Source organism: Xiphophorus couchianus, chromosome 13, assembly GCF_001444195.1.
Source record: "Xiphophorus couchianus chromosome 13, X_couchianus-1.0, whole genome shotgun sequence".
In the NCBI taxonomy this organism is placed as follows: domain Eukaryota; kingdom Metazoa; phylum Chordata; class Actinopteri; order Cyprinodontiformes; family Poeciliidae; genus Xiphophorus; species Xiphophorus couchianus.
The window spans coordinates 13,278,022-13,514,670 of NC_040240.1; the positions used below are offsets into that span (position 1 = coordinate 13,278,022).

The 236,649-nt window shown below is 38.5% G+C and overlaps 13 protein-coding genes across 16 annotated transcripts; 9 read left to right on the forward strand and 4 right to left on the reverse strand.

The window, feature by feature from the left end:
• Positions 1-83,861: 83,861 nt before the first annotated feature.
• On the forward strand, positions 83,862-117,193 carry pard6gb (par-6 family cell polarity regulator gamma b). The gene is made up of 3 exons (XM_028036905.1): positions 83,862-84,220; positions 90,478-90,700; positions 115,636-117,193. The coding sequence occupies exons 1-3, from the start codon at positions 84,149-84,151 to the stop codon at positions 116,700-116,702; spliced, it is 1,362 nt and encodes a 453-aa protein (XP_027892706.1). The 5' UTR covers positions 83,862-84,148; the 3' UTR covers positions 116,703-117,193.
• A 2,876-nt stretch (positions 117,194-120,069) lies between these two features.
• Positions 120,070-125,852, forward strand: bloc1s4 (biogenesis of lysosomal organelles complex-1, subunit 4, cappuccino). Its single transcript, XM_028035581.1, has 5 exons — positions 120,070-120,477; positions 122,629-122,700; positions 122,807-122,908; positions 124,558-124,692; positions 124,832-125,852. Exons 1-5 carry the CDS (start codon positions 120,148-120,150, stop codon positions 124,928-124,930), a joined length of 738 nt encoding a protein of 245 aa, XP_027891382.1. The 5' UTR covers positions 120,070-120,147; the 3' UTR covers positions 124,931-125,852.
• Positions 125,853-126,676: 824 nt separating this feature from the next.
• On the forward strand, positions 126,677-131,137 carry LOC114155615 (nuclear transport factor 2-like). The gene is made up of 5 exons (XM_028035582.1): positions 126,677-126,824; positions 128,151-128,271; positions 128,381-128,452; positions 128,626-128,724; positions 130,848-131,137. Exons 2-5 carry the CDS (start codon positions 128,167-128,169, stop codon positions 130,962-130,964), a joined length of 393 nt encoding a protein of 130 aa, XP_027891383.1. The 5' UTR covers positions 126,677-126,824; positions 128,151-128,166; the 3' UTR covers positions 130,965-131,137.
• Positions 131,138-131,254: 117 nt separating this feature from the next.
• Positions 131,255-137,305, forward strand: rrm2b (ribonucleotide reductase M2 b). Of its 2 annotated transcripts, XM_028035580.1 has the most exons (10): positions 131,293-131,410; positions 131,518-131,576; positions 131,892-132,056; positions 132,741-132,857; positions 133,077-133,210; positions 134,601-134,695; positions 134,821-134,954; positions 135,968-136,072; positions 136,163-136,276; positions 136,500-137,305. In XM_028035580.1, exons 2-10 carry the CDS (start codon positions 131,559-131,561, stop codon positions 136,650-136,652), a joined length of 1,035 nt encoding a protein of 344 aa, XP_027891381.1. In that variant the 5' UTR covers positions 131,293-131,410; positions 131,518-131,558; the 3' UTR covers positions 136,653-137,305. The 2 variants fall into 2 exon arrangements, with proteins under 2 accessions (XP_027891380.1, XP_027891381.1); XM_028035579.1 differs by lacking the exon at positions 131,518-131,576 and having other exon boundaries at positions 131,255-131,410.
• A 573-nt stretch (positions 137,306-137,878) lies between these two features.
• mtdha (metadherin a) lies at positions 137,879-147,000 on the forward strand. Its single transcript, XM_028035578.1, has 12 exons — positions 137,879-138,373; positions 139,606-139,704; positions 139,845-139,959; positions 140,534-140,695; positions 140,868-140,939; positions 141,202-141,375; positions 142,276-142,344; positions 142,476-142,547; positions 142,672-142,802; positions 143,557-143,667; positions 143,766-143,865; positions 143,974-147,000. Exons 1-12 carry the CDS (start codon positions 138,008-138,010, stop codon positions 144,039-144,041), a joined length of 1,539 nt encoding a protein of 512 aa, XP_027891379.1. The 5' UTR covers positions 137,879-138,007; the 3' UTR covers positions 144,042-147,000.
• Positions 147,001-153,288: 6,288 nt separating this feature from the next.
• laptm4b (lysosomal protein transmembrane 4 beta) lies at positions 153,289-165,240 on the forward strand. Its single transcript, XM_028037046.1, has 7 exons — positions 153,289-153,603; positions 156,427-156,544; positions 158,048-158,121; positions 158,212-158,334; positions 158,562-158,660; positions 160,143-160,238; positions 163,494-165,240. Exons 1-7 carry the CDS (start codon positions 153,511-153,513, stop codon positions 163,575-163,577), a joined length of 687 nt encoding a protein of 228 aa, XP_027892847.1. The 5' UTR covers positions 153,289-153,510; the 3' UTR covers positions 163,578-165,240.
• Positions 165,241-169,706: 4,466 nt separating this feature from the next.
• rpl30 (ribosomal protein L30) lies at positions 169,707-173,401 on the reverse strand. Its single transcript, XM_028037194.1, has 5 exons — positions 173,286-173,401; positions 173,132-173,180; positions 172,603-172,748; positions 171,241-171,371; positions 169,707-169,807 (listed from the first exon to the last, which is right to left on the reverse strand). The coding sequence occupies exons 2-5, from the start codon at positions 173,150-173,152 to the stop codon at positions 169,755-169,757; spliced, it is 351 nt and encodes a 116-aa protein (XP_027892995.1). The 5' UTR covers positions 173,153-173,180; positions 173,286-173,401; the 3' UTR covers positions 169,707-169,754.
• Positions 173,402-174,279: 878 nt separating this feature from the next.
• LOC114156201 (skin secretory protein xP2) lies at positions 174,280-181,466 on the forward strand. Its single transcript, XM_028036485.1, has 4 exons — positions 174,280-174,486; positions 176,826-177,251; positions 181,298-181,342; positions 181,453-181,466. The coding sequence occupies exons 1-4, from the start codon at positions 174,396-174,398 to the stop codon at positions 181,464-181,466; spliced, it is 576 nt and encodes a 191-aa protein (XP_027892286.1). The 5' UTR covers positions 174,280-174,395.
• Positions 181,467-182,077: 611 nt separating this feature from the next.
• On the reverse strand, positions 182,078-187,481 carry rida (reactive intermediate imine deaminase A). 2 transcript variants are annotated; one of them, XM_028037202.1, is made up of 7 exons: positions 187,335-187,468; positions 187,071-187,181; positions 186,328-186,433; positions 186,181-186,235; positions 186,007-186,075; positions 183,653-183,708; positions 182,078-182,446 (listed from the first exon to the last, which is right to left on the reverse strand). In XM_028037202.1, exons 2-7 carry the CDS (start codon positions 187,133-187,135, stop codon positions 182,390-182,392), a joined length of 408 nt encoding a protein of 135 aa, XP_027893003.1. In that variant the 5' UTR covers positions 187,136-187,181; positions 187,335-187,468; the 3' UTR covers positions 182,078-182,389. The 2 variants fall into 2 exon arrangements, with proteins under 2 accessions (XP_027893003.1, XP_027893002.1); XM_028037201.1 differs by lacking the exon at positions 187,071-187,181 and having other exon boundaries at positions 187,335-187,481.
• A 336-nt stretch (positions 187,482-187,817) lies between these two features.
• stk3 (serine/threonine kinase 3 (STE20 homolog, yeast)) lies at positions 187,818-197,236 on the reverse strand. 2 transcript variants are annotated; one of them, XM_028035274.1, is made up of 11 exons: positions 197,070-197,236; positions 195,118-195,198; positions 194,899-195,027; positions 194,583-194,697; positions 194,207-194,371; positions 193,217-193,384; positions 192,983-193,120; positions 192,749-192,874; positions 192,451-192,655; positions 190,726-190,919; positions 187,818-190,516 (listed from the first exon to the last, which is right to left on the reverse strand). In XM_028035274.1, the coding sequence occupies exons 1-11, from the start codon at positions 197,102-197,104 to the stop codon at positions 190,358-190,360; spliced, it is 1,515 nt and encodes a 504-aa protein (XP_027891075.1). In that variant the 5' UTR covers positions 197,105-197,236; the 3' UTR covers positions 187,818-190,357. The 2 variants fall into 2 exon arrangements, with proteins under 2 accessions (XP_027891075.1, XP_027891076.1); XM_028035275.1 differs by lacking the exon at positions 197,070-197,236 and adding an exon at positions 195,811-195,983.
• Positions 196,412-198,113, forward strand: polr2k (RNA polymerase II, I and III subunit K). Its single transcript, XM_028035278.1, has 4 exons — positions 196,412-196,504; positions 196,731-196,797; positions 197,785-197,877; positions 198,001-198,113. The coding sequence occupies exons 2-4, from the start codon at positions 196,737-196,739 to the stop codon at positions 198,021-198,023; spliced, it is 177 nt and encodes a 58-aa protein (XP_027891079.1). The 5' UTR covers positions 196,412-196,504; positions 196,731-196,736; the 3' UTR covers positions 198,024-198,113.
• A 109-nt stretch (positions 198,114-198,222) lies between these two features.
• Positions 198,223-210,861, forward strand: spag1a (sperm associated antigen 1a). The gene is made up of 7 exons (XM_028035277.1): positions 198,223-199,512; positions 200,950-201,049; positions 202,230-202,382; positions 203,239-203,396; positions 205,060-205,201; positions 206,041-206,167; positions 206,248-210,861. Exons 1-7 carry the CDS (start codon positions 199,191-199,193, stop codon positions 206,380-206,382), a joined length of 1,137 nt encoding a protein of 378 aa, XP_027891078.1. The 5' UTR covers positions 198,223-199,190; the 3' UTR covers positions 206,383-210,861.
• rnf19a (ring finger protein 19A, RBR E3 ubiquitin protein ligase) lies at positions 210,582-235,972 on the reverse strand. The gene is made up of 10 exons (XM_028035273.1): positions 235,828-235,972; positions 225,475-226,333; positions 221,165-221,373; positions 220,542-220,686; positions 219,735-219,897; positions 218,416-218,530; positions 218,077-218,235; positions 215,806-216,025; positions 215,075-215,218; positions 210,582-213,945 (listed from the first exon to the last, which is right to left on the reverse strand). Exons 2-10 carry the CDS (start codon positions 226,065-226,067, stop codon positions 213,180-213,182), a joined length of 2,514 nt encoding a protein of 837 aa, XP_027891074.1. The 5' UTR covers positions 226,068-226,333; positions 235,828-235,972; the 3' UTR covers positions 210,582-213,179.
• Positions 235,973-236,649: the final 677 nt, after the last annotated feature.

The following is a 236,649-nucleotide window of genomic DNA, read 5'->3' on the forward strand; positions in this document are numbered from 1 at the left end:
TTATGGTGTTCTTATCATGATCCTTATAGTTCTCATAGTTCTTATCACTTTTAGTGACTATGTTACCACAAAATATTGTGATAAAATTTAAAGTCCATATCACTCATCCCTTAACATAAATCACTCCCAGGGAAGGTCAAGAAGGTTTGGTTGATTTGTTGATTGATTATAGTATAATTAAATTTAGCATTAATTAAGCAAATAATGAGGGAAGCACTAGCGCAAATACCAGCAAGGACAGAAACACTTGTTATTTTGAAAAAGGTCAACACACTTCCTCTTTTAAGACCCAAATATGTGGGTGTATTTAATGATGCCTCAACATTTATCAGTGCATGACACCAAATCCATTTACGCAGCGGAAGCAAAGACATAGAGAACTGAAAATGTAACACCGTACCGCTCTAAAATGTTGACCGATTAAATGTCCCCCAGGCTGTTCAGAGAGTATGAGGAAGTGGGCCGAGTTCTGTAATATGAGCAGTCGGTTTCGGGGGCATTTATTGCGCTGGTCTCACTGGATGAAACATGGCCTGGTGAGTTGGTTAATTTCCTCCTGATGAGCTTGTAGATCACGTCAGTGCTGCACCACCGGGATATGAAGAATGGCTGGAGCATCAATTAAGAGGCACTTCGGTGAGGGTTTTATCTGTTGTGGCCTTTTTTTCCTCTCTGCAGCTAATAGCTTCTGATTGATAGCAACAAACTTGAGTGTGAGAGGTGTGCATTTCAGATGGACAGATAGAGCACTACAAGGGATTGTTCACTAAAGTGCTTTACTGGAGTCTATGCATTTGTGGTTGTGATGGAGAGCTTAGAGTCTCACAAGGTTGTGAGTATATATTATTAATCCGTCGGGCTTTGCTGTATAGCACAAAAAATATGGGGAATGCTCTTGTGGGGCTGTAATCTGTTTCTCGTCTCCACCATTTGTCTCCGTCTCTATCCTCTCCTCTGTCTTTATCACTCATTTCCTCAGAGGTCTGAGTGAGAAGGGAGCAAGAAGAGGGCAGGAGATGATCAGATCAATATGGCTCTCAGGAAACGGCCTTCGACTGTCTGTCTGACTCCTGTCTTTCATATAGCCAGGGGCCTGACCATATCATTAGAGCGCTGTGGCCAATATCCCAAGCAAGCAAGAATAGCAGCCTACTAAGCTTGGCAGAGTGTACATGGCTGGCTTGTCAGAGCTAAGTTCCCATTTCATAGAAAAATATACAATAGTTGTCTGAGAAAAAAGTTGTTGGCCACATACCCATGAAGAACAACCCAAAACATAGCCAGAACTACAATGGAGTGGTTCAGATCAAAGTCTATTTTGAAAAGTAGAATCTGCAAAAACGTCAGTCTCTCTGTGTGCAAACTCAGTGGAAAGGGACCCCTAAAGACTTGCAGCTGTAAGTGCAGCGCAAGGTGGTTTTACAAAAAAACTGACTCAGGAATGCTGACTATGAATGCACGCCACTCTTCAGTTTTTTATTTGTAAAAATATTGAAATGTATGTACTGTGGAGGTTTGTGGTAGCAATGTGAGAAAAATGTCAAAAAATGTAAGAAATGAACACTTGTGAAAGGTATCCTTACTTTGACATTCAGTTTACATCAATAGATGGAGTTTTCTGATCCGCGAGGAGATCAAATAGTTATGAAGTCTTCCCATAGCGTTAAAGTTTGTCATTTCTCTCTGGACGCAGAGCAGAGTTTTTCACATTCCAAGGCAAGCATCAACTTTCTGGCAAGAACACTTCTAAGTTTTGATTGTTGAGGAGATAAAACCGGAACCACAAATTATACGTCATCTGGAACGGCTTCCCAGTGTTATGGTTCGGAAACTGTGCCGGGAATGTATCACGGAAGGATGTATTTTGTCAGATGTTTGTGGTGGAAGGTCACAACAAAGTGACCAAAATAATCACAGGGAATCTCGGTTATGGATTATTTCCCACATCGCTGCTCATCATCACCGTTTTAGCATATCTGTGAAATACTAGTGAGAGCAAGTCAGCATTCAGAAGTGTCATAAAGAATTGCAACGTTATGTTCTTTTGAAATATTGCAAACATGCATTCACCAGAAACTCCCCTACACTCTGTCCTCCCTCTTTGTAAAGCTGATACCTAAAGATTAGCTTCCATACAAAGAGGTGTGATTCTGCCGTTGACCACTGTCCAATCCAGGGTGACCTGGCAAAGAGAACCAGACACACCACGACTCCCAGATACCAGCAATTTGGAAATGGGACCTCACATGACTGGACCAACTGTCACCACACATGCTCTCCCTCTTTCCCAAATCTGCCCATTTGTGTCAAAGAAACATTTAATCCGTTTATTCTCATCATCTGAGAGGAAGAAGACGCTCCTGTTGTTGTAACTGGCTTTGCCCAGAATTCTCTACTATATTTGTTTTTGCTACAGAGCAAAGATAAGCTTTCTGTCTTTTTGATGGTAAAGCGATTCAATTCACAGCTTGCTGAGCTTCACATGGTCTCAAGACAGTTTTATTTGCTGAAGCCTTACATGCCTCTGTCTGGTTTCTATTTAGATGAAAGCAAAAATAGTTCCATCTTTACTCAAAAAAATAAAAAAATGAACTTTCCATTTCTCACAAAAGATTTCCCACAGGTGCACAAACATCACCGTCCTCTGTGTTGCAGGCTTGCGCTGACCCGACTGATGGCTTTGTGTTTTACATCGACAGCACCTGGCTGTTTTCAGCTTCAGTTGTTTCTAAATACAGCAATCGCGCTCTGGATATTCACACTACATTAACCTCCCGAGGAATGGAAGGCAGCCTGTTTGTTTTGGACATAAAGTAAAGAACATCTTGGCTTCAGTCGGATCACTTCTGATGAAACATCGCTATTCAGCCCAGACCTGCAAATACTTTCATTCCAAGTTGCATGCAGATCCCTGGGCATGCATGTATATATATATATATATATATATATATATATATATATATATATATAGAGAGAGAGAGAGAGAGAGAGAGAGAGAGAGAGAGATTTTCTGTGAGAATTTTTATGCAATAGGCCAACACAAATAGCATCATAGCATAAGTGGAAGAAAAATTATAGGATAAGGGTTTCACATATTTATTGTATTTACTATTGAAAGCCTGAAAAGTGTGTTTTGCATCAGAACCTTTTAATACAGATGCAGCTTCAAATCTTTTACAAGTTTATCTCTAACAGTGTTACCATCCAGGGACTGTGAATCTCTGCAGCTCCTCCAGAGCTACAATAGGTCTTCTGGCTGATTCTCTAGTTTCAGTGGCCAGCCATGGTTGATGGACCGAACAGCGCTCATGTTCTGGAACAGTTGCATTGAGTTTTATTTAGTCCCATCATATTAAGGTTGGCTATGGAGAAATAGAGGTCATGATTATGAACTGCTTTATAGCCCATAAAATTTATTTTTTTTTTTTCATTTTTTCAAATGAAAAATTAAGAATAAGTAGTGTTGATGTTGCACATTGTGTGGCATTTGTAAAAACGTGTCTTTTATGGGGTATTTTTGTGTTTCTTCAGGAATTTATTCTGTTATCGTACATGTAGCATTTTATCCGCTGTATTTTTGCAAGACAGCCTTTAGATAAAACAACTAAATAAATAAAAAGCTCTGTTTCTGTCTCTCTCTCTCTCTCTGGGTCTCCCTCTGGAAATGATTAGAGCTGTTGGGGCAGCCTGGAACCATTACTGATGTTCACTGATGAAGTCCCATTTGTTTGAAGTGCAAGCACTCTGTCTAAATGCTCACTATGTGTGTTTGTGTGTGTGTGTGTGTCCGTGTACGTGTACGTGTGTGCATGCTCCTTCTTCTCCTCCTTCTTCAGTCAACCTCACACCACTAAAAACTCATTGCAGGGAGGAACTGGAAATAAACGAGTGAGGAAAGCCGATCTCTTTGAAGTGTCAGCCTCGTAGTTCAAACCGTTGCCGGTCATCAAATATACGTGTCATCGACTGCAATTCACGTAAAAGTGACGCCTTCTGCCACTTTTGTTCATCCCCGTGTCCTTGAGGGAAATAACTCGTCTACTTTTTTCCGGTCCCTACTGTTAATCTAGCTAGAGGATGTCTCTGAAACAAACAGGCTACAAGTTGCCGTGTAAATTTGTGTCTTTTTGCAAGCTGCTGAGGTTTTGTTTTTCTGGGGGGGACAAATTCTCAGAATCTGGAGGGCATCTTTCCCGAGCGTTGTTGTTATTTAAAGCAACTGTTCGCTTAACAAACTGTACATGTGTTTTAGGTTTTTTGGGGTGAAAACTCACGCTGCTTTTCAAGCTGGTCTATTACATCCACAAGCCAGCTGTGCTCTTTCTGTTGAACTGAAACATTTTCCCTTCAACTGCTCAGACTCCAAATAATATATTATATTTTCTAAACTGCTGTGATTTTTTATTTTTATTTCATTCTCATGTCAAGTGTTTCCAGCTATTGGCTTGTAGAAATAATCAAGCAAGCAATTTGATGTTTTATTGTTGGTGTCAAAACTGAGTTGTTAAAAATACTTTTTCCCCCCTCCCTAAAACTGGTCCTTGAGTGAGTATGGCCAAACAGCACGTGGAAACACAAAGCTAGGTGTACAGGTACATTTGTGGAAAGAGTAAACAGTAAATGGTTAACATGGTTTCCTGGAAGAAAATTGCACATCAGAGATCAACAACAGAATTTGCTCAAGGGCACAGATCTGTTTCAGCAGAAAGTAAAATTCTGAGACCCAAGTTTGACTTAAGTGGGAAGTGACTTTTGTCGCTGTCTTAGGATAAAAGCATGTCAGGGGTTGTTTTGATTTTATAGCGTTTTAAAACGTACTTTCATGAATTAAATCTGCAGATTTTCAGCTCTATTGGCATTGACTAATGAGCTGGAAACTCTGATCTAGTACTTTTCCAAGCAGTGAACGTACCGTACCTACACGCTAACAGGTCGAGCTAGCAGCAGTATACGTTAGGAATGTTTTTATGTGAACCAAATCAATGGTTTTCATTTTTTATGATCAGTCAGGCAATTAAAAATAATGCCAAATAAAACTGGAAATGTAAGAAGATACTTAAAAGTACTTTTCTACAACATGCAGGGACAAGTTAGTGACTTATTCAGGCAGTAATAGAGGAACAGAAAGCAAAACTTTTAGCAGCTCTCAAGGAACATACTTGGTTTGCAAATGTTAGCGGCCTTTTGGGACTCTCACAGTTAACGTAGGGAGTTAAACTATGAAGGAATACACACAAAGACTGCTGTTTCCATGATGAACATAATCTGTAAATATAAAGTGACAGTTTGAAATAACTTTTGTTATTGTTTAAGATGAGTAAAATCCTGTTTTGTCACAACTCCTCTCTTTTAGCAAGAGAGAAAATAATCTTATTATAGTTCTTCAGAAATCAGAATTGGCTTAAATTGGTCTTAATAACAATCCACATGAGTCTAGACCGATTGTCTTCCTGTGTCACCTGTTACCTGAAATACTACAGTGCCTCAGTTTCTCTTACATCTTTCTTTTAAAGAGCATGACGTAAAAATGTTATTATAAAATATTTTCACCTAAATAAGTCAGTTATGTTTTAATAATGTAGAAAATGGCTGTTTTTTCATTTATTCTGATTTGATGTGAATACACACCTGATGCATATTAAGTGGGATCTTTTAGTTAAAGTTTTCTTATAATAATTTGTGGTGTTTTTTTAAATAAAAATGGTGTTTAAAGATTGTAATTAGGCAAATATATTACCATGCTATTGATTTCAATGCAATTTAATATTCAGTGAGAAAAAATCCTTCACTAAGCAATGAGAGACTTGAAAGGGCAAGCAAGCAGGTAAGACGGAACAAAATGGTAATTAAAGGAGACATAAGGGTGCCCTCCCTAATGGACCTTTACTCACTGGCTCACAGTACTGGACATTATTATTTAAATTCAAATTGCTCCATATTGGGTTCAGGGTGTGCATGTGGTTAAACCAAAGATGCATGGTTGAGACCTTATTGTGATGTTTATTTCCAACAATGAGGTTGAACCTCTCTTCAAATACAAAAACACAAAAGGACTAGTAGTGCAAAGGGGACACGAAACAACCTACTGGTCCACTTCCTTTAGCACGCAAACTTACAAACTCACACTCATATATTGACACGAACATATTTAAACAAATTATACAATCTATGCTCCACAGTGGAAATAAAATGTTGGCATGTTCAGGCTGCCTTCCATTTAATGATCAGCATGCGTTGGGCTTTCCTCTGAAAGAGGAGAACGGCACCCACACATCCAAGTTGGGCATACAAGACAGTCCTGATGGACTGAGGTAAACGTGCATTTTTCAGACTGCAGTTCAAAAGCAAAGTGTTTTTGTCATGCTGTCAAAAAGCATGGAGTGGAAGTAGCGTGAGCAAGCATTCGTATTGCTTGTACGCAACATTTTACAAGAATTTGCAAATTAACTCAGAAAATAGCTTCAGGCAATAGGTCCTCGGTGAGATCATGTTGCAAGGAACCGTGACTAATTACTTCTGACTTGATTTGCCAAGATATGCATTCCAGGTTCAAATCATTATTCAGGATGACTCTATTGGTGATGTGAACTAGTCTGTACAAAAAAATACGCCTAACCTGCATCCTCTAAACTCTAAAAAGCTGATCAAACTCAGAGTTTTTCATTTTTCACAAGGCTGAAACTAGTGGTGGAGATTACAGAGACCTCCCTTAGGGAAATCATACAAGTTCTGACAAAACTACCAAGTTTAGATGTGATACTCATGGCCGCAGCTTTGCTGTGCAACTAAGTTATTTACACAAAAATGAGTAGATTTGAAGCTTACCCAAATTAACTGTAATCGTGACTCTCAGAGAGTCACAATTCAACATTCAAAAATCTTGAAAAACGTGCGAAGACTGCCGTGTTTATTCTTTTTATCTTATCTACTGTTAAAATTCCTGCAATATGTTGCTGTTAATTTCAGTTTCTTTTTTCTAGCAATGGTCGTTCAATGTTACTTCTGGTTTTGGTTCCATCTTGACCTCACAGTTGAACCCGTCTTGTGATTAGTTTTATCTACGTAGTTTTATGATCTTCAGATGTTTTTTTTTCCACCAAGCTCTGTCAACACTCAAACTCTTGTATTTTAGTTGTATTTTTGACAATGTGCCTTTAAATTTGACTCTGTGTTTTGTTTTTCCTTCAGTGTTTTAGTTCCTATGGGCCTTGCCATTGTCTCTTATTTATGCATTTCACCAGTTCATCCCAGTTGCAACTCAAGATAGTTTAAATAAGAATATTCAGATTCATTTTGTGACTATTCAAACTGTTATGCTATTCCTAAGACATAAACGGACAAATGTAACATTTTTATTGCAATGTGCCGAGTTAGAAAAACTCGTACATTTTAAACTAGATTTTAAGTTTTATATTATGAGTCAATTTTATCTGTTGCATTTGCAAACATTTAACATGTTTTTTTATGCAATGCAGGTTCACAAACCCTGTGTCCTGTCCAATAAAAGTTGTTTCTGTGACTTGCAGCAGGTTTTAATTCGACATATGGAGTTGTTTTGTTTTTATTTGCAAAGCTGAAAAAAAGTATTCATATATTTTCGAAGGAGGACTAGTAGAAGATGTTGAGGTTGTATTTTCTGACCAAAAACAAACTTAGTGAGCTGCTTCTTTGCAGCAGACCGTAGCAGACTGGTATGTCGTCAGTGTGCAGAGGCCATGAGCCAGTTAAGCTCCTAATGATAGCTTTTCCCTTTGCCACAGACTAAAATCAAGACCTGCTGCGTAAACCAACTTGGTGCAACCACTTAACCCTCATCTGCTCCTCCCCCATACCGAGCTAAAAAAAAATGTTCCTGTATTTGTATGCAAATCTCAGAGAGTCACAGGACTATCTTGCATTCACACCATTTACATGACAGCAGCAACAAGCCTGAAAATACCTGCCAGAGATAATGATCTCAGTGCTGAAGTTGTTTCCTAACCCATCAGTTTTAAACTGTTTTTCTGCAACAAGAACCAGCTCTAATTTCTTTTATACAAATGCACACAAATTAATTAGTTATGTTGGTTATAGTTCAACAGTGAACAAAAAACTCATCAAAATTTAATGCCCTGAATAAACAAGTTCATCTGTTGATTTCGCATGAGGTAATATCTTTTCTTTTTTTCTTAAAAAAAGAAAGCTGTTGAATATTGGTATATCATATCCTGTGCTGTGAGTCATTTTTCTCACCACTTTTCAGTGCATAGATCTATGTGGCCAACCAGCATTCATGTCTATATTCACTTATTCTTGCAGGGTCAATAGGTCAAGGCGTGGGAGGAAAGTGATACATGGAATAAGTATATGTATTCAACCCCTTTTCTCTGACACACCTAAATTTAATCCGATGCAACCAGCTGATAACATATCCAGTTGTTCCATGAAGGCCTTAGAGGTTTTTTAGAGAACTTTAGTGAACAACCACGAACATAGCAAGCAGGTCAGAGGTGATTTTGATCAAAGTTTAAAAAATGGTTCGGTTGTAAAACAACAAACCTCTCAAATTCTCTGTAAAATCCATCTTCAGAAATCAGAACGAGTATGGTACAGCATCAAACCTACCAATCAGAGATGCAGCCAAAAGACGTATAGCAATTGATTTTTTCAGGTGGAAGAATCTGTCACGAGAACAAATATTAATGGTGCACTTAAAAAAATATGGTATTTATGGAAAAATGAAGACAGTTATTCTTGAAAGAAAACCACGAGAAGCTAAGTTAGCAGTTTGCCTCAAGCCATGACAGATGGAAAAAAAACATGCAACTATTTGGTCTACATGAAAAATACCATGTGTCATGCGGGTCAGGAAACGAACACTGTACGTCACTCTGAACACATCCACCCCATTAAAAAACCTGACAGAGGCAGGGAAGCTGGTCGCTGTTGATGGAGCTAAATGCAGGGCGATCATGGAATCAGACCTTTTAGAGGCTGCAAAAGGCTAAAGGCTGGAGTTGAGGGTTAACTTCCACCATGACATGATTTTGGAGTGATGCTAGTGTGGATAACATCCTGCCGCTCTCACGCCTCTCTGCAATTCCATCATCATCTCTTCTGTGGATATAAGAATCTGCTGGATGACTGCTCCTCACCTGATGATTAACCTTTGTGTTAAAGCCAAGCTCTCTGTGCACGCCTTCAGATACTTTAGTGTCTCCTGTGGAATCAAGCTAGTCCTTTTGTGGCGTCTGAAGTATTTCTCTGAGTTACTCAACCTCCATGCTCTCCGTGTCTCCCAGGTCGAAGACGCATTGGCTCCTAAGCCAAGGTTGGTCCTTTCGAGTCATCGCCTCTCTTTGAGCCTGGAATAGTTTGACACGCAGCATGTTAGTGTGTTAGACCAGTACAGTGATGAAGGGTGATTCTGCAAAGTTTTTCATTCCAATTCACATTTATAGTTTACTTTGTGTTGGTCCCTGGCATAAAATACATAGAAGTTTGTGGTGACTTTGCTTCAGAAGCTCAAAAAATAGGAATATTTTTAGCTAGGCACTAATTCACTCCTGCATGTAAAACTACATCTTAAGTTAAAAATTCACATTTACATGAATTCCACTATTAAGCAATTACTTGAGAGGGTTTATACACATCACCGACTCATATTTTGCACAGGTTTATAGTTACACCATTTTGTTTGAGGATTTTACACAAAGTCTCCTAGCCCTTAAGGATATTACATCTGCCTTGTGCCTTATTTCCAGCATGCGTGGGATCAACATATAGAAATAAGTTGACAGAAACTCCCCTTAGCATAAATAAAACACAACGGTTAAGTCCTTTGGCCTTAATTTAGCATGGAGCTGTCAGCACTTTTTAAAAAAAGGATTCCAGAAAAGCTTACAGACCAAGTTTTGTGCTCCAAGAGACGCATTTAGATCAGATTTAGAAATAAACTCAGAGCGTCATGTACTGCTGCAGGTGGCTCTTCAGGGCTCCAGGTGCACCCAACCATTTTCCTCCCTTCAAAAGATAAAAAGCCAAAGTTCAGGCACTCAAGATGTCCAGAGATTATATTACCCTTCTGTGTCTCTGTTCATCAGTCATGCAAAGACATCCACATGCACCCACCCACCAAACGCTGCATGAAAGTATGCAGGAAGTCTGTGATCCATGAAATGCAGACTAGGAGTTTGAGGCTTGAGCGATAGCTGTGGAGAGGAAGGGAGCGACGTGATTGATGGCTGCGCTCAGGAAGTTGGGCAGTTAGTGTTACAGGTAGCCTAAGGATGTGGGATGAGATCCTGCGCACCAGGACGGTCATTAGACGCAGGGAGTAAAAAGAAAATGGCTTGCACGATGACAAAAAAAGGGAGAAATTACTTAGCAATCAGTCAGTTTTAGTAAATTAAAGGCAGATACTGGTGAAAGAAGACGTGACAAATGCCGGGTGGAGTGACAGAAAAAGAAGAAGTGCTCTGCAGGGAATGTGCCAGCTATGACCGGAGCAGCTGCAGCACATTCAGAGGTGTAAAATACGTTCGCTGGGCATTCATTTTGATGCTTGTTGGCAAATCTTGAGCTGACGTGTTCAAGATGAGGAAAAAAAAAAGTGAGTCTTTCACACCTCAGAATCAATGCCTCAAGTGTTTGTTTTTTAGATTTTCTCTCTGAACTGAAGTTATTGAAACTGCAGAAATTCAGGTCTGCAGATGACCTGAACAAAAACAACAAGAGCCAATCAGAAGTGTGCTAAAGATTAAGAGAATCAAATAACGTAATTCAGAAGAGGGAAGGTGGATGGGCTCCGTGTAAATTTGAGCAAAGCATAAACATTTCGTTTTCCAAGACCACAATTTCCTGTTTTCCCAGGCGATTAAAGTGAAGTGTAAGCCTGAGGGAGTCACGGCCGGGTCATGTTTCCTCCTTCACGTTAGAGGAGCGCGGAGAAAGCTGGAGAAGGCCAAACTGCTCAAAGCTCAGATGAGATTAATTAAAAATATCTGCATAGTTTGTTGAGTTTATCAAGGAAATTCATTTTTAACCCTCCAGGCCATATTTACTTCTGCCAAGACTCAGAGCTGACTGTGAACATCTATGGAGAATCCCATTCATTGCAAATAAATATGTAGGAAGTCTAACAATAACAGTATATAAATACTTTAGAGCTGCTTTACCTTGTAACTTTAACTGAGCTTTACAGCAACTCTATTAGGTCCAAAGTTTTTTTCTCAGTCACTGATTGGAGGTGAACTGAGTTTGATCGGAGTTCAACATTGCAGTGAGGTTTTCGGGTTTTTTTTACATTTGTGACTGGGACATTTATCTGATTTAAAATCCGGTGAGAACTCGATTATTATTTTTAATATTCCCATACATAAAACATTAGGGTTAAAAGCATACTTAATGTATTTCCCACAAATGTAATCTTTACTTTTTAAAGCTTACATTATTCACAAACCATCCCCACAAAAACAGTTATATTCAGTTTCACACAAGGAAATTTACCACCGAACATTAAGAGCTGACTGTATTGAATGCTTGTAGGCAGCATCCGCCATCCAACAAAGATGGCACCTGACACAGCAGGATTAGTTGACCATGTAGCCAACCCACAGGATGACTCACTGATCCCTGACTAATTGTGTGGTAAAACTAAAGCAGCGTGCCTCTCATCTTTTCAGCAGCTACAATAAGCTGTCAAGCGGTGGGATGAGTCGTCGGAAGAGGAAACTTTAGTCACGGCGTCTGTCGGGGATGAGTCTCAATGTGTTTTTTTTTTTTTGTTTTTTTTCTGATTCAGTTTGCAGAAATAACTCAGCATCTTTTTCTCTTTTTTTCACTTTTTAATATCGCCATTGTACGCCTTCACAAAAGGACATTTGGAAGTCCTTAGAGGATCCTTTATCTGATCTGTGTCTTTATTGGAGTTTCTCTGCTGCCTCTATTTCTCGCTTCGCCCTTCTTTATCTCTCTCATATCGTATGTCTCCCCTCGCGATCTCTCTATCTCTCGAGTTTCTTATCGCCAAGGCTGCTTCTTTGATTTCTTTTCTCGCCGTATTTCACCCACTGACCAATTCCCTCACTGTATATGTCTAAACTAAACAAAATATTTGTTTGTTTTTGTTGTTGTGGGGGTTCTCTTTGGCTTTGAAAAGCTAAAAGAGGAATTCAATACGAAAGATTGAGAGAACGAGGAGCTATAGGGGGAATCAAACCTGTGAGGTTTCTTTGAAAGAGTATGTCATGCAGCAACCTTCACCTCTCTCTTCGCCTCTTCTTTCTGTCGGCCTCCATGCTCCTACACCCTCCTCTCTGTGCGTGATCGTACGTGTGTGTTGGCGTGTGTTTGTGTGTGTGCCTCCGTCTGTAGGGGGAAACCCCCAAAAGCTGGCCCCCTGACAACTGACCCCCTTCTCCCAAACTCCCTATAGCAGAGAGCATGGAGAAAAGCAGACAGTGCTGCACAGACTGAAAGACAGAAAGGGAGTTGCTGAGAACAGAGAGCAGAAAGAGAGAAGGGAAGAAGGGCAAGGCCAGCTGTAAGCAGCACAATACCAACGAGAGCTTGGCAGAGACTCAAAGCTCAAAACAGACAGCTTCAGCCCCTCCATCCCCTCCCAGCACGCACACACCCCTACACAACCCCACATTCCCCACCCCTCACTTACAAATTAAAAACGTTTGGTCCTGTAGAGCATGGCGGAGAGACGGGGGGAGACACAGAGGGTAACAAGGCAGAGGATGGGATATGGAAAGGGGACACGGGAAGGATTAGGAATTAATGTGTTTCTGCACTGACTTAATCCCAATGATTACACCAAAATAAATCCAACTCAGCTCTGTTTTGTTAGTTCTTCATTGGACGCCGGTGACAGAAGCCCCGGGGTAAAGGTAGTCCTTCGTAAACATGGAAAAAAATGAAAATAATGTAACTGTTTTCAACCATTTTTTGTTTTACAAATGAAAACCTAAGAAGCGTGGAGGGTATTCACCCTCTTTTACTTTGATGCCTCTAAATAAAATCCATCTGAACACAGCATCCCCATAGTAAAACACAATGGTGGGGAAAGCTCGGCTAAACCTGTAAAAGTCTGGAGGCCGGGGTGGAGGCTCACGACTTTAAAAATACAGCCAGAGCCACAATCCAAAAGATTAGATCAAAGTGGATTCATGTCTTCAAACGGCCTAGTCAAAGTCCACACTTAAATTCAGTAGGGAGTCTGTGATGAGATTTTCCATTCCAATCTGACTGAGCTGACTGAGAAGACATTTCATTCTCTAGACATACAGTAAATAAATGTCGCTGTAAATAAAAAAAATACTAGCTCACTAATTCCCTTTTCAGATCTGTATTTGTAAATTCACAAAAATCATAAAACCATGTGTTGCTTTATCTCACATCACAGTTTTGTGGTACTTTGTGTTGATCTATCACACAAATTTCCAATAAAACACTGAATTTGATGGTTTCAGGTTGAAAAAAAAAGTGAAACATTTTTAAAGCGCACTGTAAGCCATTATAAAACGTGTGCATAATAAAACCCAGAGGATCAGTGAATCAGCAGATACCTGGTAACTTTAAACACCCACATCCAAACAGTCATAAACACCTACTAGAGATGTGGTAAGCTGCACACGCAGAAGGAAGCTACATGAAATCCCACCATATTTGGGGAAGAAGCCATTGGTTGTGTTTCTGGGATTCCACAATAAAAGCTGAGTGCTGTCATGTGTGGGAAATCTTTAGCTTCAGTTTCATACTTTCACTGTCCCATAACAGCAGAGGAGTGGAGCATAGATGGGATGAGAGATGGGAACTTTAACCCCCAGAGAGAAATAAAAACAGCTGAACTCTATCAGAAGATTTTCTATTCCCATTATATAGATAAATGTTAAAAAAAAAAAAAAAAAAGTACTTTTTTAACATATTAGTTTTTAATATAATCTGCCTCTTTTGGTTTAAGTTGTTTGTAGCATCAATCTAAAGCAATGTAATTGTCACGAAATGCAATTAGGTCATACAATGAAATGAAAATGATACATGGTTTTCTTTTTTTTTGTTGTTGTTTTTTTAGCCTCAGTCCTTCTGGGTCGACACCCGGATTGTCAAACTCATTTTCATTTTGGGCCAAATCAAGATCATCAACGCTCTTAAAGGGCCGGTTGTGCCAGGATGTATTGATAAAAACTGTTCACAAACTGTTAAAATATCAATGAATTCTTAAAATTAAGTATTACTAAACATCTTTCTAGACCCTCCAGGATTTCGTGATACTTTTTGTGACTTTTTGCAATAAAAATCAAAGTGTTTGTGGTACTAATTTGGAAATATTAGTAATATTTGCGCTTATTTATTACGGTAAATGCAGCTTTTTATTATTTGCCATGTACTGTAGATCATGGACTATAATCTGACATCAATTAAGGCTGAGGCAGCTGTGTAAGAAAGTTTTTTTGTTTTTTTTTTTCCATTTTTTTCTCCGAAGAGTTTTTGTGGCGCTAGTGGCTTGTATTTTTTCTACAGTAGGCAGACAGGAAGGAGGGTGAGGAGAGGGGGGAAGACATGTGGCAAAGGTCGTCGGGATCGGGAGTCGAACCCGCGACGTCCGCGTCAAGGACCAAGGCCCCCAAACGTGGGGCGCGCCAACCCCCTGCGCCACCACAGCACACCCCGTGTAAGAAAGTTTTTGACCAAATATGTATCAGTGCAAAGAAGTGTAGGGATGCGTTGATTTTGCGTAAATTTCCACAATAATTCTCAAAACCTGAAGGGACTGATTGATATAATTTGACAGTAAACAGATAAAAACTGCACTGATTTGATTGTTAAAATAATATTTAAGCACACTTAGTGCTTAGTCTAGAATCTAGACTCTTGGTTGTTTCTCTGATTAATCTCTTTGATGGGCTTGCTTTCATTAGCCAGCCCATCAAATAATCATCTTCCATCTATTTATTAATCATTGAGGGGTTGAAAATAAATGCATGTTATGTTCCTTAGATTGTTATTTCTAAGTAAAGGTGAAATCCTTGAAGCATTTTACTTCCGCTTCACAATTATGCCGTATTTTAAACTGGTCTGTCCCGTAAAATCCCAATAAAACACACTGAGGTTTATGGTTGTCCCAAGACAAAACGTGTAACACCACATGCACTTCTAAAACATCTGAGACGGAGGCTGGCTTTTTACCTTTGTGTGTAAAACTAGATACCCCACCAAACCGAGACAGACCCACATTCCTCATTTACAGATGATAAAAACTGAGCGCCCCTGCCCCATTTGCCGACATCTCACACACACGCTTTGGCCCTTAACCCTTCCCTTACCAGTCTGCAAAGCCCCGTTGATTCACGTCGACTCAGAAAAACCCAGCAAAATCCACACACACTCTTTTAGGTAAACATCAAATTGTTCTTTCCTTGCCAAGCACTTTCACTTTTTTTTTTCCCCCTTCCTCATTCGCTGAAATCCTTCCAGAACACAGGTGAGAAGCTGTGATCGATGGCAGACAGAGTTGATCTCAGACTCATGAGGGGTTTTCAGCGCAATGAGGAGTGGGCACTCACAATGCCAGTCGGATACTAAGGATTTAATAACTCAAGAATGTCATGTTTCTCTTGTCTTTCAACAAAGGGGAGCTACATCTGATTATTTTTTGGTGTTTTATCCAAAGGATGAAACAACACAGTCCTAACTAACTACATTCTGTCACATCCTCCTCATTTACATAAGAGTAGCACATCTAACATTGCCTTTGCAAGTTGCCGCTGCAGCTCTCTGTGTTGCTGCCTTAAGACCACCAAGGATTAAAAGACAAGAGCAAAAGGAAGTGATTCTACATCACATCCTGATGGATCATCTCTAATCATTGTCACGTGTGTTTCAGTGCCATGTGGCTCTTTTGTGTTCACACTCTGTTAAAAGTTTAAATTCAAGCACCGACAACAAACAGAGACCTTCCAGGATAAATCAGCGTCTGCTGTGACATTCATGAAGCGAGGCGCTCTGCTTATGCGCCGAGTTCTTTCTGTCCAATTAACACTGCTGAAATATTTAATTTAAAATTAATTTCAGCTCAGTTATGCTTCAATGTTGCAATAGACAAAAGGGGAAATTTTAAAATCCTATTTGTCACTTCAGTTCTAATCTTTGCTGTTTGTGGCACTTTTTCTATGTCATCAGGTCACGACCTCCAGTGCACACTGCTGCAGAGAGGGATGAATGGATGGAAACATATTTGCAAACGTGTTTTGTGGAGTTGCTCTGTCCTTTAGCTACCAAGCAGCGCCAAGATAAAAAGTTATTTCTGTAATCTTTCGACAACTCGGGCTGCCTTTTAAAACCGATAATTTTTTTTTTTCCAAAACGATCAATAAACTCTCTGTAAAGCTGTTATTGCTGCAACTGCTGTTCCAAAATTAAAGACGTACAAGTTTTCCCGCTTGGCCGAATGGGTTTAAAACTTAATCCCAACCTTGACTGAGAGTCTTCATCCGTATTTTCCCGTCGCCCTCATCTCCCTCTGCTCTATGTAATGCAATAAGTGGAAAAAATGCCATAAAATTCCTCATCCATCTTTTCGTGCCACAAAGAGTGGAATCTCGGGTCGCCCGAGGACACATCCATTCATTAGGTCCCTCCTACCCAGAGGAGAAATTGGACCGTACGCTCCCAAGTGCATCTCCATGTCACCTTGAACAAATCCAGATGATTAAGTGACAAGCACTCCCACGTGAGGTTGCTTTATTTCCCAGGAAACCCCCAAACGTTTCCCTTACCGTCAAATTTTCAGGATGCAAATATAGAAATGTTGCAGTATGAGAAAAAAAAAACATGCCTCTCTCTGTCTCTCCATCGTTCTTTGCCATGAAAGCAGTACTAATTGCCTTTCATAATTAGGCCAGAGACCATAATTGTGGCGCTGATAAAGCCGAGTGCTCTAAGTCACATCGTTTTAGTTTTCCTCATGTGTCTCATGTGATAAAGTGGGTCATCAAAAAAAAAAGACCCATATTAACATCATGTACGTTTTACCCAGCAAATTTTCACATTGTTTTTGTTAAATTTCTGTGTATAAAAAGCACCCACACCACACACACACACACCCCCACACACACACAGCACACATTAAGTACGCAGAAGCTGGCATGTAAATTTGTGCAGAGCAAGACAAGGAAGAGTTTTAATTAGCCTGGTTAAGTAGGAGCTCACGAAGCCGTAGGGGCTCACCGGGGGGATTACGACAGATTTATTTAGCCGAGGCTGCAGGAGACGCTGCGATATGATATATTCCAAAAACAACAATAGCTGTGTAATCACACCCCTACCCCAGAACTCCGGCTAATCTATTTCCATGTCTCAAAACGAGCTCTTATTTTTATTCCCTCTCATCAAGAAGTCAAGAGTTTTTTTGGTTTTTTTGCTATTCTCTTCTGTTTTTTTTAAGTCGCTCCAACTCCCTCCTCCCACCTCCTCCTCTCTCCTGCGTTCAACCCTTGTGGGCAATTTAGCGAGGCACTCAGACATGCTAACACAATCAACAATCAGGTCGTTTGCTCTCTCTAATAGGCACTCTGGTTTTCAGTAAAAGCAGCCGTATTGTTTATTTGATTGTGTTCACCGGGGGAGAGTCCGCTGGGGGAAGTATTTGTTACACGTGGAAGGCGGAGGTGGAATAGTAGCAGCAGAGCATTGTTGCCTTTGTTTCGGCGAGACTTGTACAGGATGTCGGAACACCGAGGTACAATGAAAAACCATAAAGAAGCTGCAATTCAGTTCAAAGAACAACATTCAGGACTTTAGGGTCACTTTGGGAGGCTTGTGCTGCACTTGTGAAGGACACTTTTGCTTCCAGGCTTCTTGTTAAGCTGTAGTCAAAGTTGTGACAAAGTTTGTTCACCATTTAAGAATGAATATTAGGAAACGTTATATCTTAGTTTAGCTTTTTTGTCACACTTGAATGTTGCTTCAGATCACCAAATAAAGTTTCACATTAGATAAAAGTTTTCTCTTTGAAATCTTAGTTTTAGTTTACTAGCCTTTGTTGTTGCCTGGCCTGTGGAATCAAGTAGTGTTTGACAAAACAAAATATGCTAAAAGATCTCAAAAAGCAACTTGACAATGGGAGAAATTCATGAACAGATGAGAAACCAACTCATTGACATCTGTCAATCTGGAAAGGATCAAAATGCTATTTCTAAGGCTTTGGGACTCCAGTGAACCATGCAAATAGAGAGAGCAAGGAACAGTGGTGAGCCATCCCAGGAATGGCAAATCTACCAAAAAGAGACTCCAAAGGAGCAATGAAGAGCAGCTAAAGCTCTGCAGGCCTCAATGTCTAAGTTGAGGTCACTGTTTATGATTCAACAAAAAGGTAAATGGGCAGAAATGGCATCCATGTTAGATTTTTGAAGGCAAAAACAACTCACATTCACCAAAACAAAAAAAACATCTTGCTGCTCCTCACGAAGTCAGTGATGATATTCTATGTACTTCTATGTTTTTGGAATGTGTGCATCTCGTTACATTTGCAGTAAAACCTATGAAGCATTTCTATGAAAGATCATCATACAGCACGTCAAACATGGTGGTGGTAACAGTCTGGGATTGCTTTGCTTCTTGCTGTACTTGAAAAAACAATAATACTTCGGATTGGCTTTTTTGGAGTGGGGAAAAAGTCAATTTTGGAGCGGCCTAGTACAAGTCTGAACCTAATGCTTAGTCTAGGTCAGGGGTGGGCAATCCTGGTCCTCGAGGGCCGGTGTCCTGCAACTCTTGCAAGTCTCCCTGGTCCAACACACTTGAATCCAGCAGCTGAATCACCTCCCAAGTGCAGTCAGGTTCTCCAGAGTCCTGCTAATGACCTCATTATTTGACTCAGGTGTGTTGAAGTGGAGATGCATCTAAAAGTTGCAGGAGTCCGGCCCTCGAGGCCTGGAGTTGCCCACCCCTGGTCTAGGTCATGTGATATGGCTTTCATTATCAAATTTCTTCCTGCATTTAGTCGGGTTTTCGTTCTCTGAAACTGAATTCTAAGTTTAAGTTTGATATGCAAATGATGGCAAATACTTTTTCACAGCACTATTGATTAGGTTAAATAAAAAGTTATTTCCATTAATCCTGCTGTCACTCATTAACAACAAAAAATACATTGTCTTTCTATCCCAATGCACAACCACCACAATCCTAATTAAAACCCCCAAAATGGCTGATATAGTGGTTGCTTTCTCCACATTTTGGGCTAAATGGAAGATTCCCTCACAAGTTCAGCCCCATGAGGAAATTTGTCAGGTAAGTTGTTTTCTTTTCAAGTGTTTTAACATGTTGTCACCTGTCCAAATACCTATCAGAACCATATGGGATCATGCACACACATGCGCGCGCACCCCACCAACCCTCTGAAATCCACCGTAACACACACACAGATTCATGCAAGGAAGCAAAGTACACTGTAATTATAGTCAACACAAAACACCTGTTCCTATTCCACATGAGTGAAGTGCCTAGATAACCCAAATGGGACGACTTGTTTATCTTCAAAGGCTTGCAAGCAACATATGTGGCTTCTCTGACTTTCTTCATAATGTCTGTATCATTTTCAGTTTGATAGAAAGGAAAAAAATTAAAACACAGGTGCCGCATCGTCTACTTTTATTGTGACTGACGGTACAGATGTGTTGAGCACCTTATAAAAAAAAAATCATCTTTTATTGCTGCACAATAAGTTCATGCTGAAAAAGGGAGAGAAATCTGCCATTAATTGAAGCGAATCTTTTTCATTAGTAGAAAAAAAAATCCAGCATGAGAAAAGCAAATGTACAATTTTTTAATTTATATTTTACATTTTAACAGTTAAACAGGGAGTCAAGGAAATTTTTAATAGGAGTTCTGTTGGTAGTTCATATTTTTTAGATGCTCTTCAACATGGGAAAAGACAAGAAAACAGTCCATACAAACAAGGTGGATCTTCATAAATCAGTAAAGGGATTACATGCCCAAAATTAAAAGAGCAAACAAACTGAACAGTGACAGTAACAAGGTGGGATATAAATTCAACTTCATCAGTCCCTTAGTGTTGCTTTTACAAATCAAAATGCAATAACAATGAGACTTTAGGGTAAACTTTTACTAAAGGTTGATTTGAGGAAACTTGCTAATTATCCTGTGTTTCACAGAAAGATAAAAGCTTGTATTTTTATTTTCTTTTGGCATCAAGGTTTGCATTTGAAGTCAGATGGTATTTTTAGAAATTTGTGGGGCTACACCATTTTTCTCTATTATTTTAAACAAAGCAAGACATTAACTACTTATCAATCAATCAATCAAATTTTATTTGTATAGCACATTTCAGCAGCAAGACATTTCAAAGTGCTTTACATCACAGAATCACAATGCAATATAGAATCAATCATTAAGTCAAGTTACATCAATAAATTTGTAATTGATTACATTTCAAATACAATTCTAAACAGGTGGGTTTTCAGTTGAGATTTAAAAGAAGCCAGTGTTTCAGCTGTTTTACAGTTTTCTGGAAGTTTGTTCCAAATTTGTGGTGCATAGATGCTGAAAGCTGCTTCTCCTCGTTTGGTTCTGGTTCTGGGAATGCAGAGCAGACCAGAACCAGAAGACCTGAGAGGCCTGGAAGGTTGATACAATAAAAGCAGATCTTTAATGTATTGTGGTGCTAAGCCGTTCAGTGATTTATAAACTAACAACAGTATTTTAAAGTCTATTCTTTGAGCTACAGGGAGCCAGTGTAGGGACTTTAAAACTGGTGTTATGTGCTCTATCTTCCTGGTTTTAGTGAGAACGCGAGCAGCAGCATTCTGGATCAGCTGCAGCTGTTTGATTGATTTGTTGGACAGACCTGTGAAGACGCTGTTGCAATAATCAATACGACTGAAGATGAATGCATGGATGAGTTTCTCTAAATCTGGCTGAGACATTAGTCCTTTAATCCTGGAAATGTTCTTCAGGTGATAGAAGGCCGACTTTGTAACTGTCTTTATGTGGCTCTGGAGGTTCAGGTCAGAGTCCATCACTACTCCCAGGTTTCGGGCCTGATCGCTGGTTTTCAGTTGTAATAACTGAAGCTGTGCATTGACTCTAGATCGTTCCTCTTTAGGTCCAAAAATAATAACTTCAGTTTTATTTCTGTTCAGCTGGAGAAAGTTTTGGCACATCAACTTCAAATATCAATAGTTTGTGCTTGGGAAAAATTATATCCTTTTCTTTTATACCCAAGTTTGGCACCCTCACATGTGCAATCGTCTCAAGTGTAATATGTGTTTTTGGGAAATCCTAAAATGTTTTGGGAACAAAAACACTTTTCTGTTTTTGTTGGACTGAAGAATGCTTCTATTTTGAGCATCATCTTGATGTATATTGCATTGTCTTTAAATAATCAATAGTCTACATATCTTTGAAAAATAAACACACATTAAAGGGGGGTCAACTGTTAGGTTTTTGATTTTGGAGGGCTTTAATATCCATGCTACTTTTGGAAATGAAAGGGTTTTAAGAGGTGGAGTGAGCTGCTTTCACAGGAATGTCTATGTTTCTTAGCTGTGAAATACAGTGGATGTGTAACACAATGTGTGAATGCAGTGTGAATGTTTACAGAAATAAAGATAGATATAAAGACTGGACAGTTCGGTCCAACTCCTCTTCAAAGAGGAATTAAAATGTGTTCAACTCCTTTAGGATAAAGTCAACGCCCTGAATCAGGCCAACGTATCCACACAAAGATACGTATGATCAAGGATGGTGAATGAAAAACTCAGCTGAACGTAGCTAAAGGGCCAACAAAGAAAGGCGTAGTTGAACAATAAAAACTACGGAAGTTGCTTAATGTGGTTGTTTATATACATGTGTGGTACCTGCCTCCATATAACCACGTATCATCATGAGTCAGCGTACTGCTGCTGCCGCTGGAAACCCACTCACACACATCCACACATCACCTTCCCACGTTGAAAGCTGCGTTAAGAGACGTTGCGATTGTGGGCCTGCTCTGCAGCTTTCATCAGAGCACTGACATCAGAGAAAGAGTGAGACACGGGAAGGGACGACAATGCCCAATCTGTCCAAATCCCTGCATCTCCCATTCAGTCGGCGTTGGCAATAATCAACAGGGGATATCAGCCAAAACATGTGCGCATCCCGTGGTGCTGCAATACCTCACAAGTAGTCAAGGATTTTTAAACTGGTTGATGATTGGACACTGGCAGACTTGAGATCCTATCCACCACAACCAGGATTTGTAAAAAGGACAGGCCTTTAGAGAGGAGTCCAACTCCACACCAGGAAAAAAGTTTGGCTTTTTCCCAAAACTAAGGACACAGCTCTTCCTTCGTCTTACAAGGAGCAGATACCCCTTAAAAGCATCTCTGGTGTCCAGTATTCCCTCAGCATCACCTATAGTCTGCCGTGATTGTAGGTCAAACATGTGGGCTGGTCAAGCATACTCCCACGGCCCTCTCAGCAAGCCACCAGGGTTACAGATCTGGTCCGCTGTTCCACAGTCAGGACTTGTTTTTATAATATACAGGAACGCTCTCTTTGAGTTCTTACTGTAGGGGGACTGGCGTAAGAAGCCAAGCATATTTGACGAGACAGACTAAATATACTCAGAGGGAAACTTACAAATTAGCCTCCTCGGAGGATTCTGACAAGCCTTCCCTGAAATGAAAGGCCACGACAATTAGCATGAACCTCCCGTCCCGGCTCAGCCGTCTGCCTCGCCAAGCTGAACTTGCAGGGGAAGCTGGGTTGCTTTTTATTTTTTCTTACTGTTGTAACAGTCTACCTTTTCTTTTTAATTAACACCTCAGTTACTTACAATGTTTGGATTTTCTCAGTGGGAATCAGTCTTTTCCTTTCTAGTCTTTTTTTCCCCCCCCCCCTTTTTCTCTCCCAGAAGATTGTCACACCTGTTCGGTTAGCAGGTTGCTCCAATCTGCAAGAGAAACTGAATTCATTTGAATCTGACATTGAAATGATCTGATCACAAACACACTAAATAGAAATAATTAGATTTTTTTTCTCCTCTAATTCCAATGTTTTCCATGTATGTGTTTTTTTTTTACTTTTATTTCTATTCATGAGGGTTCTTTTCTGTCTAAATCAGGCAACAAAACAAGTCAACACTATTGTCAGGTGCATTAAATATTCAGTTATTCTGTTTTTTGTTTTTTTTTTCTCCTTCCCCACAGAATGCTTGAGTGTCTACATTTGAATATCGACCAGGACTGTCACACGGCTTTCAGGTGTGCGCAGAAGCAGAAATATACAACCCAATAACGCCTGGCAGATGATGCATTTTTATTTTCTTCTTTTGTCTTTCTGACTCCAAAAGGAATTCCCGTTTTTGCACTGCTAACTTCCATTTCGTATCACTTCACGACGTCTAAGGAATTGTGTTGCTTTTATTAATCTATAACACCTGACAGTAATTCCACCCCAAATTAAATTTGCCGCTGTTGGTTTTCATCATGTCCGTACCGGGGAGGATTTTAATGCGTTTCAGACTTTCCTGAATCCATTATGAATTTATGCCACCTTCATGCATAAATGAAGGTGGCATAAGGAATATGAGTCCTTCATCTGGAAGGACTCATATTCCTTCAAAATGTAGAAAGATGAGACCAAAGCTGCTGTTTGGTATTCCATATCCAATTAGCTTTTTGTAATCTATAGCTTTTATCAGATCTTCCTAAAGTTTTCTTCGCTCTCTCAGCTCAGTCGTGTACAACATCTCTCACATGCGCCTCCCTCCACCAATTAGGCATATGAAATCATCCCCGCCATATCAATTGGTGACTGTTACACCCATTAATTTGCCATAATTATTTCATTTCAGATTGATGTGACTGTGCCGTAGCAGATGGAGTGTGCGCTGAAGCTCAGTTCCCTCTGCACATGAAGAGGAGTAATTTTAATTGGAGCCTTTTCAGCGCTAATTGTTCTCTCTGTTGTAAATCAGTGTCTGTTAGTCTCCCCAGGTCTTTGTTGGCAAATTGTCTTAGCGGTATCCTCTTTTCGTCTTGGATTGAGTTTCTCCGCCTTAGCTGTGTGATTGACTACGATGATTGTGGCGTGCAATCAGGGAATCTGGGGAATTATTCCCAAGGCTACTTTGTTATTTTATTTTGCTTCAGACGTCAGTCAGATACAGCGGCTGAGGGGTAAAGCAACTTATCTCGACAGAGACCTTGAACATTTCAAAGCAGCAGCAAAGATTCAAATATTTTAAAAGCGGAAAAGCAAAGGAGATGTTATTATAACTCTTATCAGGAAAAGAGACCTACAGAAAAAATAGCAGAAACACAATGCAGCTATTAGTCGTTATAGGCAGCAACTATCCTAAAAGTCACTAGAAGTTCCCAGAGCATCAATGTTGGTGGGACAAAAAGTGTTTTAAAATATTCAATGTTTAGAGCTACAAATGAACTTTATGAAATAAATGTAACAATATTGGTATTTGCCTTAACCTGCACTGCATAGATCAGTTTTGCATAAAATCAAATTTAACCAGAGGCACGCACAGCGGAGGTAAATCTTTGACTGTGTGAATTAAATACAGTAGTACAGGAAAGTCAAAGATGGGTCTGAAAAGCTGCTAAATATAAAGACAAAGTCAATGAGTTGGCAACAGTCTGGAAACATAAAATAGTAGGCCTACATTTATCACATGATTTCTAAAGTTGCAACATTTGTTTATTTCTTCAGTTGTCTCCTGGTTTTTTTTCCAACCAACGCAATGGGCAAAATTCAGAAAGTTGCATTAAACATGCAATGAGGCTGCAGTAGGGGTGGCCAACTTCAGCTGAGGCTTGCAGTCCTGCAAGTTCTCTTACCTGAATCGAATGGCTGAATCCCCTCATGAGAATGATAATTCAGCTCCCCTGACACCTGATAATGAGCCAGTCATTTTATTCAGGTGTGAAAACTGAGGTCTGACTTTGGACAGAAGGGGTTTTTAAGCTGCGACTACAAAAGCAGCCGAGAAGGAACTTGTTTCCGTTTGTTTCTCATCGACTGGTGGGGTTAGAAAATAGTTTTGCACTTTTTGAGAGTGTAAAAACAGAGTCCGTCAAGTACCAGTAGCGTTATTTGTAGCATAGTTTGAGAACAATGCACACAGGGAATTAAACAAACTAAAGACATGAAGAAAAAACTGTTAATTATTGGTTTCTGTAGCAAGTTTTACCTTTGTAACATAAAAAAGCATATTTTTGGGGGCTGGCGGGAAATGTCCTGAATTAAAAGGAACAATACTCAGCAAAGTTCATGCTCCTGTGGAACCACAACAACTTTAAGCCTTTAACTCCCTGTCCAAACCATTAGCCAGTAAAAGCAGCACCTGCCTTTGAATGTCCATCAGTAGCCTATTAACTTATGTCTGGGAGAGCAGACTCTTTAAACTGACCAGAATGTCGGCGGCTGAAAGCCTCCTTTCTACCAGTCCTGTTGACGTATGGAGATAAATGGACTGCAGTCTGCATTGTCTTGCTGACACGCCCACATTCGGTTTCATTGGTCTCTGTGACAGGTCACTGGTGAAGCGATGCAAATACGACGGCACATTCATAGAAGAGGGGCACCCGGGAATCTGTTTAATAACTCACCCTCTGCTACTCTGTTACTCTTAATATTATCGTCACTCTTTGTGAAACAGTTCTTAACGGAAGTTAAGACTTTGCAGATCTTGAAGGTGGCGCTTAGAAGTGGCTGAAATTCTTGCTCGCCTGCATGAATGATTCCTGACCTGTGACCCTCCCTAAAGGGGAGCGGGAGAGGTTTTTCTGGGTTTGGGATTAGGTTTGGGGGTTGGATGACTGCTGGGCAGAAGGCAGGAAGTGTAAGTCGATACGCATTCAGATCTGAAGCAGCGACGTTTCATGCGTGATCACAGTAAGGGTTCCACGCTTCACACACACACACACACACACTCGGATCATTTAAACCGGAGTAATCCCTTCGGCGTGAATTCTGATCCTGGAAATCACTTGTAAAAGCCTCTGCAGAACAGCTGTTCATCGTTCACAGAAGGTCTGAACAAATCCAAAAATGCATAAACAAGTCCAGGTGTGGAGATTTCTCAGCTTTAATGCGTTAGAGAGACGTGTTTTTTTGCGGGGGGAAAGAGGGGACTCCCAGCTCGCCGTTTGGTGCATCTGTTACAATGATATCACAAAACGAGTGAAATCTAATAGATTTTCCCTCCCAGTGGAATACTGAGCAAGACTCAACAGATTAGGACTTGTTGATTGATGGTAGTTTAAACTGTAGCGCTATTACACACCCAGCATCACCGGATAAGTGTTCCTCAATAACACCGGAGAAGACGAGAGGGGAAAAAGAAAAAAAAAAGACGACGACAGATGTAGTTATAGCAGTGAGCTTGTCCACTTATCTTTTTGCTGGCTTAATATTTCACTGCAGATGGCATTATTAGCGAGACCATAACTTCGTATGCTAGCCTGTTTGCTTGATTTGAACATTTATTTCCACACAAACTGGTCCCAAAGTCCCAGATCTCATTTTTATAAAAGAGACGTCATCTAAATTTATACATGGATTTATTTAGGATAATTCATCAAGGAAAATCTCCTGGAATTGCTTGCATTGGTTTGCAAAAAAAAAAGAAAATAATAAAACATCCTCAAATTTTTAAGATTGGATTAATTGGAAAACAGGAGGTTGGGGTCAAAGGCTTAGGTTTTAACCCCCTCACAAAAAAAAGCACCAGCAGATTCCTGCCTTGCCCCCTACGGTGAGCCAACTTCCGCTCAAGGACTCTTTCTCAGACTTCTCTCTGCGTTCTCCATCATTCACCAGAATGCACTTAATACCAGACTATAGAATGAATGAATAAATAAGACAGATAGATTAGATGGGACGGACAGACAGATCTCCATCTAGAGATTTACTTTACTTTTTAAAAGGCAGAGCTAGCTGCTTCCTGTGTGTTACAGGAAACCAGAAGTCAGTGATCATGCCATACATGGAAACAAGTTGACCTCTTTTGACTCTACATCAAAGGGTGCATTGTTTTTTTTTTGTAAAATACTCCACAGCTCTTCTGGCTCTCCGTCAACTGGCATTGGTTTTGAACAATAACAAATATAACAAATGATGACAAAGAAGGAGACATTCATCTCAAAGAATTAAATTACATTAAATAAGTATTTGCAAAAGTCCAATAGGATCTATTTTACGTTTAGTAAGAAACAAACATGAAAAAAATTGTGATGGCAGAAAACTTGGAAGGCCAAACTCAACCATTAATGCAAAAAACAATGTCTAACCAAGACAAAATAGTCTCTTGAATACGAGTTCAAGTGAAAATTCATACAATCGATCATCTGGTGAAAGGTCGTAGGGGAAGTCAGGAGAAAAGCTGCACCATCATGGAGAACAAACAAACCGGCACCTCATGGAGGCATTTAAATGTTGCTCTGCAGCCACCAGAGTTGCCCTGCAAATCACATCAAAATGTTTTTGATAAATGTCTGTCCTTTCCATCTGTTTATTTTAATGGAGCTAATCCACAATTCCTACAAAGATGATTTTTGAAACAAAAGTGTCCATTGGTTACAAACAGCCCAGTTGAAATATCAAAGGACAGAGTTATGTTGAAATATCAAGAAAACAGTCTGCATGTTCTTCTAGTACAAATGTAAAGGTCAATTTCTGTTTATTTGTATTGTTACTTATATTTTCAATGTACATTTTAATTGTCGTAACATATAATGGCGTTTGTCTTTTCAAGCGAAAAAGCTCAGCCAATGAAATATCCAAGCACTTAGCACAAAGTTTCCAGATTTCAGCATAGTATGTGGAAGACCTCTAGATCTGGAGCTCCTTTCTCTAGCTTTGCAGCGAAAGCTTTGATAAATTTCTCCTTAAATGGGTTGGAACACAAGCACCATCTTGAGAAGGTGCCTTGTGTGTTTTGGCTTCATCAAGGAGTAGCTAACGCCAAGATGTATAGATGAGAGGCCCTTGTACAGGTGCCATGCCAATGCCCTAAATGGTTAAGTGCCCCAAGTGCCATTCTGCCTGGCACTTGGACAGCTGGCGCAGCGAGGTGGTCCCCATGAATCACATTAGTGTCTGCGAGAAACGGGACCTTCCATTCAAATTAGTGCTTTCAGTGCGACGGCTCAGACAGGAAAAAAAATCTTGCTAAATGATCCTGATAAATCAATGACCTGCCGAAAATGGGCGCTTTTAAAACATAAAAGGAAATTAAATAGGCAGTGGACAGTGCTGATGATTTTCGATAAGATTGAACTCCTAAACATGAAATTAAATCCAAGGATTGCGGTGGACTATATGGTTTAAAGTTGTTGGATAAATGTTGGAAGGAATTTATCTCAGTTGTCTTCCTCCCTTTCTGCCATCACATATTGCAAAGGCTGAAACACAAAACTAATAACTGTTTATTCAGTTTGAGTTACCATTAAATTTGATATTTCCCCACATCTTTCACATCGGATTTCAGGATGTGAAAATGAATTTACAGAGAGTGAATGCATTCCAGTGCCTAAAGGAGACATTTGGCCCTTTAAGCCCACCAGACTGCTTATAAAGTCACGTTGTCAACTTAATGCCATTTAATGTCTAACATGTTAAACCCCCTGTTGAAAGATGAAAGACGAATAAATCCAGAGTTTCAATGTAGAGTTGGCAAAAAGGCTTCTATTGTCATACATTTGTTTTACCTCCATTAAATGTGACACTTTGACAGGAACAAGCAGCAACAACAAATCAGCAACATGAAAGTAGGACTCTCATAACTGTTCAATTAAACTTATTTTCTACCAGTTTGAAATATACATGTAAAGTTTATTTTATTTTTGAAAATTTTTTAATTCTTCAAAGTGACATCGGCCTCAGATCTAGAATAGATCTATGTTATGTCACACAATATAGCGATTGAGTTAAATTAAATTGGACAGTGCATAATAATGAACGGACAACGTTGACATGAATATATCGGGTTTCGCAAAATGCTCATTTCCATACGTAGTTCCATGACACAGACAGATATAAACAGTTAAATTGTATGAATAAAAGTAAGAAATATAGTAAAAATAAACAACATGTTGTCAGGGAAACTTATATCAAAGAGGCTTATATCAAAATGCTCCTTTTTTAATGTTTACAAAATTTTGTTTGTCACAAGAATAAACTATATTGTATATTTTTATACTGATGAATAGAAGGACCCCAATACCGAGAAGAGACAAGTAGCTAAAAAAAAAATAAAACAATTCACTAAACAAAATAAGGACAACATAAAATCTTAATGTTAAACTCAAGAAGGAAATGCACAAAAACCAGGAGACATTCTGACGGTAAGAGCAGGATCTGAGTAAGTACGAGATCTTTGAGCTGGAGAAGTGATTGATGAACAAGGAGCAGGTGGCTGATTAAACAGGTTGCAGCTGTAAGAAAAGTTGAGCTGAGGACATGGGAGAATATACAGGGAACAGCAGAAAACAAGGAAAAATGCACGAACCAGAGACAAAACCCAAAATATTAAAACCAAAAAAGGTGACAAGAGGATACAGAAGCAGCACGAAAAAACGTAAAACGGGAAGCGATACAGAGAGTACCACAATTAATTATTACCACAGAGAGCTGAAAATCTGGGGGGAAAAATGGTGACAAGCCCAACAAATAAATCTTAAAGATTGTGACGTGTTGTATGTGTTGAGGCAAGAGCTCAACACTTGGGAACCCCATAACAAGAAGCTTTGGGTAGCATATCCTTTTTTTCGTTTTTTTAATAAAAAGCTCTTTAATTAATAATCCACAGCGTCCTCTTCTTTGAGGGTATATGACATTAAAATTAGGCCTAATTCTTAAAGAACACTCTTTAAAATGGGAAAGTCAAGAGAACATTTATGCAGCAGACATGCACTGGAAAATGTTTACATGGAAACAGAGAATCACACTAACACTCCCATGTCCAAAGTTATTTTAAAACACAGACCTGTCTGACCTGCTATAAACAAGACTGGACAAAGGCCCTAATTTAATCTGACCTCTGTCCACAATGGGAGGGATGGTAAGTAAGCCGAAACGATTGAGAGCTACAGAACAATTTCATTGTGAAATAAATGACTGTGCAGAAGAACAGATACCAAAAACAGGGTTTTACACAAAACTATCACCCTACTTTGATGTGTAAAGTAAAACAAAACAAAAAAAATCCCATTAAATTGATACATCTACCTTATTGCTAGAGCACCACAAAGAGCAAATATCAATGCTTACATTGATTCATCTTGTCATTGTAAAACTGGCTTTATTTAAGATGACGTTCTGGGCTTCATCCAGCAGAGCCGTTTGAAGTTAACCGGAGGAGAAGTCGTTCTGTCTGAATGAGGGGCTCACAGATGGCCGGTCGTGCATCATTAGGTCCGCGAAGACAAGGCTCTCAGATAAACCCTGCAGTCCACTCTAGCCCACAGTTGGACCTTGTGTGTGTGGGGGTGTGTGTGTGTGTTTCGGTGTGTTTAATCCACAGGTGCACGGGTCTGTTCCTGACGGAAAAGAGAGCATTACCCCGAGGCCACGAAGGCAGGGAGGGGAGCACAAAAAGGGGCAGGGCCTAGCTGTTTCAAATGCAAATGTCTGCTCTGTTCCTCACAAAAACTTTCTCCAGTGGCACAGCTTGTAAAATGCAGCACCCTACGGCTTCATTCAAAAGATACACCCACTAACCAGGGGCCACAGAACCACATGGGTTCCTGAAGCCACTCAACCATGTCATAAAGAAAAGTCACTCTTCCTCAGTTGTGCTTCCAGCGATTAGGTTTTTCTCCTCTAAACTTGTTTTGAATGTTTTATTTGTTTTTGGCTGGTCAGGGTGATTTATGTTACAGGAATGCATTTGTTGTTTCATTTGGGCAGTAGAGGGTACTTGACACAACATATATTTGAGGAGAAAGATTTGTTTTTATTATTTATTGCCACAAGGACCAAAAACATGAGTAAAAAGAAGATTGAGAATTGTAAAGAATCGTATTCTTGTAGATGACACAGGTTTCACTGAGTGATATAAACCTGTTCGAATTAATGCAATAAAATAAAATAAACACAAATGCAGGCTTCATTAATCTGTTCCAAGTTGTTACTACTCAAGGCAGAAAAGTATCTTTGTTCTATGAACTTTTAATCTCTTCCTCAGAAGATTTTTTTCTGCACCCTTCAGGATCTGTGAGTTGTGTTTAAGAATCTGCTGACAGGCTGATGGTAAGCACTTTTTTTTTTGCGTTTTTAACTCGTCACCCCAGCCTGTGACACACAAACTGCAGGCAGATGTGATCTTAGCCATCGCTGCAGAGATATTCATTCATACAACCCATCTCTGCAGAAACGCTTTCAAAGAAAGAAATAAAACAAGACAAAACCTTTCAATTCAGCCTAAAATCGATATGGATGGAAGTTCAGGTAAAGAAGCATCACACTGTGGAATTATTTATTCAGCAAAACCTACAAAATGTCAGAAAGCGTTAATGAACCTCATAGTTCAGCACCGATTAAACCCCCGTCACCACTCCTCCACCTCTGTACTGAATTTGAATGAACAAATTGTTTTGTTTTTTTGTACAATCTTTGGATAAACTTCTTCATGGTTCTAAAGGCGATTGTTCCAGCAATCTGCTACACTTTTCAGAATTTAACATTTAATATATTTAAGTTCTGCAAAACCTCTGAACTTTGCAGGGATGAAACTGGAGTTTGATTATTACTCCATGCTTTATGTGTCATAAATATGCTGTCTCACGCAGTTTATTCATCAGAGTATTCAGAAGTAATAGATTTAAACTTAAAACATCACATGGTTTTCTCTATGCTTTCGTATCATAAGTGATACGTCAGGGTTTTGCGGTAATGTGGTCATGAGGTAGAAAACAAAAAGGCATAAATGCATTGACTAAATGCAATAATAATTACATAAATAAAATAAAACAATTGATAGGTAGTGATCAAAATGATAGGAACTTGGCATAAAAAAATTCCAAAAAAAATTTTTTTTTGTTTTAGATGGAACTCAAAATGCAAAATACAAATAAAGCTTTGGAGAAGAAACACCATCAAAATGAATGCGTATGTATTCAGGTGCATCTCAGTAAATCAGGAAAGACATTCTAATGGGGCTCTTTTGTTACATTAAAAGTAATTTTTGAAAATAACTTTAAAGCAGGTGATAAACAATTTTACTTAACCCCACATTTCTGTATTCAAGATGTTTTTTTCTTAGTCTTACGTAATATTCTAACATCAATTTTATGCTTTGAATTGTGCTACAGAAATAAATGAACTTTTCAACTGTATTCTACTTTATTTATTGAGCTGCACATCAAAAACTGTGACTTGATATAAAGCAGCAAAGTATGAATTGGAGAGAATAGCAGCTTTCTAGGAAACAATGTCATTCTAGTTTGTTGCTGCTTATGTGCGTATTGTATAAATGTATATTTGAACATTTAAAAAACGGATTGTGAAGGGTGCTTTTCCTTTAGGAGTGGGAAACTTAATGGCTGAGTGAATTGTTTGTAGGAGGAGCAGAAGTGCTGGAGGTCTAAATCTGCAAGTAGCACACTGAGGAGGTGGCATTTTAGCCTGCGACAAATGAAGAGAGGAGCAAATCTGCCGCCTCGCTGCAGAGCAAAGGGTCTCATTATGTGAAGAGCGGTTTTAATATAGCTCGCAGCTCGGTCGCTGAGGTGCTTTAATCTTAGTGCTCTTCAGGGCTGTTCTTGAAGGGCCTACGTGTCTGCGTTACACATTCATTTTCAGCCATTTAGTGTTTCTACAAGATGCAGACAAACACCTCGCTTTCTTGCTCAAACCCGAGCTGCATGTGGAGTCGGAGGGAAGGCTGTAGGAAACAGTGGCGAGGTGTTGCTTTAATGAAAATGACCTGTATTTAATCAAGAGCGGCCGAGATCTCGATCACGCCAATTAAACACCTGCAGCGGCAGTCAAACATATTGGATGTTTGTCTGACAACCGGTGTCAGCTGTTTTTGACCTTTACGGTGCGTCGCGCTTTAATGAGGAACTAATTAATGCGGCTATTAGGAGCAGAGAGCTGGCAGTTATTAGCTACTCAAATACAGATGCAGACACAGCCAGGTAAACTCCACAGTCGTTTCATAATAAGACAGAAATACCTCAAAAAGATGTTGAACCTAAATAATTTTGGGGTAGATTTTATGTGAAAGACCAAGAAAACGTAGTGTAATTTATCATGAATCGGGACAAAAGCACTACAAGTTATTTAGGAATGAAAATCTGAAAAGTGTGGCCTGATTTGTGTTGAGGCTCTGCTAGCTAAAGCTTTGGAGAACAATCGTTTGCTTCAATTACAGATGCAAGTCTTTTGAAGTAACTTTCAATCAACTTTATGCATGTAGGTAAATATTTTTCTAACAAATGAATATCATCTGACCTAAACCATCATACCTCCGGATGTAGGCTAAGGTTTGAGGTTGAAACGTGGCAAAGTCTTAATTTCAGGGAGGGGACGAACTATTTTTTCCAAAGGAAAAAAAAATCTATTATGCTTTCAAAGGTTTACGAGAAAGTCTTCCTTCACAAGAAGCAAAACAACACCGATCGTTTCATAATCATCAAATTGTGTGTTTTGTATTAGAAATGTTTTTTTGTTTTTTGAAATTTTGAAGTTCTGCATAACTTAAAGAAATTGGATTGCAGTTTCTCTATGTTGCTTTGAGACTCGCTGACCTCGGCCTGGACAAGCAGAGGTTTCCTTCCACCCAAACATTGAGTCAAACATTGACTTTTTTTTTTCTTACGCATGACCAGAAAAGTCCACGCAGAGGAGTACCCCCCCTCCCAGTCATGCCAATCGAAAACAGAATAAGTTTTGTTCTCCCTCCAATCATTAGCAGATAAAGCCTCTCTTTCTTGCCCTTTAATCAAACAGGCGATGGCTTGACATGGCTGGTTAGCTCCTCGATAGAGTGCTCATTGTGCTGGCGCTGAAAAGAGCTATAGAGGGCCTGTCTGCGAGCAAATCATGGGATCGCTGGATATGCATTCCTCCTTCACTCCCCCATCCATGCCTTCCTCTCTCCATGTCCTGTCCCATTTAAAAACCATAATGCCGGGGAGTTTTATTGCGGATTTCCAGCCACAAACTTCAGAGACGTGCAACCGAAGAGAGAAGATGCTCAAAATAGCCAAACATGTAAGGATTACAAAAAAAAAACAAAAAAACTTGTATTTACTTCAGGTGATTCTATTTTCCTTCATTTTATAATAATGCTGCTCTTGCCTTTCTCCATAGAAAAGGTTGAGAACAATAGATTGGAAGGTGAAGGAGAGTCCGTCATGCTTGCTGTCTAGTTTCTGATGAACCCTGAGGGGCAACAGCTCCTGAGCTCTGAGGTTTGTAAGGGCGTTGTGGGGGGTTGCTCTCTCTCTTTTTAAAGGTTTCTCTGAGGGAATATATGCTCAGCTCAATTGTACCTCAGCTGCAGATGAAGAGGAACAATATTGTGACCTGATGGGAGGGGGAATTTAAGGATTTTAGAAGAAATACGACCAAAAAAAAAAACAACATGAATGAAGAAAGTTTTCAGAGGTGAGAGAGTAAAAGTGACGGAATAATACCCACGAAGGAAAAAGATAGTAAAAGAGACAAAGTGAGGCAGCTACACTTCTTTCCATGTTGCATGCGAGGGAAGAAGAGACGGTTGAGAAACAAGACATTGCGGTTTCCCTGATCTAAATATAAATATGTGGTTGAACCCACTAACTGCTGTGTGAGGTTTTTTTAAGCGCCTGACACTCAAAGTAACTCAAATAGCAAATTTTAGAATCCAGCTATGCAGTGTTTCTGTTTATTAATGCATGAAACTTGATCTGGTATCATGACATTTATAATATCCCATTGCAATGTCCTCACATTTATCATGCATATAGTTTAAAAATAAAAATTAAAGCATTTCACAAGACCTCCGTCGCTCCTTTGCATATTTCTACGTGCCTTGCTACAAACAGGTCAGAGGTCACAGATATTCAGAACTTGTACAAGCAACTTGAAAATTAGACTTATTTTTGCCATTTCTGTGCAAATTGCAATTTTTGTGCCTTAATTTCAAAATGCAAAAAATAAATAAAATATACAAAAAAAAAAAGAAGAAAAAAAGTAAAACATCAAACATAATTTAGACAGGTGATAGTGTGATGGGGAATACAACAACTCAGCCGCCAATCCTCAAATTCACCAAAGCATACTAACAGGAAAGTTTTTAGATTACTGTGCAGGCCAGGAAAATTAAATTCCAACTGTAGGACAAAAAGTGCAATTTGTATGTCTTTACCTCGTAGTGATGTTGTTTCCACAATAAATACAATTTATAGGGGTGTAATGATTGGGACGTGGTAATGCACGATTTATCGATCAGATTACATTTTGGGGAAACCAAAACGTCATGTGTTTTGTTTTAACAAGTAGGGTAAAAGTTTTGTATTCAGTTTAGACAGATTCATTGATGGTTTTGCTTGTGTGTGTTTGTGTTTTCACACACAGAGTAAATCTGAAACTACATTTTGAAGCAGAGATTCTTTATCACCCCTGGATCAAACAGTACAAGGCTACATAGCACTGAGAGAATCTGTGAAGTAATTTCTGCAGTACTGACCAGCGTAGTATGCAAGTGGCTTTATTTTTAAAAACCCAGGAGAGTTCACTGGTGTACTTGGGAAGTATTAATATACAGAACTAAAGGCAGCAGGAAGACAAGCACGTGAGCCTAGCAGGAGGATGGACAAAAACCACAAAACCACATCAATCTGGTTTGTGATGACCAAAAGGACCTGCGTTAAAGAACGATTCAACTCAGATTTTCAATTAGCAAGGAATCAAATCATTCCAAATTCCCAGAAAAGGGTGGATTTCAAGTCAAAGAATAAGCCTTTGTGAATTATTATTTAACCCTTCCAGACTGAACGTAGCGGTGATGATCCATCCAAATTCCGCCACACTTTGCGTTATCTGAAAAATTGGAACAGTTTCTAAAAGGGGAGACGTTGCGCTTTCCAGCCAATATCAGGTTATTATGATAACTTTACCCTCGCCGTAGCCGGGAGTGAATAAATCTGCGGCGCAATCTTTTAATAGACAGTAGTTTGCGAAAATAACTTGCTAGATATTGAAAGTTCCGGTTGTTATGGATAAATGGGCAAATGTATTTACTCACCGGACATTTAAAGAACTGCGTACAATTAAAATAAGCAAAAATATCCAGGCGGACATTTGAAACATAGGCCATAAAGGGCTAAGCACATAGTAAAAGACTGCTTTTATATTTGTTTTGTTTGTGACCCCTGTTTGGGCCTGTTGATACTGAAGAAATAATTAATGAACTCTGACTAAACCAAAAAGTGTGGTAGAACTACATTTTCTTACAGGAGCCAATGAGCAAATAAAAGAAATTTCTTAAAATCACTGGTTGTCAAAGTGGGTGAAAAATATTGCCCTAGCAATATTTGATAATCAGTTGACGTCACCATGTCAAACACAAAGAAGTTAGGTACAGAATTATCAGAGTAGAGGAAAGGGTCAAAAATGACCTGCACCCTGAGGGCTCTTAACAATAGTTTAAACGGATGCACCAACATGATAGCTCTTTGTCAGACAGACTTTCCATTGATAAAAAAAAAAAAAATCAGCATTTCTATTTATCTTAGTATACTTCCCTAATTATTTGCACATAATTCCTTTAAAAATCAATCCAAACTCTCCATTACAGATTCCTCATTTGGCTCTAAAAGAACCAAAGCGATGCATCTAATGAGACCAACCATCGTATTCTGCAGAATAAATGTTCATGTCAACCTCAGTGTTGCGTTTTAAATGAATATACACTTATTTTATTCTGATCGCAGCACCACGCTGGTATTAAAGGGCTTTTGTTGTGTAATTAGCACAAACATTCAATCCATAAATAGAACAGTGGGAGAACACATAATTTAAAGGAATTATGTGCAAACGTTGTTTACCAATTCATCAACTACAACAAAAAATCTCCAACAGAGCCGCTTTGCAGCATAAGCTAGTTTGTCTTCTCTTGGTATTTTGTCTTGATTTTCCAGTAGCACTAAAGGTCGACGTGACTGAACTTTTCGGAGAGGATAAACATCACCAATCTCATTCGAACTCTGCTACTTCAAAGTTGCAAGATTGCTATCTGCCTTCAGGCAGTGAAGCACATCCGGCTGTAACTGCCCCGGCTCACATGCCACACAGGCACTTTCTTTTTATATATATACACAATATGTGCAGGTTTTATCTAATTTTCTATCGTCCCATCTGTTGTACAATCTCCTGCTGTTTCTCCATTTGTCTCGTACAACCTTTTTCTACCTCTGAGTCACATAGGGGAAACTAGCGGCGCCTGCCAGGGGAGCAGATCAGGGCTTAGCTGTAAGTTCACTGCAGCTGTTGATGAGTTGCGCGCAAAGAAGAAAGCAGCAATCCGTTTAAAAAACAAGGTTCCACATGTACCATCCAACGAGAAACCACAAGACTTGACGAGGAAGTCATTAGCCAGCATTCCTGGCATGGCCTTTGAGAAAATGTGCAGCCCGGGAAGGGAAAGTGTTAAAGTGGCGATCCGGGCTCATTTAGTGGCAACCAACCTGTTTTTGATAGAAAACATCTGGCGGTGCTTCTACGAGTCATCTGTGAAACTTTTGCTGAGGAAGTTCGAATTTGAAGAAAATTTCAGGAAAATTACAGGTAATAGCATCAGTGTTTGAAAGAAAAAAATCTAACTGATTTGTCTCTTCTTCCTGAAATTGTACAAATTTAATCAGCAGGCAACAAAATACGACTCTGCAAAATCATTCCGTCTTGAACAGTTTCTGCAGTTTATTTCTGCTTGTTCAGTGGTGTATTTCTTCTCTGATAGATGCACAGTAAAAATGAAGATACTTCTAGTAAATAAAGTTTAAAGTTGACCTTTTATGTGAAACTAGGTTGATAACATCACAGAAGGTACAGGAATCAAGAATATCAGCTAACATAAAGTTATGAAGTTAATTTGCAACTTCATAGCTTGTATCACCTGAGATGTTTACATTATTTGCCAGTAGAGAGATATTGCAACTCATAGTAAGTAATTTTTTTGTAATTATAACAAAAGAGAAATACAACCAGGTTACACTAATGAGTTTCAGTAATACAGTTTGATTGTTGCAGTCCTGGTTCTCTTCACAAACTGCTTCCCTGTGTTTTATTTTTGCATTAATTTATAGTAATCCATTCAGAGTTTTTGTGCAAGGATCGCATTTAAAGACATTAAGAAATTATTTACGTCAGACTAAATAAAAAATCTGGCCATTTAACAATGCTTTATCAATTAGAAACAATGACTAATGTGCATCTGACTCATTTTCCAGAAAATGTCTTACGAGTAGCTTTAAAAAAAAAGTGGCATCATGTAAAGTGACATTTATGAACGTGTGACGACAGTTTGTCCACGGAAACCAGCTGCTGTTGTCAAGTCATGCAGAATATTTAATTGTTATGTACACTGCAGCAAAGATAATGCAAAGACAAGGTAATTGAAATGTTATCCCCATCTTATCGGCAATGATTACTTAAACACTACATTTCTAATGCATGTTGAATTAGGCAATTACATGCATCTAACGAGAGCAGAGTGAGAAAGAAAGAATGGGGAGGGAGAGGGTGGAGGAGAATTAGCAGAAAATGAAACAGGAATATTAAGCATTTCAGCCGGCGAGCGTCGGGTCAGAGAGCGCTCGGTGCTTATGGGGATATTAGCTACTTGGATATGAGGGATGTACCAAGGGAAAACCAAAGGGAGCTTTAACTTTGAAAGCAAGTCAGGGATTCTGGACATGGAGACTAACATGCTTCGTAAATCCAACTGAAAAACATTTTTAAAAATATGATCACTTTGGCAGAAATAAAACAGAGGCAGCAGGAACCACATCCTGCATGAGGCTTCTGCCTTTCAGTAACAACGGTTTCAGTCAGCAAAAAATTAAACGTCTCAATGCAACAAGAACAAGTGGCCATCTAATATCTTATGACCACACTTGGTCTTCAGCAAGGTAAAAAGAAAAAAAAGAGAGAAGGAAACTACAAAATATTAGAAAAAATATGAAAACAAGAGACAGAAATTGAATGCTACATATAACAAAGCAATAACGTTTTCAAGATTGAAATAACGAGACATATTTATTTTTAACAAAACAAAAAAAAAAAAGCTGATTTAAAGCATGAGTTTGTGCCTGGATTTTCTCTCTCTGTCTGCCACATCACAATGATTTCCCACTTACTTGACAATTAGACTCTGGCAGCTGGATGCTGATTTTTTTTCTTTTTTTTCTTTTTTGGGGAAGGCGGTGAACGCTTGTCGCTGCAGTCATGTCACGTCCCTCGTGAGCTCATTAAGCGTGTGTGGAGCGCCTGGCTGATTGGCTCAACATACCAGAGATGGACAGACAGGCCTGTGCAGGGCTGGAGGGGAGGAGGGAAAGTGCGAGACAGAGACGGGCTGGAAAAGAACGGAGAAAGGAAATTAGCTAAAGTGACAGTAAAGATATCCTTAAGTCACTGTGTGTGTGTGTGCCTCTGTGTAAGTCTTCATCCTCATCCAGTCAGGCATGTGTATTTGTGTAAATATATCTACTCACATAAACACACATGTCACATGATTAACTGATTGAGCTCTAACTTCATTACCACGGGCAAGTCTTCTGCACACTAATCAATTTCCAGCATCCAGAAATGGCTTAGTACACTGTGCTGGCTGTCAGGGGCAGAATTAACTCCGGTCCTTTGGGGAGAACCAAACACGTGGCCTGCAGTGGAAAAGGCAAAAAAAAAAAAAATGGAGGGAGTTAAAGAGTCTGATTAGAACGGCTGATACTTCGGCCCACATTTGCATGCAGGCTGTGTCTCAGACGTCCATCAGCGCGACCGCGAGTGCGTGTGCTGTTTAGCATTTCATTACCTAGCTGCTCTCCGTTAATAGCAGATCAAGCTGCTGCCTGTTAAGGCTGGCATTTTTACAGCCTTGTTTGGCTCCGACACTATCCAGCACAGGCAGGACCACAAACATCCAGCCATTTCCTCTGTCTGTCAACCTCCCATATCCCGTTTGTAGTTGGTGCTTTCAGCCATTTGCTTTACAGACTTTACGTGGTCTGGGAAGTTTGACGGATTCTCAAACAAAGAGGAATAATGATTTGGCTGTTTGTGATATTTCCTGTGATTATAATCTACGTAATGAAGCGATTATTTCTCACATATTTCACACATAAATACTTCTTATCTTGTGACAGCAGTTGTAAAATGCACATGGTAGTAATTACAGAGGTGCTGGTGCTTCTCGATGCCAATATTATGGCTCAATTTTTGCCAATAGGAAATGTTCAGATTTTTGGGGAAATTGTTTCTGACAATTAAAAGGTGGATGGAGAAATCAAATGCACAAGAAAGCCCAATGATTATGAGGGGGAAAAAAGCAAAAAACAAATTATAATAACAAGCAATGGTATATTGCTAGAAAATTTGTTACCAAGATTTGGACAAAACAAAAACAAAGAACCATTTGTCTGAGGGTCAGAGTGAGGCTGGAAAAATGTTATTTGAATTTAAAAATGGCATGATTGTTGGTTGCAGACAGGCTGGACTGAGCACACACAGACACACATGCCCACACACCCCCCTACAAACATCTCTTTGGTTTACAGAGAATGGTATGAAAAAGAGAAAACATTCAGTGTGCAGAAGTTGTGTGAACAAAAATACCTTGAAGTCAGAGAAAAATGGGCAGACTGGTTGGAGATGAAATACATCTGAAGCTTCAATACAACCAAGGTGTGCAGAATTACATCTCTGAACCTAGAATATGCAGAATATTGAATCAGATGGGCGACAGCAGCAGATGACCACACTGAATGCACGTTAGGTGAAAACAATTTAAAGAAAAGGTTCAATTCCAAAAGATTCAGTAAACTTGGACAATGATGGATCATAACAATATTGTTTGTTTGATAAACAACATTACGATGGCCAGCCAGGAATGGTACGTACCAAACCAAAGCCGATCAGTCTATCCTTGTATCAACGGCTCAAGTTGGAGGCGGAAGTTTAATGGTATGGGGGCCGTTTTCTTGGCCCAATTAGATTTTTTCTATGACCAACAAAGCATAATTTAAACACCAAAGACTACCTGCTTATTGTCACTGAGTATGTCTTTATAACCACAGTGATCCCGTCCACTTCCAGCCGGGTAGTGCACCATGTTACGATGCTTCAAACATCTCACACTGTGAGTGGACAGTGAGATTACGTTACCCTGATGGCTTCCAGAGTCACCAGATCTCAATCCAGCAGAACAGCTCTTAGGATGTAGTGGAACAGGAGATTTTCATCATGAATGCACAGCCAACAAATCTGCAACAACTGCCAGATGCCGTCATGTCAGAAGAAAACAAAATTTTCTGACACTTTGCTGAATCAATGCCAATAAATGTTCAAGCAGATCTGACAGCCCATTCTAGAAAGTTGTAACCTAAGAAAATGTCTGGTTAGGGTATATTTGTTTAAAGGAAGAGACAAAAAGAAAATTGATGGCTGAAGATTAGTCTAGGATGCACACAAAGTTAAAGAAGAGACTTGAGAAAGTGTGGAAGTCAACACTGAAGACATCTCCAAATAAAACAAGAAAGTCTGGATTCTTGGGGGGGGGGGGGGCGGGGGGGGGCTAAATTATCAAAACTGGACCAAAGTTTAGGTGACAGAAGGTCTAGGTGCAAATTTATTCCCCATCTGCTTTCAGTGCAAATTAGTTTCAAGATTCAAGACTTTTCATATTCAAGACTGATCAATTCTAAAACATGTGGCAATGTGTTCCAGCTTTTCTGTAGAGACTAAAAAAAAAAACTCTGGTCATAGCCATTTAGAGTCAAAGTTTTGGCTCAAAAGCTACAAAAGATCAAGCAAAACAGAAAGACAAGAGTGGAGTTGTGCTGTTTCTCAAGTGTTGTTTTTACATGTGAAGAAGGTGAGAGCAGCAGGAAGTCTTCTTTTTTAGCCTCCTTTGGCAAAGTATGGCCAGCGGTCCACAACAACAACAACAACACCTCCTCCGTGCCTTCACGCCCCCGCTTCCCCCTGATGAGCTGCTCCGCTACGGGACAAAAGCTGCTGCAAGTCAAGCATGAAAAGAGAGGAGAGGGAGGCACAAAGAAATTAAGGCTGCGCTAGAAAGAAAATAACAGGGAGGAGGGGAAAACTGCCAGCTGTTGTGTTCAGCTCTGCGCACATGGAGTCTCCCGGAGTAAAGAGTGCTTCAGGTGATATCAGTGGTAATGCATCATTCATGAACCACTTACAGTGTTTTTATTTCGCCATGTCTTTACATTAAATTTAATTTGGGGCACAGCTTTCTTAAGGTTTCTATGACAAGTCGAGTGAGTCGAGGAATAGGCCCAGAGCTCGACGGGAGTTATTAATCTCTCTTTGACTGAAACTTTGCCTTCAGACTGAAGTAGATTGTTCCTCGAAAGCGGCCCGGGAAATAGGTTAAAAGTCAGCTGCATTAAGTTAGCAACTATTCTGTTTTCCTGACAGAATGTTTTATGAAGCCGTCACAAAGTTCTTGGCATCATAAAAATGTTATTTACCACATCGCTCCAAAAAAAAAAAGGAAAAAAAAGGAGGTGTGTGAGCCAAAAACTCATCTACTCTGTTGTTCAGGTTTGCCCTCTTTCTCACACTCGGGACTTTTTTTGATTTATATTGTTTGCCTTCCCTGCATGAAAATTACTCGTGGTGCATGAAAAACCCATCAGTCAACTTCAGCTCTCAGGAATGTCTTTCCAAAAGTCTCTTCAACAAGTTTGGTAAAAAAAAAGTTTCAAACCCTTTTAAATCGAACAGTTACACCGTGACTGTTTACTATGTGTTTGGGGGGTTTTTTTACACTTAGAGCATTTCTGATTACATCACGAGAGGGAGTGGAAAAGCAGCGAGCCCAAATCACCCCCCTGGAGTGATACGTATTGGCTGGGGAGAGGTGTTTTCTTCTGCTGTAATCAAACGGAGTGATGCTCACGCTGGCTGTGACTTCCATCACCAGAGGCTAATGGCTAATCAAACAGGAAGGCTGCCAGCTCTTCATTTGTCTCCCGCTCTCTAATTTTCTCCTCTATATTCATCCAGATAATCGAACAGACTCAATTCTCAACCATCGCTCACATTCTACTTGTGGGATATGTTTTATCATACTGTTATAATGCTGTTGATTTTATGCAATGCCTGGCAAAAGTATGCTTGTGCCTTGATCCCCCCCATACTATCTGGGAATTCCTCAGGACAGAAAAGCACAAAGTTTAGATCAAAGGGCAAAAAAAAAAAATCTGAATATTGTGTCATACATCTGAGATAAATTAGTGCTCAGGTGGGATAATCTGCTGAAATGAGGACTGTTAGAGATTTGCTCCACATATCTGGTTCTTATGAAAGAGTAGCAAGAAGAAAGCAATTGTTGAAAGAAACCAATGAAGACCTATTTGCCACACACCCTTACAGAAGGTACTCTGCTCTAAAGAAACCAAGGATGTGCTGCAGAAAAGGGAAGCTGAATTAACGGGAAAACACATGAAGCTATACGTACTTGGCAGTGCCAGAAGAAAACCAGTTTCTCTGTTTCAACACACTGATTCCAGTATTCAGCTCATTAGGAATCTGGAGAACTTGGCTGCCAACTGTGGAGATGAGTAAGCCATTTTACTGAGGACTGTGGAATCAGGGATGCATCTAAAAGTTGCAGGATACAGGCCCTCGAGGAATGGAGTTGAAAATCCCCGATTTAAAGGTTGTGAAAAACACAGAGCCTCAAAAACTGGAGCTTGAGATCTTTCTGTAGGACAATGAACCTTGTAGGATTTGAAAATTGATGTTGACAGACACTCTAGTTCCAATCTGACCGAGCATGAGCCGTTTTTCAACGAAGGACAAAATGTCATTCTGTAAATGTGGAAAGTAGAAACATCCCAAAAAAACCTACATCTGGAAATGGAGAAAAACGTCTTAACTCCGGGGGGCTTATTTCTAAACAAAACAAAAATGTCTGGAAGTCTTTTCACTACACTATGGTGCGCCACGTGAAATTCATATAAAATGTGTTCAATCTTTTGGTTGTAGTATGTTTGAATACTTTTCTGAACCACCACAGCAGTTATCATGGCATATCTAAGAAGTTGCTGTCCGGGACGATCACGCTCTGTGGCTCGGGAGGCGCAACGTTTGCACGCTCCTTTTGTCTCTCGTCTTTGTGATGAGCCTTGGTTCAAGGGTCAAAGTTCAAAGGCTCTGTGACCCTCACAGCTTTTGAAACGTCGCATCCCATCAGTTCTGTGGAGCGTTTGGAGGAGGATTTGTATGATTAATCAAAAGCCCCCCCACCCACCGCCCTCTCCTCCCAGTGACTCAAACTCTGAGGCCATTCATGAAGCCCAGAGTCAGGTCAGCCTTGCAAATTAACTTTATGCAGCAACAACTTTAGCTTCATTTGGGTACTTCATTTAATTAGTTTTTATTTATTATTTTAAGTTGAGCAAAGGCAGTGAGATGGGCAATTAAAGCAGAACGGCTTCACCTCATGATCAGCACACGTGCGCAAAATTAGTGTTTTGTGTCGTTCGTGTGTGAACATGATGAATCAAAGTGCTAAAGTTTGTGTCACAGCATTTTGAACAACTAGTTGAAGAATTTGACGGATGACCAGTCGGGTTGACAAAGTGAGAAAAACAGGACAAATTAAAAGTCATGTTACACTTGAAACAGATCTAAGCTAAAATGTTCCTGCTAATTTGAAAACAACTTCTTAAGACTGGTTGTGAAAAAAATTGGGGAGGTTTGTGCTCCACCCGACCACCTGGATTTGAGGTAAATTGGTTCTTTTACTGTCAGATTGTTTGTGTTTAATGTCTTCCACCTAATGAAGTCTTCCGTGGCAATATATTTTAACGGTCTAGCCTCGCTTCAGGCTACGGAGCTGAGGTGAAACTGGAGACATGCAAAGACTAGGGTTACATTCGCAGAGAGGAAACAGCCATCAGCTCCACTTTAAAAAACACACATGCTAACTATCATTTTACACGATGAGAACCCTTTTAACTTTCTTTAATTGGAAAAGTAAACGAGTCCTTTTCTTTATCTTCTTTTCTCGGATTCACACATCCACTAAAGAAAAAAAAACAAACAAAAAAAACAGGCGGCGCATGAAGGAAACAATCAATGCAGCGGACAAAGTTTCAGTCAAATTTGCAGTCTGAAGTGCTGACTGCCCGTCGGTCGTCCCCTGACCACCATCTGCATCCTGTTAGAGACACAGGAGGGCTTGGAAGCATAATGCATGAAGAAAAAAAACCAACAAAAAAACATTTCCCTCACAGTCACTCTGCGTTATTTGATTAAATTCTGCGCTCCATAAACCTGATATTAACAGAGATAGAGAAAAAATGGTAATAGATCCAGCCTGGCATTATGTGTAAGGAATATGTTGTTGAGCTGGAATACACAATAGATATTAATTTATGCCACAAGGTCCAGATACATTGTTTTTGCTTTTTTTTAAAAAAAATTTATTACATTAATTTCAAATAAATGTGATTTATTTCTGGCCAAAATAAATCACACAGAAAATCTTTATTTAATAAAGACAAACATTTCATTCACGTGGGATTCCACTGACAGTGGGTTTTTTTGTTCTTCTCCGTCTTTAAAGTCTTTTCTTTTTTGCATGGAAACTCTACGCCAGCAGCCAGATGACTGCAGAGGGGATTATAGGTCACAGGTTTTGAGGCCTGCTCTGCGTGACCTCAATCAACGCTGAAGGGAACGTTCACAAATAGCTAAAACTATCCAGATGATGACCTCTGACCTTGACTCTGCACCCACCAAAAACCCGCCGAATGAGGTGGACTCTGCCTCTGGCTTCGGGAGACCAAACACCAGAATAAAACAAAAAAAGGCAAAAACACCCATTTTGAATAAATGTGTCTTTTCATCTTTTTTCCATTTCCTTTTCTCTTACCCACTTTTGGAGCAGAGTTTTGCAGGCCTTTTAGTTTTACTAGAAAACTGTTAAAACACTTCCCCTCTCCTACTTTTGTGTTGAAACGCTGTCCAAACAAGGTCTGCCCGACAAAGTACTAGTAGAGAATAATACTGTATTGTAATTTTGTTGCTGTTTGTGTTGTAAAACAGATCCAACTTGAAGCAATAGAAATATATTTCACATTTTTTCATTACATCCAAAAATGTTGTTTTTTATATGGATTTCAGATGAAAACTCAAGTAGTGCGTGATTACGAAGTGGAAAGGAATAATATAGTTAATTTTAAGAAAAAGTAAATTAAATTTTTAGAGTTTTAGAGGGAATCCAAGCCTATTTTACTCTGATTCCCTTCATTAAAATCCAATGTAATTAATTACTTTCAGAAGTCACAATACTGGATGTTTATTTAATCTAACATGGATAACAGCAGAGACATCTCCATAGCGAAGCATGGTGATGGCAGCATGATACTTATGCTAAATACCGGGCAAATGTAAAATAAAACTTGAAGCTGGGACGGTGCTTTCACTTTCTAGTAAGTCAATGACTTAGTCATGAAAAATTTCTATAAATTACAAAATGTGTTTGGGTTTAATTACTATGACTATTTTTGCAAGGCTTTATGTTTCAACTGTAAATGATTTCATATTATGCGGCAAAAACACAACGCTCTGACCCGAATAAAACTGGAATCCGACCAAAACAATGGAAATCAGGCTGACGGATTTCCCAGATAAGAGCTGTCTTTATTACAGCTGCCGAATGATACATTAAGAAATATGAGGTTTCTAGAATTTTAATACAACGCGGCTAATCCGACACTGCTTGGCAGCCTGAAATCTCCTCGAGCAGACATGCAGAAGGCCCTAAATATGTAATACCATTAAATCAAATTAGAAAAGCATTGTCTGACCGTAACAGAGACAGAAATGCACTCTCATACAAGATGACAATAAGTGCACCGAGAGGAAAGCAGATAAATTTGCACCACATTTGTCCAGCAGATTCTTCCCAAAGGTATTTCTGTTTCTCCTGTCAACTGCTCTCGTACCATGAAGCAATGAAGAGTATTTCACACAGTATTTGTCGAACCAAACTCATTTTTGCCATTTGGTTTTGGCAGCCTTGTGCATGACACCTCAACCTCAACGCGAACTCAGACAGTGGCACACAAGGCAGCGGATTCTCAACGGCTGAGAGACGATTTCTTTCCTGTGAATCTGTTGTTTTACTAAAAAGAGTTTAATTATATTAGCTTAATATCAAGTTTTACTTTCAATTCAATTTACTTTTACAGTTCCAATTGAGAATAAATGTTATCTCAAGAGACTTTACAAGACGAACAGAGCCAATAAATAGCAACTTATAGAGAATCCAATTTGGCCCAGAGTCAATTGGAATGGTCAGCAATAGCTTATCAATAGTTTTTCTTTTTCTGGAAAAAGACATAGCAAAACACAGAAGCACTGGGCAGGGAGTATTTTCCATGTCATGAAAACAAAAAGTGTACAAGTGGTTAATAGTAGCAATGTGCTAGTAACAAGACACTAACAAACAGATTACACGCGAGTAATGGCAGCAACCGCTCAGTCACTGACACCGTCAAGGAAGAAGGTTAAACCAAGCGTAAAGGACTGGTAAGGGGTGCTTTCAACATAAAAGTGAGTTTGCATGAGTGATGCTGGGAATTCAATCAACCAATGATGGAATAGTTGTGGATACAACTTCTTTTCTGGCTGTATGCAGAAAACAGGCAAAGCTAAAACTCAAAGCAGTGGACCAGCAGTACTTTCTACAGGGAAAAAGCGCATAAAGTTCATGATAGCACTAGCCCTGTCTACAAAAAGATTAACACAGCTTAACACGGGACATTGAGCCAGGAGTTCTTTCTTTACGAAAGTACAAAAACACAATATGCAGCGTCAATGGCAGCAACAGGTACCTTAGAACAGTGGTTCTCAAACTTTTTTCAGTGATGTACCCCCTTAAAAATATATTTTTAGTCAAGTACCCCCTGACACGGGCAAAACATTTTTGGAATTAAAAAGAGGTACAGTGCTGTAAAATCACTGTCTGATTTATTAAAGCCAAACAACTTATATCAGTGAACCTGACAAATACATCCATATTGCAAACATTGCATGGTTAAACAAAAAAGAAAAACAGAAGACGCTGACCACCAGGAAGGTATAAAACCAGTCAAACCGTTTTATTTTAAAGGATATTGAAACTAAATACTGAATATAAAATTCAGTGCATGAACACACATTTATATTTTATCGAACTTTTCACAAAATAATTTTTCCCAAGACTTATTATGAGGAGCCTACTGATTTTTTAAAGATATTTTGAAAAGCTTCACGTACCCCCTGCAGTACCTCCACGTACCCCCAGGGGTACACGTACCCCCATTTGAGAACCACTGCCTTAGAAGACTCAATCTTTGAAAAATAAACAGAAGCACAGAGGGTAATATGCATCAACATCCTCCTGGTCACTATGAAAGATGACAGAGAATGTCTTCCTTACTCGGATCGGTTCTGTAAACATTGGAGAATCATTCAGGACACCTTGAGGTTAAACCCCAAACCCACTGCACAATTAGCGCTCCATCAGAGTAGGTGATACTTTCTTCTCCCTCCATGAACAAGTGGACACTTCCTCAGCACCCATGCAGCTTTTCCAGTCAACTTCAGATCTGTGAGTAAACAGGGTTGCATTCACAAGTAGTCTCTCACAGCTGCATGTCTTGTGTATCGTTTATGTGTGTGGTTATTTGTGTGCGTGTGTGTCGGCGTGTGTAGCAGATGGGTGTTAACTGTGCTGCCAAGTTGAACATCTTTCATAGAAGGCTGTCAGATGAAAATAAAACTTCAAAGCCATTTCTAAAAATCTTCAGCTGTGACAAGCGTCTTCTTACTTTCAGCACAAGAGTCAGATGTAATGCTGAGATAGATGTGAACTATAAAAAGTTAGCGATACATTTTGATGATGATATTGTTCTTCATGGCATTCTGAAGGATTTATTTTAGAGGTCACAGCATAAGATAGCAACAGCAAGAGCTTAATGAATAGATCGTATGAGTAGATTATCTTGGAAAATAAAGTGTAACACCACTGAAGGATTAAAGTCTTAAATTAAATAATTTTTTTAATGCAGAAACAAAGTTTCACATCAAATAATTTTCTCTAGTTCTCCAATAGTGAGCTTTGAGGATTGTCTTTTCCTTTCCCTTACACACTACTCTCATCACAGCCCAAGTTGTAAACATTATTACTGCTGTGAACGTAGACGTTGGTGAGGTAAGATTGTATTCAAATGTAACTGTTTTCTAACTTTCTGAAGACAATATGTACTTGCCTTACTTGGATGGCAAATGCTTCCGTCTCATTTTGAAATGTGACAAAGAGAAATAAGCCTCTGTTTAAAAAGATTATGCCATGGGATTACTAATTAAAACGCCTTCAAAATACTTTCAAAAATACATTTTAAAAATAAACTACACATGTGAAATTCATAGACATTCCCAAAACTGTGACGCCTGTGGAACAATTATTCCTTGAATTGTTTTTTTTCCCCGTACTCACCAAATGAACTTGAATTTAGAGGTTTTGTGTCTTTTCCCCATTTACATGCATTTTTAATCATATAATTCCTATTGTAATAAAAAAAAGCTTTTTAAATAGATCTGTACCAATCTTAACCTATATGTTAAATTATTTCAAATTCTGTTTACTCAAGACTTGGTAGCTTTGAGTAAAGAGTGAACAGAGCCTCAACATTTATATAAATCACCTGAATCCAACCTTTTAAATTAGGGTGTTTATGAATTGGATTAAATGGAGATAATTATTTTGCAATCGTTCCATACTATCGCTCAGATTATTGTTAAGATTAAAATGTGTTTTAGTCATCTGAAACCTTCAAATGTGACAAATACAGGAAGTAAATATATTTTCTAAAATAAAAAAAATTAAAAAGGCGGATCAAGATTTATTTCTGAAATGAACTTAAATTTCAAGTTTCACCACAGCAAAACACCTGAATAAAAGTCCTAAAATTGTGTCATAGCTTCTGGTTTTTACGTGCCAGCCCAGGATTACTGGTGGGACCCATCTGGCCACTTCTTACAAAACTTTCGGTAGGCGCCCTGAAAACAAATGGGTTGAAATCCTGTTTTTGGTTACTGCTACGACTTTTTTTTCTGGAGCTGCTCATGGTCCTTCACTCCACATCTGTTGGCCTTTTATGATTACAGTGTAGTTACACAGCTGGCAGTCAGCTGCAGTGTTACCACAGTGCATGTACCATGTTGTATTGGTACAGTATGCGAGAGAAACCCTCTAAAGCCTGAGGAAATGCTGCTCATTGAATGAGAAGACAAATCCCACTGAAGTTGACATAATTACATTGAGGAAATAATCAAACCTAAACAGGAAAAAAAATATTTAAGTTGAACAGAATGTGCGTTTATTGAAAATTGAGTTAATAAAGCCATATTTAATCACCTCAAACAGAGAGAATGTTAGTGTCACAGTTTGGTCATGTGAACATGTGTTTCTGCATGTAAGGCATGCGCGCTCTCTCCTCACAATTCTTGCTCTGCATTTCGAAGCGTGGCCCCAAAAGCTGTTCCGCTTCTTTTCTCACTGGGGGCATTTTGCTAATATTTTCATTACATGAAGGGGGGTGGAAGCGGAGCAGAAAGGGGGGCACTTTCCGGGGTTGTGGTCAGCACTTGTTTTCAAAGCATAGCGTTAAACCACAGGAATGCTAAGGCAGATACTTGGTACACTGACAGCTGCCACCAGTGGCCTGATACTTTGAAGAAAGCTCGTGTCTGAATGCTGGGGCTTTCTCGTTTACTCTGTGTACATGTGTGAATACAGTTCATGAAATCTTGAGTCCAAAGGCAAAAATTCTTTGCTGTGATCTTTTTGGACTCACTTCTAGTTTACACACAATCCTCAGCAAGAGTTCACTTCTGATATTTTTATGCTTTTTCTCCAAAAAGTCAGACTACCGGTACTTTAATTCTGCAATAAAATCCATTAAATCAACATTATTAATTACATTATTATATTAATGTAACCGTGACAACCCAGATGGTATATTACTTTAGCAGAAGGCGGCTTGATAGTTGCTTTTCTCTTTTAAAGAAATGAAATCGCATTACACATTTTGGCTTAAAATATTTGTGTATTTTGAGAGTATTTTCCCTTGTGAAATTTAAATTAACTTTTTTTTTTTAAGTTTTTTTTTTTTTTATCTTTTGGATTAGAAATCTACTGGAACTAATTATTTCTGCTTAAGTTGCTCTGAAGGACTTCCTGGTTTCTCTCTTTATTTAACTTTTTCTTTCTAAAAACATACAAATTTGAGCAAACTATATGATTTACCATGTGCAAAAAAATAAATAAGTAAATAAATAAAAGCCCTTAAAATAACTCTATCACTCACTATCCACTCCTGCACTCATCCTTCTGCACAAAAGGAAATCTGATTCGCCCCTGAATGCAATGTTAATGCATCATTAATACCAACATAAACCTACGTAATTACATGCAAACATGGTTTTATGGGCTCCCACCTGTGTAAATAGACTGCCAGTTTATTTAAATAGACAGCCAGCCTTTCAGCTGGCTGGTTCCTCGGCAGTGCCTTCAGGGGGCGAGGAGACTAAAGATTACATGTGTCATTATATTAAACAGCAGCAGCAGCCCTTGTTCTTTACACAGTAATGTAAGGTGACATACATTTTACATGAGATCCACTGACCGGCTACTGCTCCACTTCATTTAAAGCCAATGCAGAATTAATTAGCTAAATGTCTTTGAGGTTAATTATTTTCCCGCCTCTCTTAAGAAAGCACTTTTTTTCCCCATTTAAATACTTTGTCCTGACACACTTTCTCATATGACAGCTTGCCTTCGCTTAAGTTTTAATCCTATTATTTAATCTCTTTGTTTGCACTCTTAAATTAACATTGTGTAACATGTTAAAGTGGAGCCAGGTGAATGTTTGTGCACCGCAGCAGGAGTACAGATTAAAGCACATCATCATCATCTGTCAGGCATACATGAACACACACACACACACACACACACACGCTCTTATTAGAGGGTGGTCTGTAAAGCCTGAGGTTAGGTTGATTAATTAACACTGATATAGATTAATTAGCTAAAGCAACACTTTGATCTGAGGAATGACCTCCATATGTGGAGTCGGCGCCACAACACTTCACGTTCAGATTCATGGGAACTGTGTGCAAAATGACACAATATGCAAAGTTCCCGACGCGCATTTCTTCCCATCCTCCATCATTCTCCATTCCCAGCACTTTTCTTTTCCTTTACCACCTCTAGCAAACCATCTTCCAAGTCCGATTCTGTTCATTATGATGAAATTTGGTCAGAGGATTTAAAAAAAAAATCAATTTAACTAGGAATGTATTATTTAATTTATGTAGTAAATACATAAAAATAATCTAATACGTAAAAAAAATCAGAAACTGAATAGATGCCGTCTCAAAACAATAACACACGCCATGTTTTGCCTTGCAATATTTAACTTTGCCTCCACTCTCAATGCTAACACAAGAGTTTACAGGTTAAGAAGAAGACAAGCACTGATAATCAATGAATTTAATTACTTAAGTGTGAGCTTTTCTATAAAATCTGAAATTCTAAAGATTTTTTAGTTTGCAATGGTCATGACAAGAAGGAAAGGCATCAACAATTATCTTCAAGAAGCCATTCTTTGAGGTCAAGGAAACAACACATATTGTTGAAAATATCATTATACCTACAAGCTATATAAGCACTTCACTGACAGTTTTCTGGATACCAACAAAGTCCACTTTGTTTTTATAACCGTAAAATGTCAGCGTGAATCATTATTTCCAACCAGAGCCATTACAGACTCATAAAACAGCAGCACCTCTGTGCCTTTAATGTTAATTTAAGGAGTTTATTTGGTTACACAGAGATGACTTCATTTTGATCAAATCTCTGAGGCAGATGATGAATGGAGTTTAACAAGTGTTTGTTTATTAAGCTAATTAAGGTCATTAATTCACATTGATGTGTGACTGTAGTTCAAGATACGGTCTGAGTTATCAACAGGCCCCGAGTACAAGGTCTGCATTTAGACTTTTGATGAAGATCTAAAAACACTGAACGAGTTCATTTACACCAAATACTGTATGTTGTAATTCTAGATGTCGGTGGAGAATTTTAACATTGCTTGGATGTCTTCTTTTTTTAAAAAATAAATATTCACACGCCTTGTTTGAAAGGATGTCAGAAGGAAACTTCCTCCTTCCAAAAACAATATTAGCAGACTAGCCGTAAGGCACATTTGGCAAAAACCCAACACATTGCGTCTGCAAAAACATTTCATTCCTAGTGCCAAGCATGTTGGTGGTAGACTTGTTTTGCACCCACATTATTTGGACATGTTGCAGTCACTGAGGTAAACATGAACCTCTATACCTATCAATGCATTTATTTGTTTGCTTATGCCCTCTGATAAATCCTTGCAGGGTCACATATGGGAATTTTTCCTGTCATACCTGTAAACAAGTGAATGAATCAGAAGATCCTCATTGCACAGTAGACACAAAGAAGTATCAAAAAGTTTCAGTTTCAGTCCCCAATAAGTTAATATGTTTATGGTTTGTCAGGAAAAGTAAGAAAAAAGACAGAGTGAATTAGAAAAATATACTCTCTGCAGTCAGAAAGGCTCTGTCACATACAGGAGGTTTGTGCAGCGCTAATAACTCCACACCATGCTGTCATTTCGGACAAATCAAAGTTGTCCAAAATGTATTTATGCAGCAGGACATTGATCGGATAAACAGCAGCAGACTCAATGGCCCAGACCTACGGTTTATGTAGGTCTGGGCCTAAAACAACTGGAACTGCAGCTTTAGATATTCACATAATGGACATATTCAATGAAAGTTATTGCTGCTAAATGCATTTCTTTAATATGTTGGGTCATACGCATCGTCTTTAAATTGTAAACAACACATGCAATATAAACGATACATCAGAATTTGTAAAACCTTTGACATACAAGGAGGTTTTTAGCCACAACCACAGCATGCACACTTTTGGAGTTGTTTACTCTTCAACAAAACAAAAGAAAAAGTGACCCAGAGATCATCTTTCTGCCTCAACTTCTCTCTACCTCCTTCTCTGCTGAAGACAAGGATCTCCACGGGCTGCTATCATTAAAAATCAATGTGGCTGCTTATTTAGAGTTTGTATGAATTGTTGAGGGACTTGGGACTAAGGATGAGGGAATGGGGGGGCTCTGACAATTCCCCAGTGCTGAGCCCTCCAAGTCACATGTGGTTTGTCAAGCTTTGTCAGAGGACAAAAAGCGAGAGCGAGGCTGTAAGGGAGGAAGAGATTGAAGGTGTGTGTGCCCCCCTCCTAACTACTGAGACGGCGTGTGTGTGTGTCTACAGCATAAGGGGGAAAGCTCTGAGGATGAGTGGGGAGGAATAGCTGCTGGGGTCTCCATGGCAATGATGCTAGTTAGCTAGGTAGCACTCGGGGGCCCTGGAGAAAAGTGACAATACAAGGGACTTAGCAGCAGCCGTGGCTCAGCAGCCGCACTGCATTAATGAGATTTTTCACACCTATTATACACACTCACTCAGTCTCCTACACACAAACACACACGCACATGTCCAGTTAGTGTCACGGCAGCAGCAGCCGATTGATGTGAGCTCATTGTGCTCTCAGGCAGCCTTCTTTTCTACAAGTCTATGTTTGACAACAAAATCAGAAGCAGCTTCGGACTGTTTATGAGTAGATGCAAAAAAAAAAAAAAGTGTGTACAAATGCATATAAATAATGTTTTCCTCTTTTCATCTTTTTCAAAGTGTGATAGCCGACACAAAGACTCGCATAAACAACAAGACGGAAGGAAACAAACAACGGCTAAATTATAGAGCGAGACTCAAGGCTGTTATTACAAACCATTACGCTCCTTTATGTTATTGTACTGCTTCCTCTGCACCCAGAGCCTGGGAATGGATTCTCTTTCCATAGGAAGAATGAAATGTGTGCAGTGACAGCTGTTCTCCAGTTCTGTGTTTCATACTGGACTTTTGTGGCAAAGTTGCATGCAAATATAGATCATTTAAATTAGTATCATGAAAAATCCTCTAGTACTGGAAAAGTTACAAAGTCGTTCCACTGAACCAAAGTCAGAACCATGACCCTCACGTGAAGAAACGTGGTAAATCAGTGACTCGTCCTGGAGGTCACAACGGGGCCCAGATCAACATCTAAGGCGCTGCAGGCCCAACTTGCCTTAAGTAAGGTCCGTGTTCATGACTTTCCATTATTGACGAAACCATAAATTCTGCTCCGCCAGAAAATGTCTGACCATAATTTCTTTGCCTTAAGCTTTAGGACTCTTGCTTTATGCAGCACAACAATGACATGAAGCACACAAGCAACTTTACCTTTGCAAAAAAAAAAAGAATGTAAAAATGAAGTTGTCTAATCAAGTTCTGGACTTAAATTTGACTTAGGTGCACAATCTAACAACGTTATTGAGCCAAAACTATTCTTCAAGTTAATGTGAAAATGTTTGCTTTGTTTATGTCAAAGTACCAGCTGGAAATGAAAACCTAATTTGTATCTCCTACGTACATTGTTGGTGGAACATCTCAAGATTAAACTGAAAGACTGTTTTCCGTCTTAGCAGGATTTCCCAGTCTTTAAATTTAAGGTAAACACTGATGGTCAAAGTGTAAACTTTGATTATTTAATTACTGAATATAACTGGAGCACAAACTTTATTTGATACTCAGCCATGACGATAGAATAACAAGTAGAACATCAGAGCAGAGTCGTCACATATGTGGATGACAATGCGACTACAGAGCATGTGTTCTTCCTCGTATTACAGCAGCTGTCAGTCAAACATTTCCTTAATGTGATCCTTAATGTGCATATTTGAATAAAACCACAACATTCAGTTCTGATGTTCTGATGTTTAGCAGAGCCATATTTCTATTGACATTTAGCTTGTTACCTCCTCTGGTAAGTTTTCAGATTGACATTATGATCAGCTGTAACCTGGAGTATGATTTTACATGCACAGCTCTGCAAAAGTTTATTCCATCAGTTTAAGATTCCTGGGATTAACTTGTCCTCTGTTTTTGCTTTTGGAGCTTCTTTATATTCCTTTTTTTACTTTTCTGAAAACGCTACGATGCAAACTTGTTTATTGAATAATAGCAAATTAATTCAATATCTACCGAAATTCCGGCTATCGCTCTGCTTTTTTGTTTATTTAAATAATCAAGGTGGTTACAGTCATGCTGTCTAAGCTGAGTTTCTCATGCCTCACTCCAGCAGTTTCAGAACAGGAAGGTAACGCTGAGCTCTGCATTTTCACTACGGCCTCTTTCTGTGTGTGGTTTTTGTGTGTCAGTCGAGGGAACATGTTTACAGCCCGTGTAAGTGGTTGTGTGCCTGCGCATGCATGTCTCACCTCCTCCTCACCCTGCTCCGCTGAGAGATGAACAGATGGACACAGTCGGAGGGAGGTGGGTGGGGGGAGTCTAGCACTGAGTAACAAAGGAGAGGACGGACTTTTACTATCTTGTCTCCTTTCTGCAGTGACACGAGGCACCACGCTGTGCCGCAGACATGTCAGACTAACAGGTGATTCAGAGGTGGCTTTCAGGGAGCCTTTGGGTGATAGTGGGACGATGTGGAGAGCAACTTGAGCAACAAAGGTGACACTGTTGGAGAAAAGACTGCACAGGCTGCAGAAATGTGACTTAGATAGCCGCTATGAGGAATTAAAGATCCACGAAATGAAAATTGATGCATTCATCTTGTAATCAACTTTGCTTTGACGTAGCCTTCAAATTAAATTTCTCTGACTGAGCTATAATTGCTTTCTTCCTTTTAAATTAACTTTTAAAAAAAAAAAACACACACAACCCCCAATCACTAACATTTATAAATATTCTCCAGAGAAAAACCTGACACATTAACTTATTGGACCTTTCCTCAAGTTGTGGAACAAATGTGCTGTAACTTTTCTTTTCTTAACCACTCTGTTCTTCATGTTCATGGTGACTTTTACACTGAAAAATGAATCGTTGACTTTTTTGTTTTCAACAGTTTCCACAAATTTGTATTTTGTTAGCTGAAAGCAAAAAAAAGCATGGTAATCTGTTATCTTTGGCAGAATAAACCAATTTAACCCAACAAGCACCTTCTTTATGCGTTAACTGGAAATAAAATAACTTAATGTGGACAACCGCCCTGGTTCATATCTTGGAGTGTAAATTGTCCAGGTACACGTGTTAGATGTCAAAGGTTGGTTCGTAGGAGGAATTTAACCTCCAACTCTAATATGGTTTATATCCATTAGCTGGACAGGATGTGGTTGATTCTTATCTTTTTAGAGCAAAAAAAAGTGGCATTATCTGAAAATTTGGTTTAGTTAATAATTCTGTCTTCTTCCTACCTGCATTTTCAAAAACACAATAAGATAAAAACTTCAGAAGTCTTTTTTAGCTAACTGTTGTATAAAATGACTTTAACATTGTAGCAAAAAGTCCATCCTACCAGTTCCCATTTGCTGTAGTACAATTTGCACTCCTTATGTAAAGATCCTCCAGTCAGCAGCAGTTCAGCTGCTTCTGCTCTTTGCCTTGCAGGAAATGTCCGACAAACCTCCAAAGCGTGCCGTCCTGACCAGACGCCTGGACCGCTCCTTCTGACTCCGTTCGATGCAGAGCAGCAGCGGTTCCAACACAAAGTTTGACTTATGTGTTTAAAGTGTGAACAGTTAAAAGACCAAAGGCAGAAAATTAGTTACACTTACAACACTCATAACAGATTTATGTTCAACAAATTTCAACTATTATTCATGACGGTAAGATCCTATACTTTTACTCCCTGTAAAGAGAAGGTAAAGTAGATGAAGCTTTAGATTTGTGTGTGCTGTCCTGGCCGTTAGCACAGCAATCATCTGCAGACTGAACAAATTCGATAAGTACATGGAGCATGAGCCATGAGGGAATTTATCATTTTTTTATGTCATTAAAAGCATATGTCTGTGTGTCTGTTCTCTTTTTTTTTTTTTTCCCCTCACCTCCACATTTTTTCATTTTTACATCCAAAAGCATACTGAAGAGAAATGGGTATAGAAAATTTTCAGGATCATCATGCAGTTATTTACAAATAAGCAGAATTGTCAGTACTTTGATATGCTTCCATCCATTTCCTTGTTTACACATTAGGTCTTTATCCGCTATTGTCCATCGCCCTAGAAGTACATCTGATGTTTTTTCTCGTCTTTCTGTAACTGTGTCAGCTGTGGCAGTTCCTTCAATTTAAGAAGAAATTAGATTTACTTCCCTCTGCCAGCTCCGGTCTTTTATCAACACATACAGGGCAGCGAGATCACATCTGACAAGAGCAGCAGAGGTGATCTACAAGCAGATTTATCTCTTTAAAATCTTAATATCTGACAGCACCAACAAATAAACGTGAAGGAAAACAAAAAGTGATCCATGGGATACTGAGATAACAGTACTCTGGGCAGTAGCTTGGTACTATTTTACATCATTTTTATGCTGTGTGCAGAACAAAATTTTGCATTGGAAGGAGACAGGCTGCTTTCAGTTTAAACATTTGCAAATTTCAGCAAATGCTAGTGTAAGAAATCTAAACATGTGAAAGGACTACTAAACCTCTATAGGAGAGATGTCAGTGTTGCCAACACAGCAGATTTGCTTCTTTCTTTATTAATTTCATGAATGTGATGTAGTGTTTATGACCAGGTACTGAGTCCAAAAAGTCACACATTTCACTGCTTTTGAGTGAACTCTGATCTGAACCAGATTAGGAGTGATTTTGTTTCATTTTAGGCTGAAACCCATCACTGAACAGTGTGCTGTCTGCAGGCAGTTTACAAATAATCTACAAATTAATAAATCTACATACTCTTCACATAACCTACACAGACAGCTCTTTTACTTATACTAGTGATGCTAACCACGTTGATAACTGATATTAGATGCTAAAGGATATTTAAAATAGTAACGTCATCATCAACATCTCTTTCAAAGATAAAAAAGTGACTTTGTCTGTCCTCCTAATATAATTAACAAGCAACTGCTGCCGGCAGCAAAGCTAGAACAACATAGTTTAAATGTTTTTCTTATACATTGCAGTTGCCAATTGGTTAAAGTTGGAGATAAGCAGACAGCCCTAAAATTGCAACAGAAAATCTGTTCATTCAGAACCCTCGATACTTTATTTGCATCACTTCCTGTCTCATACTTGAAAACAGATGCGTCTTGAGTAAATCTAAGATGGCAATGATATGCTTATTTATGATACAGAAAATATTATGAAACTGAAACCCCAAAGTAGTCATTCTCACTCTGTAGACATTATAAGCAACATATATGTTTTTAAAAGGAAAACAAACATATTTGTGCTCAACTTTCACACTACATTTCAGTAAACCTCTTGTTTTGTTTTGTTTGCACACCCGACTCATGATCTGTGTCTTGATTAAAGACAAATAATTTGATATTCAGAGATAATCAAAACTTGAGAAAATGTGTGTGCTTCTTACATTATACCCTAGGACTCTTATCTAAATCTCTTGAAGCCCTATTAAGAAACATTTCTATGAATTATTTGTTTTTCATGGAGCCCGAAGCAGCCGTGATGCTTTTTCCAAGTGTACACTCGCATGTTCTTTGTATTCAAACTTTCTCTCTTCCCTCTCAAACACATGAAAATAGAAGAAATTCTGATACCTGGCTCAAAAACAAGCTGGAGAAACAAGGGATCAAAAAACAAACTTATTATTGGTGGACCAGTCACTTCATCACGCGAACCACAGGTATAAGAAGTAGCAATTTATATACATCTGCCACTATATGATTTCTAGCACGTTTATGATGCTTTTGGCTTTCTTGTTGAATTGCTTTGCAAATGGGAGAGCTGAGTCGTTTAGCTCAGCCTCTTCAGGTAGCCATCGTCTCTGGCGGTATTTGCCTGCAGCCCATCATGGGAGCCAAGATAGAGGCTTAAGCGCTTTCTTTTTCTTGATGAGCCAAATAAAACTTTACGCTCGACAGTCTGTCCAAAAATGGATTTCTTTGCTTCCTGCAGCTACGAGACACTTATAATCTATCTGACGCTGTTCGAGTACGGGACTGCGTGGCAGGTTGGCTCCCGCCAGGGAGTTACTTTAACACCTCTGTCTGCGTGTGAGAACATTTGTCTGTATAAAGAAATGTTACTATTACTATTTAGAAGAATGTTTCTATTCTAAAAACAATTTTCATAGCATTATGAACTGTCTTGGAGCAGCTACAGCGTACAATGTGAAAAAGGGGAATATGTAGATGTTCTTGTACTTTATTAGACAATAAGATTTCACACATTGGCTTAATTAGTACTTAATAGTGTTAACACCCCTTGAATTTTTCACATTTTATGTATTTTGCTTTGATTTTGTGTGTTAGATCAGCATTGAGTAGCATTGAGCATCATTTTCAAGATGAAGGAGAATTAATGTCTGATTTTCAAATTGTGTCAAGCATTTCTATTAAGTCTCTCTTAATTTAAATTCCCTAAATGAATAATTTAATGCTAGTATAAATCCAGATGTTCTGCAACTTTTAACAATAGAGAACAAACGCCATCATTAGGTCCAGGGTAAAGTTTAAAGCAGAGTTAGCTTATAAAACACAATCTAATGCTTTGAAGAACTCACAGAACACTGTTCAATCTATCTATATATTGTCTTAACTCAGTTATCCGTGAAAGCTGATTGGGGGGGTTGGTGCCTATCTCCAGTGGTCATTAGATAACCGGGCAGGGTGGGGACAGGGAACCAATCTCAGGTCAACACTGAGACATGCCGGACAAACATCCATGTATACACACACTTGTACCAAAGAGCAATTAGAGAGACCGGTTATCTGAAAATGCAATTCCAACAAGACTTTTCACCTAAACCCACAGGCTGGAAACAGCATGGACAGGAAGTTCGTATTAGATACAGAACATTCTTAAGGGATTGTTAAAGTCTTGAAATGGCGTTGGAGGTTCACCTCCCAGTAGAGCAACAATCCTGAACATACAACCAGAGGCACAATGGAAGGGTTTAATGTGCCAGAATGACCCAATCAAAGTCTAAACCTTAATTTAATTGATCATTTGTGGCAAGACTTGAAATTGCTCTTCAGACATGTTATCCACCCTGACAGAGCTTGAACTGTTTTGCAAAGAACAATGGGCAAAAACCTCATATCATAGATGTGCAACTCAGTAATTACTCAGAGTGGCTGAATGCAAATCTACATTGCACTGTTCTTATTTTTGTCTCCAAATAATTCTTCAGTACCATATTTGTTTTTCCTTACACTTATAGCAAAGACTACTTTGGTTCACCTGTCACATAAAAATCTCAATTAGATAATTCACGAGACCTAAAGCCTAAACGCTTAATTAGATAGGAGTGGTTAGAGTCCAACCATGCCACTCTGACACTCTAACTGGTATCTATGTATAGCATGTACTGGTATGCATTCCAGTTCATACATTTCCAGTACCAGTGCATAGCATACAGAATGCATCTCCCATTTATAAGAACAACAAAGCAGAACCAATGAGTATATTTTAATGCACCAGAAAATATAGGGTCATTACAGTGCATGGTAGTCAAATAAACAGGCTATTTTCTTCAATGTTTACATTCACTTATTCAGCCTTGTTGTCTCCTCTGTACAGTATCTGTGCATAACAATGTGAGCATCAGGAGAATGGTAACCAAAGATGGAGTTGTTAATAGATATGGCCTCCAGGCAATCATCGATTGATCACACTTTGCTCGCTGCTTCTTTTGTTTAGCACACACACACACGCTTTATTCTACAAACGCTTAGTAGGGAATATAACATGCATGGTGGCTGGTTGAAATGTTGAATAAAGCACTGAAACAGACCCATATTTCTGATAAATTATTTGCTGATTTTCATGCAACTTCACGTCATTGTTTAGTAATGCATATTTCTAGGAGATGGTTGTGTTTTCTGTTTTTTGTTTATAAGATCCAGACACCTGAGAGAAGAAAGGACACAAACCGGAGCCCGTGTTTTTAGAAACACAGAATCATGTATCTTCATAGCTGCTTATTTTCTGTCATTTCAAAAGAGTATTTCTACTTTGCTAAACACAGAGGACTCATTATTGTACTACCGCTGCTGTTGCTGGGGCTTGTTTTGCATGCCGCTTACATGGCTGCGCGATCACTTTATGTCTGAAAGCGTGTGTGTTTGTGCAACTGCAGAGAAACACACACACACACACTCGCGTTGAAGGTGTGGTTGAGACGCAGCAGCGGTTTGACATATATTCTCTTGTGTGATCACACACAGACACAGGATGTAAGGTGCAGTCTGCATAAGAAGAACTCGTCTACACGCATTTTACAAGTTGTCTAGAAAACACGACTGAAACAGATGAGGTGACAGAAGCTCTCCCATGGCATTAAGATAAGCGCATATCAAAATCGCTCGCTTGCAATGAGGTATATTCTCTGTTAACAAAAAGAATCTCTATGTATGTAGGCCTAATGCACACATCAGAGCACAAAGTGGATGTTCAAGCGCTCCAGAGACGCCACATTCAGTTATTAACTCCCCTGATAAAAACGAGCAAAAAGCTGAAAAATAAATTCATGTTTGTTACACTGGCACAATTTCACACAAAACAATTTCCTGAAGTTTTCTAACCAAGAGTATTGAGAGTTGTTTAAATATCCTTTACCTTCCTCCTGATTGTGCACGGTGTTAAGGTTAGTCTGGTTGACCATAAGTTATAGGGTTTCTTCCCCTTTTGTTTTAAATATTTTTAACAATTAATCTCACTGAAGACATGAGCAAGTTTAAGTAAGAAGCGATTTTCTTGTAGCTTTTTCCATGTCTGTGAAGATTGACACACATCAACTTTTCTTCAATGATGTTTTCTTTTTCCTTTACTCTTTCCTATCTAATGTAACGGCTGAGAGAAATTTGTTTCTCATATAGTTAATATTTAGACCCCAGATAAGCTTTATAAATTGAAAAATTACAATTACAAACTTATTAAAGGCTCAGTTAAATAAAATGTATGCATTGAAAAATTTATGTATATGTATATATAATATTTTATTATTAAAAAAATTATTTATGTTTTTTATTATTTCATTGTATTTGTAACAACTGAATACATTTACTTAAATTAATGCTTGGATTTAAAAAATATTTTAGCATGAGATTATGATCTTGCAATAAAAAGATAGATTTTTGGCTCCTTGCACAGCTTTGTCAGGGCTGCCAAATATGTAGGATGCTATGTACATGTAGTTGCTATAAAAAGTGAAGGTTTTACATAGTTTACTGAAGAATTATGAAAAAATGCTAAAACATTTTTTTTTTAAATTCAGACAGTTTTATTTGGCTTGTTCACTTATGCAGTTCTCTGAGAAAAATCAGACTCTTTTTGTTAATCTGATTTACTAAAATTGTCAGTGTTCTTAAAGATCAATTTTTCCAGAGATAAGAGTATGAAAACAAAACAGATAAAAATGGCAGATAAAAACATATTTTTGAACAGAGAACATGTGCAGCAAAATTGTGTTTAATAACTTACACTAAAATCCCAGTTGGGCAAAATTGTAATTCAAAGATAGACTTTTTATTTATTTATTTATTTATTTGTGGCTGTCACTGTGTGACTGTTCATCGGCATGTTAGATGTCTGTAGATGTTTGTAAAACAAACTCGGGGGTTTGATGTCTCTGGTTTTTGACACACTGTCAGCTGGGATGTCTGAGCAAAAACAACGAACGTAAACAGAGAAAGTGACAGTCGCTGACAATATTTATAGAATGTAAAAGGGTACATATCTGGGTGACATTTTAGGGGTTTTTTTTATTATTATTAATTCAATTAATAAGTTGAACCAAAAATGATTAGTTAAAGAGTAAAAATACAAACAAACAACAACAAAAAAAACAGAAAAAATAGCCCAAAAACATGGCTATATGATCTTAAACAGGTGGGGGGCCATTTGTGTTCCTCGGAATAATTTTGTGTGACCACAAAGTGTTTGGCACAACACAAAACATTTTTCTTTTATTAGTCAACTTCTTTTATTATTGTCATTATTTTAATCCTAGCAATTTGATTTAATTTAAATTCCAGTAATATTCTTGTAATTAGGGCCACACACATCTAGTATCTTTTTGCACAAAACCGGCCTTGGGTACACCTATTTATTAAAATAAAATAAAAAAGGAAAATAGTAGCTCAAGGAGGAGCTCGATTTTTTTACAGATAATCTGTCTCACATTATACTGTCACGACATGGTGACAACTTTAACGAATACGTAAAAAACATAAATTTGTAAAAGCTACAAACTGCACTATTTAAAGGAGTGAGCCATACCTAAACAACTTGGCATGTAACAGTGCATTGTGAGAAGTGGAACGGGCCAGCTGTGTTTTTAAATTTTACAAAATGAAAATAAAATAGCAATCTACCACAAATTGACATTACAGATGGCTCACTTACAGCAGGGGAATTTCCTATGAAGTAGGATAGGCTGCAAAAGGATTTTAAACAACAAGATCAGCTAAAGCCAATACTGTGTGGACAAAAAAAGGAAATTATTTTTTTTGTCACTCTTAAGGAACTATTAAAGGACACTCGCCCTGAATAGTTCAAGGAGCTGTAAAAAATATTGTCTTATACATTACTATCAACAGAAGTAATATTTACTTTCCAACTTTTAAAACTGGAGTGGATAACTTTTGATACCGACATGCTTTACATGCAAAACATTTTAATGGGCTGAAATTTTTTAGCTTCCCTGCTGAGCAGTAGCAGTTTGCACAGTTACTCGTGTTCATCAGCACCTAATCTATAAAAGATGTGACATTTCAAAAAGCTTAAACCCTCACCAGGAGCTCCACTTTAACACATTTAGCCTAGCCACATTAACCATCTGCCATATAGATTTACTGAGGATAACCCATAAAATTTGTTTTTATCACTTTTCAAACTGTTATCATTCAGCAGTTGAAATGGCAGAGTTTTAATGGGACGTATTAAACACCTAATTGAAGTGTAATGTGCTAAGATTTTATTTCCTTTGTAAGTGATAGTGACACGTGACGACATAAACCCACAGACCATTAAACAGGGGTCAGTGAATTAATTTCAATGCCAAGAAATGTGTGTGCGACTGTATGAGCATGTGTGCAGTCGCTCTGAGGCCAACGCTGTGGAGGACGCATGTTTCTTTTCTCACATGCAGTCGATGAACATACAGGGCTTTGCAAATGTATTCATGACCCTTGAACTTCTTCATTTTGCTACATTACAACAGGATTTTATGAGGCAGTCCATAGAAAGTAGGGGGTGTAATCATTAATAAATAAAAAACTGAAAATTATGGTGTGTGTTTGAGTAAAAATTTTGTTAATATTACAGTGGAAAAAGGACCTTTACACCATGATGCTGTGACAATGTCTGACAGAGGGCAAGGTGTGTTTAGTGGGGTGTACAGCATTAGTCTCTTACAATATCATGTGTTTTCCATGTATTTTAAAAGTTCAATATTGGCATCATTTGACAAAAGATCCCTTTTGCCACATGTTTGGAGTGTCCCCTAGATGTAATGTGGAAAACTGCAAAGGAGTATCTTAAGACTTTCTTTCAAGACTGTCTTTCTTTTTGCCTCTTTTCTATGAAAGCCAGATTTATGAAATGGGGCGGACAATCATCTGCATTTCTACATATCTAGTTATCAGAGCAAAGGGAGCTAAAAACAAGTGTGTGGCAGGTTTTATTACATTTGTTTAAAAAAAAAAAACACAATCTTGTTGTAGATTGTGTGGGTCTATTACATAAAATAAAATACCAAAAGAGTACAGCTTGTGTTTGCAACATGCAAAAACAGAAACCAGGGTCTTCCTTCTACTTTTGCAAGGCACCCTATGTGCAAAATAAGATGCATATTTTTCTGTAAAAGTTCTGTCTGTGTGCTTCGTTGTGTGCGCTTGTGAGCCTGTTCTTGTTTGAAGACTGAACCAGCTCTGTGACAGCATCTGCCTTCCCCTCATCAACCCTCTAATCACCGTGATTAGTGAGTCATTTTGTCATTGCAGGTTTCATATCCCACACGGCCTTTCCTGGAGAGATCTTCAACCAAACACACACACAGACACACAGAAACATCACTTACACCGTGTGTCCCTTCTTATTCTAACCTGATCCGCCTAACGCAGCCGATCGCCTAAACTTAACTACAACCTACATGAAGCCACCACAAATCCCTTAAACTGGTTTTAAGCCACCAAAAAAAATAAACAAATAAAAATAAGAAATTGGTCCCTGCGTTTTTTTTTTTGTTGTTTTTTTTAGAAAGGCTCCATGTCTTTGAGTCCTGTCATTGTTCTCATCTTTAAGTGAAAAGTAAACACACAAAGTGAAAGAAACACACAATAGCCTGGCTGTTGATCACAAACCCCTCCACCTTCACCCCTGCAGGCTGCCATCCATCACGATGCCACTAAGGAGGGGGGAAAAGGCACAGAGGACAGAGGGGAAAAGACTGGAAAGCGAAGAAAGAACCGAAAAGTGAGACAAAAAATGGAGGGGGGAGCAACCTCGTCTGTCTTTCTACCTTGAGCTGGGCCTCTCCTAATCCTACACACACACACACACACACACACACACAAGCACGCCTACAGACAGACACACTCTTACAAACGGAACAAGATATGTGAAACCAGAAAGCCTAAAAGGTAACCACTTCCTCCAAAGGGCAGCTCTGGTGCATGTGTATGCGGCGAGGTGCAACAGAAGCGACACAAAGTCGTGTCAATGTGTGAAGCTGCAGGACTCCTAAATACTCATGCAAACATGCAGATATTCACACACTGGCATTCTTTAAAACACTGCAAGTAAAAAAAAAACAGAACTGAACTAAACTAAAGATAGATTTGGCATCTCATAGTCAACAAAAAGAAGAAATATTTAATTCTCAGTTTAATTTGTCTCTCTGTGGTAATCCATAAATTAACTTGAGCATTGAGTAAAAGATGTTAAATCGCTGGAAATATTTACTAATAAATGCGCATAACCTTTACACTAAATTTTAAGTCACATATTTAAGCTTTTAACCCTGTTTTTATTTTTGTCAAGATATAAACTTTCAAGGAAATGTAATGCCTGCATACACTGAATAATAACAACAAATGTCAGTCAAAACTGTGCTTACAGAGAATTCAACTTTTTCCCAAAAACTTTAAACTGCATTTTATTAGGCTGTAACATGAAAAATACAAGGTAGTGCAAAATAAAAAAAACTTGAAACAATCCATGGGTTTTAAAATTGTTTTACACATAAAAAAGTCACAAAAGTGTAAAATAAAATCCCTTTGCTATGATATCCCTAAATAAAATCAGTGCCTTAATTTGCAAATACACTCCACTAGAGTCTAATTTAATTTCCGCATAAACCCACATCGGGCCTTCATAAGTGGTTGGTAAAAAAGAAGGTCATTGTTAAATATAAGCCAGACATTTTCAGAGGACAGATGCAAACGTGTGGAAGAAGTTCCTCTATTCAGATTAGGTTAAGACATTTTGGCCTCCATGCAAAAAGCTGTGTGGTGAAAAGTAAAACGAAGCACCACTGAGCCCTGTAGTTTCATGCCTCAAACTGGCCCAATCCTGATAATGACCCATTATTATTATTAAAATCATGTAATTATAACCTTACATGTTAAGTCTATAAAAGTGCACTGTTCTGTAAAAACTTGTAATTCAGAGAATTTCCTAAAATATTTCTAATTCAGTGCAAGTAAAAATTGCTTCACAATGTAGATTTCTTTCAACATGAGCGCACATGTCCAACAACCATTTTTACAACACATTCTTTTCAACAATATCTGAGTATATATTTTGCATTAATAAGTGGTCAGAGATATCCAAATAAAAATATTCAATACTAAAGGCAATGTCACACTTTCTTATCACACTATCATCTCTTTTTCCTCTGCAAGGAAACGGTTCCATAACAACTTTGATTTCACAGATTTGAGAACATTAGTTAAAGGGCAAATCTCCAACAAGAATTTCCTTTTCTGTCGTATTAAATATCAAGCAAATTAGTGTTCGCAGATATGAAATCCTTATGATTAAAGAATAAAAAATTATACTGTTCAGTTTCTCTGCAAGTTTGTCATCAACAGTGTAACACTAATTTCCTAATGACACTATTATCTTTTTTCCTCTGCGTAAGAGCAGTGTTAAAGAAACATGGCCAACTCTAAAACATTAATATGCGTTTTAGAGATTGGACTGATCTCTGCGTCTTTGAAATTAACACACACACACACACAAAAAGAAAGAAACAAGAGTTGCCAGTAAAGGCGGACGTGGTGTAAGGACAGCAGATAACGTCGGCTTCACCACATCTACATTGCACAGATATCGATTACAGATAATCAGACAAAACTGATTTTCTTATAGAAGCTTATGTAATCAACCCACCAATGATATGACAACACACTGGCCCAAAAACAAAAAAAAAAAAAAAAAAAAAAAAAAAAAAAGGGGGGGAAACTGGTCCTTGTGATCCAAACGTCAGACTTGGCCCATCGGAAAATGGCCCAGTCCTTCCGATTATCCACAAATTCTTTTGCTTTCACTTTTCAACCATGCACACTTTTATCTCGTAAAATCCAAAGAGTTTAAATTGCTATTTGTGTTGGGAATGCATCAAAGAAGTTCTGTCTGTATAATAGAATTGCATGCAGTTTAGAAAGGCAAAAAAATAATAATAATTGAGCTGAAAGTGGATTTAAAGCTTTCAGTTCAATGCTTTCATACATTGTTTTAAACTTTTGCTAAAAAATTGACATTAATGGCACACTTATTTAATTGTTGGTGCAACCCTGAGTGCTCTAAATTTGGGTCAAACTTCTACTGAGACAAACATCAAATGTCAAACGTTACAGATCTTTGTGCACAGATGAGTCAGTGCCGGCTCTGATGTTCAGAAAGCGCCTCTGGGCAAATACCCTTTTGTAGCAAAAATAGAAGCAAGTCACAAAAGACTTCAGAGAGCTTTGCCTGCATGATTATGAGGATGTATGCATTCTGTACATGCTATACAAGCAGCAAAGCTGACAAATATTTGGCTTTGCAAATATTTTCTTTGCCTTGTTTCACACTGTTCCACAGCTCATGTTTTGCGTGCCACAAGACGAGTCGAAGCTCTTTGTTGGCTTTCTTTGATCGCTCTTCCTATATCTGTGTTTTGATGACACCTTGTCCAACCTGCTCCCAATGATCCAGCCGAGCGGACACAACCGACTCCTTCTCTCTGTGCCTGGAGACCGTCGAAATAATAATCCCACTCCGGGTCAGAGTACATTAACGGCCTCTTTTATGAGATAGAGTATCCCCAGAGCTTTTCAAGGGGCAAACCTGCAGAACAATGGAGACTGATTCTAGACGGATCTGAGGCAATAAACCCAGTCTGCTGGGACATTTTCAGCCCACACGGCTGAGCTCCTCTCCCTTCTCAGCAGCCGATACGTTTGAAAATTTTGCTGCTCTGAGACCCTGCTGTGGATCTGCCGCCACACAATGCCCACATATGAAAAAACATAAGGTTTCAGGGGTAATGTAATAGCTATATACTCTTAAAAAGGGAGGGAGGAGCTGCTTTTACAAATCAGACTGAAACAGGTGTGGGAGCAAGATACAGAGACGAAAGAAAGTCCAGGCCAGACAGTTTGGCGAAAGCTATAAGGCTGCAAGGATCTAATCCTACCCAGACCCGCTTCGTCTGTCTTCAAGCAGCGGCACCTCATAACGCTCAAGTGTGTCTTACACTGTGTGTGCATGTCAGAGGAGGCCTGCATCGTGTTCCAGCTTAGAAAGATGAGAAAAAAAAGTTTGAGAGACTTTCTGCAGAGTCTGCAAACTCTCCCCTTTACTACCACGGTGCAGCGAGCGCGCCTGTGCACAAGTGTTAGAGTGTGTGCAAGCACTGGTGTGCGGTTTGTCTAAACCTCCTGCCATGTGGGCTGGGTTTTTTTTTTTGTGTGTTTTTTTTTTGTTTTGTTTTTTTAACCAGGTGACCCAGCGGACAGCATTACAGGGTGACTGAGAAGCATGACGAGAGCTCATCGATTTCCACGTCTCTGGCGTAGACAGGGAGTGCAACTTTTCCACATGTTGTAGGACATGAATAAGCTCGCAAAATGTCAGTCTATTTATAAACAGTACTACAGTTTCTTCTTGACTTTGCGTATTTTGAATCCAGCTCATTTCTCAGTAACGTCGTGGCTTAAAACGATGCACCCTGCTGCACGCAAACAGCAGGTCTCCCTAAACTGTCTTTCTCTTAACCTTCACTCCAACAGTCTCCTCTCTTACAGCCTGCGACAAAACAGTAAACACGTCAACTGACATTTTTATCAACAGAAGACGTTGAAAAATAACTGCAACAGCATGTCAGCTTCTGTTTCAAAAAGAAAAAGTCAGCGACACCGTGAACAGGTAGCTATCAAATCTTCAGCAGATGTACAATTATTGTCTGATAGCTGTCAAAACAGCTGTGTCGCACGGTGCCTCCGAGGTGAGTTGCAGCTAAAGACACGGTAAGATTTCAAAACGGATGAATGGAGAATAAAATCTAAAAATATTTAGCAAAAGCAGCGTTTATGACAACAGAAGAGCTTCAAAAGTAGGTAAAAAAAAAAAAGAGGATGTACAAAAACAGAATTCAAACGGCAACATTTTTGGAGAATATGCTTTGTGTTTTCCCGAGTTAAACTGAGTGAGGGGGTAGACTTTGTTTATTTTGTTTTTTGTTGCTCATAGAAAGTGTCCCTGTCACGATGCTTCAGGGTTCAGCTGCTTGTGAGAGATTTTTGCAAAGTCAATGCTCTCTTTAATATATTGTATGCAATTAGGACTGAGTTGGAGTGAAGGTAATCTGAATCTGACTGGAAAGCTGGAAACAACTGGACACATTTTGGCCTGAATTTGGACTGAGCTTCTGAAAAAGACGAACAAGAATTGGACTTGCTTATTTTGAAAAGGTCTTGAGAAGAAGTCAATTTTGTTGGCACCGTTTCAATAAATGGAACTGAGTGAAACTGAAAATAAAATAATAAAAGGAAGCACAAAAAAAAAACGCTTTTTTATGTTGGTTGATTCTTTATGAAAAGTAATCAGTGTTTATAGTTCTATTTTCTACAAAATGCGAAGTGATTCTGTTTTCTGCTGATTCTGTCATCAGAATCAGTTTAGAGACATGCGTTCATGTCTCTTTCATGTTGAAAACCTAAATCCTATTAATCTACAGCATAAATATTATTGGATTATCAGGAGCTCTTGTGTGTTTTGCACATACAACAGACTTACCCCCAAATGGTTTCTACTTATAAATACCCAGAACACAAGTGCAGCTGTAAACCTAACAAATTGATTTGTATCATTGCCTCCTCTTATTCTTGTTTTTTTTTTTCCCCCTTATGTCTTCAAAGCGTGCTCTGAACTAAGGGCCAAACAACGAGTCCAGAAAGCAGCCCGTCGGCAAACAAACTGAGAGAGAGGACGACTGAGTTTGGGGAGCAGTGGGAATGAGCGTAAAAAAAAACGAAAGAAAGAAAAGGGGGCATGTTTACCTCTGTTCTCTTGGGGCACTGCTTCGGGGTTGAGAGGGGGCTTCACCAGAGGAGGAGGGGTAAATCTGTCTGAGAGGGAGGGGGGAGTTTTGGCGAACACTTCGGGAGAGGTGAAATAAAAGACAAACATGTGGGGGAAGTGAAGGTTGTCCAGTCCTCATCAACGAGTGTTGGGTTGGTTCTGAGGAAAATCTGGACATTTCACTCCAGTTTTAAGAAAATGTAATCTGACTTCCTTGATTTCTGTTTTTCTGTGCAGCACTTTGGTCAGCAATTTATTTCTTTTTAAAGTGATTAATATATAAAGCAGCGTGGGAAGCGTTTATGTATACGTTTCTTGACAGTCTTGTCTGTAAGGAAAGAAGTAAGAACGAAACGATTTAAACGAAAATATTGGGAAAAAACTCTGTTTAACAAACCTTTTTCTCTTTTTTGAACATAAAGTAACAAAGTTTTACCTCTCCATGGCCTGTTGCTCACGCACTGCCAGTCAGCTGGCTGAAAAGGACCTAGTACACTTTTCCCCACTCGCAACAGGAATCACTTCTTGTGTTTGATGACAAAACTAAACATGAGCTCACTAATTCATGACTACTCATTCTCATATTCATTCATTACTTTTACAGGGGTGTCCGTTTGAAACATCAGGTCTGACCTTTAAGGGAGACATGTGTAAACCCATCAAACAACATATACAACAGCAACAACAATATCTAAAAATGTTATTAATTACAGGTAATAATCAATGTGTTATATTATTTTGGCCTGGTTTTCTGTTTTAAACAGATGTAGTTACTGTATGTGTCTTTATACATCAACGGTGAAGGTTTTAGGGTTAAATAAGCAGAAAAAGTGTTTTGTTTTGATTTTTTAATAAAGGTTATCATACGACACATAACTATTCCCCTCATAATGTTTTCACATGACCCTCTTTCTGTTAAATTAATACTTCTCACTTTACTTTTTCAATAAAAAGACTCATGCACTTAATGGAGCAAAAGAAATATCCAAGAAAACCCCTAAAACAAATCTCTCTAAACTATGCTCATTTTTACCCCTTGAATTAACCCACACACACACACACCCCTACACACACACACATCGAGAGAGACCAAAGGGCAATACCAACAAAGAGAGGGGGCAGCAGAGGAGCCAGAGAGGCAAAGAAAAGGAGAAGAAGGAAAATGCACGCTTGACTAATTCTTGTATTCATACGGAGCTCTTTTCACCTCCCTATCCTCTAACTGTGTGTGTGTGTGAGAGAGAGAGAGAGAATGAGAGAGAAAGAAAAAAAAACAGAAAGAGGGAGAGAAAAAGAGAGAGAGAGAAAGAAATCTGGCACACTCTAACCTTGACATTTTACCATCATGGGGGAGATGAATGAAAATGACCACAGAGCACTTAGACGGGGCAAAACTGGGGGAGGGTAAGAACAACAGATGCTGTCTATCTATCTGTCTGTCTGTCTGTCTATCTATCTATCTAAACTATAGGAGCCTGGCTTTGAGCTCTTTGCTAGATTGATGCTGTTTTCTTTCAAACATGAAGCCGTGTGGGATGCGCTCACTCTCTGCTGACTGCGTGCATAAACACTCTCGGCTGTTCTTGGAGTGAGGGAGGAAAGCATGGCCGAGTCACCGTGTCTCCACCTGCCTCATTTCCCTTCTGCTGCTCGCCGACGCCGACTTATTAGTGGAAACTTCTCATAAACTCGTCGTAGACTCCTGCAAACAAACACTTCTTTTTATCTTTCAAAACATTGACACTAAATGTAGCTCGTCAGCTGATCCAAGCTCGTAAACAAACACAGGGCCCCAACTCGAACCCCCAGGCTGTGGAGCAGAGGAGCTTCCTCTGCTGACATCTGGAGTCCGTTTCACTCATATTAGTATTGAATATTAGAAACTGTTTGTCACCCTGTTGAATGACCACGGCCTATTTACACGTCGTTTGGTGGTTAGCATCAAATCAAACAATTCCTCCAAGGTTCCGCCTTGAGCTTTACGAAGCTGACAGCAAATTTTCTATAATCTGAAATAACAGACTAAGTCAATATTTTCTAAAGTCAAATCCACATTTAACGTTAATTGTAAACAGTTCTGTGAGAAACTAATTGTCACCTCGCAAGTTTCTCCTGGTTTTGCTTTCTTTTTTTTTGTTGTCACATTTAGAAGTTTCTGATCATCAAAAACAATTTAACAATATGAGCGAGCACAAAAAACTGTTCTTAAATGATGATTAGTTTGATTCATCATTAATTAAGGAACCACTTAAGTAGAACGTGTCTGGTGAAATGAGGTAGTCCAAAAGACCTCAAAAAGCGCCACATATTTAGCAGCAGAAACAAAAGTCGCTGAGTGAAGGACGAGGATTTATTTAATCAACAACTCAAGCCCCAAAAACAGCTTAGAACATCATTGACTCATCAACCATACATCTTTGGCCCAGAAATGGAAAAAGTGGAGCCTCGTGAACCACCATTAAACTACAACCACTGAATGATTAAACGCTTTGACGCACATTTACATCGCTATTAAGTCAAACTCTGTGCCATGATGTGAAGTCGATCAGCTGACATCAGCACAAAGACCGTTTTTCCCCCCACAAATGTAACCTTTTTGCAAATATATATTTGTGAGAATAAGTATTTTTCTCAACATGTAAACACAAATATCGGTAATGAACGAGAATCCAGCATACATTACAAACACTGCGTCTTCTCAATGCGGACTATCGCGTTCAGTTTAACTCCGAAACAAATGCGCACATGTTGTAAGTAAGGTAACGTCAGAAATAGCTATCGTTAGCTGATGCTAACGCTACCGTTCAGCGTTAGCTGATGCTAACGCTACCGTTCAGCGTTAGCTGATGCTACATGACAAGTCAGGTTCGTGTTGAACAACAATACAAAACACACAAAACATCATTATGTACTTACATCGCCATTATCTGCAGATTTGTGACGAACAGAACCTTCCTTCAGCCTAAGTATTTTTGGTAAATCTTCCTGTACAATGTTGGTTGTTTTCAAAGGAACTCCTTCCTTAGCTGATTTGCTCAAACTACAACTTTCTTTGGCGATATTTCAGAGACACTGCAGGCAAGAATGAAAATGAAGCTGTTTTACGTAACTGGGGGAAAATTCATGGACATATCTTCTGTATTGCAGCTGACAACGAAACATGTGATTAAGCGGGTCCACTTGGGTTGCCAGGTGAGGGGCTGGGCTTGGCTTCGGGTTGCTAGGTAACAAATTGTGACACAACAATTTAGAGATTTTTGAAAAAGGTTGTTTTGTAGACACCAGCAAAAAAAATTGTTTGTTTGTTTGTTTTTTTTGTTTGCTACTGGACTGTTTCTAGAAGCAAGAGGTACCCAAATGGAATTATATGAACATGCAAAGGGTGAATTATGCGTGATAGTGGATCTATAAAGTACTTGAGACAAACAACAAAACCACTACTGAAAAAAGAGAACAGGAAAGTGGAGTGATCAGACAAAAGGGGAACTTTTTGGAAGGCGTTACGTCACTTTCAATTCAGCATAAATCCAACGCAGCATTTCAGGAAAAGGACATCCTACTTACTGTCAAACACCAGACAAAGGCCATATCACATTTATACCCCTAGCAAATAAAAGGCCATTAAAAGTTCAAAGTCTCATTAAATTATAAAGAAAACAAATGTAAAAAATGCTTCCATTCCATGTATTTTACAGGAATTGTTAAGGAGCATCAATTTGTAAGATGTAGGATTTTTTTTTCAGTACTCAATAAATAAACTCTAATTAAAACATGCATTTTTGTGTGTATGTGTGTGAAATTGTTCATTAATTTCACTTCAGGCTTTTTCAATTAATTTATCAGAGGAACCAATAAATATGGAGGGTGTTGTTTATTACATCCTCGTCTTTATTATTATTATTATTATTATTATTAATAATAATAATAATAATAATTCCAGGTAAGGTTTTTATGACAGAGCCTTTCTCATGAATGTAGATCCTGGTTAAAAGTACAAGGTCAGCCATGCCCTCTTTTTTTGTTACCAGTGTATAATATAATTGCTATAAGGATGTTTCCAAAGAAATGGGAGTTATAAATGCAACAGAAATATTATGTAATACCTCTTCTACTTAAAATATGTTAACCTGTTGCTCATATCCTTTTCTGCAAACATAAAACAGTCATATTTTATTTTTTCTTATTGAGAAATAATTATTTTCATTTATGATAATTATCCTCATTAAGCCGGAGACCATTTCTTCTTCTTCACCAGCCTTGCACACGTAATGCACTCAACAATCAAATTCACCTCATATGTAGGGGAACTCAATGCAGTGGAAATATTATGATTAAACTGATCCGCAGTCGGAGAGCGTGACTAAAACAGGCTCTCAGAGGTTACTGGTAGAACAGGAGAGGTGGTGGTTTACTGCTGAGTGTTCCATTATTCCCACCATTGCTTGCATTTCCATGGCAACTGCACTAACACAGGAGCACACACTTGCAACTGCATTGAAGAGTCTGCAAAGAGAATGAAAAGGAAGTGAACGTAATCGAGTTTGCTTGTGAGATCTATGCTTTTTTTGCTTTTTTTTTTTTACCTCAACTCCGTGATTTTCAGTCAGTCGGGTTGTTGCAGCGCTGAGGCCGAGCGAGACCTGCTGCTGTTATCTAACGGCTTATCTTCGAATACAGCTAACTCCAGCAGAAGTGGACAGGACATTCAGTCAAGGTGGAAAATAACTGGAACAAATTATGTGATATGGCAACAAAAAAAAGAGGAAAAACATATACACACATGCAAGTTTGTATTTCTACCCATTTTAGGACTTTCTTCATTCATTTTAACTCCATTTATGCCTAACTGAGACATTTTCCTTAACCCTAACAAAAACTAGTCTAAACCTAACATTAACCAAAACGTAATCACAACATGCCTCTAAACCTAACCTCTAACCCTGAACAAGGCGATCCACCATATCAGGACAACCTTTTTTGTTTTTTCTGATTTAAAACTAACAATTATATAATTTTCTATGCTACATTGCAAAAGTTTTCCAGGTGAAATCACAAATAAATATACTGTATATACAGTATATATATTTTTCCCTCCTCTTTAGGGGGTCTTTTGTGGGTTCTAGTGTCCCTTACATGACAGTGGGCTGACAGGAAATGGGGAAGGAGAGGGGGGAAGACATGCGGCAAATGTAATCGGGTCCGGGAGTCGAACCCGCGACGGGTCGCACTAACCACTACGCCACCACGGCACGCCCCAGGACAACCTTTTACTGGTCCCCACAAGAAGTGTTGGTAAACATATTTACAAGTTTAGTAAATATGCCAGAAATTGTTCTAAATAGAATAACTAAACAAATACACACACATATGATGTCTTTATAGCTTAACAATGGTTTTTGCTTCGACTTCTATTAATTTTTCATTCATCTCGATAGACTAACTTTGACTTTTACCGTAAACTTAACTTTTACTAGTACATGTCTAAGCCCAAATCTAACCCAAATTCAATTCACACCTTAGTCTTGACCTAAACAATAACCCCAAAACACCACTTCTTCTTATGATACCCGGGCTTTTGGTCCCATAAGGAGCAATTGGTCCCCGCAGCATAGTATGTGTTAGGAAAATTGTCTTTATAGTGTATCAAATGTAAGGCCACACACACACAAACACCTCTGTCACAACAGCAGCCTCTGTGCCTTTTCTTTCTCATCGACCCCAAGCTATTGATGTACAGAATCCTAGAAGGGTGAGTCGATAAACAAGAGGAAAATGCTTTTTGAGGAGAGAGTGACTGAAAGGTACGGCGTATCCACATGCAGTCCGCTTTTCGGTGCATTTCATGCAACCGTGCAAACGCCCTGGCACCTTTTTTAATTTATCCGCCTTGACTTTGTCCGCGCACTGTCTCCTTCCGGGCACTCAGATCTCCCGTCCTCCTACTAGACGTGCAGACCTCACTCGTTAATGTTTAATGCTCACTCAGGAAGCAGACACGCTGAACCAACCACACACACACACAGACACCAATGCACTTACTCCTCCAACATCCCCCAAGCGACGCCATCCTCATTACCAGCCTGAGGTTTGACCTTTCACCCCTCAACCAGATGGCTGATGTTTTCATTCTGCAGGGAGGAGAAGTGAATCAGGACAGACTCCGCTTTGCACCGCATCACAGGAAAGGAAGGCAGACAAGTGATGGGGGTGTTCGTGATCAACAGGGGAACCACTCGGAGTGTCACTGAACCAAGCAGGAACTTCAATATATGAAGTGAAATTTTTCACTCTAGAACTCCTTAATAGAACTGGTTCTAAGCCTCCTAATGGCTTCAGAAATTGTGACAAAGTCCAGATCAGGGAGCAGGTCTTTTACCACTTTACACATCAAAAGACTCCATGAATCACAGAGTCCGCAAAAGAGGCAACGCTCACCCAGGACCGAGAGAAGGCAAGGACGTGCGAGAGTTGGCATTGTCTGAATAGATAGATGTGTGTGAGTGAGAAAAATGAGGACAATGAGAGAAAGCAGGCCCGTGTACGTGCCTGAGAGCATGCATGAATTTGGCTTTTGCTATGACGATAGCACCCCCAAGTGGTGGCAGCATCATGCTGGGGATCTCTGGTATGGAAATCTGTTCAGGATTATTTAACTCTGCATCACATGAAACCTCTCCAAGGCCATTGACACACAACTCGTTGGCATCCCAAACATGAGAGCATGATAAAATAAAAAAAGGGAAGTGGTCAGAGATGACCAAAGTAGGAATTACACATTAGCAGATTTATTTATTCAGTAAAGTTATTACCTAAAATCAGGGCTAGTACTCAGCTTAAGCTTATACATTTATCAAAGAAGTAAGATATAATTAAAAAGGAAATGTTGGGACTTTAAATTCACACACTGCGTAGATTCATTTGACAACATAAAACAGAAGAGAATAAACTTTAATTTAATGAGGAAAGCATTGAGTTCAGAAACATAAATGATTGATTTGAAGTTTATAAGGTGTTACTGATTTTTTTTTCAATGCGGGATTCTGTGGAATAGCAATCAGCAGTCATCATCTTACCATCGGGTCATGGTTCTCTAATCCATTACTGTTTACTAAATGCTTCTTATATAAAGTGCATTTGGATAAAACTTTTTTTTCTACAAAGAAGCATATGATTCTTCAATCTGTAAACAATAAGATTCCCTCCAAAACACTCACTAAACATTTGACCTGTTAAATATAGTCTGGCAAAGAAAATATGTTATCCTATATTGCAAACATCTATAAATATTTTTTTACATAAACTACAATATAATTTCTTATCTTGGGTTTGGTTGAAATTCACCATGGAGTTTGAGCCACTGAAAATACTTAATAGTTTGACGTAAGCCAGGTAACGTATTCATGAATCACAAAAAATGCCCAGTACCCCTTTAAGAGCAGGCCAGGTTTTACCTTGTATGTAGTCAGCAGCATATTAAAGAATTGTAAACATGCACTCTAGCTAATCTAGTCTATCTTTGACCATCCAGAAAGAACAGAATTAGTCCAACAGGCTGCAAAATGTAAAGGTGTAATTTTCATCCTGTTTATGGGTTATGGAATGAATCATTTTGATTCCTTTTAAATGCAGAGTAGGCGGTTAAGTTTCTAACTAAAGTAAGGGGTTGTGAGACATTAACTGAAAAGTGCTCTCAGGTTTCAAAGGCATAACCCTGAGCTTTTTCCAACAGAGAGCTGCTGCTAAAGTGAAGCCTTGTCTTCCTGTTGGAGATCTTAAGGTTTTTTGTGCTTTGATCATGTCTAGTCTCTACTGTTGTAATGCTTCATGCATTAGCCTAGATCAGGCGTCCTAGCAACACATAATACTAGTCAGGTTGCACATCTTTAAACGAGTTCTTGTTCCACAATTTAAAAATGTAATGCCTTACATTTAAAGTTTTAAACCTGACCCCATTTTTTTCCTCTGATTATTATTCATTCACCTTCAGGAACATTCCAGTCAGTCAGCAATTTTTCTAGATATTCTGAGTTCATTTGTATAGAAATAATTTGAAGCAACAGCCACCATAAGGAACTTTACGAGACAAAAATGTTCAGTTCATACTCTAAAGAATCAAATTCAGCGTATGTTCATTTCAATCCCACATAGTGCTCCTGATGTAATGAAACAATTGCTTTCCACTTATCTGCAGTGGCCAGACTGCTGATTAACTGAATTGTCCTTAAATGAACTTCTCTTTTCTTTGGCCTTCAGTATGAGACCTCCAATGGATTTTATAAGTGTTGCTTCATCCCTCTATTTCAGTTTTAGTCCATTCCTTTTTCAGCTCATGCCGACAGTCGAAGCAAAATCTGGGTAGGTGTGATGAAAATTAAAATATTCCTAAGGACAGCGTGTGTTTGGTGTTACTTCATTTATGAATATGCAGCTCTTAAAGTGGCCTTGAAGATGGTGCCAGACCCCCTACTCCTGCTTACATTTCTTGCTCGCAAAGTGTCTCCCCAGGAGAAAATAGACTGCAGGGAAAACAGATTACCTTTTACATTTCCCAGCTTGCACTCTGTCTGCATTTAATTTAGACCACCAGTCAGACGGCTTGTCTGCAGAGTCTGCTGGTGTGTCATGGCTCAGTGCGAACCAGGAGAAAAAGCTTCAGGTCTGATGATGTCATAACACAACTGTAGCATTCAGTATGATCCGAATGCTGAGACATTTTCTGTGGGCGTGTGTGTGTGAGTGTGTGTGTGTGTGTGTGTGTGTGTGTGTGTGTGTCCTCCTTTTTTTTAACATACTTTAATCAGAAAGTAAGTGAAGCAAAACAGAAACCTTTTTACCGGTCTGACTGGCTTAAGGCTGGTACTCCTGCCACCTAAAAAAACCATCTCCAGATGTTTTTCTACCCCCAAAAAACACACACACACACACTCACACAGGACAGATTATTTCGAGTATCTCTTCATCTCACTGTAATCATCTCCTCTCACATTACCACCACTGGACCACCTAAACTCAGGCTGATTCAGATGTCAGCTCTGAGGATCAAGCTAACAGCCTCCTGTGTCTGACGAGACACGAAGCACCTTTGGTGGAAAAAAAAGGAATCCATTTTTCCATCTTTTTGTGCTCCATCTTCATTCTCTTGCTGAAACTTTTATTTAGCCCTCTTTCGCTTTCCATGAGAAATTACACAACTTTGGCTCATTCCCTTTTTCATCACTGCCTCCTAATAAAAAATATCTTCATTACAAAGAAAAAACTTAAATGCAGCCTCACTAACTGATCAAGATATGTTGAAAGATTATAAGGCTGATAGCATAACTGAAAGCAAAGTATAAAGAACCTATGAGGAGTTTAAAACTTTTGCACAGTACGAGAGATGTTAAGGATTTGAAAAGTAAGCTGATACATTTAAAACACATTTTATCTCGGTCTATTTGAATTTTGGGTTAAATGCAGGTCTTTTTTTCTTTAACTTTGAGGTTTTGCTGCGCTCTGCTGGATATACATAGCATTACAGAAATTCTCAGTCTTGACACATTTTCTTTTACATCAGTGAACTGAACTGTTTTAGTTTTTAGTTCACAGCCTCCTTCATATCTACAGTCACCCCCTGGTAAAGCTTTATAGATAATCCTAAAGTAAATTTTTCTTTTATTGAATCTTAATAGTCTCACAGTGAAAACTATTAAATTATTTCTCGAACAACATGTTCTCTTGTCTCTCCCATTTTAGAACAGTGGCTATGCCAGGTTTTAATAACACAGCTTTAAGCTAATTAAAGTACAAATAAGTTGTATAAAAAGTGGAGCTGCTCTTGTTTATTTGTTTATTTGTTGCTGTAAAGCAGTGGTCCCCAAACTACGGCCCGCGGGCCACATTTGGTCAGGCCCCCTGAACAATACCAGAGTATTTTCATATATGTGCATTTTTATTTGATAAGTTGGACTTTTGCAATAAAATGTTCCTTAGTAATGAACTTTATTTATTATTAACTATTAGTTAGTAACTATTTTATACATGCATATAATTGACCCTATCCCTTTTTTTTTATGTGGAGAACCCAGTGTTATTTGGTTATTATTTATTTCATAAATAGTGTTATTTCCTGACTTTTGTTCTCTAAAGAATCCAGAAAAGGTTATTTGATTGTGCTTTCTGAAAAACAATACATTTTTATGTTTAGCACTCTTACAATCGTCACACTTTTTCTGTTACAAACTGACCCCGGCCCCCCATCAGAGAAGGGACAAGTTATGTGGCCCTCACAGGAGAAAGTTTGGGGACCCCTGCTGTAAAGGAAGCTGACACAGAGACGCAGTACCACATTCTGATCAGCAGCAGGCAACATCTTCCTGCAAATGAACAGAACATCTTAAGTCAACAACCGCAAGTTTTCCTAAAATGTATCTTCTTGTGAACTGTTAAGTTAAATCAGCTCAAATGCTGATAAAAAAAAAAAAGAAAAAAGATCTGAAATAAATCTCCCTGCTGAAATTTACCTAGAAGAAATTTTCTCTACAGACTGTTAACTGTTTCACGACCTACTCTAACCCTTAACACATTTCTACAAATAATATTTTTGGAAAATTTGATGGATATTAATTAGGTTGCTTTGGTCTGGAAAAACATAATTAATTAAGAACAAGTCACAGATTTGTCTTCGGGATAAATAAACACCTGATTGACTTTAATTGAGCTGGGCCTGTTTTAGCTGTAACACAAATCGTAAATTAAACCAACATGAAATATTTGCTTTCATTTGTTTTTGATCACGTGCACCATCTGCAGGCCCGGAGGAATGCGTCCTCTGGCGCTCTGGAGGTCTGGACCAAATGGTGACACATTCACGTCTATCGGAAATAGTAGAACTCTATTTTTAAAAAATCTCTTGTAGCTAAAAATAACAGAATTTGCTAAAAAAAAATACTTTGCGATAATGACACTTATGTTTAGTGTTTTGCAGTAATTTGACGTTCCGCTTGAATATTATGAAAAGTAATTTTCCCGTCCTTTATCAGGAAAAATTTAGCAATTTTTTTCCTGACGAGTTCTTCAATAGTTTAGTTGTTTTAATCGGTGGAGTTGTTTTCATAAATTAAGGGGTTTATGTATTTCGTTCTGAATTTTGTTCCTTCCAGAGGTGAATAATAACCTATGAATACTGCAACTGTGTCATTTTGAGTATACATGTCCGTATAATCCTTTACATTTATGTGTCTACTATTTTAACTTTATTTTTGTACCTTCTTGACATTTTTTGGTTAGTAAATCATAGATTTGCTTGGCTTTGCAGCTGCTGTGAATTTTTTTTAAAACTTTTGTTTATATTTTTAATGTCTCTCCACAGATGTTTGAGGTCTTTATAAAAAAGCCTTTTCTTTTATAAAGACCTCAAACGTTTTATTTGCTTTCTGTCTAATTTATAATTTATTTTCTGTAACCTCTGTTTGTTTGCTTTTTGGTTATCTACTTTTTTTTATCTTTCACCTACTTATGGAAATAATTGCTGGGTTTTTGTTTGTGTGCCTTGTTTTATTGTTGGTTCTTGTTTTTGTCATTTATTCTTTTGTGTTTATTCTTCAAATCGCTGTCTCAAGTATGACTTGAATGTTTATATATGGTGTTCATTGTTGCGTTAAAAATCATAAATACATTTTTAAAAAGCATTTTTTGTCTTTCTTCCTCTTTCTTGATTCTTTCCTTTTTCATTTCTTTCTCTCTTTATTTGCAAACATGTATTCATTTACGGTGTCTTTATTTCTATGTTTACATTTCTTCTTCGTGTTTCTTCACTCTTTCAGAAACCAGTCTCTTCATTTCCATCTCTTGTTCGTTTTCTTACTGAGCATTTTGAAGTGAGGAACGTCAGATTAACGAGCGCTACTCGAACGCATCCCTGAATCCCTTTTTTTTTTTTTAAGGAGGGCTGATGTCATTTCAAAACTTACCCCACTCTCCACAAGTCAACGCGGTTAGTTTCTCGCTGGCTTTTGTAACGTGAAGTCATCTCTCGCTTCTGACGGAGCACTTTGGAAACCTACAAGAAGAGCAGAAACCGCAAACAAACTTCAACTTTTCTGCAGGAAGCGAAGCGAGCGGACATCTAAAGAAAAAGCTGAGGATCGGAGCCCCTCTTTTCTGCGGAAAAAGGGAGGCTTAACTTTTTTCCCCATCTTTTTTCTCCCTCTTTCGTTCACCAAAATGAATCGGAGCTTTAACAAGTCGCAACCTTTGCGACACGCTGATTGTGACGCCGTGGAAGTGAAGAGCAAGGTGGGTGGTTTTGTGTAAATAAATTATAGACTCAACGAGAGTTCGGTGTAAGAAGAAAAAAAAAAAAAGGAAAAAAAAAATCGCACACATGGTCGAGCAGGAGCTGGAGGGAGAATCTGCCTGCAACTAACACATTTCCTTCTCTTTGCAACGCTTTGATCCGAACCGGACCGGGTTCTGGGTGTTTCTGTGTGAACTGCAGCGATTGTTTTTATTTCCGACAATTCAGATTGTGTGCTGACTGATCGTTATTGGCTGTCACTACGCTTTGTGGGGTTTAAAACGCAATACAGTTTGTTTGTTTGTTTGTTGTTCAGCGACAATCTTAGGAGAACATGTGAAGAAAAAAAAAATCTATCAAATGTAACATTGTGGCTGCAGTAGTTACGATTTATTCTACATATGTTGGGGTTGTTTTGTTGGAGGCCTAGAATCTGGTGGCTAATTTGAATCAATTGCCATATCCATAAACCAATTAATTATAGAATCATGTTAAATTTACTTATGTAAAGATTTTTGTTTCATCAAAGGGGAACCAGGTTTCCTGTGGAAATTCCTACCATTGTTACAGGGATTTAGGAAAGAATTGATACATTTAGTTTGCACTGATAAATATCGAATTATGCTCATTTAAAATTTTAAAGACTGGATTAAAACCCAAAACTGAGTTTCTCAGATATTTTAAATGATATAGAGGACTAATTGTTTCTGGGGGCAGGGGGTTGCACACAATGATGTATCCAATCATAGTAATTGAAAGTTTAGTGGAAGGAAAAAGTCCAGCCAGTAGTTTGTGTGAAATTCACAAGGCTGTATGCTTCAGGGGTCACCACACACACACACACTCAAACGTACAGGTGATCAACTCTCATCAGAATCTGTCAAGAGTTGCTTTCCCCATCGTGTTTACCAAAGCCAGTGGATTACCTTCAAACTCTCTTCTTTTTATCAATCAGTGAATAACTAATCATCTTCCCAGAGCATTCAAGCTCAATTATAGAAAGTTGAGTAGAAAACAAAAGTTGATCCGAAAAGGCGTTCAGCCAACCGTGATCACCACAGCCCGAGAAGATTGATAAGGAGCCCCTCCCCCCGTCTGTCCACCTGACAGGTCTGTGAGACGGTTGACAGATGCTCCGGTTGACAGCAGGTGGGCAAACATCTAGTCCAGGGGTCAACCATGAACACACACGGTGACCTCGGAGAGTCGCTTTCTTCTGCATCGTTTGACTGTGATGCCACCAGGGGGGGGGTTGTTTGTGGGTGTAGCTGCCACAGAGCAGCACTGGAACCGAGCAACTTCATCAGCATCATCATCACACCGAGAGCTGACTCACCGTCCTGTTGCGTCACGCGTTCTCTCCACCCTCTCCCCCTCCGTTTGATCAGATGCAGCTCCTCACGCACAGAATTACGTGACTCTCTGTCACTTTGTTTCCCTTCCAGCCTGCTTCCCGTGTGCTGAAGAGTCCAAGCTGCTCAGTTCAGCCCTTCACCTCAACTATGATTGAGACAACAGATAAATGGCGAAAGCTATATTTAGTTCATACTGACATACGCAAGATGGGAATTGGTGACATTCCGATATATTTTTGAAAGGGCTAAAAATGTCTTGATTCATCCATACTGCATTTAAATATTATTTAAAAATGACTCAGTTTTGAGGCAATCAAGTTGAATTATAGGGAGAACATTTCAGGGCATTATTGTTTAGTTTTCACGTTTTCTTAAGGTTTGACAATCGGCCCTTTTTCCACGGAGGAACCCATCTGCAGTGCATCTGTCACCAAAACCAGATCTCCTTCCAATTTTAGAACATGGCCAAGATGTCTGTGGCACTATTAAAAAGAAAATAACTCATCATCTCCAGGTTGGTTTCATTCTGAATCAAGTTTAGGAGAGTTTAACAGTGTCCAACTTATTTCCTGGCGTGCAAATTTAATGCCATTATAATAAAATATGGTCTAATTTTGGTCTAAACCAGTGGTATTCCAACTGCGGGCATTTGCAACTGGTTCCTTTCAGGAGAAATTTCAACATCAACGAAAAATACATCAGAAGCCGAGTTTTAATTTGTTGAAAAAGAGAATCACTGTGGAAGCACAATATTGTAAAAGATTCCTAAACCCCTGTCTTAAATTTATTCTATTAAGGCTGGAGGGGTTTGTTTTGTTTTAGTTTTTCTTGTTAACAAACAGCATCTTATTTGAACCATATGCATATCTCTAAGAACAATTTCCAAAGATCACTCCAAGTTTGCTTTGCCACTGGACTGAAACTTTGCTGGTATAACTTTGTCTCCTAACAAGAAATGAGTTTAGTTAGAAATCAACTCCAACCAGAACTGCTGTCCTCTGTACTTCTCTGGCCTGTTAGAAATGCAAAACGGAACTGTTCTAAACACAGTTTAACCTGAAGAAAAGATGACATTCCTGTTACTCGTCATTAATTGCAGGCAATATTGACCACAAAAAAAAATCAAACCCTTAAAGCCAGCTGATGCTTAAAATGTTTGTCCAAAAGAAAACACAAACCGTGTGAACATTAGATAAGCTTCCTCCACATTTCCAGTAGTGGCGCTTGTGTGTTTCTTGCTCTTTTGTGTGCTTCTGATTGGTTTTGTGTGTGTGTGTGTGTGTGTGTGCTTGGCGCTTGGCAGTACATGTTTGGTTTTCTCAAGGGAAACTGTTCCAGCGATAAGCTTATCAGGGATAACATTGGAGGTGTCTGGCTATCTGTCAAGGAGCCTCAGCAAGGAGCTGGTTTCAGTCACCTAAAGCTCTTATCGCTGTGTGTGTGTTGGGGGGGGAGGGGGATAAACTGTAGGTAGGTGAGAGTGGTGGTGAAGTTTTCTTCCACACTACCTAAAAACTTTGTTTTGCATACCTTAAATAATAAAGAACTTATTTATTTATTATCTGCTAACTTCATAGTCGGTAATTTATTTACAGAGAATCAGTAAGTCAACCTTGACTTGCAGAGCGTTGCATGATGAAGACAAAGAAGTGAGTGTTGACCAAAGTAAAAAGTGACTTATCTTCCTTTTTCTCCTGTGTGTCAGTTAGGAGGCTTCCAGGCATGTTTGAGCTTGTTCGGCGTCACTTCGTCCTGATAGGCCAGAAGGACAGGTGATGTCATGTTTGAGGTGATGTATTCTTAGTACTGGGTTTGAGTTCTTAAGCCTGTGAATAATCATGCCATGTTCAGGCTTGCTGCAGGCCTTGGGGTGGTTCTGCATGGAGCACAATGAACATGACATACCGTACCAAGAAGACTTTCCTAACCAGATCTCTGGACAATTTGGTAGCTCAAGTTTAACATGTTTAAGTATTGCAGACTTAATTACAGACGAGGTTTCCCTTTCCAACAAAGTTAACAACTCCGACTGAACACCGACAGAACCTGCTGATCGGCTTCTTGTGTCATCCTCTGGAGTAGCTAGGTTTATATTAGCTTAAACCTAAATGGGGCGTCTCATTTTCATAAAGCTGATTCACAAGTTGTGCCTCAAGTAAACCTGGCAGGAAGTTTCTCTGGCATCCCCACTAGGCTTTCTCTGAAATGAATATGCCATCTTCTAATTACAGTGGTGGGTGTAGCATATCTTCTGCCCGTCTGCAACCATGTCAGCACTTTTCCTCTCCTTCCTGTTCGCCCCTGATCCTCTCTCTCTCTCTCTCTCTGCTTTCTGCCTTTGACATCAGCTCAGTTGTGATGTAAGCTGATGATTAGAGTAACAAACGGCTACAAATTACCCATGTGAATCACACAGCAGAACTGCTGCTGTTGTCTTGCTGTGGATTATTGAGGTGCGCTTTTATGTTTTGGTTGTATACCTGTGTGTCTGAGTCACAATTAAATTTTTTTGTTGTTGTTTTTTTCGCCTACTATAAATTTCAGCCTTGAGGTTATGATGTTTTACTGACCTATCCAAGAAAGCCATTGCAAAAATCTGTTCTTACTGGTACACATGCATCAAATGGTGAACCAACATCCGTGAGTGCAACCAGGTCAAAGTAAGAACACTCTTCAGTGTGGAAGTTGGCAAGAAGACACTCAAAGTTGGGGTCGGTGAGGTAAGCAGAGGTAGAGACAGGTGCAGAGCTATTTAAAAGGATAGTCTACTCTAGACTATTTGTGTGCCTAACTTTTTTTTTTTTCTTTGAAGCACCCAAATATTTGACTACATTGCTCTTCTACAGATTTACCTTCTTTTCTCTTTCTTTTTTTATTAGTAGACAATCTAGTAAATAAATGTATTATTTTAAGCAGAATTACTCAAAACAGGTCTAAAGAGCTTCTTTAAGCTGAAACTTAGACCTCAAGATAAATGAAATTAAAAGAAAATCTGAATTAGACGATGTTTTAAGAGCTACATAGATCTGCCAGACGCATGAATCATTTAGGGTGGAACTTTATTCCGTGTTTATTTTACTAAATTTTGTGTTTAATATGATTCATTCATGTGGTTTATCTAGCTATAAAAATGTTTTACGGAAATAGCCGACTGCTGTTTTCAGTGATTAACTCAGGAAAGTTTCTTTTGTATTTGTTAAGTTTTCCAGCAGATTAAACATTTTGGCGTCATGAAACAATCAGAGCCATTAGGACTTTAGTAGGACAAATTAAAACAAAGAGAGCCAATCAGAGGGAGGGTCCCCGCCCTTTGCTGTCTCTGTAAACATGTCTGTTGTGAAACTTCAGGAGACTTTCAGTTTCACAGGGGGTTTTATTTGTTTTACCCTCAGCGACTGGTTGCACCAGTGTGACCTGAGATTTTTTCCAGGTGTGCTATTGAGAAATGCAGTCGCATCTGATACCAAATTAATTGCACTTTATATCCCCAATAGAATATCTAGTTTGGTTCTTATTTTGAGATATATTTAGTGAAGTGCATTCAGGCTGCGTGATGGTGAGAGAGAGCAGAACTATAGAAGATCTAGAGTACACTAAAGTTGCTCTGTTTTTAAGGGATGACATTTAGCGTTCCTGAGGAAGTATTTGCTCAAACATTTGACATTTGAGCTGCAGTAGATGGTAGAAAAAATGTTGTTTAATGGGTCCTTTTTCCGTAAAATGAATACGATCCAAAGTTTTTGCACTCATTTATTTTCTCTCCTGGTTTATCTAACGTCACACAGAGTGTTTGGTTGGCTGCTAACACATTCAATGAGGCGGAAACTGTGAGCTTCACAGTCTGTTTACAAACCATTAAAGAAACAGAATACATATTGCTGGTAGTTAATTAATCTTAAGGCCTAGTTCAGTGACGTGAAATGCCCCTTACAGAATCCTTATGTTTGCTTTTTTTGTCACACTTAAATGTTAGACCATCCAATACATTTAAATATCAGACCTGAGTAGTACTGAAGGCCATGCTGAAAGGATTATTTCATTTATTAAACAAAACAAGCTGTACAAACAACTGAGCCTTACGTGGAAAAGTAATTGCCTCTTAAGCGTAATAAATGGTTCTACCATCCCTGGGGGCAACTACTGTCATCAAGTTAAGGCGATAACTGTCACCAAGTCATTTGCAGCGCTGTAGAGGAAACCTGGCCAGCTTTGCTTTGCAAAATTATTTTTATTCAGCCATATTGGATGATTTGATGCTCAAATAGATTTATGTCTAGACATTGACTAGGCCACTTCAAAACCGATTTTCCTTTTAATTTTACTTTCTTTAGAGTTTAGATATCATGAAGTTCTTCAGATTATATGTTTTTCCAGATTCCACAAGTCAGACAGTAATGAGGCCTATTTGTGCTTTACGAAACGGAACCCAAAAATTATGGTTATCATAAATAATTTTTAAAATTTGTATCAAAATTTATCAGGATGAATAAACTGAATAAATATGGTACTATGCATGTATCTTCTGGTTTAGAGTCTGTGCTAATTAAAGCAGTAGCTTAGCATAAAAGCAGAGTATGTGCAAAATGAAATTCATTTCTCTTGCTAAGATATAATTATTTCTCTAAGTTTGCATTTGGTATGTTGAAAAGCAACGTTAATCCGTTTCTTCCCTGAAGGTCAATGTTTTTTGCTGCTGTGTAATGCAAATGTTTGAAAATATGCACTGGCTGTGTTAAAACTGGTTTTTCAAAGTGTCATTTTTATTTATACATTGTTCAGAAGCTTGCTTTGCCGTGCCTTATCCACCAACTGCTTATACCTTTTTATTTATCCAAGTGGCATCCTAGTTTTCTACTTTAGGATTAACATCTATTTTTTTTCCCTTCTTCCTCTTTCTTTAGTACGGAGCAGAGTTCCGACGGTTCTCCGTAAACCGGATCAAGCCTGGTAAATTCGAGGAGTTCTACAAGCTCATCCTGCACATTCACCGCCTCGCGAATATAGAGGTGATGATTGGATACGCCGACACTCATGGGGACTTCCTGCCGATTAACAACAACGAGAACTTTTCCAAGGCAGTCGACTCGGCTCATCCCCTACTCAGGGTATTCATACAAAGGCGAGGTAAGTGTGCAGAAACAATTCGTCTTAAATTTTGTTGGGTAGAATCAAATATTTCTGTTTTAAATGTCCTGAAACTAGTTAGAATGTAAAGTAAACGTCGATTTTTATTAACTGCTTCGTCCATTGCAATCACTCTGGCAACTTGAGGGGGAAAAAATATATACATTTCCTCATTCAATTAAGTTTGCCCTGAGGCCCGTTCTGTTTACTTCATGCAAGACTTTCTGTTTGTGTTCTTTGTGTCCCCTGCGCTCTTATACACCGGATCAGTCTTGGTCTGTGTCTGTCTGCCCTGCTAAGCCCTGTGCTTTATCCAGAGGAAGGCCTTGCAGGCAGATGAACACAGACACAAACGCAGGGAGAGAGATCGGTGCCTCGGCAGCCCCATAGAAATCAGGTCATTGAGCAGAGCTGGCATACCAGACATTACTGAGAGACAAAAGATCTGCATGAAAAGGGAGGTTCCTGAAGGAGCTCCCTATGTTCGTGCCTGCATGCGAGCGCATATTTGTTCAATACCAAAACCCACAGCGTGCTGAATGGGAACCAACTCCTCTCTCCATCCCTGTTCTGTCATTGATCCCCAAGTTTGGAGAGGGTTTTGACCGCTTGCCAGAGAGCTAGATAGCATGCAAATGCATCCATCAGCATTCACATCTATTCATACTCTTGATCCTTCTAGGAATGTTCCTTGCGGTGTTGGGTAGTGTGTGGACACTCTGGAGTATTGTTTTAATTGCAGTCCGGTGGCTAAAATTCAAACGCTGTGCAGCAGTTTTGTGAACAGTAATGATGTGGATTTCCATCTCAGAATAGGTTTCAAAGAGGCCCAAATTAGCCTGTGTTCCTGAAAACTAAGATAGCTAAAGCTGACTAAACTCACTTTTGTTGGTGTTAAATGCTATAAAGGATGTTTAATTCGATGATAGTTTTTATTGTGAATAATTCGTGGAAATGCTTGACGAAACCGGCATTTTGGATCTGCCAAGTCAGAAACTCAAATGTACAATCTGTCTCATGTGATCAGTGAATGCAACATACCCAAGAGTTGGCAGATCACACTGATCACCACTCTCTTCAAAATGGAAGTTGTTAATGAATCAAAAAGGCGTGAAAGGCTTAAGTTGGTGCTGGTCATTTGGCTGCATTAACCATTTCTTATTTTGTAGTCGTGGTTGTTTCAGTTCCGGTTACATTTGGGTATGAAAACAACAATTTTCATCCCCTTGTGGGTGTTTCTTCTAGCTGTCGAAGTGGCAGATTGACTCAGAGTAGACTTGAACAAATGGCTGGAAGACTCTTATTATATATTTTTGAGCTTTCAACCTCTGTCTGTTGTGTTGCATTATAGAAATTGCTTGCAGATTGTTGGGAAGCCTTAGACATATGAAAAGGAGCTACATTCTGTAGGGAACACACACAGAAACGAATTGGTTATTAATGCTTTAGCACCAACTGGTCAAATTGCTATTATAAGTTAACATACAGGATAATTTGAAGAGGTGCATCTGAGGTGCAGTCAGAGGTTGGAATTATGTGGTTTTGGTTTGATCAGGTCAGATGAGCGGTAGGCGGGTCACACGTGCCTCCCTCTATTTTCCTGTGTTCATTAAATGTGTCAAGAGTAACAATTACCACTGTTTAGGTCCACAAACACTTCAAGCAAAAGCCTGCGTTAAGATGGTTTCATCTTGAGTTATATAAAATCAAATAAAAATTGGGAAAATATTTAATCAAGATAGTCTTGCACTTTTCTGTTGGACCATCTCTGCAGCTCAAACCTTTGGTTATGTATATCAGACCTCAGAATAAGTAGTTGGAAACGGTCGAAATCAGAATCAACAGGTCAGATATCAAATGCAGGAATATACCATTCAAATCTTAATTGTTTATCCCCAATCTTTTTACAGCAACTCCTCATTCACTCACACTCTGCTGCCTCTCATTGTGAATAACTGCTCATGTCAAAAAGGCTAAAAACAATATTTTAAATGTTGCAAATCCCAGTTCTTATAGAGAAATTGGAATTTGCAAAAATCGGTCAGAGTTTTATTGGAAATTGGCTACAAATCTCAGCTTGGTGCATCTTGGTTAATATAAATCATTATGGTTGTACATTTATAGATGTATTTCTAACATGTATTTAATTTAATTTTGTGTATATACACACACAAACTTAGCGTTTTAATTTTTGCTCTTTTACTCTTGATGTAATCTTATATTGAAAGGTAAGGTACTTGTTTTTAATATAGCACATATTCTGCAACTAGGCAGAATATGGAAAGTCCTTTGCGTGAATTAGAAGAAAATACAAACTAAACTAAAAGAAAAACAAAAGGGTAAAAGTATAAAACTGCGTGTTGGTTCACCATGTTTAATAAGAATAAGTAGTCCATAATCTATAAACTAGTATGGGTTTCTCTGGACTCTTGCTCTGATAAAACTAAATGTTGGTTCCAGTCATTCTGAGTTGAGTTCTAGATTTGTACAGCATAAAGCTACATAAGTCTTTACTGGAAAGCAGTAACAGTCCTTTAAGAAAAGGTGACCTGGGAGTAGAGCAGAAAATGGCAAGGAGTTTTGGTTGAAAATGACGCTCTGGCCATGGTGATGAGGTTCATAAGAATGTGCCGCTGAGGCAGTCTGACCATCCTGCGTATCTGCAGCCTTTTGTTAGCAGCCAAACAAAGAGGTGAATGTGTGGCTGTGCGAGTACCTCATTCCTCAGAGCAGATACCCTGCACCCATTGTGATGCTGGCATGAGAAAGTGAGCATGATAATGACTGTATCAGACAGTACCACCCTGTGAGTGCAGGTCATCAGTGGTGTCACCGTGTGTCTTCTGTGACCGGGGTCAGCAGACCACCCCATGTGAAAACACACATCAACACTGAGACTTGGACAGTAAAATAAATATTTATTGGGAATCACTAGACATTGATGTGCGTTTAAAAAGAAAACACCCCTTAAAGAGTCCAACCTGTGTTTTATTTATTATGCTGGGAAACTAGATTATCATCTCGGATTAGACTATAAATTGAGCTTCAAAGATTTTACTGGATTTACATATAAAACATGAAAAGAAAACTAATAGCTCATTACTAAAAGCCATGGGATGTGAATTGACCTGTAACTCAGTGAGAGATGGCCTCCTCCACCCTCAGATCAGATAACTTTGTGAGTCCATGTGCATCCTTTTCCACTCCTCCTGCATTAACAATGGCTATGACAGCATGTGCTGCTCTCTTTCATCTACCTGACACTCCCTCGCAGGCCTAGATTTCCTTTGTTTGGGAAGTATCTGCAGCACGTGCCACAGTTTTGTTGGGATGTAGTGATAATCCTGCTCCTGATGCATGTTACTCTCCCTGTGGGGTCTGATTCTTAACTGATGACCTTTACTCAAACAAACCAGGTTAGAAATGTGTGGTGTATTCCTGGGAGCCTTGTAGGCTCTGGATAATCGCCACTTATCTCCTGAAAGAGTGAAGAGATGGAAGGAAGATTGATTGGGTGTTTTTCTGGTGAGGTTTCTCTGATGGTTGTAGAAGCCTAAGAGGTTTGTTTTTTTTTGTTTTGTTTTTTTTGGTGGTTACTACCACTAAGAACTTACAGGAACCTAAAATCCAACGATTATCATGGATAGATCATCTATCAAATAAAACCAAGAACTCTCTTCTTTTGTTTTGACTAATGGAGGCATGAGCTGGTTTAAAAAAAAAAAAAAAAAGATAAGGAAAGAGAGTTTTCCAAAAAGCAACACACTTCTGCCCCACCTCTGCATGTCATCTCTCAGAAAACATAACGTTTTTTTTAAAGGAACATTTTATAAATTGAATACTGAATACGAATAAACTCCTAATAGCTTAAAGTTCAATTATCTTATCATAGTATATGTTAGGTCATTTTATTCTGTTGTGTATTTTGTGTTTATAATCTTATTACTAGGAGGAGAGACTCTACAATAGGTAGGGGTCGGCGATGTAGCCAAAAAATAAATAAAATTAAATTGCGATATATTTTCGAATTGCCTCCAACGATATCACAGACGATATTCCACATTTTCTGCTTTTTCTTTTTTCTCTCTTGATAGGCAAATTGTAAGACGCTCCATCACTCATAGATGCTAAAGGATGCTTCAGAAAATACTGAAGCTAAAGGTTACTTTAAAGTCAAAATAACTCAAACGTTCAAGAGTTCTTTGCTATATTATAAGCTTTTTGATTTGTTCAACTCTTTAGTCTTTTAAGGTGAGGGAGTTCTGATTGCAACTTTCCGGACTTAATTCTATGATCATTTGGAAAAACCCTCGTTCAAATACTTGCACCAGTCACGAAACGGTAAGGCTGCAGTCTGCGTTTTGTGAGGGGAAAGTTCAGCTGTTTTGCTGACAGTATAAGCAGACTGCATATAGACTAAACTTTTTAACAACGAGCAGAGACCCCTGTTTGCGGAAAAGGCTACGAGTTAAAATAAACAGTTATTCAGCTGATCCGAGGTCGTCTCTATTTGGCTTCAGATGTAGCGTGCCAATATTTACGACTCCAACAACCCACGGATACCGACATCAGTCAAGCTAAAGAGAGATGTGGAAATATAGCACAAGTTTAAAAAAAAAAAAACCCTGAGATCTGCAGACAGATGTCGTTTTGCATGTTGAACCACATGGTCTCCCAAAGATCAAAGGAACTGTTACTTCTCTGACCTGACGCTGGCCTCCTTTGCTGTTTCCCTTTGCATTAGAAATGTGTTAACAGAAACCCAGACTGCTGCGATGTCATTTCCACTAGTACTGGATTCAGTTTAAAGGAAGTAACGCAGGAAAACTACGACAGCCTGATGAAATGGCTTGAAAGAAAACTTCACAGATTGTCTTTAGTGGAGTTGGATGTTAGTCATCGCTTTAAGGAGTTACCTCTGTGCGTTGTGCAATGTTGACAACCAGTCCTGACTTCATTTTTTACCAACTGACTTGGGTACTTTGGAAATGCTAATGTGTAACCAACCAATTGTCGCTTTGCCAAACGTGTTCCCTTTCCTCATACCAGCACATCCATTTTGTTCCTATAAAGCTATTGTCTTGTTGCTTAGTCTCAGTAATCTTTTGTTGTGGTCATGCTTCATCTACACAGGTGCTTCTGGTGACCTCCAGCTGTGTAGGGAAGCTCCCGCTATAATAAGATGCCAATAAAAACAAAACAGGGGAGGGAATTCTTCTTAGGAACCATATTTATTTACCTTGTCATTACTTGTTTTTAATTTCTTTTCCTGGACAAAGCCTTGAAAGTGAAATTCTCTCCAAGAAGCCCATCTGGGTGATCATCTTGGTATGCATTCTGGGATTTTCTCTTTGTACTTAGCTGCTCAGACTGGTCGTCATCCTTCTCGTAAGAAACCTCAGGCCTGACTCAACAATTAAGGACAAGTGGGGGAGTCTGCCTGACGGTGAAATGCAGACAGAAAGTGGGGAGAAGAGGAAGCGAGGATACACTGAACTTATTATTACTGCTCTTTTTTTTTTTTTTTTTTCTTCCTCTCGGGAACAAAAAGGGGAAAAATAATAGAGTGAAATTTGGGGATATATTTTTAAAGTTTAAACAGGTTATTAAGTATTGGTCACTAGTAAAAATTTGCCCCGTCCGATTCCAAATAATAGTCGTCATGCAACATTAATCCTTTTAGATTACATAATTGTCTGTGTGGTTGGGCCTTTCAATAAAAACCTGTGTGGCCTTTTCTCTGGGTGTCTTTCTGCATTAAGCGTCATAGTTCAAGTGTGATGGAAATGCCTGATCCCTGCCAGGAGCCGGACACAGCAGCAGCGGCAGCCATGTCTGGTGTGGAGAGGCCTCTCTTTGTGTCTCTGACTGCAGCAGCACAGAAAAGCAGATTGAGCGACGTCGTAAATCTCAGCAGCCGACACAAAAAGCCATGAAGGCACAAACCCCGGTCAAGTGCCAAGCATGCAGCTTGTCTGAGACGTCTTCACTGGGTTTCTGAAACTTTTGTTTGACAGTTTCAGACACTCATGTCGGTATGTAGCTGACATACAGAGTAGCAATGCTCGTCTTTGTTCTGTGGTCTCTGTTGCAGGGTGTGTGGAGGGGGGCAGAATTGGCAGTTTAATTAAACTCTTGTTGTGTTGTCAGAAGTATATTGGAGTTTATGTTTCCTAAGTCCCTGCTTTCATTTTGGTTTACGACCCCTCTTTGAACCGCTCCTTCACCCACCCCTCCTGCTCTCCCACAGTGAACTTTCCAGACATCATGGGAAAGGAGTGTCTGTCAGGAACCCCTCTTACAGTTTTCATGACTATTTTATAGAACATTATTCACTTTTTGTCTTGGAATGGTCAAGTAAAGTCTTGTTTTTAAGGATAAAAGAACTGGTCAGAGTTCAAGGGTCAAATTCTGTGGTTCTGTACAGCTTCTACCTGATTTTGATATATCTTTAAGATCTGTTATGAGATTTATATACAAGTTTAGTGCTGCAGACTTATTTTAAAGTCTAAATTTGAAAACTTAGACAAAATGATTATGATACGTTATATTTGGGATTACCCAGGTTAGGATATCTACAATTACTAGCTAAATTACTTTGTGTGTTTTCTCTAAAAGTCTGCCAACATTTTCAAAATCGGCATCCTCCATGACTGAGATTAAAACCTCAAAAGCTTAAGACACTGTTCAGCCTTTCCATTTCCTGCTGAAAGCATCGCTCTCTCTTGCAGCCTTGGTGAACTGCAGACATGTCTCTTTATGTAAAAATAATTTTACCTTCTTACATATCAGTGCTTCCTCTTATTTTAGTCTTCAAAAACCTCACTGAACCAGAAAATGGTTCATTTTGAGTCTTCTTTTTTGCTCTGTAGTGGTGTCTGCACCGAAGAGTGTTGGTGTTTGTCCAACCTGGTAGCATAAGAGTATGGTGTGTTTTCTATTGTGACAAAAAAAAAACAACCTGATTTAATATGGATATTTTCTGAAACCCTTAAGCTTTTCATTCATGTTAAATAGGATCTCTATAAACTCCTGTGTCTGACTTACAGATGTGATTGTGTCTTTGTATTTTTTTTTTTGTTGTTGTGTTGAGTGGCAGAGATCTCAGTGGTCAAGTTAAAATTGACCCGGTCTTTCCGGAGCAAACAACATCCTAAACCACCACCACCACTGCAGCCACTCCTTGAGCCTTTTAAAGAGGAAAAAAACAAGATTGAAATGTTTGTTTTCCTCTCTTGCTTTTATGGCTTAAAAGAAAATTAAGAATATGTGACATGTTTATCTGATTTATGAACTAACTGACTGAAGCGCACATTTATTTTGACATCTCTCTAACAGCTGTAGAAGTCGTCTATAGGAAGGATTTCTTTTTTCCAGAAAGCTTAATTTGTATTCTTGTTTATGGGTTGGCTTCCTTGCCAGATTATTTTATTATTATTTTTTGCCTTTTAAAGCAGATCTATTACCATAAAAAGAAATCCAAAAACATATTAAGAAGCTGATCTGTCTTTAGTTTTTTGTTACAGCGAAAATCTAGAACCCTGACTGCTGTGTGTAAAACAAATAAAATAATTAAATTTAAAAAAATGCTATTATTCCTTAAGTTCCCAGATGTTACCATTTTAATACTCTCAAAGTGAGGTATGCATTGCTAATACTGTTTTAAATGAAGCACATCCTCATGTTTTTGGATCACGATTAATGAGCTGTTTTTGAGGTTTCAGCAAAAGATTAGTTTCCTCTGTTTGCTGAAAGTAGTTTCAGCAAACAACTTTTTTCATGAATAAATTGTTACTCATAAATGACAAATGGCAATTTCCAAGACGGAGACACTGAGATGGACTAGATATGGGAAAACCGAGAAAAATTCCCCGGCTACATTTTTGGCAGAGGCATGAGAAGAGCGAGGAAAAGGAGCGAACATTTAGGGTTAGGGAGAGTGGGGAGTTAGCATGCCGGGTGGGCGTTTAGCGGGTTTTCGAGGGCGGAGTCGTTGGTTTGTGCAGAGACGGCTCGCTGTGAGATTGCTCACTGCAGTTCCTCCTTAATTACAGCTCTGCTGGATGACAAGACAAGGCCAGGCATGCTCTGGATGTGTGCACAACAGTAGAGAACTCGCACTAATCCCCGTTTTAAAAAGTTACGAACACACAAGTGTACGCTTGAGCAAAAGATTAGGTTCCTCTGATGAAATCCCAGCTCACCTAATTTTAATCAAAACGTGCAAATTGGCTTTAAATGTGTGCAAGTGGGAGATTGCTGCAGTTATCAGATGATCCAGTGTAGTTTCCTGTTCATTTTTCGACAGCGTCTCATGAGGGTTGTCTTGCTTCAGATGAAGTAAACTTCCAAACATTTCTCATTTATTTTACACACTTCAAATGGACAACTTTTCTTTGAGGTTACACAAAAATCTATTTAATCCCCCGAGGAATTCGTCTACATCCACTTAGTCTGGCTTAGGAGAGACATCACGCAGCTTTTGTGCATCAGAGTTCAGCGAGCACAACATGAACCTTGAGCCTTTTGTAAAGAGTTATTTTCAGAGTCCATAATTACAAAGGAGGGGCCGACTCCGCTCCTCGACGCTCACCGCAGGCGAGCTCGGCTTCAGAGCCACCCGACTCATGACGAGAGGTGCACAGCTGGTAGCAAAGGAAATATCTAGACGTTAAACAAGACAATTTCTTCATATTATTATTTAGGTATTTGAAAAATTGTGAATTATAATAAGAGGACACTTTCCTCTTTGTATCCTTACAGCAGGAATGTGTAAGGATGACCCAGGATGCACAAGCTGGGTCACAAGTATGACCCAGCTTGTGCAAACCAGTATATCTGCATCAAGGTTACGTGTATGCCTATCGGGGTTTTTTTTATCTCTCTTTTATATTTACTTAATGATATTTGGTTTGTCAAGCCTTGTTTAACCAGTCAGAAGTGCTTTTTAAAAGAAAAAAAAAAAGATACAGTTAATTTATTTAACGTTGTTGTTTTCTACTTGAAATAGTTTGAGTCTGTCTTGTGAAGAGGGAGTTGACTGTTTCTTCAGGGTTGTTTACCTTTCCGGCATCCCTGGTGAAATGGGAACTAATTTGCTGCCGAGGAAAAAAAATGGTGGAGAAAGTAGACTTTTAAAAAAAAAATTGCCAGGGTGTAGCTGGACTTAAAGCAGCACTTGGGCACACAATCTAAATATAAGCGCAAGAGGTAAATTTCTTAAACACATTTTCAGAAAAGAAAAATGCATATGGAGGGGAAAAAGAAGGTTTTACTTGCTTTCCTGTTGAATTTATGACCATTTAGTTTAAGCCATTTTGCTGTTTAAAGATAAACTTGCTTCCTGGTCTACGTTGTTGGACGTGCATCGACATGCTTCTTAAATGTCCTAAACTTTTATCTTGTTTTTGTTTTTTAAGATTACCGGCTTCAGACTGCAATCTTATCTGCAGAAACAGTACTGTGGATGATTCTCGAGTCTTTCCTTATTGCTTTAGAGTTTCCTGACGCGTCCGACTTTCTTCTGATTTCAAGTTGATCTGCGGGCGCTTTGTTTAGTAATCACAACTTTTGAAGGAAATCTGATCAAGAATTTTACTGGGATACAGAAGATGTATCCTGGGGCACTCATCTCCGTAAAATAGATCCGTCAACACCTATGAAGCTGCTGCTTCTAAACATAAAGCTCAGGGGACCTGCTGAGTCACAGAATATCCAGAGGGGGTGTTCAGGTGATTGTCAGAAAGCAAATTAAATTTCAAAATTTTTAATGCATAAAGCAATTAAAGTAGTATCATCTGTTAACCTAATTAGGTGAGACCAGGTTCCAGGTATTGAGGTAGACCAAAGTTTTTATCTGTTACTGAAAGATAAGGGCTAAAACGTTCCTTCATACCGTTGCTGCAAGTGGCTGTAATTTCTTCCACCTCGATAAAGATTAATAATTTGATTTGCCAAATTTCATGTACTCAATTTACTGCTTGCTGAAGAATGTATCTTAAGAAGCTGGTCTAAGATAGTAGTTGATCATCTCTAAATTAATTGAAATTTAATTGTACGCCTACCCGGCGTACAATTTTCTTTAACACTTCATAATTTAAATTTAATGCATCATTCAGATGTTTATTGCTGCTAAGTTATCTGCTTCTGAAGTGAGTCGGATGCCTGACAAAAGCAGACAGCCACACCGTGAGAAGAAGCTGCCCCCCTGTCACACACACACACACACCCTTTTCCAAACAGCCAGGCCACGAGTTGGCGGTTGAATCAGGCCAACTCAGCAGTTCAGGATGGGAGAGGAAGGAAAAGAATGGAGGAGGGGAGGAACGAGCCCTGACTCTTGTCCTGATATGAATTGCGGCCTGAAACAATGGACACTGACAGCTCATGTGGAAACACTCCCACAGACACTTTTTGTTGACATGGTGTGTGTGTTTGCGAAAGAGTGAGAGACAGAAGACAAAGTTCTCTCCAAAGACCAGCAGAAGTCATCCACAAATGGAGGCAGTAGAGCAAAGAAGGAGCAGGAAGAAACAAGGATATGTGTCATTGTGCACAGGAAGCGTTGGGTTATGATGTTGGTATCTAACAGAGGGGGTCGGTGTTTCAGGTGCTAGGCGAAAAGAGCGAGTGATCTGTCCAAACTTGCAAAAGATTTTGCCCAAGTAAACACTAGACAGCTGTGGTGCGCTCATGCCAGAGTGTCTGGAAAGGCTTTTCGTTGTTTGTCGATTGAGACTGCAGCTCCACAGGTCTTTACATAGATTCCTAAAAGAAGCATTTAATGGTACTAAACTGCAAAGTCTATTACTTTTTTTGAATAACTTGACATTTCTTCATCATTTAACCAGTTCTCTATTTTGACTCCAGAAACAACAAATTCACTTCTATGCAGATGCCATATTCTTTTGTATGTATTCTTTCTAGCATAGCAATAAAATTAAATGCAAAAAAGAGCAAGTTGTAGTGAGGGAAAAAAAACTTTATAAACTCTTATTTTCCTTGTGCATGTATGCCATACAAAGCAAAAAGTAAATATCTAGAAAGCTGTTGGAATATGTCAGGTTTGCTACAATCCAGTCTTTTTGTCTGTTTAGATTCAATTAAATTGAAATTTGGAAACCTTGTCCAAGTCAGGTGTGGTTTCCATTTGTGATACAACTGAAAAGTATTTTTTTCAAAGCATGAGCATCAGCATGGATAGTTCCTTGAGATGGACTAAATGTAAAATTTCACAGCTGAGCTTTTTGAGGAACATGTAAATGTGTGTAGCCTTGGATTTGATTGATGAAATCAGGATGAAAATTATCCCAATTTGGTTCTGAGGTTATATTTTCTTTGGCTGTTTTTGGGTCGAATTGTAATGCGACTGGTTGTTTTTTTTCTGCTCCTAATGTGAATGAGAAATCCAACAAGGGATTGCTTTTCTTGGGAATATGATGTTTAGACCGTCTCGGCAAGATGTCTTCAGTGTCCGTTTTCTCACTCTTTCTCAAAAACCCTAAGTTCAACACAAACAGAATTTGATCCGCACATAAGTCTGTTTGATGTTTTGGCTGAAAACATTTTTTTTTTTTTCTATCTCTTCTAAGCCTCATTGGTGTTTATTACATGTCTGGCTCGCTTCCTTACTTGTCTCCATATGTTGCATCCTCCAGCATGTCGTGGCCTGGATTATGTAGAAGGGTGTGTGAGGCAGACAGACAACATAATCCAGCTAGTCTGCTTGTTGTCTGTTACCTGCAGCTGATAAGATTAGAAAGTGATTTGAGTTGAGCGATGTCAAAGGGTTAGAAAGCAGAAGGTTGTAAAGAGCTTTAGAGGTCTGCAGGAGTTCAATGCAAGAGAACTAAGATCAGACAAAGCGATATTTTGAAAGCCTTAACAAATTGTGTTTCAATTGACCCATGCTTGGATTTTGTGGCGCAAAGCTGACTAAATTTAGAAACTCTTCATTCAATGTCTGAAGAAGAGCTCATATACACATGATAATCATGTGCATGTGAGGGGAGAGTAAAAATGGTAGTAGCAAACATAATCACCTAATTAAAAGATTTAATTGTGACCCATGAGTATGACATTTGACAGTAACGACTAACAAATATCAACCCGTAATGTAAAATCAGTAGTTTTGTTGCAAGAGAGGGTTGCAAAAAATGGATGAAAATAAGAAATGAATAAAAAAACAAAACTGTAGAAAATAGTTTTTTTTTTAATGTCAGAACGATAGTCATCAACTCCCAACAACATCCCTCCTCTTGATTTTTTTGCTTTTCTCATTTAGTCGCTATTGTAAAGTTGCTATATTTGCCTGAGATGAGCATCAGATTTTAGATAAAGGCACTTCACTTACTGGCAATTACTGGAGCAGTTGGTAAGGATGTTTATAAAAGGCTTCAATTATTTACCCCATTCTACTCTCACTATCTATAGTTTATAGACTTTGGTCAACCTTGATTGTTGTTAGAGTTACAGCTGATTTTTTAACATCTTGTGTATATTTAACTGTAGTTCTGGACAAGCTTCGGTGACTAGCTGTTAGTCTGCTTGTAGCCACTTCCTGACTTTTGTTGCAGAAAGGGGATAATCAAGAAAATGTGAGTTTAACAGAATTGATGTTATGTCAGATATGTGATGCAATGTTTCCCTAAAACTTTGCAGCCCACTTGTCAATATGAGTTCAGATAATTTATAGAGCAAACGAATGTCATCATAACCCCAGTCTACTATCTAAATACATTTTCAATCTGCTAAATGATATTCAAATACCCAGCAAGACAACATTTGGAAAATAAATAAAATGTAATACATTGTTCCGCAGCCATAACCAATTAAGTTAAATCAATGTTTAAGTACTTGTTTTTGCTCAACTTTGAAGTTCAGGATATTTATTTTTTTTTTGTCAGACATGCCAATCTTCAATTTGAAATCAGTTATTTCCTTTTGTTGAACAATATGTTTATATTAATGGAGGATGAGCCTCTGTATAATCAGGCTAAAACTTTGCTCACCAAAACAAACTCATCAGGTTGGTTTGAAGTTTGAACCTACTTGAATCCAAACTGGAAATACTTTGGTGCTCATTAGAGTCATAATGTTTGGTTCCATGCTTAAAATTTGCTCCAGTAAAGTTAATAATATTCATAGCTCAATTGTTCACATAAGAAAATATGTCAGAAAATTCAAACTTGGATAGAAATATCTATTAAAGTACAGTAGGACTGTTGTTTTTGTGTATGGCATGTAGTGCTGTCCATAATGCTGCTCTAAATGTTATAATTATCTCTCTGCTTGACTTGGATTTCATTAGGTCACCTTTTTAAATCCCATGTTTTTTCATTAATCCAGGTTCAAACGGTAAAAGCAGAGTCAAATGCACGGCCTCCACATTTTAGGATGTTCCCATGTTTGTGTGCCAGATTCCAACTCAAAACTATGTTGCTTCGAGTCTCGGTGGTTGAACAAAATTTATAGTGGAGAATATTGCAGCTCGTCCAGCCCTCCACTGCAACCACTGCATTCTTTTCTCTGTTTATTAAAGTTATTTCCATCTATTTAAATATCATAAATAAGTTCAACTTTTTGGAATTCTTTTTTTTTTTTACGTTATTCTAAAAGAAGCTTTTGTGAATGAATGCTTTGTCCGTTTTCTTCCACATTGCCGATGTCAAAGCAAATGAATTATACACAAACAGGACTGTGAGGACAATGTTGTTCTTGTTTATCCATCCTGAAGAACGTCCAGTAGAGAGCAAATCCTCTAAACCGCGATTCATTAAACATCTGAGGAGGTGAATCAGTGGTTGAATGTAGGAGTTGATTTGAGGGATTGTTTCTACTCTAGATATCTAAACCTTCACATCTTATTAATGTCAACAAAAAGCTTCCCTGGTATCTGTTTAAAGTTCAGGGAGTGTTAGTAATCACGGTGTTATCCAAACTGTTTGTATCTCTAGCATATAGTCCCTTTTTAGTCACTAGCATAGAAGCAAAGCAACTTATTCCATATGCTTTCTTTTAAATCCATCTACTCAGATCCTTTTTTTTAACCTGTAAAATAGAATTACAAAAGTATTCGCAACACTTTGAACTTCTCCACATTCTGATGTCACAACCACAAACTTCATTATGTTTGGGATTTCACTTGATGGACCAACACACAAAGCTTTAAGTGAGAAGTGCAAACATTAAGGCTCAGAATAAAATTCAGTGCAATTGATTGACCTTAGAAATGACCAAATTGGTAAACAACATTACTGTAATTTAAGTGTCACTTCAGGCAACATGTTTCCAGAATCTGGACTTAGTTCGCATCTAGTGGCAGCAACCATTTTTCGGTCACTTGAGGATTTAGCAGTGCTGCCAGCCTTGGCACCTGTTGACCAGATGGATGTGAATGTGGAGAGCTTAAATTAACAGCATGTGTTTTGGGGATTTTGTTTTTGTTTTATTTTATTATTTGTTTGTTTTGTTTTTGGAGGGTGCTGGAAAGGTGCAGATTATCACGAGCGGGCCGGCTGCAACAAAACGTTTGCTAAGAAACCTCCGCGTCAGTTTATGAGAGATGACTCGATGGAGAGTGGATTGCTGCCTTTCTTAGGAATGCAAGACCTGCACGTACCTCACCGCTTTGATCTTTTCTTCCCACCCCCCATCTCTGCTGGATATCAGCCTCTACTTTCTCCAGCACACAAATAAAATTAATCTCCTTGTGAGCACACGCACACATTTTCCTTTAAATGCACTCCTCTTCCCTGTAGATGAATCCTAAACCTGCGACACGCTCCACTCCCCCACAGCACCGCACGGGCTGTTCTGGCGTGTTCGCGCAGCCTCGGCAGCTCTTTGTAACTTGTCCCAGATGTGCGGCTGCAGCAACTGCTCTTTAAATGAGCGACTGCAGTCAGAGAGTGAAATGGGGGGGGGGGTTGCATGCAAATCACTAATGAGCTTAAACTGTAAATGCACGCAAAGGTTTTACAGCCTTGTTGTGTCTTATCAGGAGATCAAATGACTGCTGTAGTTATTTGGTTTTTTTTCGCTGTTTAGGAAACAGTTTGTGCAAATCACACCTGACCCTGTTTTCTTTTTCTTTTTTTTTTATCTCGCCAAAGCGTGCATGCTAAACAAATTTAGCATAAGCAGGCAATGCTATTGTAGATTTTCCTACTAACTGTGGAGTGAGTAGGGCACCTACTCGGATACAGATGTACATTGAATTGGAAAATGGTGATGAACTGATCATTTTGTGGCTGATTTCATTGACTTTTTCTCTTTTTCTTTTTCTTTTTTTTTTTAAGATTTGAATTGCAGTAGCATTGCTAAGTAAGAAAAGAGGAGAAACGATCTTGAGGCAGAACACTTCTATTGTTTTTTTTTTTGCCAGAGATCTCAGTTCGACCAAAGCACACGGCTCTACATAATGTCCCATTAGAGGTTAGAAATGTCCATATATCTACATTTGTGTGATGTGTCAAAAAAGTAACTGTTCCTTCCTTAGCAGGCCCCCATAAAACTATCTAATTGTTGTCCTTGTTGCCACTTTCTTGCAGCAATTCTTAAATTGTGAGCCTTAGAGAACTTTTAGTTTTCATTACAGCCTCCCTCACTGTACATGGAGTAAGATGAACATGACTGGCAAATTTGTAACTGGGTCACCTTGTATTTCCACCAATTAAGCTGCAGGACAAACACATTGAATGTTTACCTCGAATAAAATATTTCCGAATTGAGATTTTGATTTTGATTTCCCCCAGAGTGAGATTTCTCTCCTATTTACGGATTAATTTGTTTGAAGGCTTTTTGCGGATCTGTGTTTACTCTTTTCTGTTGGGCAGAACATAAAAGCTGTGCAAAAATGAATGAAACTTGTGGCTTCTAAGTTTAAACTCCAACTTGTGCACCACTGTGTATTATATTCTGGTATGTTTATCGAGCTCTTCCAAATTTCCACCCAGGCCCTGCCTTAACCTCCCCTGCAAGAATGTGAAATATGTTTGCATGTTTAAAAAAAAGTTCTTCATTCTGTCTGGACTACTTTTTTTTCTATGTTAGGGTGAGCTAAGAGTCTTGGTTGACGTCTTAAAAGTGAGTGGTAAGAAATGTTTAAAGAAAAAGTCTCTAGTCCTACTAATACTATGCATTTCAGTGTGGTTTAGTAAAACCACACTGAATCTCACACTCATGAGGATCATTCATGAAAATTAGCCATTTCTGATCAATGTTATCTGTAGAATGCTGTAAAGAGTGTTCTGTGTTTTTTGGGGGGGGGGTTTAAACCTTTTTTGTAAGCAACAAAGACGGGGGGGGGGGGAAATGTTCTGCTTCCAGGGCACTTGATGAACTGCATTGTGTTGAGTTTATCTCCTTTTGTCCAGCAAGGATGCGCCGTGTCATGTGAGGTTTCATCCTTTTGTGCTTTATAGGTTTGAGAGTAGGGGGGAACTTCCAGCTGCGTGTGTGCATTTCTCACTGTGGGGCCCACGATAAAGCCCACTGTCACAGCATCCAGTGACCTAATGCTAAAGGCAGCAGCGTCCTGCACTGTTCTTTCTGTGCTTCGTCTCAGATCATGGCCTCTGCTGTCACTGAGCACTCTGTCACGCCTGGACGAAGACGGTGTTGGGGGAGAGCTGGTGGAAGGTTGTTGGGGTGCAGGAATGTCACATGCATAGATGGACTGTAGCTGACTGTGCTTTTGGACACAGCTGCAGGCTACAGGGTATATATATGCTTGTTCTTTTTACTGCTGAGGAAATTACTTTGGTGCTGTCCAATAGAATTATTATTCAAACAATAAAATAAGTTTTATAAACGCCGTGATGTTGAATCATGCTGGTGTCGACACTTTCTATAAAGCTGTTTCTCAGTCCAGACTCGGTATAAGAGTTCGTCCTATGCAGTTATTGGCAGGACAGTATATTTCTGCAAACAAAACCCTTCATACTTGAAGAAACCTGACGATCATGAGCAACAGAAACGAGATATGAATGTCGCAACCTGATATTATTCCTCCCAGGCAGCACATGTTTTGCTAAAGGTAGCAAGTTTGGGTGTTTTTTGCAAGATGAGGAGTTGAATAAATGTTTTTCTTAATAATACTTTTAGCTCTTCTCGTGCGTTAAAGCTGGAGTGCTACGTGAAGTAGCCTGAAAGGAATGACTGTTTTTCAGAGATTCTCTTTGGGGCTTTCTAATCTCTAGGTCATATCGCAAAGTAAAAATATCACAAATGCCAAGAACTGAATCTTTGTGCAGAGTGTTGACATGGGTCGGTTTCAAGGTAAACGTTCTGAAAGTCGGTTTCAAAACACCTGGATTTGAACAACTCTGTTTCTGCAGGTTAAAATCTTTCTAATAAATTTGGGCCAATATGATTGACATTTAATATTATTTGTGCTATGGCCATTAACCAATATTTACAGATATTCAGATATCCCCTCACCTTTTCAAGACTGAGAAATAAAGACCACACAGCTGACATTGCTTCTCTGTTTCATTTAAACCCCCCACAATCCAACACTGCATCATTGTCACTATCCCATGCCCAAACAAATAAAACTTCATATTTAAAGGGGGGGAAAGCTCTGTTTTAATGCTTTGTGTTGGATTGTTGATTAGTTTATTGCAAAAATTCATTACCCTAAAGCACAATTTCTGTTGTGAGCGATTAGCAATAATAATAGCGCTGGGATGAGAGGTGAGATCACACTGTGTGAGAGCAGACACTGTTGTGCAGCTCTGAAGTTGGACCGGATTTCAATAATATTTCAAAACATAAAACATGATTACAAAGTTAACATTTTAGGCCACATATCACCCACCTGCATCTCCAGAGAGATACAGGTGCTGTTGTTTTTAGCAAGACCTGTTAGCACTTGCTTTTTCTGACCAAACTATTCAGTGAAGCTTAAAATCACCATTGGTCAATTTCTTTCTTTCTTTCTTTTCCACAATATATTTTAATGTTCCGTTTTAGCTATGAGTCTATTGTTATCAGTGCTAAAGATGCTTTCTTTATTTCCCTTTAATTGCCTTTCTGTTTATTATTCTGATAAATGTGTTGCTGTACTTCAACATACAGTACAGACCAAAAGTTTGGACACAACTTTCTAATTCAATGGGTTTTCTTTATTTTCATGACTATTTATAAGGCAAGAAATCCCACTTATTAACCTGACAGGGCAGGTTGACCTATGAAGTGAAAACCATTTCAGGTGACTACCTCTTGAAGCTCATCAAGAAAATGCTGAGTGTGTGCAAAGCAATAATCACAGCAAAAGGTTGCTACTTTGAAGAAACTAGAATATAAGGGGTATTTTCAGTTGTTTTACACTTTTTGTTTAGTGCATATTTCCACATGTGTTATTCATAGTTTTGATGCCTTCAGTGTGAATCTACAATGTCAATAGTCATGAAAATAAAGGAAACTCATTGAATTAAAAGGTGTGTCCAAACTTTTGGTCTGTACTGTACTTGCATACTGCATTAATGCTGCTTACTGCACTGCATAAATTAAACATTGACAAATTACTCTTGTTCCTGCGGGCAGTTTGGTTCCTCCTGTCTTTGTTAGCACAGGTACAACAAGTATAGTGTGTGCAAGTTTTCACAAAGCCCTGTCTGAAATATCACACCCAAATTTGGCCTCAAACACTTATTTAAACGTCCGCAGTCTGGATTTCTGAATGATGATTATGGCGTTTCTGCAGGTTTTTGCTGCGTGCCATAAAAAAAAGAAAAAAAAAGAAGTTCTCGTGTTTGTGTCTGATATGTTTTTAGCATTAATGCTTCATCTGTTTCCCTTCATTACGCCAGCAACGTATAAAAACATACCAACTTTCTAAAAAAGGACCTGAAGTACTGACTCAGCTGTAGTTGGTTTCTTATGCTGTGTTTTCAGCTGCGGTGAAGATTTGCCAGGAACAAGCGTGTTGAGGCATCCTAATGGTGGATCATAAAACTCTTAGATTCTCAGTTTTTATTGGGGATTCTGGAAAAGTTGCAGAACATTAAAACAGTTTTCACCGCTTTTCTTAACTAGAGGTGGTCCTCAGTGGAACAAAGCCCGACTTTTCTCTCTTCCCTTTACCTTTTTACTTTAGAGGGCTAAAAGCAGCATGGGGCTTTTAATAGGACCTGAAAACCCGACCGAATTCAGTTTACTAGTCGATTCCCATAGAGCAGATTCTGGCCACTACAGGAGTTGGATCATTAAAAACCTGTGAAACACTTTAAGGATAATTCAGTGATGGATCATGTTACCCTTGTAGAGGTCAGAGGACCTCACGCCTGTCTTGGAGGAGTACTGCAGATCTTCAAGCTGTTCAGTGATATCTCCAGCTACATTCCTTTAGTGTCACAGTGGGTAGACATACTGGCAGCCACGAGAGGCAGAAGTCAACCAGGAGCCGTCTTTTCACCTCTGACCCTTCCTCCGACTGTGCTGCGGGTTGGTTAAGATCCCGTCTTCTGGTGTCAGAAGGTCTAAGCTCTAATTTTTCTTAGTAAAATTCTCATTTATGGTTTTCTGTAGGACATTGGGATCTAGAAGGATTTCGCAAAGCATGACAACAGTAATCTCAATCTGTTATGCACGAGTCTGGAGCAGAGCTTTTATAATACTCTGCACCATTTAAGTAGGTTTTTTTTTTTTGTTTGCTTGTTTTTTTGTGCAGTTTCTTGATCATGAACTTAGAACAGATTCATGTTAAACATAAACACAACCAGCTGTTTGTGTTTCTAAACTGGGATTTCCTCTAAATCTGTGGCTTCAACCTTCAAACTTCCCTACTTGTATCCTAAAAAAATAAGCTGCACGTTCTCCTCCTGCTTCCACCCCTTTGCACCAGATCGTACACGCTTATATGGACACAAATGAAGACCATTAAAACTTATAAAGCTCCTTTTTATGAATATTTCCAGTTATAAAGACAAGACACCCGGAGTCTGGAATAGCATGCTTTATATTTGATTTACGTCAACTGTAACATTTATTTTATCTGTTAGTATTTAAGTTTTTAAGTTACTGACTGAATGAATGAATGCACACTCACTCAAAAAGGCTTAAAGTAGTTCTGATTAAAATGCCAAAGAACTTGCATACCTATTTTGCTGATTTTTTTTTTCTTACAAATGTAGTAACTATGGCAATATGTACAAACTGTTCTTTAAGAAAAACTGTCTTCAGGTTAGATGGTTTATGTCAACTGTAAGAATTTCCAAGCAGTACTGTAAAAAAGTTACTTTTATGTAGCTAAATGTAAATGACAGTAAAGAATTACTGAACAGGAGCAAATTTAAAGATCTTTTCCATCAAAGAAACTGAAGATCTGAGGTTCAGTTGGACGTTGGGTGAATTTCGGTGACCTGTCGGTCTTTGATCAAACACTTCACATGAGCTCAGCTCGATGCTCTCGTGTAGGAGGGAGTTCGTTTTCAGAAGGTATTACAGTAACTGCAGTGTTATCAACTGGAACACTCTCTCGTGTGTCGCCCACATTAAGCAGAACTTGGACCTTGATGTCGGGGACTTGATGGTTAAAATCTTTCTGGCTCCTTCAACTGTTTTTATGAGATTATTTAGATCTAAAGTCAAAAGAGGTGTTTCTTTTATTTTAAATTAGACAGAAGGAACCATTCATACACTATTAGTATAGTAATGGAGGTACGTTTTATGTTCACGGTATTGGTTCTAACTCAGACTTGTGTACTAATTAGCTTATTGTTCTGGACATAAAAGGAACCATTTTCAACATCAGGTTAGTTGATGACTATTTTCGTGGAATCAAATATAAATATATCTACATGTCTTTACATAGTTCTAGATGACTTAGCAGTTGGTTTCATCATCAACGCCTTTATAGTTACAAATAAAGTACATCTTCTGTAATCATCACTGAATTCAACATTTGACGATGCATTGGTTTGTCCAGGCATCTTTTTTTCCTCGTGTCATTTTTTTATTGCATTGTTTTTCTGTTCTTCTCTCCTTCTGTATCTGTTTTTTTTTTTTTTTTTCAGGTTCTATATTCAGAGCATTTTATTTGCTCTAAATGTATGGCGAATATTTGCATTTGAACTTTAAACGTTGGTCAAAAATCAGTGAGAACTCTGGAAATATGAGCCTAAAGAAGTATAGAATCATTACATGAAACATGTGAAGGAATCATGACTTAATAGTAGCTCAGTGGCAGATGGAGGACACTGTAAGTAGGGTTGTTTTCTCTGGCCAGAATAAATTGCAGCGGTTTTCAAATGATTTGTTACGTGCAGAGGAGGAAAATAGCTGGTATTTTGTAAGGAGAATAGAGTTAAAAGAACCCGTTCTGCTAAACTGAGAGGTTGCCTGTGGTCGTGGGTGGTGCTGTTGCAGCTTAATGTTAATGGAGCGCTTGTGAAAGTTTTAGCAGCAAAAATGTTACCATAATGCAAAACAGTTGATCTGAACTTGGATGTAGGCTCTTCTTCGGTGCAGCTCAACTGTGAGAGAGATTGATGGAGCCAGTCTGAGAAAATTGTGAAAAAAGTCAGAGATTTACTGCGTTAAAAATCTGAAGCAGAGTGTCTTAATTTTATTTATTTTTTGTTGCTAAACGTTGTAGGTAGAGCTGGGCAGAGCTGCTGTTACATTACTGCTAATAATATGTCCTGATGAAATGTGGTTCCTAAAATATAGTTTACGTAGTGTTTCTGGGGTAAATCCCAAAACACCTGCTCAGATTAACTAGACATTTCCACCAGTAGTTGTTGCCCTGCACTGAGCCACTCCCCTCCCTTCTGAATTTGTAGGTTTTCATAGAACAAATTACTCCAGCATATGCCTCCTTTTTTTTTATTATTATTATTATTTTTCATTTCTTTGCCAAACAGCTGCAAGACATAACCCTCTAAAAGCAGTGTTTTGGTTGCAGATGTTGGCTCTCTCACTGATTGGTCGTCTATCCCGCAGTGTAACCCGGGTGATGTGGCGCGCTGTTTGCTGCGGCTCGAATTTGAGAGCGAGGTGAGGGGTGTGGACGCAGGGTGTTGCACTTAAAAACCTGTAATGAGACTCTTGCTGCAACCCCTCCCCAATATGGTTCCCATCAGCGGAAAACTTGCACTTGTGGCAGAAATTCCTGCCCTGTAGCGAGTGCCTTGTCTGGATTCAATCAGATCAACTTCTGCCAGAACATGTGCCGAAAACTGAAAATACCACTTGATGATTTTGTTTTTGTTTTTTTTGGGGGGGGGGCAAACTTATGATGACGTGGGTGCGATTTCCTTCAGACTTGCTTTCTTAAGATTGTGAAAAATCTTATTTTGTTGATCTGGGAGACGTTTTCTCCCTTTCACACCTTTTGAACCGTTTCACATTTTTGCCACTTCACAACCCCAAACTTCAGTGTATTTAGTTGAGATTTGATGTGATTTGTAATTCTAGATCATAAATACACATTGATCTAAACTAATCCATTGTAGCTCTGGCTGTGTGTTCAGGATGATCTGCTGGACGGTTGAACTTTCTCATGTGTTTTTGCGACCTTTAACACATTCCAGTCCAGGATTTCCCTGTATTTATTGAGCTCCAGCCATCTTCCTATCAGTTCTGGACAGTTTCTTGTGCTTCATCCAAAAAATGCATCCACACAGAATGATTCTGCCGCCACCTTGTCTCAAAATAGGGTTGGTGTGCTCAGAATGACCTGTAAACATGCTTACTCTGATCCCTAAATGCCATGTGACAAATGTAAACTAGATTTCAGTTTAGACGCATGATCAAAGTTTGGGACATCGTCTTCCACTTTCACCTTGCCTCAATTCTTTTTTCTTTTTTTTCTGCTTTGCCCCTGATCTGTCTGCTCCATTTCTTGGTTTCTATGGTAATGTTCTAAAAGAAGGCCTTCACATTTTTACAATTTGTGCTCAAAGTGTATACATTTATGCACAATTTTCTGTTTGGCCATCACCTTAAATTCCCCTGTAATTCTATAAACTTTGTGTTTGCAACATGAGGAAACGTTTCGGCGGATTGAACAGCGTTCCCTTACAGAGAGCAGCTTCTTGACTCCCAGAAGTTGCTTCTTGCGTCTTAACTTGCACCACAAGCACGTAACAAATCTCCCCAGACCCTCCGCACGCTTTTCCTTTTGTCCCTCCCCTTCCCCTCGTGCCCCCATCACTAAACTTGTTCTTGCTTAGTCGTCAAGTTACAGAAGGAAGAGAAGCTGCAGGAGAAGACACTTTACAATGTGAGAGGGGAGCCTGAGGAGCTGGCCTCTGTTTCTGTTTAAAGGCTCTAAATTAATTTCAGGGTGCAAAGATTAGGGGAGACAAGTCCAGAAGAGGTTTCAACATGTGTTACTGAAAAAACGAAATGAGTAAAGCTCGAAAGGGCAAATGTGACTCATAAAAGTGCAGGAGCTGCTGCTCCCACTGGGAGACCTTCACTTCCTGTCACATGCCGGTTTACGCCGTCCAGATTTCCTGCCGGTCGCAGAGAAAGATGGGAAGATCAGACAGATATCAAATTGTTTTTTCACCGCAGCGTGTTTATCTTTCCCTCTTGCTTGGGGTGTCTTAATGTACTCAGAACTATAGAAATACACTAGCTTGTGGTTAACCTTCAAAGTAAACTAATCTTTTTATTATTATTATTTACATATGTACATGAATATGCTCATCAGTAGTTGCGTTATCTTGAGGATATGATTCACCCTTTGAATCAGTGATCTAGTCCTCTATGAAGGCCTTCATTGTTCCACCGATTGCTCCAAAACCTCAGACTTAAAGCATCAGGCCTTAACTCAGATTACCACAACAATCTGTTTCATCATCCTATGTTCCCTCATTATCCCTGACTGACGGCTGATCTGCTCGCCTGACGGATGGTGCACGTATGCGCCGATGTGTTTGAGCACAGATATGCAGGGTGCATGCAGCTGCTCGCTGCTTGCGGAGGGGTGGATCATCGCTGTCAGCAGAGGAATGCTCTGCAGCACTCAGCAGTCCTGAAACTAATATGCACACGCAACATGTTTACTGCTTCTCGCTGACAGCAGCGTGTGGATCACATTTGAATCTTTGTGTCTTTCCTCGCTGGCTGATCAGCAGTTCGGCTTGATCTGCAAGTGAGCTGATGATTTTCAGCTGATCTTGATGAAAATCATCTGAATCTGCTCGCCAGGTGATTTCACGTGAAAAATTGTTTGCAAGTGGTTTTTGGTATCTTTAGGGCGTTTTCACACCAGACAGTCTGGTAGATTTGGTTTGATTGGGGACTAAAATTGGAACATTTGTTACATTTGCATCTGGTGTAGTTCACTTTCACACTGCACTGTCAAATGAGCCAAAGCATTTGAAAAACCTGTTTACCCCCTTGCCTGTGGTGGCGCCGCAGCACCACCTCATGAAGGAAATTACATAAAAGCATCCGATGAAGACATGAGCACAACTTTCTTCTTCCCAAAATGTAAACAAACATGGAGTCGAGTCAGAATTTAGCGGGTATAAGATTTCGCTTTTGTCTATTTGGTAAAGTCCTTGAGCCGTTCCTCCTGCTAGTGTTACTCTAGCATTTGTTTAGACTGTATTTACCTAGAATGCCCTGCGTTATTGTATACTTCCTGCTTCTGGAGTGCTCTTCACTGCGTTTTTCATCCTCATATGCATTGCAAAGAAAGTTCACTTTAATCAAACCAAGACCTAGATTTGGAAGCAGACCAGAGTTTGCTTTTTTGGTCTGCATCAAAGTTTGATGCATTCACATCTCCCCAATTGAAACTGTCTAGACAATCGAGTTTGAATAAACACTAGTTTTAATCAAACTAGTGTTTGATTAAAGTGAGCTAAACAGGGCTGGTGTGAATGCTCCTTTAACGTACAGTCACCTAACGTGAAGATTTATTTTTATTTGTTTCTAATTTTTCTGGTCTTTTTTTTTCCGTTTGTTTGCAGAGGAGGTCGACTACACCACCTTTGGCACCAACACCTTGACTCGTAAAAAGAAGGCGGTGGTGACGCTTCGCAACAGCGATATCAACCGTAAGCGTCCCCGCGTCCCAATCGGCATGCCGCAGGACTTCCGTCCCGTCTCCTCCATCATCGACGTGGACATCCTGCCCGAGTCCCACCGCCGCGTCCGACTCTACCGCCACGGCTCGGACAAACCCCTGGGCTTCTATATCCGCGACGGGACCAGTGTTCGAGTGACTTCCCATGGTCTGGAGAAAGTTTTCGGCATCTTCATATCCCGGATGGTCCCTGGAGGCTTGGCAGAGAGCACCGGGCTGCTGGCGGTTAACGATGAGGTGCTGGAGGTGAACGGCATCGAAGTGACGGGGAAGTCTTTGGATCAGGTCACGGACATGATGATCGCGAACAGCCACAACCTGATTGTGACCGTCAAGCCGGTGAACCAGCGCAACAACGTCGTCCGCAGCAGCAGAATCTCCGGCAGCTCAGGCCAGTCGTCCGACAGCAGCGGCTCCATCGGCAACCCGAGTTTGTCGGTGGCTCCGGTGCGGGAGTCGACCTCTGTGGCTCATCACAACTACCATGACGAAATGGAAAGCGACGAAGATACAGATATTGTCATCGAGAACAGCCTTAAGCGACCGTCTCTCCGGTCCAACGCCTCGCTGGCTTCCAACGCGTCCCGAACGCACCAGCAGACTCCGGCGGCTCCTCCCAGCCCTCCGACAAGGCCGCTGTCGGTGGTCTCCACCTCTTCCTTCCGGTCCCAGACCAGTCTCAATGGAGGGTCCCACCACCAACAACCACAACCCAGCATCAGCCTCAGCCACCAGTTGCACAAAGACCTGAACCTTAAACACAACCAGCACCAGCAGTCCAAACACAGCGAGCTGCACATGCAGCCGCCCCATCACAGCAGCAACCCAGCGCTCCGACACAGCAATGGCAGCCTGCACAAAATTCTCAGCTCTCTGAAAACGGACCCACGCCACAGTCTCGCTCTGCCCAAGGGAGGGGTGGAGGAGGATGGTACCGTCATTACCCTATAATAATTACAGATAAGGAAGCATAAACATCCCAGCTGCTCAGAGACGATACGGGAACAGCCCAATACACACGAGCACAGACTGTGTAGCCTCTGATGTTTTTTTGTATTTTTATAAGGCAATAGAAAGTTTACAATAATGATACTGTGTATATATCTTGTATTTTTACGTTTCTTATGTTCAAAAATGTGTATGTTCTTTATAAGCGTCAGAAGAAATGGCTTTTTATAGTCCACTGTAGGTTAGAGCTCTGAATGTACCTGCAGCCTGGTGTCTTTTCTTGGTGTCCATTTTTAAGACCCTCTTTCATTCTCATTAGAGGGACCAATGTGGGTTCACTTATGGATGTTTTTTTTACAGAGTAAATCTATACTACTTATATTCCCATAATGCTGTGTAGAGTTTGTTTTTACTAGGTCTTTTATCCATCCATGATTGTGATCAAATCTTTGTATCTGTTTAAATAAATTATTCTCTCATTCATGAAAAGCAGATGTGATGAGTCAGCTGTTTCAATTTAAGTCCCATTCTCTGCATGATAAACAAAGTTCTGAAAATGAGATGCGCCAAGCAGAGGTTTTCCTTGCAATATTGAGGGGCGGATGAGTTTCTGGGTACGCTTAAAGGACATAAATATTTAACTGGGAACGAGAGAGAACCTGTGATTTCTTCTCTGCAAATTGGTTAAAAGCCAAATTGTTGGGGTTGTATCTCGGTCTATTCGTCAATTGATCAATATGTCCGTACATGTCCATTTTTTTTTCATCCATCTGTTCATCCACCCAGAAGTTCATCTCTACATACATCTGTCATTCATCACTCACTGTCTGCATCCAGCCTTCAATAATCCCTTCATCTGTTTGTCTGTCCATCCATCTGAACCTTTCATCTGTTCATCCATATATTCATGCTTTGATCCCTCTGCCAATTCCACCATGTGTCCTGTTCATCTCTCAATGCATCATTTATTTTTTTTCAATCTATCCATCTTTAATTCATTTCTGCCTCTGTTGTTCTTTTCCATCGTTCATGCATCTATCCACATTATACATCATGATTCATTTGTTTGTCCATCCATCCATCAATCTTTTGTTTTATTTTGAGCATGGAAGAGAAAATAAACGTAATTTATAAACAAAAAGATAACTGAAATAACTCGACATACAGGCTATTTACAGCAGCCTGCAGTTCAACAATGCTCAAAATGGAGTAGGAATAGGAAAATCTTTTAATCTTATCCCATTTCATCTGTCAGTATGTTTATCCATACATTTGTCTCTAGTCTTTTCCTGTTTTTTATGAGTTTCATATTCAAAGTTTAGCAGAAATAGCACAAATAGCAGAAATTTCTGCTATTTGTATTTTAATGACCTGTTCAGTTTCTCCCTCAAAACAGACGGGGAAATCTGAAAATTAAGATTTGGGGAAAGACTTTTCATGTGAAATGGTGACTGTTGTTCAGCCACTCAAAACATATTTCAGTAGAAAACTTCTCATGTCTTACATTGAGATTATTCTTCTAAAGATGCATTTCCACCTGATCACAGCTGTTAGGTAATTTGGAGAAAACTCTTTAAGTATTGCAGAAACTGAACCGCTTACTTCAGTTTATCGTTTGGATTTGATTTGGAAAACCAAAATAATTTAGTGAAATTAGAGATTTGTTTTTAAGCTTACATCTGACAGTCACATGAGTCATGACGGAAGTGGATGTCTTGAGTTTCTTTCAACGGCAGTAATTGTTTTCTAGGAATTCATGACCAACAGACGATGGCATGAGAGTTATGAACTTGTTTTCTTTCAAGCATTAAATTACATCTAGTATCGTAGCAGGAAAATTGTGCTTGATTTCTTCCTCTGTAGTACTTTCCACTTTATTTGGGTAGACTGTGATGTTGAGGTTAACGCTGGCTAAATGAGTATATTTAGAAGCTGCAAAGTACATTCTCTAAAGGTTGGATTCCTTTAGTTGTGGATCAGCTATCTTTATCATTAAGTTTTTGACTCCAGGCAACCTTCATCAGGAATGCAGCATCTTTCAGTGGTAGAGGCCCTGCAGCAGCGGCAAACATTGTGTCACCTCTTTGCTAGTGAATGTTTGCCTGCCATGTTCATGCAGGATGCTGCACTAATCAACCAGCTAACTGATCCTTTACATCAGGCTAATCTGTACCGCCACTCTGCAGATTTTAGGGTAAGTGGGGGAACTGAACTGCTAACGAACAGGGTCATTCTGTAAACAGTGGAAGAGCACACACTGTACACTCTTAGACTGCAAACTGTATTCGCCATTTTTTTTGCAAAAGACAAGAAAAAAAGTTTCAAATGTCATTAACCTTAAAAGTCCCAAGTATGGTTCTTCCATACTTGCATGTGCCCGAATGTATATGTTTTGTATATAACAAGTTTTTAAGCATGCTTTTGACAATTTATATTTATGGAGAAAAGAACTACACTGATCCTACAGGCCATGTTATTGTCCTGGCTGCCATCTGCTGGCGGTAAATGCACTGACATGTTAAGAACTAAATGGTAAATTGAAACATCCCCGCAAATCAATATTATCTTCGCTGTAGATGAAATGCTGCTGGCCCGCTGAAACGAATCCCAGTTCATTTTTGTTCAAATCGTTTCAAACTTTAATGTTGAGTCATGGTGTTAAATAAAGAACATCACAAAATTACGTTAGCCCTACTTAATTCATTTGTGTCGAACCCGTCGACAAGCTTGAATTTAGTTAACTAGAAAATAATAGAAAAATAGTTGAATTAAAAAACATACCCGTTGATAGAAAGCAAATTTTAGTTGTTAAAGTAACATAATTTGTTTATGTTTAGTGAATGAAACATAAGTTCACTGAACGAGTGTTTGCTTTGTCAGACTAACACAAAAAAGTGAAGTTAGTTCAGCTAACTTCACTTGTCAATCTGAGGTGATTCGAAATACTTGGGTTAATTTATTAATTTTATTTTAGTTGAACATAAAGTCATAATGTCGGATTACTATATCTGTTTTGCTTTCAATTAACATAATATAATTATGTGAAACCTGTTGACATAAAAAAATATATGTTAAGTCAATGATTCATTTATTTTATTCTGAATTAAATCCAAAGAAAGTATATATTATATTATATTTATTATATTATATTATAATATATTTATTATATTATATTATATTATATTATATTATAATATATTTATTATAATATATTTATTATATTATATATTATTATATTATAATATATATATTATAATATATTATATTATATTATATTATATTATATTATATTATATTATATTATGGAACGAGGGAGATAATATTTGAAGCGCACTTTCGTAAGTTGTCCCTCACGAGCTTCCCTTCACAGTGCGTCACACGTGACCCAGTCAGTTGACAGGGCAAAACACTGCAGTTGGTCAGGGGGGAAAAAGAGCAGACAGGGGACATGGACCATCATCGGGTGGACAGAGTGGGCCTGCTGTCTCCTCTGGAGGAGTCCAGCGCAGAGATCAGCAGGGACAGCGGCGTCGTGTCTCAGAGCGCCAGCAGTCTGTCCATGGTGAGCGACCTGTCCAGCAGCGGCACCGTGTCCCAGAGCCCCAGCTTCGGAGCAGCAGCCGCGGCTAATGTTGTGTCCCGGAGCCCGAGCCTGAACCAGGCGGCAGGGGAGCACGGGACAGCCGAGCAGCAGCACGACTCGGAGCAGGACGACGAGGTCCTGAGACAAACCGCGCTCCAGTACTCGTCCTACATCCGAGCCACGGCTGGAGAAGAGGTTTGTTTAGTCGTAAAGGCACAACATGGAGTCCTCAGCTAAGTTAGCGCGGTTGTTTATGGCACCTCTGCTTACCGTAGAGCCATGTTGTGGCTCGATGGGAATTAGTTTATAAGCTTGACGTGCTTGTGGGATCATAAGCAGTGCACGAGTGTTTTGGGGAGCTCTCTGTCACTCCTGATGGACGTTAATTGAACAGGCATGACTGCAGGATGTTTATATTCAGTCATGACTAACTGATGGACAAAGGCTCCTGTGTCCTCAGCTTGAATTTGCATAAGCATGAATTTGAGGCCGTCACATGGTTTCTAGATAATCTTTGAAGCTGACGTTGGCCGATTTACATTCCCAAAGCATTTTCACTTTGTGTCACGTTAGAACCACAAACTTCATCAAGTGTCATCGGGATGTTGTTTGATAGACAAACAGATAGTCGTAAAGCAAGAAAGACTATTGTATGGGATTTTCAAACATTTTTACTAATAAGAATCTGAAAAGTGTGGCATACTTTTATATTCAACCACCCTGAGTCGACAGAGTGAAATTTTTGTCCATTATTTTTTCAAAAATAGCTCAAATTAACTCAGATTGGAGAGCTTTGATTAATATCCATTTCCAAATCTTTCCACAGATTCCTAATTGTATTTTGCTCTGGATAATGAATACGCTTTGGTCTAAGCACACAAATCTGGCAGTATGTTTAGGGCCATCGTCCTGCTAGAAGGTGAACTTTTACCCCAGACCTTTGCAGCCTGTAACAGGTTTTATCTGTTATTGATGGATGGATTGTCCTCCATCAACTCACATAGCAATCTCACAGCAGGATTTTGGCACCACTAGGTGTTACTGAGTGAACGTTGCATTGAGGGTGCTGTGCAGTTTTAAAGGTGTATTCAGTTTCTACCTCTGAATTGAAATTTACTAGTTCCACCTAGAAACATGAATCCTCCCGAAGTTTGAATTTCAGAGGTGTCAAGTAATTCCCAAGTTAATATTAAGATGTTGAACATTTTATTTGTCGACCTGACATTTTCTGTATCCAACCAAAAACACTGAGAGTGCTGTTGGCTCTTTATGCTTGAGTTTCTTCCTTCCATGTTTAATTAAAGAGAACTACCTTGACTGACAGTGCTGTTTACATAAGTAAATTCCCCTTTTTTTTTATTGCGATTAGCAACTAGAACCTGTTCAAACATCAAAGTGAGCTCAAACGCAGCATCACTTTCCAACAAGCATTCAATGTAAGCCGGAAGGTTCCGTTATGCTGTCGTCTAAAACAGTGTCTCCATCATGGCTTCCCATGACTGTTCCCACACTGTTTTCTGTGTCCTTCTGTCTTCATGATGCTGTTTGTTCACTAATCTTTGGATATTTCCTGAGGCCTTCACAGAAAAACTGCATTTATACTCAAATTAAATTACACACTGATAAACTCTTCTAAAGGCAAATAGTTGACTTGAATTTTATTTGGGGTATCAGAGTGGAAGGGGTGAATAAAAATACACTCCCTACCTTTGTAGATCTTAATTAGTAAAAAAAAAAAAAGTAATAATAATAATTTAAAAAAATACATCCACGCATCATTTCCCGTACACTTCACAACTGATCCTACTTACATAAGAACCCATTAAAATTCATTGAAGTTTGTGGTTGTAGCAGAAGAGAATGAGAAAAGTAATGGCCATCTGTCTTGCCGTAGTTTAGTCAGTAGCCACAAAGGCATTTCTGTTATGAGCATAGGGTTGCGGTGATTTCTTGTTACATAATCAATACATACTCATTGAGATAATGAAATAAAAAAATGTAATGTAATGAAGTGTGATTCAGGTCACCCTGGGCAGTTATTTCAACAAAATATCAGATCAGAATCAGAAAACAGAGAAAGGTGGTTACTGCTCTAGCCAGTCACACACACATTTTCATTTAATAATATAAATTTTGATCCCAGGTACAGAGGAAGAAAAAAAAAGATTGGTGGTGGGCCTAGGAGATATTTGAGTTGCCAATCAACTCCCCAGATACCTAAATATCAACATAAGTTACAAAAAAAATAACCTCCATGTCAGTCAATCTTTAGGTTTTAATAATCAATATTTTTCTTTCTTTTCTCTTGCTCAAACTTTACGTGACAGCTCCTTTTCTATATTCCAGATCCAGTGCTTGGAGAAAAGCTTGGAGGAAATGCTGACGAGAGTGGATGAGTTTGTGGGGATGCTTGATATGGTGAGCCTGGGCCGTCTCTGAAACAACCGAAGTAACGTTTTGAAAATGAAAATAGCAGCCATTTGCATTTCTTTCTCTCTTCCTTTTGTATATCATGTCCCACTAGATTCGTAATGATACATCCCAAGTTGTAAATGAAAATCTTCCAAAAATACAACAGAAGTCTGATGAAATGAGACAAATATACAGAAGAATTGATAAATTGGAGGTAAGTAAATCTTCCAAGGATGTTGTCAATAAGCATTCTGTTGTGCTGCCAGGCCACTGTGGTTGAGTGTTTTCTTAAATATTTGTACCTGCTAACTCTCGTTCTTTCTGAAACTCTTCAGAAGTGCTCTGTGACTCTTGGACAATGTTTGAAATTATTTTACATTTTTTTGTTTTATGGTACAATGATATTTTTTTTCCACTTCTGTGTTATTGCCCTAACAATGCTCACTGAAACCTTTCGTAGTTTAGACATTTCTTCAGCAGTCATCAGCACGTTGTGTCACTTCCAACTTTATTAATTGCTTGAATCCATAAAATGCGCTGTAATACATTATTATTAAAGTGGGCAACAAGGACAGTAATTTTCAAAATTGCTGGCCCCTCTTCTCTTCACCCTGTACTCCTCTGACTTCTACTACAACTCGGAGCTGTGTCACATACAGAAGTATGCTGATGACACAGCCATAGTCGGATGTATCAGGGACGACAGAGAGGAGGAGTATCGCTGTCTGGTGAGGGACTTTGCTCTCTGGTGCCACACAAACCACCTGGAACTCAACATCGCTAAGACGAAGGAGCTGGTTATAGACTTTGGGAGGTCCAGACCAAAGCCGAGACCAGTCGCATTAGAGGGAACTGAGGTTGAGGTCGTGGACTCCTACAAATACCTCGGGCTGTGGCTGGACAGTAAACTGGATTGGTCAAAACACACTAGCCACCTGTATGGGAAAGTGCAGAGCAGGATGTACTTCCTGAGGAGACTGCGGTCCTTTAACATCTGCAGCAAACTGCTCTGGATGTTCTACCAGTCTGTGATTGCCAGTGTCCTCTTCTACACCGTGGTGTGCTGGGGAGGCAGCATATCCAAGAAGGACACGTCCAGACTGGACAAACTGACCAAGCGTGCCGGCTCTGTGGTCGGCATGAAGCTGGACTCTCTGGTGACGGTGGCAGAGGCGAGGACACTGAACAAACTGCTGGACATCATGAACGATAGCAGCCACCCTCTACACGCCGTCATCAGCAGCCAGAGGAGCCGGTTCAGTGACAGACTGCTGCTTCCCAAGTGCCGGACCAATAGATTTAAGAACTCTTTTGTTCCCCATGCCTTCAGACTGTACAATTCCTCATTGGGGGGGGGTGACACAGGACAGAGGGTAGAAGGAGTAGTGACCCCTTGTATTTTTCTCCATACTTATCAGGTCAAACCACATAGTGCAATACGATATCACTGGTCAATCTATCTGCCAAATTCTTATATTTTTTTTGTGTTGTATTTATATTTATTTATATTCTTATATTCTTTATTCCTATTCCCTGTTTCTTGCATAATTTAAGGTTTTGGTTACTCACATTTAGTGTGTACCTTAGTATTTAATTTGTAATTTTGTATTCTTTTGCATTTTTACTTACTGTGTGTTATCTTTGTTTTTTGCCTGGGAGCTGCTGGTAACTTCAATTTCCTGAGGGAGTCTTCCCAAGGGATCAATAAAGTACAAGTCTAAGTCTAAATCCCAATTCAAAGCACAGTCAGATCGCTTGTGATGTTTTGAGATCCAAATGTGTTTGGTAAAGGGAATGTGGCATAAACATTGTGCATTTTGGGGCTTCAAGAATCTTAAATTTGTTACTCTTGTGTGTGTGCAGGCCTTTGTGAAGATGGTTGGAACCAACGTCAGTGCAATGGAGGAGCAGGTCACGCAGGCGGAGACAGAACTAGGAACACTACCGAGTGCTTTCAAGAAGATCCTCCGCACAATGACTGTCCCAGGATTCTTAAATGTAAGATTTCATGACAAAATAATAGTTCATATTTTTATCTGGTATGATGGATTCTTTTGATAACAGATTATTTTGGTTTCGTTCTGTGCTCCAAGATGAATCAGTCAGTGGTAGCTGAGTCGAATGTGTTTGCTTGCAGAAACAGGCCAGCCCACGAAGACCAGCCCCAAATCAGCGCCAAGAAGTCCCCAGCGTGTTTCGGACAGATGACTATTTCTCATCGCAGCCTGAACAGTGACAGAACTGCAAAATCGAAGCCTGGCTCTAACCTCAGAGGCCTGTTTAGTGAAACTGTACTGACAACTGCCATCCCTCTGAGGAGGATCCATCAGCGCAAGTGACCTCAAGAAGCAATAGTAGCTTTTTCCTGAACAGTTCACTGGAAGACAAATGACAATTTACCACAGTTTTATTGTCAGTTTTTTCTTTTTTTTGAGGTGACGACAAGCTCTGAACTGTAGCAACATGTTTTTTAAAAGTGCCTACATGGAGTTTTACGCCTTTCAAGTTTGTGGAGAGAAAACTGTATGATGGTTAAACTTTGACAAGTCGGGAAGGAAAAAAAAAAAACCTTGCTTGTTTACAAGGCACAGTAAAGACGGTACAGTAGATGTAACAGATGAAAAATGACCCCAGCCTCTTTTTCTACAAAAATATATTCCCGTTACTGGTGTTTGTACAGCTCTGCACGTTGAACTAATCTGTAATTCTGTATGACTAATTCCTTGTACCCCAGCAATATTGCTATTATCCAGTTAAGCATTTAATGTCTTCCATTTCAAAATATTCACTTCTTATCTAGCCTTATCTTTCTGGCTGTGGATGACAGTTGCTTCACTGACATGGGGCTAAATCTTTACTAGCACCGTTTTTTATGGAACAAAGCACAGGCGCAAGAACCAGTAGTTTTAGTTTCTCATGCCACACTCTTAGCTAAACGCTTTGCGCCACAAATTGTGAATTATCACAACAGGAAACTTTGATTTGTCTCAGCATGATGTAATGTGGCTCTAACCCCCAAAGCAAGGTGGTAGGTGTCACAGCCATTATTTAGATTTTTTCTTTTCTTTTTTGCCAAAGTAGTAGGTACAGATCTCTTTTTTACATGCTAACTTTGGTTGAAGTTTTTAAATTAACCAATAAAATGTATTTAAGTCAAATGATCTCATGTCCTTATATTATTATATTAATTTCCTTATATTAATTTGTACAAATGTTTATTTGCTCTACAAATCTGGCTGTGCACTGAAAGCCAGTAGGATTTGAGCTTTAGAACAAGGTGGCCACATGTTTGAAAAGCTCTATTAGATTAGTTCTGATTTACTCTTTTTGTACACTTTTGTTTGTGTTGCTTATTTGATTGTCCAAATAAGTAATGATTGGGGCATTTTGAAAGTTATATCCCTTTTGATATTGGATGTGAGCAGCTGGAAGGATTTTTTGCTCTTTTTGTTTTCTGTCGGTTCTGATGTGTTGTTTTTTTTGTTTGTTTGTTTGTTGTTAATAAACTACAACCCCCAAATTCTGCCAAAGGAGGCTTCGTGGATGCAGAGCAGAAGAGGAGGAAGTTAAACCATCTCTCCCATCAATCATAAGGTGCAAGAGTTACATTCATGTCCCTACTTTCTAATCATCATCTAATTTTAATAACTCGTGAATGTATATTTTTCTTCAGCAATATGTCATATGTATACTGGAAGTACCATCTTAATTTTAAAATGGGAAATTAGTCAAAAAAAATAAATAAAGATAATATTAAAACTCAGCAATATCCATGACCATATCCAAACTTAAATTTGGGTCTAGTGATAGTAAGATTGTAAATCACTAAAATCTTTTAATATTTCTGGATTGCCGATATTTACAACTAGAAAATAAGTAGTCATGACTGGTTTTAACTACTTTGGAATATGAGAAGGAAATTTCCGCTCCGCCCTCGAGTCATCAATTGCAGCCGTCGTATGCGCTGTTGACATAAAAGGAGCGGACCCACACGAACCATGAGAAAGTTCCTTCCAGAGCCCTGATTGGTCAACGTGCAATGACGTCACGAGTTAGTTACGACTCCCAGGAAGCGGGAACACGCAACGTCGACTTCAGTCAACTTTATCACGTTGGTTTTGTCGAGCAAAGTAAGTCCAACCAAAAAAAAACACGATACCGTGTGCTTTGTGCCAGGTGTTTATTAAAACGCAGCAGTATCCACACTTTTTGCCGGGAAGAGCTAAATGAATGATCACTAGGAAAACTTGAGGATAAACCTTTCGAAGAAAAAAAAAAAAACTGGCCGTTGCTCGTGCTCTGCTAGCAAATGTTGTTTAACTTCGCCTAACATGACTAAACTTATTAAGCGTCAAATGCTTTAATCTTTCAGTAATAAAATATTTTGACTGTTCCATATTAATTATTAGTTGTAATTACGCTTTTGCAGGAAGGGCTACGAGTGAGCTGTGGTTTATTGAGCGTCATATGTTAACGGATTTACTGACATTTTTTAAAATCCACCGCAATAACACGCGAAGCATCTTATAAATGGAAATTTTACACGTGATCTTTTGGTTATGGTAAGTCTAAAATGATCTTTTTAAACAGAGCACTAAATAATTGTAATAGGTTGGAATAGAAATGTATTTTATTTCTATTCCCACAGTGGGAAAATTAAGGTGTACCAGCATCAAGTGAAAGGCAAATCTGAAAACTAAGCAAAAAAAAAAGGAAAGATTTACAACATAAAATAATGCTCTGTAGTTATTAAAATGGCACTCAGTTTAAAAGAAATATGCAACTGAGTAGGTTAAATTAACATGACATGCAGATCTGCTTGCATTGATCTAAATACCATTTTAAGGGAGGCAATATTCTACAAAAATCTCAAAGTCAAAGAAAATAATATAGTTGTGTTTTTAATGGACCGTAGAATTTCAAGTTCAAAATTCTAGTTATTCTAGTTCCATAAATTTACATTTGATCACATTTTGTGATGTAACTAGCATAAGCCTGTGTTTATTTTATGTGGTAATTAACGCAAAGCAATTTAAATAAAAAATGTATTGTGATTTGTGGTCCAGTGTGTTTTAATTTATTAAATACTGAAGTGTATCATAAAACTTCAGTTATAAGTATAATAAGATATTTCCAGTTTATTCTATTATCTATTAAGTGCACAATAATTAAGATGTTGTGGCTATTGACAGGGATCATGAAATTAAACGTCAGTGTTAAGATTTATGTACTACAGTTCTTAAATGACAATTTTTGTTCAAACTAGATTTCTTCCTGTCAGTTTTGCATATATTTCATATAAAATGATTAGATTATTTGTTATTACATAAATAATTAATAGTTTTGAGCCCAGTTCTGGTGTAGACCATAGGTATTCTCCATGCATGCGTTTATTAACAGAAGTTAATCGCCTGTTGTAATAACACCTATGTTTTGTACTTGCTCAATCTTCACAGATCCAAAGTCACACACATGGCAGGCAATAAAGAAATATGGCAAAAGATTGGAGAGAGCTTTGTTCAGGAATATTACAACCAGTTTGACAATACCAACAGGATGGCACTTGCTAATCTCTATGTAAGTTCTGCATTGTGGCATCATTCTTATCGGTTATATCTACATATTATCCCATTTTGCTTTAATCCCACTCAGCGTAAATAACAATCCTCCGTTTTCTCCCCCTCAGTCACCCAGCGCCTGCCTCACATGGGAGGGCTCACCGTTTCAGGGAAGAGAAGCAATAGCTAGCAAGCTCGTGGTAAGCACATTGTGATAACAGTGTTGATATGAATCAGAAAAATGGCTGCATCCAGTCTCAATTATTGAATGCACCTACTAAGAACCAGCAACTCTCCCTATTTATTAACAAACGATTCCTGTTTTTGAGTCTCTATTGCTAATTTATTTAATAATTTTATGTTTTATTCTCAGAACTTGCCTTTCAAGCAGATCAAGCACGTCATTACAGAGCAAGACTCCCAACCAACTATCGACAGTTGTATCCTCATCATGGTCTTTGGACAGTTAAAGGTAAACCAGTCAATAATAGCTTATCGTTTTCAGGTGGTGCCACCATCACTTAAAGTTTTGCCTATAAACATACTCTGACATGTTAAGTACACGTGCATAACACGTGTACATAACGTGCGGCTAACTGACTCTTTTGGATTCAAGTAATATTTAAAATTTAAAGTATCTTTAAATCTCAAGTGTCTTTGTGCCATTTTGCTCCCATTTTACTTTTGAAAAAATTATATTTGTAAACTGGGTAGGATTTTCACTGGCAGTAGCTTTATGCCTTGGTTATAAGTGGTGCTATCTAAATGTAGGAGACATTGTTGGAGCATTCTTTTATTTATTTATTTATATATATATATATATATATATATATATATATATATATATATATATATATATATATATATATATACACTGCTCAAAAAAATAAAGGGAACACTTAAACAACACAATATAACTCCAAGTAAATCAAACTTCTGTGAAATCAAACTGTCCACTTAGGAAGCAACACCGATTGACAATCAGTTTCACCTGCTGTTGTGCAAATGGAATAGACAACAGGTGGAAATTATTGGCTATTAGCAAGACACACTCAATAAAGGAGTGGTTCTGCAGTTGGGACCACAGACCACTTCTCAGTACCTATGCTGTCTGGCTGATGTTTTGGTCAGTTTTGAATGTTGGTGGTGCTTTCACACTCGTGGTAGCATGAGACGGACTCCACAACCCACACAAGTGGCTCAGGTAGTGCAGCTCATCCAGGATGGCACATCAATGCGAGCTGTGGCAAGAAGGTTTGCTGTGTCTGTCAGCGTAGTGTCCAGAGGCTGGAGGCGCTACCAGGAGACAGGCCAGTACACCAGGAGACGTGGAGGAGGCCGTAGGAGGGCAACAACCCAGCAGCAGGACCACTACCTACGCCTTTGTGCAAGAAGGAACAGCAGGAGCACTGCCAGAGCCCTGCAAAATGACCTCCAGCAGGCCACAAATGTGCATGTGTCTGCACAAACGGTTAGAAACCGACTCCATGAGGATGGTATGAGGGCCCGACGTCCACAGATGGGGGTTGTGCTCACAGCCCAACACCGTGCAGGACGCTTGGCATTTGCCAGAGAACACCAGGATTGGCAAATTCACCACTGGCGCCTTGTGCTCTTCACAGATGAAAGCAGGTTCACAGTGAGCACATGTGACAGACGTGACAGAGTCTGGAGACGCCGTGGAGAGCGGTCTGCTGCCTGCAACATCCTTCAGCATGACCGGTTTGGCAGTGGGTCAGTAATGGTGTGGGGTGGCATTTCTTTGGAGGGCCACACAGCCCTCCATGTGCTCACCAGAGGTAGCCTGACTGCCATTAGGTACCGAGATGAGATCCTCAGACCCCTTGTGAGACCATATGCTGGTGCGGTTGGCCCTGGGTTCCTCCTAATGCAGGACAATGCTAGACCTCATGTGGCTGGAGTGTGTCAGCAGTTTCTGCGAGATGAAGGCATTGAAGCTATGGACTGGCCAGCCCGTTCCCCAGACCTGCATCCGATTGAGCACATCTGGGACATCATGTCTCGCTCCATCCACCAACGTCACGTTGCACCACAGACTGTCCAGGAGTTGGCGGATGCTTTAGTCCAGGTCTGGGAGGAGATCCCTCAGGAGACCATCCGCCACCTCATCAGGAGCATGCCCAGGCGTTGTAGGGAGGTCATACAGGCACGTGGAGGCCACACACAATACTGAGCCTCATTTTGACTTGTTTTAAGGACATTACATTAAAGTTGGATCAGCGTGTAGTATTATTTCACTTTAATTTTGTGTGTGACTCCACATCCAGGCCTCCATTGGTTAATAAATTTGATTTCCATTGATGATTTTTGTGTGATTTTGTTGTCCGCACATTCAACTTTGTACAGAACAAAGTATTCAATGAGAATATTTCTTTCATTCAGATCTAGGATGTGTTATTTGAGTGTTCCCTTTATTTTTTTGAGCAGTGTATATATATATATATATCTTTTCCAGTGATGTGGTCGTTACTAGAAATGTAACCTAACTTTAAAACTTTTGCAACTGTGCTTGCTGGAGATTACTTGCGGCAGTATTTAAATGAAAATATATTTAGTTTTTTTTTCTTTCAACAGGCGGATGATGATCCACCAATGGCCTTTCATCAGGTGTTCATGCTGAAATCCCAAAATGGCGGATGGGTTTGCACAAATGATGTGTTTCGTCTGGGGGTGCACAACATACCAGTGTAGTGATCTGGATTTTTTTATACAACCTGTTCTGAACTGACTTTGTTGTTGTTCTGCTATATGACAGGACTGTATGGTTGAATGCTGACAGTTCAATCAATTAAACATAAATGCTGTACTTGCTATGTTGTTGCTATGCAAAATAACATTCCTTTCAAATTAAAGAATTTAGTATTCTAAACTAAAATGTTTTTTTTATTATTATTATTTCATTATATTATAAATATAAATGTATTGTCTGCTATAAAGTTTTATAATATGTTCCAGTATGTGGATGTGGTTTCGTTACGTCACATGTCAAGTATCTTGCCGCTAGAGGCGCTGCGGTGCTCCGTGTGGCACATTAAAGGGTTATGGCTCCGAGCTCCAGATAGCAACAAAACGCAGTTTATTCGTCGAAAATGACGCCCAAGGTGAAGAAGTCCTCACAGGAAACTGGACACATAAATGTAAGTCGACAACCTGATCGTTGCTAAGTTATGTGAGCAGTTTGTAAAATAAGAAGACGTTTGTGTAATCATTGGTTTTGGTTTAACGCTGACATTACCTCTAACTGGAGGCCTCCTAAGGTAGAGTTATCGTTGAAACTCGTCGAAGATGTTGGATTTTTGTCAGGTAGGAGTGTAAAAACAAGGATTTTTGTCAGCTCTTGGTCGCCGTCGGTTGACAGTTTTTGGGTTGTCAAAATTAAAAATAATAATAATAATTATTGAATCTAAATTATAGCTACCATCCAGTGAAAATAAATGTGATTAAGTTAGTATTTTATAAACATTAATAGACTGACTTCAATGTCGGGTCCTTTGTTTTGAGTCAGTGCGCAGGCGCATAAGAGGTAGCTTTTGTAATTAAAAGGAAAACATAAAGTTAGTGTACAAGGAGCTCAAATCGAAGCAGACAAACAATGAAGTCATAATTTGTACTTTGCAGAACGGTTTCGAGGAAAAATATGAGGGTCATCAAAGTGGTACGGAAGCCGAGGACGAACCTCTTCTCCGGGAGAACCCCAGACGGTTTGTCATCTTTCCCATCCAATATCCGGATATCTGGAAGATGTACAAGCAAGCTCAGGCGTCTTTCTGGACGGTGGAGGAGGTAATTACTAATTAAATATCTTAACTAATTTAAATTTATTTAAATTAGTGTATATATGTGAATATATAATAACTTAATGACTAAAAGAATATACTTTTTGGTACCTAACAGCAGCTTTGAAATATTTGTCCTTAAATAAACACTGACTAAAGTATTTATACCACTTGACCTTTTTTACTTTGTGATATGTCACAACCACAAATTTATTGGGTCGACTAAACAAAGTAGTGTATAATCATAAAGTAAAACTATTCTTTGCTAATTACTCAAAGTTCCTCAGGTCAGGTTAGGTGCTGAGCATCTGTGATTATCAATTGGATTCTTAATTGGATTTTGACCTGGACTTTGTCTGGGTCATTCTGACACATCAATATGCTTTGATCACATCATTCCATTGTAATTCTGGCTATAATGGAATGATGAGGTCAACTTTGTTTTGCTAGAAGGTTGACCTCTGCTCCATGTTGAGGATTCCAGGATTTTCTTCCTGGAATCCTCTGTAGTTAGCTCCATTCATCTTCCTATAAACTTGTACCAGATTATCTGTACCTGCTGAGAAAAATTATCTCTTAGGCATGGTGCTACAAATAGCATGCTGAGGTCACCTGTGAGTTCTCCTACTTTGGGAAGAAACCTGAAATCTTTACCAAATCTGACTCTGAACTAGATTTTGATGTTTTTCAGGTTGATCTCTCCAAAGACTTGGTGCACTGGGACCGCTTGAAGCCTGAAGAAAAACATTTTATCTCGCATGTTTTAGCTTTTTTTGCCGCCAGTGATGGGATTGTCAACGAGAACCTGGTGAGAAGGGGTGTTCCTTAGCTGTAATAAATGCTATTTATTTTATAGATGTAACCTACCATGTATTTAACCTACTCGATTTACTGTGTAAGCAAGCCAATGGTGGCAGTTTTCAAAGCCATTTTGTATTTTATAGTAAGTGATTGTTTTGTGTGTGAATGTGAGCGGCACATTGATTGTTTTCCCGGTGGTTTAACGGTATTTTTGGGGTCTCAACAGGTGCAGAGGTTCAGCCAGGAAGTGCAGCTCCCTGAAGCACGCTCCTTCTACAGTTTCCAGATCCTCATAGAGACAGTTCACTCAGAGATGTACAGCATGCTCATCAACACTTACATCAGGGATCTGAAAGAGAGGTCAGCAACCTATCTGTGATTCTGTCTCACGTTCTGTATCCTGGAAATTTTGGACGTGTGTTTTTCTATTTTTGACTTTAGATTGTTTTAAATTACTCCTAACACATATTTCTTGAACATGCACCTGTTAATCAGATTTGTAATCTTCACTCTCAGCTGCATCCCCAGACGCAGCAGCTTTAATGTACCCACAGGTCCTAAGCTCAACTTCTTTTTATTAAAAAGAGAAAACGATAAGAAACGACAACAAATCTTCCTCCTGTTGCAATGATTTCATTCTGCATATATATATATTTAGCAATTTGTTCCTTGCATCCTATATATTTTCTAGCATGACAAAGACAAAATAAGCGTATTCTCTCACACACATTGTTTAAAGAAGCAATTTCATATTAACATTTCATTACTGACTTGCATTTAAATATCAGTAAATATACCAGTTCGTAGAGTGAATCTCAAAAGTATACACACTGACAACCATTTTTAGTGATGAAAAGAGTGAGTTCATGATGGATAATTAAAAAACTTTTTCCAGCTTCATTGTCAGACTTAAATAGTATAATTCAAATATAAAACACAAACAAAGCAAGCTTATTTTTTTAGGCCACAATAAAAAAGTAATATTTGACACTAAAAACAACAATTGTGTATTGTCAGAATAACACCACACATGATGGCAACATCATTCTTTGTGGTCTGTTGTCAGTTTTCACCCAAAATCCTCACCTGTCTGCTTGGAAGCCGAGTGGTTTTATTTTTTTTAGCATCACAGTGAATCCAAGTAGATTCAAATTCAGATTTATTTGTGTCCCAAATGGGTAATTGATGTTTCAGCAAGTATAAAAACTGAAAGACAAAGTATCAAAGTTTCAAAATAAAAACAATAAAACATACCAAAAAAGACATCAAATATAAATCATGATGGGAAGAATACAGCAGTGTGTATCATTGTCAACCAGCAGTTGCTGCAAACACTAACAAGTACAAGTACATGCCCAAATCTGCAAAAGAATGACTTTATGAACATATTATTGAGGCTTTGGAATGGCCTAGCCAAAGTACAGAACTGGATCTGTCAGAGAATCTGTTGGGTTTCTTGAAGAGGGACATGGACAAGAGACATCCTTTCAGTCTAAGAGATTTGGACAAGTCAGAGTTGGCAAAATGTGACACGCTGATCTACTCCTGCCAAAGAAACTAAATGCTTTAAAGTTTCAGTGCACTCTTTCAATTTGCTGTTTTGCAGCTAGATTGTACTGTATTTCATTGTTGCAAGTTTATTTTTAACAGATTTGATTGTTTTTTCAGTTGACCTGTACAGAAAATAGCATAAGCATGAGGGTAGAAAAAGTCACCGTCACTGTTTAATTTGATGCTTTGTGTGTTTTAGGGACCATTTGTTTAACGCTATTCAGACCATGCCGTGCGTGCAAAGAAAAGCGGATTGGGCCCTCCAATGGATAAATGACAACAAATCCACCTTTGGTAAACCATGACACTTCCAATAAAAGATTACTGTTGACTAAACTCTATATGGAACACAAAACTCAGACTAGAGGAACTTCTTGTTTATGGTAATTCAATAGGAGTTTTCTTTTCTGTGTTCACAGGGGAGCGTCTTGTGGCTTTTGCAGCAGTGGAGGGGATTTTCTTCTCAGGCTCATTCGCTGCTATCTACTGGCTGAAGAAGAGAGGCCTCATGCCAGGTCTTACCTACTCCAACGAACTCATTAGCAGGGATGAGGTGAGGTGGTCACAAAATTTATGTTGGGCAAACTTTTAAAATATTTATTTGTGGGCGTGCTGTGGTGGCGTAGGGGTTAGTGCGACTCATGTTTGGAGGCCTTGAGTCCTCGACGCGGCCGTCGTGGATTCGATTCCCGGACCCGGCGATACTTGCTGCATGTCTTCCCCCCTCTCCTTCCCCTTTCCTGTCTGCCTACTTTCATATAAGGGACACTAGAGCCCACAAAAAGACCCCCTAAAGAGGAGGGGGAAAAAAAAAATATATATATATATATATATACAGTATATTTATTTGTGATTTCACCTGGAAAATTGTTGCAATGTAGCATAGGAAATTATATAATTGTTAGTTTTAAATCAGATGCAGATTTCTGGTAGGGACTGTATCTACTCAATGTTCTAAAAAAATAAAATAAGACACATTTTTCACATTATTTACTTAATTGTTGCTTGAAATGTGGAAAAATCTCTTTTCTTCCCTGGTAATCCCTTGCTACGCAGAAACCTCATTTTCCAGAATAAGAAAATGGGTGGAGAGTTCGATTTGCATTTGAAAATAAATTCCTCTATACAATAAGATTTTGTCTGTGGAGGCTTTTTAAACTGCATTGTAAATGTTTAGGCATTTGTAGCATGCCACATAACTTTTGTTTCAGAAAATTAAATAATTGGGCGGTAAGAGAAAATGGTCTTAGACCTGGAGGCAAACAAAGATGTTCAAGAAATTCAGGCGTTCCATAAGCCTTCCACAAACAGAGGGAAAACCTAATGTTTAAATTGGTGTGTGTGGTTGTAACTTGCGTAGTCAGCTACGGCAACGCAGCCATCGCTAGGTGTCCAAATAATTGGATGAAAGTCCTGGGACCTACATATGTGAAAGATTTAATCAGTATGTCTTTTCACTAACTTTTTGTTTTGTTTAATAGATTTCTGTTTTTATGTCTTGATTTTGCGTTGTACAGCACTTTGAGCCTAGCTTGTGTTTAAAGACGTTTTTTTTTGTTTTCCCAGGGTCTGCATTGTAACTTTGCCTGCCTGCTGTTCAGCTACCTGCTGAAAAAACCTTCAGAGGACAGAGTCAAAGATATTATTAGCAATGCTGTGAGCATTGAGCAGGTGGATAATATAATGTTATGTTGCAAGATTTTGGTGTCTTTATCCTGCCCTCTTGCAATATTTTCATAAATGTTTTGTGTTTTGATATAGGAGTTTTTGACAGAGGCCTTACCAGTCGATCTGATTGGAATAAACTGCTGCCTCATGAAGCAGTATATCGAGTTTGTAGCCGACCGGCTGCTCGTTGATCTTGGATCGCCCAAGGTAATTCTTCCAAGTAATCATAAAACATGTTTAAGTCAGTCTAAACAATGTCAGTTTGATCTGTAAGAAGTGTAATAAAAGTCATAGTCCTTTTCCTGAAGTGAAAATATAAGAAAATACTTGTGTGAACCATTAAATAATATGGGTATTTTATTTGTTAATGAAAAATGTGTAATCAGTGAGAAAATGAGTTTCTTTTCCTCTTTTTTTTTTTTTGTAAAAGGTTTACAATGTGGAAAATCCTTTTGACTTCATGGAGTCCATTTCTCTTGAGGGAAAAACAAACTTCTTTGAGAAAAGAGTAGCAGAGTACCAGAGATTCGGAGTGATGTCAAGCATGACGGACTGTGAATTCACTCTGGACGCAGACTTCTGAAACCAAGGGAACACTGTCATTACTGTCCTGGTTTTCACAAAGCAATCACTCCCTGAATTACATTTTAAGTTTTCTTTATCCAAACGAAACAAAAACTTCTTAATAGGTGTTAAATTGGGAAAAATACAACCTCAGATAAACAACATATGACATAATAATATGACATAATGCTTGTATAATAAAAGTGAAGCCTTTTCTTGTTGTTTATCTGGGATTTTATGTATAATTTTTTTTAACACTTACTAAGACGAAGCTGGTTTACATTTTATGGTAAGATGTATAGCCTTAGAAATTAAAAAAAGGCATACTTTATTTTTTTGTGACTATTTGTTATATTTGATCTATTTGTATTTTCTTTGGCAAAATGGACATTAGGTAAAACATGCCAAAGTTTTGTTATGTTTCCTTTAGATTCAATCAGTTTTCATTATGTTGGGAAGTTACTGTTTGCTATTACTTATTCACACAATTAACAACTTGTAAAGGCAGTATGGAAAACAAACCAAATCCTGAAAGCATTTTTGTTGGTTTACATTTGGTTTACTCACTTTAACAGTGTACTTTGCATTTCTATGGTCATAAATTATGCGCGAGTCTCCAAAGATGATTATATTCCACCTTATTTTACATTAAACGGTGATTTTTAAACAAGACTATGCCTCCTGTGGTGTGGTGTTCTGGATCGTGGCTTGGTTGGTTTTGTTTTAGGCTTTTATATTCAGTGAAATATAGTTTGCAAATAAAAATCAAGTTGTGTTGGAAAAAATAAGCTTATGTGCTTATTGCTAGAGCCTACACCAACATTTAGTGAAAGATTGGTAATAAATATTTCTGTTGTACATGAGTCAAGTAATTGGATTTCTAGACGGCATGTCAAGCTTATGTCCAGAATTTTTTTGTAAAATCAGTACAAATTATTTATACAAGTTCTGCTTTTTTAAATTAATTGACTATGGTAATTTAGTTAATTATAACTAGAGTTATAAAGAGTTTAATTGCCCCCGACCAGTTTAGTTATTGATCATCTTGTGATGTCATCAACACAAATACAAATAAAGCAGAATGTTAGCTGTTTTTTTTTTTTCTTCTTCTGGATTTTGCTTTTTATTTTACATTTGTGAAATCTATGGGTTTAAATCAGTACTTTACTACTTAACTGAGTTTGTATTATTAGTGGGTGTTTGTTAATGGAGTGGAAAATACCCCAGTGGACAGTATCTAAGTGCTGTGAATGGAGTTTTGATTTCTTGCAGCGAGATTAGATTAGCCACTCCTCCCACACACGGATGTGGAGTAAAATGAAAGCCAGCAGCTAGTGCGGTTTGTTCGCATTTTTTTTTTTGTTTTTGTCAAACATGGCTGGGGACTTGCGGAGTTTCGCGCTGGAAAAAGCCGAGCTGCTCTCTAGCCGTTTACGGGAGCTGGTGTCTTCGGGACAAGGCTTGGTTCGGGCCCAGTTCGGAGTGGATCTGGGTCTGAAGCCCGAGCTGTACCCGAGCTGGCTCATCCTGTCAACGGCGGCGGTCGGTCTGCTGCTGCCGCTGCTGCTCGGGGCGTCCTGGGCCGCTTTCTGCGGCGGCGGCGGCGGGCGACGGGTCGGCAAAAAGCGGGCTTCCCAGGTCAACCAAGGTGGCGAGGAGACGGGAAAGGCCAGCGCTAATAATAAAAGTGTCAAACCAGAGGAGCCGAAAAAGAGAAACAGAAAGAAAACCGGCGACAAGGTCAGGAAGTAGGAATGAGATGTCTCATCTCAATGGCTGAATGAAACAAGCGATTTTCCTCATTGTGTTTTACTAAAGATGCTCTCTCTAGTGGAGAAAAATAAATAAATAAAAGTAAATATAGCTATATTTGTTTACAACAGCTACCATTTTACGCTAGTTTACCTCAGCTGCCTTCCATATAATAAACTAAGCATGAGCGTGACGCTCACTTTGTGTCCATAGATGAATTACAAACTAAAGAAAGCAATAATTTTACCTACAATGACTTAGTTAATATGTAATGTATACAATTTCTGTTGGAAAAAAATGAGAGATATGCTAACTAGCTACGTGTTGCTAACTGACACGTCACTGATTAGGTTATAGCGCCCAGTAGTGATGGCCTCCATTAATAAAACCTCCTTCGGGTGATACTTCCTATAGCACCATATTCCTTTCCTTAATAAAAAAGACTCTTGGAAAAAGTCCTCAATGATTCAATAAAGAGTTGAGGAATCCTTCATTGTTTTTTTTTAAGTCCATGCAAATAAGTAAAATCGTCCTGAAATACGACATTTGCACAGGTAAATGAAAACTTGTCATCAGTTGCAGTGAATCCTTATTTGTCCATCATGCCAATGTTAGGATATTGATCACCATCTGTAACAGGTGGGCATGAAAGACAGTCAAAGTCAATCCAAATCCACAAAATATGTTGTTGGCATGCAGGATTTTAATGCAAATTACTTTATATATCACAGTTGACCAAAAACTGTATCCAGCAGATGTTGATGATGACCCTGACTGGCCTTCAGTCATTCAGTCCCATAAGTAAGAGTGAGGCACTGGGTACTTCATCCGTTGGATAGTGCCAGCCTTGTTTCTCCATGTGCATCACAATACTATGGCTGGTTTAATACTGTTCCTTCTTTGTATAACTTTTAATAGCTGATGATCATTGTAGACTGGGAACAACTCTGCAGATCTGCAATTTTGGATATAATCTGTCTCAACCATTACATTTGGTGCATGTTAAACTCTCTTAAATCTGTACTTTTAGCTGTTTCTGCTGCTGCTTTAGCACAGTGTTAGCTTGTTGTCAGTGCACTGAGGAAGTGATCATCAGTGTTATTTACTTTGTCAGCTTTAACAGTGTTATCTTGCATGACGTAGCTTGATTAGCAAATGTACGGTATTTACAAAGCAAACTGACAATAGCTTGTGTTTTGTTTCATGTCTTTGTGTTACAGAAGACTCAGTCCAATGGTCAGCCGCCGGTCGTTGCTCAAGAGGAAGTTAAAGAGATTGTGGCAGCTTCAAAAACAGCTGCACAGATTAAAGCTGTTAAGGTAAGACCAAAATTAAGGGGAATCGAAACTGAACAAGTAAGCTACAAGTTTTATTTGATGGTTTGTCTTGTAATGGTCTAATTATTGCTTCTGAAGACAATAATCAAATGCTTTTTGTTGTTGGATTTTCAAAATCTCAGCAGGTGCATGAGGTGCCGCCCCCGGTGCAGGTGAAAAAAACCAAGAAGAAACCTAAGACAGATGTGAAACCAGTTCAGGTGTTGCCCACGAGTGACGTGAAAGAACCCGATGATGGTGCGTCTCCACTGGAGGGGTTGTCACTTTCAAGCCATTTATACTGTTAGCCTAGGCTAGCCCCTTGTAATATGCAGGGATATTCCACCTACACTTGAACTGCAAAGCATATTATTGAGATTTTAAATGATAGGCTAACATTGTAAGCTGTTCATAGGTTTTTACACACAAAAAAAATCTTAAAAGTACCTCGGAGGTTTGTTTGGGAACATTAGTGAAAAAACCCCCATAAAAAATACAAGTTAGGAATGTTAGGTTATGAAACAAAATTCCAACTTTTAAATATGCAATGTAGCAACTAAACTGACAGACTAGGCAAGAATAACATTATAGCACTACTCAGAGGTTCCCCTACTAACAGGACAAATACTCTAAACATGCAATCAGAAAAAATGGAAAGATTTAAATCAAAGTCTGACCCTAAATTCATTTGTGAATTAAAGTTCACAGAGGCTCTCCAATACTCCTACAATGCACTTGTGCAAATTAGTAAAAGTCTTAAAAAAAAGTTTATTCTTATAGAAGGTTGTAGTTGCTTAATCATTCCTTGTTGCTTCGTCTTTATTCCTCCAAGGTGCATGGGAGACTAAAGTCAGCAATCGAGAGAAGCGGCAACAGCGAAGGAAGGACAAAGGTTCAGAGGATTCTGGGAGCCCGGGAGGCGACAAAGCTTCCAAGGCCCACGTCGAAACACCTGCAGCCTCAGCAACGTACAAAAAGAAGAGAGGAAACAACGGTAATCATCCTCTGAAGACTAAATTCATTGTTCTCATTGGTTTCAATAAGAGAATTTGATGCCACACCCAAGTTTAAAGTGGTTGTTTATACTCGCTAACACAAGCTTTATATATTGAGTATGATGTCGCAAAGTTGATATTGACACATTATTTGCTCTATATGTGATGCAGAGAACCAGCATTGGAGACCGAACACAAAGGGAGACGGAGCCAGTGGGAAAGGCAACGCTGAAACATTGAACTGTAAGTATGTTCTGTACTCTTTTTAATAAGTTTTGACCTGTTACATCTTAATGTCATGGGAGGTAAACTTAAGAGGAAACAAATAAACATTAAACTTGAAATTCTTTTGTTTCATTTTGAGTTTTGCAACAATTAAAACAGCATGAAGCACCAGTTTAACAGCATATTTATCTAACATAACGATGCTTTGAATGCCACCCAGGATGTCTAGCAGCAGTATTGCAAGTCATGCATTTCCCTTTTTTGCTACTTCTTTTTGTAGCTTCCTCTGCATGGAGAGCAGAGCCTACAGTCAATGGTGAAGGCTGGTCTGATGTTCCATCGAAGGCCACTGGTCAAGCTGGTTCTGTGGAAAGAAAGAAGTGGAGCTGCATACCTCCATCTGCACAGTACAGGTCCCAGTCTGACCCCCGACCCTGGGCTCAGGAGTCTCAAGGTACCACTGCTATTCCTGTGTACTTTCACATATGGAATCAAGAGTTTATGAGACGGATTAGCAAAATAGTGCGTAATTCAGTTCAATTCAAAAGTACTTTATTAATACAAATGCAGAATAAACAGGAATAGGAAAAGTCACACATGATTCCAATATTTTTTTACAAACTGAAAAGTGTGGCATGTGTTTTTTCTTAAAGCCGCTTAGACACTGCCCGTTCTTATGTCTCAGCATCAGTCAGATTAAATGATTGAGTTAATCTTTGAACAAGCGTGTTCAAGTTTTGGTGCGATTGTCAGTAAGATTTAGGTCTGGACTTTGACTGCACTGTGTAGCTGGCAACCTGTAGCTCAGGTTGCCATGTTTAGAGTCGTCATCCTGCTGAAAGTTGAACCTCTCGCTCAGTCCGAAGTCTTGAAGCCGTTTACAGTTTTTTTTCTTGCCTGTCGAAGAAAAGCATATCCACAGCATGATGCTGCCGCCACCGTTTTACACCGTGGATGGTGTGTTCAACATGATGTGATAGTTTGTCCACCGCAGCATATAGGCAAAAAATATTCAGTTTGTGTCTTAGCTTACCAAAGCACGAACTGCAAACGGGATTTCTTATAACGCTGAAGGCATTTCATTGCACTGGATTTTATTTAGGGGTGTCATAGTAAGGGGTGCTGACTAACCATTCAGATTGTGGCTTTGTGACTTATTAAATCTCTTCTAACTCTAATAGGATGGTGATAATTGACAAAGCATAGCATCCGTATCAACTTTGGAGGAGGTTGTTTTTTTTAAGAATCAGTTAAAAATACAAGTGATAACTTAGCAGACTGTTGTTCTGTTATTGACAAATATAAATCATAGTAGCATTCCAACCATATCTCTGTCTCCATGTGTTGTCAACAGCCGCCTGGAGCAGCATGGACTTGAAGATGAAGACGATGCCCTTTTCTGTGCTGCAGCTGAACTCTGCAGGTTGGTGCTAACTGATCACATCTACTTCCTGCTTGTTCTGTCCAGGAAATAAAAAACAAAGTTTCATAATGAGCCAGAATAGATTTTATAGCCTTACAAAATGAATAATAATAAACCTCTTTCTCTCTTAGATCCATTATCAAATTCAGCTAAGATGCAGTGGGCCAACCAAACCATTGTTGACGATCAGTGGTCAGGAGCCAGTGAGTAGCCACTATTTCTTCCTACAGGGCACAGCCATATAAGTGACTGCAGCTTGTTTATAAAGGATCTGTTTGTTCTTCTTTCTGATGTCTAACCTGCAGCTCTCTGCTACATGTTTTCCAGAGGGGATGGCAGCAGATTCCTCCTCTGATTGGAATGCCCCAGCAGAGCACTGGGGAAACTACGAAGAGCCTCCTATATCTGTGGTGGCAGCAGTAGCAGCAGCAGCAACCCTGCAGAAGGATCAGACCAAGGTTTTATACTTTAATACACTCCAGTTGCTGTTGTTCATACTATATATGAACACTCACAAGTTGTAGCTCTGCGCATATCTCAGTTTTGGGTTCATTTTTAGGTACTAGTTTGGTTAACCAGCAGAAAGGAACTGGTACTGAATGCGTTGTTTGTTTCCTGTTCTTTTAAATAGACACTCTTGCATGGCCGAACATAGAATAATAAAGAAATCATCCATGCAAATGAGGGGCTCTGAGGTTCCAGGCTGCAGTTGAGATGTTTGTAAATTTACTTCAAAATTAAAAATATTTTTAAACTTTTTCATTTTGTGTTAAACAGCGCCCTCTACTGGCCATGTGTGAAACAGACCGTTTGATGGAGACTAAAAATAAGATGAATCACTTTTGTTTATGAAAATATTTCAGAATTAAATAAGAGTGTTTTCTTGGTCTGCAAAGGAGAAGTAAATAACTTGATGAAAATTGGGGTAAAAGCTAAATGCATTCTTTTTGGGGCATTTGGTAATTGTTTTTGCCTATTATATTTAACAGCTGCGTCTTAGAATATCATTAAAAAGTTAATTTATTTCAGTAACTCAGTTCAACGGATTATAGACATGGATTTCACATTGTGGCTTATATAATTATTGCACTTTTTTCCTTCATCAAAGCTTACCCCTAGTATTTATCCATGATTCCATGTCAAAACCCTTATTTTGATCATTTTTTTAATGTAGAATTCAAGACTTAAAAAAAAAAAATAAATTTATGGCAGGTATCAGAAGATGAGAAGGACACTGACGATCCCTCAGGTGGAGCAGCCAAGTCTAAGAAGAAGATGAAAAAGAAGAAGAAAGCAGAAGAGGAGCCTGCAGCTGATGTTCAAGTAGGAAATGCAACACAAATACTTTTTTTTCAAATTAAAATATTTAAATCAGATTAATTTGTAAAAGTACTTGTTTTCTTGGAATTGTTTGATTATAGACTCCAAGTGCAGCTTCTGTACTCAGCGCAGCAACCAAAGTCCCACAGCTTCCTGCGCTGCCGCTAAATTCACAGAATACCAGCATATCATCCTCTCAGAGTGAGTTCAGGCTCCATTAATCACAATGTAGTAACAATTTTCTCTTTTCTCCATACATGCTAAAAATATTTACTCTAAACTGACCTCTGCTGTTTTGCCTTCTGACAGAGAAGTCTGAGCAAACCGTCGAACCTCAGAAGCCCTCCCAGAAGAAAAAGGTCAGAAGGGAAACTTGAAGGAACAACACAAGTCTATTCAAATGTTATGCAAATGATTAAGAGTGTCTCATGCAATAATTACCAGGTACAGTTTCTGTCTTAGATGTGTAACCTTTTAATAGCGACAAGAGGACAGCGAGCAGCAGATCTAACATGCTGTATAGCAGTGAAATGTGGTCCTATGGACTGTTAATTGTAACTAATTTTGCACTATTTGCTAAACTGCAACCAGAGGCAGAGTTTCAGGTGGGATTTCAGTAATGCTATATGGTTAATAGTTTTGCAAATATATTTCCATCCTTTTTTTTTGTCCAGCAGGAGTGTGTGTAATTGTTAACCCAAAACTACAAACGCGGGTTTTAATTCTTTTTTTTTTGTCTTGCAAAGTCTGAGTTAGGCTGGCCGCCCTAAATGATGCACTTTGTTTTTGTTGCTCCTCCACTCCCTCTTTGTGATTTACTGAAATGCTTTATGCTGAAGGTAGAAGGCTCTGTTTAGATTTTGGTTGAATCTAACAAAGCAGAGCCCAGATGTTCGCTAACGGACTCAAGAGTTTCGTTACATGTTCATAGATTATCTGTTTCGCACAAATTTTTCTTGTTAGTTAAAAAAATATTCTTAAGTTCTTAAACAGAAAGTAATAGGATATATTCAACACCATTTTATTGTAATATTACAGTTCCATTCAGAAGTTTACATACATTCATTATGGACATAAATGACCTATTCATGTACCTTTAATAATTGATTTGAACTGTTCTTGTCTACAAAGTCCAGCCTGTACACAAGGTTTAGTGTACAGGTTTGAATTTAGGAGGATTTTTCCAAAATGATACAAGCAAACTCAAATATTTATGTTCTCCCCTTTTTAATATGTTTATATGTTTAATATGTTTTAGTATCAGTCAACCCGCTTAATAATTCTGACTGGATATATCACCACTCTTCCTAAGAGGAATGGCAGGTTTCTTTTTATGTTGTTGGTTTCCTGATAACAGATCAGCATAGTCCATCAATTTGTAATGAGGTTGAAATTGGGGCCAATTTCAGAAGTTTGTTGCAGACAGCTTAATCCATTTATTTTTATTTTTATGAGCAGTCTAACATCCAGCCAGAAATATGCCAGAAGCTGTGGTTCCTCTGCAACTTGCTAGGGGATTTTAAACAAATATTGGTGGGGTGACATGTATAAAATATATATGTGAGCAAGTATGTATAATTTTGACCCTATGGTAAATTCAACCATAAGCTTCTAAGTCTTGTTTTTAAATTGAATCAAAGCTGCCTGTTGTATAGATACATGGTGCTGTTTCTATTGCGTCTATAAAATCCCAACGTTATCCTAACATTTACGCCCATAATGACCGAATGTAGGCGTCAAACTGGAAATGGAGACACATTTTTAGGTCATCTTTGAACTAGAGAATACCTGTGGGAAAACTTCTTGATTCTATGTTCTACACCATCTTGGTTTGCTTTTTTTTGCTTTGCTAGAAAGGGCAGAACATTTCGATGAACTCTTTAATATTTCATGCTTCCATGTTTGATATAGACTGCTTCACTCTTACTCTAAATCAAGCGTGACATTTTTCCTCGCACCGTTTAATTGCAGCTAAATGTTGTAAGTTAAAGCATTCCAACCTGACTACTTTAGACAGTAAGGGTAATTAGTGAAAGAAAAAAAGCACTTACAATATATGATCTTCTATAAATGTAGATTTCATCCATTCCTTTATGACATTCCTCGACATTCTTCATGTTCAAACCATCCATCTTGCGGATTTTCAGATGAATATGGTCTTGATATATCAGTACTTCTGAAATTTCTGAACTTCAGAAAGTTCAGAGTTATTTCCACCTAGCAGTACTTGTTCAATAACTATCTTTGGCTTTAGCTGCATTTACAAAATATTGAAATTTCAATTGAAATTTGCTGCATGTCGACAAATTAAATTTCCTTGAGATTGCAGTGACTTGTAGAAGCCACCAGGAGGCACTGTAACTGAGGCTTGAGGTTGATGGAGTCAAGGCGATGAAACGGTAACGTCAGTAAATGCTGTCTTTCTATTTTTTATGAAAGTTGTCATTATGATTAAGTCTGTCCTTTTCTAAGTAGCTTGTATGCTTTTTTTTTAAATGCGTTCTTCTGCTCTCTAAATGACTTTTTACAAGGATTTCTTCCATTTGTTTCCTAGAAAAAGCCACGCCATATGTATAGATTGTAAGGGCTTTTTTCTAGTTTGTGATTGCACTGTGCAGAAACCTGAATAGTTTCTTTTTTTATTGCGAATTAATTGTTTTTAAACGGTTTTTCCAAATGTGAAACTTTTTTTTTCCAAAGAATGAAGGAGAATTTTTTTTTTTATTAAAAAAAAAAAACGAATGAAAAAGAGCTTTGCAAAAATATGACATGGAGCAGTTTGAACTCTTCATTCAAGTTGTTTGAGCGTATACATTTAAAAGAAATTAATTTCTACTGCCTTAATCTGCCGTATAGAAAGTTTCTTGGAATCCTTTAGCTTCCATCCTTTTGCAAGTTTTTATCTTTTTTCTTTGCATGACTTTGGTAATGGTATTTGTGGGAAACAAAAGAGACAAAAGAGCAGTTTTTTTTTACTTTAACTATTTTGTTCTAGAATACATCTTGTTATAAATACCATAACAGCTTTATGTTAGAATAAAACTTGCAAACTTCCTACTTTTTATGGGCATCCATTTTTTCTCTCTCTTGACTCTTGAATTACTCTTGAAATATTAAAATGTTAATTGACTGGTGTTGATTAATGTTTGTAGGTTTGAAATGATGCTACACTGTGGATTCAGGTGCCCATTTTGTTCCCTTTTTACCAATGAGTAAAATTATTTCTTGTATTTATACAGTTGTGTCTAGAAAATCTCGGATGATTTTGTTAAGGACATCATAATGATCTTTCTATGTATGTTCTGGAAAGAATTAAATGGGAAATGCTTCATATCATTTTGTGGATTTTATTGTGCCTGATTTTGACATGTGATACAGGACCCTCCTCATTTCTTGGCACCCCTGGTATGGCAAGGCAGGTTCAGTTGTTCAGAAGACTATTTGAAAGTGGTTTATATTAAAACCTAAGCATACAAAAAGAACATCAATAGCAAGAAATATATTAGTGTCACGCTTATTTGGTGGCTAAGGGAATGTGGTTATGTGTATAAACGTATGTATCATCAGCATACATGTCAAGGTAGGAAGACATTATATAAATATTAGATAAGATTGACACGAGAATGGATTCTTGTGGCCTACAAGAGAATCTCACCTACGTTTCCATTCTATCAGTATGTTATGATCAACTGTGTGAAGCTCAATGTGAGTCTTTGATGTGCAAATGAGTCGGAATAAATTAATTTTCCATTGCTGTACCACAATCTCACTCCCCAATAAATTTGACAAATCCAACAGGAGGGAAGCCTGTGTTTAGAATTGTTTTCTGAATTTTTATTTCAAATTATGCCACTTTCATAAACATATTTATTTTAAGGCTTTTCACAACATAAATCTATTATAAAATAAGCTAAAACTGACGACATGTTTTGGTGCAAATCTATGTCAGCAGCCATGCTCTTTCCCTCCCGAGACCGAACTGCTGCCTCAGTCAATGTGTTGAGGCAGTCGCGTGGCATGTTACTCACACAACCTGACCCCCTTTACTGCATCTCTCTCTCTCTCTCTGTCTCTCTCACCGACTCTCTCTCACTCTTTTATCTCTTAGTTCATTTAGGATTTAGCAGCTTTTAATCTCTTACAATCTCCAACATCTCTATGTGCATTCAGCTGCACCACAGTGGATCATCACAGCATACTCTAACAGTGAGAGGTCACGCTGTAATGGCTGACTGCTCAAAAACGGACTCCTCCTGTTGCTTTTGTAAAAATGGAGTTCCACTCTTATGATGCCTGAAACTCAGACGTCTCGCCGATTGAAAGCAACAGATGTTATGAACTGAATTTAAAATATCTAGATATGAACTAGATTTAAAGTACCTAGTAATATCTGTGTTTTTTGCAATTTCTGATAACTGAGCGAAATAATTTCAAGAGTTTGGACTGCAACGTCGGAGCCCCCTCTCTGCTATGTAGCGGTTCAAAACATGAAAACAGAAAATTGGACCTGAACTTAGACATGTTTGAATTGTGCTTGAGCATTTAATGAGGAAGCTATGTCATTTCAGAAGAGGAAAATCCCCAATCTGAGTATGACGCAGTTCACCTAACAGAGCTTAGCCCTGTGTTTACTGGTGGCCCAGCTGTCCGGCTTGGTTTAAGCCATCTGCACAGACTGACTTGAAATGAAGTCCAATCCCTCACTTCAGATGTTCCGAAAATTAAAATATCTTTGAGAGACTGTTTGGAAGTGATTTAGGGGCAAAGTAAATGAAGAAAAGTGATAACTCTTTTCTAGCTTTTTCTTCTGTAGACTGGGAGTTTTATGAAAAAGAATGTGCTCCCATGCAAATTACATATGCTTTTTTTCTTACACTTATGTGTTTTGGATCATTAAACACATTTTAAAATCAGATAAATATATCCAAAGTAAATTGAAGATGCAATTTTCAAGTTATATTTTATTAAGTAAGGGAAAATTTTAATCCAAACCAACACGGTTCAATGGAAAAAGGTTGCCATGTTGGTTAAATCATTAATTAGAGGTTACAAAACCATTATTTAGTTTACTTTTATGGAGTGAAAATAGTGTCAAAAAGATTTGTGTGTGCGTAAAATGATTTGTGCGTGCGTAACAGGATTTGTGCGTGCGTAACAGGATTTGTGCGTGTGTAAAACGATTTGTGCGTGCGTAAAAAGATTTGTGCGTGTGTAAAAAGATTTGTGCGTGTGTAAAAAGATTTGTGCGTGTGTAAAAAGATTTGTGCGTGTGTAAAAAGATTTGTGCGTGCGTAAAAAGATTTGTGCGTGCGTAACAGGATTTGTGCGTGTGTAAAAAGATTTGTGCGTGCGTAACAGGATTTGTGCGTGCGTGAAAAGATTTGTGCGTGCGTAACAGGATTTGTGCGTGCGTAAAAAGATTTGTGCGTGCGTAACAGGATTTGTGCGTGCGTAAAAAGATTTGTGCGTGCGTAACAGGATTTGTAAACCTTAAAAATAAAATACATATTGAAAAAGTACACACAAATCACCTGGTACGCACACACAAAACTGCAGTTACACACAAATCCGGTTACGAGTGCACAACTATTTTTGAGACTCATTTCACGCCTCGGTGGAAGCTCCAAGATTTGTGTGTAGATGGTGCGTTTACATGCTAGTAAAAGCTGGGACATCTGAGTTTTCTTCGGAACTGTTTCTTTTTTCCACAGTTCAATACATATTTCTCTCTTTACTTGTCTCGTGGCTTAGACATATTTTTGTGAGAGAAAAATACATATGTCATTACACCCACGTCTACTTTTTAATACTATAAGATTGTTTATATATGAATCCGCATTTGGGACCTATTCAACTGTAATTACTTGGGTAAAAAATTCAACCACTAGGTGGCGGAAGTTTATTCCGCTCTGACTGGGAAAAGCCTTCATTCAAACTGAGAGAAGAAACAAGAGAATGGCGGGTCAGCCGAGTGATCATGTTCGTGGTTTACCGTCCGAAGTTAGTGGATGTTAAAATTTGCACGTTTTCCTGACCGTTGTAATGCGTATTTTTTAGATTATTTCAGATTACGTTTTACGTTTTAAGTAGTTCGACCCAAAGTTCTCGCCCTTCTATAGCAATAGCTCATGTCTACGTTAGCTAAGCTACTATTAGCCCTCGATTAGCATCGGTACAGTTTAAAACAGAATCTTCCTGGCCCATTACAGCCATGTCTACGTTTATCACCATGCTCAGCTATTTTTATGATGCCGACAATAATGTAGGCTTAGGTGACGTCTTTTATTATAATTTATTATAATTATATTTTATTAATTATCTGGCAGATAATTAATAAAATATTCCATATTTAATTTGTATATGTCCTTTTTCAACTATGCAATTTATAAAGTGAAAAATTGAACACTGACTGAAATGTGGAAAACACATACATTATTAGCACTTTTTGGGGACAATAGAAATATAATTTCACTAGATGGCTACAATTACAATTTAGTTAATGTGAAGCACAACTTAACATATTATCTGTCCAAAAATGTAAGTCATCACATGGAAGTAATGAGAAATGTGGTTTGCTCATAATGAAGTAACAGAAATATTAATATTTTAAAGATTCAGCCGAGTTACTACACTTATATTCAGCTGCTTACAAAGGCTTCAGTGTTGGATGAGGTTATATTTTCAAAATTTGAAATATTGATGATCTGCATGAATCTAATATAAAAAACGGTGCAGATGTATATGTATGGCATAGAATACATTTGTACATTTGTTAAGAGATGTTCTACGTATTTATTTCTGGTACGAAAGCAATGACCATCATATTCCAGGAAGAAATGTAGAGAAGAGTAAATCTTAAGTGATTACAGTAAGATATAAAATATACAGGTGATAGACGAAACATAAGTCTGTAGCAGAACTAAAAAAAAATTTAAATCAAAAACTACAATTAGTGAGGAGAACTGGGATGAATCCTTCAAATAATAAAAGACGTCACCTAAGCCTACATTATTGTCGGCATCATAAAAATAGCTGAGCATGGTGATAAACGTAGACATGGCTGTAATGGGCCAGGAAGATTCTGTTTTAAACTGTACCGATGCTAATCGAGGGCTAATAGTAGCTTAGCTAACGTAGACATGAGCTATTGCTATAGAAGGGCGAGAACTTTGGGTCGAACTACTTAAAACGTAAAACGTAATCTGAAATAATCTAACAAATACGCATTACAACGGTCAGGAAAACGTGCAAATTTTAACATCCACTAACTTCGGACGGTAAACCACGAACACGATCACTCGGCTGACCCGCCATTCTCTTGTTTCTTCTCTCAGTTTGAATGAAGGCTTTTCCCAGTCAGAGCGGAATAAACTTCCGCCACCTAGTGGTTGAATTTTTTACCCAAGTAATTACAGTTGAATAGGTCCCAAATGCGGATTCATATATAAACAATCTTATAGTATTAAAAAGTAGTCGTGGGTGTAATGACATATGTATTTTTCTCTCACAAAAATATGTCTAAGCCACGAGACAAGTAAAGAGAGAAATATGTATTGAACTGTGGAAAAAAGAAACAGTTCCGAAGAAAACTCAGATGTCCCAGCTTTTACTAGCATGTAAACGCACCATCTACACACAAATCTTGGAGCTTCCACCGAGGCGTGAAATGAGTCTCAAAAATAGTTGTGCACTCGTAACCGGATTTGTGTGTAACTGCAGTTTTGTGTGTGCGTACCAGGTGATTTGTGTGTACTTTTTCAATATGTATTTTATTTTTAAGGTTTACAAATCCTGTTACGCACGCACAAATCTTTTTACGCACGCACAAATCCTGTTACGCACGCACAAATCTTTTCACGCACGCACAAATCCTGTTACGCACGCACAAATCTTTTTACACACGCACAAATCTTTTTACACACGCACAAATCTTTTTACGCACGCACAAATCGTTTTACACACGCACAAATCCTGTTACGCACGCACAAATCTTTTTACGCACGCACAAATCCTGTTACGCACGCACAAATCATTTTACGCACACACAAATCTTTTTGACACTATTTTCACTCCATATACTTTCACTACATAGGCTTGAAGACTGCCTTACTTGTAGAATCAAGTAGTGCCTGTCTGACAACAAGACTAGAAAATCTCAACAACCAACACTTACTATGATTTAAAGGTATTCAAAAACAGATCAGAAACAAAGGAAAGGGAAAAGAAGAAATTTGCAATACTTCATTCCAGTGAATCATCATGAGAGCTATTATACACAAATCGAGAAAAAAATGAAACAGTGGTGAACCTTCCAAGGAGTTTCTGGTCTAGTTTATCAACGACTCAGATATTCATGATAGAATGGTGGAAACCAAAATGACTCAAAACCCATCTCTCATTTCCCAAAAACATATGAAGGAATGGATACCCAAAGGGAAATGTTCTCTGGATTGATGAGACAAAAACGGAACCTTTTAGAAGGCGTGTACCATTGCTGGAGTAATACTAAGACATTTGAGAAAGAAAACCAAAAAACATCACACAATGATGGACAACTAGCAGCAATTGGTGGGACCTTGAATTTTGTACTGCATCAGATAATCCTGAATGTGTTCACGTCAGTTTGCACACTTAAACTAAAGAATACCTGCGACCTGGGATTATGCACCAGGACAATGATCTATTGCACATGAGCGTGTTCATCTTCATATACCTCAAACCAAACAAGATTACGTTTTGGAGTGACCTAGTTTGGACTGATTTTAGAAATCATAATTTCATTACTGCTTTTTATATTTACTCATGTTATCTTTGACTGTAAAAATTGTTTCGCGATGTGAAACAATTAAGTGAGCAAAAATATGTATAAATAAAAAAATTCTGAGGGGAAAATTATCTTTCCGTAGCATTGCGTGCTCATGTTACTGTTGAAAATATTAATTTAACATATGTTATTATGTATGTTTGTAGTTTATTTCACCAAGGACACAGAAGCTGGTCAAAGTTAATGGAAAGAGAAATTAGATAAATACAGGGAGTAAAGGGTGGAAGAAAAATTAATATGCCAAAAAAAAAACTTGAGAATGGGGTGGAGGTTCACCTTCCAGCTGATGGAAACCCCTAAACATGACATCAGAACTGCAACAAAGAGGTTCAGATCAAATAATTCATTTTTTTAAAAATAACCCGAAGTCCAGATACACAATAAATTCAGTTGAGAATGTGTAGCAAGACTTGAAAATAGATGTTCACAGTTGCTGTCAAAGCGAACTGACCGAACTAGGGCTATTTTTGCGAAAGTGTTGGTTTTCGCAATAACCGCCCCTCTAGAAAAAGCATTTTAAAAAATGTGTTTGTAAAATGACAAATATGAAACGCTCAATAAGCACGAACACTTTTACACGATTCTGTTTATGTTAAAAGGAGAATTGGCAAAAAAAAAAAAAAAAAGAAAGTTTAAAATTAATATATTGGATTGTTATTTTTATTTCAAAACATTCCCCGTAGTCTTCATCATCATCATCATCATCATCATCATCATCATCATTCTTCTCTCATTTTGACCCTAAAAAAAAAAAAAATAAATAAATAAAAAATCCTCCCTGGTCACGTGACGGAAGGATAAAGCAGATTAACGGTTCCCTCTCCCTCTGCCTCTCCGCGCGCACGACTCCACACTGTGTGGAAAAAACAGTTCTAACGTCCACTGGATGCTGCGCCAACCGCTTCACCTGCTTCTGACACAGTAGCCTAGAGTATCTTTAATATTTTTGTCGGGGGAGCAGCATTCATGAATTAATCGCTAACCCCCCCCCCCAAAAAAACCCCACATAGCGTTAGTGAAAGATGATTTCGCCGTGGGACCGGTGGTACTCGACGAGCTGCTGCCTCTGCTGCCATGTACGGACGGGCACCATTATTCTGGGAATATGGTACATGGTAAGGTCCAATCTTTTCCCTACGACTCTGTGGGCAACCGAATGTGTAGCAGGGCGGGTCAGTGAAATGTTTTCTCAAGTTGGGTAGTAGCTACTAAGCGAACTTGCTGGTGAGTTGTTTTTTTTTTTTTCCACTTTGAAATTCTTCGGATTCCCTCGGTTTAATGAGGCGAAGCGACCGTTCGACGAAGTTGGCGTCCGCCTCGCAGGTGTTTCCCTCCGTTAAACCATCTGTGATCCTCATTAGCTCGAAATCTAAAATCATATTTTACTTGTAATGTTACACACTCATTACAGATCCTATAAAACACTGCATATATGTGTATATATATATATATATATAGTATATGTGTGTGTGTGTGTGTACATAACATACATACAAACATAACATATATATGTTATATTTATATGTAAAACATAAATATATAATATAACATATACAGTATATACATACATATATACATAACATACGTACAAACATAACATAACATATATATATATATAGTTAAATCTTTATTCCGTTTCTGCGGAGCCCTCTAGGGACATGGGAAAAATATTTCCTTTTGCAATAAGCTCGCTGCAATATTTGCTGGTCTATTTTGTATACAGTCATAAATCTCAGTTTAAAATTTCCAAATATTTACACATTCAAAGAGCCTCAGTGAAAACGTGTTAATTGTTAACTCTTTGGTGCAAAGAAACTGACTGAAAATCGATTCACTGCATGTTTTTGTCTGTTTGTGTAAGGTTGAGATGGAACTGCACATGAAAACGGCGCTCTAAACCATTCAGACTATCAACACAAAAATGACACAATTAAAACTGTCTGATGACTCAGAAATAGTCCAAATAGTTCGGATGTGTTTTTTGTTTCTTTCCTTCTTACGGAAAGTTTCCATTTATATCATAAGTTTGTGGTGCTTTTCTATCCTAAAGAAAAATATATAACACTTAGGATATTTCACAACGAGATATTAAGATACATGGAACAACCTTACGAAAACTTTATATAATAGCAGAAAGTACGATGGGCACTATAAGAAGGCTTACAGTATTCAATTATGTCACATGAGCTGATCAGTACATTATTGCGAGGTAACGCAAAAGAAAAAAAAATACCAATGTCCCTACAGGGGTTCTGTAAGTTTGTGATAACTTAAAGTAGGTAATTCCACATATTTGTAAAGCTTCTAAACCAAATTAAAAGGGCTCCATCTTGAAAACTATAATACATAGAGACAGGGTTGGATATAGAAGGATGTGGGTCCTTGGGCTGGAGCCACTTTTGGTGCGCTATTCATTAGAAAAATTATTTTACTAGGATTTAATATGTCTCCTCGCCAGTACCTTCATGTTGTTTAAAAAAAATTTATTATAAATTTCTACATTTCAAATACTACTATTGTTTATATTCTAAACATTCCTATATATAAATAAATAATTTACCTGATTTGGGCCTATGAGTTTTATGTATTATAAGTACAATGTTTGCAAAACATGAACTTGTTTAAGAAAAGAAAAGAAAAATCTTTGCCCCCCAAAAAATTGGGCCCCTGTACACACCCTTTCTAAAGTTGAGAAAGTTCACACCCATACAAAATTAAACTATTCCAGTAATAGATTCTATAAAATACGGGGTGTGTAAACTTCATTAGGTTCATGAAAAATAAAAAAGTATGATTTAAATACCTTTTTTTTGTTCCTTCACCATATTAGATACAATCCAACTCCTAATCTATAACATAGACAGGTCAAACCTGGATTCTACACTGATGACAGATTCTGTGAAATACGGATTGTGGTTTGTTAAACCTTTATTCTATTTCTGAAAATTGGCTTTTTGTGAAAAAGTCTTTTTTTCTTTCTTTCTTTCTTCTTCAATACCTTTGGGTTTCAGTTTGAAAGCTAGCAGGGTAAGAGACAAAATAAACCTATGAAACTAAACCTGTCCAGGACAATTTCTTGGTATTTTAAGTAACTCTGGTTAGTTTTCTCAGAAAGCTTCACCTGGTTTGGTTCTTTTTACGAATTAGGTAACCAGTCTTTAATTTGTCCTACATTTGTAACAGGTTAAATTTAGTTAGTTGCCTCTGTTTTTACTCATAAGTTAACCTGTAGTTTTAAACATAGCTCAGTAAGCTTTGCAAATCCTTGACCTTTGGAAAGCCTTGTTCTGTTATTTAGTTTGACCCCACTACTATTAACAATACTTTAAAATAGAGCCATGGGGATAGAAATAAGGAATTACATTCTAAGAGTGATTTTTAAAGCATATCAGTTTTGTTAGAAGTTTATTATTGGCCACTTTGGCATCATATTGCGCAATACAGTTTAGATAAATAAATGCAATTACTATGTTCTTCCCATGGTTTCTCTCTGGGTAGCTCACCTGATTCTCATACTGAAAAAGACGCATGTAAAGTTATTTTCCACTTTGAAGGTGTGAGCATGTCCATGCTTGGTTGTCTGTGTGCGATATTTTTTTGGACAAACTGCAGATGACCAATCCGTGACAGCCCAATGCTAACATAAAGACTATTACACTAATCCAAACGGGATGAAAAAAGGTATGGTTTATCTTTTCAGAGTTACTAAAAGAAAGGAATGGCATTTAAAAAATAAGACCTAAGATCTGGACTCAATAAAAACAACTAAGGATCACCAAAAAATTTAATCTGAAACTAGAATTAGATTTTATACATCGCCTTCCATCATTTTTGGCACCACTGTTATAAATGTGTTAAGCATGTGTTTACTGTACGAGGTGCTGCCTGAAGACTCACCCGTGGTTTACCATTGTTATTTCTTTTCTTTCCTCCCTCAGATAATCAACGCGGTGGTCCTACTCATCTTGTTGTCAGCTCTCTATGACCCAGTTCAGTACCGCTATCACCTTACCAGCTCAGAGTTGGGAACTGACATCGATGTCATGGACGATGCAAGTAAGTGCCACGACTTTGTTTTGTGTTTGATTTGAGCGATAGTCTGTGATTAGGAGATATTTGCTTTGTGTGTTAATATGGTTAATATGGAAGCCCAGATCGTGTTCTGAAGTTGTTTGTTTTTTGACTCAAAAGTGGACATGGATGGATCCCCTGACTCATTGCGTGCCATCTACATCTGGGTTCTTGTGTGTCTAGCTGTTCTGCCCAGCTGGCAGATTTCCTTTTCCACAGTGCTGCCCTCAGCACAGACATAGCTGTGTTAGCTGTGCAGCATAGAGAACAAATCAGAGTGCATGATGTGTATTTTCAGTTCTCTCCCTGCAGCTACTGTCATCGTCACAGTCGCCTCTGGAAGACTTCAGACACTGTCCCCGGCAGCTGATTAAAAATGACTGCTCTAATTCTCAGATTAAAACGGCCATCTTGACTAACTCCCATCCCAACACGTTTGCTCTGCAATGGGCAAGGACTGAGAGCCAATGGGATTGTGTGGACAAAAGCGTCTGACATCTTTTGTTTGCTCTTGTTTTCTTTTACCATATTCCGCCATCTTTACTGATCATATACATAGGAATGTTTGTCATACAGAATCTGGGAACTTGTTGGTACATTGTTAATCAGTAGCAAATAAATGCATAACAAGAACAATCAACCTTATAACATAGGTTTAACGCCTATGTTATAAGCAGACATCAAAACAGCATTTCAGATATTTTTTTCTAGGGTTCCTGTTTTGATTGGTCATTAGTTCTTTACTATTTGTTTTTTATAAAAGAGGAGACGTCACTCTGCCTGCGATATATGTAACTGAGTTTTATTAATATAAATAAAGAAAATGGCATAAGAGTTGACATTTTGAACTTGCTTTAATGCATAAGCTGCAAGTACCGTTTAAAGCTTTCAGAAAATTTTAAACAATACATTAGTCCTTCCTATTGAGGAAGGAATAATGTCTCAATGAAGCACAAACTCATTAAATTTAGCTAAGAATTTCCATTCGGCTTATCACTGATCAGGACCAATCAAACAAAAAGTCATCTGATTTCTGTCACCATGCGTTTTCCTGTTTCATCACTGGTGCATAAGTTTACGCAAGTTTGCCATTAGATTAAATCTTTTGCTTATTTTGAGTGTTTTTAATGAAAAAAAAAAAATCCTAACCATTTAAAAGCAATAGCCTATTTAGTATAATACATCAAGCTATGAAAATATATTAAAATGGATGTTTCTTAAACACCAAAACTGGTCTTTTGACCAATATGTGTTGCAGAATGAAATATGTTTACTGTGTTAATTACACAAATTATTTAAGCCATCCACGGATAACTGTAAGAAAAACAATCATCATTTATTGCACCCGTCAGTAGAAATTGTGCTGATCACCAACATGCAACATCTTGAGTCACAGTCTTTAAGAAGGCATGAATTTATTATTTTTCATCTGTAAACTGTTCTTCTAATGTTATTTTGTCTTTTGTTTTTCGCTTTTACTTCCTGCAGATATTTGCATTGCAACTGCAATATCCCTTCTCATGATTCTTATATGCGGCATGGCAACATATGGTGCTTACAAGGTAGAACACGCAACGCCAACGTGAAACAGACCCCAATCTGGATTTACGGAAAATGAGTTTCTCTATTTAATCCTAATCTCTCCCTTGTAGCAACACGCTGCTTGGATCATTCCATTCTTCTGCTACCAGATCTTCGACTTTGCCCTTAACACACTGGTGGCCATTAGTGTGGTGGTTTATCCCAACACGGTGCAGGACTACCTTCAACAGCTGGTGAGCAGCGGCTCAGTAAATCTTAAGCACCCGCTCTAGAGGTTCTTATGTTGTGTTTTAAACTGCAGTCAGACAGCAGTTTTTATAACTGTAGAATCACTTAGTGAAATTAAGACATAAAATTACATATTAGCCATGCAGATTAAGTGATCATTGTGACCTCCTTGATTTAAAGATGCCTTTTTTTGTTCTTGATTTCTTTTTCTTCCTCTGTACGTCTTGTTCAGCCGGGGACATTCCCTTACAAGGAGGACATCATGTCCACAAACAATGTGTGCCTAGTCTTTGCAGTCCTGCTCTTCATTGGCTGCATCCTCTCCTTCAAGGTAGGTGCTCCTCGAAACTAAAACGTCTAAAAATGTTTGAGAATATCAGTGAACAAACCGAAGACCAAGGAACATAACTGACAGCTCAGGAATAGATTTTGGAGCTTTTCTCCCACTTCACGATTCTGCATTACTTTGTGTTGGTCTATTGCATGAACAATAAAACATTGAAGCTTGTAGTTGTAATGGGAACAAATCTAAAGAGCATGGATCCTTTTGGAAAAGGCCCGCTGTCAGAGAGCAGAGGGTCACGGATGTCAGGAATCCAACTCTTGTCAAACCGATTCTCCCTTCATGCACGGATGACTCTCCAGGCGCAGCTACACTCCGAGGCTCTTGGACGTGATGGGGCATAAAGTTGCAGTCATCTGTACAATCAAATCAAGTTGTTTCTCCTTTAAGCCGAGATTAGAACTGTTGTCAGCAGATATCCGAAGCCAGAGCCGGGGTTTTATGACAGGAAGCAGCCACTGGAAAACAGCCCGCAGTCAAAACAGTTAGAAATGTCGTGCCTTTGACAGTGAACTTGGTTCAGCTTATTGAGTCCATGCTGAAAAACGATGTGTTCATGACATGGGCCACCGTATACAAGGACAGCATAATTGCTGCAATTCTTTGTACAGAGCATGGAGACCCGCAGAAAGCACCAGATGCTAACGCTCAAGGACTCCTTAGTGAGCACCTGCTGACATTCCTCCTCAAGCCAACATCCTTCACTTGACTGCACTTGGCAGAGATGACACTGGCAGATGGGGAAAAGGAAGAGCTGGATAAAAAAAGATGATAGAAGATGAAAGAAAAGACAATTTAGGAAAGAGGAAGATTTAAAAGTCTTGAGTGACTGGGTTGAAAAGGAAATGCAGAAACGTGAAAAAAAGAGCTTTTTGGAGTGATTCTCGTGAGATACAATAAGAAATGCATCAAATGCAAACCACAGGAAAGAAAAATAACTCCGTATACAGTTGACTAAAGAATAAATTGTGGACAGCAAAGCAATGCAGGGAATAATAATGAGCTGACGAACGAGGCCACGTTTCAAACTTGAGCAAATTGGTGCTGACTGCTTGAGTTGACCTTACACAGAGAAGAAGGAGGTCGGCTCAGCAGATGGTAAAGCGATTGGCTTGCACTCTGCTTGGCTTCCTGGTTCATTGCTCCCAGTGCTGGCAGGGGCACTGACTCAGCAGGCTAATCACACAGACACACAATGAATCTGCTCTTCTTTTGCCAAGTCAGAGACCTCCCTTTCATTCAGGTATAGCCTCAGTGAAGCAAGACATGCCTGTTAAGTTGCTTCTGGTAGAACGGCAAAGGCTCAGTAAAGACGAGGAAACGATCCAGAATGTTCTAATAACACTGTTACATGTCTCTATCTAACCCTCCTTCATGAATAAATCACAACAAAACATCATCAGCATAACTGAAGGCTTTTTGCGTGTTAATACTTTTATTTGGTTTATCGTTTTACTTCCTGTGTTACAGGCCTACCTGATTGGCTGTGTGTGGAACTGCTACAGATACGTGAGCGGCAGAGGCACCACAGAAGTCCTGGTTTATGTCACAACAAACGACACGACGGTGAGTCGTCATCTCCCCTGTCCTCTCTCAACATGTTGAGGTTTTATTTACACCGTAAGAGAGGTCATGCTTCTACCTGAAAGGCTCTTTGTAAGCCGCCATCGCTTAAGCTGCGATTCACAAAATTCCGATGCAGTTATTGTCTGATTGTGGTTACGATGAAAATCCACATGTAGACTGAATTTAGTTTTAGAATTTAAACACGAAAACCTGCCCAGGTAAAGATGTGGAAAGAGTTCAGAAATAATTTGCCGTGGCATAAATCTCACCAAGATGTTGTTTTTTTATATGTATATATTCAATTTGAGTATTTTATTTATTCAGTAAGGGAAAAGCAAGACATTTTTTATCAAAAACACTTGTGACATAATAATTAGATTTCAACAAGAGCAGCCTTGCTGTAAGTTTCACCATATTAAAATGCGATGGCAGAGAACAGCAGAAATTCTTTCTTAAATAAACTGGCTCAGACTAGACACAAATGCTGCGTGACAATCCAATTATAATCCTAAATTTTTTATTAAAAGAAGGTAAATTTGTTACTGTTTTTGTTGCAAAATCAGCTTAGAAATATTAAGTAGTGGAGTATGAACTGAAATTAGTTTTAGTTTTATTTCAGGCTGGAATTTATAATTAAGATCTACTGGTGAAAAAGGCGAAAGCTTGAAATATTTTCTTCCTTTTCTCTTTGTTACTTAAACAAACTTTTACCTGTTGAGTTACAGTTTTCCGGGAAGCTGGCAGCAGCTTCCTTTGGGTCTGAGTCTTTCTTAATCAGCTTCCTCCATCTGTTTGACAGGAACTTAAAATGGAGATTTGTTAAAACTTCTTGTGTTGAGTAATTATGTAGACATAATTGTTGTAAATAGAAGCGCAGCTGTGTAGACTGTGTACTGCATGGTGAATCTGGCCTGATTCGGTGTTTAGTTGTTGTTCGGTTGGACTCGGCGATCTGATAGCTGCAGGGTTTCTGCTGGCTTCTCTCAGGTGTTGCTGTTCAGGCAGTCCGTTCCGGTTAACGCCGTTTGTTTCTAAGAGGCTTTAGCACGGTCATGGTTTCCATGTGTCTGTCGTGTTTATAATCCTCCATCCCGATAGATAAGACATTAATCTGCCTCACACACCCCGGTCGACTCCATGCGCAGCACTTTATCTGTCTGTCACTTTGTCCTTGTGCTCCAGTGGCCAGCCTTCATGCCGATGACGCTTTTCCCCTTAAACACACGACTCCGTTTACAGCTGCTAATCCAGCAGGCTCTGATGTCACACTGTGCATCACACGGGCCTTCGGCAACCATTAGACATGTTCCAGTTACTGTTTTCACTCCTAGATAGTGAAAGGAGAAAACATTTGGATTATAGTTTGGAGCTTCTAAACTGCTTTGGCCCAGAGAGACTTCCACTTACGTACAAAATAGTTTAGAAGTAAATGGAAATACACAAAACACAAGCAAACAAGGAAAACATCTCACGAAACCACACATGCAAATGATCACAGTCAACAGTGAAGATAACAACAGAGTTGCCTAGGACACAATAAAACTAATAGACTAAATACAGACCAGTTGTTATTTTGAAGTTATAGATTTTCCGTAATTATTATTACATAGGCAAAGGATAGTAAACAAAAATAAGTACTATCAAAGGAGAGTAATGATATCACCGTTTAGGAACTGTGTGATTATATTTTATTTTCTGAATTTCATTTGATTTATGTTGACTGTGGTTCTGATTCCAGCTGAGGCTACAAACTCTTAAATCGTTTTTAGCATACTGGTGATGCTTTCCTACTTTGCTTGTAATTTTTATTTTGTAAAGGCTTTTTTTTTGCACAGGAAGGGAACATGAATGCATACATTTTTAAATGTATTTATTAAAAAAAAAAAAAAAAAAAAGTCATAAGTGAATTAAAAGCGTAATCAAAGTTCTGGAGTAACCAGGCCAGATGAAGGCCACAGCATCTGCTGCTTGCATTCTAATCACAGGAGTATGAAAGAGCAATTTGTTCCTGAATGCAGCAGAGATCTGTGGCAAACAGCAAGGTTAAACCAATTTTAGATTGGACTAAAAAAACATTAAAACATGCTTTTATCTCTGCATTAACTCTGCCCGCTGATAAATAAAGCACTCTGTTTTTTTTTTTTTTACCAATAAAAAGCCAAGAGTGTTCAAATAGCTTTTTTGCAGCCTTCAGACATTAAGCACCCAGCTGCTTCCTCCTATCTGTTGTGCTTTTCTATAAATGCCATTAAAATGCACTAGGGTCATCCCCGTCTCTCTTTTTCTCCTCTTCCCCCTCCTCTCTCCACATATCTCTTTCTGCACTCCCTTCTTCTGGAAGCGTTACATAACTGTCTGCTTGTCTGCTTCATTTCAAATCCTAGCTGTGATGAGTTTGCAGGGCCACTCCGACTGTTTCTCCCAGCGTAATCTCTCGCTCTCTGAATTAGCAACAGTGCTGGTTTTATAACTGGGTTCATAGAGAAAGACCTCCTACAGAGAGCGGCTCGCAAGCCGGCCTGTGTGTGATGTTTCCTTAGAGCTGATTCTGCTATTTGTAAAAAGACCAGCTCTGAGGGCGATGGGAAGAAACCAGAAACTTTAATTTATCACTTACTGCTTTGTCTCGTTCACGCCTAACTTTCCTTTTGGTCTTTTCTTTAAGTTTTGTTATTTTATTATTTAGAAAGAAATCTGCCAGCATGAAAATACACCTTTCTTATTGTCTAGGTTAAAATTTTCTTTGATACATCAGAATCTTCTTAAAATTGAAAGTGTGGGGTGCAGCACAAAACAATGATCTCCTAATTAAACTCATTGTTGTCTATTTTAATTTTTTTTAAATTTTAATTTAGTAGTGAATAGAACCACATACATCCAGCAACTTTGGCTGCACCACTTCATTCAGTTTGGCTAAAAGCAACAATATGTTTTGAAGAAAGATTTGATTGTGGCCTGTTCTTCTGAGAATAGATTTTCTTTTTAGATTCTAGATTAAGTAACTAGAAAACAATTACCTCAAAACATTTGTGAAATCACTGTCTGCATTTCATGTGTATGACGAACTTGCTAAAATGTAAGACCAAATATCTTTAAAGATGAACTTTACAAAGTTCCAGCTCATAGAGATGAATTTAACATCTAGTCCAAGAAAAGAGTTTATTTGTTATTTTCAGTGAACCTCTGGCTAGATTAAAAACGAGAGTTTCTATTAAATTCTGAGTCACTGAGCTTCAGTTCTTTGTTCCAACGCAGGTCCTGCTGCCGCCGTACGAGGAAGCAGTGACCATCCCGCCGAAGGACCCCCCTCCTCAGTACACTCAGTACATGGAGGCGTGAGAGATGACCTTGCTGCTGAATTAGACACCCAAACAAACACCTTCCATATCTACTTTTCAACAGTAGGATCCCAACTCAGGCTGCAGTAACAAGTCAAGGCCATGTTTTTTTCCTAGATGCCAGTTTCAGCCTGGATTCCTGTCAAGTTTAGATTAGATGAAACTGACCTTGATGTAACTTTGCTACTTCCTCCTGCCCCAACCCCCAGTTTGTTGTGACGCATCGTCTCCTCCAAGGACAGCGCGACCGTTCCCACCAGCGCTCCCTGCAGGCAGCTGCTCTTCCCTGGAAGCATCTGAACTCTTGGCACTGCCAGAACGCTCTGACCCAACTTTATTTAAACTCCCCCTTTTTTTTCTCTCTATCTTTTTCTTCTCCCGCTTAAACTTAAAGCTGCACCCGTTTGGCCACCAACTGTTAAGCCCCGATACTGTGAATCAAACCCTGGTGTCTTTGAATAGAGACCTACAATGGATGAGAGACAAAGAAGGGTGTGAAAGAAAAACAATAAATGTTATCAGTAAAATAGCACTTTAAAAACAAAAAAACAAGTAGTTTGCAAATTTTCTTCAATGAATGTAATGTCAGGGTATTTTTGTATGACTTTTTGTATTATGTTGGAAACCGACGGGGGGGAAATATGAGAAGTGTCGTCTGTTCTAACCGGAATATTAACTTGTGTCACTCATCCTGTGGGAAGGTATGCAGAAAAAACAACAACACCTGGACCAAAAAAAAAAAAAACGACAACAAAAAAATGTCTTCTGTGCGTTTACCCATCAACTACCAGTGGAACCCTCATCCAAGCCACTGGTTTCTGTCCCAGTATTCCAGTTTGCCTTCCGGTCTTTTCCTTGATCTAACATGGTGTAACGCCTGGATGCGAGAGCAGTTTACAGTCCGTCCCCTTGCAGATCCGCAACCGAACAGGGAGCAAGACAGGAACTACAGTGAGCACATGAGGTGAAACGTTGTCTTTCCATTGCAGCGTTGGGGATTATTCTGAATTAAAAGTCCTTATTTTATCTTGTAAAATATCATATTTTTAAAAATGTCACATTTTGGAGATTCATTAGTTATAACCCAGTCATTAAAATGAGCAGAAATAAACATTTGAAATCACCCAGAAGTTTGACTTTTTGAATCCAATTCCTGCGTTAACTTTTCGGTGATGTTCTGATGCGTTGACATGCACCTGTATCACACAGGCTACGCAACTGTTCAGTCTCATTCTACTCCGTTTCATACTTGAATCCTGGTCTTATTAATCTCCTCCCGCCATCTTTAATCATGTTTCTAATCTGCCCCACGCCTCTGCTAATCCTACAGTAGTCAGACTGTAAACGCACTTTAAAGTCAGCTTCAGGCCGCTGGAAACTGATGTATGTGTTTTTGGCTCATCTTGACCTGACTGTGCTGTAGCTAAGCGTCTCCTGATTTGATCCGGTTTTCCAAACTGTACCAACTGACGGTTAGATGTGTCATAAATCCATGTTTGCATCGTGTGAAAGTAGCAGAACCGACAGACTTTCAGATGTATGTGAACCACTTTTGTCTCTGAGGCTAACGGATGGATGGATTTATCCTGTCAGGACTTCTGCCTCCCCTTTTGTTGGATCTGCATGAGCTCATGTTTTCAATTATAAACAATAAAACTTTAAATCAACTCATGTTGATTATTATTTATTGACTTGACAGCTGTTTATTCTGTGAATTAATGGATAATAAGAAGCGAGCCATAAATGACCCCTTGTTATGTTATATTAGTGTATTAGAGTGGGAATGTAGCACTGGTTTTTGACATACCAGTTTGTAAAATTTTCAGTATGTTTGTCCAGGTTGGAATTGAATTATCTGCTTTCCTTTTTTTTTTTTTTTTAAATAAAACAAATTGTCCCAAATAGTTGCTAATTTTTTTGCTAGCCCTGTTGTTTGGCCTGTTTTTGCTGTTTCTAAGGTAAGCTAACGTAACATTAAACAAATTTCACAAGTTTCAAAGCTTTTCTTAATCAAGAAATACATAAAGTCTATGTAAAGCATCGGCCTACAAAGAGTTGAGATTTAGTTTTCATAATGGATACATAACGGATGAAGATTTTCAAATGAGTGGCCAACTTTAATCGGCACCAGAATATAGAGTTTGTTGACAATTGACGGAGTGGAGCAAGACATTAAAAAGTCATTCCAAATGGGCTGTAATGGACTAAAATGAAATAGCCCTGCATGAATAAATCAATAAATGTTGCAACTCAATAAAACTTGCCATCTAATCACTTAAATTGGTATTGATAAAAAAATATATATATTCACGTAAATCCTGGTGGGGGCATAACATTTATAGAGGTGACTAATGCCCCCCTGGCACCAGATGGGTGGTGAAGTAGTCTAATATGTTGACCCATTCTTTCTTTACCAGAGCTTGGACATTGTTACATAGAATTTCTTTTAATTTCACTTTATTTTTTATTTTATTCCCTCAAGAAATATGAGTATTTACTGCAATAGATAAAGGAAATCATGACTGAAAAGGAGCAGAAGGAGAATATTAGCTATTCAGCACAGAAAACTGTTAGACATATTTCAAATACACAACAAAACATCAGCTTATTCAATGACTTTCAAATTTCTATTAAACGCAGAAATATTGTTCCATAAACTGACACCTTTCCATCATCGATACTGATTCTTTACTTTTCAGTCAAGGCAAACACTTGTCTCATGAATGAGGGATTTTTATTTTATTTTATTTTTTTTTACAAAAGCTAACAGCAATCATTCAATATAGGGGCAGGATTATTGGGCTTATCTCTAAGACATTGTATTGCTCTCACTTAAAACTGTTCTCACTCATTTAAACAGAACCAGAAGATATTTCAGAAACCTACATTTGAGAGTTGGAAAGGCGTATCTGTAAGCAACCTAGACTGTTTTTTTTTTTTTTTTGCAGTGCCAGAGCCGTGTTTTGTGCAAAGGAGGTATAAGGAGGGATTGATTCTGGAAACGATGCTTGCACTCTCCTCTAAATTGAGCCAGCTTGTTATTAGAGCTGAATGAAAGTGCTCGAGTTACAGCATCTTTTAATGGTGAGGATATCCTGGGAAACATTGCTCAGCAGGAAATAAAATGCACCCTAAGCCTAATTTGAGCACAAAGGGCTGACTAAGATCTGTTCTGTGGCAAAGAAAAGTCTCCGAGTCATGAACGTTTGAGAGTTTTTCCTCACATTGCCACTGGGAACGGCAACAAGTTGACATCGCTCTAACATTGCTTGGAAATATCTATCCTTTTCTCTTTATGGGTTTTTATTAAGTAATTTATTTTTCAGTCAGCATTTAGAAAACCTTTTGGCCAAAATATCTGGATTTAAGGTGCTGCAGGAAACTAGACAGATGCACTCACCTACTTTAGGACGAGGCAGTAAACAAAAAGAAAAAAACTGGGTCACATTCTGGCTCTTCTTGCTGAGACGGTTGTCAGGAAACAAGATTACAGGATGAAATCAGCTTCAGACATTTCAATTTTAATGCGGGACACTGATTTAAACATATTTCTTTAGCTACATCCTTCCACAAAAATGAAAGCTCTGGGTTTGGTGAAACATTTACATTCAACATGTCTAATGTAGGAATTTTGTTTACCCATCAAAACTGTTTCATTTTTTTTATTTATTTATGCAAAAACATATTTTCTCTCGTCAATTTGATGGGGAGCAGCAAAACAAGTGTCCTCTATTTATGGGAGAGACTGCTCACACTCATTAGTACCAATGCTTTCACAGAGCCTCGGTAGATGTTGTCCTGATTTTCCATGGGGAATCTGCGGCACGTGAACCAGATCAGCAGAAATGAATTGAATGTAACTGGAAATCCAGGAAGCAGCTTAGGGACGCAATGGGTGGAAAAACTGGGCCAAATGGCTCGATGCGTGATGGACCTACAGGCTGGCAGCCTGATGGCTCAAACTGCTGACGGATTGGATTGTCTGTGTTCATGAATTCTCATTTTTATCCTTTTTTTTCCCATTAATAACTTCGATTCTGTTCCTTTAAACCTCGAGATCCTTTAAACCACAAAGATGTCATTGCTACAGCGACAGTCTTAAGATGCATCTGGCTTTTAAAAGCTTCAACTTTGACTCAAACCTTTGAGTGGTTTTGCTTCACGATCCTCTTGAGGCTGCTCATATTTGTTTTCTACCATATTTTTTCCTTCCACTCAACCTTCCATAGATCACTCTGAACAATTTCTTTAGCAATTACCTTTGGTGACTTACATTCCTTCTGAACAGTGTCTGAAAACTGTTGAGTCAGCAGTTTCCTCTATGACTGTGAAACCCACAGTCATAGAGGACTGCAGGAATAGCATTAACATTTCTGACATTTTATTGTATCGGCCTTAATTATCCATAACCTGTGAAATGAACAGAAACAACTAAAATATATCAATGTGTAATAAAACATCAATTTTTGAACTGAATTATTGTAGCTAACTTTTAAATGTTACTCTTAATAACATTAAATAACATTTAGTAACCATTTCTAAAAATTTTTAGTTTAACATATTTGCATGTACCGTACATGCTTGTTATTTATTTCAGTCATATTGAACTACTTGCATCACTCTTAGGTATATATATATATTACACATATATTTTATGGTTATATTTATATTAATAATACTTATAATATAATATTTTTGTTGCTGAAAGCTAACTAGATTTTATGCCATCATTAGCCTTAAAATAATCTCTAAAAGGAACTTCAAACTCCGATCTGATTCCTTTGGATGAATTTTATATGTGGGTCAAAAACAAAAAAAGAAATGGCAGAAGGCTGCTGCTTTTGCTCTTTGTAGTTATTAACTTACACATTAAATATTTACATATACTGTTCTGTAATTTGATTTCATACAACATTCACACAGTTTTCCCCTAGTTTTGTCAGTGACATTTATAATGTAGAAGGTTAATTCACAGACAGCAAATGGTTACTCGTGAAACAATAAAGTTGCAGAAAACGCTAAATTCAAAGCCACCATTAGTAATTCAGAAGCTTTGAGGGACAGGTCAGCAGACCCATCTATACTTTACATGACAGCTCATCACCGTGTGGCCTTTCATGTTTCCGACTGTCCTTGCATGCCAGCCAACAACACGTTCTATAGTTTATGTAAGTGTCTGGAGGAAGGGAGGGCGCGGCGCTTTCAGAGATTAATAGTTGCATAATGTTGACATCGGAGCAGTTCCATCCTGATGGTTTGCACTGAACGCGCTAATCCAGTTGTGACGCTTTGTTACACAAGTACCTAAAAATAATATTGGTTTAAAGTTTCATCTGAAGGATTTTACTTAAACATGTCTACTGTTCCTATAGACCAGAGTGAACCCCCTACAGCAGCGGTGTCAAACTCATTTTTGTTTTGGGCCAAATCAAGATCATGAATGCTCTTAAAGGGCCGGTTGTTCCAGAATGTATTGATAAAACCTGTTCACAAACTGTTAAAATATCAATGAATTTTTAAAATTAAATAACATTGAACATCTTTTAAGTCCCTCCAGGATATTTTTTTATTTTTGCAATAAAAATCCAAGCGTTTGTGGCACTAATTTGGAAATATTTGCGCTCATGACGGTAAATGTGACTTTTTTATTACTTACTGTATAAATCATGGACTATTATCTGACATAAATTAAGCCTGAGGAAGCTGTTAAGTACAAGTAAAAGTTTTTGTACATTTTTGAGAAAAATCTGCAATAAACTCCCAATTATGTATTAATGCAAAAAAAGTGCAAGAATGTATTGATTTTGCATAAATTTCCACAATAATTCTTAAGAAACTGGAGGGACTGATTAACATAATTTGGCAGTATATAGATAAAAACTGCATTGATTTAATTGATAACATAATATTTAAGCACATTTAGTGTTTAGTCTAGAATCTTGAGGGCCACATAAAAAGCTATGATGGTCCGGATTTGGCCCACGGGCCTCGGGTTTGACCCATGTGCCTTACAGCTACTGAAAATGTTCCTGTCATTATGGGAATAAATAACAGAGTACAGGGTTCTCTAGGAGAGAAGGTGGCAAAATAAAAATACTATTTTAATGAAAAAGAAACCGCATAGCAACTGTGTTATTTCTATTTGTTTTATTTATTTATAACAATATTGCTGAGCAATTTACTGGGCCTGCTGCTGCTGATCCGGCATGCTCCTGATGATGTCAGAATCGCCTAAGGACAAAAAGACGAGCCAAGTCAGTAAAATAAATATACCACTGTCACATTTCATTCAGTTCGTATAACTATATAATAAACATATATATTTGTTTCATCAGCAGAAATACACTAGACAGGAGGAGGATAAATGTTGCTAGCAAAGCACTCTGAACTGTCCAGAAGGATGAGGCAGTTCATTAAAATGCTCCAAGCAGCTTTGATGTAGCGAACCACTAGTCCTGAACTGGACCACTCTGACTCAGGTCCATCAGGCGCAAAAATTCGCACCAAATAGTTCTAAAAAAAAAGTTCATCTACAGCACTCGTTTACATTCAAATACTTAAACTTTTACATCTACAGTCACAGATCTAGGGAGTTTCTTTTTAGAGACAAATATGGCAAAAACAAATTGCACTTTAAGAACTAAATGATTTGCTGTTTGCATGCAAAATTCTGTTCAATTTAATCTCGAACCACATAAAAAACTATTTTAGCAGATTTATTAATAGTTGTTGTATTGTAGTAATAGAAAAAAAAAACATTAGTTTTGTTTGGTTCTGCTAATTCCATGTAACTGGATCATTACTTGAAGGTGATCTGTTCAAGATTACAGCAGAACAGAGTTCAGTCAGTGAGGTTGTTCACTGTATGACAACAAGCGAGACTCTTCTTTAGGAATTACTGCAGCAAATTTTCCTGCTGGTCACACTGAGCCGTTCTGAAGACCTGAGTCGTTCAAAGAACAGTGAACTTTGAAAAAGTGCAGAAAATCAAGCTGGTTGATCAGCTAAACTGACCTGAAATGCTTTAAAATGGAACATAAAACCTTAAAGTCATAAATTAAAATGGAAAACGACCATTCCAGAGGTTGGAAGAAAATACAAAATGGAGAAACATCAAGTATCTATGAGCTGAAGGCTAATTGAAATTCCAACTCACTGGCCTAAAGTTACCAGTGAGTACTTCAACAATAAGACACTTAAATCAAGATTTTAGGATGAACTTCTATTGTGGAAAATAAGAAGTGTTGAAAAGGTTGGAATTTGATCCAGAATACACCGACTGGTCTAAGGAGAATTGGAGCAACATTTTGAACAGTGATTAAAGAAAATTTGTTCTTTTTAGACTACAAATAGGAAACGAGCTGCATCTTAAGCCCAGACCAGCAAGATCAATATTACAGAGTAAACAACAAGCAAATATTTGGTATTTAAGCATGTTTCTGTTGACACCATGGAATAAAATTGCTTATTCTTCTTAATGCAAGTATAGAAATAAGTGATACACTAATGTTGAACTCTACTGACTTAAAAATCTACTAGATTTCATTTCCAGGTGACGATACCAGCTGTCAACTTCTCAGTGAAAACCCGACAGAACACCTGAGGTGATTTCTGAATTAGCTGCTTCTGTTCAACAGGGCGGATGAGAGGCTGCAGCTCCTTACCGGGGTCAATGATGGCCAGTGTGCACACCCTGTAGTACTTTCCACAGGCGGTGCCAAGCTCAATGTTGTTTCCACTGTAGTGGTGGACACCGGTCTTGGCCAGCATGGCGTAGTACTCGATCTCTGACTTCCTGAAACCGAAAGAGATGACGGAAATGTGAGGCAAATTAAATGCAAATGCTGTCAAATTAGCAGGATAAATTCCCAGGCAACAAAACTGAGCAAACGTTTTGCTATTATTAGCGCCATTTCAGATTAAAAAAAAACAACGTCAGGCTTATTAAAGATTGGTAATCAGTGATTGGACAGAAAACTGCGATCGGTGCACCACTACTTTAATTACAAAGAGAAAATCGCCATCCTATTATCGGGTAACTATTTAATAATTTTAATAAAACTCCAATATTCCTGTAAGAAAGAAGAATTGCATACCACTTTAAGATATATGGTAACTCAAATGTTCCTACACTCTTGAGCAGATAGAGAGTGCCTAACCAAAGATTGAGTTTATGAAGAACCTCAACTTGAAAACACCAATGTTTCACTGCCTTTACATCTCTTGCATTATGCCAATTTTATCCCAGGAGCTCCTTGGTTTAAGTGCATAACTCTACTTGTTATGCACTCCAACCATACATAAAAGTATTAGTCAACACAAAATCTGAAAACTTTCCTCAGATCATCCATCACTGGAGGTCATACAAAGAATTATATGCCCCCCCCATTTATTAAATGCCATCAACACAAAAATAAGCAAACCAACCAAGACATATTTAGAGGCATAAATGGAGATAATACTGCAATTTCTTTATTATAGTTGAATTCCAAACCAAAATCTGCATGCTGTAATATAGCATGCAGTGGCGCAGTTGGTAGCACTGTTGCCTTGCAGTTGACCTCTGTTCTTGCAAGAAGGCCAATTGCCTTCTTGCTGCAAGTAGGTCCTGGGTACGATTCCGTCTTTCTGCAAGGAGTTTGCATGTTCTCCCTGTGCATGCGTGGGTTCTCTCCGGGTTCCTCCCACAGTTCAAAAACATGACTATCAGGTAAATTGGTCTCTCTAAATTCTAAATTGTGTGTGTGTGTGAATGGTTGTTTGTCCCGTCTGTCTCTGTGTTTCCCTGCGACAGACTGGCGACCTGTCCAGGGTGAACCCCGCCTCTCGCCCGGAACGTTAGCTGGAGATAGGCACCAGCACCTCCCAACCCCATTGGATACCACAGTGTAAGAAAATTGATGGATGGATGCAGATTCAATGACTAGGCTTTGAATGGAGTAGATGTGCTGTACAATATTCTTACTTCTTATTTATTAAAATCTCATCTATTGCAACACAATCTCAAATCTGTTGACAGTATGTACCTAAGAGCAGGGCAGTTGTTGGCCAGAATAACCAGCTTAGCTTTCCCCTGACGGATCATCTTCTGGGACTGTTTGTAGCCCAACACGTACTTTCCACTCTTCATCACCAGCTGGAGACGGGAGTTTATGGACTCCATAGACTTTTTCTAAACGAAAAAAAAAGACAGAAGTCAAAAGGGATAGCATAAACAAACGCAAAAATCTCTGATAGGGTAAAGTAGATTAGCCTAAAACGTTTCCACGTTTCAGCAGCTTTCGCGTGTTAGACTTAGCTAGCTAGCATTAGTACCGTTACCGGTTCATTGTGTTTTAAAAATACAAACGTAAGTCGCATACATATCGCTCAGCGTAAATTAAAAACTTAATAGATGTAAAATGAAACTGTAACGATTCCACCAAATTCTACAAATGAGGAAAAACAAAACGTTCAGCTCGCTAGCTACGACGCTAGCTAGCAGGCCGCGACGGAAACATGTTTCCACGTGAAGCAGCCGTCCAGCCTGCCGCAGCGCGAGACAACGCCACTCACCGTCTTCTTTGCGGCCACCATGTTTGCGGTTTAGTCCGAACCGGCCAACCTGCGTGACAAACAAGAAGCAGGAGAAGACTGCAGTTATGGTTTTATCTGCGGGAAACGTCTAGAAAATGGACATTTTAGTGTGAAAACTCGGAGCTCGACTTACAGCGAAATCACTCCAATATGGCCTCGGAGTAAAAGGAAGTTGCGTAGTTCGTTGCGTCGGTTTCTTCTGTTCGGCTTCCGCCAGCAGCTACTGTTCAGAGAGCTTTTCCGTTCATATTTGTGATTTTTATTCTTTAAATTTTAGTTAGATTACATTAAAGCTAGTTGGGTTGTTACTGACTAAATCAGTAACTTAAACCTTAAAAAAGTTTTATTATTTAGGATGTTTTTCTATTTCACTCTGACAAACTACAAATAAAAAAAAAATTAAGTTAATATGTTGATGATTTGTTATTGATCTGAAATATATCATTATTCTCATATATATTATTGAGCTTGTTAAGAAGAATAGGCTACTTGTTGTTACCTAGAGGTCGGCAAAACTGATTATATTTACTTGAGTAACATTTTGAGGACTTAGTTCATTTACTTGAGTAATGAACCAACTGTAGACAGGAAAAAGCGTAAATTACTACAAAAACTCATATTTTATTTTTTTTTATAAAAATTAGAATTTTTTTTTAAATTTCTGATTTTTTTCTAGCAGTTTTTAAATTTTTGGAGTTAAAAAATGTCCTTCTTTTGTTCCTGGAAAATTGGCGGAGATGAACTTCTTTTTTTCTATCTGCAATGGGCCTAATACACTTGAGTAGATTGATTTTGCATTGATAGAAAGAGATTTCTTTAACATATGAACTAATGTTTATGCTAATCTGAACATATATATATATATTTATTTTTACTGTTTTTGTTGTTTTTATTTACCATATTTGTCTGAATAAATATTATTGATTGATATTTACTCAGCATGTTTTACATGTCACTGTTTACATCATTATTGTTCATTTTGTATTAAGAAACAACACGGTTATTTTTATTTCAATGGTCACATAAACGACCGTTTACATATATATTAAATAAAAAAAAGTAAGTTTACTGTGACCCCCTTCCAGTTACATTCCTCTGGAACCAGAACACCGGGGCCGCTTTGGGCGCTCCTACCAACCGGTAGGAGACGACAACACGCGTGCGCGACGTCATCGCTGCAGCCACAGCCTGTCTGCACCCACTGAGCGTGAACTTCTCCAGTCCCCAGTGCGCCCAGGGCAGGATGGGATGCTCCACCAGCTCTCAAACTTCAGCGGTAGACACGACTCGACCCAACGCCAAAACTGAGGCGAGCAATGGAGCCAGCACGACAGGTGACTGAGAAAAGATCAAACTTTATTCCTGTAGACGAATGATCAAAGCTACAATTAAGTGCAGGTGCAAATGCACAAAACAGAAGTTGCGTGTAGGGAGGGGGCATTCGTTTTTAGCGAACTAATGTATAAAATTAATAATTTACTTTAATCAAAGCAGTATGAAAGTAATAACTTTTTAAAAAATCTGTTATTTGCTTGCATAAGAGCTAACATTTATGCATGCCTTCAAACCAGTGGTTTTCCTCAAATCAAATGCATAAATCACTAATCCACTTCAATTAAAGTAATGCTATAAATAGCCCTGAGTGTGTCTGTGGAAATGGTGTCAAGTTAGAAGTTCTCTGCTTTCTCTGTATAGAGTTGCCATTTATCCATTTAACGCTGCAGTGAATACATTTAGATAAGGGATGCAAATTGGTGCCAGTGTTATTTCTCTGTGTGCAGCCGGCGCCTTGTGCTTTCACTTGGGGCGAGCCACATCTCCGCAGGGACAGGATGAGAAAGTTTATTGCCATTAGTTAACAGTGGCTTCTGGCTATGATCCTCCCAGAGCAGATTTGGTGACAGTCTACGGTTTCAGAAGGAAATGGAGAAGCGGAGTCGGGCAGGACTTTGTTGTAGAGGGCCCTTTCTTTGGTGCCAGTTAGTTGGTACACTATTGCAGAATGAGGGGAAAGTATGCTATCAACAAAACTATGTGTGTGTCTGAATGAACAGACTTTAAAGTGGGAAGTTTGTTGAAGCAGCTGAGACGATAAAAAGGTAAAAGATTCACTAAGTGGGACCTCCTCTGAGGTGAAAGCACGCAGACGTAACGCTTTAAAGAACACCTGAGGAGCTGGGAAAGTGTGTCTGACTTCCCTGTGGAGCTGGCAGACAAAAGGAGATATGCTCACCAAAGTTTCTCTTTTATTACTGGCCTTTGTTTTGAGTTTATCAGCGAAATAACAGTGAACAGTATCCCTGTTTTCTTGTTATCAGCCTCTTGGAGGTCAGATGGAAATGTATCAGGATGTCTCCGTATTTTTGTATGCATCTTATTTTCCTTCTCCGGATGCCTGAGGGAGAAAAAAGTAAACACTTTTTGTCCAAGGCTTGCACCTCTTGAAGACACATTCCTCTAATGCCAAGTCTTTCAGTCAGTTAATACAAGTTTTGTCTCAATTAAAAACATTTTTGCTGTTTTTGGCTGTCGATTAGTTTCGTTCTCTTGTAAACTCTTATAATATTGAAAGCAGAGACTTGAGACTTCTGTGATCCATGCAAATTGTCCCAATGCAAACCATTCCACCCAAAAACTTTACAAGGAAGTGGTGCAGCATATCAGCAAGATACACAGCAGCCTGCCAATGTCGCAGTCTGCTGTGCTGTTAATGTTCCTGAAGAAGAGTCCTCATAAAGATTAACTTAGGTTTATGTCAAACGGAGGTCCCTGTTTAGACACAGTTTTGCTTTTAATCTAATAAGCATAGCATATATTTGGAAGATGAAAAGGTTTTTATTTGTTTTCTTGTTGCCTTTTTTCACATTCCGGTGAAAGATGTCATCATAATCCTTTAAAAGTGAATGTTTTTTCTCATACAGCAACAACAAAATGATGCATTTTCATGTGGGGAAAGTTTCTGATTAGCGGAAATACATTGCTGCTGCACGGTTTGGGTTGGTAACCCAAACCGTGCATATTTCTACTCTTCCTGTTGGCTTTTTTATTAAACCTTACTTGCAGCTGCTACCTGGGTCACGTAAGCATAAAGAACAACAGAGGAAGTAACATTACTGCTGATTTTAATGCAGTAACATACAGCCTAGCATCTGAGTATTTCTGTTTGTGCAGGTATGTGGTCACTAAGGAACCACAGCGATTCAAAGTTCTGCTATTAACTCACCTGTGTTGCTGTGATTCAGGTCATCAGTCTGTTGAAACAGGAAATCTACTTGGGGAAATCAGAAAATGATTAAACTCCGAAAACAAAACAATGAGCCCTTACACTTGCTGTGTCATAGTTTATTATTATTATTATTATTATTATTATTATTATTATTAATGTTCAAGGTTGATATTTTGAACATTTACTTTGCGTCTTCATAATATGTTTTCACGGCTTTCTGTTGACACTGCAGGTGTATTTACTTTGTTCAATATTCCACACTTCTATACACTGTAGCTGTTATTAAAAAAAACCTGGTTTAAAGCTGTAAAATATCTTGACAAAGTGACAGTTTAAGTTTAAGGTATTCTTGTTATTCATTGTGATCAATACTTGTTAGCTTAGTTTCTAGGAACTATTGCAATATCCTTTGATTATTTGCTGAATTGTTGTACATGTTCCCAACAGGGGCGGCCGGTGAGAATGGAAAAGTAGCTGAGGACAGCGAGACCATTCCAGACCAAACACCGGCTGAAGGCAGCGATGCTAAACCTGAGAGCGAAGCCGCTGCAGCTGCTACATCTGCAGAGAGCTCTGCTCCAAGCCCCCCAGCAGCGGAGGAGTCGCCTCCTGCAGTAGACAGCAAACCTGCAGAGGCAGCAGCAGGAGATGTTCCAGCAGCAGGAGATGCAGCAGCAGCAGGAGATGCAGCAGCAGCAGGAGATGCAGCAGCAGCAGGAGATGCAGCAGCAGCAGGAGATGCAGCAGCAGCAGGAGATGCAGCAGCAGCAGGAGATGCAGCAGCAGCAGGAGATGCGCCAGCAGAGGCTCCACCTGCAGACGGCTCTGCCGAAGCAGCACCAGGCTCCTCAGAAGCTGCACCTCCGGAGCAAGGTGGGTTACAGTTAAAAACAACAAGCAGTGACGTGCAGAGCGAGCGACTTTCTGAGTGTTACTGCGTTGAGCTGGGAAAGATCAGTCATCTTTAGATTCAGTTTAAATGCTTCTGAACATCCACATCCTAACATTGCCCCGCAAGATAAAGGATTCACTTATGCTCTTTTATCAATGTAAATTACTCCTGATATGCAAATCTCCTTAGAGTGACTGACGGCAGCATTGAGACAACCTTCAGGCTGACTTCTCAAAGTTTTGGAACAGGTCGGGTTGTGGGTAAATCCTACATTCATGTGCTTTTATTTTATTTTTGTCAATTTGAGAACTCAGAACATCAAAATCCAACACTTACATCGCTTGACATCAGACCGCTCAGTGGTTTTGCTTCCCGGTGGGAGGAAGACAAGATGTGCAGATTTTTTTCCCTGGCGGCCATTGGTAACCAGAGTGGTTTTAATGCCCTTGTGCAGGTACATGATGTCCCCTCTGTCTTTCCCCAGACCATCCTCATTCCTTGGCTGTAACCAGGTAGTATCCAACAACACTAGTTGGCTGCAGGAATGTGTTTGCAGGCCACACCTCTAGTTATTTTCTCCTAAATAATCTGCCTCTGTGTCAGTTTACTCGATATTCTTACTGTGATTGGTGAACTATTTGATAGCTCAACTCATAGTAATGCCTAACCAGTTGGGTTATAAAATAATATCCCAATATTTTTTAAACATCTCATAGGGTATTGTTCAAACCATCATTTGAAAATGAAAGGAATACAGCACAGCTGCAAATTCACCAAGACGCGGCCGTCCGCCCGAACTGACTGGAAGCTGGTTAATCAGAGAAGCAGCCAAAGAGTCTATTTGGTGTTTATATCTGCAAGAGCTGGAGAAATCTGCTGACTGAACAACTACGTGTTGCTCCACATATCTGACACACATGAAGGAGTGACCCGAAGAAAAGCAGAGTCCCTTTAAAGTTTGCCACGACAAAACAAACATTGGCTGGAGGTGTTTTGGTCACAATTGAACTTTAATGTGGCTGCATGTTGCTCTTTCAATTTGGAGAGACTCAGACGGAGAAAAAAACTGCGATTAAGAGGTTTATTGACATGCACAAATTTAAAAGTTCTTTGGCGCTCGGGCCCCGGCTGAGGACATCAAGCTGTGAATTGCGATAAGCTCGGATGAGCATTCCCGATGTAGGTTAGGGATGTCATCCCCCAGGGCCCCGAGACTGGTGGTGGAGGTCGGTGGATGATGAGTGCCTGGAGAGCCGGGAGGTGGAGGTGGAGAAGGGCTGGAGGAGGGTTGAGCGCGGCTGGAAAGCAGAAGATGCCATGGATGGAGGTCCTTATCAACTGGGCCTTGGTCGGTGATTGGCCGTGACGTGGCTTGGTCCAGCGTTGCTAGGTCTGCGGCGATGAGCGGGACACGCCGATTGGATGATGCGAGTGGGGCTAGAGAGTCTTCCAGTTTGAATTTTCGCCTAGGCTACATTTGTCATCTGGAGGCTTAAATACTAAATAAAAAATGAAAAACATTTTTATCTAGGAACAAGTATTCAACCAGATATCTTTATTCCAGGTAATTTTTTAAAATCTTAAACAGTAGGTCCAAGGTACTGATGGGCTGTGGAGATTTAATCAATTATCTATAAAATCAACAGATTTGGCTAAAGAAATCAGGCCATTCAACCAAAGCTAAGTGTGTTTCTAGAGAACGTGTCATGTTTGTAGGGTGATGATTCCACCTTTGTTCCTCAGTGCACATCTGCACATTGATCTGCGTGACTCGAGGCAGTTTTCACTGCTATCAGTTCTCTCAGTGATGCAAATGACCCTTACCGCGGGCATTTATTCGGCAGGTCAACGCTTCATTTTCCTCTACGCTCAATGCAAAGCATCCGACTCTAACAACACAGACCAGAGAGGCAGAAGCTTTAGAAGTGCAACGCAAAAGGATGATTGTGCATTTGGTTTTCTCTTAAATTCACATTTCAGGAAGAGTCTCAAATGTGTTTAGTCCACATATTTCTAAGTGGTGACGGAGAAATGAATGGAAATGAAAGCAGGACTCATTGGGAGGGTTATTGTCAAGAAAAAAGGAATGAAAGGCATCTGTAGATCAGATTTGCATACTTTACAAAAAACTATGCAAGTAAAGAAAAATCATTCAAAGACCCTTAGAAAACTTTGAGAATTAACTCAAGAGTAAAGAAAATCTGACTCTTCAGAAAAAGCCTAAATCATTCAAAACCTTTGCTCATTGGAGACAAACAAAGTACTTGTTCTGGTTCTCACTTGATTTTGACGCCTCCCTCTAGTGTCCAACTCGACTCCTCAGATCAGGCTTTGACCACAGCCCAGCTTAGTTGTTCTGCCTGCAGCTGATGTGTTTTCAGCACTTTGTTGTCAGTGCCATCCCACTAATTTGCAATCTGAATCCACGGAGAAACCAGAGCACGTTACAGGGCTTTCACCGATGTCGGGCTGCAGGCTGGACCTCCTTTTCACAGCCAACGCAGAGAGATGAGAGCGTGTCACACAAGCAGAGAAGCTCAACCATTTCTGAGGATTTTAGGGCTCATCTTGTTGTAAATCTTAAACCAAACGCATTTAAAGAGAAAAAATTGAGAAGAAGCATGCTAATTTCACACCAACAGTGTCACAAATATTTGAATTTATATTGGAGCTGACCTCATTGTACTCAAAGTTTTTTCAAAAAAGAAAGAAAAATCTCTTCAAAATAAAATCTGGTTAATATACAGCTCTGGGAAAAATAAGAAACCACTTAAAATAATCAGTTGTTCTGATTTTACTTTTTATATTTGTATGTTTAAGTAAAATGAATATCGTTCTTTTATTCTATGAACTACTGACAGCATGTCTCCGATATTCCAAGCAAAAATGTAGTGTTTATTTGCAGAAAATGAGAAATAACAAAAAAGATGTAGTGCTTTCAGGCCTTAAATAATGCAGAGAAAACAAGTTCATGTTCATTTAGAAACAACAATACTAATGTTTGAACTCAGGAAGAGTTCAGAAATCAATATTTGGTGGAATAACCAGGAGGTTTTTAATGGGGTGTAGTGGTCTCTTAATTTTTTTCCAGAGCTGTATATTCAGCCTCCGGAATCATTACTTTATAGAAACATACCGTAATTTTGCGTAAATGTCAGCTGTTGGTGTTTTGTGGTACCAGCTTTGCACATGTCAAGGGTTCAGGATATTGTTTTATAATCTATCCTGCTGGAAACTTCTTCACAACTTCATCCTGTTTGGTCTCTATGCTCCTTGTTCTCCATTAAACCTCTTAGACCTTCACAAAACAACTGGATTCATACAGTTAGAAGACTTCTGATGTCATTTTATTACATTGGCTATTATTTAGGAAATTCAAATAAAAGAGGGGTAGATTTGTTAAAAATGATTGGAAAACTATGTATTATGTATCTTCCACTTCACACTCATGCACTGCTTTGTGTTGGTCTGTTAGATAAAATCCTCCAAGAATGGATTAAAGTTTCCACTTGTAACATGACAAAATGCTAACAAAGGTGCCATTTACAAATCTGGATCATGATAAACAGGAGTGTAAAAATTGAAGCCCTGGGCCATTTGTGGCTAAAATGACAAATGTGAAGTTCAGCAAAACATTTTTGTCTTTTATTAAGCATGTTTTTTTTGGTGGGTTCATATCCCAAAGATCGATTCAATTCTGTAAAATACAACAAATGTTTTCAGACGAAGAGTGACACTTACATTGTTCTAATTCTCAAGAATAATCGTCCCAAAAAAGTAGGAAACTGCAAAATCTTTTTCATATGTTGCATCTACAGTTATTTATAAATCAAAAACAAAGCTGCTTTGTTTCATTTAAATGCTTCGTGTTTAGTTCATGATTTTACAATTTGGGCCTACATTGCAAAAGTCTAAAATAACATTCCTGATTCGAAACCATGTTTTTCCATCTTTAATCCATGTGCCGGTAGACAAATCTAAACGGCGGAATGGCTGATGATTGCTCACACAAACTCTTTCTCTCTAGAGGCCACAGCGACTGATTCAGAGCCCAAACCAGAGGAGGCACCTGGTGAGCAAATGCTGCGTTATTACGATTTACTGTTTTTACATCACGGTGCACAAAACAAAACTGTATGAGCACCGTTGTTCTCAGATACCGTCTCTTGTTTGCGTTTCCAGTGCCCAGCGAGTGAAGCGTGACGTACCTGACCACACGGATGAGTTTGCTGGAAGAGGCGCTCCCCGTCCGTATGCATGAGTGGGAGTGGGAGTCTGAGTGCTTGTGTGGAAGAAACACATGCCTTGTTGCCAAGATGCTGACCCTGATGATGACCTCTTTCATTCAGGGTTCCTCTGTCACCATTGTGCCTTTTCCCCCTCCTCCCCTTCTTAATGATACACAACTACAGTTTTTACTGTACATAGATATGTTCATTGGAGAGAAGTTTAGATAAATCACTATACTCAATATTTATTATCTGTATAGAAATGTTTGACTTGGATTAGAATCTATGCAAATTTTTTTCTACAAACTATATTCTGACAAAAACCATAGTTTATTTTTACCAATTTAAATATGGAGGTGGCCTTCTTTAATTTGAAGTACTATTGTTAGTACATCAAATTACTAAGGTCCTGGAGAAATAAACGCTGCCTTTGCTGAATTAAATAAGAATATTCCTACGTCTCATGATGATGAAAGCCGGAAATTTGTTATAAGCTGTGAACTGTCACATAAATTAAAAAGGCAGTATATAAAAAAAATGACACTCAAGACGTTTGTTTCTTTGAATCAACACATTACGACATTTAAGTACCACTTTATTTGCTGCTTCTGTTAATAACTTTATGTGTAAAAATTACAACAAAACAAAGAGACAAACATTGACATTGCTTTAAGATTATCTCACTGGTGTACATCAAACTGGAAAAATCTTGATTGGTGCCTTCAGCATCCTTTACAGCGACCTGTTTTAAAGATTTCTCATCTTGTTCAGCCGTTGAGGGTCCCAGCTACTGTTTGGTTTAGAAACACAACGCTGCCTCTTCGGGAAAACCTGAAATAATTGGGCACCTTGTTGCTTGGCTACAACTTGTTTGGGACGCGGCCGGCTAGTCAGGAGTCGGAGAGAGGGCCGAGGACGGCGATCGCCTCGATTTCCACCAGCGCACCCTGCAGAGGAGACAAGACAAGATTCAAAGCATGCAAGCATTTCTATAAGAACCATTTAAACTGAATTAAACTAAATTTGATCAAATTTGCAGCTCAACTAACATGTAATTTTCGTTGCTCTAGACCAGGAACCGCTCATATAATTAATATGAAAAATCCTTTTGGAGCTAAGCTTTACTGAAAAGATGTATTCTTGTTGTTTAAATAAAATATCACACTTCTCAAATAACTAAAAATATATACTTGACTGCATAATTTTGTAGTTGAGAATTGTTTCGTTAAGTCGGTATGTTGCATTAGTATTGTTGGTATTGTATGTATTGTAAGTATTGTATGACAGGAACCTACAATTAAGGAACTGATTTGCATTATTTACCAAACAGGGTGACATTATTTAACCTTTTTAAAAATCCTTTAAAATCCTAATGCCATTTGTCCACACAAAAAAAAATGTAATCTTCCTAAAAACTGCTCAAAAATATTTTCAGATATTTTTCCCCACTTGAAACAAGTCGATCTTGTAAAGCAAAAATATTCACATCAATATAAAAGTTCTGAGGGACTTTAACCCTTTGAAGTATATTTACATAGACACTGCTTTTAATTTTTAAAAAAAGTCTAAAAAAATACTACATAAATACTATAATTTGCATAAAGTACTGTACGTAGTTTTTGATTATTGTTGTTAGTCAATAAATGGGTCAATATTTGCTACAAACATTTTCTTACCTCATTCATTGGATTGAAACAACGTGACTTTTTGTTGTTAGTTCTTTTTATATTTTGCCAATTTAAGGAACTGGCAGGGTAAGTGTAAAAAAAATAAAGAAGTAAAAAAACAAATAGCACAAAATTCTCTTAAGAGCAAATACAACTTGTTCATGGAACAGATTGTTTCTCTATTCAGAGGTCTCAGTTTGATATGTTTTCATTCAACACTGGCAGAGGAAACAAATATTTTCTGTGATAATCTAAAATAACTACGAGCCTTGCAAATCTGAATCTTTACAGCTTCAATTAAAGTCCCTGAAACTGCAGGAAAATTGCTGCAGTGCTTTTAATAAACATCATTTCGGTAACAAACCAACTAAAGATGTTTTATAGACAGATAATGCAGAGATTAATTAGCGAGCCCATTCGTATCCTTAAATGCGGTCATATTTAAAAATGAAGCAGATGAATCTGCAGGTTTGGATCGGTACTCACTCTGGGTAGAGCAGCAACCTGGTAGGCAGCTCTGGCAGGAAAATTAGTGCTGAAAACTGGGAGAACGGAAGAAAACAAAGTTTATAGCTGCTTATTAAGGATGTTTTGTGTTTTGCTCAAATAATTTTTTAAACATCTTTTTAATAATGAATAAACTCAGCCTCAAATAATCCTTACTTCAGCCATTAGTTGTATTTGTTTCACTGTGAAGTCAGAGATCATCAGTTTGGCTCATGTGTAACACCAGATTAAGGCAGATAAACATATTTTTATACGTTACATATGGAAGAGGGGCTGAAATGTAAAAGGGCTCTTCAAGCTGGAGGAAAACGCTATGAATTAACCTAATATATATACTTTATTAACTTTTGTTTGCTTCTATGTCAAATTTTTCAAAAAGGAGATAAACTTATTGAAAATTTAATCAATATTTGAGTACAAGTGGAAGTTTAAGAGCAGGGATAATAATCTGATGAACTGCAGAATCTGGCTTTGTTGTATTTAAATGTTTTTTAAAAAAATCTAAACTAAAGCTTCTCTACCTTTTTTAAAGGTCTTCTAAAGCTTTTCTGTGGATTTTGACTGCCTTTCATCTTATTATTTGATTCCAGTTTAGTGCTGGCTCCTGGCTAACATAAAGTAGAGGGCAAAAATAGAAAGTGTCACATTTTACATTAAAAGCGTTAATAAAATAATTAAAATCTGACTCGTTGAAAGCAAAATATTAAGAAGTGAGGGATTGTTCAAGAGTTTTTCCCATTACTATAGTTATGTTTGGTCACTTTGACCAAATTAAAGGGGTCATTTGGATTTCCTTTGGTTTGCTCCGGACACTTCCTTTCTGCTTCCTCCCTGCAGAGTCAGGGAAAGTTTCCTGGTTTGCAGGTTTGAATTGGACCTGCAGGGAGGCAGGAGCTTGGCGCGTCAAGTCATTGTCCCGAGGAGCAGTGCTTGCTGGGAAAGGTTGGGTTACATCAGCGTGCCTGTGTAGCGGTGTCCACTTACAACTCTGGACTCAGCCGGTTCCATTACACCGGACTGTTGTAATCCAGGAGGAAAAGCCCGAACACTTCCACTGCATTGATACAGCAGAGGGAGAACTAGACGTCAGATTCGGAGTCAAGGGTCAGGGGTCACAGTCGATGCTTTGGTAGACCAACGTTGATGCCTTGCTTCAGGGAGGTCCAGGGTTCAATTCCCATCCTGTTATCTCTGTGCATGTTTCTGCCTCTTCTTTTACTTCCTCTCAAAGTTCTGCAAACTTTGTCACATTGTCCTTAGCTATGACTGTACAGATGGGATAATAATGTATTAATAATGTATTAATAATATATTAAGAATAAGAATGTATTTTTTGGAGTATTGCAAGATAGATTAGTATTTAAAATACTTACTTGAAAAAATGCTGTTAGAAGTTAAATCAAAGTTTGTATTTTTATTATTACTTTCAAAATTATTTGAAAGTAATGGTTAATACCTAAAAAAATCAATAAAATGCTGACTGTTCAGGTTTTACTGGACAGAGACATCAGTTCTCATTATTTTGGTTAATAGCTGTGGTATACGTCAGGTACAACACGCGTCTCTAGCTGCAACGTTAAATAAAAACGGAAATTTTTGATCTGGTTTCCCAATAATTATGTCTTCAGCTTTAAAATAAACGAAGCAACATAGGATTTTGTGAGACTGATGTGTGGTGGAGTCACTCCAAACTCTTGATATGTAATCATGAGTCTGTGAAATCTGATTTAATAACTATTCATGAACCATTTCAACTGTCTTTATATGTGTATTTTAACTTGTTTGCATTTAACTGGTCTGTTTATATATATATATATATATATATATATACAGTACAGTCAAGATTTCTTTGCATTGACTTATTGGACATAATACATAACGCTTTTGAAACTAGCAATTTGGTTTAGGTAACATTTAGTATATTTTACAGTTCATCCATAAAGCAATTCATGTTTGTATTTTTTATTGTGATCTTAGAATGTTATAAATCCAGCTTTTATTTGTAATACATGTTTTATGTTACAGAACTGAACAAGATGAGCAATCACTAGAAATTCCCATCTAGGTTGACGTTTGCATAACACACACACACACACACACACCCCCACACACACTTAAAAAATCTTTTTAGAACTCAAAATTAAGACATTAAGGGAAAAAAACATCTGGGGTTGATAAAGTGTAATTAAACACATTCAAATGCTTTATTTAATTGCAACAAAAGCCATTATTAATTTAAATGGAGTTGGGAGCTACTCAGAAGAAAAAGTTCTTGATGCTTTTGCTTAAAATTAATCTAAATTCCCCATCTATCATATTAAATACAGACTTACAAGTCTTGTAGACATCGTTGACGGAGTTGAAGTCGTTTATGTCCGTCAGCAGCACTGTGGTCTTCACAACTAAAGTGAAACAATTTGGGAATTTGAGTTCAACGTTAAAATCAAGCGATTAAATTAAAAAGGAGGCAACCGACAACAGATTGTGCAGAATGTGTAAAATCTGACCGTTACTGTAGTCACAGCCTGCAGCTTTAAGGATTTCCCCCATGTTGCTCAGAGCCTGAGTAGAAAGGGAAAGGAGACTGAAGACTGTCTAAGAGTAAATAGTTCAATCTGAGGCCGGGTGAAGATGTCTTTCTGTTTGTGGGTCACCTTTTTGGTCTGAGCCTGAACTCCTCCATCCACCAGCTGACCGGAGGCCACGTCCATCCCAATTTGACCCGAGATGTACATGGTTCTGTCCGCCACCACCGCCTGGCTGAGTGGGACACACAAACACAGACAAACTATGTGAAGATGTGAACATTTTAGCAGACAAAATGTGACGTCTGGGATTTTTTAAGTACATAATAATTGATTCTTTAATGTGAAAGTAAAATAATTCACAACAAACTGACATGAATAACTTAATGTGTATTATATCTACCAGTAATGTCATTTAAAATACCGCTAATCCATTTTTACATTATACTAAAAGATTAAGTTGAATAAGGTTGCTACTACCTTCACTCACCACAAGGGGGCGCTTCCACCTCCCCAATTTAAGTTAAACAGCTAATGTACTAAAGAATTTCACCAATCAAGTCTAGTTTGAACATTTCAATAATACAGTTCAGATTGATGTTATATTTAGCGTCACTATTACAAAAATACTTCCAGATTTGATCCTGATTAATGTGCGGACAAAAAAAAGCAAAAAAAAAAAAAAAAAAAAGCACCTGATTTAATCTGAAACAACTGATTGGCTAAAGCGAGAACACCCGCAGTTTATTCAAACGCACCTACAAGGCATTTGTTCAGTTTGCAACTTAAAAAATAAAAAATCCGCATTAAATAAAAGCAAAACAAAGTTGCATTTTATTCCTATTTTCCAGATAAAGTGGGTATAATCTTACCTATAAATGCCCTGCCTCACCGGGGCTTTCGGTGTGTAAATGATTTTCCGAGGAGTTGCTGCCATTTCAAGTCCTGTCTGCTTCGCAGCGATTCTTCTCTACAAAGTTACACTTTTTGCACGGTGAGCAGCAGGTGAGTTCACTGGACAGGAAGTCCCGCCCCCGAGCAAACATGTGTCGTTCCCCCCAACACACTCAAACTTTCCAGATCTTGCAGCAAAGACATGAAAGCGGTGCAGATTTCTTGTTTTGAACTTCTCTTACCTGTACGGACCGATAGCAGCTGGAGCTGACGTGGTGTGAACGAGCTTTCTGCTGAGCGCAGACATGTTTTCCTCTCTCCTTTTTTTTCAGTGCAACTCAAGTGCTGTGGGTTGAATGAAATGGCTGCGCAACAGCTTTTGGGAAACACTGTTTTTAAAAAAAACACCGTAAAACTCAGACTGACCGCGCCGCGAGGAAGTTTACAGCGGTGTAAAAGCATGAGTGAAATGGCGTTGCGCCTATAGAAAAACAATTACGGTAAAGATTACAGCTTTTATGTAGGCCGCAAACCTCAGGATCAAAGTTCATTTACGAAAGTCATAGATAAGAAACCAAGGTCTGATAACTATGTGTAACTTTTATTAATTATTACATGTTTTCAAAGTACTACATACAAAAAAAATAAATTAAAAAGGTTTAATGCTTACATTCCACTCTGCATCAAATCAAAAATAAAGCAGAAAAAAATAACACAAATTAACACAAACTTTAATTTATTTAATTTCGCACAAGTGACAGGGACAGCTGAGTCAGTTTCCTATTTTAATTTTACTTTTTAAAAAAAAATGAAATCAAACATAATAAATCCTCTTCCATATTAACTGTGCGCTTACTAGAAAAGCATCCCTCTAAAATGCAAACATGCATAGTCGAAAAGACAGCAAAACATAAGTTTGGGCAGAAATTTCAACAGTCAAGATCACGTTTAATAAATAATTAATTAAAAAAAAACCCGATTCCAACACAGGAGAATCATATTCCTATGCAATTTATTGCGGCGCAGACTCCAGGCCCTAAAATTAAAAGGCGACAATTTACAAATTACTTCATTCTTATCAATTAGAAGGAAAACAAATCTGAAGAGAAGCAGATATGGTTTACATGAGACAGTGCTGATCCTGTTTCTACTGTCTGCTTATTCCAGATAAGTCAGCGAGACACAGTAACAGATCTGTTTATTCAAAATAAACAGGCGATCCACATTCATATGTAACAGAAACCTGCAAAAAAAAAAAAAACATGTACAAGATATTAAGACAGGGTTATTTCATTCAGGGTCATTGTTAACATGAAAAATAGAGAAAAAGGCAAATATTTCTTTTAAAAAAAGACAGCATCTTATTTAAGGGGTCAAAGGTGTTAACAGTTTTCAAATCACCAGATATGCTTGTATTTTTGATATCGTTTTGAGAGTTTAGCCTGAAAATGCCAATAAAATGCAGCTTAAATTTAATCAGATGCAGATAACTGCAGCAGATTATCAAGTTGAATCCAGCAGAAAATAAAAAAAATTACATCACCCTTTTTGTGTCATAGGAACTTGATGAGAAGAAGAAAACATCACATCAGCTGATATTAATATCAGAGGATTGGTTAAAATGCAATATTTGTTCCAGGTGTAATGAATTCATACTTTGCATCCTGAAAGGATATTAGCCTGATCGAGTCTCAGTGCAGTAGTTGCTCCCAGCTGACAAAACCAGCTTATTAAAATGTAATAGACTTGAGGGAACTGGACTGAAAACTGAATCGGGAAGAGAATGTAATTAATTGTAAATGATATTTGCATAATTTCCTGATTTGTTGATGCATTTAGAAACTGAAAATATTAGTTTTGATGCTGTTAATGAATTTATAATATATATTGGTTTATTGAAAATCGGTCGATTCTGATCTCTAACATTATCTTACCATCAATTTAGCTTTTAAAGTGTTGTTACAACTTGTCACTGTGAGATGTTTTACAAATAAACAGTGAATGCATCGCTGCCCTCTAGCTTAATAAAAGGAAAATAACCTCTGCCCAGTTTATTGAGGATTATCTTTGATTTTTAAGCACAGCTACTTTATTACAAAACAAAGCCACATATCTGTGTGCCAACAGGTTTTGTGTTTAAAAAAAAAGAGCATTTTACCCTAAAACACTGTATTTCTTCATCGACAGAAAACAAAACGTAGCCCTGCACGACTGCTGCAGGGAAAATCTGAAAATTGAAGCAACAAAGAGGAATTGAAATGTAATTGTTGTAGTTAGATGCGATAGATCTGACGGCTTTGCTTTAGTTGATGCGTCTTAACCCTAATTTCTGAGACGAATCTGAAATCTAATCATCATTTAACAACTTCAGAAGATTTTTCAACAAATAGTTTTATTTTACTGCTTAGTCATCCTTCATCTGGATCAATTAGCAGAATAAAGTCTCCGACTTTGAATGCATAACATCACTGTGAGCTAAGAGGATGATGTGTTTGTGTTTGACCGAAGAGGCACTAAGATACATGAAGTCTGTTAAAGCAGACGGTGCAAAAAAAAAAAAAAGAAAAAACCCAAACATGAAAACTAAACCAAACCCAAAAGTTGATCATAAAGACTGATAAGTTTGAAGTTCTGTGGTACGTAACCCGACCTTTACAGCTTTAATAATTTCCCTCCAAACCAAAGCACGGTACAAACGTCCCGTTACTTGGTGTTTTACTACATTGCTTGTTATTTTAAGGCATTCTCAAAGTCAGCATAATTCTGATTGTCTTTGGTCATAGTCGAACCTCCACAGCATCTGATGGAGGTTATTTCCAAACTAGGCTCTGTGTTATATTTACATTAGAAGTAAAGAGTCTGAAGAAGAAGAAAAAAAAGGAGGAAAATAAAAAAAAAAGCACTTCATTAAATCTGCTGCGTCTACAGCTGCTCCTGCTGCAGGACTGACTTCCTTATGTGCTGATGCTGACAGTTCACTGAGAAAAGAGGAAATTCCTTTTTAAGATGGCCTCGGGGTCACTTCTCTATTTTTTTTTTGCCCACAGTCCTGATCAGCGTTTACCAGAAAACGGCTTCACAGCAATTGCAGAGAAACAGACGTCATCCAGGAAAGAAAGCATCTAACTTCATTCAGAGGCCAGTTAGCAGTTAGTTGGGACATTAGAGAGGGTTTAGGTAAGAACAACATGGTGGTCTTTGTTCTCCTGCTGGGACAGAAGTTTGCTGCTGGCTTTTGGAAGGGGAGGAAGGATTGGAAGAGCCCTCAAAAGTTCTGTTGTCTTCGCTTCTTAGCATCCATTGCATCCAGGATGGGTTGCCGCTTGGCGGTGTAGCGCTGCCGCAGCTCCTCGATCTCCCGTTCCATCATGGGATCCAAGGCAGTGAGGCGCAACTGCAGCTCCTCAAAGTCCAGGTTCTTCAACTGAAGATGCACACAAAAAGAAATTGTTGGAAGGAAATCAAATATTTAGAAGGTGATCAGATACAGGCTTCACAAAACATCAACTGAAAGGATGGATGGAAAAATGGGGAGATTGATTAAAGAATAGTCAAACATTGAGGGAAGGAGAGGCCAACAATGGACAAACCGGCTGAAAGAAATTGTTTGAAAACCACGGCCAGGACACTCACAAAGTCAAAGTCTCCATCCTGCGGGACCTTCCAATTATCAGGAAAGACATTTTTGGACTGGATGTGGTAGCCAGGCTGTTCTGGCGGCTGATTGCGGTTGTAGTTTTCCTGCTGCTGAGCCGCCTTGTTGGAGTCCTGCTTATCAAAGTAGTCCATGAAGGAAGGACGTATGGGCTGCTGGGGGGTGGCATTCCCTGTGAATGAAGAGGCTCTAGTCAACATCTCAGGAAAAAAAGAAATAGGCATAAAAATCTCAGACAAGCTCAAATGTATAAGTTCAAAATGTGGTTGTTTTTTGGCTTCATCTTAAGTTTGCTTCCATTGTCATCAGACCAGACATTACAGGCTGTCCAAGTAGTTCATTTTTTTAAACTTATAAAAAATTGATGACAGCTAAAGTCAGAATGAGCATCTAGGATCATAGTTTGAACAGTAGATCTATTCAAAATATGAGTTATGATTATACAAAGCAAAAATCAAGGCAATCAGTAATTACAAAAAAGTTATATTTTTTAAAATTCCTTGCAAGTTGCGAAAACAGTTCGACATCACCAGAACATGTAAGGACTTGTAAATGAAATATCATATGAGACTCACTGGAAATTTTGACAAAGCCATGTGACTAACAATTAGTAAAGTCATGGCATAATTTAAATGGTTAAACTGGGACCATGAGATGACTGGAGCTGTGCACAAACACACAGATATTTGCAAAAACTGTAATAACCCTAAGCTTCCACTGGGGCCAAAAGCAGATGGAAAAAATCCAAATGTAAGCTAAACCCCAGAGCTACAAACTTTGTCCATCCAACTGGCAATAAATTTTTCTTCCATGATAGACGCAAAAAGGTAGCTAAGACTTATTAGCAGCTAGTTAGCAGTAGCCTCAACTGACTTAAGTCACAGAACGCAATGAGGATGTCTGAGTAAAACTGAAACTTTTGCCCGACAGAAAAGTCTCATGAGAAGAAAAAAAAAAAAATACATAGATGTGACTCAAAGCAGTCACATCTATGTATTTTGTCCTGCCAGGATAAAATATAAGGCCTTAGAATAACATATTAAAGGCCAGTTTATGTTTTCAATGAATTTAAGACAAAATTTTGGACACAAATTTAAGACTTTATAAGGATGCGCAAACAGTCTGCAGTATGAATCCAGTTGCTCTGTGAAGGCCTAAGAGACCATTAATTACAGAATATTAGTGAAAAAACAACAAAGAAACACAGCAGATGGATGGGAAATTTAAAGAAATTTTAGGTTATTAAACAATATCATCAAAGCAGATTCAAATGCTAGAATGACAGTCAAAGTCCAAACATGAATCCAAAGAAGAATGTGAAAACTGATGATCACAGGCACTCTCCAGTCAACCTGACTGAACTCAAGTCATTTACAAAGCAAAATGGGTCAAGATTTCAGTCCTCTGATGTGCAGAGCTCATAGAAACAAATCATGCAGCTGTAATTGTAGCACAGATTGGATTTACAAAGTCTTGACTCAGGATGTGGCTCAATTCAACTGCAAACCACATTTCTTTAGTCTGTGGTAAGAAAACGTTCAAGAGGTTCTTTACTTACTCCTTAGTTTTGCAAAGCATCATACATGATTCTTTTAATACGCACAATCACAAAAACTAACAACCAACAGAACCCACAATGAACATCGTATCAATCTGGTTTCTAAAAAAAGTTCTGGAGAATAAAATGTTTTAAATTGTCTTACTTCTCATTGACCCTTGGTCGTCTTCCTCCTCCTCTTCGTCGTCACTATTGATGACCATGGTCCCCAGGTCGGACTCCAGCATGGTGCTGCCATGTTCGATCATGGTTTGGGCCCCGTCGCTCATAGTGCTGGTGGCCCGCATGGTCCCAGCACCCTCAGAGCCCGACTTCACCATGGTGTGGGAGTCCACCTCCGTCTCCTCCTCCTATGAGGAGAGAAAGAAAATTACATAATAATGAGCCGTCTGCTGGATTATTATTTCCCTGGAAACGTAATATCATCTCAGGTAGAGTCCTACAGAGTTATCATCCTCTTCCTCCAGCTCTCTCTGCTGTTCCTGCTGCCTCTTGGCTTTCATCTCCATGGCCTCTGTTATCAGATCTCTGAGGATCGTCACAGGTTTGGCCTGGCTGATGAACGGATGCTGCAAAACAATAAAAGTCTTATTTTGAAGTCTATAAATATGTTCAGATCAGTTTGTATGCGAGATATTCATATAGATGAGTGTGGTATTTTGTTATTCTGCTCCAACCTGTAGAAGCTGTGTTGCTGTTGCTCTCTGCTCTGGGTTTTTGACCAAACACTTTTTGACAAAGTCTGTGAATTCTTCTGACCAATGCTCCGACTTCCTGAACGTAGGAGGAGGGTTGGTGGGGATCATGAAGATAGCCTGAAGGGAAGACGCAGGGTCACAGAGGAGAACAAAGAATTACAACTGATTGCAAGCACCAGCTCATAAAAAAGAAAAAAAAAACTGTGGACTTACTCTCATCGGGTGGATGTCAGCATAAGGAGGTTTCCCCTCTGCCATTTCTATAGAAGTGATGCCCAGAGACCAGATGTCTGCTACGCAGTTGTAGCCGATCTCCTGGATCACTTCTGGAGCCATCCAGAATGGAGTACCAATCACAGTGTTTCTTTTCGCCATGGTGTCCTTTAGAAGGAAAATATATCAAGAGTATTACTTCAATTCACATGATTAAAAAGCAGCAAAAGACCTAAAGATCAAAATGAATGATTTAACACATTCTAAATAAAACTAGTGGTGGTCACCTTTAAACTGAGTTTAAAATATTGCAAGTCATTAATAACACATTTACAGTGTTTTTACTTTCATTTTTACTTCATTTCCATGAACAAAAACCAGAAAGACTAAAAGACTCAAGTTAATGTTATGAAACATTTTAAAGAAAAATACAATGCAAGTTACCTTTAAAGTGTGAATTTAAAACAATGCACCTACAGACAGCATTTACAGTTAAGTGTTCATAACTCAAAAGGTGTCAAATTTTAAAAGAACCAAAATAAGGAGGGCCATAACCGAGAAAGGATTTGAATTTTTATTTTACGAATAATGTGAAAAGTTTGATGCTCTGTATTCAGACGCCCTTAGACGTCACTTTGTAGCTCCACCATTTGCTTTTAGTTTAACCCTCCCTCCAGCAGTCCTCAGAGATTGGGTCATTTTGACCCCACAGGTTTTTTACTCTGTATGCGGGCACAGAAGGTCATACTGACCTCACGTGCATTTTTACGAGTTTTTTTTATTTTTATTTGATGTTGTTTTGGGAATTGACGGTCTGACAGGATAAGTCCCCATCACCCCCCCTACAATTTTCTAGGATACTTTAGTGTCTGATCGTGATATCTACTGTGTTCCTCCTGAGTGTTGCACCAAGACCGCAGGAGGAAGGTTAAAGTGCCTTGTAACTGCTTTCCTGCAATTAATAAATCTCTTTCAGTTGGTTTATTTTACCGTTAACTGCCCCGCAACTCCAAAGTCAGCCAGTTTGGCGTGACCCTCAGTGTTGAGAAGGATGTTTCCTGCCTTAATGTCACGATGGATCTTTCTCATAAAATGAAGGTACTCCAGACCCTTTAGCGTTGACTTGAGGATAGTGGCAATCTCATCTTCTGTCAGCTGGTGTAAGAGAAAACCAAGACAATAATAGGATGAGATAAACAAAGAACCATTAAAGTGACGTATCTATGACATCTAATTATACATGAGATTAAATGTGATGGTGGTGTGTCTGTTAATAAAGTATTTGTTAAAAATTCCTTTAAAACACAACAGGTCAACTACATAAACTGTAACGTGGGTCAACTGTACAAACAAAGTTATAACACACAGTTTTGTTTCGCAGTCTGATGATGTCTGAAACAGATCCAGCTCCACAGTACTCCATGACAATCCAGAGGTCCGTGTTCTTGAAGTAACTTCCATAATATTTTACAACATAAGGGCTGCAAGGCGGAAAAGAAATGCGGTCATAAACAAAAACTTCAATTTGAACAGTAAGAGCATTAGTTACAGAAATAGCAACCCCAATTAAAAACCTAAAGAGATGATTAGACCCTCAGCAGCTAAGACTTTGTGTACAATATTGATGATTTGTTTCAGCTACAGTTTTGGTAATTTTTAGTAAAGCAATGTGACAGCCCTACCTGTCACATTGCTGCATGATTGAGATCTCCTTGATGATTTCCTGCAGATCGGACTCCACAGGAACCTGCTTGATGGCCACCACCTGCCCCGACTCTTTATGGATGGCCTTAAATACGCTGCCATAGGAGCTAAACACACACAAGTTACAGAAAACATTTCATAAGGAAAACTACCAACAGCCAGTAGTTAAAAACAGTGGAAAGGAGAACACTTCTTACCCTTCGCCAAGTTTCTCCAGAACATCAAACACTTCCTCTGGCTGTTTGGTCAAACTGTCCTCACTCAGCTTTTTCAGCTTACTGCAAAATGAAACAAGTCATCTATTGACCTCAGTGATGCTGATAACATCTACTCCAATAATGACAAATCCAAAATGTTGATGCAATATGATAATGATGACACTTAAAAATGTGCATCGTTATTTATGGATTTTACCTCTTCAATGGGAAAAACAATTACTGACAAGATAAAGATAGTATTGGTTAACAGTCAGGGTAATAATAAAAATGTCCCAAAAGTCTAAACAAGAAGATGTAACCTTATTAACGCAACACATAAAACACTTCCAACAGACTTTGGTTTCCTCAACATCAAGCACGTATCGTAATATTTCAAATATTTTATTGCGATTCAATAATTTATTTGCTTTTCTCGGATAAAAAAGAAAATCAAAATCTTTTAAACGACCATAACCTCAATGGTTACTCAAACAAACATTAAACGGAAAGCATATTAACAATTTTAATGTGGCGTCCGTGATTCATTTCTGATCTTATTGTCGATATTTTGAGTCGAAACTTTAAAATCAAAGTGAAGCTAACTAAGTTAGCTTAGCATAAGCTAGCTGAGCTACCGCGTACATTAAAAAATATTAACAGCTTTAAATGACGGCTTCGGATAAGCCCACAAACCTTTTTGGCGCTGACGGCTCCATGACTCTAACCCTTAAAAACTAAAGAACAACAAAAATATGAACTTATGATGCCGGCTAAGTCAGGAGCAGAAAAGATACGGACATTGTCCGCAAACTAGCCTGTTTGTCATAAACTAGTGGAGGGCCAGCTGAGGGGGAGCTCCTCAAACGATGGATACTTTTGCGGTTTCAACGGCACCACACCGCCGCCTTTCGGAAAGGAATGCAATGACAGAATTAGCCAAGGATACTTGGAAAACGCTGATAGCCAAGTTATCACAATTAAAACCCTAAGTGTGTTACCTATGACAATGATTTATCTAGAAAAAAATAATATAAGAACGTTATACGTCAACCGCAAACCTTGAAGAAACGTTTCTTCAAGAAACATTTCCCTTTACCTCTTTTTAAGAAACATTAATTTTTAAATCTATTTTTTGTCATTTGTTTGAAAATTATTTTCTTTTTGCATTGAAAAGATTTAACACATTACATTTAGATACACATTTTACACCGGTAAGATTTATACATTTATTAATCATTTTTAAATACGTCTTAGTACAGCTGGGGGCGCTAATGTGCGTCTAAAATGGCTTGCCGTAAAAGACAAAGAAGAAAACCGGAAAGTACTACGACGTCATTTGTGCGCATGGAGAGTCAAAAGTCGGGGTAAACAGCTAGCATACAGAAAGGTAAACAGGGACTTTTTATTATCATTAGGCCTTTCTTTTGTCTATTATAGACGTACTTTGTTATAATTGCGTCAGTAGCAGCATGTAAATAATTGTGTAGTTTGCTTAATAATCTGATTGATGTACACTGACCCTATAAGTAGCACCATGCTGTTTCTGTTAGCATGCTGTGCTAAAATCAGTTCGTATGTGGTGATATTAGGAGTTTTCCTCCCTATTTTTGCAGGATAAAATGGACGCACAGAAAGATCTACAGCCGCCCAAACAACAACCGATGATCTACATCTGTGGAGGTAATCAGCTATCGTTACCGATTATATGGAAAAACATGTTTAGAGGTGGCTAGCTAAGCTATTACAAACTATAAACGCTGTTTATTTATATTCTGTTGTACAGAAAATAATTGTGAGGCACACATACATCTAAAAAGTTAAAAATATCGTATAAAAAAGTTGAATGTTTTTTTTTAATCACTCGTTTCTCAAAGTGAATTCACGCTTTCGTCACATTTAGAGTAAAAATATTTCAGGCATTTATGTCTTATAGTCTGAGGAGTAATACTTACAGAGGATCAATGGTCAGTGCAGACTGTTGCTCCATATTTACTCAAATTACTCCGTTCAGGCCACTCAAGTTCCTCCGCTCCAAACTCATTCCTTCAGGTTTCTTTATGGTGCTTGATTATGTTCTGGTGTGTCTAATTGGAGCAGAAATGGGCCCACCCCCAATTTGTTTCCACAAAATCAGAAATATTTTTGGGATTCTTGATTATTAGAAGTTCATTTCACTTAAACAAAGGGGTAACGTTAAATGTACAGAATCATACATCTCTAGTAAAAAGCATGATCTTTTTTTTAAGGGATTTATTAAGGAATTTATAAATTAGCGGTACATCCATATTATCCTAAGCTTCAGTGTTTGTGATTTTGATTTTTTTGAAGTTGTATCACCACCAGAACTTGAAATGTCTAATTGCCTACTTGTACTGTTTGAGTAACTGTTGCAGACACATGATTCACTTTTGTTTAATTACAGCAATGTGTTAAATAAATGTATCTAAAATAGTATTAAATCTCACTGTCTGAATCTGAAATGTTATCTCTTCAAGGTTTAACGATTTTTTTTAGTTATTTACATTAGCTTCAATTAGTTTTAAAATAATTAATTGGGTCTTATGTGTCTATAATGATAATTGATGTTTTTATTATGGTGTCATGCCTCTGATCATGCTGGAGGAACCGATCTGACTCTTTTTTTCTTTCTTTCTTTATTTTTTGCAGAATGTCACACTGAGAATGAAATTAAAGCTCGTGATCCCATCAGATGCAGAGAGTGTGGCTACAGGATCATGTACAAGAAGAGAACAAAGAGATGTATCCTTTTCCTGAGTGTTTGTGTGGGAGACAGCCATAAGATGTCTCTAGCTTTATATTAAAATCAGATGTGTAAATTCACTGCTACTCTTTCTGCGCATTTCCTCAATTCTCTAAACCCAGTGGTTGTATTTGATGCACGGTGAAGAAGAGAAGACAGATTTGACTTTAGTTGTTGTTTTTTTTTACTGTTTTTGTTGTGTATCACCATGTAAATAAACAGTCTCTCAAGCCTGGCATCCGCTATCCCTCTCTTTTTAAAAAAAAATCTTTTAAATTAATTTTACAAAGGAGTAACGTGTGAAAATGTTCTCTTTTTTAAAAAATGTTTTTCAAAAATTGATCAAATGACTTTCTCACAGTTGTTCACTGTGCAAAATATAAAAAAACACAACTCCTGTTCTTGCTGTGCTTCTTGAGTTGTTGCAGGAAGTACAGTCTTTGCTGGGCTTTCTGCGCTACAGTTTGTACCTGCAACAGGTTTTGAAAAAGGGTTGTCCGGATTGTGCCTGCTGATAATCCAGGGGTATTATACCAAGATTGTCAATTTATTTATTGTCTGCCCCTGCTTATAATAGGGGTGGACTTTCAGAAGAGCAACACAATGAAAAACACAATCAGATTGTTTTTAGTAACGCAGTAAATAAACAGAAAAAAACTTTTACAACTAGCTAAAGCACATTGTTTAAACTATAGTCATAAAAATATCTGGCAGTGACTGACGGTTGACAGGTTATAATTTGATGGTAAATTAAAGGAAACTTTCGGGGTGCTTTAAATGCTAAATGATGTGGGTTTCATTTGACCATCTCTAATTAAAATCTTGGATATTTAATTGATCGGGCTTTACTATTTTGTTTTATGCTAAGCAAACTTTCTTGAAAACACAATTTAACATGTATGAGGGCTCAATTATAGTGGGGAAAAAACAAAAACTGGATTTTCTGTGCTGTTGTGGCGTCATCTAATCAACTTTGTGTCGTATTTCTAATTCATTTTGACAAAAAGCTTTGCCTGCTAAATGAGTGTTGACAGAGGGAGCGGTGGCGCGGACAGTGGTCCCTCTTTCATGCTAGCACCGCCCATGCCATCAGCAACGAGTCTTCCCCACCAGTTTGCCTGCTGCAGCATCTCTGCACTGCTGTGGCTCACCCCACCCCCACCCGCTCTGACGTCACTGCTGACACCTCCGATCGGAGGTGTGTCCAGCAGAAATCCCCCCGCCAGTCCACGGATGTAGCTGCGGCTCTGAGCGAGACCGAGAAGCAGGGAGGGAGGAAGAGTTTGGACGCACTGCGGAGGGGAGTGCAGCCATGGGGAACGCGCAGGAGAAACCCTCCGGCAGCGGCGGAGGAGCGACGCCGAGGCGGGACAACCCGCGGACTCACGGAGCTCCCGGAAAGGAGGTCGCCAACGGCGCTCCGAGAGAAAACAGCCCGGCAGGTGGGGAAGAGGAGCCGCAGCAGCAGCCGGACAGCGCCGGGGTGGATAGGAGTTACCTGGATGCTCCGGCCGGAGCTTTGCCTCCTCACCTGGCCCGGCTGAAGAATGAGGGGAACCACCTCTTTAAAAACGGCCAGTTTGGAGACGCGCTGGAGAAGTACACCCAGGCTATAGATGGATGCTCTGAGGCAGGTGAGAAACGGTTCAAATCAACCCAGAAGAAAAAAAACAACTCTTTAGCACTTTGATAAATTGTCATAATTACGTTTTAATACCCCCAAGCGTTTAAACTGACCTCATCTTAGCAACTCAAATATTTTGGGGATTTCTGCTTAAAAATAAATATATTTAGCGATAATAGCTTAAGTGGGCTTTTAATACTAGTCTATTTCTCTGTACTGTTTATTGTAACTATAAGCAGCAGCTGGATGGCTCACTAAATTGATGTTCTTTTTACCTCCCAATGGCAATAAGATTAGAGTTGGCTCTGAACGTAATTTGGCTTCATAGTTTACTGCATAAAACAGTAGCTTTGTATTATGACACTGCTTATTATAACTGTGCCCCCCCTGGCATTCAAATACAGAGTAAATATGACTCTGAGCTCACCTGTCAGACATCATGTGTCCCAGGTGACTTATGTATGCAGATGTCATGTTACAACTAAAAACAGTTTGCATTTTTCAAATTCATTTCAATAAACATCTTCAGACAATTGTGGACTTCATTTACTCCAATACCTCTTAATACAATCCAGTTTATGAATGCCATCCCCATTGTGAAACACGGTGGTGGCATCATGATGCTGTGTGCGATGCCTTTTTTCAGCAGGGAAGCTTGTCAGGGTTGATTGGAAGATGGATGGAGAAGCTAGCGTGGAAGAAACCCTGTTGGAGAGCATATCAAATCATGTTCTTATTTTAAAACGGTCTAGCCAAAGTCCAAACCTACATCCAACTGGGAATGAGGGGCATAACATGGACATTGCTGCCTCCTTCCAATCTTGCAGAGTTTGAGTTACTCTGAAAGGAAAATTAGTTGCAACATTGGTAGTAGCAAACCTCTAATGACGCTGTAACGGTAAAGTATGGTTCCACAAAGTTTTGTTCTTAAGGCGATTTAGCAAGAATGCATGGCACACTTTTTGAATTATTCTTAAAAATGTAGAAACAATTTAAGAGCACAAACCTTATCTTCGTGACTTTGCTTCTACATCATTTCAAGAGGGTTTTAAAAAAGTAAAGTTGACATAATTTTCCAAGCTAACTGGCACTTGGAGGAAAACACTAGCAGTAATGGCTTATTGTTTCCTAAAAGACAAAATCTCTATCTCGTTTGTTTTGCATGCAAAGGTAGTATTAAAAAGTCTTGTTCTGCTTCCTGCCAACAAACTGAGAGAAAATTAAGAAATCACTCAACACCAGGAGCTGTGAGCACATCCAATAATTTGTTCACATTTATAAACTGATCTAACTGATTAAAGTGGGCCAGTGTTATCAGTTTGTGGAGGAATATTTAGAAGAAGTGTTTTTATTCCCTTGCGTAGAACTTGCTTTTAAGAATAAAGACATGAAGGATGTTTAGGAATCTGGTTTGTCAGATGAATTATTTTTACTCTTCTCCTTGCAGGCATTGACAGTCCAGGAGATCTGAGTATCCTCTACTCCAACAGAGCTGCCTGCAACCTGAAGGACGGAAACAGCGGCGACTGCATTCAAGACTGCAACAAGTGTGTGACCAAATCTTCATTGTTATTATATCTCTGTTATGATTAGAGGATAGTTTAATTAAGTACAATTTTGCTAATAAGACAAAGTAAGGAAGTAACAATGAATTTTTACAATGTTGTGAAACAAATTTCTTCTGTTTTTCTTTTTTTTTTTTTTACTTTTCCATGCACTTCAGTGTTTCATATCGTTAAAGACATTTTCAAAATCAAACAAAGACAACATCGGAAAATGTTTACAGCACATTTCTAGGCATAAAATCACAAAGTATTGTGCAACATGCACAATGACAACATGAAAAAAGTTTCTTAATATAAGAAGTTGCAACAATGTTACCCATAAACCTGGTGAGAAGCTTAAAGAAACATATCATGGATTATAATAGGCACAGATGTGATGAGAAATGCCAGGTAAAAGAGTTCAAAATATACAAAAGATGGTGCAAGTAATACGAAAACAATAGGGGCCCAAATACAGAACTTTGAGGTACACAATAGGAGGAAGGGGATAGTATATGGAGGTGAATTTAAGCAGCTACAAAAATGAAATCGTTTGCCTTAGCAACAGAATGTGATTCACAGTCTAAATCTTTTAAATGACAACACTTAGAGATTATGAAGTCATTACTTTCAAACCGCACTGTGAAATTTCAACATTATCTAGCCTAAAAAAAAAAAAATCCCTATTTTATAATGTAAGATGGTTCTTTTTGGATTATTTGGTTTACATGTTTGTTTGTGGATCGATGGCTGTTTTTGTGTTCAATTCTTATGTGTTTGTAGTTCATCCTTTTCTCTTCGTTCAGTTTTGGCGCATACATCTTTTACTGAATGTCACTGTAAAAATCTGGATTTAATTAACGGAATTATAACCTGAAAATTGTTTGAATTTATACTCCAACTCACTCATATTGTTTCTGCTGCATTCTGGAGGCAAAGTGTAAAATTTTGGATTAGATTCCACATCATTTATTTTAGGATGAATTTATTTGTTTACTCCTGAATGAAACTAGCTTCAGGTTGCACCTTTGACACTGACACACACACACACACACACACACACACACACACACACACACACACACACACACACACACACACACACACACACACACACACACACACACACACACAGTGAAGGACTTGGCTTGATCCGGTCTGTGCATTTCTCTGATCCTCTTAGGGCCTTAGAGCTGCAGCCCTTCTCCTTGAAGCCGTTGCTGCGCAGAGCCATGGCCCATGAGTCACTGGAGCGCTACAGGAAGGCCTACGTGGATTACAAGATGGTGCTGCAGATCGACACCGGAGTGCAGGCGGCTCATGACAGCGTCCACAGGTTGGATCAGCACAGACACAGAAACATTTCTGAGTCGGTCAAGTTTTAGAGTCTTGACCGACTCGGAAATGAATGAATGTATTTTTCAATGTTGTGTCTTTCATGAGTTTTATTCAGTGGACTAAAGAGAATCTAATCATGTAATGTGTGGGCATTGCATTGGAGTGGAGTCTGTTTACATCTCTGATCTGACAGTGAGGTGACATACCACAACTTCAGTGGCAGGTTATGATGACAATACTATCTACTGTTACTAACTTTAACTTTGCAGATGTGAGACAATTATTTGCTTTCAATTTCCTGCAGCTAGCTTTGCATTCTGGGTAGTAGGGCTGTATTTCTACTATATTTCAAAGTTGTTAACTTCTTTATGCAAAACTGATGCTCCTCCTTTAATATGACGTCCAAGCTTACCTTAAAAACTGTTTATTGTTTTATTGGGATACTGAGTGAAAAACTGTAATTTTTTTCACTTTGGAAAACAAAGTCCTCAGAGTTAGATCCACCATTGACACTATTTTGAAATTAATGTCATAAAGTTCTGTTGATTTTGTTGCACTGTTTGAGGACAGTTCATTCCACATTGACTGATTTATAGTAAATCTTTACAAGCTGTTAACCGCTTTGAACCTCTTCATGAAGTCCAACGTAGCAGTTCTACGCGTCTCAGATGAGAAATAGCCACCATTTAGTTTTATTTAGACAATTTTTGCACAGAGATCAAACGTCGTCGTCTCCTCCTTCCACTAAGCTACACCTTTTATCACTGCTGAGCGAACAAACCCTGCAGTGGTTCCAGTGTTTGCCTGCTAAGGGAAAACACTTATGTCGCGTTGCCCTGCTTGTTATCTGCCAGGATCACAAAGGTGCTGATCGAGCAGGACGGGCCTGGATGGAGAGAAAATCTTCCTGAGATTCCTGTCGTCCCGCTGGCTGTCCAGCAGCAGCACAGAGAGAAACCAGTCAGCGTCGAGGCGGCGCAGGCGCGAGCCGCCAGGGCCGCGCAGGAGGAAGGTTGGCTACATCACTTTATCCCTAACTTACAGCTGATATTGTGTAAATATGATCAGCACTTCACTGAACTCTGTTAAATTCACCCTGAGAAAGATAGGATAAGAAAGTAGTGGTGAAGTAGATTGAAAATTACATTAGAATGTGATATTAGAAAGCAGAATTCACAAAGAACGAGTGTGTAAATGCAGAGTAGGATTGCAGGTGCTCCAGCTGACAGTGTGTGTGTTTAGAGTCGTATCAATAATGCAGAGAGAAGCCGATCCGTGCAGACTGTAGTGCTGCTGTAATGGAACAATCCAGGTCGGGTTTCCTCCGGGTTCAGACTCTTCAAACAGCCCAGACGGCTCCACTCAGAGGCTGCATGAAAACGCATTTCAATACATCATGTGTGTCTGTAGCAGAACTTATACAAACATGGAAATAACTTGCTTTTTTGTGCTGATTAAGAAAATAAAACTAAATCATAACTGGAGAAAGGAAGTCCCTGAGCGACATAGACAGATGATTTCATGATCAGTTAATGAGTTTCCTTCGCAGAACAGCTGCTGCTCTTCCTGGGGAATCACTTTACTTTTCAGGCTTCAACAAAGTCTTGAATTGTCCTTCAGTACTAGATATTTTGCTCCTACGGAGCCAGACTTTCTTGTAAAGTTTTTAAAATGTCTAGACTGGTGTTTCTCAAAATTTTCTGTGAACATTTTAAAGATTTTGATGCATCTCTCAGGCTCTATATCTGGCCTTTGCTGGATTTCTTTTCTTTTGTACTCAACACACAACTTTCAGATATTATTTATCTACTGTAAATATGTTTTTTAGACCACACACTTTTGTCCTGTAGTTGTTTACTTTTCTCATTATAAGCAAAAACGTCGCAACATGCTGTCATTTCCTGGTACAAGGTTATGAGGCAAATTAGTAAGCCTATAGAACATCTTAAAAATATTGGTACAATATCTATTTTGAATGCATAAATATAGAAAACTATAAAAACCAGTAAAGTACAACTTACTATATTGGAGAAACATTTTATTAGTGACTTACAAAACCTACTTCTGTAGCACTGATGATATATGTATTAAAGGCTCCGATGAGGTATTTTATTTTTTATTTTTTTTACAAACGACACATTTTCACCTTTCAAATGTTCAAAACGGACAGTAAAAACATTCTGTGGAAATGTTTGCAAAAAAATGAATGAAATTTGTTTTTCATTTTTTCAAGAGTTGGAGTTGCCTTGATGGTTGAATATAATCTTTCACCAAGGGTGACGAGTCGTGTTGTTGTTCGCAGAAACTAACGTGGAATTATGTTTGATAAACTTTGCAAATATGTTTTATCCCCTCCGAGGCTGTGGATGTTTTAGTGGCTGCGTTGAGGCATTTTCATTAGTTAGTCATTAGTTGCAGAGGCTTTCTCAGCACAGCAGACCGCTAGCTCAGGAGGAATCGACTCATCTGCTCCGCTTCATTTATCGGTAAGCCCTGAAAAAATCTCGACAGGCTTCTTAAGTGAAATCCATTAAACGCAGTTGTCCCCCGAAGCGTCTTTTAGTTGAAAAACCGACTCTTCATGAAACGTAGCTCTGTATTACAGGAGCATTGATTTTTATTTGCTTTGTTTATGTTGGGAGGTTTTGATGAATTTTCAGTTTTTCTCTCTGCAGCCAGAAGAAAAGAGGCTCGCTTTACTTTACTCAAACACGAAGGCAACAGTCTGGTGAAGAAGGGCCTCTTCCAGGAGGCTCTGGAGAAGTACACTGAGTGTCTCTCGGTGAAACCTGATGAATGTGCTGTTTACACAAACAGGTTAGTCCAAAACAACAGAAACAGTCATGTTTCGCATCATAAAGTGTGTGTTTTAGTGACGCAGGTACGGCTTGATTTGCTGAGGACACAAATTTGGTCACAGACCCAACATGAGCATGAACAGCATTATCATTTTAGACTTTTATTGATTTATTTGAACAGTTATTTTTTCCAGGGTGTTTTGGCATAAAACGTAAATTCATTTACTGTATATTTTCTATAATATGTATCGGGGCAAAATGAACATTTTCATCCACAGAGCTGCCGTTTTTGCAGATTATATATTTTTTTATTCAGGCCCCATTCCAGAAGCCTGATTTATTTTTGTGCTTTAACCATTTTGCTGTTAAATACAGATGAGGTTTAAGTTGAAACGTTTGTAACTGATTTTGGACCAAGCAACACAGCATCAAACTTCTGGCATGACCTCATCGGTTTAATACAAAAAGAACCATTCAGAAACAGGAAAAGTCCAAAGTTAAGTTAATATTCATGCCCAGGATGAGTGTATGTAAACATCTGATAGGACTCTATCAATATAGCTTTGATTTAATATATAGAAATGCTACAACAAAGGCTTTTATAGGACATTAAATGTTCTCCAATGAACAGATGGAGCTAATTTCTTTAAGATTCTCCTCTTCAGGAACTTTATTGTAAGACAAACAGTAGAGGGCACCATATTAGTACAAGACAAGATCAGATACACATCAAGTGTGACAGTACTCGCACCATAAACCTACAACCCTTTAGAAGAGTTTAGCAATAGTTACATCTAATCTTAAAAAAACAAACAAAACAAAAACCTATGATTATTTAATATTCTCCTCTCTTACTAGAGCCATTTGTTTCCTGAAGCTGAATCGGTACGAAGAGGCCAAACAGGACTGCGACTCGGCGCTGCAGCTGGATCCAGCCAATAAGAAAGCCTTCTACAGACGGGCCCTGGCCTTTAAGGGACTACAGGTGACCAGCACGCTACTACTGCTGTTTTACTTTAGTTGTACTTGTGTTTTCCTGACGCTGTCTGTGTGAAAACCTGCCAGGATTACCTGTCGGCCAGCCGCGACCTGCAGGAGGTCCTCCAGCTGGACCCCAAAGTCTACGAGGCCGAGCAGGAGCTGGAGGAGGTGACGAGTCTGCTGAGGCAAAGCTTGATAAACAGAGCTGATCACACATGAGGTGGAAGAGCAGAATGAATCTTAACGGCACTAACACAGCACCACATATTCAGAGAAGGCTGTGTGTAATGGATAGAAATATTGCACATTATACAACAAGCAAAACAAACAACAACAACAACAAAAAAAATCTTAAGATTTGATGAATTCCTGCAGGCGTGGCGATGCTTCACTGTTCACAGGAGGAGACAGAGGCATGTTAAAGGTTGGGTTCTTCACCTAGATTTCTCTGTTTTCTGTATTTTCATGAGCAAGTAGAGGATGAACTGGTTCTCAACTCAACATTTCATTAAAATAAGCGGTAGATTTATGTTCTCATTGCTAAAGTAATAAAAGAAAGATTCACTGTTCAGTACAGATAAACTTTTACCACAGACAAGTTCTTACTATCATTAAGATCATGTTTATTTCCCAAAATTACTTCTATTTGCTGAATGCCAGAATAACCAAAGATACGTTTTTTTTAACTTGAGTTTACATAAATTTCCTTGTATTTGCTAAAATGACCTGGTACTGTAGTTGGGTATCCCTTTACAAGCTTCTCTCAATGGTTTTGGGACATTTTGGCCCAGTCCTCCTGACAGAACCGGTGTAACCGGAGTCAGGTTTGTAGGCCATCTTGTCCCTTTCTTACTCAGATTTTCAGCTCTATTCACAAGGTTTGTATGAGTCTGATGCCAGAGCTTTGTTGTGGTTCCTTCACAATGTTGACTTTGTTGTCCTTGAGCCACATTGTAACCAATTTCACTGCATGATTCGGGTCACTGCCTTTTGCAAAGCTACCTAAAATTTTAACTTTCAAGTGGATGTTTTGAGATGTCGCTTTAATGTTTCAACATAATTTGTGACGTGCAAAGCAGCCTCATAAATAAATCAATACTGCTACCCCAAACTTAACATTTGGGATGGTTTTCTCATGCTCTTTTCCAAAATATAATCTGGTTTCTGTGTCTTGGTTTTGGAGAAATGGCTTATTGTTTCATTTCAAATCAGTAAAGTTGTAATTTCACTGCGGATGCCAACAACTTACAAGATATTTTGGTTTTGTTCTGGGGTCAATTTATTCATCTCTGCGACACAGAACTCGTCTTCTTCCTGAGCTGTATGATCACTCAATGTTTCTATTGTATTTACACTTGCAATCACTTATAATGTATGACATCTAGAACAAACAGACTCAGAAGATGCCTTTTTGAAAAGTCCTACTCTGTCATAGAAACTTATATTTATGTTGCTAAAATGGGAACTTAAACCTCCTAGCTCTAATGTGATTTGTATTTCATTATAAAGAATTTATTTCCTAGCTCTGGCAATTAAATGCTTCCATTGTGAACTTCTGAGTTTGAAGAAAGTATTACAAAACAATCTAAAAGTTTCTCATCTTCTGGCATTTAGTGAGTAAAAATAATTTTAATATGCCAAATTCCCTAAAATGTTAAACGTTTGGTCTGATTTAATCACACAGACAAATTCAAGTCAATTACGTACATTCCAGTTCAATCCTAACTATTAAATACTGCAGTTTATTAGCTCAGTTTATTATTCAAACCAGTAAAGTTTTCTATTAAGCGAAAGTTGAAATACAGCAAATGATGCAAAATTGGAGAGTAGGAGGAAAATGTTGCAGTGAGTAAAAATGGTCAGTTTGTCTTCCAGCAGCCTAAAGCTTAACGCAGCAAAACTACAGACGGCTCAGGATAACTGCAAGCTTTATCAAACGCTTTAAACCTCGTTTTAAAAGTAGACGCGGCGTCTTCCTCCTACTTCTTAAAACTCCAGGAAACCTGCAACCCCCCCACCCCCCCTCCCCGAAGAGATCTCTGATCTACACAATGTAGCTTGATCATTAGGAGCTTTATATGTGACAAATCCCAGCTAGGAAGTCAGCTTTCGTTTTGTTCTGGTAGAGAGAGCAGCCATATTTCATTCATCAGCGGTGCAAAAAAAAAAAAAAAAAAAAAAGGAGAATGACAAACGTTTACTCTGGACTGGAGCACCGTGAACAGCCATCTGCACTCTGCGTTCGGTTCGCCACAGCTGCTCCAGTCTGCACACACAGGCTTACGTAACAGGAGGCTCCATTTGAAAAGGCTAAATGTCAAGGTATATGTGAGCTGCCGGCGCTATTATTCCTCCCCATTGTGATGTAATATATTGTAAATAGAGGTACTTTTGACGCGGTTCAGCGTTCTGAAATAAGGAAAGACAGAGCGGATAATAATGTGTGCCTTATTGAGATTTCTACCAAGCTTAGGATGAAATATGCCAAGATTAAAACTTTTAGGCGGGTTTGTTTTTAAAGATGTTTGCTTCAAAGCTGAGCTGGGAATGAAAAAACATTGGAGGGAAACTAATATATGTGTTTATGTTGGAGCTGCAGATTATTTGTGGCACAGCGAAAAGACTGAATATATAAACCACTTTATTTAATTCAGTAAAGATTTTACAGCAGTAACAAAACAATTCTTATTTTTCTTTTTTGTAATATTTGTTTTACAGGTTAACTTCTTTATTGTGTTGAAGGTTTCTTTTACTAAATAGATGACTTGTGGATTATGCTTTGGCTTGAGGGTCAGTAGACAGGACAATTGTTTCTTTTAATGTGTAGCTTTCCTTTACGCCTCGCTCATGATCAAAATCATTTTAATAAAAAAATGAGACAGGAATTTTTGAAAACATAATAAAACAGTTTAAATGGAGTTTTAGTTTATTTTTTTTTTCCATTGGCATGTTGAAAATTATTTATACCTTCCTCAATAATCAGGGAGGAAAAATCAACCAACTTATCTTTCATGTTTGCACTGGTATGTAACTTTATCTGTGATTATAAACTTTGACGCAGGAAGGCCTCATTGTCATCACCCTAATCTTTACCTCCATCGTTCACATTGACATCCAGACTCTGAGCCACACCGAAGCGCTAATATTATTTCCAGTCAGGAAACAAGGTTGTTAAAAATCTAGCAGTACTTTAAACCAAAATCTGCCAGGAGTACGAAGGCTGTAATTTTGGGATTACCTCTAGGATCAGGGCAGTGAAACTGCACTGGTTTACACATTTACTTCATTACTCAAAAATAGTCATCAAATCTCACGAGGTTTGGCGACTGTAGAGACGCCATGACATGATGTTATTAGAAAACCCTGTGGTTCTAAGAAGATGAAGTGTCTTCACAACCATATTTACTCATAGTGGGATGACGACAGACATATACAAAAGGCAAACATATAAGTATATAAATATATAAATTAACTTTAATACCATTCTGGTAACCTTTTTACCCATTTAGTCACTTTTATATACTTTTTAAATCATTTAATAAGACCAGTGACATGAAATTTTCCTAAATTTAATGATCCAAGTTACAAATGGCCACCTTTACTCTTTAAAAGTTATTTGAACACTGCACACATGCAGACTGCAGCCCAAACTAGTTTCCATTGTCAACTATTCAAACAATGCTTTTGGATACACTTTAACAAATCTCACTGCTTTTAAAGGAAATATCATTTTTGTTTATGAAAATACAAATTTCAACACCAATTGAGCCAAAATATGGAATTTTCTTGCATTTCAGTGTAGAAGTAAATTATCGCAACAGAAGATAGTTTGAATAATCTACAAAAATCTTTTGACTTTTTCTATAGAAAATGTGGCTTTTTGTTGAAAATGCTATAAAAACTGTTCTGATTAGTATTGAAGCATCTAAAAAATTCAAACTGAAAATATTCTTATTTCTTACTTTAAACAGGAGGGTTTTCAAATCGTGTCACTACAAGAATACATGTAGCTCCATACAACACGATGTGCCACATCTTTTATTTCATTAGGTTGTTTTTTTTTTCTTTGATTTAAAAATAATCCATTCCAATTTAAATGAATAAACTCAGCTCTTTCTGGAATGTTTTTTTTTTTTGTTATTTATTGTCATGGAATGTAAAAGCATGTACTGTATGTAAATAACTGAATACAAATGTAAATAAACAACAGTGTGAATGCTGTTTCTGGTATAATTTTGCTTTTACAACTTTTAAGGAACACATGCCTTCCTCAAAGAGTAAAAAGAAATTATTTCCACAAAGGGAAACTATATTGAGCATAAATAAGAAATGAAAAATGGTTAAATATGGATCACTGGAAAACCTGAAAAACAAAAACTAAGCTTCCAAAATGCAAAAATGTTTCCTCAATAAAATGCTTGATCGAGATTTTTTTTTTATTGAAGGATATGCATAAACATGCACATTCAGATGCAAGGAATCAAAATATGGAAGTTTCCAAATAGCCTCTTTTCAACAAAATTAGACAACAAATAATGACACCAGAACTCAAACAGGAAGAGGAATTAAAAAGGAAAATAAACTCAGAGGTCCATCTAAAATAAAGAAATTCCTAATCCAACTTTTTAAAGCAGCTCATAAAACAGCTAGAAGAGGCCATGCTGCAAAACTCAAGATGTAGTTTTAGTGTCACTTTGGGAAAAAAAAAAGCATTTTAGTGCAAATATGGTGATTATTCTTTTACATAAACTTTGATGGCTTTAGGGGAACATTTTAAAATCTCAAACCAATCAAATAATTTGGTGTAATCAAAGTTAATACGGACAAAACATTTGGTCTTTGGTCGGCCAAAACAGCTTGTGTGAGGTTTATTCTTAAGCTTATATCCATTTTTATAATATGCAAAAAAAATCATCCAACAATATTTGTATAATTCTCACATGAAGACAGGATGAAATAAAATAAAAACACTATGCACACAGGAAATCTTCCCAAGGCACTGTAGGGTGCTGACAAATATAAAATTACTTGCATCAGTCATTTCTGAAAAAGAAAATTAAAAACATAAGAAAAAAGAAATAGCTTGCTGGTAAAGTACAAAGTTCAGATTCAGAAAGTTTCATTTGGATTTAACAAACAAAAAGATTAACAATTTATCACCAATACTGTACAGTCACTGCAGAATATTGAATATTAGGATAAATGTGCTTGGATACAGACGCAAGTTCTCAATGTGTTCGAATAAAGTTCCGGTGTTTCCACAGGGGAAACTTCAGCTCAAATGGTATAGTTGTCTAAAAAGCTTTTTTCATTATTGCAAACACAGTTTGATTGAATCTAAATCGTTTTATTACAAGCCCTGTAATTTGTACGAAATGCTACACATTTAAAAATAGGGCTCTGTTCTGTGTAGAATATATGATTTAAGTAAATGCATTAAATTAAATTGTTTATGCTTCAACTGTACGTTGAACATGTAGTGAAATTTAATAAATCAGCAGAGACACAGCTGTCCTGTTCCCCAGTGCAGACAGAAAATCACGAAGGGAAAAAGCATGAAGGTGGCTGGCTTCAATCCAGAATATCTAAACATAAAAATCTGTGTTCATGACAAAAATCATTCGATTATACCAACAAATTCGGATCAAAAACCAATTTTTCCCAAAGCTTAACATAAACATAAGCAAATATGTAAAACAGAAACGTGAGTCGCATCTTAAACAAAAGTAAATATATAACTTTTCTAATGTCTGATGATTCTGGAAAATATAGGAAGCTTCTGTGTCATCTGGTCCCACCGTTAAACTCGAGAGTCTCTAACAATCTTGAGGGAATCCAAGAGTAAACTGGAGACACCGGACCATTCTTTGATTACCAAAAACAAGCAAATGAAAAAAAAATTCATTCCTGGAAACTAGATATTAAAACATTTAGGTTTCATGATAGCAGCTTAGATTACTTACTCCAACCAGCATCAGGAAAACTAGGGATGTCCCGATCAAGGCTTTTTCAAATGATTAAAATCAATTCCTGATATCTGTAGTTGGTCAGGGATTATGTCCATTTCCAAGGTCATTTTATTTTTATTCCTACATTCCATGCACTAGATTTTGATTATTTAACACCAACAGTGTAAATGTTTTTTTTACCCTTTTCTCATATTTTCCGCTGTGTGCTTCAAGAGGCCGATTTGTGGACAAAAAGTGGCTCAGAAAGCAGCTGAAACACTAAACTAAACTCACTAAATGTTACAGCATTAAAAGCAAATGGCTACATTTTTTATGAACCTTTTCAGTAAGTTTGTTTGCAAACGACTGAACTGGAAACTTATTTAAATGTTATTAGCGGAACAATCTCCAATTAGAAATATTATAGCAAAGTAAATAAACCAAAACATCATCAGTCTGACCAAGGAGATGATAAATGCAGCTTTGTGCTAAAATAACAACACAAAGTTGTTTCGAACTTTTAAAAACAGGATACAGCAAAATCCTGGATGTTAAAAAGGGGGACAATCACCACCTTGATATAAACCATAGTGTGTTTTCTTACTGCACCTGAAAGCTCTGGTATTCTCAAGAATGCAAATGGCATCAAGTTTGACGACTTCTCATCAACAAATGCCTGTTAGTAAAGGACTGATTAGGATTTAGGGCAACAGAATCCTGATCGGGACATCCCTTCACACTGGTTTTAGGAAATCATTCTGATATGAAGGAACTGTCTTTTCTGTGCCGATCACAGATCTGCAGAATCTCCCGAAGCTCAGAGCCTGCTTCAAACATGTTCATGTACATTCAAACCTACTTGCAAACAAGCACACTGCTCTTAAAACTGGCTGAAACTTAACAAAACCTGAGGTCCAGGCCATCTTCTACACATCCAGCCTCCTTCCATTTCACCTTCTGTTACTACACAGCTTCACTTTGCATCCATAACTCTGATTTCTCCAAAATTTGATGATAAAGCTGACAGAGTTTGCAGCGGTCGCACAGTATGAGGAGGGAGAAGTGTCTTCAGATGTCTGTCTGTATGCAGCGCTTCCTGGTGGGGCTCACTGGCTGTGCGGCAGAGTTTCTGCTGGTTTCTTTAACGAACTCCTCCGGTTCTGCGTTTTCTCCAGCGCTCTCCTCGCTGATGTACAGGAACGTCCCGCTGCTCCGGTCTTTCGGTGAGGCGGGTGGGGATGAGGCCAGCAGGAGGTGGGCGAAGGCGGCCTGGCCGCTCTGAGGGGGAAGCTGCTCCAGGCGGTCGTGCTCCACCTCAGGTAGAGGTGTGATGGTGGGCTGATGGGGAGGAGGGTCCATCTGGCCGGGTTTAGCGGTTTCGGGGTCCGAGCAGCTGAGCTCGGACGAGAAGTGGCTGCAGTGCGAGTCGGCCACCGAGGGGAGGCTGTCGCTCAGAGACGGCGAATCGAGCTCGGAGGAGTTGGCGCTCCGCTGCTCCAGGAGCTGAGATTCGATGTCGCCCTGCGTCTCGTTCACTCTTCTGTCTCCTCTGCTGCTGCTGCTCGCTCTCCTCCAGAGATTACTTTTACACTTTTTGCCCGCGGTAGCTGCGGTGGGGTCCTTGTACCAAGAGGACGAGGGGCCACACTGGTTGCCAGGCTGCCCGCAGCTGCACGCGGAGGGACACGAGCACAAGCATCCATCGGTACCGGCTGCTTTGATGGCGGCTGAACCGCTGCTGCAGCTGGCTTCATCCATGCTGCTGCTGGCGCTGCCGTGCCTCACCTTGTCCTGCCTGGACTCGGAGTCCGCAGGAGCCTCCAGGCTGCCGTCTCTGCGAAATACACACCACGTTTAACGGATCTACACTTTTCACAAAAAGTAAAATGGAATCACTACACATGCTTAACTGCATATTGTTGCTCAATTTGATGATTTCACCTATGGCTGCAGCTAACAATTTTTGTTTTCTGAGGATTTTCTCTTGCTATGCTGTTTTTTTGTCTTTTTAGTGTTTTATTTTGTTTTTAATGGTTCATTTGGGGAAGTGAATTGCAAATTAACTAATGCTATACATGTTATAATGTTCTGATTTTGTTTATACTTAACACTTGTCCCCAACAATAATAATAATAATCTAGTAATTGAATAATAATAAAAAAAACACTTAGTTTATTTTATATATGAGAAATACATGAGAGAAGGAAAACAAATAATTAAATTCCTTCTTAAATGAGGAAATAAACCATTTACTACCTAAAATAAAATTGCTTGATCATTAGCTGCAGATGAACGATATATCTGCAGCTAAAAAATAAACTTCTAACAGGTGGGTTGATCTGTTACTTATTTTCTGGGTCGCAAAAGGTGCTAAAAAAGGAGATTTATTTAAAATTTTGCCATTTGAGTAGTTCTGGACGGAACATATTTACAGACAAAGAAGGTTTTTTTTTCTTTATCAAAATGTATACATTTGTACAGTTTTGGTTTAGTGTCTCCTGTTCTTTCAACAAATGGCCTGTTTTAGAGTCTGGATACTGAAGTTAATCGATTACTAAATTAGTTGACAACTATTTTAATTACAATAATACAATTTAATTGTTAAAGGCCTGATTTCACTTCATTTTCTTATGTTATCATGTTGTCAAAATCCTGACTGATGTTTTATGGTAGGAAAAAAATATCTTTGGTTATTTCTTCTAATTCATTAAAACTGCGTGTGATACAACCTGGGGTGTCATTTTGGTAGATTTCCATCTCGGTTACATTTTTCCTTTGATTTTATTTGAGTTGGATGATTATAAAATAACCCAAAAAATTTTAAGAATGCTTTTAACAAGTCATTAATACGGTTCGAAATACAGAACAAGCTCCAAACTAGTTCCAGCTCACACACTCACCAGCCACTAATACCGTGTGTGAGCAGCTGCTCCCTGTGGGACGAGTGTGATCTGAATGCTAACCTTTCCAGCGGCATGTAGGCGTTGAGGATGGAGCCCGCCATGGCCTTGGTGCTGGCGTTGTCGCTCATTGTTCCCAGACTGACGGTGGCCGACTCGCCGCTCAAACTGCAGCGCTCCTTCTGGACGTCGGCCTGCACCTCCATCCTGGAGGAAACAGTTGAAAAACACATAATTAATTCAAACAAATTATTACACTGCAAAAACACAAAATCTCAGCAAGTATTTTTGGTGTCTTAGTACACTTGAAGTGAGACAAAAGTAAATTACATGTAACTATTCAGGAAGAAATATGACCTTGTTTTAAGTCAATCTGTTATATTGATGAAATTGCTCTAGTTTCACTGGCAGATAATTTCACTTATAACTAATACATTTTCAGCAATATTAAAGAATTGATGAAATTCCTTAATATTCAGAAGGAAAATTCTTGCCATCTTCCTGCTGAAAACAGGAAGAAATAGCTATTTTTGTAAGTTAGTACAGTTGAAATAAAACAAAACTAAGGCATTTGTCCTAGATGCTAGATTTTGTGTTTTTCCATTTTTTAGAACACGACTATGGAAAAGAACCACAATTAGTGTCTGAAAAAAGCCCTGAAACTCATTTTAGCTGAAACTGGAAAAACAAGATGCATTATTTCCATGTCATACGCTACAGCTATTAAGCCATCGCTAACAGTATTCAGAAAGGCATTTTAACAACATAGGGAGCGCCCAGCTCCAGTGTTTTACCGATGGTAGCAGCTGCCGGACAGACTGCCGGTGATGCTGGTCCCGGCGAGCGCCGTGGTGCTGGCGTTGTCGCTCATGTTGTCCCGCTGAGCGGAGCTCACGCCGCAGCGCTCCATGTGGCTCCCGCTGACGCTGAGGCTCAGGCCGGTCAGGCCGCCGACACTCGCTCCGTCGCCAAGGCTCGGGTTGTTGAGCCGAGTTTCCGCCACAGACGTCGTGTCTTGGAGGGAAATTTGTTTAGTTATAGAGCAGTTTGAGGAAAACAAAAAAAAAGTCACACGTACAGAGTTAGCTGCAGTAAACCCAAATATTCTGTGACTTTGTGGGTAAAACAGAACGTGCCAAAATATTACTGACAAGAATACATAAAATCTTGACAAAAATCAGACGTATACAAACATTTAACTCATGTTTAACACTTTACGTTCTAAAAATATCCAGATTATGTGGTGCCATTGTGATCTTTAATACAACTCTGTGTAGGCCTGTCGCGATAAACGATAAATCAATTAATCGTACGATAAATTAAAACTACCAACGTCATTTTAATTATCGGCATTATCGTCTCTTCCGACCTTTTTCTCTTTCAGCTAATGACACCGAATGAAAAAAGGGCTCAACTCCGGTGCTCTCCACTGACCCCCCCTTCCTCATTTCCTTAGTGTAAAGCCCAGCGCACAAGACCAGATCTAAGAGCTGTCGGCTGATTGTCGGCCCATTTTCAAAACCTGACAGACCACACATGAGCCGACAGAAATCCTAGGTATAACGGTTCGATCGGGTTCGTTCCTGCCTTGTGGTGTCCAACAATGGGCACAAAATAATGGCTACAAGTTCAGTGAACTAATTTTAAAACCAGGCATTAATCAATGCTTTACTACAATCTACCTGCAATGCATGTGGCTAGTGTCAGCGTAAAGTCCTGACTGAATGAAAATCATTAGAACATATTTACTTCACGTTAACGAAGAACAGCTGAAAAGTTACCGGGTTTATCAACTGCGGTAGCAATTTCGCTCCAACTCCTCCCCTTGTCATTTCTATATTCTTTGCATGTTGAATAAACATTAATGTTGTTTCCACATATCATCTCCAATGTCTGCTGGACTTCCGGTTGTGCTGTGTCAGCTGTTTGGGATTCCCCTCTGTAATTTCCCCTCAGAAAACACGGAGGAGAATCCTCGCTTTCTGATTGGCTACCTGTCACATTCAACAAGCTCCCAGTCGAAAACCCCTGATTTAGATCGGAGCAGCAACAACGATCTACCGTAACACACCATACAATCTTAGAAAGACCAACGTTTTAAGATTGTTGTACGGGGAAAAATAGGAGCAAAAAATCGTGTAGTGTGAACTATTGCATCAGGTAGTCGATGTGCCCATTTTCTCTATTTAAATCTAATTATTACTGAAGGGCAACATAATATACAGACTTCATAATCTGCACTCTTTTGGTTGAATGCAGTATTTATTTACACTTTGGCTTTATGTTTAGTTTTTTTTCCAGTACAGTTTTTGTTAATGGAGACTGAGAATCCATTTTGTTTTTGGTTGTTTTGTTTATTTTGTTTATCAGTTCCAGTGTTTAGTGTTCTTTTGAAAATAAAGTGTATCTAACTTTGGCAAGAAATCGCATGCGTTATTACATCATTTTCAGTGTAAAACGGTCTTCAAACAATATTATCGTTTATCGCAATAATTTTTGAGACAATTAATAGTTCAGCAAAATTTGCTATCGTGACAGGCCTAACTCTGTGTCTCCTCTCTCACGCCCAACAGCTCCAAGAAACCTAAGCCAGCTCAGCCTCACACACCCAAATATTTGTCCTGGGCCTAACCAGGACAAATATTTGCAACACAACATGAGCACTGTTAAAAAAAACTGCTGATTTAAGTATGCTCACAGATACCAAACAAACACAAATACTGTGCTTCAAGCTAAATGAATTCCAACAGCTTTCAAATATCTCTTTTTTTTAATCAAATGTATGAAAATATCTGGTTTCAACTCTAAATAACGTTTTCCAAATTGAGGCTTTTAATCGAACGTTAGATTGCACTTTATTGCAACACTGTGCAGTTTCACCGACTTTATTCAAGCACCTGAATACATTTAATTGGAATTCAAGCATTTTCAAGGAACTTTATGAACACAGTGTAAAAGATTTTCCCTGTAATTTTTGGCTTGTGGCGTTATTAGTGGTTGAGAACTTTAGATTTGCTGTTAGTTTTTCAGATTTCCATCTTTCTTAGTATTTAGGAGATTCTTACCTGTGGCTACTGCCCCAGTGCCGATGTTGTCATTTTCGTCATCGAACTCGATTCGAACCCCTTTCCCGTTACCAGCGGAAACGCCACAACCTCCGCTCCGACACAGAGAGATCGGGACGACGCCGTAGACGTACGCGAGCATGATGGGAACGCCGATACCTGAGACACACAGGAAACAGATGCAACAAACATTTCCTTTCTATATGAGATGAAGCAGAAATTCAGAAAAAAAACTAAATATCATTTCACCCAGTTGAACTTTACTGGAAGCTCTTGATATATTATGAATGTGAAGACAACTTGCGTAAGAGTGAAAAGAGAAGAAAAGTGATCTCTTACCAACAGTGACTGCAGCAACCACAGGAGACACGATGACCGACAGCGTCACGCCTCCAGCGATCACCAAGTTCCTCTTGTGTTTCGAGATGTCCTTTCCTTCGTAGCGATTATGTATCTGATGAAGCAAATTGTTGAGCAAGATAAATGTTTCGTTTCATACAGCTACAATTTTTTTGTAAAGTAATTTCATTCAAATAAAGGAGCGTATGCAACATAAATTAACTACACTCAGTAACATTTAAATAATTTACTTCTGTTAATTTAGGTGATTCTGATTTGTTGCTATTAAAAACCCCAAATTTATTTCCACAGAAAATTAGGGTATAAGAGTATATGGTATCGGATTTCATAATGTAGCCTAGCATAATACAGAAATAGGATTATAAGAACAATTTTTAAAAGAAATTGAATAAAATGTTGTAAAGAAGTTTGCTCCTCAATCAATCACTTTTTCCAACCGCACTTTTACCCTCAACTCAACTACACAGATTGCTTCTCCAGCAAGGATTTTAATTAAATTAAATTACTAAAATACATACACTTTTTGATGATAAGTATTCTTATACTTATGAACATAAATAAACATTCCCAGCACAGTCTCTGTATAGTGTAAAACAGACTGGGAGAAGTGACACGATAGTAATTTTTAATATAGGAACCAGGAGATAACTTTAGTGGCTAAACACACAGCCACCTGTCTACTTTGACCTCTTTATCTGGATTTTGACTACAGAACCTGCAATATGGATCATTTGTCTAGTCATAATGTTCCCCTTTAGAAGGAAAATCTATTACTTAAAACAATACTTTATTTACGATTTGTGCGATTATTAGCATGTTTTGTCACTTTCTAGTAAAAACAAATGTATATAATCAGTGCCAAATTAAACTTTTTCTCTTCATGGAAATGAAATCAGTCAGAATTACTGATCTGCGAATCATAACAAGAAAGTACAAACATCTCCTTTAAAGAGATCTTTTTGAAGATTATTTAACAACGTTCTACTTTAAATACAACTTTGGTGGGCTACATTAATTAGCCCAACATAAATATGCTAAGTTTTCATATCTATTTCTGCCAAAAATCTTTATTTGTAATCTGTGATTCTGCAGTCTCAAGTTACATATGAAAAGGTAAGCAAACAGGGTAGCTAGGATACACTTAGCTATCTCTAACCGTCACTTTTACTCTTCTCTTTCTCCCTCCTGATTCTGATAAACTCATTGATCAAGCACACTGTTTTTAGGTCAGACTTAAAGCAGTGATTACTACATTAGAGATCTTTGAATAAATAAACCAGTGTTAGGGAAGTTCTCACCCTTCTGCCCACATAGACTGGGATCCCAATGATCATGGCTGGGATGGCGATGCCGGCAATGAGAGCGATTCCCACAGGCGCTCCCACCAATGTCCCGAGCTGCCAGAGGATTTTCTTCTTCCTGCTCCACGGCTTCTTCCCCCAGAACGTGCAACCCGATGGACTGAGAAGACAGGAGAGAGAAAACAGTATGTTAGATCTCAAAGAGAAAAACTGTACACATTAATACTGTAGATTGAAAAAAAAAAATAAAGATCTATCCTTATAAATCCTCGTCCAGGATGAGGATATAAATCTGACTCTAAAAATGGCTGTTTTGGAAAATTCCTCCAAGGAGAAACCAAAAACTCTGCACAGTTGACATAGATGCATATAAACCTGAGGACATTTGAAAGGAACAAGGACAACAAGTTCTGTAGGAGCCTGTTAATGATTAAAAGCTTTAAACCATGTGCTTTGAAACAGGAAAACAACTTAAAAACGCAGGACAGTTTGCACCGTGGACCAGGGCCGACAAACACCGACTTGAAGGCCAAAAAAGCTGAGTTTGTCCTTCATATATCCCCACTAAATGCAGGAAAAACAGTGATGTTTTCACTAAAGTGAAAGAACAAAGAGTGAAACGCTAAATGTGAAACCAACAGATCATTTGCTCGTCAACATAAATACAGAAATGATTGATGAGGTGACAGGAAAGGTGTTTGTGGTGATGACAACAACACATAATAAAAAGAGAAACTAAGCTAATAACGCAGAACCTTGATAACAAAACGGGGAATATTAAAGCTGTGGTGTCACTCAGCTCACCTCAAGTAGTGAAGGTCAGAAATCTCCTTCATGCAGAGCCAGCAGAACTCGCAGCCGCAGACGGCGCAGGTCATGTGGTTACAGCTCCCATCGTTCATTTTGATGATGTAAGCAGAGCAGCGAGGGCACGGCTTGATGTCATCACCTGCAACAGATTATTAAAGGAGAAATAAACCAGAATGTGATGGAGATCATAGACCGTTGCTGTTACTGCAAATTAGTGTTTTATGTATATGTAAACAAAATAAAGGTGTAAACATCTAGACAAATAATATGTGAAACTGAAGGTATGTATGGGTTTATGTGTGATATTTAAGAATATGCGATTCTTTCAACAACGAAAATAAGGAAACCAAGGCAAAAACAAGGGAGACTGTTGGGCATAATGACAATAACTATGTCAAACAAAAACCAGGACTGGCTAAACAGAGACAGAAGCTCATTTTCTTTACATGGAGGGTCCATGAAGCATCTTTACCAAAAGTGATCAAATCCACTTTAAAACCACCTTCGGACTCAAAAACATTATTTCATAAGCGAATGGGTCGGTGAAGAAGTAATAAACCCAGCTACGGAGAAACTTAGAAACCAAATAAGACGTAGTGACCAATCGTCCTTCATACCAGCTGCTCCGCTCTCCTGGCTGTAGCTGAGGGACGACGACCTGAAGTTCCTGAGCCGCAGGCTCTGGGCCCGCTGCTGCCGCGCCGTGTCGCATGTCTGGTTGGGATGCCACAGCTGTTTGCAGTGGTAGCAGAACTCTGTGCCGCAGCCGTCACGGCCACAGGTGATCTTTGGACAGCTGGCACAGCCAAAAGCAATGACGGCATACCTAGAGGAGAAGAAAATACAAGCAGAATGCTGGTTTAGAGATCTGAACCTGGACTGTATTAATGAGTATCTACTGCAAGAAATTTGTGGTCATTTCATTTCTGTTTTTAAGATTTAAAACAAAGAAAAACATAACATTTTAAAAGGCGCTTAGTTTCCAACATAGTGATGAGAAAATAAAAAATAAACTTTACTGATAATTTTGTTGTGGAAATTCAATGCAGGATTTATTCTATGCAACAACAACAACATAAAAAAACTTCTGCCTTTTTAAAAAAGATTTAAATTAGTTGGTTCTGCACTATTTTAGCCAAATATAAAGAGGTATTGTGGAAGGTCAAAAGAGTAGCAGGTTGCAGACCAATGAGCTACAACTATAGGATTTATCCACACATTCTTATTATTCAAAAATTACAAGCAAACAAAACCAAAACTAGATTGCAGTTGGTGCTGCTTTAAATAAACTATTTTTCCATATATGACTGCAAAAACTAGCAGCTGTTTTCCTGAGCTTCCTCATTCTAAAAAGTGAGTAAAAAACACACCACAGACAATATAGATGCCATAAAAATTTAACTATATAAAATATATATAAGGTCATTACCACAATGACCTTAAATAAGGTCATTGTGGTAATTTACCACTGTATATAGGGTTAGTGTCATGGCAAATGGAGGTGAAACATAAAAACAAAAGATGACATTTCATTTGCAAATTGCCCAAAGACAAAATTAACATTCAACCAATAAAACAAAGTTTTTTTCCCCTAACTTTTATGATAAACTTTTTGAAATACAATTCAGCTGAATAAGGAACAAGCTATTCTCCTCCTGACTCATCTGTTCAAGTTACACATTTAAACTGAACATTTTCATAATTATGGTTAAATGTGATCTTAAAGATTTCCCCATAATTTTCCAGTTTTAGCTTCCTTTTTCTTCAGAGGAAATTAACAGAATGACTTGGGAGGAAACAAAACTGAAAATGCAAAAAAAAAAAAAAAAAAAAAGGTTAGAAAATTAGAATAACAATACTTATGACGTACGCTGATTTTTAAAAAATGTACAAACCCTGATGCTGTACATATTTAACAGCTAAAAAACAAAAAGCCAGTCTCGACAGTTTTCAAACTAACACTTCACTGTGCAAACTGATGACATATTGTGTAAAAGATGAACAACCAGGTGGGAGATTTCCAAATGGACGTTTTGATGTCTTCACTTCCATGTGTTTCCCCACGCACTTTTCAGCAAGTAAACCCGACTCCTGTTAAGTTTTAATTTCTACTCTGTTCATCCAGCCTCATACTGGGATAGGAAGCTCCAGAGCACCACACTAGAAACATATCAACACCTACAAAGTGATACGTTGAGGGAGGTAATGTGCAGTAAAAGTGATTTTCAAAGTTCAAATGTTTGTAGTTGAGTCGTTGCAGGAAAGAAATACGTCGCACAAGTCAGAGGCAGCTGGACAGAGTACAGTAATTGAAAGAAAAAACTTTATATACCGACCATAAAACTCTTCCTTTTAGACATTTCCACATTTGCAGTTATGATTCTCTGTATATTTCAGGCACATTTTTCCACAGAGGTCAGGCTAGAAATATGAAACTTAGAAAAATTGCAGGCTGGAAGTAAGAAGCTGGATGGATGATGAATTGATAAAGAAATGGATATATAGATGAGTGCAACGGCAGATCAAAGAACGGAGGGACTGATGGATGAATAGATGAAAAAAGGTACTGACAGGGGGCGATAGATGGAATCGGACGGATCTTTTAAATAAAAAAAACTGAAGGCCTTTTGCTTTTTTTTAGCCAAATTCTCATCATGCAGTAAATAAAACAGGAAACAAAGCCAGGAAAATATAAATATTTCCCACATCTATGAAGGGATAGAATCACATTCGATCCCTTTCTTGACTTGTAAAGTTGCACAGGAACCCTGCCACCAACATCTGCTAACATCTGGCCGTTTAGAAAAACTTGACAAGTTTTCGGTGTTCAACCTTGTGCCAAACAACAGCTCTAATAAGTAGTGAAATAAAAGTTACTAAAACACAAAGAACAGAAACAAAAATCCACAATAATCTGTGCAATGCACTCTGACTTTACCTTTGATGCTTAGAATATTTTACATTGCTGCTAAATGTGTTACAGGTGCCATTTGTAAGACTGTAGCAATAAACAATCAAATAGTAAATTAATATTAGTAAAAAAAACATTTTTTTAATTACATTTATTTATGGTTTCAGTTTTGTGTGGCTTTCATTTCTTTTTTTTTTTTTTTATTAGGTTTTTATTTTTCTGTTTTTTTGTGTTTTTGCTTCCAGTAACGGTGTTCAGTGTTGTGTTCAAAATTATACGTTTGTAAGTCTTTGAGAGAGCAAACTTGCATTGTTATCCCATTATCATCATCGTAGTTGAAAATGGTCTCTAAACAAATATACTCTCGTTTATCGCAACAATTTCTGGAGCAATTTATCGTCCGGCAAAATAATTCCTCTCTAATTGCGAGCTAAAATAAGTTTAAAGCTTAAAAACAAACCTGATTATCAACTGAAAGCCTTACTTTGTGCCAAACAGAAAATTCACACTGATGCAACACTGTAACAAAACAAAAGTGGAAGCACATCAGGTTCTAAGACTAGTCAAAACTTTAACTTTGCTACAGAGTTGCTTTATGCATCACATAAAGAATTTATCACTCAACAAACTAGTTCAGCTAACAAACAACGCCTTTAACACCTTTAAACCACAATTATGCAACAGTAACAGAGACGGAGCTAATAGTTTGGCAGTGGGTCCAATCAGTTATTTGGGATTGAGAGCATTATTTAAGTTGTTGAGGCAACAAATGCAGAATAGAAAGTAAATTCAGATTAAGGGGAAATTACAACAAAGACGTGAACTTTCTGGTCTAATTCAAACACAGGAGTGGTACAAGTGCATCGTGTATCGAGTGGCTGCCATGGCCTAACAGCACGGCGTTTTGTGATGAAGCCAAGAGAGCAAGACAACAGGGTCAGAGGCACGGTGTGAGCAAATTCTTGAATCCCTCATGGCTCCAAACGGATGTGAACCCTGCCCTCCACCAGCAGCTCAAGCAGAAAATACTGAACCTCTTCTTTAATTTGGTAAATTCTGAAATACCTAGTGTAAATGCCAGTTTTAGTTTTTATGATTTTATATTTAAGTACGTCTTTACTTTTTTTTCTTTCTGTGTTCAAAGTGATTTATATGTCACAGTGTGACTCAATGTTGTGCACATTAATGATAATTAGCAACAAAACTATTAATTTAATTTACATTTCTGACATCTTTCTTACCTTTCATATTCTCCCACAGTCTATAACAATGGGACAGACTCACGTCAGGAAAATGATAGTAAGCACTTCCTGTTCAAATCTCTCTTGGATGACTCATTTCACTCATTTAAACCAAGTGTCCAAGATACTGGGGTTAATTTTACAGAGCAAAATCAGTCCTGAAGTCTTAATTTTTAGCTTTCTTTTTGTTTACATATTAGAAAAGCATGATTTTGTGCTTATTAAATGTTAGTTCTTAAATGTATTCACATACAACTGTTACATATTTCCTCACTCAAGAGCCACAAACTAGCATGCGTTCCTCTAATACTCATAACTTAAACTTCCTTCATGCAGCTGATTTATGACAAACCTTGCAGGATTGTTTATCGATTTTTTTCTCTATTCCGATCAATTTGCAACAAAGCATCCTCACAGCACGATGCTGTCAAAAACAAGCTTCATGGTGGTTTCAGGGTGATATGTTGTTAATTATTCATCACACACTTTTGCACACAGAGACAGCTTTCTTTTTTGTAATGATATTGAAAAGCATGAATCATTTCCCTCTCACTTCATAATTCTGTACTAATGCTTATTAATCACATAAAATTCCAATGAAATCAAATGAAGTCTGTGGCTATAAAGTGACAAATTGCAAAAAAGTCTGAATACTTTTGCAAGGCACTGAATATACTATTAAGAATTAAATGGAAAATGTGTGGTAAAGGGGCAGTTTGATGCTGATTGATGTTTTTCTGAACAGACCATGTGATCTCACCGCCCTCCATCTTACCCGCAGTCGGGAGCGGGACACCAGCGACAGTCCGGTTCGGCCACCAGCCATCTCCTCAGCATGAACTCCTCGTATTTCTCCATGACGGCTCGGTCTCCCAGGATTATCTGGATGTCGTGGGGGTTGAAGCGCTCCGAGCACTCGGGGCAGGTGATGTTGACGCGGGACTCGGAGATCTCTATACGCAGGTACTGGCGCAGGCAGTCTGCGCAGGAGCGGTGGTGGCAGGTCATGATGTCCGGGAAGCGGTCCCGGGTGTGGCGAAGCAGGCACAGCGGGCATTCCAGCAGGTCTGACAAAGACCCCGTCCCTGCCGACGTGGACGCCACATCCGAAGGAGGCTGGATGGAGACTTTGTCGACGCCAGCCTCGGACTGCGCGCTTTCGACGCTGATGACGCCGTCTGCTCCGGACGACAGAGTCCTGGATTTCCGCTTGGAGTCCCGTTCGGGTCTGAGTCTGCGTCCAAAGAACGAGTGGAGGGACAGACGCCGCTTTTTAGGATTCTTTCTAACCGAGGGGAGGCTTACGGAGGACGCAGCAGAGTGCAGGTCTCGCTCTGAGCCTGTGCTGCCATGCTGCAGGCTGCTCATTGCGCCAGACGTGACGCAAGGCGCTACCGGTGCTTCAGTTAGAAATCACCACATGAGGTGAGGAGAGGGTGAAAGGAAGGATAAACCAAAAAACGCAAAGAGATCCAAGAGACAGGACGCTCAACGAGGAGAGCAGCACAACTTCAGCTACGACATGATGGCAGGAAGAGTAAGACAAATCAGTAAGGCGCTCCACTCCTTCGGATCATAGCAGCTGCAGACAGGTGTTGAGGTCAAGATGATGAGGCTTTGGTTTGCGCACGGGCCTGGAGGAAAGAAAAACACAAATACAGGATGAAGAAAAACCTAACATAAAAACAGTTGAAACAAATATTAGGACTTTTACTACGAGTTTTAGGCTACGTTTACACAGTAGACTGATCTGATTGATGCTGCAGTCAGATTTTTTATTTTTTTGCTCATACTACTAATTAAACCCGACCACAATAAGACTTCTGTGTAAACAGTTTACGACCCAAAGCGGCCTGCAGAAGAAGAATGTTGGCACAGCAGCACATTATTTACAAAAGTAATGATGAATGGAGCCATTTAGGGATTGACTTTAAAGTTTATTCGGCAATGGGAGCCAACAGTTTCATAACAACACGAAGGAAGCTATTAAAAAGAAAGCACAGCTAATAGCAATGGCATTTTGTAGAGAACTGACTGCAATTCCTGCAGAGAAGATGTGTAGTCAAAGCAAGGAGTGTTTTGATTGTGATGTAACGATCTTCAGTGACACAGACTACTTTCATAAGTTCATAATTATGTTTTTCAAACGTTGTTTTCGTCCTGATTTACCGCATCTGGCTTTTTTCTGGTGCAGAATTATGACACATCAATAACAATAAAAGCCTAATAAAAGATAAACATTCAGACTGCAGACACAATTGGATACGTAACTGACTCAGTATCAAATATGGAAGTGGCAAAATCTGATTGTTTTTTTAAATTGGGCCATTCACACTGTTGTGAAAAAGTCAGATATAGGTCTCATGTGGACAAAAAACGTGGATTTGGGTTGCATTTGCCTGCGGTGTGAACATAGCCTTATTTCTGAAGTTAGCCCTTCTTACTTCATTTTAAACAACAGTGAAAGAGAGAGAGAAATAGCTTTACAAATTAAAAAATTATATTGATTTCAGTTGTGCTTCAGCTCCACGATGTAAACCTGAGGCATCATTTTGGACAAAAATCCCCGGCGAGCTAAGAGGTGACTAAATAACCGCTGCAAATCCAATCTGAGGCAGCAGTTTTACAAGCCTAAAAACCTCATTCTGACTGGCTGTGGGTTTTCAGCACTCACTATGGTTTGTAAGTAGATTTGAGATGTCTGCCTCCTACTTTAAAGCTGCAGGTCAATTGTAAAAAATAAATAAAAAACAGAAACAAGCTTTCAGCTGCACAGCCTCAAGACGCATTCGGTTTGGTGCCATGACTCTTTTCATTCGGTGCTGAATCAACTTTCTGAAGCTTGTGAGGGGCATCTGGGTCATTTATCATAATGCACTGGACTGCCTCTGTAAAAACACTTGGAAGCCAGTACAGTGAAAGTCTACAGTTTTAAGGGAAAAAGCATGAATGCATCCAATTCTGACCACATTTTGGAGATGTAGTACTGGAGTCACAGACTGCTTTTAGCTGCAAGTAATTTTAAAGAAAAAGTGAAAACCAGGCAAAAATAAAATTACATTTGAGTCTCTTCTCATTGACAGAATTATAAAAAAGATAACAGTCATTAAGAAAAATGGTCAACAATATTGGGATGTGATATTATCTAGACCAGTGTTTCCCAATCCTGGTGCTCAAGGCACATTCAGTCCAGCTGATTTAAAATGATGACTGATTAACAGGCGTTTGTTGAACTGCAATCAGTTGAATCAGGCACATTGAGGCAGGGAAACCTCTAAAACATGTAGGACAGTGTGCCTTGAGGACCAGGGTTGGGAAACACTGATCTAGACAATAGTTTTTATTGTCTGAACAGTGACAATCTAATTGGACAATGAAAAACACAATATTTATCTTATTAGTGAACATATTATGCTTAAGTCCTAACTAAAATTGTCAATGCAGGTAAATATAGTACTTAAATGGAAATCAGGACTTCCTAAATTTGGTAAAAGTTGGCTAAAGTTTATGAAAAACTAGGAATCAAAAAGTAGTTAAAAATATCCACAATTTAACAATAAGATCTAAAAATTTGCATCACTTTTTGCAAAGGCTGGTTTTTCCCTAACACTCCCCTGGGAATCAAGATTCCACCTAATATTGCAAATTATCACCATTAAGTGTAAAATAAGTTAAAAATTGCCTGCTACTTTAAATAAAATATGAAGTACTTTGGCTAAAGAAACTTAAAACCTCCTCAAAAATACTGAAACAGAAAATATTTTCCTTTCCACCACAGTGCCCAACAGCAACACGTTCACTAAAACCCAACATTTTCAAGTGAACTTTAAAACACTCAAGGAAGTGATGCTATTGCACTATAATTCAACTTTATAACAAACCATTCTGGTTTGTGAGATGAACCGAAAAACCTTTGTGTAAGCAGGAGGGAGCTTTAACAAGGGAGGAAAGCAATTTCAACCAACCTTAATGTGAAATTACAATGTAGTGGTGTAATTAAACTGGAAAATCCTGCCTATGCAATGTAGAAAGACTGAGTGGGACTTTCCATGTGGCTGAGGTCAGAGAGTGTCTGAGTTTCCAGTTCTGTGGCTCAGGGGGAATCACACACTAACACACTTCATACATCGGGATGGTGTCCCACTTCTTCAGACGAGGCCCCCTGGGTAAGAAGTTTGCCGTAGCAGAATAAACACTTTCAATCTTCTGCCAGCTCTTAAAAAAATAAAAAAATAAATCACACTCTTGCTAGGCAGAGTTATGACTAATGTTGTTTCCAAGCAAAATGTTTCTGCTGGAGAATCAAGTCAGTCTAAGGTCACACTATAATTTGAGTCAAAATGGAAGGGGAAAATAGTAATAAAGTAAGTCACGTGGAAAGGCAGTGGTAATGGTTTTAACAAGTGTAGCACTTAGCACCACACTGCAATAACACACTGGCACCGGCCAAGCAATAAACAAAATATTCCCCCCATTTTTATTTTTTTGTGCCTTTGCTCTGCAACAGACAATTAGATGCTCAGCCAACCTGCAGTGAAACATTTAACACGACTGCACATTTGAACATCAAACAGCGCCTTAAAGACGCCGGTTATCTGGGATTATTTATAAACCCTAAAAAGAATGTGACCATTGCCAGTTAAACAACCATAACCGAATGTTAACATTCACATTCCTCCACAGTGTTTCTTCCACTTCCCGCTGCCAAAGTAAATACAAGTAGGTGACAATAAACCTGTCCTCATTGAGGTATCAAACTATATGTATGTGTTGAACTGAACAACTTCAGAGTTTGGAACCAATCTAAAAAAGTGTCTGGAAGTCTAATTGGACAATTATGCATCTTGCCAAGTGACCACCGAAAGAAAAACTGTTTCTGTGCTGCTGAGTTGCACCAGAAGACCGACTGCTAAAAAGAAAAACATCACTTTTTATTTTCTTGATCGGCCCTGACCACTGGAAACCCAAAAATCTAATCAGTAGATACACAACACCAAGAGCCATCAGGTCATAGGGACAACAACACTGTTCGGTGTGGATGCTGTTATGAAGGGAAGAAGATGCAACGTTAGTTTCTTCCAGTACCAATGAGAGTTGGCTTAGAATGAAGTCAGAGGAAGCAGAAACATAAAAAGCTATTTAAAACAAAACCCTATTTTTCATCAGCCCTTTGTAGGTCATTCAAGCTGAAGAGAGAAAGCCTTTTAGTAGAAAACAGGAAGGCAGAATCTTTTCGAGCTTTCGGCATTTTTCTGTCATGAACATCCATGATTTGGAAACGTTAGCAACCTTAGAAATTTATGAGTTAAGGTAAGGATCTACATACTCTGGGGAAGAGAGACATTGTCAACTTCTTAATTAATTTCTTAGAGCGGTGTGATGTCATCTCTTATCCCAATATAAAATGATAACCACTAACAGAAGGTAATTTAGAAGAAAATATTCTGAACATTGCTTTTAGATCGTCTTGTAATATTATTCCTACAGAGAAATTGGAACTGGCAAAAAGTGGAAAAAATGGGGTCAGTGTTTCATGTATTAAACCTAAACTGGACACAAAGTTCTCATCTGTGAATTTTACTGTGCTGGCGGATCTGCAAGCATGTTTACTGACACCACAGCATTCTCCTCACAATCAAAGAGTTTTGATTGCATCTTTGAAAGTCCCTTTGTCATAAGCAGACGGTAGTTAAGAGGACATCTGAGGCACTTAAAGGATGTCAGAAAACAAGAATCAGCTGCGATAATGATAAGAAGCAGCATGCCGATACGTGCCGTCACAATAACTAACACTTAGTATGCGATTATTAAAGTGAAACTGAACTCCTTCAACTTTAACTGAGTGAGAGATGGCAAAGGTATTTCCAACATGTTTCTACATGTTAGACAAATGTCACAATAGTTGTGTCACTTTAACAGACAAACTATCATTGATCTGTCATTTCCTGTAGGACTGCTTCAGAGTTGCTCAATTTACTTCGTGTTTTTAAAGACATTTTCCAGTTGGAGTGTCCTTCAAAATACCATATTTAAGACTACATGTTCTGTTAGATTAATCTGTGATTTTCTTTATTTAATAAAGCATTTAAAAGTTCAGGTCCAGTTTTAATGAGAAAACATTGGAGGTTTCTCCAGTTGCCAACTAGTTACAATTGAATCTCACCAAGATCAACTATGACTGGAAATGTCCGTCTAAAAATGTTCTTTGGCCGCCTTCATCACGTACGCTAATTTCCGGTCACATTCCGTGTGGAGGACAGATTTCCTGATTATCACAATGCTTCCAGTTCTTTTGGCTTCGGACCAAGGAACAGCCCAGAAACTTAACTAGAACTCATTTTTTTAAATATAACTTTTGTTTACTAAGCACACTGAGAAAATGGCAGTGCTGTCCAATGCAGCACATAGTCGCTTAAGAATGCATAAAAATAAGAACAGCATAATCAAGGCTCTCCAGGACTCATCAGTCATATGTTTACCCAGGTACCTTGTTGTATCTCTAGCTTGAGTATTTTCAGGAATAGTGTGGCATTAAACAAAGAGAGGGAACAGCCAATACAGAAGCAAATGCCTCAGATGCTCCTCTGAGTATTGTTTACTAAACAGGAAGATAGCAGAAGGCAGAGTGAGGTACTTTTCCACTTTGCCTGGGATATGATAATGAGCCCCAAAGTTTGTGCAAAAATAGGCATCAAAGTCTATTAAAAATACCTTTTATTTGAAGGTAAGAGCATAAAGATAAACAGTTCAACTAATGAACAAACTGGAGTTCACAAAGGATCTCCATCCATTTCAATACTTTTACTTCTCTCTAATAAGTACTTCTTTATTTTACGGATTAAGGACCTTGTGTGACAATTAATTTGATTAACTTTAAGACTTTCTAAAACTGCAACAAAAAATCTTTAAAGAAAGCATTCACACTGATGTCATGTTTTAAAGAAAACTGCAAATAAGACTGTTTATAAGACATGCAATTAAGTCACACACAAAGCAAAAGCAGGAGAGAAGGAGCCACACATTTACTTCACACGCAAAATGAGGAAGCCTGACACTCCCAGCTGCTAAAAAGCTTGTCAGCTATACTAGCTCCTCTAACAAATTATCTGATCAAGTTTACCACTTCTACTCACTTTAAACAAGTAAAACCAAGCTACAGAAGGTTTTTAAAACCAGCTATTTTATAGCTATCTACCTTAAACTTGTTTTGGCTTTGTTTTTACATGCTCTTCATCCAGCTCTGTGCTTTCTGCTCTTGTTGTGGTCCTTCATCTCTCACCCATGCTCTCCTCCGAATTGGCTCGTTTACAAACCAGCAAACTGAATTTCAGGCAGTCAGGACAGTCTTCTCTGAACTGAAAGTTGAAAACCTAAATAGATAATTACAAACCGACTTTGGATTTTGCCAAGTCTAAGAAAAGTGATTTGGGACAACTTCCCCGATGCCTGGTATTGTGCAAAACTCCTGAGAAACTGACGCACCTTGGACACTAAAACAACACTTTTGCACTGTGTTGTTTGTACTCATTAAAGTAAAGATATTTTTTCTGCACTTGACTTCCTCCTTGCTTTCTGAAGGCTTCATAACACACAAGAGACTCAGATGTTTCAACAAAAGTGCTAAGAGTCAATGGTTTGTTAACAAAAGCAGCAGGAAACAAAGCCTTCAATGAATGCAGCTACTTAAGCGCACTTGAGATCAGACAATGTTTCAGGGAACTGGGTGTTGGACATCATTTATATACAGAATGCACGCAAGTGGGGGAAAAGTTGAAGGAGGTAAAAGTCCATTTCCAGACTAATGAATATCATCCTATTGGAGGATTTCTAAACGCAGATAGGTGAAAAAGACCAAAAAATGTCATGTCTTTTGAGATTTTAAAAAATTCCTCAAATGTGCAATGACACAATGTTCAAGTTTAGATTAAAGTATCGAAATGGGTCAAACATCGTCACCAGCAGATACTTCAGCACTTAAAATTGTTACAGCCACATTTTTAAAGAAATATGCAGAATATTTTAATGGTAGGCTAAGGATGACAATTGTTTTAGTTTTATAGATACAATGTTGGTCTACTCTGTTATTGCATTAGCAGGTGGTGTCTATTGGAGGTCAAAAGTAAGATTTAGAAAACTGAGTGTAAGCCACCAGAAGAAATTAAGAAATATCTTAATGTTAGCTGAAATAGGGCTGTGCAATTTGATACATTTCTGTTTTAATTCTGTTTTTGGCATCATCCCATCACAAAAATAATGTAACACAACAAAAAATAAAGTTTCAACGTGTCAAATTGCCATTGTTTAAGTGCAACAACAGCAATGTGGTTCCAATATTGAAGTGTAATATGGTATTCAATAATCAATTTCTCCTGAAAGACTCCTTAAAAATCATAAGATTTTTAAGAAGTTCACATGTGATAGTGATCTAAAAAACAAACAGGAAAAGACACTGCTTGGGCCATAAAGATCTAAGTGTATGAAGAAAGAATGCTTTAGTAAGAGCTGGTTTTAAAAATGCTGTCAGGTAGCATTTTATAATGCGTGTTTAAACATGTTTAACACTCGCTAAAACAGGCAGTCATCTAGTTGAGAAGTCAGCACTCACCACAACCTGCAAAGTCGTTTGCAGAATTCACATTAAAGTTAAAGCGGATTAGAAAGCATTTTGCAAATCAATTCCTTCTCCAGCATCTAATATTAAAGTGCCAATGTCAGATACATCAAGACCTATTCACAGTGAGCTAAGGCTGACTGTGAAAAAACAATGTAAAAAAAATATTTAACAAATTCTCATTCTCTAGAGTAAGAAGTTACTCTAACAACAAATATACTCATAGATGTAAAATATCAAGTGTTTTCAATGTATTTGAACCTACATATTAGTTTTCTTTTCTTTTGTGTTATAAATATTTTTGAGGTAACCTTTAGAGTTCAGGAACATGCACACTGTCCTAGCGTGAATGTTGTTCATAACATTCTCTTCTTGCATGCTCTGAATAACAGAAATACACAGAAGCTGACAAAGGTCAGTTTTGGAGACAACAAATCTGGAGAGACTGGTCCCTGTCGGCAAGCAAAAATAAAGTCTGCCTGCTTGTAAGAGAGTGAGTTTGGTTTCTTTCACAGCCCAGGAATCTTGTATTCATCTGCAACAGAACTGTTGTCTCCCTTTCAATTACAGAGAAGATTAAAAGAATTCACTCTGCCGTATAAATCTGGCTTAAAATCATTTTTTTACTTACACTGTGCTAAAGAAATATTACAAACAAACAGGAAAAAAAACATACCACATATTTAATTTGATAGGAAACTACTTTTATACAGCTTAGTAGGCACTGCATGGAATTTAATATGTTTTCAGAAAATAAAACCTAACTCAAACAATAACAAAATCAATTCACAAATTTGATACAGTAAAGTTCCTGCAAGGTTGATCCAATGACATTTGATCTTTAGCTATAAGCAGGGATTGTAGCAGTTTAAAACACAATACAGTTTTATAAAGACAATGTCTTGTTGATGCTTTTTGAACTTATTTCAGCACTAAATTAAGTTCTTGAAATTAGTTGCACTTATTTATTTTTTCCTGTTTCAAATCAAAAATATGCCTTTCATTCCTTTGACCACAATCTTATTTTTATAAACAAACATCGCAGGTTTTCTCCAAAACAAGAGAAAATAGCAACACTCAAAATGTCCCATTTGGGTGGGGAATTCAATCAGTGGTAAAAATGCTAGAAAAGCTCTGAAAGATAAGCTGTCTCCCCCTTTGACTAGTTCTGATGTGTTAACATCAACTGAAATGATGAACGATTTTGATGATCTTTTTCATACCTAAAGATTACCTGCATCAAAACAATAATACCCCATGAGTTTGGTTTTTAAATGCATCAACCGTTCAAAGTGGTGCAGATAAAGAATTTATAAAACCAGTTGGTTTAAATTACCAACTGATTTTATACAAGAAACCTGCAGCACGTTTTATTATTTCTACTAAATGTTATATCCATCCATCCATCCATTTTCCGTTCACCCTTTGTCCCTAATGGGGTCGGGAGGGTTGCTGGCGCCTATCTCCAGCTACGTTCCGGGCGAGAGGCGGGGTACACTCTGGACAGGTCGCCAGTCTGTCGCAGGGCCTAAATGTTATAGTATAGTTTTTTTGTTTTTTTTTATCAACACAAAAAAAAAGATATCAGTATCCATAAAAATCTGTATTGACCAACAAATATCTGTTTGGTGTAGCTTCAGACTATTAGAGTAAAAGGGGCACAAACACTGTAAGGATGGTAAAATAACTATCCTGCCTCTGTTGATTTTAACCAGTGTATATTGTATTAACAAACTACTGGAAATTATTCAACTGATCATGCAAACAGATCAGAGTCAGCTTAACTATTTTGCAATGAATCGATCATGTAATTTTGACATACTGCAAAATACAGAGTTCATGGTTCACATTGACTCTGAATGAGGCGCCACAAAACTGATGTAATGATGCATATATTAAAAATAAAGCGGCACTGCAGAATGCCTTTTTCAGCGAGTTCATGGGTCATAATATGTAATATTTCAGAAACAGTGACTTTGCATTTTTATTACTATTTTATTACAAATCAATTACAGCTGGAATGCCGTGCAGTCGTGTCCCTGAAAATCAAACACTGAGAACTGGAAATATAAATGACTATATAGCTAGAGTATGAGTTCAGCAGTATTGAAATAAAAATAAAAAGACATAATGTCTTATTGTTGTCAATGAAACGGAACTATTGCCTACTTCCCAGCCTGCTAACATCAGATTTGTAGCAAGAAGCTAACATTGACTAACTTTGACCGTCCGAAGAGTTGCTGCTGCTAAACAGCTCTAAGGCAATGTAACACCATAAAAGACGGTAAATTATCGAATTAATTTACTCATGTTACTCATGAACTATAATAATAGTATAATTATTAGGAGGTTATAATTATTACTTTCTGAGACAGAGTTGAATTTGAAGAAAAAACGGACATGCTAACTAAGCTAGCTTCTAAACAGCTATCGGAGAGGAGGAAGTTCTTACGTGGGTGATACTAACTAAATTTGAGCTAACTTAGACGTTAAAGCCCATTTTGATTTCACACTTACTGTTTTATCCCGTCCTGTTTCAAGCTACTTCCCCACAGAGGAGCGTCCGGCGGTCGCCATTACACAGTAAGCCGTGGTACGAAATGTGTAACACAAAACTTCAGCCAAGGTACATTCCCCGAGTCCGTTGTCATCAAGCAACGTAACAAGCTGACATAATTCGGCCACTTCCGGTTGGAAACACAGTCTTTTCAAAATAAAGTCAAAACTAGCCTCGCTTGGGAAAGTTTAGTTCACGTCACAACATTCAGCTCTGGAAAAAATGAAGAGCCCACTGCACTGAACCCCATTGAAAACCTCATGGTTAATCCACCAAATATTGATTTCTGAACTCTTCCTGAGTTAAAACATTAGTGTTGTTGTTTCTAAATTAATATGAACTTCTTTTCTTTGGATTATTTGAGGTCTGAAAGCACTGCATCTTTTTTGTTATTTTGACAATTTCTCATTTTCTGCAAATAAATACTAAATGTTTGCTTGGAATTTCTGAGACACATTGTCAGTAGTTCATAGAATGTTCATTTTACTCAAACATATACCTATGAAAAGTAAAATCAGCGAAGCTGATCATTTTAAGTGGTCTCTTATTTTTTTGCCAGCGCTGCATATGATGTTGGGGTCTTCTAATCCAGGCCTTCAGGGCCGGTGTTTTGCAACTTTTAGCCGTATCCCTGGTTCAACATATCTCAAATAGCAGAATTACCTCCTCAGTGTAGTCAAGTTCTCCAGAGTACTGATAATGACCTGATCATTTGACTCTGATGTGGTGAAGCAGAGTCATCTAAAACCTGCATGACAAAAATGGATGAGGAATAAATTAGG

Excerpts from the sequence above, each read along its gene's own strand:
- pard6gb (XM_028036905.1), top strand. The coding sequence starts at position 84,149 with ATGAATCGGAGCTTTAACAAGTCGCAACCTTTGCGACACGCTGATTGT. Across the intron at positions 84,221-90,477 it reads CCGTGGAAGTGAAGAGCAAG|TACGGAGCAGAGTTCCGACG; the intron begins GTGGGTGGTTTT and ends CTCTTTCTTTAG. Across the intron at positions 90,701-115,635 it reads GGTATTCATACAAAGGCGAG|AGGAGGTCGACTACACCACC; the intron begins GTAAGTGTGCAG and ends GTTTGTTTGCAG.
- bloc1s4 (XM_028035581.1), top strand. The coding sequence starts at position 120,148 with ATGGACCATCATCGGGTGGACAGAGTGGGCCTGCTGTCTCCTCTGGAG. Across the intron at positions 122,909-124,557 it reads GAAGAATTGATAAATTGGAG|GCCTTTGTGAAGATGGTTGG; the intron begins GTAAGTAAATCT and ends GTGTGTGTGCAG. Across the intron at positions 124,693-124,831 it reads CTGTCCCAGGATTCTTAAAT|AAACAGGCCAGCCCACGAAG; the intron begins GTAAGATTTCAT and ends GTTTGCTTGCAG.
- LOC114155615 (XM_028035582.1), top strand. The coding sequence starts at position 128,167 with ATGGCAGGCAATAAAGAAATATGGCAAAAGATTGGAGAGAGCTTTGTT. Across the intron at positions 128,272-128,380 it reads TGGCACTTGCTAATCTCTAT|TCACCCAGCGCCTGCCTCAC; the intron begins GTAAGTTCTGCA and ends TCTCCCCCTCAG. Across the intron at positions 128,453-128,625 it reads CAATAGCTAGCAAGCTCGTG|AACTTGCCTTTCAAGCAGAT; the intron begins GTAAGCACATTG and ends TTTTATTCTCAG.
- rrm2b (XM_028035579.1), top strand. The coding sequence starts at position 131,363 with ATGACGCCCAAGGTGAAGAAGTCCTCACAGGAAACTGGACACATAAAT. Across the intron at positions 133,211-134,600 it reads ATCAGGGATCTGAAAGAGAG|GGACCATTTGTTTAACGCTA; the intron begins GTCAGCAACCTA and ends TGTGTGTTTTAG. Across the intron at positions 134,696-134,820 it reads TGACAACAAATCCACCTTTG|GGGAGCGTCTTGTGGCTTTT; the intron begins GTAAACCATGAC and ends CTGTGTTCACAG.
- mtdha (XM_028035578.1), top strand. The coding sequence starts at position 138,008 with ATGGCTGGGGACTTGCGGAGTTTCGCGCTGGAAAAAGCCGAGCTGCTC. Across the intron at positions 142,345-142,475 it reads GCTGCAGCTGAACTCTGCAG|ATCCATTATCAAATTCAGCT; the intron begins GTTGGTGCTAAC and ends TTTCTCTCTTAG. Across the intron at positions 143,866-143,973 it reads CAGCATATCATCCTCTCAGA|AGAAGTCTGAGCAAACCGTC; the intron begins GTGAGTTCAGGC and ends GCCTTCTGACAG.
- laptm4b (XM_028037046.1), top strand. The coding sequence starts at position 153,511 with ATGATTTCGCCGTGGGACCGGTGGTACTCGACGAGCTGCTGCCTCTGC. Across the intron at positions 153,604-156,426 it reads TTCTGGGAATATGGTACATG|ATAATCAACGCGGTGGTCCT; the intron begins GTAAGGTCCAAT and ends TTCCTCCCTCAG. Across the intron at positions 160,239-163,493 it reads TCACAACAAACGACACGACG|GTCCTGCTGCCGCCGTACGA; the intron begins GTGAGTCGTCAT and ends GTTCCAACGCAG.
- rpl30 (XM_028037194.1), bottom strand. The coding sequence starts at position 173,152 with ATGGTGGCCGCAAAGAAGACG. Across the intron at positions 172,749-173,131 it reads TGGTGGCCGCAAAGAAGACG|AAAAAGTCTATGGAGTCCAT; the intron begins GTGAGTGGCGTT and ends TTTTTCGTTTAG. Across the intron at positions 169,808-171,240 it reads ACTGGCCATCATTGACCCCG|GCGATTCTGACATCATCAGG; the intron begins GTAAGGAGCTGC and ends TTTTGTCCTTAG.
- LOC114156201 (XM_028036485.1), top strand. The coding sequence starts at position 174,396 with ATGGGATGCTCCACCAGCTCTCAAACTTCAGCGGTAGACACGACTCGA. Across the intron at positions 174,487-176,825 it reads CAATGGAGCCAGCACGACAG|GGGCGGCCGGTGAGAATGGA; the intron begins GTGACTGAGAAA and ends TGTTCCCAACAG. Across the intron at positions 177,252-181,297 it reads AGCTGCACCTCCGGAGCAAG|AGGCCACAGCGACTGATTCA; the intron begins GTGGGTTACAGT and ends CTTTCTCTCTAG.
- rida (XM_028037201.1), bottom strand. The coding sequence starts at position 187,399 with ATGTCTGCGCTCAGCAGAAAGCTCGTTCACACCACGTCAGCTCCAGCT. Across the intron at positions 186,236-186,327 it reads TTCAGGCTCAGACCAAAAAG|GCTCTGAGCAACATGGGGGA; the intron begins GTGACCCACAAA and ends CTTTCTACTCAG. Across the intron at positions 182,447-183,652 it reads AGGTTGCTGCTCTACCCAGA|GGTGCGCTGGTGGAAATCGA; the intron begins GTGAGTACCGAT and ends TCTCCTCTGCAG.
- polr2k (XM_028035278.1), top strand. The coding sequence starts at position 196,737 with ATGGACGCACAGAAAGATCTACAGCCGCCCAAACAACAACCGATGATC. Across the intron at positions 196,798-197,784 it reads GATGATCTACATCTGTGGAG|AATGTCACACTGAGAATGAA; the intron begins GTAATCAGCTAT and ends TATTTTTTGCAG. Across the intron at positions 197,878-198,000 it reads CAAGAAGAGAACAAAGAGAT|TGGTTGTATTTGATGCACGG; the intron begins GTATCCTTTTCC and ends CTCTAAACCCAG.
- stk3 (XM_028035274.1), bottom strand. The coding sequence starts at position 197,104 with ATGGAGCAACAGTCTGCACTGACCATTGATCCTCT. Across the intron at positions 194,372-194,582 it reads TCAGACTGCGAAACAAAACT|CTGACAGAAGATGAGATTGC; the intron begins GTGTGTTATAAC and ends CTCTTACACCAG. Across the intron at positions 193,121-193,216 it reads CTGACATCCACCCGATGAGA|GCTATCTTCATGATCCCCAC; the intron begins GTAAGTCCACAG and ends TCTTCCCTTCAG.
- spag1a (XM_028035277.1), top strand. The coding sequence starts at position 199,191 with ATGGGGAACGCGCAGGAGAAACCCTCCGGCAGCGGCGGAGGAGCGACG. Across the intron at positions 201,050-202,229 it reads TGCATTCAAGACTGCAACAA|GGCCTTAGAGCTGCAGCCCT; the intron begins GTGTGTGACCAA and ends TGATCCTCTTAG. Across the intron at positions 203,397-205,059 it reads CAGGGCCGCGCAGGAGGAAG|CCAGAAGAAAAGAGGCTCGC; the intron begins GTTGGCTACATC and ends TTCTCTCTGCAG.
- rnf19a (XM_028035273.1), bottom strand. The coding sequence starts at position 226,067 with ATGAGCAGCCTGCAGCATGGCAGCACAGGCTCAGAGCGAGACCTGCAC. Across the intron at positions 216,026-218,076 it reads CACTGGGGCAGTAGCCACAG|ACACGACGTCTGTGGCGGAA; the intron begins GTAAGAATCTCC and ends TTTCCCTCCAAG. Across the intron at positions 213,946-215,074 it reads GCCTACATGCCGCTGGAAAG|AGACGGCAGCCTGGAGGCTC; the intron begins GTTAGCATTCAG and ends TGTATTTCGCAG.